At 38.3% G+C, this 288358-nt stretch overlaps 2 protein-coding genes and 1 pseudogene across 9 annotated transcripts; all 3 read left to right on the top strand.

The window, feature by feature from the left end:
• The first annotated feature begins 22202 nt into the window (after positions 1-22202).
• Positions 22203-22698, top strand: LOC118618923 (annotated as a pseudogene).
• Positions 22699-62910: 40212 nt separating this feature from the next.
• NDUFV2 (NADH:ubiquinone oxidoreductase core subunit V2) lies at positions 62911-88918 on the top strand. Of its 2 annotated transcripts, XM_036245501.1 has the most exons (8): positions 62917-63043; positions 73655-73720; positions 75384-75446; positions 75538-75654; positions 76023-76191; positions 77812-77921; positions 80897-80973; positions 88768-88918. In XM_036245501.1, the coding sequence occupies exons 1-8, from the start codon at positions 62990-62992 to the stop codon at positions 88859-88861; spliced, it is 750 nt and encodes a 249-aa protein (XP_036101394.1). In that variant the 5' UTR covers positions 62917-62989; the 3' UTR covers positions 88862-88918. The 2 variants fall into 2 exon arrangements, with proteins under 2 accessions (XP_036101395.1, XP_036101394.1); XM_036245502.1 differs by lacking the exon at positions 75384-75446 and having other exon boundaries at positions 62911-63043; positions 88768-88917.
• Positions 88919-93538: 4620 nt separating this feature from the next.
• Positions 93539-252205, top strand: ANKRD12 (ankyrin repeat domain 12). 7 transcript variants are annotated; one of them, XM_036245570.1, is made up of 13 exons: positions 93539-93838; positions 139153-139290; positions 162940-163087; positions 170395-170463; positions 174846-174995; positions 180731-180931; positions 183198-183340; positions 201763-201910; positions 233504-238203; positions 242857-242955; positions 247603-247746; positions 250478-250573; positions 251571-252202. In XM_036245570.1, exons 2-13 carry the CDS (start codon positions 139204-139206, stop codon positions 251754-251756), a joined length of 6171 nt encoding a protein of 2056 aa, XP_036101463.1. In that variant the 5' UTR covers positions 93539-93838; positions 139153-139203; the 3' UTR covers positions 251757-252202. The 7 variants fall into 7 exon arrangements, with proteins under 7 accessions (XP_036101463.1, XP_036101464.1, XP_036101462.1 ...); XM_036245571.1 differs by lacking the exon at positions 93539-93838 and adding an exon at positions 108096-108154; XM_036245569.1 differs by lacking the exon at positions 93539-93838 and adding an exon at positions 136890-137001.
• The last annotated feature ends 36153 nt before the right edge of the window (positions 252206-288358 follow it).

Raw genomic sequence — 288358 nt, 5'->3', positions numbered from 1 at the left:
CTTTTTGGTGTTCTGATTGGGTGTTTTTTGCTTCCTCATATTCCAAATCAATGGTTTGCTTCTTGGATTTACGTACTCTACTATTGAATCTGTGTAAATTATTCTTTATTTCAGTCAATACCTCCTTCATTTCTGACTGTGCATCCATCGTTTCTGACTGGTCTTTTTTTGTGCTCTTGAGGCCCTCACTACGTTCACTGAGGTTCTCGCTAAGTTCATTGAGCAGCCTTATAAGCAGTATTTTGAACTCAGCATCTGTTAGGTTGCTTATCTCCATTTCACTTAGTTCTTTTCTTGGGGTTTTGTTCTGTTCTTTTATTTGGGACCTGTTTCTTTGTCTCCTCATTTTGGCTGCCTCCCTGTGTTTGTTTCTGTGTATTACTTAACGAGAGGTATGGGGCTAGCTGAGACCATATGCTGCTTGTTTTAAAGAATTTAGGAAAACCTGAAGCAGGGTCCAAGACACGCCAATCCTATGGGTAACCAACTGGCAACAGCTTGGGTGGGCCTGAAAGTTGGGTGGGGCGGGGCCTCAGGGAATCACCAGGGCGGAGCAACCAGTGTGAGCCAGGTTGCTGGAGTCCCAGATATGGCAGCCGTCTGCCACCCCAGGGAAGGGCTCACCAAAAGAACAAAGGCTTCTGACAGCACATCTGTCCAGGAGAAAGCTGCCTATTCAGCCCTTACTCCAATGCCAAACAGCTCAGTTCTTCCCTGTATGTCTCTGTCGCCCCTCGAGCTGCCTCCCCTCCAAGCTTAGAGGGAGTGTGTCTGGTAAGTTTGTGTGCAGGCCCTTTAAGAGGAGCTGCCTGGGACTTCAGCTGCCTCAGCCTTCCTGAGCCTCAGTTCACACTGGTTTTTCAAGCCAGAAGTTATGGGGACTTCTCTTCCTGGCACTAGAACCCTGAGCTGGTTGCCTGATGTGGGATGGGGACCCATCAGTCCTCCGGGAGGACCTTCCCAGCCAAGGTATCCTCCTTATTTTTATCCACCACACATGGGTGTGGGGCCAACCCATTGCTCCTCCACCCCCCTACCTGTCTTGATGCAGCTTCTTTAATTTTGTAGTTGTAGGACTTCTATTCAGCTTGATTTCAGGCAGTTCTAAAGGATGGTCATTCTGTAGTTTAGTTGTAACTCTGATGTGCTTGTGGGAGTATGCAATACCGTGTTTACCTACGCCACCATCTTGACCAGAAGTCCTAGGAATAAACTTAACCAAAGAAGTAAAGGACCTATTCACAGAAAACTACAGGACATTGAAAAAAGAAATAGAGGAAGGCATAAAAAGTAGAAGCATATACCTTATTCATGGATTGAAAGAATCAACATCATTAAAATGTTCATACTACCCAAAACAATCTATAGACTCAATGCAATCAACATCAAAACACCAATGATATATTTCACAGAACTAGAACAAACACTACAAAAGTTTATATGGAATCAAAAAAGACCCCGAATAGCCACAGCAATCTTGAAAAAGAATAACAAAGTAGGAGGGATCACAATGCTCCATATCAGGTTATACTACAAAGCCACTGTAATCAAAACAGCCTGGTACTGGCACAAGAACAGGTATATAGATCAATGGAACAGAATTGAGAACCCAGAAATTGACCCCAGACATTATGTTCAATTAATATTTGACAAAGGTGGCAAGAGCATACAGTGGAGCCAAGGCAGCCTCTTCAATAAATGGTGTTGGGAAAATTGGACAGCTACATGCAAAAAAAAATGAAGCTAGACCACCAACTTACACCATACACAAGAATAAACTCAAAATGGATAAAAAATTTAAATGTGACTCATGAATTCATAAAAATCCTAAAAGAAAATGTAGGTAGCAAAACCTCAGACATCACACACAGCAAAATTTTCACTGATACAATGCCCAGGGCAAGAGAAACAAAGGAAAAAATTAATAAATGAGATTATATCAAACTAAAAAGCTTCTGCACAGCAAAATAAATAAGAATCAGCCCTTGCTGGTTTGCTAAGTGGTTAGAACATTGGCCTGCAGACCAATGGGTCACGGGTTTGATTTCAGTCAAGGGCACCTCGGTTGCAGTTCGTACCGGGCCTGGGTCTGGGCCTGGTCAGGTCATACAGGAGGCAACAAGTCGATGTGTCTCTCTCACGTTGTTATTTCTCTCTCTCTCTCTCTCTCTCTCTCTCTCTCTCTCTCTCTCTCTCTCTCCCTCTCCCCCCCCCCCTCACCCTCACCTTCACCCTCTTCCTTCCTCCCTCTAAGAATGTCCTAAAAATAAAAAGAAGAAGAAGAAGAAGAACCCTGGCCGGTTTGGCTCAGGGGTTAGAGCGTCGGCCTGTGGACCAGAGAGGCCCAGGTTCGGTTCCTGCTAAGGGCATATACTTTGGGTGCAGTTTTCCCCGGGCCCCAGTTGGGGTTGTGTGGGTGGCAGCCAGTTGATGTGTTTTTCTCACATCGATGTTTCTCTCTCTTTCTTCCTCCCTTTCTCCCTCCCACTCTGTCTGAAGATGAATGCAAAAATGTCCTCGGGTGATAATAAAAAATAAAAAATAAAGAATTAATATAATCCCTGACCAGGTACTCAATCGGTTGGAGCACCATCCTGATACGCCAAGGTTGTGGGTTTGATTCCCAGTCAGAGCACATGCAAGACAACCAATGAATGCATAAATAAGTGGAACAACAAACTGATGTTTCTCTCTCTCTCCCTCCCTCCCTTCCTCTTTCTAAAATCAGTTTAAAAAACAAATTAAATAAAATTATCTATGAAAGTGCTTAGCAAATTATCTGAAACAGAATAAATCCTCAATAAATGATAATTATAACTATTCATATCCCTTACAAGAAAACTCTTAAAAGCATCTTTACTTATGAATCTGCCTATCCAAACAAGAACCAGATATAAAATTGTATTGATTTATAACAATTTCAATTTCTTCCACTTTCTGATTTTAAATGAGTTACTTAAGCAAAACATTTAATAAAAAGTTAATTATTTAGACAGCTAAGTAGCTGTTTAATATTTGACCCAGTCATGTTCACCTCATTGTTTAGCCACAGCTACATAAAACCCTCTTTTTAAAATTCTACACAAATCACAAGTATTAATGTATTGGTTTTATACATGTAGGAAGGATAACAGAGGGAAAGGGCATCGCTTACTGCATACCAAATGAAGGTTACCAGCTCGAATATTTGAGTTCAAACGCGTATTTCAAAATACTGCAGTGGAGGTGGGGGGGGGGTAAAATTTAGAGGAGTGTTTTTTATTTGGAGTCTTCAGTAGAGGACTACTATTGCTGCCATAGCATACGGATCACTAAATGGCTTTGCAAAGGAAGCATCTCTCCAGATTGCTGCCTAGCCTGAAGGATAGCAGCTGCTTTGTTACTCTGCTCTCATTTGCTTCTCAGTAAAGTTGCTCCCAAAATGTTTCTAGAATATTGATCTCAATTTCATGAAATTGCAATTATGACATCCTCCCTGTTCCTCTCTATCTCACAACCAACTTCCTTACTCAACAATATTCAAAATTTAGCTGAGTTCTCCCCCTCCCTACCCAGCCTATGTGGTGATTTATCATGTGATAAACCAAAGACTGCCAATGAACTTAGAGCCTTTTATGTCCTAAAATATAATCCTGGGCAGAGATCCATTCAAGTTTTTAGTTTTGAGGTACTGCTCCCAATTATTGAAACTAAGACCAGTACTTGAAAAATGGAAGTAGTAAAAATAGTGATTAGGGGTTTAAACATAACAGCTATATACGCCTGATTTCAAAGGTCATGTTCCCCCTGCTCTAGCTCTCCCTAAACCCCTGCCTCCCTGAAAAAAACAAACAAACCTTGAAGCAGAGATTTTATGCAGGAAGAGTGTTGGAAACCACCACCTGTAAGAGGAAAGGATAAGTAAGATTGGGCAAAGGGAGAAGTTTGATTGCAATTTATTCACAACAGAGGCCTCAGCTGATTCTACAAGGGAGAAATGGAGCTGTTATGGCCCTTTAGAGTCAGCCTCCCTTTGCCTCACTTTGCCAGGTATTTGAATTGGCAAAATCAATCTGTCAGAGAGATTTTCTTCTCAAAGAGGTCATTAGGATTGTAGGACCTTGGTGGTCCCACAGGTTTCATAGCACCTATAAAACAAACCTCTACCTGGCTGATAGATAGATGCAGACAGAACTGGCTTTTGTGAGTGTGTGATGACACTGAAAATGATCATTCTCAAATGAGGTCCATATGTTCAGTATCTTCAACAAGGACACCTGCCCTCTTTGCTCCAGAAATAACCCCAGACTTTGTCCAGCATTTCAGAGCCTGATGCTAAAGTCTTAAAGAATAATTTAGGAGTTTCCAGTCAAGATGGTGGTGTAGGTAAACACAGTATTCACCTCCTCTCACAGCCACATCAAAATTATAACTAAACTTCCCTGGCCAGTTTGGCTAAGCGGTTAGAGCGTCATCCTGAGGTCCAGAGAGACCCGGGTTCAGTTCCCACTGGGGGCATGTGCCTCGATTGCGGTTTGTACCCGGCCCTGGTTGGGTTGTGTGGGGGGCTTTCACGTTGATGTTTCCCTCTCTCTCTCTCTCTCCCTCCGTCTCACTCTATCTGAACAAAAATAGGAGGAGAGTCCTCGGGTGAGGATAAAAAAAAAATTATAACTAAACTACAGAACAACAATCATTCAGAACCACCTGAAGTCGAGCTGAATGGAAGTCCCTCAACTAGGTAATTTAAGCTACATCAAGACTGGTAGGAAGTGCCCTGGCTAGTTGCTCAGTGGTTGGAGCATCAGCCCGCAGAACAGAGAGTCGTGGGTTTGGTTCCCACTAAGGGCACGTGCCTTGGTTGTGGTTTGTCCCTGGTCCCGGTTGGGGTCATGCAGGTGGCAACCAGTGGATGTGTCTCTCTCACATGGATGTTTATCTCTCTCTCTTCCTCCCTCTCTCCCTCCTGCTCTATCTGAAAATAGATGCAAAAATGTTCTCGGGTGAGGAATAAAAAAATTAAAAGACTGGTAGGAGGGGCAGAGATTCAGAACAGGCTGGTTCCACATGCACGTGAGGTAGATAAAAATTGAGAGGGTTAGCTCAGCTGTGGAGGTCTTCCCTGAGGAGCAAGGGTTTCCAGCCCCATACTTTGCCCCACAGCCCAGGGTTCCAGTGCCAAGAAGGGAAGTCCCCATAATTCTGGCTATAAAAGCCAGCAAGGATTGAGGCTGAGGGAAACGGAGGACTTCTAGAGTCCCAGGCATTCCTCTTAAAGGTCCCATGCACAGACTTACTCAGACTCACCCCCTCTGGGGAGCAGCTTGAAAGGCACCAAGGATAAATAGGGAAGAACAGAATTGTCCTGCATCAGGACCAGAGCTGGGAGTGGAGGGGAGGCAGCTTTCTCCCAGACAGAAATGCTGGCTGAAGCCACTGTTCCTTTGATGAGCCCTTCCCTCACAGAGTCGGGAGACTGGCACCATATCTGAGACTCCATTAACCTGGTTCACACTGTTTCTTCCATTTGCTGAATCCATGAGACCCCATACCACCCAACTTTCAAGCCCACCCAAGCTGTTTCCAGTGACTTTTCCATATAAATGAACTGCCTTGGCTCATGCTTCAGATTTTCCTAAAACCTCTCTAAACGAACAGCTTTAGAGAGCCCAGTACCTCTCACTAAGTTGTTCCAGGCCTGGCACTACTAGCAGCCAGTCTTGGTTCACAGCTTGGCCTCTCCTGGGCACTTCCAAGCCCAGCACAAGTAGCAGCCATCTTCAGATTGCTTTGTAGCTCATGCCAGGGTGGCCCCAGGCAGAACACAGGTGGTAGCTGCCTTGCCCTGCACCTCTTGGAAAGCCCCAGAACCAGTGCACAGCTTCAGACCACATCAAAGCACCACTACCCAACCACCTCCACAAGCAACACACTCAAGAGGTGGACTCAGTGGGCATCAGAGCCCCACTGAAGTAAATGCTGCTTTGTAAAGTAGGCCTCCGCAAAGCTGATTCTCCTAAGTGGTCAGTGGTTGCAGCCAGTCCTTGCAGCTGATTGGCCTGGAGATAAATCCTTCCCTTTGATGTGCCAAAGTAACCAAGGCTCAACTACAACAGGAGGGTGTACACAGCAGACATGGGGTCACACCTCAAGTGCCCAGACTGAGTGACTGGGGAGGCTGTGCCACTGGACCCTACAGAACACCTACTACATAAGGCCACTCTACCAATCCTGGGAGAGGTGGCAGTTCTACCTAATACATAGAAACAAGCACAGGGAGGCTGCTAATAGAGGAGAGGCATGTTCCAAATGAAAGAACAGAACAAAACTCCAGGTAAATAACTAAATAAAATGTAGACAAGCATTCTACTCAATGCAGTGTTCAAAACACTAATTATAAGAATGCTCAATGAACTTAGTGAGAACTTCAACAGCATAAAAAGAACCAGTCAGAAATGAAGAATACACTAACTGAAATGAAGAGTAATTTACAGGGAATCAACAGTAGAGCAGATGAAGTCAAGAAACAAATCAAATCATATTTCCTTGAAATACAAGGAAGCAAAAAACACCCAATCATAACAGCAAAAAAGAAAAAAGAATTTTAAAAAATGAGGTAAAGTAAGGAGCCACCTCTGGGACAACTTCAAGCATACCAATATTTGCATCATGGGAGTGCTGGAAGAAGAGAGAGAGAGCAAGAAATAAAACCTATTTGAAAATTGAAGAAATTAACAAGCAAGTCCAGGAAGCATACAGAGTCCCAAACAAGATGAACCCAAAGAGGCCCACACCAAGACACATCATAATTAAAATACCAAAGTTTAAAGACAAAGAGAGAATCTTAAAAGCAGCAAGAGGCCCTGGCCGGTTTTGCTCAGAAATTAAAAGTTGCAAGAGAAAAGCCGTTAGTTACCTACCAGGGAGCTCCCATAAGACTGCCAGCTGATTTTTCAACAGAAACTTTGCAGGCCAGAAGGGAGTGGCAAGAAATAGTCAAAGTAATGCAAAGCAAAGACCTACAACCAAGATTAGTCTAACCAGCAAAGCTATCATTTAGAACTGAAGGACAGTTAAAGAGCTTCCCAGACAAGAAAATGCTAAAGGAGTTCATCATCACCAAACCAGTATTATATTAAATGTTAAAGGGTCTTCCTCAAGAAGAAAAAAGATATGAATAATAAAATGGCAAAAAAATACATATCTGTCAACAATTGAATCTAAAAAAGCAAACAAACAAATAAACAAGCATAACAAAAACAGACTCACAGGTACAGAGAACATTTTGACAGTTGCCAGATGGAAGAAGGGTTGAGGGGATGGGTGAAAAAAGGTGAAAAGATTAGAAAATATAGATTGGTTGTTACAGAATAGTCATGAGTATTTAAAATACAACATAAGGATATAGTTGATAATATTCTAATACTATGTATGGTGTCAGATGGTGCAAAATGTATTGGATGATCACTTAGTAAGTTATGTAATGTCTAATCACTGGGGTGCACACCTGAAACTAACGTAATAATGTATGTCAACTCTAATTTTAAAATATATTTAAAAAATGATATAGCCCTGCCCTGGCTGGTTTGGCTCAGCGGTTAGAACATCAGCCTGCGGTCCAGAGAGACTGGTGTTCGGTTCCTGCTCAGGGCACATACCTTGGTTGCAGTTTGTCCCCGGCCCTGGTTGGTCGTGCGGGTGGCAGCCACTCGATGTGTTCCTTTCACATTGATGTTTCTCTCTCTCTCTTCCTCTCTCTCCCTCCCACTCTATCTGAACAAAAAAATGGAAAAATGTCCTCAGGTGAGGATAAAAAAAAAAAAAAAAGATATAGCCCTGGCTGGTTTGGCTCAGTGGTTAATGCGTGGGCCCACAAACCAAAGAGTCCAGGGTTCAGTTCCCGTTAAGGGCACATACCTCAGTTGAAATTTGTTCCTGGCCCCAGTTGGGGTCGTGTGGGTGTCTCTCTCACAGCGGTTGCTCTCTCTCTCTCTTCCTCCCTCACTCGCTCTCATTCTATCTGAAGATAAATGCAAAAATGTCCTTGGGTGAGGATTAAAAAAAAGAAAAAAGGTTAAAGCCCCAGCCAGTTTGGCTCAGAGGTTAGAGCATCAGCCCATGGACCAATGAGTCATGAATTCCATTCCAGGTAAGGGCACGTACTAAGGTTTGTTCCCAGCCCTGGTCGGGGTCGTTCAGGAGGCAACCAGTGGATATATCCCTCTCACGCTGATGTTTCTCTCTCTCTCCCTTTCTCCCCCTCTCCCTCCCTCCCACTCTATCTGAAGATAAACAGAAGAAATATCCTCAGGTGAGGATTGAAAAAAAATTAGAAAAAAAATTAAGATGTTCTTCCAGATAGTAAACCCCTAAAGCCTGGATTTCCCTGTGCCTACTTCATGATCATGAATTCACTTAATTTACACAGATATGATTTTTGTATGCCATTCACATTGGTTTTTATTATTATTATCCTTATTGTTGAGAATATTACAAATGTCCCCCTTCTTTTTTCCCCCATTGCCCCCCTCCACCCTGCTCTTACCCCACCCCAGTCCTTCACCACCCTGTTGTCTGTGTCTGTGGGCAATATATATATATATTATTTGGTTAATCTCTTCCCACAACTCCCCACCACCACCACCACCACCTCTGAGATTGATCAGTCTGTTTCATGTTTCCACGCTGCTGGTTCTACTTTATTCACGAGTTTATTTTGTTAATTAGATTCCACATATAAGTGAGGTTTCTTCTAGGATTTTTACAGTTTTGCAACTTAAACATTTAAGTCTTTTATCCATTTTGAGTTTATTCTTGTGTGTGGTGTAAGTTGGTGGTCTAGTTTCATTTCTTTGCAGGTATCTGTCCAATTTTCCCAACACCATTTATTGAAGAGACTATCTTTACTCCATTGTATGCTCTTGCCTCCTTTGTTAAATATTAATTGAGCATAATGGCTTGGGTCTATCACTGCATTCTCTGTTCTGTTCCATTGATCGATATGCTTGTTCTTGTGCTGGTACTGGGCTGTTTTTAGTACAGTGGTTTTGTAATGTAACTTGACACCCAGTATTGTGCTCCCTCCAACATTGTTCTTCTTTCTCAAGATTGCTGTGGCTATTTGGGATCTTTTTTTGGTCTATATAAATTTTTGGAATATTTATTCTAGTTCTGTGAAATACGCCAATGGTTTTTTAATGGAGCTTGCATTGAGTCTATAAATTGCTTTGGGTAGTATGGACATTTTCATAAAGTTAGTTCTTTGAATCCATGAACACAGTATATTCCTCCACTTGTTTGTATCTTCCTCTGTCTCTTTTCCAACGTCCTGTAGATTTCCGAGTAGAGGTCTTTTACCTCTTTAAGTTTATTCCTAGGTATCTTATTTTTTGTTGCAATGGTAAAGGGGATTGGGGTGTGTGTGTGTGTGTGTGTGTGTGTGTGTGTGTATGTGTGTTTAGTTTCTCTTTCTAAGAGTTCATTATTGGTGTATAAAAATTCCATCAATTTCTGGATGTTCCATCAATTTTGTATCCTGCTTCTTTGCCAAATTCATTAATCTACTCTAGTCATATTTTCGTGGATTCTGTAGGGTTTTCTATGTATAATATCAGTTCATCTGCAAATAATGACAGTTTAACTTCCTCCTTTCCAATTTGGGTACCTTTTATTTTTTCTTATTGTCTGATCACTGTGGCTAGGACTTTAGTACTATGTTGAATGAGGGTAGTAAAAGCAGATATTATTCCTGTTCTTAAGGGAAATACTTTTAGTTTTTGCCCATTGGTATGATGTTGGCTTTAGGTTTGTCAATATATGGCCTTTATTATTTTGAGGTATGATCCCTCTATTCTCACTTTGCTGATAGTTCTTATCAAAAATGGGTGCTGGATTTTGTCTAATGCTTTTTATGCACCTATTGATATGCTCATATGATTTTATTCTTCATTTTGTTAATGTGATATATCACATTTATTGATTTGTGAATATTGTACCAGCATTGCATCCCCAGAATAAATCCCACTCGGTCATGGTGTATGATCTTCTTAATGTGTTGCTGCATCATTCTGCTAATATTTTGTTGAGGATTTTAGCATCTATGTTCATCAAGGAAATTGTCCTATAATTTTCTTTCTTTGTAGTGTCTTTATCTGGTTTTGGAATTAGGATAATGCTGGCTTCATTAAAAAAAGCTTGGAAATCTTCCTTCCTCAAATTTTTTGGAATAGTTTGAGAAACATTCACATTGGTCTTTTTAACAGTGCTTTGAGTTTACTGCAGTATATGTATTGAGATTTTTTTTTCTCAGAAATGGATGTAATTTTCCCTAAGTACAGATATGTGACAATAAGGCAAATTGCTCACCTATTGACTCAAATTATTCTATTTAAAACTGCTGTTAAAAGATATAGCAAAGTTGTCCTAATACCTTAGTTGTTCTTTTTTTATTTGAAACTTTAAGCCACGTTTTTTATGAAGACCATTGCAGTGAAAACCAGGCACATTTTTAGAAAACAACTGCATATGAAATGTTTTGTTGTTGTTGTTGTTTGTTTGTTTGTTTTGTTACTCCTCACCCAAGGTTATTTTTTCCATTGATTTTTAGAAAGAGTGAAAGGGAGGGGGGAGGAGAGAGAACAAAAGGAGAGAGAGACACATTAGTTGCTTGCCTCCTACACTCACCCCTGACCGGGGCTGGGGGTTGAACCGGCAACCCAGGTACATGCCCTTGACTGAGACTCAAACCCACAACCATCCAGTGCACAGGCGACACTCTAACCATTGAGCCTTGCCAGCCAAGGCCACATCTGAAATGTTTAAGAAATTTGCCCTGACCAGTTTGGCTCAGCGGTTAGAGCATTGGCATGCGGTCCAGAGAGACCCGGGTTCGGTTCCCACTAAGGGCACGTACCTTGGTTGCACTTTGTCCCCGGCCCTGGTTGGTCGTGCAGGTGGCAGCCACTCGATGTGTACCTTCCACGTCGATGTTTCTCTCTCTCTCTCTTCCTCTCTCTCCCTCCCACTCTATCTGAACAAAAAATGGGCAAGTGTCCTCAGGTGAGGATAAGAAAAATTTTTTTAAAACAAATAAAATGTTTAAGAAATTTAATTTTCTTTCACATATGCAGACACAAAATCTGGGGGAATTCAACAATCAAAACTAATTTTTGTAGATACGCATTACATTTCTTTACATTGTTTCTACATAAGTCTTCTCCAAAAAAAAAGGTTTCATAAATTAATTAATTTAAAAGTAGATGCTAGTATTTTACATTTTTATTTTAAAACTTAATTTTATAAAATGAAATCTCTTTTTTATTTCTTTTGTTTTGTTTTGTTGTTAATCCTTACTGATGATAGTTTTTTATTGATTTTTTAGAAACACTGGGAGGGCCCTGGCCGGTTTGGCTCAGCGGTTAGAGCGTTGGCCAGCGGTCCAGAAAGACTCAGGTTCGGTTCCCGATAAGGGCGCATACCTCGGTTGCAGTTTGTCCCCGGCCCTGGTTGGTCATGGGGGTGGCAGCCACTCAATATGTCCCTTTCACGTCTATGTTTCTCTCTCTCTCTCTCTTTCTCTTCCTCTCTCTCCCTCCCACTCTGTCTGAACAAAAAATGGAAAAATGTCCTCACCGAGGATTAAATAAAAGAAAAAAGAAAGAAAGACTGAGAGGGAGGGAGGTGGAGAGAGCGAGAGAGATATCGATGTGAGAGAGACACATCAATTGGTTGCCTCCCACACAACTCAGAGGTACCCTTGACCCTTCAGTCCTCTGGCTGACTGATACTCTAACCACTTAGCAAAGCCTGCCAGAGCTGAACTCTCTTTTTCACAGTTGCTGGATAGCTTCTTATGCAGCAAGTGGGCTTGGGCCCCATGAAGAATGCTAATTTGTGGGTTAGTTTTCCTTTGCTAGAGAACAAATTACCACACGGTGGCTTAAAATAACACCCATTTATTAGTTCACTGTTCTGTAGATCAGACATGGCTGCAATAAAGGTGACAGCCAGCCTAGCTCTTATCTGGAGTTTGTCTAGTGGTAGGACTGGGGTCCCCATTTTCTTGCTCGCTATTGGCTGAGGGTCACTCTCAGTTTTAGCAGGTAATCTCCAATTCTTGTACATTGCCCTCTCCATCTTCAAGGCCAGTAAACGGTGTAAGTTCTGCTTCTACTGTTTCTGACCTCTGCTTCTGCTACCAGCTGATGAAAACTTGATGCTTTAGGGCTCACGTTAGGTTATGTCCACCCAGATAATCACCCTATGTTAAGTTCAATAGATTATTAACCTTAATTACATCTGAAAAATCTCTTTTGTCATGTAACATGATCATGAGAATAAAACCAGGGGTGGAAGATCATGTGGTCATCTTAGAACCCTGCCTGCTGGAACCCATGCAGAGGACCAAGCAGGATGCCAAAGTGAGATATACTCTCTCCAACATACTGGCATTTTTGGTGTTGTAGGGGTCAAATAGACAGGAATTTTTTTCTTGGTTATTACAAAGATTGATCATTGTGAATCTATTGTCCCAAAAAATTTTCTTGGTGAGCATACCATTAATTTTGTTAAGTTTATCAGACACTGCTGCAGACAGAAGGGTGATAACATGGCAATCAGGGCCACTGAGGCTGGGTCTTCTAACTTGTCAACCAATAGGACTTTTATCTATTTAGTGAACAATTTGGACATCAGAAAGTAAAAGCACTTGTATTAAACCTTGACCCATTTATTGGTGCCAAATGGTGGGTAAATTTGCCTCACCACCACTTCTTCCCCAATGGTTCATTCAGATCAGGAGGATCCCTCATGGCATTTATGGGACGGGGAAGTACAAGCATATAACATATAGATTCCTTCTATACATTCAAGTGTAGATGCAACAACAGGATAGTGACTTGGCCTAAAGGTCCTACCCACAAGTTTATGCTAGCTTCCTTTTCCTGGTGAGATCCCTGTTTAAACCCCATCAGTTGAATCAAGAGCCCTTCTCCCTGAAGGACCAAGTATGATGATCACTTGGGTGCATGTATTCAACAGAGCCACAAAGGTTTGAGGCACTCCCCGCCCTGCCACCAAAGTTCCCCAGCATACACAGACGGCTGTAAATGACCTCTGTTCTCCTTAGGGACAGGGAGACCTAGGCCCCACCTCTAATAACTTTTCCCCCCTTAAGGCAGCAGAGGACCAGGGAGAGGAAGATGCGGAGATCAAAGAGGCACAGAAGGAGAAAGCTGCTCAGTGCCAGTAAGCAAGGCGCATGTATTTTCAGTTTTGACTGGCTGCCTGCTCAAGCTTAACCAGGCAACTTTTGATTTTGGCCCACCAAAACTCTATGTCCTTATCTCTGACACCACTTATTTTAACATTGGGAATCCTTTAACTCAGCAGCCAAGCCGCATTACATTTTGGCTGAAATTACTGAGGGTAATAACATCTCTTTTTCCTCCTGTCCGGAGAAGATTACGCAATAACCAAAGCACCATTTGGAAGGCCTGTTTCAGTTCTTGCTGCTCAGCCTCTAAACAGTTATTAAGAGCTAAGAGAGTAAGAGATCCTTACTCCCCACACAGCGCCATTTGGGCAAAAGCATTCACTACCAAATCCCAGGAAGTTTTCTCATGTTGTAACCCAGCCAATGGGACCTTTTCCATTCCAATTCCAGAAAACCATGACTATCAGAATTCTATCTTCATCACCAAAATGTAACCACAGAACCAGATCAAAATGGCCCTATCTTTTTAACAAGATACTGAGTTGCTTTTCAGAGAAAACAGACCAAAACTGCAAGTTATTCAGCCAAACCATGGGCAAAGGAGAGAACTTGACCTCCCACTGCACCCAAAAACAAAGTCTCTTCTCCCCGGCCTTCCCAACGTTCTCTCTCTCTCTCTCTCTCTCTCTCTCTCTCTCTCTCTCTCTCTCTTTCAGAGAGCAAAGGACTGGGACATAACCAGAACTTGAACACTGAAACCCTTTCAGAATGTCCAAGAAGACTTGGTGCTGACCACCTTACCATAAATGGTCAAGCTCCAAGGTCCTCCAGTGAAAACTTTTCCTGCCAGCACTTTCACATACTTTTTCCCCCTAACCCTTTAACAATCTTTCTGAACACTGCATTGGGAGTTGGGGCTTTTGAGCTATAGTTTTCCCATTCTCCCGCCTTAGTGCTCTCCAAACAAAGTGACTCAAATTTCTCCACTGCAGTTCCCAGTGTTTAGTGTTTGGCTCTGTTAGCGCTGTGTGAACAAACTCTTTCTGTCCAGTAACAAAAACTGTCAAGAACTAGGAAGAGTCTGAAATTTTACCCTGATTACAAGCCAAGACATTAGCCTGTTATTGTGTCATAGATGTTGGTAGAAAAGGCAAGACTCCTGAGTCACAGACAAAGGACTCTATTACTCATGGCATGACAGGCAGTTAGAGGCAATATGAGTGGATCCAAGTAGATGCTACAGACAAAGTGGGTTTGCATCACAGATGAGGAACCCTGTGCTACAAACAAACTTACCTGACCTTTGCCCCAGAGGGAGACATTATCTTCATTATACTGAATTGCAGACAACTTGCCCTCTGCTCTGCCTTCCAAGAGTGGTCAGTGCTTATGTCACAAGACATTCAGAAATGTGACAGACCCATGGAGATTTGTATCCCCATAAGGACATACACTCTACCTCTTGGTGGGAAAATGGCAAGTTTCTAGAACAGCACCTGTGATGAGAAATATTGTTGCAGCCATTTCTGAAAAATATATTTGCTACCTTAATGTTGGACAATTAATTTTTCAGTGCCTTCATTTCCCTGTCCTTAAAAATGGGGATTTAATAGTATGTACCACTTAGGGTTATTGTGAAGATTCTTTAACACATGAAAGAATTTAAATGGTGTGTTCCATATAGTAAGGGTTAAGTAAATACTGCTGGTCTTATGATTAATTACACACAGGTAATATGTGCATCTTAGTATTTCTAAAGGAGAGATTCTGTGAAGTGAGAGTACTTGGTCATATGTTTGTTCAATTTCCGATTAGATAGTGCTAAATTGCCCTCCTGAAGTGTAGTTGTAGTCTACATTCCCACCAACAGCACACAAAAATGCAGGTCTCCTTTTTATGTTTTTTAAAAATCTTGAATAAAGTTGATCTAGTTTTGTAAATTTATACAGCATAGTACGTGAAAACAAAATACATGGATTTGTGTTTCAAATCCACAGATTATGAGTGACTTTGTCCTATGTGCTTTATTTCCCAAAACTTCAATTTATTTATCAATAAAGTGAAGATAAGACTGTCCATATCTACCCTATGAGATTATAATGAGACTCAAGTGAGTTCATGTATGTGAAAGCATTTATAAACAGTAAAGATATTATGTATATAATAGGTATATATAATATCTTCATATAGACTACTTTACCATATGAACATTTAGATCTATTATGTAAACATTAGTAGGTATTTAGGTGCTTTCATGGCCACTTCAAGCAGCAGTTGTGAATTTCACAATTCTAGTCTCCATGGCTCTTAAACCATTCAGGCCACCCTATTCTAGAACAATGGTAAGGAGATTGTCAGAGTGTTCTATCAACTTCCTAAGCATAAAAATAATAGAGAAAAACTGAGAAAGTAACTCATTACATTGGACTAAACATCTTTCAATTTTTTTGAATATTAAAAATCAAATGACAGGGTGGAAGTTCACAATGAAATTAGGGTTCTAGCAAGCATTGTGGAAAGTGTCGGGAAGGAGCTCTACAATAGGAGAAACTCGGGGAGAAAGCACAGCAGTAAGTGGATGAGGTGACAACAGGAATGAAAGACTAGAAAAATTGGCATTTTGGACAACCGTGACAGAATATGATGAAACATAATATGCTTCATTCCACCAAGGTTGGTAATAAAACTGGTGGAACAATGACCTGTGGCCATGAAAACTAGAACCACAATTAATATCTTAGGTCTGAACAAACTTGGAGGCCTACAGCCTTTACTAGTTTTAAATCAGGGATGGAAATAAAATGTTGAGCAAGGTTATCATCTCATGCCTGAAAAGTTGGCTTCCTGGCTGAAAAGGAAGAGGATATTTATTTGCTATGAACATACTCACCTTTTGGTGGAAATAATAACTGTTCACAGAAAAATGGGAAGTTGAGGCTTTTGAAGAAATCCAAATGTTTTATAATATCTCAATGAACAAAGAAATGCATTCAAAGTCACTCACGGCTTCGGAATGGATGATCTTCCAGTACTGGGATTCTCAACATTCCTGACATAATTTTTGCTGCCCTCGCCAGTTTTAGATATACTCTTGTTTGCTCACTCCCCTTTTTTCTCTATTGAGTTAGCATCTCAACAATCAAGGTCATCCCACAGCTCTTCCTAAACATATCCTCCTTTAGAAATAACTCTAGCCCTGGCCGGTTTGGCTCAGCGGTTGGAGTGTCGGCCTGCGGTACAGAGAGACCGGGGTTCAGTTCCCGCTAAGGGCATGTACCTCGGTTGCAGTTTGTCCTGGCCCTGGTTGGTCGTGCGGGTGGCAGCTACTTCATGGTCTCTTTCACGTCGATGTTTCTGTCTCTCTCTCTCTTCCTCTCTCTCCCTCCCACTCTATCTGAACAAAAAATGGAAAAATGTCCTCAGGTGAGGATAAAAAAAAGAAAGAAAGAAAGAAATAACTCTAGTCTTTCTGAACCTGGAGGTTTCTATGAAATAAACTAGCACTATTGCTGAATTTTATTTATTTATTTATTTATTTATTTATTTATTTATTTATGCTCACCTGGGGATATTTTTCCTTTTGTTGTTGTTGTTCAAATAGAGTGGGAGGGACAGAGAGGAAGAGAGAGAGAGAGAAACATCGACTTGAGAGGGACACATCGAGTGGTTGCCACCTGCACGACCCCAACCACGGCCGAGGACAAATTCCAACTGACCTACGTGCCCTTGACCAGAATCGAACCCGCAACTCATTGGTCCGCGGACCAACACTCTAACCGCTAAGCCAAACCGGCCAGGGCTGAATTTTATTTTTATTCAATATTTTCTTATCATGGATAGACATGAACTACTACTCAGTGAAGCCTACCTATTCTGTCATTTGGGATATTTTGGAGGCACTGTTTTAAATGTTCAGAAGTAGAAGCTACCATCCAGTCTTAGAAAAGTACATCAAGAAAAGAAAAGAAAATGTCTTTTATTCTTTGCTATAGAAGTATCTGTATCAAATTACTATGTTGTACTAAAGAGGCTTGGGACATATTTTATTTATTTGCTTATGTAACTTTTACTCACTGTTTTCATTTTGTTGTGAGTAAATGAAAAATGGAGTAAGAACAAGATGACCTTTCCATTTTGTCTTAAAAGAGAAAACATGAAGAGTGAGTTCTGCCATCTTTCGTTACACAATATAATTTTAAATTGTTACACTTAATAGCCGAATGCGGTTAGTCATCAAGCAAACAGTAACATTTGTCTGGCATGAGTCAATTCTTTAAACTATTTCTTCATATCTTTCTTCTCTAAAGTAATCACAGAAATTTTGAAATTTAATTTTTCTTTTAATAGTAAACAGAGAAAAAATGCTGGTGGGTTGTTTAAAGTCTCTTAAAGACAAACAGTTCTAATTATATTTAATAATTCGAAAAGATTGAGTGGAAAAAAGAGAAGTGGAGGATTTTTTGTTTGTTTAATCATGAAGACCAATTTCACAATAGCAGGGGCCAACAACTTGAGTGAAAGGCTGAACTTCCTAAAACAAGGAAATCATATGGCCGAAGCTCAGATACCCTCTACAGGGTTTCATCTACACCAAGCAAGAGAAACAGTATAGAAAGTGTGGGCAAGGAATAGGCACATTCCAGGAATGTTCTATTTTTGAAGGAAACATTGTACTACTGTAGAAGGAAGCTTGGAGTTCACCAGAGGGCACTGTCTGGGGCCAGCCTCTTAGCTGTGTTAGCTGCAGGGGAGCCGTAGAGTACACTGCTGCTACATGACACATATTTTACTAATGGAGCCTGAAGAAAAAACTTGGAGTGGATAGGTAGAGAGTATTTATTTTTAAGAGGAAACTTGTAAGCTTTTTAAAAGGCTCATGGGAGGGGATGGGGGGAGGCTCATCGGGGTGGCATAAAATAGAATATAAAATCCAAACAAGGATTTTTGGAATATTTGAGACAACAGGGGAAATACGGAAATGTCACAGCAGTTGAGTGAAAGGAAATGAACTGAACTTGACATTTATTTGGAGATCCTCAGTCTATCCTGATATTCTCCTTTTGCTATAGAGACACATGTCATTTTTCCACATATGCTGACATGTTTTGGAGATAAAAGAGTGGAATTTACTTCTTCTCATTATATAAAACACACACACACACACACACACACACACACACACATTTCTATAGGGGACCAGAGAGTAGACTGGGTAGACTAGACCTGGTTTATTGTCATATGTCTCCACCAACTAGTCTGGTGCCCTGAAGTCAAGTAGTACCCCTGAGCTTTGCATTCCTAATCTACAAAATAAGTTTGTTGGATTCTCAAACTTATTTTTAGAAGCTGAAGACATCTTAGCAATAGGGGTCTGAAGACATCTCTGCATCTGTGGATTATTTTCAAAGATCCCTAAATTTACTAATTTGAGAATTATCAGACTAGATGATTTCTAACTGCTTTGCTAGCTCTCAAATTCTAAGACAAGATATTTTTTTCTTCACTAAATCCCTCTAGACCTAGAGAAGGAAGAAAAGTCAACACGCTTATATTTCCTCTGTATTTCTTCTCCTTTTCTGACCTGCAGTCATTCCATTACTCTGGATTTCTAGAGCAGTGTTTTCCAATAGAAATACATTTAATTTAAAATTTTCTAGTAGCACATTTTTAAAAGTAAAAAAATAAAATAAAAAGCAGATGAAGTTAATTTTAATAATATATTTTATTTAACCTAATATATCCAAAATAGTATTTCAACATGTTAACATTGTAAAAAGTAATGAGATAGTTTATAGTCTTTTTTAGCATAAAAATCCTTGAACATCCAGTGTGTATTTTACACTTACAACACATCTCAATTCAAACTAAGCACATTATGAGTGCTCAGTAGATACATGTGGCTGGTGTCTAAAGATCCTATGTCCAGGAGTGGACAATGCGCAAATAGAGCCCTATTGCTGAGAGATGACTCTCTGCAGTCCAAATTCCCTGAAAAATAGCCCAGTCGAGTTACCTAATCCCAGAACCTGCATAGAAAAAGTTCAGAACCTGAAGTAACATCTCTCGACTCAAAATTCCCCAGTGTAAATGTTTCCTTCCTCAAGCCAACAGTCTATCCCTTCCCAGAACACCAAAAGTGTTATTTCTTTTCTTTCTTACCCTAATGCTGCTCCTCCACAACATACCCAATAGTGTTTTTCTCAACAAACCATTCCTGGGGGAAGAAAGTAATTATCTCTCTATCTTTGGATTCAGGCAGATAGTGATTACCCACAAAATCCCTGCTGTAGAAACAATAAGCATTTGTATTAATGTTCTTCATTTTGTAAACAATGAGGAATCTTCCATTTATTCAGCAATTCTATTGTAGGAGAACTTATTCAAAGACTGCAATTAATGTATTTTTTTGCTGTTGTTGTATGTCATGATAGCAAAAGAGCATGGGAGTATTTAAAATCTAATTTGGACATCAGCAATCTAGATTTTAGTTTGAGACATTATGCCTTTTTTTTTTTATACATTATTTAAACACCTGGAATAGTGAGTAATGGTAGTAAATAAGAAAGTTTGCAAATTGAAATTAAGGTTGACTATTTCATATGGTAGGAGATAAAAAAAATTTTTTCCACTCATCCAACACACTATGTAAAACAAAAGTACTGCCTTTCCATTTTCTTATATATTTGGGCTGACAGCATAGTTCCGGGGCATAAAGAGAAGCACTGGATTTAAGTATAGTCAAACCTCAGTTCTTGAACATCTCTCATCTAGAATAGTTTGGTTTTTGACCAAGTTGTTCACGGAAAAAGGTCTCAGTTGTAGAACAAAACTTCAGTTCTTGACCCAACAACCCTTTCATGCTGATGCCTATATGATCAGTCACAAGTCTCTCAGGAGACAAAAAAAGGAGATAATGCACAAGTATGAGTCAGTTTACTGCTAAACCTTGAATTGTTAACATCTCAGGAAATTGTGCTGTGAATATTTTCATGTTGTGTTTTTTTGCTTGTGTTGCTGCTTATTATTATTAAATATGTACAGTAAGTCACCAAGGGTCCTATAAAGGTTAGTAATAGCAGCAAAGTGAAAAGGAAAGTTGTAAGAACAACAATAAAGCTTTAAAAACAGAATAACTGCAAAGTATGTTAGAGGTGTTCTCATGTCTGATCTGGCTACTGAATACGGCATGGCAAAATCAACAATTAGCACAATTTTAAGACATAAAGGGGCCACCAAGAGTGCTGATATTGCTAAGGGTATAAAAGTGCTCACACATACAGTGGAGTGAAGACAGCCTCTTTAATAAATGGTGCTGGGAAAATTGGACAGCTACATGCAAAAACATGAAACTAGACCATCAACTTACACCATACACAAGAATAAACTCAAAGTGGATAAAAGACTTAAATGTGACTCATGAATCCATAAAAATCCTAGAAGAAAATGTAGAAAACAAAATTTCAGACATTCATATGCAGCAGAATTTTCACTGATGCATCACCTAAGGCAACAGAAACAAAGGAGAAAATGAACACCTGGGACTACATCAAACTAAAAAGCTCTGCACAGCGAAAGATTCAATCATCAAAATGGAAAGGCAACCCACTGTATGGGAGAACATCATTGCCAATGATATATCAGATAAGGGGTTAATTTCCAATATATATAGAGTGCTCATACAACTCAACAAAGGGAGGACAAATAATCCAATTTAAAAATGGGCAGAGGAACTAAATAGACACCTCTCCAAACAGGACATACAAATGGCCAAGAGACATATGAAGAAATACTCAGAATCACTAATCATCAGAGAGATGCAAATTAAAATAACAATGAGGTATCACCTCACACCTGTCAGAATGGCCAGCATCAACAGATCATCAAACAACAAGTGTTGGCGAGGGTGTGGAGAAAAGGGGACTCTAGTACACTGCTGGTGGGAATGCAGACTGGTGCAGCCACTGTGGAAAACAATATGGTGTTACCTCAAAAAATTAAAAATTGAATTGCCATTTGACCCAGTGATCCCACTTCTAGGAATATACCCTAAGAAGCCTGAAACACCAATCAGAAAGAATATATGTACCCCTATGTTCGTAGCAGCACTATTTACAATAACTAAGATCTGGAAACAGCCCAGGTGTCCATCAGTAGACGAATGGATAAGAAAAGCAGTGGTACATATACACAATGGAGTACTATGCAGCCGTAAGAAAGAAAGATCTCTTATCCTTTGAGACGACATAGAGAAACCTGGAAAGTATTATCCTAAGTCAAACAAGCCAAACAGAGAAAGACAAGTATCATATGATCTCACTTATTTGTGGAATATAATGAACATAACAGTCTGAGGAATGGGGTAGTCCCAGAGACATGGAAGTGGAGTACAGACTGACAATCCCCAGAAGAAGGTGTGAGAGACAGACCACAGAACTTATATGCATGTGTGCATGAACAAAGGTTATGGACAACAAAGCTAGGGATAGGGAGGGGAGGGAGAGGGAGGGGGAACCAGTGGGGGGGAAAGGAGAAATATCTGTAACAAAAATAAATAGATTAATTAAAAAATAAAAATAATAATAAAATAAAAGTGCTCACACAACAACAATCACAGATTATTGAGAAAGGTTAAAGCAGGAAACCATTAAGGGGTCTGGAATGGACTAATTCAATTTACATTATTTCTAATGGGAAAAAAAATGATTCGGTTTTTGAACAAATGGCTTCTCAAACAGCCTTCCAGAACAAATTAAGTTTGAGAACCGAGGTTCCACTGCATTTCCTACTTTCTTAGGGGAAAAATCCATGAGCACAGGCAGTGCTCTCAGCAGTCCCCAGATCTGTCTCTTGCTTTGGGCAGAACAGACCCAATAACACCCTTCTTCCAGCCTCCAATCACCCTCTTTTCCAGTCACCGCTTTTGGAACCACCTCAGCCATCCTCAACCTCTGAGACCAGCCAACATCATTCCTTTTTTTTTTTTTACCTTAACTCCTATTGCCAAACAACCATGAGCTCCCAAATCTGTCAGAATTATTCCACTGAGGTGGACGCTGCCACCAACTGCCTGGTCATCCTGCATCTGCGGGCCTCCCACACCTACCTCTCTTTGGGCTTCTATTTCGACTTCAATGATGTGGCTATGGAGCGGTGGGCCACATCTTCAGCGAGTTGGCAGAGAAGAAGCACCAGGGCACTGAGCATCCCTTAAAGCTGCAAAACCAACATGGTGGCCACACGTCCTCCCAGGATATGCTGAAGCCTTCCCAACATGAGTAGGAGAAAACTCACAATGCCATGGAAGCTGCCATGGCCTTGGAGAAGAACCTGAACCAGGCCCTGTTGGATTTGCATGCTTTGGGTTCTACTCATGCAAACCCTCATCTCTGTGACTTTCTGGATGAGAAGGTGAAACTCATAAAAAAAAAATGGATGACCACCTGACTAACCTCCACAGGCTGGCTGGCAAGTATCTCTTCAAAAGGTTCACCCTCAAGCACGACTAGGAGCCTTTGGAGCCCAAGGGACTTTGAAGGGCCCCTCTGCATCCCCCTGGTATCTGGCTTTTGCCTGAGCCTCTCCCCAAAACCACTAGCCATTCTAATCACCCTGGAGCCCTCTCCCATGCATTGGACCAAACGGAAACAATAAGCTTTTTGCAACAAAAAATAAAAAAATAAAAAACCATGAGCACAAATTATCTAGATCAACATCAGCTTATTTAGGTATACTTTGTCACAGTTTGCCTCTCCAATTCTCTCCTTCATCCCTCTGAGAACAGATTTGGGACAGCCAAAAGGGCTAGAGAAGCTGAGGGTAGGGGGTAGGGGCAGAACATCAGCATCAGATACACCACTGAGAAAATCACTGGTTGGAAAATGGAACCTCACTATACCACACTCAAACTCATTGCTGCAATACCAATTAATCTGTGTGCTCTTGGTGTTGACAGTTCCACAGAAGCACCATCAAGCTTTCCCTCCCTTTGTCTTCATTGATATCAATTCAAACTAGGAGCTCCAACAGAAGAGAGATTACAGTGCACACAGTGTAAAGATTAGATTTACAACTGTGCATGAATTCAGTGCATTAAATTACTACTGTACATTTTTGAAAGGTTGACACTTGCTGAGATGATACCCCATTTCCAGAGTTCTCTCAGATAATTAGTAATTCTTCTAGGTCTTTGTACTCTTCCTAACAATTGCCATGGGTGTCTGAGCATCAGTTCCACAGAGGAGAGAGGTGGACTCTACAATAATGAATGTGAATGGAGAAGGTTAAGCAGTCCAGTGGCCTAGTCACTCTTAAATTTCTTAAAAATAAATGTAAATGGATTTTCTTTATAAAAATTAAAGTTCTGCATTTTTTGTGGCCTGGCTACCTGTCTATCCCTAGGCAAAAATGGACTAGGATTTTCTTTATTATCAGCAGTCATTGACTTCTACCTTTACCTTGAAAATGACCATTCCTCCTATCCCCATCCTTTACTCTATCCTAAGAGATTATAGAAAGGACTCATATTTACCACTATATGGTGAGTGAAGGAGAATAAAAAAATTAAAAATTAGTTAAGCCCTTCAGATTCATGTAATTGATTTTTTACATTTTATCTCATCAAGTACTTCATTCAGAAGCAAAGACCCCTGGAGGAAATAGAGTCCTTCCTCGTTGGTCATGGGCATGTGACTTGATCCCCTTTATATTCCACACAACTACCTCTCCATCCCAGAAGACAAAGGCCTTTATTACTAACAGCACAGCCAACAACATCAACACATTTGCATCAGTTTCCCTGGCCCCCTACATAACACAGGGTCGATGTGTTGGTCTCAGGTAACACCTGCACTTGCAGTGGGTTATGTTATAGGAAAGGAACCCAGGGTCAAGGGCCCAGCACTTGAGCAAGCAGCAAACACACCTCTTCCCCTCCACTGTGACCTACTTAATCACCTATGTGACTAACCAGAGAAACTGCTCCGTATCAGAAGACAGATCAGCCTAACATGCTCATGCACTCAGCAAAAGCATGCTGGGACAGTCAGGGCCCATGGTGCACTGCCTCTCCCAACATGGCTCACACACATTTCATGATTCCAAGCTTCCATTAAAAATTACCTCAATCCCAAAACCCACAACACCTAGGGCCAATAGCCCTGGGCTGGCTGTTGAAGACTGCATCAAGTTCATATTCATTGCTGAAGGAAAATGAGATTGTAGGACGTAAATCTGTCTTCCTATATTTGAACAAAAACACTCAAACATACACTCCCAACCCTTCCATAGTTTCAGTTCCTGCCAGACTGTTATAAAAACTCTCAGTTCCTGTTAGATCATGATACTGAAAAAGAACCACCACCTACTCTCCAATTTGGATAGAAGAGTCAACATAAAAAATAATATATGCCCAATAAACAACGCAAACTTCACATATTCAAAACCAAGCTCCTAGTCTTCCCCATACCTCACACCTACTCCTTCTATGGTCCCTGCACAATAGAAGGCAACTCCATCCTCCTGGTGGCTCAGACCAACAGTTTAGAGTCATCCTTGCCATATCTATCTCTTATTTCACAGCCTGCTCAGTGAATCCAGACCCTGACCTGTGTGCTCACTCCTTGTTGAAGCCCACATAATTTCTTGCCTAGATTATGACAATAGCCTGCTAACTATTTTGCTATTTCAGTCTTTGCTTTCTCATGTTAATTCTCAATTCAGCAGCCAAAGTGACCCTTTCAACGGGAAAAGCCAGATTGTATCACTCCTCTGCTCAAAGCTTGCCATTAACTCACAACTCATTCAGAATTTTTTAAAGTCCTTACACTGACATTCCAGGAAATTATAATACAGTGGGCTTAAGGACAAATTTAGAAAAGTGTGAAGTATTCCCAGGTCTTAAAGAAGAACTAGACTGGGAAGAGCCAGATGGGAATTATTTTTAAAATAAGGACTCTCAGACTTCCGGTCAAGATGGCGGCGCAGGTAAACACGGTATCGCGTCCTCCACAACCACATCAAAGTTGCAACTAAACTACAGAACAACCATCATTCAAAACCACCTGAAATCAAGCTGAATGGAAGTCCTACAACTACAGAATTAAAGCAGCTGCATCGAGACTGGTAGGAGGGGCGGAGGCAGATGGGCTGGTCCCACACCCACGTGTGGCGGATAAAAATCAGGCGGCTACCTCGGCTGGGAAGGTCCTTCCTGAGGACTGAGGTCCCACACCAGATGCCCCGCTCAGGGTTCCAGTGCCAGGAAGAGAAGTTCCCATAACTTCTGGCTGGAAAAACCAGCGGGAACTGAGCCTCAGGGAAGCTGACGCGGCTGGAGCCCCAGGCAGCTCCCTAAAGGGCCCACGCACGGACTTATCAGACTCTCTCCCTCTGAGCTTGGAGGGGAGGCAGCTTGAGGGGCGCCAGAGACATACAGGGAAGAACTGAGCTGTTTGGCACTGGAGCGAGGGCTGGAGAGGGGGCTTTCTCCAGGACAAACATGCTGTCAGAGGCCTTTGTTCCTTTGGTGAGCCCTTCCCTAGGGCCGCAGACAGCCGCCATATCTGGGACTCCAGCAACCTGGCTCACACTGGTAGCCCAGCCCTGGTGATTCCCTGAGGCCCTGCCTCACCCAACTTTCAGGCCCACCCAAGCTGTTGCCAGTTGGTTACCCATAGGATTGGCTTCTCTTGGATCCTGCTTCAGGTTTTTCTAAAATCTTTCAAACACGTAGCATCTGGTCTCAGATAGCCCCATACCTCTCGTTAAGTAATACACAGAAACAAACACAGGGAGGCAGCCAAAATGAGGAGACAAAGAAACAGGTCCCAAATGAAAGAGCAGAACAGAACCCCAAGAAAAGAACTAAACGAAATGAAGATAAGCAACCTAACAGATGCTGAGTTCAAAATACTGCTTATAAGGCTGCTCAATGAACTTAGTGAGAATCTCAGTGATCTTAGTGAGGGCCTCAAGAGCATAAAAAAGGAGGAGTCAGAACGATGGATGCACAGTCAGAAATGAAGGAGGCATTGACTAAAATAAAAAATAATTTACACAGATTCAATAGTAGAGTACATAAAGACAAGAAGTGAACCATTGATTTGGAATATAAGGAAGCAAAAAACACCCAATCAGAATACCAAAAAGAAAACAGAATCCAAAAAAGTGAGGATGGTGTAAGGAGCCTCTGGGACAACTTCAAGTGTGTCAACATTCGCATCTTGGGGGTGCCAGAAGGAGAAGAGAGAGAACAAGAAATTGAAACCCTGTTTGAAACAATAATGGCAGAAAACTTTCCTAACTTGATGAAGGAAACAGACATACAAGTCCAGGAAGCACAGAGTCCCAAACAAGATGAACCCCAAGAGGCCCACACCAAGACACATCATCATCAAAATGCAAAGGTTCAAGACAAAGAGAGAATCTTACAAGCAGCAAGAGAAAAGCAGTTAGTTACCTACAAGGAGTTCCCACAAGGCTGTCAGCTGATTTCTCAAAAGAAACTTTGCAGGCCAGAAGGGCGTGGCAAGAAATATTCAGAGTGATGAAAAACAAGAACCTACAACCAAGATTACTCTATTCTTCAAAGCTGTCATTTAGAATCGATGGCCATATAAAGACTTTCCCAGACAAGGAAAAGTTAAAGGAGTTCATCACCGCCAAACCATTATTATATGAAATGTTGAAGGGTCTTTTTTTTTTTTTTTTAAATCCTCACCCGAGGACATTTTTCAATTTTTTATTCAGATAGAGTGGGAAGGAGAGAGAGGAACAGAGAGAGAGAGAGAAACATCGACGTGAAAGGAACACATCAAGTGGCTGCCACCCGCACGATCAACCAGGACCGGGGACAAACTGCAACCGAGGTACGCGCCTCTAGCGGGAACCGAACCCGGGTCTCTCAGGACCGCAGGCCAACGCTCTAACCGCTGAGCCAAACTGGCCAGGGCTGAAGGGTCTTTTTGAAGAAAAAGATAATATATATGAACAAACAAAATGGCAATGAATACATATCTGTCGACAATGGAATCTACAAACAAAATGAACAAGCAGAACAGAAACATTCTCATAGATACAGAGAACATTTTGTTGGTTGCCAGATGGGAGGGGGGTTGGGGGAATGGGTGAAAAAGGTGAAGGGATTAAGAAGTACAAATTCATTGCTAGACTGACAAACCTCAAAGAGAAAGGGGTTAGGGGGGTGGGAAGAAATAAACCAAGGAACTTATATGCATAATTCATGGACACAGACAATAGTGTGGGAAAAGGTGGGAGGGGGGTGGGAATGGGGAGGAGGGGGTCAATGGGGGAAAATGAGGAACATCTGTAATACATTCAACAATAAAGATTCTTTTTAAAATAATAGTAAGGACTCTCAGAGAAGTCCCTCTGACATCCTGCATGTCCAGATTTGGCATACCCAAGATCCTAGAAGACCCAAGGAATTCTAGTGGTTTTGTTTTAATTGTGATTATGAATGTGTCAGTCATTGCCTTCATAGGTAATAGCAAAATGAGGGAACATTTACTTATCAAAAGTGATAGCCTGAGTCCTGGATGGGTGGCTCAGTTGGTTAGAGAATTGTCCTATACACCAAAAGATTGCAGGTTTGATTCCCAGTCAAGCACATACCTAAGTTGTGGGTGTGATTCCACAGTTGGGGCACATGCAGGAGGCAACCAATCGATGTTTCTCTTTTACATCAATGTTTATCTCTCTCTCCCTTCCTCTGTCTTAAAAAACCTATCCTCCAGTGAGGATTAAAAAAAAAAAGCAATAGCTGGAATCAACTAAAACAATGCCAAATCAACAAAAACAATTTTTAAATACTTTAAGATTACTTGGTAGTACTTTATACAGTTTTTACATTGAATTTAAGTATCTTTAAAACTTTACTGAACAATATATTCTAATTATGCCAAATTCTTTTTTCATTATTAAAGAGAGTATATTATAATTGTATTACGTACCTTTATATTTTTTTAAAATCTATATCTTTTCATGGAATATCACTTCATTTGCACATACCTCTCCATTCCATGGTCTGTGTCACTTTCTTATACCTTTTCAGTTGCCCTATTTTTCGGCCTTTTTTTTTTTTTTTTTTTTGGTGATTTTCTTTTTCTTTTTTTTCTGTTTATTTATTATTTAAAGTCCCAATCATACTTATTTTAAAGTCTTGCAATTCTTTCTTTTTTTTTTATCCTCAACCAAGGACATTTTTCCATTTTTTTGTTTAGATAGAGTGGGAGGGAGAGAGAGGAAGAGAGAGAGAGAGAAACATCGACGTGAAAGGGACACATCAAGTGGCTGCCACCTGCACCACCAACCAGGGCCAGGGACAAACAGCAACTGAAGTACACGACCCTAGTGGGAACTGAACCCCATTCTCTCTGGACCGTAGGCCGATGCTCTAACCGCTGAGCTAAAGTGGCCAGGGCGGTGATTTCTTTTTCTTTAATCAACATTGGTTCAAATAAGGCATCAAATGGAAGCTTTCTCCAAAGGACCAGGCTTACAAAATCAAATTTTTTAAATCATTTTCCTTTTGTCTTACCTTCCTAGAGGTGTGTATGCTTTGTCGTTGTTGTTACTTATGTTTTTTTAGTTTTTCTAGGTGGGAGGGTGTTGTTTATTTACAGGATAGGTTTTTTATTGTTTATTTACAGACAAACCTATCGTTTCTCCTCCCGCAGACACTGCGGCTTTGCCTGTGTGCCTCTTCCACTGTCACCACCCACTCCTTGGCCTGCCTGTCACTTCTCCCAAGCCCATGGGAAGCAGGAATCCCGCTCTCCCACCCAAAAGCAAGTCCCCTTGGGTTTATAAAATCAACAGCTAACAGTTACTATGTGATAAGTACTGTCAATGTGCCAAGCATTCTGCACATACTCTGTCATCGATCCTCATAACACGTCAGGCTCAGCGAGGGCAAACACTTTGTCCTAGCTGACCTGGGTATTGTGCAATGACACAATTTTTTTTTCCTTTACAGGTAAAAATTTTCTTTTTGAGGAACTTCATGCTGCACATTTTTTAAAAAGAGTCACATAAGAAAGAAAAACTGTTATTTTCCCCTCATCCTAGAAATATATAAGAAGAGCATAAAATTTCTTTTTCAATCACAATACTTAGATGTTTAGTACCAGCATCCAAAATGAACAAAACTGGAGGGGGGGGAATCATTTACTATATATTTTATATTTCTTTGGTTGGGGTTCTCCTCATGTGGTAAGAATATTTCTTCTTTCAATTCATATTACCAAAAGAGTAGAAACCAGGAAAAAATATAAACGTAGTCGTTGCTGAAACTGGAGAGGTTGCTCTCTTGTCTGTGCAGGCATTCCCAGGATCTAGTTGCTGGCAAAAGTTGCTGACATTTTCTCTTTGTCATTGTTTGGTTTTGTTGTTTTTTTTAAATCCTCACTCGAGGATATTTTTCCGTTTATCTTCAGACAGAGTGGGAGGGAGGGCGAGAGGGAGGAAGAGAGAGAGAGAGAGACATCAACTAGTTGCCTCTTGCACGACCCCGACAAGGGCTGGGGACGAATCGCAACCAAGGTACATGCCCTTGGCCAGAATCAAACCTGGGACTCCTTGGTCCACGGGCCAATGCTCTAACCACTGAGCGAAACCGGCCAGGGCTATAATTGTTTGTTTTGTAAAGAATAACAGTAAACATTCTAATGTCCACCTCTTGATTAGTCTTCTAATTTATTGCTTGGATGTTTCTTTGGTTTTGGTAAGTCCATGGTCTGCTTTTTGCTTTGTTTTGTTGTTATTTTGAATGATCATTAATTCTTTAGGTCACCTGCTGATGATAAAGGTGACTGGAAATGCTGGTGTTACTAAACCATGCAACACCGGTCCAGAAAGCCGACAAGGAGTAGCAAAAGCAGTGAGCAAAATTGCAGCTGTCACAGAAATCATTAGGAATTGTTGATTTGTAGAACACTGCCAATATTTGGGCCTTGTCTTTGAGAAAAGGTAATAGGGTTAGTTTCAAAAAGGCTCTATTCCTAGTTCTCCTGGTTTTTCTCTGGAGTGAGGACCACCTAATTTGGTTTAAGTGGAATGGGATAAAGTCCCTCAGATTTAGGTCCTAGCATCATCATTCAAGTGGTATCGCTGATGAACACAATAGTAAGATTGTCAACATCTTGTAGGTCCTGCCTCCTCATGCCTGCTTCTTCTCACCCATCATCCCTCTGACCCAGGACCAAGTTTTATTTTGTCTCCTGAGGACAGCAGATCCTACAGGATTCTGCCCTGGTCTTTGAGTTTTCTGCATAAGAAAAGACCCTCTCTATCTGGCCCAGAAGGTTCTGCTCCTTAAATTCAAGCTAACTGTGGTCTGAATTGACAGACATGTGTTCTCCTTCCCCTATAACAAGCCCAGCCTGGAAGTTGCTTTGGCTTTGGTTCCTTGAAAACCAGAAGCCGCTCTTGTCTTTTTTTCTATCCTTTCAGTTTGTCCAAAATAGGCATCACCAAAGCTTTCTGGCTGGTTTGCCCTTAAGTGAGTCTTGGCTTCTCCTTATTATACTGTTCAGTTGGCATCTGGGGCCATGGAGCCTGGTGACCACAATGGCAGGTGCTACTATTGGGGAACCCATCTGCCTTGCACAGGACCTTTCAACAACAGCTGCTACATCCTGTTTGAAAGCTCAAACCCCAAGTAGACCCACCACTAAATCAGTTCCCAGCCTGGGGGACTTTTCTGGTCCTTAGCTCATTTGCACAACAGAGATGACACTAAATCCAGGAGCTCCCATGTCCCTCCTAGCCCAGGTGACCAGCTCTTGCCAACCCACTCTCTTACCTTGGTTGTCTCTGATTATTCATCTGTGGGTTACACATATTTCCCATTGGGAGGACTGGCCTCCAGTCTCTACCAGGACATTCTTGGTATTGAACAGTATTTTTCACACTAAAGTCTTTCAAATACCGTAGACACAGTTTTTGTCATGGTTGAGTACCATCTATACCATTCATTGTTTTCCTTTTAATTCGTTCAACTTTTAACTTTAAATTTAATTTACTTCTGTGTTGTACTAAAATATATTCTTTTCAAGATTAGTAGTTTGAAGAGTTAGTTATATATTTTTAAATACACATTAACTAAATACATAATTATGAGAATTGAGCCCATCCGTGTCAACACGATACAACTGTTTGTTCCAGGAAATTCTTGGTTGAGAAGGTAAGCCTATACACCAATAAATAACTTTAGTGTTTGGTTCAGGAAATTTCTGAAAATGACTTCACTCAGGTAAACAGTTTGCTTACCTGAGCCAAGGGTTATTAGATCGCACTTTACTCCTCCAGGCCCTCACCTGGTCGTGTCCTCCCATCCTGAACCATCATGTCATAAACTGTGCCCAACTCTAATCCGTTCTCTGCCTTGAAAGACCCACCTTCAAGCATTTGAGCCCAGACCCCAAAACTCTATAAATATTCTTTCTTGAACTTTCTTTCTGAGGCACAACTAATTAAAACTGTCAAAGCAGTGATCTCTTTTTGCAGTAAGTCTAACAAACAGGTTGGCTTGATCAACAGGTTTTTCTGACGATCTTTGGGAGCTGACAGTCAGCAACTATGAAATTTTTAAGGAACTAACTAAGGAAGAAAGGTGATTACTGACTGTTGAGCATATAATGTTATCATTATAGTTAGAAAGAGCCACTCATCTGTAGCCAAATTTCAAGTGAATGTGAAAACTTACCCCTCTAATACAGAATAGTATCAAGCCCAGGTAGTTGCTTGTAAGATATGATTTGAGAGTGTCAAAAGGCTTCTCTGCCCCAAATTTCCTTCTTTTCTCCCATTTCTTTCACAATGTGCAGGTTTTATAGGATATGAAGTTGTAACTTTAACTTAAGAAAAACATTAACTTTAACTTAAGAACTCCCTTTCTGGTGCTTTGAAGACATAAAATCTTTGAAGACACAATTGACCATTGTTATTAATTGATCATTGTTTTAGTTTGGGCTGATATAACTGACTGAGTGGTTTAATCAACAAATATTGATTCTTCCAGTTCTGGAGACTAGAAGTCCAAGATCAAGGTGCTGGCGGATCTGTGTTTGATGAGGTCACTCTTTCTGGTTTGTAGATGGCCATCTTCTCTCCGTGTCCTTACATGGTAGAGAGAGAGAGCAATCTCATGTCTCTTCTCATAAGGGCACTAATCCCCATTCACGAGGGCTCCACTCTCCTGACTTAATCACCTCTTACAGGCTCTACCTCCAAAGACAATTACACTGGACTTTGATAAATGTATCTGGGGAGACATAAACATTCAGGTCATAGCAATCATTTACTATTGCTAGAGTTTGTTTAAAGGTGTCTATGTGCATTGTGTGTTTAGATGTTTAAAGAATTCTGCGAACAAGAGGTACTATTTTGCCTAAGTTAGAGGTGTGGAAACCGAGGCTTCAAAATGTTTAATAACTTGCCCAAATTCACACAGCTGGTAAGAGGCAGATTCAACCAGTCTCATCACATTGCTGCTTCTCTAACATTGTGGGGAGCGGATTAATAATATATCAACAACATCTGATGGTTCTGGCTGGTGTGGCTCAGCATCATTCTGTACACTGGAAGGTGCTGGGTTTGATTCCCAGTCAGAGTACATGCCTAGGTTTCAGGTTCCATCCCCCATCGGGGCCAGTATGGGAGGAAACCGATTTATGTGTCTCTCTCACATCGATGTCTCTCTCTCTCCTTTCCTCCCTCTCTAAAATCAATTACAAAATAAAATTAAAGAAACACAACATCTGACATTGGTATAATTCACATTGTTCTGATAGCTTATATATTCATTTTCTTTCTTTTTTTGAATCCTCATCCTTCAAGGATATGTTTTTCATTGATTCTAAAAGAGAGAGGATGAGCAGGGGGAGAGACAGAGAAGCATCATCAATCAGTTGCCTCCAGTATGCCCCTGCCTGGGAATCGAACCTGAAAACTTTTAGTGTACCGGACAACACTCTAACCAACTGAGCCACCCATTTTCTTATTTCCTCATCAGGACTGCCCCTTGAGGAGGCAAAACAGGTGCTATTTTTAGCAATAGTTTGTCTGTTCAGTTTCTTCTGGGATAAGGCTGCAGCAGGTTGGGGAAGAAAGAAGGAAGAAGCAGAAAGGGGCTGAGGAGAGACCAAACTGAAGAGTTGCGGGTTCGATTCCAGTCAGTTGTGGTTTGGTCCCAGCCCTGGTCAGGGTCATGTGGGAGGCAACCAATCGATGTGTCTCTCTCACATCGATGTCTCTCTCTCTCTCTCTCTCTCTCTCTCTCTCTCTCTCCCGCCCTCCCTCTCTCCCTCCAACTCAATCTGTAAAACAATGGAAAAATATCCTCAGGTGAAACAAAAAAAAAAGAACAAGAAGAAAAAAATCCATATTGGGGTTCAAGTTAGTTCATAGATTTTAAATTGTTTTAAGGATACTTGCAATTCCAAGAATGAGAAATCTAGGACAATGCAGGAATACGAAAACTATTTGAAATTGTGTCAGTGAATTGGTGACTCTTGCATTTTCTAATAGCTACTTAGATTGTACACCTACCGTGTGATGGGCACATCACCTACTTACCCATTTGTTTTTCACAATAACTCCATGCAGTAAGAATTATTAGCTTCATTTTCAGATTAGGATGCTAAGACTCAGAAAGGTTAACATATAGCTAGAAGTTTCTATATCAAGATTCGAAACCAGGTTGTCCCTGCTCCAAAGGCTATCTTATCCTAACAAAGCTACTGGAGGATCCTTACATTAAAGAGAAAAGAATAGACTAGGCTGGCATACATAGAGTTCCCATTTATGTACCTCTAATGCCATCCCATTTACTGCCTCAGGGCATCTTAAAGTGCCTTTTTTTATAAATGAAGAAGCATGTTTACATACAAGAAAGCCTAATTCATTTGAAATACAACAGATTTTTAGCTTTAGTTAGATTTTTTTAGAACAATAGAGCAGAGATTTTTTAACTCTTTTGAACCTGATCACAGAGTGAAAAGCCCTTTATATCACATCCTGGTACACACAAATGCACACAAGTGTAACAGAAGTTTCACAGAGCAGTATTCACTACACACTTGGGAAGCACCTGGACATTTTAAATTGTAGTCTAGTATTTTTCGTTGTTCATAGTCTTCCTTAACAATCCTTTATTTTTATTGCTGTGATAAGAATACATAACATGAGACATACCTTCTTAACAAATTGTTAAGTGTACAATACAATGTTGTTAACTATAGACACAATGTGGTTCAGCGGATCTCTAGGACTTATTCACCTTATATAACTGAAACTTTACACCCATTGAATATCATACTTCCCTCTCCCCTCAGCCGCTGGCAACCAGCAGGAGCTTCTGTGTCTGAATATTTTAGATATATCCTATAAGTGGAATTCTGCAGTGGCAAACAGTATAAAGACTCCGCAAAAATGTAAAATAAATCCTTTCTCTTTTTAATACAGTCACGGCCCACTGTACTGATGTCAGGATCCACATACTTGAGTGAAGTACATTCAGACAAGGGACCTTGAATTGTTTTTTGCTTTAAATTACACAGTCTGGTAAATTACACAGTCTGGTGATATTTAAGATGTGTGAAGTAGGTAGGAAGAAACAGAGGGTGGACAAAAAGAGAGACATATTTTTTAATTAATTATTGATGGCAACTCAGTGGAATCATTAACACCCTTAGGCACTTTCAATCCTTGAAAAGAAAAAGAGATGCCGTTTTTATAAATGCTGCTTATTTTTTCATACAGGCTGATATGATGAAATACCAGGTTTGCTTCACTAAATAGACATTTTAAAGTCCAAAGGAAAGTAAAACTCAAAGGTTAGTTCATCCTCGGTGTCTCAAATAATATTCATCAGCTCACTTGCTAACTAGGGCAAGTCTCTCTCAAGCACACACCAAAGAGCATGGATGCCATTTTCCACTAGATGGCGATATAGAACAGGAGTAGTTTTTTATCCATTGTTACTGACAGGTAGGTTGATCTATGCTGCAGAATTTAGAAACCCAGGATTACCCAATAATTCACATGAATTTAGCCTGAAAGTTTACTCAATGCTCCTGGCATGTTTCTGCCTTTTCTTGGACCATCCCGAGATTTCAGCTTTATTCTTGCTGACAAGCTGGCATTTAAAATTAGTAATATTCTTGGTTATTTCCTTGGGGCAGTACAGGTCAACTGCTGCTGTGTAACGTCGAAATCATCATAATGCCTGTATATGTTAATAATCTGAAAATGTAGCATATGCATTTAAGCTTTTATTTCTTGCCTTTTCCACATAACATTTAAGGAATACCATGGGTCCTGTGTCATTTCTCATTGCTAACAATTTATATCTCTCTTAATTGTTCTACTTATCATAAAGTCACTGGGAATATTTAATGTACATTTTAGTTCTTATTGCTTAACTGGAAAGCCATTTGCCCTGAAAGAACTAATAGCTGATAAGTTGGAAATGTATCATAAATAAAAATGTATACTTTTTGCAATATGAAACAGTCTTTTGAGAGATTTTTATAAAATTCTCATCAAATCATGCCTGTTTATAGGACTTATTTACACTTACTTGTAAGTCTTACTTACTTTTTATGTAGGTAAGGGAAGATATTTATGAATGCTTGTCTCTTGCTACTTATATTTGTATCTTATTTAAATTATATGAGTAACTATTACTTTTATAAACAGGAAAATAAAGATGTTTTGTTATAAAATAATATGTAGCTATGAGGAAAAATATAGATTTCCGTAAGGCATAACCTAGAAAGTTATTACTAACAGGTCAGTTGAATGCTCACACAATTTAAGTGCTATGTAGGTTAATTTTGACTGTGAATTGCTAATTTAGGAAATAATATTTCTCAATTTAGGCCATTTTCACTGTGTTCTTATCTATAATTAACTATTGTTCTTAAAATGGAGAGAATATCAAGCTACTCATTATTCTTATTGTAAAACAGTAAGACAAATGGTAGTAGCATCTTTAGTTGTTTAAAAAAAAAGCAAAAACAGTATATCTAATATTTGACTATTTTTCAAGGTGCACAGTAACCCACATCCATGTGGTGGTCTGTAGATTTAGAGCCTAAGAAGCACTTTCACTTGCATTAGCTCATTTTATACTTTCAGCAGGTATATGACATAGGTGGGGCATATCCAGGTTCTAAGAGAAAATTTTCTACATAAGATAATACATCTCATGAGTTACAAAGCCAAGGAAGGACAAACCATGCGATTCTGAGTTCAGGCTATTTGTTTTCCATTTTTGTGGTGCTTCAAGACTGCCCATAGATGTTCCCTACAGGTAGATGAGGAAGAGGAAGTCTTTTTAGCAAACATTTAAAGTATTGGGTCTCCTTCTTGCTTTTTCTTCACCTACATGTGGGAAGTGAGCCAGGGGAGGAATAGGAATGATTCAGAACAGGCTGTGTGTGCCCATCATGCTCACACCTAGTGTCAAATGGGTCCTTCCTGACACCTGTGGGGTAGCCTCTACAGGTCCTAATGATGCTGAATCTTGATGTCATATTGAATTGTGACATTGCCCATCACTTTTCAAACTGCAACTCTCTAAGACATAGCTATATGTTCATTCAACTGATAAGTATGTATTGACGACCACCTCTTAAGTGTCAGGAACTTGTGTCAGGTGCTGCATACGTGGAGGTGAGCATAGCAGACAAGCTCTCGGCCCACATGGAGCAGGAAGTCTAGCAGGGTAGACAGGTGTTGACAAAATAAGCACACAGACAAATAAACATATAATCACCAAATTCCATTGTAAAGGCTATCTGAGAGTCGATAACAGAGCCAGACATAATTTAGAGGGAGGGGTGTATTAGGAAGTTTCTCTCAAGAAGCAGTATTTAAGCTGTGTGAGTAGGGATTTACCAGGAAATATTGTAGAAAATGTTCCAAGAAGGACTGTGCTATAAAAAGACCATGAGGTAGGAAAATGTTTCACTTGTTGGAGGAACTGAAGCTCCTGTAGGCCCAGGAGACTGAGCACAGTGGCAGGAAATGGGGCAGTGAGGCAGGCAGGGGCCCAGCACTAGGACTCTGTTGTTCATTTTAAGGATTTGGGGCCCTGCCCTGGCCAGTTTGGCTTAGCAATTAGAGCATTGGCCCGAGGACCAAAGGGTCTCGGGTTTGATGCCCAGTCAACGGCACATATCGGGGTTGCAGGTTTGATCCCCAGCCCTGGTCAGGGTCATGCAGAAAGCAACCAATCGATGTGTCTCTCTCACATCAATGTTTCTCTCCCTCTCCCTCTCTCTCCTTCTCTCCCTTCCACTCTATCTTAAAAAAATCAATGGAAAAATATCTTCGGGTGAGCATTAACAACAACAAAAAGAATTCTGTATTTTATCCTAACAGCAGTGGTAAGCCATTGATGAGTTTTAAGTAGAGAATCTGTAGAATCTATGGATTCTTTATGTTTTTTAAAGATGACATCATCCGTTTCAATTAGGTTAGAATGGAGAAGAGTCACAGTGGGACACCAGCTCAGAGGCACCTACTGTAACCCAGGGACAGGTGGCTGCCGCAGTGGAGTGGTAGCAGGGAGGTGAGTGTAAAAGAAAAGCCCACCTTTAAGTTGAATAGCATATCAGGAGTGAGTGGGCTATCACCCACTGAGATTTGAAAGAGGAGATGAGCCAGTCTGGTGACTGGAGGGGGTGTGCTCAAGAATTCAGATGTGGGCTTACTAGGGATGAGGAGAGTGGGAGACATTCAAATGGAGATGCAAAGAAGGCATTTGGATTTCAAAGCTCATTGTTGAAGAGAGGATGAGGCTGGAGCCATGGCTTTTGTTTTTGTTTTTTTAGTCTGTGAGGAACTAGAATTTTTACTTTTATTTTTAATGTTTAAAGAGTTTATTTATTCTTTTAATTAATTTATTTATTTTTGTTACAAACGTTTCTCCTTTTCCCCCCACTAATTCCCCACTTCTCCTCATTCCCCGCCCCGTCCCCAGCTTTGTTGTCCATGTCCATTGTTCATGCATACATGCATATAAGTTCTGTGGTTTATCTCTCCCCTACACACACACCTTCTTCTGGGGATTGTCAGTCTGTATCCCACTTCCACGTCTCTGGGACTACCCCATTCCTCAGACTGTTATGTTCATTATATTCCACAAATGAGTGAGATCATGTGATATTTGTCTTTCTCTCTTTGGCTTGTTTCACTTCAGATAATACTTTCCGGGTTGCTCCATGTCGTCTCAAAGGATAAGAGATCTTTCTTTCTTGCAGCTGCATAGTACTCCATTGTGTATATATACCACTGCTTTTTTACCCATTCGTCAAGTGATGGACATTTGGGCTGTTTCCAGATCTTAGCTATTGGAAATAATGCTGCTACGAACATGGGGGTACATATATTCATTCTGATTGGTGTTTCAGGCTTCTTAGGGTATATTCCTAGAAGTGGAATCACTGGATCAAATGGCAACTCAATTTTTAATTTTTTGAGGTAACACCATATTGTTTTCCATAGTGGCTGCACCAGTCTGCATTCCCACCAGCAGTGTACTAGAGTCCCCTTTTCTCCACACCCTCGCCAACACTTGTTGTTTGATAATTTGTTGATGTCAGCCATTCTGACAGGTGTGAGGTGATACCTCATTGTTGTCTTAATTTGCATCTCTCTGATGATTGGTGTTGTTGAGCACTTCTTCCTATGTCTCTTAGCCATTTGTATGTCCTGTTTGGAGAGGTGACTATTTAGTTCCTCTGCCCATTTTTTAATTGGATTCTTTGTCTTCCTTTTGTTGAGTTGTATGAGCACTCTCTATATATTGGAAATTAACCCCTTATCTGATATATCATTGGCAACGATGCTCTCCCATACAGTGGGTTGCCTTTCCATTTTGATGATTGTATCTTTCGCTGTGCAGAAGCTTTTGAATTTGATGTAGTCCCATGTGTTCATTTTCTCCTTTGTTTCTGTTGCCTTAGGTGATATATCAGTGAAAATTCTGCTGCATATGAATGTCTGAAATTTTGTTTTCTACATTTTCTTCTAGGATTTTTATGGATTCACGAGTCACATTTAATTCTTTTATCCATTTTGAGTTTATTCTTGTGTATGGTGTAAGTTGATGGTCTAGTTTCATGTTTTTGCATGTAGCTGTCCAATTTTCCCAACACCATTTATTAAAGAGGCTGTCTTTACTCCACTGTATGCTCTTGCTACCTTTGCAAAATATTAATTGAGCATATTGCCTTGGGTCCATTTCTGGGTTCTCTGTTATGTTCCACTGGTCTATATGTCTGTTCTTGTGCCAGTACCAGGCTGTTTTGATTACAATGGCTTTGTAGTATAACCTGAAATCTGGGAATGTGATCCCTCCAACTTTGTTCTTTTTCAAGATTGCTGTGGCTATTCAAGGTCTCTTTTGGTTCCATATGAACTTTTGAAGTATTTGTTCTAGTTCTGTGAAGTATGTCGTTGGTATTTTGATGGGGATTGCATTGAATCTATAGATTTCTTTGGGTAGTATGGACATTTTAATGATGCTGATTCTTCCAATCCATAAACAAGGTATGTGCTTTCACTTTTTTATATCTTCCTCTATTTCTTTTTTCAATGACCTATACTTTTCTGAGAATAGGTCCTTTATTTCTTTGGTTAAGTTTATTCCTAGGTATCTTCCTTTTTTTGCCACGATGGTAAATGGGATTTTTTTTTAGTTTTTCTTTCTGTGAATTCATCATTGGTGTATAAGAATGCCATCGATTTCTTGACGTTAATTTTGTATCCTGCTACTTTGCCAAATTCATTTATTAAGTCTAGTAAATTTTTTATGGAGTCTTTGGGGTTTTCTACGTACAGTATCATGTCATCTGCAAATAATGACAGTTTCACTTCCTCCTTTCCCATTTGGATTCCTTTTATTTTTTCCTCCTGTCTGATTGCTGTGGCTAAGACTTCCAATACTATGTTAAATAGGAGTGGCAAAAGTGGGCATCCTTGCTTTGTTCCTGTTCTTAAGGGAAAAGCTTTTAATTTTTGCCCCTTGAGTATGATGTTGGCTGTAGGTGTTTCATATATGGCCTTTATTATGTTGAGATATGATCCCTCTATTCCCAGATTGCTGAGTGTTTTTATCAGAAATGGGTGTGGCGCCATGGCTTTTGGAAAGGTCATCTGGAAATGGTACTAAGATACAATGAAACTGATGAGACCACCTCAGGAGAAAGGAACAGAAAGGAAGGCCTGGAACACAGCCCAAATAAAATTCAATATTTAAAATTAGGTAAGGAGACAGAAATAGTAAAAGGGCTTGAGAAGGAACCATCAGAGGGGTAGGAGGAAAACCAGGAGAGAGAGATGTCTAACGAGACAGAAAAGAAGCTTCCTGAGAAAGAGTGGCCAAAGATGAAAATGCTGCTGAGAAGCCAATAGACAAGGACCATAACCTGTGTCTTAGAAAAGCACACTTGGCAGTAGTTCAAAGAAGAGAGCAGTACACATTAGAAATGCAACTTCAACTAGAAGTAGCTGGCATCCTTCTTTACTTTCAAGGAGGAACTTTAACCCACATAACTATAAAACTGGCCTGACTGGAATATTTGATGTCAGAGCACTCAAATTTCTGGGTTTTCTGTAGCAGCCAGATTGGCAGAAGCTAACTGTATCACTTTTTTTCCCTTATTATTTAATTATTTAAATGTTCAAACCTACCAAGAAGTTGAAAAAATTATATCATGAATATTCGTGTATTCATAGATTCTACAATGAACATCATGCTGTATCTGCTTTATCACATATCAATCCATTCATCCCTCCCTCCATTCATCCACCGATCCGTCTTGTTTTTAGGATGCATTTCAAAGTAAGTTTAGACATAAGAACATTTTACAACTAAACACTCTAGCATATATATTATTAACTAGAGTTCAATATCAGTTTATAGTTCTTTTTGTTTTAAGGTAAAAGTTAAAAAGAATAAAATGCCCAAATCTTCAGTGTACCAATTGATGCCTTTTGACAAATGCATATCCTAGTGTACCCATCCTATTAAGTTACAGAACATTATATCACCCCAGAAATTTTGACACTTCTGTATTATCTTTAAGCAAGTGCAGATAATGTAGGTAAGAAATCCTGGTGCTGGACTCATGGTAAGAACACAACAAGTGTTCATTTCTTTCTCCCTTCTGCAAGCAGACTCTACCACTGCTCATATAGATTCACCCACATTTTCACCAAGATAGAAATAGACATTGAACTCTTCCTAAAAGTGCTATTGTAAATATCTTACAATAGACTCTTTGTAGAGGACAATGGTGTCCAGTGAACCAACCCCAACTTGGGAAATCATAGTTCCTCAAGCAGAATCCTGCTCTGCTGGTGCTGAGCAAGCTTATGTCACAGTCCTATTTTAATACTGGAACAATAACCGTCTGTACCGTACAAGTACAAAATTAATTGGTATTTTAATATATTAACTAATATATCCCTGGGGGAAAAGATAAAAAGACCTTAATACCAGGTTGTGAACATTTGCCTAACTTGATGTATTTTCAGTCTGCCCCATTGGTGCTCTGTCTCCCACATTGCCGAGGAGAGTCCTGGAGGGCACAGACCTGAGTCAGGGACGTTCTGTGTGGAATGTAGCACCTACTCAGATTTGGCGCCAGAATCAGGACTAAAGTTTTAACTTGGTCTCCCCAGTTTAAATGTCTGTTGTTAACCCCTGAAAAGGGCTATGGGTCAGTTATTTGTTTATTTTCTTGCTTTTATTTTGTCTTATAACTCTGGGATTTAAGAAGATCATACATGAGAGTGATTTGTTGAATTGAAGAGAGGGTTTTTCAATCACTCACCCTAAGCCTGGTTTTAAGGAACCCTGAGATATAGGTTGACGTAGCAGCACCTTTTAAGATTCAATCAAAATTTTCTTGAGCCTTTTTCCCAGTCTCTGTGAGAAGTCTAATGATTCCCCCCTAACGCGCTTATTAATTGTTGAGATTTTATAGACCTGTGCTTCTAGTTTCAAAATTCTGGTCATGCTGAACTCACATTTCTCTCAGAGTCCACTTCCACTGTTGTTGCCTTTTTTCTGTTCTGGGCCAACCCAGCCTCTTTCTGACTGTTATTGACTGTTATACCCCCATTCACAAATTCCTGTTGATGTTTAGATTCAGATTGATTTAGCGATGACTTTACTTCCTTGTATTTTCCATCCCTTCCCAGGGCCTTACTGTCTACCTACAAGTGGATAATTAAGGTATTTTTCTAAACTAAGATAGTTCTCTTTTTTTTTATCCTCACCCGAGGACATTTTTGCATTTATCTTCAGACAGAGCAGGAAGGAAAGAGGGGGAAGACAGAGAGAGAAACATTGACGTGAGAGAGACACATCAAGGGTTGCCACCCACACGACCCCAACTGGGGCCAGGTAATAACAGCATCCGAGGTAGGTGCCCTTAGCGGGAACCGAACGCAGGAGACTCTGGTTTGCGGGCCTACGCTCTAACCACTGAACCAAACTGGTCAAGGCGAAGATAATTCTCTCAAGAGTTACTTTGGTGCATCCTGGCTGGAGTGGCTTGGTTGGTTGAGCATCATCCTATGCATCGAAAGGTTCTGAATCGATTCTCATTCAGGGCACATGCCTGGGTTGCGTGTTCTATCTCGTCAGGGTGCATGCATGGGGAGGTTTATGGAGGACCTGATCAATGTTTCTCTCTCTCTCTCTCTCTCCCTCCTTCCACTAAGCATGTCCTCAGGTGAGGATTAAAGAAAAAAAGAGTAACTTTGGTGCAAAAATTTTTTTTTCAGTCCTCACTCGAGGACATTTTTTGATACTTTGTTCAGATAGAGTGGGAGAGAGAGAGAGAGAGAGAAACATCGACGTGAAAAGGACACATCGAGTGGTTGCCACCCACACGACCCAACCAGGGCTGGGGACAAACTGCAACCAAGGTACATGCCCTTAGCAGGAACTGAACCCGGGTCTCTCTGGACCGCAGGCCGACGCTCCAACCGCTAAGCCAAACTGGCCAGGGCGGTGCAAAATTTTTTCAAAAGATATATGTACACACACATATAAACACATACATATACATAATACATCGCATACATATTATAATACATAGAAATATATAAATAATTGCATAAATATGTGTGTAATTAAATATATCATACATATTGTATATACATACACACACATGTATATACCCTACTACATACTTTCATCTACATAATCTAAGTAACTATGGGACTATGAATTCAAGCTCCTGTCTCATTCTCTTGGGTTCTAACTCTCACCTTTTTACTTGTACATTGCTACAGACCCTCCTCTCTGAGTGAAATGGGTCCCATCCAGTTTGCACTGTTTAATTTGGAAAATGAGACTGTAAATATTTTTCCGTCATTCATTTATTCAACCATACATTCACTCAACATACAGCAATCGAGCACCCACAATAGAATGCCATATTGAATCCTATGGAAGAGAAAAGATGGGTAAAGAAAGAATGGGTTCATAACTTTAGAAACTTCAAATTCAGCTGGATGTACAACACTTAACACATGAAACAAAACAACCTTAAATGCACAATTCTCATCAGAAGAACAGCAGATTAGAGCAGAAAGCTAACGCCTTGCAGTGTATACCAAAGCTGCTGTTTCAGCAGAATGAGCAGGAGGAAAAAAACCACTGTGGTCAAAAGAAACTGCTAGCTTATGGATTTTTTTTTTTTAATTACAATTTGCATGCTCTTCTAACAGTTAGTTCTGCTTAGATGGCAGAATGGCTTTCATGAAAATATGAACTCAGCCTTGTCTTACGCTTGTCTTTAAAAAGAGGTCAGATAAAATGACCGTAGTAACTGCACCAAGCTAGTTGAAAACCACAGTGTCTTTCAGATGAGACAAAAAAACCACATACTGGAAATTTTTTGCCCACTAAAAAACTTTTGAAGTTGTCTCAGAAACACACACAATTTCCTCTTTTCTCTTTAGGAGTGTCCTCAAGGGAAACAGCTTTCCAAATCTGTGGTGCTACACCAGTAGAACTGTTTAGCAGCCTGTGTTAATTTTGAACTGAGCAGTAAATGCTCCCTGAGTATTAAAGTAGCCCGTGATCACTGGGCTTGTCAGTGTCTGGCTAAATTACACAGGCCTTGAAAAGAAGTCACTCTAATTCACCACAATATACACAAACTCATAAGTCACGAGCACTAAGAACATGGTCCCACTAACACCTGGCTATGCTTTGGGTTGTTGTTTTCTGCCAATTTGATTCTAGATTGTGGCAAAAAGGGAAGAAGAGAACTGGACAAGGCAAAATAATAAGAGGAGTATCTTGTTTTTTAAACTCCCTAATGTGGTTATATTTGGGACCAAGCACTTAATCCTTACATAGCTCTTCCAAATCTCTTCATATTGTGCTGCAATTTATAATTAAACTTTACGCTGAATATTCTAATAATTTAAAACATTTTAAATGACTTTGGAACAGAAATGAGTAAGGACTGAATACATTTGTAAAAACCCATGCCATATAAATAGTAAGAATGTCTACATAAAAGCTGAATAACTTTATTAGTGTTCATTTGACATCAAGTAAGGGCAGAAAACAGGAGTCTTTTTATACTATATGTTGATAAACATGGTGTATATGTGGTATCAATGATATTTTAATTCACAAATCAAATGTATACTTAATGTACCCATGGAGGAATTTATATATGCATTGTATGAAGAATAGCAAGTATTAAGATAGTCAAGGGATAATATTAGTGCATGCAGAGGAGAGATATGATCAACCTGTTTCTTGGTGGTAGCAAAATATGATAAATGACTTGTTTTCCATAGAACATCAAAAATAAATTGATGCAGGTACAGGAGTTCCTCTTTATCTACAGAGAATATGTTCCACCCCCCCCCCCCGCCCCCAGTGGATGCCTGAAACCATGGAGAGTACAGAATGAACCCCATGTATAGTGTTTTTTCCTACATATACATATCTATGATAAAGTATGATTTATAAATTAAGCACAGTAAGAGATTAACAACAATAACTAATAAAATAGAACAATCATAACAATACTGTAATAAAAGTTATATGAATGTTGTCTGTCTCTCAAAATATTTAATTGTGCTATACTCACCTTTTCACTTAAAGGAAGCACTTTTTGGTTTCTTGTTGGCATCTCCAAATTGCCTGCATCACTACTCTTGCACTTTGGGCCATTAATAAGTAAAACGAGGGCTACTTGAACACAAGCTCTGCAATATAGTGACTGTCACTCTGATAACCCAGGCGGCTACTAAGTGAATAACAGCGAGGAGTGTACACAGCACAGAGATGAAGGACATCGGGATGAGTCATGTCCTGGCCTGCCTGAGTGGGACTCGCGAGATTTTATCACAACTCAGAATGGCACATAATTTAAAACTTATGAATTGTTTATTTATGGAATTTTCCATTTATTTTCAAACAGCAGTTAACTGTGGGCAACAAACCACGAAAAGCGAAACTGCGGATGAGGGGGACTACTGTCTTCATATTCTATCACTAGTGCTTTTCTAGGAGTTATTCTGTTTTTCTTTGCATACTTTTGTGACATAGTTAAAGATAAATTGTTAGAGGAAATACTATTTGTCTTCATTTGAAAACATTTAACAAGGTGAACCAGGCATGCTGGATATGAACCTAAGAGAACTGTACCTCAGTTTTATAAGTTTGCAGTTCTTAGTACTCATACTTCCCAAGCCATAGAAGAACTGGCCATTCCTGGGAGGTCCTCACTTCTCACATAGTGCTCCATTTTATTCTTTTTACTTATTTACACTGCTTAACAAACTCAAGCAATCACATGATGTACTCTAATTTGAAAATCCTTTAAGTTGATACTTCAAATTCTATCAATTATATCCCGATTTAGTATTAATGCTCTAAGTTTGTCAGAATACTAGAAAAGTCCTCTCCTTGTATTCAAGAAGTGACATTATAAACAAGTGGAGGAGGAAAGACTATCAACAAATGATGTTAAAAATATCAGTGGTAACTACCTCAGGGCAGTAAAATTTCAGGTGACTTTTAATGTATTCATATTTTGAATAATTGCTTGGATTTTAACAATGATCATGAGTTGTTTATATAATCAAAAAGTTATTTACATTGCAAAAATTACTGTACTAAAGAAATTGGTTTCAGTCTGGCCGGTGTGGCTCAGTGGTTGAGCGTCGACCCATGCAACAAGAGGTCGCCGGTTGGATTCCTGGTCAGGACACATGCCCAGGTTGTGTGCCCAATACCCAGTGGGGGCATGCAGGAGGCAGCCAATCGATGTTCTCTCTCATCAATGTTTCTATCTCTCTCTCCCTCTCCCTGTGAAATCAATAAAGGGAAAAAAAATTGGTTTCCTATATGTAAGTAAATAAAATGAGATCCTTACCTAACACTCTATTCACAGGTAAGTTACAGAAAGAATAAAGACCAAAATATATGAAGCAAAACTTTATTATTAGAAAGAAATTACAGATTATCTTCATGACCTTGAGTTAAGCAGAATTTCTTTTTTTTATCCTCACCCGAGGACATTCTTGCATGTATCTTCAGACAGAGCAGGAGAGAGGGAGGAAGAGAGAAAGAGTGAGAAAGTTCCATGTGAGAGAGACACATCGAGTAGCTGCCACCCACATGACCCCAACAGGGGCCAGGGACAAACAGCAACTGAGACACGCACCCCCAGCGGAACCGAACCCGGTACTCTCCTGTCTGCAGGCCGGTGCTCCAACCGCTGAGCCAAACCAGCCAGGGCCAGAATTTCTTAAAATAAGGCAGAAAGAGCAAGAATCATAAATGGTAAGATTTATAAGTTTGCTTATAATTTTTAAATGACACCAAAATTAAACCTTAACCTGAAAACTTGTTTTAAAAACAAGCTACAGATGAGGGCAAGATATTTGTAAAATGTATTAAATATCTAAACTACACAAGAATTAAGGTAATCATCAATAAAACAAAACCCCCAATTTTTAAAAAATGGGCAAAAATATGAACAGAAACAGGGGGAAAAAAATCTCCAAAATTTACAAAAATATCCTCCTCATTATACTTGGAGAAATACAAATTAAATTAGATACCATTTTATTATTATTATTATTATTATTATTATAGATACCTCCTTCTCATTATCTATAAAATGTTTAACCTGACAATATACAATATTGCAATAGATGGAGAAGATAGAACTTGTACAGAGTGAAAATAAATGCAACTATTTTGATTTCAAATTAACAATACAATAAAACTAATAATGTATGTTCTGCATGAACTTGAAAGTCCTCTTCTAGAGAAGCTTGCAAATATGTGCACAGGAGACAGCTACAAAAAGTTGGGAACAATCTACAATCCATCAGAGGGGGAATGAAAAATAAAGGACATTATATTCCCAAGGTCATTAAAATAGCAGTTTTAAAAACTGAACTAGTTCTCTCTATATAGTAACATTATCAACATAGATCAGAAAAACATATCATTGAGAGGGAAAAGAACAGACTGCAGTAATACTTAAACAGTATGATACAAATTATTTTAAATTAAAAAAACACTATGTATTGAAGATGTACACATAATAAATAGAATCATGTACTGGAAGATACTACCAAGAGTTGTCTCCCAGGAGAAAAGTAGAGGAAGGCAATTGAGGAGAGGAACAAAATGGACCTCAATTTTATCTGAATATTATATTACTGTTATTTAAAAACTTACAAAGCATATTGTAAAATACAAAAGTAATGTACTTAGACTCTTGTTCCCACTGGTCACAGACCCAACCAGCAAACCAGAGTCGCAGAGTGCCTGGTCTGCAGGAGGAGGGCCAATTTAGCAGCCCCAGGACGGAGAAGAGCTCGGTCTCCATTTCTACTTATGATCACGATGTGGATAAAACACTACTGGATGCCGGAATGAATCTAGGTGATGTCACCCTAAGAGTGCCCACTGTGACTCACCTCACTCATAGACACCACAAAAAGTTGGGAACTTTTTGTTCCCAACTAGATACTAGTAAGACACTCTGAAATAGAAAACCCATAGCATTGGAGGAAAAAACAGTTCTCAGCCTGAAGAAGATTATACTGAGAAAATAAACTGAAAGCATTTTGAAGAAAAACTCAGATTAACTATGAGATTGGTTAAATCAGTCTGAGAATATCTCCCCCCATCCCAAAACAAAAACAAAAAATCCCACCTGCCTTTAAACATCTGTACACAGCCAAAGCATACAGGCTCTCTCCACATTATGAAGAAAGAGGGCATTTCTTGAGATATCTGCTCAGTCTGTTTCAGACTCTTCATCAGTGTACATTACTCTATTTAACCCTTCGCTTTGTGCTAACTTTTGGAGGCTCTTAGAATCAGCTGTAGTCTAAGCAAATCTGTGGCTACATTAAAAAACTGGAAATAGAAAAAAAATCTTTGCCAAATCCTTTGGAGATTACAATATTTGCATATGATTTAAAACTAAACTTGGCTCTCTCTATCGATTAAAAAAGACAATGGAAAGCATCAAATATTAATTTGAAAAAATAAATAAAGTAAAAATAAACCTTATCAAAGCTTTTTTATTAAACCAAAATAACAGTAATTTATTTAAAAATAAATATTTGTACTTCCCCAGTGTTACTTGGGGACCTTTTTGGCTGGTTTGGGTGATTATAGCTGGGCCCACTTGCAGCAATAGGAGCAACCGTATTTTGGACTTTTACCATGCAAGGTCTGGGAGCACTGAGAAGGCCAAGAGACCAAAGCAAGAGCACAATCACTTCTCTGGAACCTCTCTGGACGTTGCTTGGGCAGAGGCGGGCGGGGCGGGTGGGATGATAAGGCAAGCAGTTTTCTTTTCTTCTTTTTAAGTTGTAATTATTCCTTGCTGCATCTCAGTCTGCCTTTTTTATTTTATTTTATTTTATTTTATTTTATTTTATTTTATTTTATTTTATTTTATTATTGATTTGAGAGAGAGAGAGAAACATCAATCAGTTGCCTCCTGCATACACCCCAAATGGGGACTAACCCTGCAACCTGGACATGTGCCCTGACAGGGAAGCAAAACTGCCACCTTCTGGTGCACAAGATGACACTCCAATGGAGCCACATTGGCTAGGGCAGACAAGCAGTTTTCTTTTGAAAAAAGTACAGCTGGATATTTTTTTACCTCTAGATTTTTACATTAGTATAAGGATAAACCGTTTGATATTTGATACAAGCATCACAAACAAGTGTTGTGATTTAAATAGCTACAGATCTCAGAAGACTCCTATGTTTTCTGTAACCTCTTTTCCGTTTTAAACAGGCACAATTAGTACAAATTTAGCCTGATAAGTGTCTTGGAAATTGAACATTCTGCAAGTTCTATGTATTAGTTACTACTTGGGGCACTCATAGATATGCGCTCACAGTGCTATTTGACAGACCCTGGAGACAAGATGGTAATCAGCAGGCACTGATGCCCATCTGGCATACTGGCCAGTGTCCATTTTATTTTATTTATTATTATTATTTTTTATTCCTCACCTGAGGATATTTTTCTACTTATTATCAGATAAGGTGGGAGGGAGGAAGAGAGAGAGAGACAGAGAAAAACATCGATGTGATAGAGCCACATCGACTGGTTGCCTCCCACACAAACCGACCAGAGCGAGGGATGAACCACAACCGAGGTACATGTCCTTGACTGGAATCGAACCCATGACTCACTGGTGCGCGGGCCAACACTCTAACCACTGAGCCAAACTGGCCAGGGCCAGTGTCCAGTTTAATTGGCTAGTTCCTAAGCCATACCGGGAGATCAAAACTGTGTCTATCACCCTGCCCCAGAAGATCATTATGGCCACAGATGCATGGGTCTTGGCAGATTTAGTATCTCAAAACTGAAATCTGGTAGAGCCCTTCCTGGTCCATTGCTCTTCCAGCCTTCCTGTCCCCAATGCTGGAGCACCATCTGGTCCTCATTGCCACTCTTAACCTCAACCAGCCTCTTGGACCAGTTAAAACTTAAGCAGGAAGCATCTGAACTTCTCTAACTCATCACTCTGGATTTAGTGCTGAATCTCTAGTAGGGAATACACTGTCTGACACCCTGAAGACCTCGACAGCTTTTCTTCTTCCCTGCTCACACACTCACACACACACACACACACACACACACACACACACACACACACGGTTGTTCTCAGGATGTGCCAGCCTGTTTAACAACCCCAGTCATGACCTCAGTCACACTGCTTCCTCTTTCCTCTGCCTGGAATGCATTATTTTCAGCAGAAGTGTTTGGCTGCTATGATAGGGTTCCTTGATCACTCATGTTTCTTAGAACGCTAATACCTTCTTTCTGTGTACAAAGTAAGTTCCAGTTCCAGCAGAGAGTATGGCCTCTCAGGGCTGCCCCTGCTTCCTCAGTCATAGAAGTAATACACTTACTTTGTACTCCTACATTACATGTTATCATTAAAATCTTTCTACAGCCCTGGCCAGTTTGGCTCAGCGGTTGAGCGCTGGTCTGCAGATGAGAGAGTTCCGGGTTTGGTTCCTGCTAGGGGCATGTACCACAAAATAAATAAATAAATAAATAAATTAATTAATTAATTAAAATAAAATTTTTCTACAGCTTTTGTGAGGAAAGAACCATTATCCCCATTCTACTGATGAGAAAACTGAGCTCAGAAAGGCTAAAAAACTTGCCCAAAGTCATCGTCATCTTTCTGGAAAGTTAGAAAGTTGATTCAAACCAAAGATGCTTAGATTCCAAAGCCCATGCTTTTCATTACTCTCTCCATAGCCCAGTCTTAGACCCCCCCCCCCTTTTTTTTTCAATCTTAACCTGAGGATATTTTTCCATTGAGTTTTAGATAGAGTGGAAGAGAGGGAGGGAGGGAGAGAGAAACATTTATGTGAGAGAGACACATCCATTTGTTGTCTCCCACACAACCCTGACCAGGTCCGGGGATCAACCTACAACCCAAGTACATGCCCTTGACTGGGAATTGAGCCTTTGACCTTTTGATCCTCGGGCTGACACTCTAGCAGCTGAGCCAAACCGGCCAGAGTAACCCCCCACCCTTTTTTTCCCTGTTGCCTGAGTTCATGTGCTTATCCATGGTCAGTACCAAAGTCTCTAGCACTGGGGCCCTGATTAGTTCCACAGCTCATCCACCAGGAATGGAAGGCTCCCTCTGACCTTGACTGAGTACCCTTGTCTAGTTCTACATTGACACTGTTCCCTCTCACTACCTGGCTGCCTGGCTATCCAAACGCAACCCAAACCCACCATCACCATGCTCCCCTCTCCGATAGGGTGCTAGACTCCTGCAGGCCAGATCTCGGAAGCCAACTGCTGACAGAAACTACAATCTCTTCTTCCACATCCTTTGCCTACTGCTCTGGAACCTAATTTTCTCTTAGCACCAGCAGCTGGATCTGAGTCCCGACTGTTCACCCCACCCCAGTGAGCAAGTCTACCTACAAGTCCTGCCCCCCTACCCCCACCCCCACCACCAGCCTTCTCTAGTGGATCTCACTACAACAAGCCATATCTAGTTCTTTCTGAGGCACCGAGCAGGACAGCTCCAGTGGAACTAATTCAACAAGCTTCTTATCTTTATTTGTTCATTGGCGTCATAAGTTGAGTTTCTCCAGAAGCCAGTTTTGAGACAAAGATTTGAGTCTAAGAAGTTTATTTTGAGGGTAACCCAAGGACATGTTGAGTGGGCTTCTCCTGTGAGTACCTGGGGTTTGGTGTCACTGAGGAACTATGGATGACAGCATAGAGCATACCTCTGAGTCATTCCACTGAAGGAAAGCAAGGAAGCTTGGGGATTTTTCCTCCCATTCTCATGGTCATTGGCTAAGGGCTACACCCTGCACTTTGGGCTGAAACCCTCAAGTGGAAAGTTGTGGGTGTTCAGTTGGTTGCTCTGGCATATACTGTTATAGTGAATACCTAGGAATTATAGACAGAGCACAAACAACATCTGATATAGTCAGTAAAATAACACTTGAAGCTGCTGTTTTAGTGATTCTGGAAAGCTTCTGGAGGAAGTATGCAGTGTCACCAAGACTATTGCCTATGGAAGTCTTCCAAGGTTTCTTATATTGGCTCATAAATTATACATCAGCACCCATCGGGGACTGTAGTGGAGCCCCCTCCCTACCTCATCTCCAGTACCTGCACCAGAATTGTCAGGTCTTTTAGGAATCTCAGGGGTCTTTCCTGTGGTTTTGTTCTTTTCTAAATGTGAGAATATAGTTCATCATTTATATTTAGTGACTCCTCTCCTCATATGAAAGGGCATGAACAAGGGGCTCTAAAGAGCACTAATGAATTACTCTTCCTACTCTCGAGGAACATGTATGTAGTCTAGTTGGGCAATTACAATATATATTGTTATTCTTCTTTGGAGGAAGAATATGGGGTAAGAACTAGAGGGATGAGTTGCTGGAGAACCATTCCAGCTGGAAAATCTACAGGAACAGAAATCAAGTTAGCTTGAGACTAGAATTACAATGCCAGAACCACAGACCTGAGTCCCTTATTTAAACTTCTTCCAAGTTACTGAAGACAGCACTACTTTTTTTTTTTCTTTTTTTTTTTAGTTTTTTTTTTTTTTTCCAATCCTCAGGCGAAGGTGATTTTACTGCTTTTAGAGAGAGAGGAAGGGAGAGAGAGAGAAACATTAATGTGCAAAAGAAACATCGATCAGCCCCGGCCAGTTTGGCTCAGTGGTTACAGCATCAGCCTGTGGACCAGGGAGTCCCAGGTGCAATTCTGGCCAAGGGCATGTACCTCAGTTGTGGTTCCTCCCCAGCTCCAGTTGGGATCATGCTGGTGGCAACCAGTCAATGTGTCTCTCTCATGTCGATTTCTCTTTGTTTCTCTCTCTCCTCCTCCCACTCTGTCTGAAGATGAATGTAAAAATATCCTCGGGTGAGGATTAAAAAAAAACAAACAAAAACCAAACATCAATCAATTGCTTCCCAAATGTTCCCTAACTGGGGATTGAACCCAAAACCTAGGTATGTGCCCTGATTGGGAATTGAATCTGCAACATTTGGGACAACACTCAAGCAACTGAGCCACCCGGCTGGGTGAGATAGCACTACTTTTAACACTGTGCTTTAGTTAGTATTCTGTCTGACTCCAGCTATACTGTCAACTTCTTAAGAACAAGGATAATTTCCACATTAGTTATCTGTTGCTGCATAATAAATTAGCTCTAAACCGAACAGCTTAAAACAAAATACTTTATTATCTCACAGTTTCTGTGAGTCAGGAATCTGGGCACAGCTTAACTAGGTCCTGTCTCTCAAAGTCTTTTACACAATGGAAATCAAGATCTTGGACAATAGTTCAGTGAAGGCCTGGGGGGAAGGGAGCAGGGTGGAGGGGGGTCAATGGAGGAAAAAGGGGTGATAGCTGTAATACTTTCAACAATAAATATACATTTTCTTTTTTTAAGTAAAAGGGAGCCCAGCAAGTGTGACTCAGAGGTTGAGCATTGACCCATGTACCAAGAGGTCACTGGTTCTATTCCAGGTCAGGGCACAAGCCCGGGTTGTGGGCCAAATCCCAAGTGGGGGGCATGAAGGGGGTGGCCAATCGATGTCCTCTCTCTTTGATGTTTCCATCTCTCTCCCTTTCCCTCTCTCTAAAACCAATTAAGAAAAAAAAATTTTTTTAATTCTTTCAAAAGTAAAGGGGGAAAAAAATGATCTTGGCCAAGGCTTGAGTCTCTTCCAAAGGTCCCACTGGGAAAGGATCTGCTTCCAAGCTTACATAGTTGTTGGCAAGATTAAGTTCCTCATGGACAGGTAAGCCGAGGGCCTCAGTTCTTGGATTGCTGTTGGCTAGAGGCCACTCTCTTGCCAGGTGGGTCTCTCTAATGTGGCAATTTGCTTTACCAAAGTGTGTAAGCCAAGAATGCAATAGAGACAGAAGTCACAGACTCTTCCAACCTAATCACAGAAGTGACATCTCATCACCTTTGCTATATTCTATCATTAGGGGCAAGTTACTAGGTACAGCCCACACTTAAAAGGAGAATATATAAGGCCATAAATACAAGGAAGCGGGAATCATTAAGGGTCATTTTATTAGTGTGCCTGCTACAATGTTCTTACAACCTGATTACAGTAGGTGTCAATAATGTTTGTTATTTTGAAGGTTAAGTATTCTTAAGACAACAGAACAAGTTGCAAAATTGCATTACAACAAACAGAACATTATAATTTAGAGGGGGCAGATCATATAATAGGAGAGTTTAAGGTTGCACATTTCATTCTCATTAGTGGACAAATCTACCTAAGAACCGTCATGTATTAACAGCTAGCCTGTGAGCTCCTTGAGGACAGGATTGTATCCTTTATCTTGACATTTCAAAACTTGGTGCCCCATCCCTGATACATGAAAGGAACTTGACAAATATTGAATGGATTAAGGAATGGTATAATGAATGAAAAAGTCAGTCCCTCATAGGAGTATTTTCCTCTTGGGTTACACATTTAACAAAATATTATGCCAATTTAGAAAGTGGTCATGAAAAGGGAAATGTTTTGCTTCTGCAGGAATATAAAAAAAAAGTCAATAAGGCATTCCCCATAATGGCTCTGGTATCTTCATTTTTTAATACCTTTCAGAATGCTAACCTGTAAGCAAATAGAAACCGTATCCAATAAAATCTACACTTGCCATTACTGTCAGAATGAGTCTTATAGTACAGGCATTGGCAAGTAGAATTTAGAATGTAGGGTTATCTAGAGAGTTTGGCTAGAGAGGATACAGGTGTTGCATATACTCTGGTCAGTGGCATCTCACAGAGATTTTGAGTCAGAGTTCAGCAAAGAAGTAAATCTATGTGAAAATGACTGTAAATCCTTCTCTTCATAAGGTCGGCTTTAAATTTTTGTAAGCCCTTACAAGTCTAGGATTGAAGTAGGTTTTAAGAATCTGTGGGGGTGGGAGGGTGGAGGTGGTAAAGAGTACCAAACATTTGGTGAAGGAAGATTATTTGACTTGGGTGGTGGACACACAATGCAATATATAGATCATGTATCATAGAAATGTATACTTAAAACCTATATGATTCTATTAACCAACGTCGACCCAATACATTTAATTAAAGAATGTGTCATTATTCTCTCAGATGAAATGCTGGTTAGGACAGAAAGTTTTTTTATTCAGATAAATTAATCTTTGGTCTCAGAACTGATATATGTCCTCTCATTTATCTCTCTTGCTCTCCCTCCCTCTCTTTCTCTCTCCATTTCCTTTCCCATCTCTATCTCTACCATTTCCTCTAGTTCAAAGAAGAGTGATTTCTATTAACCAGAAATAATTATTTCTGGTTAATAGAAATAATAATAATTTCTATAATAAATAGAAATAATAATTTCTATTATTCCTTACATGTATGATATTTGTGAAAGTCACAAATATTACTTACTGGCCAATTCAATTGTCTTTTCTGTTTTGAGTGATTTAAACCATGCATATTAATACTAGCATTTCTTAGTTGTTGACAGATGAGTAAGACTCAGATTGTGTACTTCATAAGAACTACAGGGGGGTTCCCAAGAGCTACAAATTCTGCAAAAACAGATCCCTTAAGTAAATAATGGAAAATGATAGTTTATTTTAAGTCCTTTGAGAAGTTGAAAAATGATGCAAATGAAAAGACTCATCTGTTCTTAGTCAGCTTTTGACCTTTGACTATATAAACACAAGAAACACATGAGCTAGATAGAGCTAGGAAACAGTGTTAGTTCTCTACTATTCAGAACAAAATGAATCTTTCCATTAAGTTTTACAGAGATATACTAGAGCATCATTACAGAGAACCTTTGATTTAATAATGTATTATTAAAGAAGTAGGCAGTTGTTAAGATCTTGGCAATCTTAGTAACTTTTTAAAAAATCTGATACGTGAGTAAATTGGACCAGATCTTCTTTTCTAGTTTTTTTCCCCCCTAAAATGTTAATATCAGGACTCATCAGAACAGACTATCTCAGATTCCATACAATGATTCCTGTTCTTCTCCCTCCCTGATACTTCGCTGGCTTAAAAATTCTATCACATGCCATCTCGATATTAACACACAATAGTTAACAAACAGTAGTGTGCGAGTTCCTACTAAAAGCATCTTGCTTTTATAAAAGACATGGAAGGCCCTAGCACCAATATAAAGTGCCCTTGTTACTATGCACTGAAATTACCTGGTAGAAAATGGGCCCCAGATGAATGGGGGAAATGTCTCCTCTAACCTTTTTTATCAGCAGAATCAGTTTAGGAAGTTATTTGCTACCTTGACTTTTTAGTTGCTCTCTAACAATATTTATCTTTCACTTATTTCAGGTGAAAAATATATCTCCTAGAAACCCTATTTACTACAAATTTCTATGCAGCTTTCAAGTGGCAGCCCAACACTAACACCCTCAGTAAGACTTTGGCTCCTTCCTCTAAATTCCAATTTCACCTGTATTATAATTGTTTTTCTGCAGTGTGTAAGGTCTTCCTAAGAAGTTGTTACCAAACTCAAGGGGTTCGTTTCTTGGGTACTTTATTCAAGAACAAGACATGGTTGTTGCAGTTTTATGTACTTTATTCAAGAACAAGACATGGTTATTGCAGTAGTTTTATTTATTTGCCGCTAGTAAAGGAGACAGGTGATTCATATCCAAAGCTCTGTCTCTCTGATGGGAGTCAGTTATTGCTTATATATACTCTTTGGTCAATTATATGTTGATTTCTTCTTTGCAGTTGGCTACATTTATCCTATTGAGTTCCTGTTAAGTTCATCATGTTTACAGCTAGTCTGCAAAATATTAAGCCACACTTTAACATTTAGCTAGAATAACATTTAATAATATTTAAAACTGCTCAGATCTTGAGACCCTTGTCCTAAGGGACTATGATCTTCCGCCTTCATATCTCCAGTGCCCCATTGCCTAGTACATAATAGCAGCTGAAAATATATTTGTACAGTACCTGAACAAATGAAATTCTTTTCTGACTATTTTCACGCTGCTCTAATCACGCTTCCATTATACAGCTTAGGCTATTTATACCACACCACACAAGTACATGAAGCAAATGAACTACTGAGATGCAATGTTACAGATGTTTCTCCTTTTTTATGAGCAAGGACAATTGGCTATTTAAGGAAATTTTATGTGAATCTTTTTGTAACTGGTCAGGGAAGACATGAATTAAGATATGCCCAGAGAGCCCTGGCCAGTTTGGCTCAGTGGTTAGAGTGTCGGCCCGCGGACCAGAGAGTCCTGGGTTCGGTTGCCACTAAGGGCATGTACCTGGGTTGCAGTTTGTCCCCGCCCAGTTGGGGTTGTGAGTGGCAACCACTCGATGTGTCTCCCTTTCGCTGATGTTTCTCTCTCTTTCCCCCTCTCTTCCTCCTGTTCTATCTGAAGATAAATGCAAAAATGTCCTCAGGTGAGGATAAAAAAATTAAGATATGCACAGAGATTTTAAATAGCAGCCTTGTGGGAGGGAGTCCTGAGCTGTTTCTTCTGCCTAGCATTAAAACTCCCTGGATGCCTAAAAACTGGCCCACTTCCCACCTTCCAGCCCATACTCATTGATGCCCTAAATTAAAACCCAAAATGATAATTAATAGCAGTAAAAGTAAGTACACTCTGAAGAGGTTTTTATCCACTAAAAATGAATAGAGATGAGAATTATGTATTAATTTTTCACTTTAATTTTTCTTTATGAGACTCTTCCTCAAAATGAACACAACTTTATTTTTCTTGTAATAAAAATAACATGTTAATTGAAGTAAATTCAGACAATACAAAAGGTGTAAAGAAAAAAATTAAAATTACCTTTAATCCCATTACCCAGAAAGAACTCTTAACATTTTGATGTCATTTTTTCTATGCACATGCATCATGTGGTCATATTATATATGATGTCTTGTACATTTTTTAAATTAAATTAAACATATCATGGATATTTTTCCTTTATGATAAATACCAATCTTCATTATTATTTTTAAATCTGCAGTGCAACATGCCATTATATGGCTGTACTGTAATTCATTTAATCATTTCTCCACTGATGACGATCATTTATAGGGCTTCTAGGATTACAGAATGATAACACTGTGATGAACATACACACAACTTTGTATTTTTTCCAGTTATTTCCTTAGGATAAATTTACAGAAGTACAATTACTGGATAAAATGGTATGCATATTAACAACATGAATATTGCCAAATTAATCTCTAGAGGCTAATCTTATGTACATTACAGTCATCCCTTGCCACTTCATGCTTCGACTTTAGCGGCTTCATTCTATCGTGGTTTTTTTCAAATATATACATTAAAAAGTTGATCGAGACAGTGAAAATGATACAGCACGCGCTCGGTTGTCTAAGTCAATTATACACCCCTATATTACAATTACAATTACAATTACAATTACTACATGTATAAACTGTAGGCCTATGTATTGGAGCACCCCAGGAATCCTTCAACGCCAGGTGCAACCACTGGAGTCTGGAACTGATTAACCCCGATAAACGAGGGACGGCTGTACTGCAATCACTGGATGAGAAATTGTTGCTCCACACTTTACCTATATTAGCAACAAAATTCTTAAAATGCTGCCAATCTGTGAGGCAAAAATTATATTTAGTGTTGTTCAATTACTTTGGTTAATTGATAGGAAGACATTGATCAAATTCTGAGAGATGCCCTGGCCAGGTGGCTCAGTTGGTTGGGTGTTGCCCCATGCACCTAGAGGTTGCCAGTTAGATTCCCAGTCAGGGTACATGCCTGGGTTTGGGCTTGATCCCCAGTAGAGGGCATGCAGGAGGCAGCCAATCCATGTTTCCCTCTCATATTGATGTTTCTGTCTCTCCCTCTCCCTTCCTTGCTATCTAAAAATCAATAAAAATGTATTTTTAAAAATCAATAAACATATCCTCGGGTGAGGATTAAAAAATTTTTTTGAGAGAAACTTTCACTTGAGCCATGGAAGCCACTAGTATTCAGTCCCACGGTAGTTAAGTCACAAGTGACCTAAATCTGATAACGGCTTAAGTAATAGTCTTATTATTTTAGTTTGTTCTTGAATTTAGGTTACTGGCCATTTGATTTTCATTACAAACTTCACGGTTTTCTTTTTTTTTTTTTTTTTTTATCCTCACCCGAGGATATTTTTTCATTTTTTCTTTTTTATACAGGTAGAGTGGGAGGGAGAGAGAGGAAGGGAGAGAGAGTGAGAAACATCGACGTGAAGGGACACATCGAGTGGCTGCCACCCGCACGACCAACCAGGGCCGGGGACAAACTGCAACCGAAGTACGTGCCCTTAGCGGGAACCGAACCCGGGTCTCTCCGGACCGCAGGCCGACGCTCTAACCGCTGAGCCAAACTGGCCAGGGCAACTTCACGGTTTTCAATAGCACCTATTTGTGATGGCTTAAATGAAAAAGAAATGAGGGACAGCAGAGCCAAAATTCCCATATTAGGTCATTATTCTAGCTCCCCTAGCTCTCAGAACCCAACCCCCACCCCAACACACACATTCTTTAATTAAAGGATTGCCCATTATAATTAGGGCCAACTTCTCTGGGCTTATGGTAGCAGCACTCATTTAGAATAGTGAAATATACTTATCAGGGAGCCATAATATTCATTACATATATATATAATCAAGCCAATTTCAATCAAGCTTATAGGCTGAATGAAATCACTGATATCCATGTGATCTGTGCCCAGAAACAATGGCTTTGAGAATGGGAGGAAGAACAGGAATTTTCCAGTCTTCACAATTCTATCCTAAGGACTCTGGGAAGAATAGTTGATTGTACATTAGCTTATGTATGAATGGAGTGGTTCTAGAAATGAACTCACATTACTGTGTGTGAGAGATATTAATTCTGATGTTTTCACTTGAAAGAATTATTGGGTCAAAGATAAGCCAAAGTCATGCTAGACATGAACAAATCTTTTGGACCTATAAACAGAGTGGTGTCATACTTACTGGCAGTTGAATGACTGCTGAACTAAAAGCACTTTACTTTCTGTATCATATTTGAGAAAGTGTTAATAGGCTAGTTAAACATTACTCTTTGCTTCTGCTCTTGGATAACAGAAATTGGGGACACCTGCTAAATTCTTGCTTCCCTTTGGATACTAATGAGACATATTCCTTGTCTATGGATTGTGAATGTCAAAGATGCTAGTCTATTGTGGAAGATCCCAAGCTAATATTTACTGAGCACTGATTTTGCTAGGTACTGTTAAAAGAACTTCACAGGTGTTAGCTCATTTCACTCCCATAATAAAGCTATGAAGAGGGTATGTACTGTTACTAAAGTGGAGCCCAGAAGACTAACTTGCCTAAGTCACATACTGTAGCTAGAAAGCAGGAGAGAGAGGATCTGAACCAGCAGTCTGATTCTAGAGCCTATTCTCTCTCTCTCTCTCTCTCTCTCTCTCTCTGCTTAATTCTCACCTGAGGATATTTTTCCATTGATTTTTTTAGAGACGGTGGGAGGGAGAGAGGGAGAGAGAGACACACATGGATTGGTTGCCTCCCACACAACCCTGACTGGATTGAACCTGAAACCCAGGTACGTGGCCTCATCAGAATTGAACCCAAGACCCTTTGTTCCCTGGCCTGATGCTCCAACTGCTGAGTCAAATGGGCCAGGGCTAGAGCCTATTCTCTTAACTATCATGATAGGCATGCCAATAACACAAAGAAGTTAGCTGAAGGCACATCTGGGACACTTAAGAATTTTTTTTCTTTTGGAAAGTTGTCATTTGCATATGATACTTGGGACTGATGCAGCTATCTTGTGAGTCACCTTGGAGTGGAGTACGGTGGAGTAGAAAGATGGAAGGCACTCAAGTTTTTGAGGACATCCTTGAGCAACTGAATTATCTAATCTTGGAACTGCTCTACCTCTGAAATGCTTTTCACGTGAGATAATGAATCCAATACTGTTTAATCTTCTTTAGTTAGGTCTCCTGTTACATGCAGCAAAAAGCACTCTCATTGATACACATACATAAAAGCATAAATCCAAGGTGAGACATACAACCTTTCTAGAGAGGCCAAATATTTGCACCATGTACAAGTTTTTTATTCAGTCAACAAATATTGAATGCCTTCCATATGCCAGGTACATAGCAAATTGTTGAACTGAACAGGTGGAGAAGGGCAGGTTTCTGCATTTATGGAGGTTATAATCGTGTGGTAAATGTGTTAATGAAAGTGGAGGTAGGCATATTTAGGGAAGCTATCATGAGGACTAATCTAGACTTGGAAGTTAGAGAAGGCCCTAATAGAATCTAACAAAAGAATGCAACCCAGATTCAAAGAATCCATGCCAGATCAGTTAATATCATCCACTTGTAAGTTTGTAGGTATTTAATTGGTGATATGCTTTGGTTTTAGTTGTATAAAAACTGTACCTACAGTGTTATATGTATAATAGTGTTGGGTTTATATTTAGGTAACTTCAAAATAAAATCATTTAAATGAACATTGAGAACCAGAATGTTTTTTCCCTTTAAAAGAGAAATACTGCAGCCAATTCTGGAGAAGCAAACTAAAATAAAATATAAAGCAAAGGAAAGGGAACCAGGGTATTTGGTGTCTATTTCTAGCTCACTGCTGGCAGCCCTCTGTGGTTTGAATTCCATAACTTGTAAAATATGATTCATAAGGAGTTGTAATGGAATATTTCAGAGTATGTAAATTAACAAGGGATACATTCTAAAAATCCCTGTAAAGCTGTGAAAGCTCTAGAAATTTTTCACAAGTTTATTATAGCAAAGAAAATGGGCAAAATAAAGGGGGTGGGTACAAGACATGACACATGAAAAGAAGGCAGGGAAGGGAAAAATCAGGAGGCAGTAAATGTCTGGCAAACTCCACAGCAGGAAACAGCGCTGTGCATATTATAGCTGTTACTGAATAAGTACTTGTTGGAATTTCCAGAGATGACCAAATATCAAAAAGGAAGTGATTTCTTTTTTTTAAGTTTTATTATGGAAAATTTCTGACTTGTACAAAAGTACCGGGAATAGTAATGAGAACTACCACGCAGCCTCAAGTCTCATGGCCAATCCTGTTTCATTTATATCTTCCATTCTCCATTATTCTGAAGCAAACTCCAGATATCATATTTTCACCCCTAAATAAGTCGGCAAACGTCTCTAAAGCAAAAAGAATGGAAACCAAGGCATTTTAACTATGCCTAGCTCACCCCGTGGTAGCCCTCTGTGTCTTAAATTCCATAATTTGTAAAATATGATTTATAGGAGATTGAAACGGAACTTTTTTAAAGCAACCACGGTAAAAACAAACAAACAAACAAACAACCGAGGTGATTAAATCCTAATGAGGCTCTCCAGAAGGGAATCTCACCCCATAAACGCAGGTACGTGTTTCACTCCCTAAAGGCCCAGGGCGCCACTCAGGGATGCTTCTTTTCAAGGCTGAGACCCTGGCGCAGCTGGCAAGACCGGCCTTTCAGGGCCCGAGCTGGTCCTCGCCCCGCCCCTCTCCCAAGCACATTTCCGCCCACTGGGCCCCAGCAGCCCTCGCGCGCTCTCGCGAGCCACAGCTGCCTCGGCGTAGGCTCCGGCTCGCTACCCCGGACGTGCTAGGCCTGGCTCGGGAGCGTGCACGCCGTGCGTCCCGGGCTCGCTCGGGATCCTCGCCTGGCAGTACCGGGAAAGACTAACTGTTCGACCTGCCATGTTGTTCTCCGTGGCGCTCCGGACCCGGGCGGCTGGCCTCACCGCCCAGTGGGTAAGGCGGCTCGGAATGAGCCCGGGCTGTGGCGCCGCCCTTCTTCCGCTCTCCTTGCCTTCTTTTGTTGTGAGCGCGGGAGAGCCCTGGGCTCTGGACAGGCCTGTAGACCGCGGCAAGGACACTGCGGCCTTCGCCGTCTCCTCGGAGAGATTGCTGTAGCTCCACTGCACAGGAGGAGCTCCGAGGGAGGGTCGGCGAATTTAACTGCGGTGGGTGCGTGGTCTCCCCTACAGGACTGGGAATTTTATGCCTAATTTTGACAAGGAGAGGATGAAGGAGGGGCCGCTCCGTGGTCTGTTTTTATTCCGTTTCACTCTAGCACCTGACTCGGCCTGATCTGTTTCCAATATCTCTGCTCGGAAAGAGGCAATTTGCATATCAAGCCTAGTGACCTTGTTGCGGTCAGGCTGCAGCGTTGTGGAGAGAACTCTGGAATTGTAGGTCTGACTTGCAGGGTTTATTAGCATTCCTTAGGCATAGAGAAGGGTGACCAGTGTTTCATTTGTGCTTTGCATATCGGAAAAGGTCGATAAATAATCGTATCGAACTATGTAAAAGAACAGCATGGCAAATACTGCACAGCAGGATTTTAGAGCTTGAATGTCTATTTTTGAGCTCCAAGTACATCTCATTTTAGGCAAGGAAACTGAATCTCAGAGATTGAAACACTCAAGTTAACTTTAAAATGTACATTCCAAAAGTGACGATTATAACAACAGGGACTTTACTGGAAAGAAAGAAGTCTATTTATCCTTGCAGTAAAATAGAAGAGTTGAGACAGTTCAGATCAGAAGAGGGATATAGATAGTGCACAGTAGTATAGAATGGGTTCCAAGCTTTAGTTACACCCGAGTTTGGATGGTGACTTCACCGCCTTTTCCAGGTTTGTGGCTTTGGCTGTTATTTTTCTCAGTTGTAAGACATTGCAATTTGCAGAGTTTAGTCTTTTAATGAACGTCTGATGTCCTATTGTGGGTCGTGCACTGATGGACCCCAGGTAACAGTGTGGATAATAATGATAGATAACTTTTGGTGACTACTTTCTATGTGCCAAGCACTGTGTTAAATATTTACATTCTAAATCTCTTTTAGGAGGTTGGGACTATTATTTCCCCATATTACATAATCAGATTTAGACAGTCCCTGTTCGTGTAGAGTGAAGTCTCATATAAGAGGAACTTTGAATTAAAGGTCAGTATCAAGCAATGTAAAAGTACAGTGTTAGAGATATGAATAAGGTCATCCAATTTGGTTTGAAGGTGGTGTAAGATTTTTCATGGAGGCAGTACTAACAGATTAAGAAATGAGGTCGGATGGATTGGGGAGAGGGTATTCTAGGTGGAAAAGACAACATAAGAAAAAACATTGGTAGTTGGCAAGAAAAAGCTAGATGGTATTAGAAGCCATAAACTGTGTTGCTGGACTCCATTGTTGGAGGTAAGGTGAGTTCCAGTCGTGGTGCTCCTTGTGCACTATACTAAAGAATTTGACTTTATCTTAAAGGCAGTGGAGAGTCAGTGAAAGGCTTTAGAGGAGCAAAGGGTCATGGTCAGGTTTCTGTATTGGATGGATCACAGGATGGGACTGAACAAGGAATACTTTTGATGGGAGCCAGAGGCAGGGAAACTACGCAGATTAGAGGCTCTTAACCCAGGTGACTACTGATGATACCTAGTAGAAAGGTTGGAAAGAGTGAATAGATTTTAGTTTTTTCTGTTTTTGAGGAAAGAGGTGAGAGGGTGTAAATTGAAAAGCAGTGTTAACAGTGAAAAAGAACAATAACTTTAGGTAGTGGAAGAAAATTTTATTAAGTTTTATGTTAGCTTGTGCAACTTTTTCTTATTTATTTATTTATTTGTTATTATCCTCACTCGAGGATATTTTTTGCATTTATCTTCAGATAGAGAAGGAGGGAGAGAGGGGGGAAGAGAGAGAGAGAGACAAGTCCAGTGGTTGCCACCCACACGACCCCAACTGTGGATGAACTGCAACCCAGGTGGGTGCCCTTAGCGAGAACCAAACCTGGGACTCTGGTCTGCAGGCGATGCTGTAGCTACTGAGCCTAACCGACCAGAGCTCTTTTTTTTTTTTTTTTTTTAATTAAACAGTCATTACTTGGTATGTAGTATATGGCAAGTAAATATTTGTTGAGTTGATGAATAAGTTTAATTTTTTGTTCATTTCCCCCCAGTTTTATTGAGAAATAGTTGATGTACATTACTATATAAGTTTAAGGTGTACAGCATGATGGTGTGATGTACAAGTTTAACTTTTTTATTATACAAGAACTACATTGTAGGAAAAATGTAATATTAAGAATGGCAAATAGAATAATCTTAAAAAATGAAAATCACCCATAGTTTCATCAACTTGGAAAATACCAAAATGTTTAACATTTTGATGTCTGCAACTGACAGACCTTATAGAAATTTTAAAAAATCAGATATTGTTCACACTGTTTTGTAGTTTTTTTCCCATAATACATTTTGATCACTTTTCCTTATCAGTAAACACTTTATACTGTCATTTTTAATGGTGCATAGCATTTCATTGTATGTTCTATAACTTATATAACCAGGCCTGTCTTCTAATCTTTTACAAATAGTGGGATATCAGATGACCTAGGAAGAATCAGGAAAGGTGTGAATAAAGAGGTTCCTAATAAAATTGCTTTAAAGAAACCATTAACATTGTCAAAGAAATTGCTTATTATGTTATAATTTCTGCTTTATTAGCTAGCTGCTATTTTCTTCAGCCACAGACCTTCCAGCTCATCATTGCTTAAAAAATATCGAGAACTTAGTACTGTCTACGGTGTTTAGAAGACACTAGTTGTATGACCTTGAGCCATATTTCTTAATCTCTTTGATCCTCATTTTTCCTTTCTGTAAACTGCAGTAATACTTTATTGAGTGATTGTCAAGAATTACCTAAAAATTAAAATTGTGGATCAATAGATACTCAGAATAGATGTATTTTCTTCTTTCCTTCAGTAACTGCCTATAGCTTTCTGTAATGTTGACACCACTGTATATAGCTCATCACTGCCTCCTTTCTCCCAAGCCACTACTTAGTTTTGTAGGGGTGGGTGAAAGGGTTATGGTGGCATTTTCAAGGATTGTGTTTTCAGTTTTAGAATTTTCATGTTTCATTTTTATAGTTTCTGTTTCTGTCTTTTCAGTCATTGATGGTATTTTTCTTTATGACCTTAAGCATGTTTGCAGCAGCTTTGAAATTGGAAATCTCCATTGATTGCCTTTTTTCTTGAAAATGGGTTGTTTCCCTGTGCGTGCGTGCGTGCGTGTTGAGTAATTTTGGATTGTATCCTGGACGTTGTGGATGGTATTTTATAGACGCTTTAGATTTTGTTAATTCCCCCAGAGTTGTTGTTGTGGGCAATAAATATAATTGAATTTAAACTGCAATCCAGCTCCCTTGTGGACATCAACTCAAATATTGGTTCAGTTCTTTTAGCAGAGCTTCTTGGAGTCTGCCTCATGTGCATGAATGGTTTGGGATCATCCACAGAATTTGGGGTTTTATTTGTCTCTTCCTTTTTGGGACTTCCCACCTTCCCATGCCTGGGATTGTCCCATACTCACCTGTGGTTATTCAAACCATTAAGGTTGCAGGTTTTCTTTAGGGTTTTAGCTGCCCTGCACAGACTGGGGCTAGGCCGCCTTTAAGCCAGAAGATGTAACAAAAAAATAAAAATAATAACCCACTTAATTGGCTTCTTCTAAGTATAAGCTTCCCTCCTGTGTCTGCATGGATTTTGTTTTTCTCCAGTGCCTTCCGAAAGTTTTTTTATCTTTAATTTTGTTCAGAGTTATAATTGTTACTCAGTGGTTTGAACTGGTAATAATCTATTCAGCTACACTAGAAGCAGAACCTTCTGTGGTGGCATTTTTCTTTCTAAATTCTAAGTTTTGTGTGTGTGTGTTTTTAATCTTCATCAGAGGATATTTTCCCATTTATCTTCACATAGAGAGGGAGGAAAGAAGGGGGTAGGGGGACACACACACACACATACACAGACACACAGACATCAGGGCCTGGGACTGAACTGCATCCGAGGTATGTGCCCTGGACTGGAGTCAAACCCGGGACTGCTTGGTCAGCAGGCCGACACTCTAACTGCTGAGCCAAACCGGCCAGGGCTAAATCTAAATTCTAAGTTTTATAGAATGAAATGCTTTCTCATTCCATTACAGATTCTTTACACACACACACACACAGCTTTATTTGCTTTTTTTTTCAATACTCACCAGAGGATATTTTGTTCCATCGATTTTTAGAGAGTGGAAGGGAGGAAAGGAGGGGAAAGAGAGGGAAACAGAGAAACATTGATGTGAGAGAGACACATTGATAGGCTACCTCTCGCACTGGCCTGACCAGGGTCTAGGATTGAACCTGCAACCCAGATACATGCCCTTGACCAGGAATCGAACCCCAGTCCCTTCAGTGTGAGGGCCAATGCTCTATCCACTGAACCACACCAGCCAGGACTTACTTGCTTTTTAAAAAAATTAATTTTTATTGTTGAGAGTATTATAGATATCCCCCATTTCCCCTCCTTTGCCGCCCTCTTTTCCCCCCTTTGCCGCCCTCCACTTGCCTCCTGCCCCACTCTAGGCCTTCATTGCACTATCATCTGTGTTCATGGGCTCTGCATATATGCATATAAATTCTTTGGCCAATCTATCCCCCACCACTTCCCTCTGAGATCTGTTGGTCTGTCCCATGCTTACATGTCTTTGGACCTATTTTGTTGATTGTTAAACCTGATTTTGCAATGTCCTAGGATGTCTCCATTTTGCCTTAAAGATTCTAAAGGAGTTCTTAAAATTAAAAAAAAAAAAGGCATTTGTATTCATTTTCTATTGCTGCTGTACCAAATTATTATAATCCTAGCGACATAACACAACACAAATTTACTATCTTAAGATTCTGTAGGTTAAAAGCCTGACATGGGTCTAACTGGTCTAAAATCAAGGTGTTGGCAAAGCTACATTTCTTTCTGGAGACTGTAGGGAAGAATCTGTTTCCTTGGCTTTTCCAGATTCTAGAAGCTGCCCTTATTTGTTGGATCATGGCCTCCTCCTTCCATCTTCAAAGCCAGCCAGGGCAGAACAGGCCCTCCTGTTATATCATGTCATGTTACATCACATCACATCACATCACTCTGACCTTGCTTCTGCCTTTTGTCACATATCCTTCTCTGTCTTTGTTCTCTTTTCCAAATTTTAAGGGCCCCTGTGATTACCATGGGCTCTGATGATCCAGAATAATCTCCCAATTTTAAGGTGAACTGATTAGCAACCTTAATTCCATCTGCAACCATAGTTCTCTTTTGCTCTGTATATTAACCTATTCACAGCTTCCCAAAATTAGGATATGGATATCTTTGGGGCATCATCATTCTTCCTGTCACAGCCTTAAACAGTTTAGGGGAAAGAGAAAGTGGCAAAATTTTAAGTCTATTCAGTGAGGTTTAGTAGGCCATTATTGGCACACTACAAATTCAGATCTTTATTGGAGATGTGAACTCAGTCTCCATATCAAATATATAAATAGTTGAACTTCCCTTCTCTTTAGACACTGTTTGGTACCAGTCTAGTGCAATGGGTTATAAACTGTATGTTCATTGACCATGTCAGTCTGGTTTTCCATTGGGAAACCTCGACTTACCAATTTTGGAATCAGGTCAGAAAGCATGTTATAAATCAGTTGTAGGAAATTTCTTTCATTTGGTAAACATTAAGGACCATGTTTAAGCACTTTTTGCTTCTGCCTTGTTGTGAGAGAGGAAAAGTGGTTTTATGTGTGGGATACTTTATTGGGTATTACCATTTAGTAGCTAGAATCTGAAGGTGCCCAGGCAAATGTACCCAAAATGACATAGAATAAGCCTAAACTGGGTTTCTTTGAAAGTCCTGTTTGTGTGTGTGTGTGTACATGTGTGTTTTTTTTAAAATTGTTTTAACTTGCCTTTCTGAAATTGCTCAAGTTTACTAAGGGAAATTGGTGTGTGTGGTGAAGATTTGATTTTTTTTTTTTATCTGCATCCGAGGACATTTTTCCATTTTTTTTTTGTTCAGATAGAGTGGGAGGGAGAGAGAGAAACATTGACGTGAAAGGGACACATCGAGTGGCTGCCACCTGCATGACCAACCAGGGCCGGGGACAAACTGCAACTGAGGTACATGCCCTTATCGGGAACCGAACCTGGGTCTCTCTGGATCACAGGCCGACACTCTAACCGCTGAGTCAAACCGGCCAGGGCAAAGATTTAAATTTAATGGGTGCTATAAAGTGATTTCACTTTGCTTAGGGAAAAGAGAGCAATTCAGGGGCTTTAGAGAGGTACGAGGAGGAGGTTAACCTTGGTCATGATGGATGAGGGCGGTATAGAGTGACATAATGTTATAGGTATAGGTAGCTTCATGTACAAGGACAGTGAACCTGAGAGAGCATGGCAGTATGGACAAGGAATACCTGTTGTAGAAGATGAGACTGGAAAAGGTCAGAAAGGGTTTGGTATGTCATACCTCAGAGTTTAGATTTTATTCTGTAGGCAATGCATGATTTAAAGTAGGTAAGGAATATAATAAGATTGATCCCTCTTACTGCCACCTCCCCATCCCCCATCATAATTTTATGACAGTCTCTGGAGAAGTGGGGAAGGGTGAGATTGGAAGGCAGGAGACCAGTTAGAAGGCTATTGCAGTAATCTAGGAGAAAAATGAAAAAGAGTTTGAACTGGTGATAGTCGCAAGAAAAATGAAATAGAAAAAACAGAATTTAAAAGTTGTTTAGGTAGCCCTGGCCAGTTTTGCTCAGTGGTTAGAGCATCGACCCACAGACCAGAGAGTCCCAGGTTCGGTTCCCACTAGGACAGGTACCTCGGTTGCAGTTTGTTTCTGGCCCCGGTGGGGTCATGTGGGTGGCAACCACTCGGTGTGTCTCTCACATCAATGTTTCTCTCTCTTCCTCCCTCTCTCCCTCCTGCTGTATCTGAAGCTAAATGCAAAAATGTCCTTGTGAGAGGATAAAAAGGAAAAAAAGAAGTTTATGTAGAATGAGTAGGACTTGGTGACTGACTAAATTGACAGCAAATGAGAGAGATGGGGACCCTGGGATGTTTTTCATGATCATGGTTTAGGCCACTGTCTGTAATGACTGTTTAATGTTGAATTACCATGAGGTTGAAAGAAATATTTTTTTACCTCCTTTTTTAAGCAGGGTGAAGCATTATTTTTTATTGTTCTTAATCCTCACCCGAGGATATTTTTTAATTGATTTTTAGAGAGAGTGGGAGGTAGGGAGGGAGAAAGTAAGTGAGAGAGAAAGAAAGAGAAACATGAGAGAGAGACATTGACCAGTTGCCTCCCTCACAACCCCAACCAGGACTGGGTATTGAACTTGCAACCCAGGCACGTGCCCTTGACAGGGAATCAAACCTGAGACCCCTTGGTCCACAGGCTGACACTCTAACCACTGACCCAAACCATCTAGGGCTGAAGCATAATTTTTTTCTTTTTTAATCCTCACCTGAGGATTTTTTAAAAAATTTATCTTCGGATAGAGTGGGAGGGAGAGGGAGAGAGAGAGAGAGAAACATTGATGTGAGAGAGACACGTTGACTGGTTGCCTCCCGCATGACCCAACCAGGGCCAGGGACCTAACTGCAACCGAGGTATGTGCCCTTGACTGGAATCGAACCTGCAGCTCTTTGGTCCGCAGGCTGATGCTCTAACCGCTGAGCCAAAATGGCCAGGGCTGAAGCATAATTTTTAAAAAGAGTTGTCTTGACCTGGCCAGTTTGGCTCAGCAGTTAAAGCATAGGCCCATGGACCAAAGGGGGTTGCATGTTCAATTCCTGGGTTGCAGGTTCAATCCCTGAATTACCTCTCTGCACCCAGGGTATTTATGGAATCTTAGATATGTGATATATACCAATTTCTGAGAGATCAGAATGTAAAAATGTGTTTTTTTTTTAAGAAATGAAATGTATACTTATTTTTGGTATTGGTCCTTTTTAGCATCACAAGCACCATCAACAGGACAGTATTTTAAAGATTAGTTTGGTGACATTAGACAGGAATACTTGGATTGGGTAAGTGTCAGCTAGAAAACTGTTAGAGTAATGTTCAGACCTGAAATAATGCCTGAAGTAGAGTAGTGATTGTAAGAGATGAAATATGACCAAAAACTTTGTTTTTATTTTCTTTATTTTTTAAAATCCTCACCTGAGGATACTTTTCCCATTTATATTCAGATGGGGAGGTGGGGCAGGAAAAGAGAGAGAGAGAGAGAGAAACATTGATGTGAGAGAGACACGTCTTCTGGTTGCCTCCTGCACGACCCCAACCGGGCCAGGGACTGAACTGAAACTGAGCTACATGTCCTTGACCGGAATTGAACCCACGACTCTTTAGTCCGCAGGCCAACACTGTAACCACTGAACCAAACTGGCCAGGGCAGGACTTAGTTTTTAAAAATTGAAATGTGATACACATACATTACAAAAAATTCAAACAGTATGCAAGGGTATATAGTATATTAAATATAAAACATATGTGATATATTAGGAATAAAGAATAAGTATAAAGGTAAATATATAAATATATGTTGCATATATTATAGTAAAGAGTAAATTTCCTTCACACTCCAGATCCTTGGTCCCCATTTCTAGAGATAAATTGGTTTCTTTCATAATATCTCTATATTCATATTTATTTTTTATTCTTTATATACTATTCTCTATATTATAATTTTTATATATTGAAAATTAGTATGACATGGAGTCTGGGATATATGTAGATTTTGACGTTCTTGTGAAGGTGAAGGCTCTGAGATTTCTATTTACAAGATAACAAGTTAACATGCCACAGTTTCATGGATGCTGGCTGAGACTCTTGGGTCAGAGACAGAGGACTTTGTTTCTCAGGGCACAGCAGGCAGTGTGAGCTTCATGTTTATGTTGGTTCCCCTTGACCTTCAAATCTCATCTCATGGGAGTGTGATGAAGCAGCCCAGGTGAATGTTACAGATGTGGTTGGGTTCCTCAGTTATGATGCAACCGTGGGTGTATGGGATGATGCTCCAACCAGCTGAGCCACGTGGCCAGGGCTATGTTGTATATTTTTTAAATTGTCATATATTTCAGACACAAAAAGCAAAAAGAATATACTAAACATTGTGTATCCACTTGCTGCCTAAGAAAGAAAGAAACCCAGTCAAAGCCCCTTTGCGTATCACTAGGGGATAGAAGTATCCCCTCCTTCATTATCCTAAAACTGGTATTTATTACTCCTGTATTTTATACCTATATTATACATTCTGTATTTGGGTCTTGTCTTGTTAATTAAAGTAAATGCTTTATGTAAATGTATTTCTTTAACTGAAATGTTATGTGGACCTAGGGAACAGTTAATATATGATTGTGCTATATCACTGCCTTTACATCCTTCTCTATTATGTTTGCCTTTGAATTGGCTAACTCTTCGCCGGTTCCATGCTTGGTAATCTTTACCATCTGTGGTTAGTAGAACTCAGAAATGGGAGGATTTCTGAACAATAGGTGAATTGCTTTTCACCGGAGTGGATGGTGGGTGGAGGAGAGGTGTAGAAGGTAGAAATGATGGGAGGAGCAACAGAACAAAGAAATGAAATGCAAGGGAGAGTGGAATCAAATAGATTTCTCTAAAACAATTGAGTATGGTGGTCAGTCTGTATAGAATCCATCATAAGCAGCTTTCTGAAACTACTTTTATTGCTGAAGTTTCTAAATTACTTTAGTAAAGAATTGAAAAGGAAGATACAGTTGACTCGTTTGTACAGAGTATATGACTCATTTGTACAGAATAAAAACATGTTTATGAATGTCCACACTCAATGAAAGCTGGCATCCAACCTGATTCAGATAAAAGTGAAAGACAATAAATTAACTCTTCAAATGTATGCCAACAGAATGTTGTAGAAAGTTTACTTGACTCAGAAGATCTGGGTTTGATCCTGGTTCTTCCACTAACTCTTATGTGTGACCTTAGGCAAGTTAATAACCTTACCTTTGGATCTCTGCTTTTTGTTGTTGTTTTATTAATATTCACCCAAGGATATTTTTTCCACTGATTTTTATCAGAGAGAGTGGAAGTGGGGACACAGATTGGGGGGGGGAGTGTGTGTGTGTGTGTGTGTGTGTGTGTGTGTGTGTGAGAGAGAGAGAGAGAGAGAGAGAGAGAGAGAGAGAGAGAGAGAGAAACATCCATTGAGAGAGACACATTGATTGGTTGCCTCTCACATGTCCCCTAATTGGAGCTGGGGTTGGAACCTGCAACCCAGGTACATGCCCTTGACTAGGAATCAAACCCTTACCCTTCAGTGCATGGGCCAACACTCTAACCACTGAACCACACTGGCCAGGCCTCTGCTTTTTCATACTTCTAAAATAGAATGGGCAGTGTGTATGGTAGTAGAACATATCTCTTAAGATCTTTTACTTCTATAAGTTGATTTTATTATTTTTAATTATGGATCTTAAAGTATTTCTATATGAAAAATTTCTTAAGGCTTGAGATTTACTAAATTTTCTTAAAATTTTAGGGAAGACATATAAGGAATTTGCATAAGACAGCTGTGCAAAATGGAGCTGGAGGAGCCTTATTTGTGGTAAGTAATAGTTACTAAGATTTCTTCAGAATGAAAATTTGGTTAAATTTGTTGTAATAATCCAAAATAACTTAAATAGCCATGTCTTTGGTGTATGCTGGCCATTGTGGGAATTTTTCAAAAGATGTGTGGTTCTAGGTGAACCTCTTAAGTTTAAATTGGTACTAGAGCAAATCAGGGAATAAGAATTTAGACTATTATTTGGTGAAATTACTGTGAGTGAGCCCTAACCTGATTGCACACTTTGGATTCTTAAAATTCAATCACATTGGCTCACTGAAAATTCTGAGGCTGCAACCTGGGGAATCCCAAAATGGCACTAGTTTGGAATTTTAGTAATAGAGTGAATACATTGGCAGTTGGCCTCTGTATTTTTGGTTTCCAGAGTTTAACTACAGGTAAAGGTCAATGAACTCCCCAGCTTAGTTGCACAATACAAAGAGCATATGATAATTTATACCTTCTCTCTGACAAAGTGTTCAGGGATTAATCTGGTATTGTTTAAAGACAATTTACTGGACTAGTACGATTTAGAGTTAGCAGTATAGTTTTGTAAACTGAGTTATTTCTAGGCTGAATCTTTATGTTATTTGGCATATTATCGATATGTAGATCCCTGCTCTATATTTTATCAGCTTGGTCTAAAAACATATCAAATATGCCATGTATTTGAGATCATTGTCCAAAGTTTTTATTTTCTTTCCTCTTTTATGTCCTTGAAAAAGAACTGAGAGTTAACATAGTAAGAGATTCAGTTCTGTGTTGACCTTACGTACAAAACATTAATCAGTATAAGTGTTAATCTCAGTGTGACTCATTTGATTTCCTGTTGACATGCCATTTCTTGTCAGTTTTTAAAGAGGCCTTGCTCTTTTATGAAGAAAAAAATAAAGCTTCTTGTGTTGGCTAGTTTCTGTTCTGTGGGGAAGAGATGGTGCTTTTGTACCTTCCCTAAAGTAGTGAGTCCTTTTTACAATTTGATATAACTCTCTTTTGGAAAAATGCACATATGTTCACACTCAAAATTCTGTCTTCATAAGGCTTCCAATAATAAGTAATCTTTTGGTAATTACATTATACAACCCTAACCTCTAATCAAGTGGGGTAACCTTTTGATTTTTGGTCCTAAAGTACTTCTTTTAACCATTAAATGGTAATTTCTAAAATTGTCTGAAACTTTGAATTCTATTAACATTACTTTGGTAATCATACTCATCACATATGTATTTAATAATTTAGCCTTTTTTTTTTTTTTTTATCCTCACCAGAGGACATTTTTTCATTTTTTGTTCAGGTAGAGGGAGGGAAAGAGAGGAACAGGGAAAGAGAGGAACAGAGAGAGAGAGAAACATCGACGTGAAAGGGACACATCGAGTGGTTGCCACCCACACAACCAACCAGGGCCGGGGACAAACTGCAACCGAGGTACATGCCCTTAGCGGGAACCGAACCCAGGTCTCTCGGGACTGCAGGCCGACGCTCTAACCGCTGAGCCAAACCGGCCAGGGCTAGCCATTCTTTTTGATGCACGGATAGATTGATTTGTATTGTGTTTAAAATAAAGTGAAGAGATTAAATGATCAGTAATAGTAATGTGCAAAAGTATCCACACTTTTGAGGAATTTTTATCATTTTGGAAAACATTTTTTTTCCTTTTGTATAGCACAGAGATACTCCTGAGAATAACCCAGATACTCCATTTGATTTCACACCAGAAAACTATAAGGTATGATGAAATTAACAATATATAACTAAATGGTACAAAATATTTAGTGTCTTACAAATGTATAAAAATTGGTGCTTTTTCTTTGATTCAGAGGATAGAGGCAATTGTAAAATCCTATCCAGAGGGACACAAGGCAGCAGCTGTGCTTCCAGTTCTGGATTTAGCCCAAAGACAGAATGGATGGCTGCCCATCTCTGCTATGAACAAGGTACTGAATTCATTTTTGCCTTATTTCAAAAAGAGGCGAGATTGTGTATGGTAACTTCCTTGTTACACAACTTCCTTGTGTAGAAATTCCTCTCAGAGTCATTAATGTCAAAATAAGAGAGTTTGAAGCCCTTGAATCATTTATATTTTTCCTCAAAGTACATTTGTGTTTTTGTTGATTTCCTTAGGAATGCAGAGAACTGAAAAGATAGAGTTTTTAATCCTTGCGAGAAATAGTAAAGGCATTATAGAGAGCTTTTCTTTTTTACCAAATTGAAGCAATATCAAAATATGCTTTTTACAACATACCTAAAGTTCAAGTATTAACTTTATAACGACTTGTTTTTTAAAATGTCCTAATATTTTTAGGTTGCAGAAGTTTTACAAGTACCTCCAATGAGAGTATATGAAGTAGCAACTTTTTATACGATGTATAATCGAAAGCCAGTTGGAAAGTATCACATTCAGATCTGCACTACTACACCTTGCATGCTTAGAAATTCTGACAGCATACTGGAGGCCATTCAGAAAAAGCTTGGTATGGAACACATTATATTTATTATTTTTATGAAAATTAGAATTGTCTTTCTAGAGTTGACTTAGTTCTACCTATCTTTTCCAACTTTTGTCATCTTATTGGATCTCTACTTTGTGAGTAAATTTTTGTGTCTGCCTTTATTTCTTCCTTATTTTGTTCTTAGTTCTCAGCCTCAAAGCTGAATTTTCACCTTTTCTTTTCTAATCATTGAGTATGTTGGAAAAGCTAGGAATTTTAAAGATTTCATTGTTTAGACAATTAAGTTTCATTGTATGATAGCATGTGGTATGTGAAAAAGCAACTATATTGTCCTTGTGTTCTTTCAAACTAGCCTTTGGAAAAATAAAATATGAGAATAGTAAGAATGCTTCAGGAAGGGGAATTTGAAATGTGGTTTTATTATAGCAGCATTTACAAAATTGAAAGGGCATTTTTCCACACAAAAGAGTCATTGCTGCATAAATAACTATACATATAAAATAAAGTGAAAGGAGATTTGTTTTGTTTTGTTGTTACTGAATATAAAGTACATGTGTATTGTAAATATATTTGGGCAGTACTGAAGTATATAAAACAAATCTGAAGTCTGTTCATAATCCCACCCCCCACCCTCAAGATACAAATTCTGATAATAGTTCAATATATTAGTTTTAGGTTGTTTTCATTATTAAATACATAAATGTAATATGTCTGTTTGCTTTTTGCACCTTTTTTTTTTACTATAGCATAGTATGTATGTCTGCCTCATTTTTCTATTGTAACTTATTAGGCAGTTACTTTTATGTATACTCATCTTTGAATCCTTATCCTATTGTACACTAAGATAGTTTACAGGAAGTAGAATTACTGTGTCAGATTTTACTATATTTTATCAAAATGCCCCCTCTCAAGATATGAGAATTGTTTTCCTCACATTCTCAGTGATGTTTGATATTAGCAGTTTTCTGAGTCTTTGTCAATCTGATAGTATGACCGATTTTAGTAGGTTAATTATCAGAGTCAAAATGAAAATTGTATAGTCTGATGTACTCCTATTTGACAACAAACACTGGAGATAAGTCCCTTGAAATTTGATTGTTTTTAAAGGAACAAGTTCACTTAAATCTTTGAATGGCCCTGGCGCAGTGGTTAGAGCACTGGCCTGCAAACTGAAGGGTCTTGGGTTCGATTCCCAGTCAAGGGTACATACCTGTGTTGCAGGTTTGATTGCTGACCCTGGTTGGTATGTGAGGGAGGCAGCCAGCCAGTCCATGTGTTCCTCTCATGTCAATGTTTCTCTGTTTCTCTGTCTCTCTCTGTCTCTCTCTGACTCTCTCTGTCTCTCTCTCTCTCTCTCTCTCTCTCTCTGTCTCTCTTTCTCTACCTCCCTCTCTCCCATCTACTCTCTCTAAAAATCAGTGGGAAAAATATCCTCTGGTGAGGATTAACAAAGAAAGAAAGAAAAAGAAATGCTTTAATGATCTAGTATAATTATGCAGACTTGTTTTAGGAAATTTAGTGCTCTTAAGTACTTTTTGCATACTTCGTTACATACGTTGTTGGTATTCTTTTTTTTTCTCCTTAAATCATATTGCTATTAAAATATAATCTGGTCCTTACAGTGATCATTTATATTTTTAGGAATAAAGGTTGGCGAGACTACACCTGACAAACTTTTCACTCTCATAGAGGTGGAATGTTTAGGGGCCTGTGTAAATGCACCAATGGTTCAAATAAATGACAACTATTATGTGAGTATTATACTTAATATGAATTAAAATTATATGATGTCATATTCAAAGTACTTGTTTTCCTATCCTGTAAATGTTGGTTTCTGAATTACTCATTTAGGATAAACTGTTGGCATAAATATCTAGGTTTTATATAAAAACCAAAGTTTATTAAAAAAATCAAAGAGTAGAAAACCTTCCATAAAAATATGTCAATTTTAACTTCCTCATTATTGTCCACCAGGTGATTTTAAAAACTATTACATTTACATATTTTTGCATTTAACTCTAGGAGGTAATGATATAGTTTTAAAACTTTTAAATTATGGAAAATTTAATAATTTACATACAAATACAGAAAATAACCACTAAGACTTAACAGATAATAACATTACCCAGCCCTGGCCGGTTTGGCTCAGCAGTTAGAGCATCGGCCTGCGGACCAGAGAGTCCCGGGTTTGGTTCCCACTAAGGGCGCATGCCTCGGCTGCGGTTAGTCCCCGACCCTGATTGGGGTTGTGAGGGTGGCAACCAGTCTATGTGTCTCTCTCTCATTGATGTTTCTCTCTCTCTCTTTCTCCTCCTCCTCCCTTTTTCCCTCCCGCTCTATCTGAAGATAAATGCAGAAATGTCCTCGGGTGAGGATTAAAATAAATAAATAAATAACATTTCCCACATTTTAGTAAATTATTTTTATCCTTATTATTATTTGTAGCAATAAGCTACAGATGCAAGTAAATCATTCTTATTGCCACCCCAAATCCTATTCCTTTCCATTCAGTCCCAGAGGTAACAACTATCATAAATTTAATATGTATTCTTTCTGTAAATGTTTTTAAACTTTTTAAATATGTGTACCGAGTCATACTAATATGTGATATTATATTGCTTTTTCTAACAATTTTGTAGAGATGGTATCATAACTCTCTTAGTACTGTTTTAGCGAGGTCTCAAGTTTTGATAAGTAATATTTTTATTATTTAGTTGTAAATATTTTTAAATTTGCATTTTTATCATAGACATGTTCTTTTTTTGGCATTAATACTCACCCGAGGATATTTTCCTTTTTTTTTTTTTTTTTTATTAAAGATAGAGTGGAAGGGAGGGAGGGAAGGAGAAAAACATACATGTGAGAGAGAGAGACATTGATTCGTTGCCTCCCACATGACATTTTGAGGCTGGTTAGATAGATTTGAATATGGACTTGATATTTAATTTTATTAACGAATTATTGTTAGTTAATCAGGTGTGGTAAAGGCATTATGTTATTTAAGAAAATTTTCTTTTTCTAGGAGATGACCTGCTAAAGTATTAGTGATGAAGTATTATGTCTGCAATTTGCTTTCAAATGGTACAGCCCCCCAAAAAAGGCATATGTGTACATAAAGCAAATATGGCAAATTAAAAATTATTCAATCTAGGTGATAGGAATATGGGTATTCATGTATAGTTTTCAGATTCTCATAATAAAGAGTTTGGGGGAGGAATAAAATAATTAGATGAATTTATCCCTGGCCAATTTGGCTCAGCGGTTAGAGCATTGGCCCACGGACCAGAGAGGTTTAAGTTCGGGTCCTGCTAGGGGCGCGCGCGTACCTCGGTTGCAGTTTGTCCCTGGCCCCCGTTGGGGCTGTGTGGGTGGCGACCACTCGATGTGTCTCTCACATCGATGTTTCTCCCTCTCTCTCTTCCTCCCTGTCTCCCTCCCGCTCTATCTCAAGATAAATGCCAAAATAATAACGATAATAATAATAATAAGATGAATTTAAAGATTTATTCTAGCTGCGAAGTTAGGAACATCTGTTAAATCCTAAACAGTTTCAAAGCAGCTTTTTATTTTCATAAATGTTTAATTATTCAACAAATATTAAAGACATGTGTGTGTGTGTATGACTAGGCACTGAAAATACACTTTTGAATCATGATTTCTCTAGCATAGTTCTAGGGTACTACAAAACATTTAGTTAAATACTAAACAGTTTTGGAGGGAGAGAAGGGATATAAAAGTTTAGGCAGTTTTCTCTTAGTTTATTTTTTTTTGGAGAGAGAGAGAGGAAAAAGAGAAATACCGATGTGAGAGAGAGACATCGACTGGCTGCCTCCCTCACCACCCAACTAAGATCAGGAGTGAACCTCAACTCAGGTACGTGCCCTTGACCGTAATCCACCCGTGTGACTCATTGGTTGAGGGCAACGCTCTAACTGCTGAGCCAAACTGGCCAGAGCAGTTTTCTCTTAGTGTAATCTTGCCATTCTGTTTTGACTGTCTTGATTAAACCTAGGTTGCAGCAGCTAGGCATACAAGTTCATGTGTTTATGTGTTTTAATTATATTTTTTATTTTAAATAACATAATTCTTTCTCGAGTTAAAAATTTGACAAAGGTGTAATGTATAAAATATAGAGCTGTCTAGTTGAAATGGAGTTTGGAGGATCAGGATAATTAAAATAAACATCTCAAAATTAAGGTTTTTTTACCTTTCCCTTTGAAAATTAAATGAATTTTGAAACAGTGAATTTCACCTGGGTAAAAGAGAAGATATCACCAAGATATTAGATCTTTAGGTTAGGGATAGATCTTAGTCATCTACTTTTAAGTTACTATGTCTGCTGGTACTAATTACTATTTTCCACCTCAGGGTTTCTTTAAGAACATAGCATTTGTTAAGCATGTACCATGGCACTGTTCTATTTTATATATTTTCTCATATAATTTTCAAGTAGGTTTACAAATGAAGCAACAGACTTGTCCAAGATTACTAGCTGGTAAGTGGTAGAGGACTCAGATGCAGAACTTTTTCACTTCAAAGCACTATTCTGTATTGCCTCTCTGGCTGCAGCTCTTACCACATATTGCATTTAGCACTATATACTATATATAGAAGTTATTCAGTTGCTGCTGCCTTGTAAGTTGAGAGAGACAAATAATAAACTAATTGATATTAGGGATTTACACTGATTTCAGTAATAGAAAGTAATTTTAATGTATTTTTGTAGGAGGATCTGACACCTAAGGATATTGAAGAAATTATTGATGAACTCAAGGCTGGCAAAATTCCAAAACCTGGGCCAAGGTATGCTTTTATTTTTATATAATAAATTTTAAATTTAATGGTTTAACCTAAATTAGTCTTTCATGTAAACTTGTTTTAAAACTTTATACCCTAAGTTCACAGAAGTTGTCAGAAGCCTTGAAAATAGTATCTTAACCAACCTATCATCTAAAGCAAGAATTTTTTCCCCCTCTAAAACCCTATCAGATAATCATCTGGTATCTCCTTGAATGTTTATAGAGAAGGGAAATTTATTACAAAGAAATCTATTCTATTGTTTTAAAGTTCACACTGCTAGATTGATCCGAAGTCTGTCTCCCTCTAATTTCCGACTAAAGGTCTTATTCTGCCCGTTGAACCAACACAAGTTAATTTTTATACTTCATTCAAATGACAGCTCTTCTGTTACTTGAAATAGCTATCTTGTCTTCTCCATATCTTTATCTCAAATTTAAGAGCCACAGTTGTTTCATTGTTTTCCTTATATGACAGAGTTTGGTCTCCCTCCTCTCTACATTTTCTAGTTGGTTAGTGACTTACATTTTTTTTGTGGTACGTGCTCCCAGCGGGAACCGAACCTAGGACTCTCTGGTCCGCAGGCCGATGCTCAACCACTGAGCCAAACTGGCTAGGGCGATTAGTGACTTTCTTAATGTGATACTTAAACTAATCACAGTATTTGAGATATGTGCTGATTACTGTGCAGAGCATTGTGGGACTGTCTGCTTTTTTCCAGACATGCTTGAATAATGTAGCCTAATTACATCAACTCTCACTTCAGATACATTATACCATCAAGTGCATGTATAGTCCTTTAGAATGCATAAATCTTTTACAACTTAGACACTGTTTATCCAGTTTGCTACCATCCTGCAGTTGTGTTATACTAATTACTTTTCTTTCAGTTATGAACCTGAACTTTTTCTGCTAAAGAAACCCCTATTCCATATCTAAATGTTCACATCACTCACTCTCTTTTTTCTTTCTTTATTGATTTGAGAGAGAGAGAAAGGGAGAGGGGAAGAGAGAGAGAAACATCGATGAGAGAGAACATCGATTGGCTGCCTCCTGCATGCTCCCCACTGGGAATCAGGCCCACAACCTAAGCATGTGCCCTGACTGGGAATTGAACCAGCGACCTCTTGGTGCAAGGGTCGACGCTCAACCACTGAGCCACACTGGCCGGGCCGCATCACTTTCTTAATACTAGCAAATGTTTGCATGGTTTTATACAGTTGTAATCTCTTCGTAAATATTTCGGTTTATATCATATAAAATTTCTTTCTCTCAACATATTTGTAGGTTTTAATGGCCATATAGAGTTCTAATGTATTAAAAGAACTGTGATAAGCTCCTTATTACTCTGTTTTAAAATGTATTTTTCTACTTTTTATTATAAATAACAGTAACCCTGGAGTTGGATGACTAAATCAGAGGGTATGAGTGGTTCTATAGTCTGTACTCTAGAACTACTCACTCATTACTCACTAATAACCCTACCTAATAAGAAAAAGTGGTCAGTTCAGGATAACTTAAGTTTAGAAAAGGCAAGCTGGCCCCTACTGACTATTACCTTCTGTTCTAAGAAACATGTTTCTTTTAACACTTAAGTTGAATTTCTTAAATTGGTTTGGAATTTTCTTCCTGGTTCCTTATTTTCTTGAGCTACACTTATATTTTGGGCGGGTGGGGGGTGTGTGTGTGTAAAACATTTCCGTTGTGAAGATGCACAAAGCTACCGAAGTGAAGCCTTCTGTCATTTAACATTACAATATCTTCTTAGCCACTGGTCCTACCCCTTACTTATTCTTGCTTCAGATGTAGCCATCTTCCCTTTCATTCCTTTAATATTTTCCACAAGCCTCAACTTGTGTTTAGGAGTCATATGTTTTTAAATAAGTTTATGCTACTTATATTTATACTCAAACCCATAACTTCTTTCAAATTTTGGGTACTTTGTTTTAATATATTAAATGTAAATTTCCTCGTAAAATCCACTTGGTTTCTTTAGATATCCCCTTCTTATTAGGTGTTTATAATTCTGTAGTCATACTTTTGCTATTCAGAAGCTCCTTCTTCCCTTCTGTCAATCACATTCATCCAACATTAATATCCTGCCACACAATTAGAATGATAGTTGCTTTATCTACTTTATTGTATTCCCTCGCCAAACATTTCTGGGTGTGTGCCAGACACTAATTTAAGGTGTGTACACAATTATGAACAAGGTAACATGGTCAGATATCTTAAGTTCTAGTGATAGAGACAGACAACTAATAAAATATCTGAGTGATTAATGCTAGAAAGGCAAAGCAGAGTTAGAGGATCGAGAATGATTAGGGGTAAATTTAGTCAGGAGGGGCCTTTCTGAGGTGGTAACATTTGAGCCATGAGCTGAATTATAAGTCCAAAGAAACCATGTAAAGAACTAGAGGAACAATGTTCCACGGAGGGGAAAGAAGATGTATTAAGGTTCTGGAGAAAAAATAAGATGACAATATGGTTGCAGTGAAGTGATAAGGAAAGTGGTGGAAGGGGTAAGAGGGGTAGATAGGTACCCAGATAAGTGATTTGGATTGAATTCTCATAATAAAAAGCTGTTGTTGAGATATTTTCAGTAAGGAATGATATGAGTGATCTTGTTAAAATTACTCTCCTAGTTGCTATGTGGAGAGTATTTTAAACTGTAGTGGATGTTGTGGGGCAGAGGAATTATGAGTGATTTCTAGCTTTTTGGTCTGAGCACCTCAGCGATTCCTTTAACCAAAATGGAGAATTTGAGGTAGAGCAAGTTTGGGGAAGAAATGTCCTTTTGTTTTGGACATGTTAAGTTTGAGATGCCTACTAGATAGCCCTAGTAGAATGCTAAAAGGTAGATATGAGCCTGGAATTTAAGGAATAGATTAGGGCTGGTTATATGAATTAGGGATTCATCAGTTGTTAAAGATGGTATTTAACGTCATAAGTCTGAATGAGATACAAGGGGTGAAATTAGTTTGTTGTGTTTAATATTGGAGATATAATATCATTGTATTTTAACATTAATAAATAGGAACCAAGTACTACAGTTAAGCATTTTCAACATCTAATTATAGTAGAAATGTCCCTTATCAGTAATTGTAAACAGTTCTTCAGAGATTTTTTTTTTTTTACAGTGTTCTAAGACTTCAGAATTATTGGTTTCTGAACCTATTTTTATTGAAACTTATAAACTCTTATTTAAAAGGCAGAGATAAATCTTATTTTTCAATAATTGCAGAAGGTCTACCAATGGTTTATGTAAAGATTGTATTTGGACATGATAATTCTAGAATGTCTTCCCAGCATATGAAAACAAGAACTTTTCCTCTCCTTCCCCAAGTTAATTTATGGGATAGATAGGATAATGAAAGACACTGTGATGATGATAATACCCAAATACATTTATAAGTATCTTTTATACCAAAGCTCTCTGCTTTCCTGTTTGAAAGAGGTCCTTATGAGTCCTTGCGTAATGGGTCAGTAGTAACTGATACCTGAGTACTGACTGAAATTAGTAAAAGAAGGATGCCTCTGTGTGGTCCAAAACTGCTTTTTAATTTTTGTCAAATGATGTCTAGAAAGAAAATGGCAAACTGATGGTAAGACAGTACTCTCTCTTTATTTTGACATTATAAACATTTGGGCACTGAGATTGTTCTTTTGGTTTTTTTTTTATCCTCACCCGAGGACATTTTTTTCCATTTTTTTGCTCAGATAGAGTGAGAGGGAGAGAGAGAAAGAGAGAGAGAGAGAAACATCGACGTGAAAGGGACACATCGAGTGGCTGCCACCCACACGACCAACCAGGGCCAGGGACAAACTGCAACCAAGGTATGTGCCCTTAGCTGGAACCAAACCTGGGTCTCTCTGGACCACAGGCCGACGCTCTAACCGCTGAGCCAAACCAGCCAGGGCAGATTGTTCTTATTTGCAGTTAAAGCACTGAAAATAACTTCTAAACTTGTTTACAAATTATTAATATAAATTAAGTTGTTTTTCAGTATGAATTAACTAAAAATATTTTAATCCAATTTGAATTCTTCATGTTCACTTTTATAAAGACTTCTTAAATTTTGCAGAATTCAGTGGGGTGCAGAATATTTGAGAATCAAAAGTATATAGGTAGACTATAAAGTACACATGAAAAATATATAGGTGGTGGCCAATGGATAACTCTAGACAATAAAGTCACTTTTAAATATATACTAAAAGTAGGGACAGTGGTGGAAGCACTAAGCTTTTCATTAAGTGGTTTTCTTTAAAAAGTACTTTTTTAAGCCATAAAAACTGTATAGAGCTGCTCTCTATGGAGCCTGCCTGCTCCTTTCCCCAACCTCTTCCCCCAGGTGTGTTTTGCTTGCCTCTTTCTCCTAAGCTCCATGTGCCCTTCTTTTGCCCCTGTAACTTGTTTCCTGAGCCCATTTTTTCTATGGCTCACTTCTCTCTCTTTGACTTTCTAAATAAACGTTCTCTTATTAAAAAATAAAGGCAAAAAAAAAAAAAAAAACATAGAAAACCAAGTTTTCTAGAATGCAAATAGATTAAAATGATGAATGTACAAAGAGTGTTGGACTGGCTAAAAAACCAGGTTTACCTTTTGAATTGTGATGAAGAGAACAGGGTAATTAATAGATGGCATTTTAATCATAAATTATCAGGGAAATAATTTTTTGTTTTTTATTAAGTGAAAACCCTAGTGTAAATTGTAGCTGTCAGGTGAATGGATAGGGCTAGATCACTGCCTCTCTATTTGTGTTCTGAGGCTTGTTTACAGATAAAATGAAGGGAAAAGTTATATGACTAGTAGACTAAACCAAGTTTGTAGGCTTTACTAGAATAGTTTACAGCCTTTATAATATTTTAGTATGTATTTTTTGAATGGTAGGGGAAGGAGAAAGTTTTCAGGCAGACATAATGAACCCCTGGGACTCCATTTTTTCCCTCAAGTGTGTCATGCTACTGTCATTTATGACATGGAACAAACTTTAGGAATCTGGACTACGTTATTCTTAAAGTAACTTTCTTCTATAGAATTCTATAATCCTTTTAAGAGCTTGGGCGGTATATATATATAGGTAATTCTCCCATTTGTTGTTCCAGAAACTTTGATTTTTATAATCTTCTTAAATTGGTCCTTTGTGTTAGTTAAAGAGGGTAGCTGAGCTTAAACCACAAGAGGGAACCTAGTAAAAGAGGAGAAGAAAGGTTCTCCAAAATAAATTAATTTCATTCTTGTTTTTTTTTTTTCCTAATCCTCACCTGAGGATATTTTTTCTATTGATTTTTAGAGAGAATGAGAGGGAGGGAGAAAGAAAGAAACATTGATGTGAAAGAGACACATCAATTGGCTGCCTCCCACATGACCCCGACTGGGGCAGGGATCAAACCTGCAACCCAGGTATGTGCCGTTGACCAGATCAAACCTACAACCCATTGGTCCGACCCTCTAACTTTTGAGCCAAACCAGCTAGGGCTAATTTCATTATTTCATTGGCAGTCAAAGAGCAGCAGGTATACCTGTGTTACTAGTTAACATTAAAGAATTACAAAGCCCAATATTGTTTTTTTATTCGAGTTAAATGTCACCTTGTAACAGTTTCAGGCTCTGACAGATAGTAGTGTCTGCTTTTTTATCTGGTTTTCTTTTTTATTATTATTGATTTTAGAGAGAGAGGAAGGGAGAGGGAGAGGGAGGTAGAAACATCGATGAGAGAGAACATAGATTGGCCACCTCCTGCATACACCTCACTGGGGATTTGGCCCACACCTGGGCATGTGCCCTGACCAGGAATCGAACTAGCGACCTCTTGGTGCTTCGGTCGATGCTCAACCACTGAACCACACAGGCTAGGCTAATCTGCTTTTCTTTTCTTTTTTTTTTATCCTCACCTGAGGACATTCTTCCATTTTTGTTGAGATAGAGCAGGAGGGACAGAGAGGAAGAGAGAGAGAGAGAGAGAAAGAGAGAGAGAGAGAAACATCGACGTGAAAGGGACACATCGAGTGGCTGCCACCCGCACGACCAACCAGGGCCGGGGACAAACTGCAACCGAGGTACCCTAGCGGGAACTGAACCTGGGTCTCTCTGGACCGCAGGCCAATGCTCTAACCACTGAGCCAAACCAGCCAGGGCTGATCTGGTTTTCATAGTGACCTATAATGCAAATATATTAACTAATTTCTAACTTTGTTGCCATGTTGCCATTCTTCATTACAATACTTACTTACTCAAATTATGTAATGTAATAGCTAGAAAGATCTTATAAATGATTATGTAGTATTACTTTTCGGTCCCCCTCAAAAAATTATTTCCTAGGGCTCTAAAAATAAGATAGATGACAGAATATGAAGGGTAAAGGCAGGGGGAGTAAAAAAAATGTGAATTGAACAGATTCTTCCACTAAAATCTGTGGGAGGAACAAAGTAAATTAGCAAAGCTAGGGAATAGGCGGGGTGAAGTAGGAGTAGTTGCTGAGCTGGGCTCTAGCAACAGAGGTTAGGGCAGAGGTTGAGCGTTTACCTGGGAAAGTATGTGTGGGGGTGAAAAAAAAAACAAACAGGTTCTTCTACCTCTGTGTTGCTTCTCTTCATAGATTCCTACGTAAGGACCTATTCTTGTTTTCTTTGTGGCTGTGTTAGCAACCCAGGTCTAGATCCAGTTTTTTGAAAAATTAATACTAATATGGCCTTTAAAAACATAAATACAAATAGATTTTGTCTTTACTGCTTCTAAGGGACATCTTCCCAAATCTTGAAATTCCTCAAAGAATCCAATCTCTTTTTATTTTAAAATATAGTGTATAACTGTGTTCCCTACTGTGACAGATCTCAATCTAAATAAAATTCAAATAGAAAAAGAATAAATGTGGTGTTTGGTTTATTAAAACATGATTTTAAAAAATGTCCTTTGGGCCTAGCCAGTGTGGCTCAGTGGTTGAGTGTCCACCTGTGCACCAAGAGGTTGCCGGTTTGGTTCCTGGTTGGGGCATATGCCAGGGTTTTGGGCCAGGCCCCCAGTGCGGGGCATGCAGGAGACAGCTGACCGATGTTCTCTCTCATCCATGTTTCTATCTCTCTATCCCTCTCCCTCTCTCAAAAAAAAAAAACAAAAGCCAAAACAATAAAGAAAAAAATAGTCCTTTTGGTTGGGTTATTTTCCTGTAGTTAAGCTCTCCTGGGGCAGTTGCTGAATCCCCCAAGACTTGGTTTCTGTATCTGTAAAATAAGGCCAGTAATCACTTGTCTCATGGCATTGTTGAGAGTAAAGGAGCCAATAATGTGTATACACTGCTCAAAAAATGAGAACTAGTATTTGATTATATTTATATTTTTCATATTTATATAGTTTTGATATGTCAGTTTTCATGTTTACCTTAAAATTTTTTTTTTCTTTTATTGGTTTTAGAGAGAGAGGTAGGGAAAGGGAGAGAGAGCTAGAAGTATCAAAGAGAGAACATCGATTGGCCGTCTCCTGCATGCCCCCACTGGGGATTGGGCTCACAATCTGGGCGTGTGTCCTGACCAAGAATGGAACCGGTGACCTCTTGGTGCATGGGTCAACGCTCAACCACTGAGCCACACTGGCTGGACTCGTGTTTAACTTTAAGAAGAGAAAAATCTTGGCAGCAGTTGAAATGTTTGGATTAAATAATCTATGCTAGTTCTTGGGGGGCAAATAGTTACTTAACGTGGATGTTGTGAGGTAATAATTATTACTTTTTAAAGTAAAAATTTATAAATGATAACCTGGCAATCATTAATAGTCAATTTAATGTTACTTGCTTTGCTTTTCAGGAGTGGACGCTTCTCTTGTGAGCCAGCTGGGGGTCTTACTTCTTTGACCGAACCACCCAAAGGACCTGGCTTTGGTGTGCAAGCAGGCCTTTAATTTATATTCAACTGTAAATATGTCACTGGAGAAATAAAATATGAATTTCCTATCTACATATACTTTTAATATTATTTGTTTACTTCAACTTGTATACACCTTGGTGGTAACCTAGCAACTTGCAGCTCTATAATTAACCATGTCAAAACTTTCAGAGCTCCATTTTTTAAAAATCCTAAATCCTTACCCAAGGATACACTTCCATTGATTTGAGGGAGAAAGAAACGTTGAAGGAAACATTGATCAGTTGCCTCCTGTACAAGCCTGGACTAGGGATCAAAGCTGAAACCTGGGCATGTCCCCTGACCGGTAATCGAACCTGCCACCCTTTGGTGTATTGGACAATGCTCCAACTGACTGAGCCACACCAGCCAAGGCTTCAAAATTCCATTGTAAAGTCTTCTGCTATATATCTATGACTGACTATGAAGATATTATCCCATTTTCAAATGCTAGGTCATTTTTATCAATATTAATAGGTTATTGTAAAATAAAAATTCAAATTTTAATTTGCTTTTCTATATTTAGCTATAGCCAATTCTTAAATTAACATATTTGTATAAACCTTATTTATGCCAGTGCACCCTTGAAACATTTTTATATTTACAGCACACAATTGTTACTGTATTTCCAACTGGTAGTAAGTGACAGTTCAAACATACTATAGGTGTCAAGAGCATAAGGTAGTTGTCTCTCTAGATCATTTGAGTCTTGCTTAATTTTTTTGCTAATTTTTCTTGAAAATTCTGTATTTACCACAAAAGCACAGGTTTTTGTTGTTAATCCTCACCCGAGGATATTTTTTTCCATTGAATTTTAGAGAGTGGAAGGGGGTGGGGAGGGAGAGAGAGAAACATCAGTTTGAAAGAGACACTTTGATTGCCTGCCTCACACACGCTGGGACCAGGGATGGAACCTGCAACCCAGGTACGTGCCTTTGACTGGAATTGAACTTACAACCCTTTGGGGGTGGGGGAGGTACGCTCTAACCACTATACTATACCATCCAGGGCGAAAAAGCACTGCTTTTAATGGTTTCCTGAATAGCTTTTTTAAAACACCTGGCAAGTGGAATTTTATTAAAATAATCCAAGATGGTCCTGGCCGGTTTGGCTCAGCAGTTAGAACGTTGGCCTACCGTCTGGAGAGACCTGGGTTCTGTTCCCACTAAGGGCACGTACCTCAGTTGGAGTTTGTCCCCGGCCCTGGTTGGGTCGTGTGGTGGCAACCACTTGCTGTGTCCCTTTCATGTCCATGTTTCTCTCTCTCTCTCCCTCCCACTCTATCTGAACAAAATATCAAAAAAAAAAATAAAAATGTCCTCGGGTGTGTGTGAGGATAAAAAAAATAAAATAATCCAGGATGGTTCCAAAATGTATATGAACACAGTGGTTAAAATTTCCTTGCCAATTTCCAAGAGCTGGAGAAAACAGCTATATCCTAGCCTATATGTTTACCACCACTCACTCCCTCATTTCTTCTCAGTTCTTAACTGCTGGTTTTTTTTTTTTAAGTGTATTTAGAGAGGCATTTTACTTACTGATGTTTAATGGCAAAAATAAACCAACAAACCAACTTTTCATCCTTCCTATTGGCAAATAATTTAATATTTGTTTTGTTTTTGAGCCACTACTGAAAGTTACTAAGGAAAACCTGATTGCTCAGAATTACTTGCTGTAACTGGAAGGGGCCACTGCTCCAGAAAATTCCACGTACATGATAATAGTTTATGAGAGTTTTCATTGCAGCCCTGGCCAGTGTGGCTCCATTGGTTAGAATGTCCCATGTACCAAAAGATGGCAGATTTGATTCCCAGTTAGGGTACGTACCCACATTTCGAGTTTGGTCCCCCTGTTGGGGCACATGGGGGAGGCAACCCGACCCATGTTTTTCTCTCCCATGAATCTTTCTCTAAAATCAATTTTTAAAAAAATAAGTATTCATTGCAAAGACCTTACATCTGTACAGACTGTCATATAAGCTATCATCTGAGATTATATTCTTCATTTATTTATATTCATCTTTCTGAAATATGGCAGTTTCTTAAGATTTTTTTCTGTTTGTTTTTACTGATTTTTAGATAGAGAGGGAGAGGGACAGAGAAACATCTATTGGCTGCCTCTTGCATGCCCTATACTGTAAATCGAGGTTGAAACCTTGAATCAGCAATCTTTCAGTGCACGGAGGACACCCAACCAACTAAGCCATAAGGGCCAGGACTGGTAGTGTTCTTTTTTGAATGATCTAACTGGTCTTATTGTAGTTAAACATAAGTGTTGTTGATACTAAAGCTATGAAGATCTAAATGTTGGAAAGTAAATTTTGCAGAATGGGTTCTAGTTCAGATGATTAAATATACACATTTTAGATGTCTGCTAATAATAACTGGTCCTAAATAAATGTGATAAAATTTAACTTTGGCTAAGAGTGATGCTTAATGCTTGAGGTCCTTGACCTCCTAGTACTACTGTAAGGAAACCAGATATTTTACCCAATTGCTGAGGATGGATTCTAGGACTTGAGCCAATGAAAGACCAAGCTATACAATTAAAAGCCTTATTAGCAGCTTGTCAACTTGCTTTTGCATATAAACTAGTTTTCTTCAGGCTTCTTTTGAGACCTATCCATAATAGCTATAATAAGAATTCATTTCTCGATTTATATTTCTAGTTTCACATTGAAAAGGAAAACAAGGTCCTCTTGCCTTCATGAGTTTCATTTGGACCTTTCAAATAAATTGCTACTGATTTATAAATTGTCACGTATAATCTTTTTTAAAAAATATGTTTTTATTGACTTTTTAGAGAGAGGAAAGGAAAGATAGAAACATTGATGTGAGAGAAACATGAATCGGCTGCCTCCTGCATGTCCCCTACTGGGGATCAAGCCCGCAACCTGGACCCTGACCTGGAATCCAACCACAACGGCTGGTAGCTTTTACAGGTAGTGTTCTGCTGAGCATCGTCAAAACAGTATGTTGGATCACAACTGCCCTGAGTCTTTCATGTATTCATTGATTTTCATAAGGTTGTACATATGTCTGTTGCCATAAATTATGGTTAGTGTATTTCAGCAAATTTAAGATTAGCTAACCCTTCAATTTTGAAGTGAGGTATTTTGGGTTACAAAAATAACTTGCCATTGCCATCAATATTAGTTGATCTCTATGACTGACTTAAAAGAGAACCAGCTCTATTACTGAAGCGATGTCATCGTTACATTTTTAGTGGATTTCTTTTTTCTTTTCTTTGTATTTCGTGCCATAAATATCCAAATGAAATTTAATAGTGTTCTACCTCTAGCCACAAGGTGCTCTCAATAGTTTACTGAAAAGTATTTTAGAGTAGGGAAATCAGGAACCTAGGAAAGGAAAAGTACTCATCTTTAATGCAGGTTTATGCTTCCTGTGGTAACTTGTTGGGGTTTAGCTTTCTGTCAAGTCTGAAATGTCACATCTGTGATTGATGACAAATTTATAACTGTAGTCATTAAGTCACAAGTGAGGACTGTAGCTTAAAGGCCACTATTAATGATAAGGGAGGTGTTTTCCCTCCAATTATAATCCCTTTAGTGGTTAAATAAGGTATGCACACATTTTCGAGGCTTAACATTGATGTAAATAAAGCTCGCAGAAGGAAGTCAGAAGAAAATGGTTTCCCTCCGATTATGTAACCCCTTTGGTGGTTAAATAAAACCATGTACAAATCGTCGCAGATTAAACTCAATGTAAATAAAAAGCGCCCATAAGGAAGTCAACACCCTCTGCTTGGGACAGTAAATTTCCCTCACACTCTTCTCCAGTACCTGGGAAATTCCCTCCACCAACTCGATGTAGAAGAATGCACTTAAATTTGTTTTTTAAAGGTCACTGGAAGGTGTGAATGGAAGAGCGTATTATAGTCTGTGCTGTCCCCCGAACAGGTGCACATTCGTGTTCTTTCCGGACGGTATTGCGGACCCACCTGGCGCTGGTGAAATTGTGCACGCAGCCACTCCACCGAGCTCCTGGCACGCGTCGGGGTCCCGCAGGCTCCAGCACGGGTGCCGCCAAGCATGCACACTGCGGCGCGGGCAAGGGCGCTCCGCTGCGCTCTACTTCTCACGACGCACTGGAGCCAGCTTTCTCCAGCCAAGAGTATAGTGGCAGATACCACTCCTTTGCTTCAAACCGAGATCGTAGCATCATTTACCCTGCTCGAGCTCACAAATTCGTCCATCCGCCCTAAAAATTGACATGAATACCCTTTGTAGAGTCTATTTTTCATTGCCGCCGCCGCCATTTCCTGAGTTTGCAGTCCTATTTCCCTGGTTGTCACAAAAAGCTACTGCAGATCCCGCTGTCCCAGCAGCGTCAGCGTCAGCGGCGCGGGCGCTCCCTTCTTGCTCACCCTTTGATTCCTCCTCCCTTCTAGGGCCGGTGACTGCGTAGGGGAAGCAGTGACAACCGGGTGGGGCGGGGAGAGGGACGAGCTCGCAGAGAAGAGTTCCGGACTGCACCTCTCCCACCTCCGCTTCCCACTTGGTACGTTCCGACTCCCCCCGCCCCGCGGCTAGCTCAGAGCAGAAAGAGAGGCGGGGCAGCGGGGAGGGGTCGGCGGAAAAGGCGGGGCGGTCACGCCGCTTGTCCTGTGCCCCCGGAGTCACGTGCCCGCGCCACAGCCAATCGCCGGGCGGCGCTGCCCTGAGAGCGAGGAGGCTGTGGTGAGAGACTGAGATCGGAGATGTTTTTAAGCCCGGCCTCGGCAGCGTTAGTGGCGGTTGCAGCGGCGACGAAGACAACTACGGCTACGGCAACACCTGGGCACTCGTTCAGGGACTAAAGCCTCCTACGTCGACCGTGACTTGGGTCCGTGAGTGTGAGGGGGGCGTGGCGACAAGCGAGGAGGAAGGAGGGGCGCGGTTTCGAGTCCTGTCCCCGGCGCCCTGGAGGAGACCCTTCAGTTCTGCGCTGTTCCGATCTCCCGTCCCCACAGCAAGGTAGGGGACATGTCCTATCCACCTCGTACCTCTCCGCGCCGCCCGGCCTGGCCCATAGAGTCGCCGGGCTGACGGTGACAGGCCGTTAGTGGCCGGGCGCGGGTCTGCCCCGCCCGCCGCCGCCCCTCCAGCAATGCCGAGGAGCCGCGGCGCAGCTGGCAGTGGGACTAGGGGCACCTCGCAGGGCGCGGGCTTCAGCGGGGCGATCCCCACCACCACCCCCAGTTCTCGGGGCTGGGCTGCCGCCACTCGGAACATGGCGGGGCCAGGAGGAGCGTGTGCGTGCGAGTGCGCGCGACCCGAAAGGGCGCCGCCGGCTTGCAGCGGCCGGACCCGGCAGGGCGGGGCGGGGCGGAGGTGGGGGCGCGCCCGGCCCGCCGCGCGCGCCCTCGGGTCTGCCCGCCAAAGATCGCCGCGGCTCCTCCCGGAGGGATCATCGGAGGTACTCGGGGTCGGGGGAGAGGTAGTTGTAAGAGAGAAGGAAAATTGCCACTTGAATAGTCTCAGGGGAAGGGAGAGCGGCCGCGCTGCGGTCCTGTCTCAGATGCTGGTCTAATACTTGTCCCTCTGGCAGGCGATTCTCTTCATCGTTTTGTGATTATACATTCGAATGATGTTCTTAGACCCTTAGAGCGCGTCAGGTTCTTAGATCTTATTTTGAGGTGTAATATGGTGTGACGTATCCTGGAGGATCTCAAAGCGTTGAGTAAATGGTTGTACAAAGAGGTTACCGAAGCCCAGCTGACAGCTGTTTTAATAATAACAGTAAGAAACTGTAAGAAACAGATTAGTATGGGAAGTTAACAGTATTGTACCATTTGAAACTGTAGGAAACATTTTAAGCAGTGTAGTCATCGAGGTTGTCATTTCACTGGACACCCGCGGCCAAAATGCAAACGCGAGTGAAATGGGTTGCAGATCCAGTGATCTGTAACGCTTGGGAATTACTGTTTCTAGTCCTGACGCTGAAATGAACTGGTGTTTTCAATCATGTATTTATTTTTTATTTTAAAAACAGTTTATGTAAGTTATAAAGAAAGACTAATAAAGTAGCTATTTTAAAATAAATTTACTATTAAAAACATACGCTAAAGTAGGCTGTTAAAAATCTTGGGCACAGATCTGTTTCAGTTTCTTCAATCATCATACAAAGGCTTTCCTGGAGATTAGCTCAGAACTGGCAGAACATATGTTCTATTGGTGCCAAGTGGCTTAAAAACAAAATGAGATAGTGTCGACTGTATAAGATCTAGTCGCTAAGTTAACTAATCATGTTGTTGGAAAAAGTCTTTAATTTGGGCTAAACGAAAAAACATTTAAAGATGTGAAATGTTTCCCCTGGAGATTATAGGCAGGAGGAGAAAGGTTTTACTGCTTTCTTTATATACACTTGATACTAAAGCAACATCTATCAGATAGGCATGAAGAATTTGTCCAGTAATTGTAGTAGGTTGCTTAAGAGCTACTGACACTACTTTCTGACTTAGAACTTATTGCTAAAACTAACATCACCATGTATTTGTAAAATGCCTTACTGTGTAAAGAGTACAATCTTGGAGATTTATTCTTAGAACTAGAAGAGACTTCAAATTTTCTAATCTATTTCCCTCATTTTACAGATGAGAAAATAAAGGCCTACTAAAGTGAAATAACTTAACAAAGTCAGCACAACTAGTTAAAACAGTCTGTGGTTTGGGGCTAGAGGTTTCTTTCTGTGAAGATGCTAATTTGCCTTTCTTTAAGAGGTAGCTTTATGGTATAGTGGAAAGAACATTGAAATATACGTGAGCAGGCCTGGGTTTAAATTCTTCATTTGTCACTTCCTAACTGTGGTTTTTGACAAATCACATTAACTTTCAGAACCTTTCCTTCTTAATCTACAAAAAATAATTTTCCTGCATAATTTACAGCGTTATTGGAAGGAACAAAGGTGGTTACATATGGACAACTCATTGTATATTGTAAACTTTTTATACATACAAGAAGTGGTGATATTATTTTTTAAATATAGTTCTTACTGTGTTACTAGGTGTCAAGATCCTTTGGTTTTTGCTTAGCCTTAGCTTTGTTTTTCAGTACCTACTCTTTTACAGATTATAATACCCTGTAGATACATTTTCTGATCCCTGCTTAGTTCTAATCTTAGTAAATAAAGCCTCTTATGGAACATTTTAAAAACTGCAGTTGTTAGAGCCTGAGTTCCTCTTGAGTGGACATGAAGTTTCTTCATATAGCTTTTGAAAACATTCTCTTAAATACTCATGCATGCATAATCTGTTTAACAGTGGTTTTTAAAAAAGTAATAGTGAAAGTATCTTAGTTGCAATGTTGTCAGTTACTAGTTCCACATACGACAATAACAGGAGATAATTCCTTTATAAACTCAGTTTTGAGTAGTTTATGTTAAAGGTTATTTAGTAGACCTAAAATACATAGAGATAATAAGACAGAGCTTTTGTTTATGGGCTTATACTGTTAAGTTTAAAGACCTTTTCTTCTCATGCTTTAAATGGATAATACTGGAAACCAATATTTCATATTTTAGTATAACACAGATTATTTGTAAACTTGAAGCAAAAATTTATGATAAACATTTGTTGAGCATTTAGAATGTCTGTGTAACATATCTGTGTTCAAAGTTTTTTTTTTTCCTGTTTATTGATTATAGAGAGAGAGGAAGTGAGAGGGAGAGAGAGATAGAAACATCGATGAGAGAGAACATCGATTGGCTGCCTCCTGCATGCCCCCTGCTGGGGATTGGACCCACAATTTAGGCATGTGTCCTGACCGGAATCGAATTAGCGATCTCTTGGTGCATGGGTCGACGCTCAACCACTGAGCCACACTGGCCGGACTCTGTGTTCAGTTTTAAGTGAAATATTTCAGACACATTTTATAACAACCTTGTAAAACAGATACTATTATTCTAACATATGGCTGAGGAAAATGAGGCTTTGAACACCTATATGACATGTAGATAGCTATCCACATACCTAAAAATGTGACAGATTCTGTTGTCCCCATTCTTAATCATTTCTGTGTTCCGCCTCTAATTAAGAGTCTTAGCTAATTTTGAGAGTTTAAGGCAAGTGTTTCTTAAACTTTGGACTTAATGAAAAATGTTTAGGGATCAGCTATTCTACCTTCTACGTTGTTGGTCAAAAATCTAAATGAAAAGAAAAATAAATACCTTATTAGAATTGTGGAAGATAGGCCAACAAGCTTAAGGGATCCTTAAATAGTTGTTTTTTTCATGTGCATTGTCAGAAGCAAATTATTCTCAACAGCTACAGAAGGACTGTAGTTAAGTCAAGAGGCTATTCTGACAGATTTCACTCTGATATTGATGCCATTGTTCTGAAGAAACATACTTTAATCAGAGTGAAATCTGTCAGAATAGCCTCTTGACTTAACTACAGTCCTTCTGTAGCTGTTGACTTTAATCAGAGTGACTAAAGAAAAAGATAACTCACCAAACTTAATTAGGACTTTTATAAAGGAAAAGATCCAGCAATAATAAATTTGTGTTTGTTCAGGTTAGAAGATAACATCTAAGGCTACATTTTCTGATTAGTGAGAGACCTTCCAAAATATTAAGAAATTCAAATTCAAAGTTAGGTTTTTAGAAAATTAAGTTTAAACACAGAAATGCTTCCAATTGAGGTAAGTAGAAGAGGTATGTTATGAAGTCACAAGTTATAGAAATTATTTCTTTTTCTTTGGTGTTTAAAAATCAGGTCATCTTTGGCCAACCTCTTTAACATTTGTTTATTACACTAAAATTATTTTAAAATATGTAGTTACTTTTCTGGTTATCATTTTGTATTTGGGCCATAATTGGGGAAAATATCGCAAATATTAGTAATAAATAAACACCTTGTTTTTAAACTACTTTATTGCTTGAAAGAGTTGTGAGAGCTCTGTAGCTTCTCAGAGTTCAGATTGTTCTGTCTCCTACATAGGAGTTTTGTTGACATTCTGACTTCTAATAGAAAACAAAAACCATGCATGTATGGCTCTCTTCCTAGAAATAGCTGAATTGACTTGGGATAATATAATAGTGTTAAAATTATGGTGCTTTGTAGTTCATGAAGTACTTTTATCAATAAATCATTGGCTAATCTGATGATAATTGAACCATGAATGGGATACCAGTTCGAATTCGCTGAAGTAATACCAGACTCCTTTGAAATTCACTCATGAAAGCAATAGTAAACCTAAAGAAAGTGGAAAGAAATACATGTACTTTTATTCTCTCTCCCACTTAAGTCATATTGTACCCAACTTTCTGTTTTATTTTTAATTTACTTTTATTGATCTTAGAGAGAGAGAGAGAAACATCCATGTGAGAAACATCGATCATACCTCATTGCCTCTCGAACATACCCCAGCCTGGGATCAAACCCACAACCATGGTATGTGCCCTGACTGGGTTCAAACCAGCCGCCTCGCCCTGTCCGGTTTGGCTCAGCAGTTAGAGCGTCGGCCTGCGGTCCAGAGGGACCCGGTTTCGGTTTCCACTAAAGGGAGCATATCTCGGTTGCAGTTTGTCCCCGGCCCTGGTTGGTCGTGCAGGTGGCAGCCATTCGATGTGTCCCTTTCAAGTCGATATTTCTCTCTCTGTCTTTTCCTCTCTCTCCCTCCCACTCTGTCTGAACAAAAAATGGAAAAATGTCCTCAGGTGAGGATAAAAAAAAAAAAACAACCAGCTGCCTCCTGGTGAATGGGATGATGCTTTAACCATCTGAGCCACACTGGCCAGGGCCCAGCTTTCTTTTATTTCTTTTCTTTAATCCTCACCCAAGGATATTTTTCTATTTATCTTTTAGAGTGGGAGGAAGGGAGAGAGGCGGGGGGCGGAGGGGGGGGGTGCGGTAGAGAAACATTGATGTGTCTCTACACATCGATTGGTTGCCTCTCTCCCGACCCCAACCAGGGCTGGGCACAGAGGTACGTGCCCTTGACCAGAATCGAACCCACGAATCATTGGTCTGCTGGCCGTCTCTCTAACTGCCGAGCCAAACCAGCCAGGGCTGGGGTCCAGCTTTTCATTTTATTCTGCTGCTTCTGAAACTTAAGAAAGGTAGAAGTAAACACTAAAAACATTCTTTATACCACATTACTAATTAGTGATGATGGTTAATTATGTTAAAGACAGTTAGATGAGGAAATTAAAATGTTACAGAATGTTTCTTACCATAATCTGCCCAAAAATATTACAACTAAGAAATGAACCTTAGCTTGTATTTTGGAGTTCCATACTAAAATCTTGTAACCTCTGAGTTAAAGTCCTCATTACCAGAATTTAATTTTGACTATTTTAAAGTTATTTGGTAATTAAGGAAAAGAACTTTTATTGAGCTTCTGTACTCTGGGTACTATTAGATACTTTTATATATGTTACTTTGATACGAGAGTAGATATCTTACATATCTACTTATGAAAATACTTCAAAAAGTTGTCACTGATATATCTCCAACTATAGATATGATTATACAAGAACTAACTTGAAATTCTCGTGTTATATAAATATGTCTGTTACTTTGAGAGAAATTTTTTCTTAAGATCAACCCAGTTTGTTCATAGATTTATAGTTGAGGTGATCACCCAACTATAGTTGAGGTGTTTGGTAAGCCTTCAGAAATTATCCCTGTCTTCTAGGAGTCATAAAAACTTCCCAAGAATGTCTAGCTATAGTGTGGTTCAGTGGTTGAGTGTCAACCCACGCACCAAGAAGTCGCTGGTTCGATTCCCAGTCAGGGCAAATGCCCAGGTTGTGGGCCCGATCCCCAGTGCAGGGCATGCAGGAGGCAGCCAGTCGATGTTCTCTCTATCAATGTTTCTCTCTCTCTCTTCCTCTCTCTTTAAAATCAATTTTTAAAAAGTCCCAAGAATGAAGATGACTGTTCTCTTTAAGCCACAGTTGAACAGGACAAAGAATACTTCTTTATCAAGTTTCTATTTATCCTCATGTTGTTGAAAGTAAACAGGAATATTTGACAGCAAACCGGCTTACTCGTTTTTCCTTTCCTTTCCTCTGTTCTGTTTTTAATCCTCACTGGAGGGTATATTTTCATTGATTTTTTTTTTTTTTTTTTTAAGATAGTGGAAGGGAGGGAGGGGGAGAGAGAGAGAAACATCAATGCGAGAGAGACAAATTGATTTGTTGCCTCCAGCACAACCATGACAGGGGCCAGGGATCAAACCTGCAACCTAAATATGGTGCCCTTGACTGGGACTCGAACCTGAGACCCTTTGGTCAGTGTGCTGATGCTCTAACTGCTGAGCCAAACCTGCCAGGGCTCCTTTGTTCTTTTTTTTTTTTTTAATTTTTTTTTTTTTTTTTTTATCCTCACCCGAGGACATTTTTCCATCTTTTGCACAGACAGAGTGGGAGGGAGAGAGAGGAAGAGAGAGAGAGGGAAACATCGACGTGAAGGGACACATCGAGTGGCTGCCACCCGCACGACCAACCAGGGCCGGGGACAAACTGCAACCGAGGTACATGCCCCTAGCAGGAACCGAACCCGGGTCTCTCCGGACCGCAGGCGGACGCTCTAACCGCTGAGCCAAACCGGCCAGGGCTCCTTTGTTCTTTTAAACCCTTTGTGGCTGCTCATTTTTAAGTGCTAGTCCTCTCTGGCTTTACAAACATCCAATGAAAATAAATTTATACCTATCTGTTGTTGATTAACAATTTAAATTTATATTATTAAATTTTAATTATATTACTTTTATTTTACATTTTAAGGTTTTTGTCTTTAATTTTGGTGTGAATATGGGTATCATTATCATAAGCTAATAATCATTTGCACTTTCTCTTCTGCAAATCGACACTTTATATCCTTTGGTCATTTTTCTGTCTTTGTTCTTTACTCAAAATTTCTAGAAGTGGCAACCAAGAATTTAAACAATTTAAAAAACATTTTTTTTTTTATCCTACCCGAGGACATTTTTCCATTTTTTGTTCAGATAGAGTGGGAGGGGGAGAGAGAGGGAGAGAGAGAAACGACGACGTGAAAGGGACACATCGAGTGGCTGCCACCCGCACGACCCAACCAGGGCCGGGGACAAACTGCAACCAAAGTACATGCCCCTCGCGGTACCTGAACCCAGGTCTCTCTGGACCGAAGGCTGATGCTCTAACCACAGAGCCAAACTGGCCAGGGCTAAAATACATTTTTATTAGGAGAAAGACAAGTACCACGTGATCTTATTTATGGAATATTGTGAACAAAATAAGCCATCCATCAAAATAGATACAGAGACATGGAAGTAAGGAACATAAGGAGAAACCTCAGAGGGAAGAGGGGTGGGGGTTGGGAAGAGATAAACCAAAGAGTTTATATGCATATATGCGGAACCAATAGACACAAACAACAGTTTGGGGAAAGCAGGAGGGGGGTGGGAGTGGGAAATAGGGGGATCAGTGGGAAAAGGGGGCACAGCTGTAATATTTTCAACAATAAAGATAAAAAATTTTTATTATGGTTTTTAAATTATAAAATAAATATATGTTTACTGTTAAAATTAAAATTATATAATAAAAGGGTTAACAATTCTCCAGCCTCCCCATGTGGGTATTCTTTATGTGGGACAGAAAAGGGGTTCTTATGGAAAGTAACCAGAGGGTGATGTTGTGAAGTTTAGTTTGTTTCCATTTTACAGATGAGATTCAACTTAAATCAATGACTGTATTGCTTACTTACAGAACTACACTTTCAAAGAAGTTGATGATATCATTAAGAGAAAAAGGCAGGGTAAAATGATAGATTAATTTTGAGCCTTTGGGGGGAAAACAATTTTTTTGTATGATGGATTGTTGCAAGGTGTGAAAGCTCTTGAATGATCCTGGCAATGTTATGGATTATCTCTGGATATTGAATTTGAAAGTAATGGAATTTTTTTATCTTTTTACTTCTGATTTTCAAGTTATACCATAGTAAACAAGTATTATGGGTATAATAAAGAAGGTCTTAAACATTGCACGATTAATTAACAAATTTTAAAGAGATGTTTCTATGAGCAACAGTTCATTTAGCATTTTTGAGGCAGACATTTGGGATTATATAAGCAAAGACAATATTATAGTCTCTGTCTGTGTAGGGGTTTCCACTCAGCAAACAGACATGTGAAATAGGATGGCAATATTACTCTTTAATTATTCAAATTTCTAGTTGGTTTAGAAAGGAACATGGTAAGCCCTGCAAGGACATGGATCATGTCTGTCTTTTTTACTGTTGCACCCCCAATTCCATCACACTGTAAAAAGTCGGTGTATATGTATTGAATGACTGAGAATGTCAGTGACAGGAGAATGGTCTGACTGGCATAAGAGGATGAACTCTGCGAGTAAGGGAGAAAAGATGGGTAGCAGATGAAAAAGGCCATGATTACCAGGATAAGGCGCTTAATAAAAATGAATATCCAAAATGGGTAATGATGTAATATCATTTTTTTAAAAACTAATTCTAGAAGTTGTATGAAATTTAATTAGGAGGCAAAGAGATCATTGAAAAGGTTCTTAGGCACTGGCCGGATTGGCTCAGTGGTTAGAGCATCGGCCTGTGGTCCAGAGAGACCCTGGTTTGGTTCCCGCTAAGGGCGCGTACCTTGGTTGCAGTTTGTCCCCGGCCCTGGTTGGTCGTGTGGGTGGCAACCACTCGATGTGTCCCTTTCACATTGATGTTTCTCTCTCTCTTCCTCTCTCTCCCTCCCACTCTATCTGAACAAAAAATGGAAAAATGTCCTTGGGTGAGGATTAAAAAAAAAGGTTCTTAAAAGGTTATTAGGTTTTAAGTTATTAGGTCCCAGTGCTAACTAAGCACATGTCTGAAGAAGACATTCTCTGCTTGTATGGAACTTAAAATTTAGCAGAAAGAGATAATTACTTAAAACAAGGATCCATAATTAGGGAGAGGTTCTGTAAACTTTGTGAAGTTATATTGCAGATTCTTTACTAAATGTGTTTAGGAGGAAGGACCTGTAGCTTTCACGCTCTGAAACAGATCTGTCCAAAAAAGACTAAGAATCACTAACTTGAAAATGTAGATTCAATTTTTGATGTAGAACTATCCCATTCTTAAATAGTCCTAAATTTATGTTTTAGGCATTATTTTTTATAGTGTATTTTCTTTAATATAAAGCTGTTGAATATTGGTACCATCAGTGGGGATTTGCCGCCGCCCCCCTCCCCCCAGTTTATAATATTCATGTGATTATATATTAAGATATGTTTTAATTTAAAAGTAAAACCAAATACCACATGAATTCTTTCCCATGGGGTTTGGAGTTTTCACAGTATCACCCTCTTCTTACAGCTATTAGAATACAGTGAATTTACTCTCTTATGGTCCCTCATTACTATATTTCTCTTTATTCTTCTTAATATACTTTGGCAGGGAAACAGTTCTAAATTTCTTTGGTCAAAAGAGCTACCACTAATATGTACTGCTACCCTCAGCCAGTTTAGAGCATGTTTTCTTTTAAATGCCCTGAGATATGCAGTTATCCTGAATTCTTGTGTGTACTATAGTAAGTAGGTTTATGTTGGAAAGTGAGCAGGATACAGAAAAAGTGAAGCGGCAGATCAGGACTTAAATAAGCCCAAACAATTCAACCCTGGTATGAAGTCATATGGAAGCTAAAATTTTAGCTATAATTGAAGCAGTATTATAACCTATTGTTGGATTTGGGTGGGAATGGTGTGGTATACAGATTAGAATAATTTAATGCTTACATTAGCATTGCTCTGTCATAGGTTAATGATTTCATTACCTATAACTGCATAAAGAGTTTGGGCATAGATAAAGATGATTTTCAGGATTGAGGACTTACATTTCAAAAGCAGTGATTATGATAAACTATTTTGTTTTTTTTTATGTTGTGACCTTTATCCCAAATTGCTTATATTTTCATGTGCCATTATTAAAACTATAACCAATTATTAAGCAATGAAAAGTCCTTTCCTTTCATTTAAGGCTAAAGTATATGTGGATCTTTTTTTTTTTTTTTATCCTCACCCGAGGATATTTTTCCATTTTTTGTACAGATAGAGTGGGAGGGAGAGAGAGGAAGGAGAGAGAGAGAGAAACATCGACGTGAAGGGACACATCTAGTGGCTGCCACCCGCACGACCAACCAGGGCCGGGGACAAACTGCAACCGAAGTACGTGCCCTTAGCGGGAACCGAACCCGGGTCTCTCCAGACCGCAGGCTGACGCTCTAACCGCTGAACCAAACTGGCCAGGGCATGTGGATCATTTTTTAATGAAAGCAGTAAAAGTGAGTTAGGGCATTATTTGGGATTAAATTGAGTAATACTTGAATGGCACTTGAGGTATATGTTGCAAAGATCAGTTGCTTGCCTTTTGAGGGCAGAAGAGGGGCAAAGTTAAGATATCAAAAACTTTTTATTTTGAAACATTTCAGATAATTTAAAAGGTACAGAAAATAGCAAAATGAGCCGGGCTGGTGTGGCTCAATGGTTGAGCATCCTCCCACGCACCAAGAAAGTAGCAAAATGAGCACCTGGCTGCCTATCACCAAATTCAATTGAAGCTCTCTATATACCTTTCCTTGATCCATTTCCTAACTCCTCCCCCAGGGTAATTCATATCTCCCTCTCTTTGCATAAACTTTTTTCCAACAGTGACTTAGACCTGTGTAAATTTGTTTCTTTCCTCCAAGTTCGCCTCAGTTACCTTTTCATTTTAACTCGACCATATATTGTATAACTGTAAGAGTGGTCTGATTAGGGAAGTTGAAAATAAGATTGTATACATGAGGTAGAAATCTACCTTTAAATCTAGGCAAAGGGAAGTTAGACTTCAACGCTGCATAGTGCAAGAACAGAATTGATAAAGTAGATGTGAAAATAACCTAATGAAATAATTATTTTAGGAAGATGAGTCTGGTAGCAGCAGTGTGTGGAGCAGTGCATCTGAGAGGAAGGAGAGAATTGCTAACTCATCTTGACTAACCGTTTCTCTTCTTAATTACCCAATGCTAGTGAGATTTTATTTGGCCTCCAAACACTTTTCCGTTTTGAAAGAAGAAAAAGGAGCTGATGGCAAAAGGTTTAACTGTGGGTGCTTAATTTCTAATTCTCAGGATTTGGGAGATTACTCCTGTCCCCGTTTAGAATATGTTGACAGTGAAGTACTTTTAGATTTCTGCTTTCAACATTGGTAATTTTTCAGCTCCCAATGCAGAAATACAAGTAAAGCTACCTAACAATTTTCTCCTAGCTGTTGTAGCCCCCTACTGGTTTGTGAAAGTTGCACAGTGTAGAACCCAATAGAGCTAGAAGAAGGTCAGTAAACTAGTTTGCAACTCATTTTCAGAACCTTAGAAGACATTTATGCGAACTATCCCAATTGCAGATGAGTATTTTATGTATTCACCTTAACAGTTCTGGAAATAAATATATATCTGGATGTATATTAAATACCCAGGGCAAATAGATCACTATAAACACAATTGGCTGTATTATTTGCTTTTAAAACTCTAAATGTATCAAATGCATTGTTAGAATATGGTCCAGTGTTTGACAATGTAAAAAAAACTTTTTACTACTAATCTCTTTTGTTAACATTATCTAATGAAGTAATGAGAGTTTTGTTTTTTTTTTAATTTATTTTCCTCTCCTGAGGATACTTTTATTGTTTTGTTGTTGTTTTAAGAGAGAAAGAGGAAGAGGGACAAACACTGATGTGAGAGAAACATCAGTCAGTTTCTTCCCATATGCGCTCCGACTAGGGCTCCAACCTGCAACCTAGGTATGTGCCCTGACCGGAAATCGAACCTGCAACCAAATCGAACCTGCAACCTTTTCTATGCACATATGATGATCCAACCAAGCGAGCCACCCAGCCAGGGTGAGAATTTTATTTTTAAAAAAATTGAAGGCCCTGGCTGGTTTGGCTCAGTGGTTAGATCATTGACCAACGGAACCAAGGATCTTGAGTTCTATTTCCAGTCAAGGGCATATACCTGGGATGCAGGTTCAATCCCCTGCCCCAGTCAGGGTCGTGCAGGAGGCAGCCAGTCGATGCCTCTCTCTCTCCCTCCCTCTCCCTCTCTCTCTCTCTCCCTCTCCCTCTCCCCCTCCCCTCCCCCTCCCCCTCCCTCCCTCCTCCCCTTCCTCACTACTTCCCTTCCACTCTAAAAATCCATGGAAAAATATCCTCTAGTGAAGATTAACAACAACAAAATTGAGGTATTGTTTAAGTTATTACTATTAGAAGATAAATAAAACAAATACATGCTAATTTCTTCTTTTAAATTATTTTCGAAGCATTTTTACTTCTTGTTGCTGGAGCCAGAAACTTGGGTATTATTCTAGCTTTCTTGCTCATTTATTATTTCTCCCTACTTCACAATCTGGTCATTATACTTTAAGCGGTTTCCTTATCTCTCATCTAATTCCTCTTTAGTCTGCCTTTCAAAGTTTCAGCAAGGGCATCTTTTTTTTTCTTTAATCCTCACCTGAGGACATTTTTCCATTTTTTGTTCAGATAGAGTGGGAGGGAGAGAGAGAGAGAAACACCTACGTGAAAGGGACATATCGGGTGGCTGCCACCCACACAACCCAACCTGGGCCGGGGACAAACTGCAACTGAGGTATGCACCCTTAGCGAGAACTGAACCTGGGTCTCTCTGGATCGCAGGCCGATAACCGATAAGACAAACTGGCCAGGGCAGCAAGGGCATCTTTCTACCCAAATTGTTACTACTTTTTTAAAAGCCTTAAATTGCTTTTTGTCATAAAAATGAAACAACACAGTGACAAGGTGCTTCATGATGTGACCCTTCGTTAATTTTTTAGCCTCATTTTCTGATGCACTGTTTTTCAAATTTTGCTATCTTTTGAATGTGGCCTGTTTTCTTGTGGTTTCTGTGTGTTCATGAACACGTGTGCTCCTGCCTTTTCCTCTGCAGCCCCATCTATGTCTGCTCTGTCTATGCTTACCCTGCCTCATAGTCATGGTTAAGACTCTGTTTCAGTATTAACCTCTTCTTGAAATTCTCCACCTATACCCCTATATACAGCACCCAAGTTGGGTGATCCCTTTGTGCTAGTACTATCATATTCCTGTAGCGTTTATTATTCTGTGTGGTAGTTAACTTCTCTTTTGCTCCTTAGAAACTGTAAATTTCCTTTAGGCTAGAATTTTCTTGTTCATCTCTGTTTAATGATTGAATAATTGCATGAGCAAAATTGAGTATGATAGCTAAAGGAAATACCCATAACTAAATAATTTAACACTTAATTCATTTGTTTTTTAAGTTAGGAGAATTAGTTCTTTTAGACCAATGCTTATTTCATTATATATATATATATATATATATATATATATATATATATATATATATGAAAGAGAGGAGGAGATAAAGAATTATAGAATTTTAGGACTGGAATGGACCTCATTTTAAAACATGGAAATTGAAACTAGAGTTTACTAGAAAGAGTTACAAGAACCCAGGTGTTCTAGTACATTTTTTACTTTGCTGAATTCCTCCTAATATATTTTGCCTCCAACTGTTGAGCCAAACCGGTCAGGGTGTGCATATTACTCTTTTATTTTATTTATTTATTTATTTTTTTTATCCTCACCAGAGGACATTTTTTGTTGTTGTTGTTCAGATAGAGTGGTGGGGGGGGGGGGAGAAACAGCGACGTGAAAGGGACACATCAAGTGGTTGTCACCCACACAACCCAGCCGGGGCTGGGGACAAACTGCAACCGAGGTACTTGCCCTTAGCGGGAACCGAACCCGGGTCTCTCCGGACCGCAGGCCGACGCTCTAACTGCTGAGCCAAATCGGCCAGGGCCATATTACTCTTTTATTTTTTTTATTTTTATTTTTTATCATCCTCACCCGAGGACATTTTTCCATTTTTTGTTCAGGTAGAGTGGGAGGGAGAGAGAGGAAGAGAGAGAGAGAGAGAAACATTGATGTGAAAGGGACACATCAAGTGGTCGCCACCCGCACGACCAACCAGGGCCGGGGACAAACTGCAACCGAAGTACGTGCCCTTAGCGGGAACCGAACCCGGGTCTCTCAGGACCGCAGGCCGACGCTCTAACCGCTGAGCCAAACTGGCCAGGGCTAAGGACATTGTTGAGGACAGTTTATTTTAAAGGATGTGGATGTTTGTCTTCATCTTTAGCATGCTGTTGGTTTAATTTGTGGTTTTATTATACTAATTTCTTGGTCTGGAATTACAGCCATCACATTCTTATGGGAAAATGTTATGGAATAGCTGCCAGAAAACATTGTGGTGAAAATCAAATATTGCTTACTTGGGAAGGTATGATAAAGAAAGAACAATCCCTTTTTATGATCTGAATTCTCCCTTGCATGGTTTAAGTAGTTCTGGGGGTATGGTGAGGGGGTAGAGGAATCCAGTTAATATTCCAGAAGCACTGCCATTTATTTTGAACCTTTTCCATTATATTTTTAAAACGACTTTTATTTATTTACTTATTTTTATCCTTACCTAAGGACTTTTTTTTGCATTTATCTTCAGATAGAGTGGGAAGGAGGAAGGGAGGAATGTAGAGAGAAAAACATTGATGTGAGAGAGACACATCAAATGGCTGCCACCCATACGACCCCAACTGGGGCTGGGGACAAACTGCAGTCAAGGTACATGCTGCCCCTGTGGGAACCAAACTTAGGACTCTCTGGTCCACAGGCCGACACTCTTAACCACTGAGCCAAACTGGCCAGTGCTTAAAACCACTTTTAAAGTATGATGAGGGGCCCTGGCCGGTTTGGCTCAGTGGTTACAGCATTGGCCCGTAGACCAAATTGTCACGGGTTTGATTCTGGTCAAGGGCATGTACCTTGGTTGCAGTTTGGTCCCCAGCCCTGGTTGGGGTTGTGTGGGAAGCAGCCAATTGATGTGTCTCTCACATTGCTGTTTCTCTCTCTCTCTCCCCCTCTCCACTGCGCCCCCCCCCCCAAAAAAAAAAGGTATGATGAGGAAATTAAGGTCTTTTGTCTTTTGTAACTAGAAAATACTTAGTATTTATTTTTGTTTATTCTTTGTTCTAATGGTTTATTCTCTTTTGCATGGGGGAAATAGTAATAAGGATGTCAAACTTGTTTAATAATTTAAACTATAATTTTTGCATTCATAGAAAAATAGAATTTGGAGTGAAATTTTTCGAAACCTCTTATTCTGGAATCATAATTTTTGAAGGATAGGAAATCTTCAATGTCATCTAGCCTAACTTTACTTTTTTTTGTTTTGTTTCTCCTCACCTGAGGATATTTTTCCATTGATTTTTTTTTTTAGGTAGACTGGAAGGGGGAGGGATGGAGATGGAGAGAGGGAGATAGAGAGAAAGAGAGTGAGAGAGAGAGAGAGAGAGAGAGAGAGAGAGACACTAACATCGATGTAAGAGAGACACATCAATTGGTTGCCTCCTGCACAACCCTGACCAGGGCCGGGGATCAAACCTGCCACTCAGATACGTGCCCTTGACCAGAAATTGAACTGGAGACCATTTGGTCCACGGGCTGAGACTCTTAACTGCTGAGCCAAACCGGCCTAACTTTACTTTTAAGAAGAAACAGAAATATTGAGAAGTGATGAAAGTCAACCAAAAAGTCAGTGATAGATTCTCAGAATAGAATAGTGGACTTTAGGTCTCCTGCTCAAATCCTAGAGAAAGGTAATGGTCACTTTCCTAACTGAATGACTCTTCAGGATCATTGGATTCTGTTGCTGTGATTTGATCTTTTACTAGTTGCCTTTATTTTCAACAATTTTGGAGGAAGTATTTTTTTACCCCCACATCAACTACAGACCATTGAAAGCTGGAATAGGAAAAATGTTAGGAATTCCCATTCCATCCTTATGGTTCTGCCTTTACTTTCCTTAAGTGGAATGTAAAATTGATAAATTTATAGGGCAGCGTTTGAGTATTTTTTTATATGTACCAAGGACTGTGCTAAGACATCATTTTAGTTCTCATAGCCTTAACAGTTGAGCTTTATCATTTTATAACAGATGAAGAAATTAAGTAACTTGGACTTTGTTTTCAATTGTAATTAATCTAAAGTGCATGTTCTGCGGACTTCTGGAAAAAAAGGCAGACTGTGTGAGCTCCTTTTTTGAAATATATGGAAATGCTAGATAAAAATAAAACATTTAAAAAATACATAGCTGAGTTTCAAAGCGAGAAAGATGAATCTGCAGGTGCCTGAAATGGAAACAGGAACTCAAAGTCATAATAGAAAACAGAAATTGAAGCCCTGTCCTAAAAGGAAAATACTCCTTAGTGTATGAGCTTTAATGCAGTACTGGAATCCAGAGGCCCAGGAAAGGTGGGGAGCTGAGCCCAGATCAGGAAGAATGTGAATTATTCATTAATGGGGCCTTAAAACAGAAGTTCATTTACTAACCCGGGTTTATATTTCCTGATACAACTTCTTACGATCCTTCTATTTCTAACCTTTTAGTATCCTTTTGTGGTCTCTGTTACAAAGTATATTGCTGATTTCTTTTTTTTATTCAGTCTTAGAGATTTATATTTTGATTAATAACCTTAATCCATTTTAATTAATTGTAATAACATACATTGCAATTTATATTTTATTTACTATACTATTTATTTTTCACAGTCAGTATTAATCTTAAATATATGTGTGTCTATATACATATATATGTATATAATTGTGTGTGTGTATATACATACATATATATTTCAAAGAAGACAAGTACTTTAATCACTTTCTCACTTATCTCTAGTCTCCTCCACCCTACCTGCTATCCCTCAGTTTCCCAGAAGTCATGTTGATGTTCTGTAGAATTTTATTTCTGGATTGTTAGGGATGTTTCTCAAGCATCTATCTATTCTTCTTCTTAGTTTTTATATGAAATATACTTCATTAGGTTATTCATTCATTCTTACTCCCATATTGTCTTCTTTTTTTTTTTTTACTTTTAATTTATTTTGTTACAGATGTTTCTTCCTTTTCCCCCACTGATTCCCTTTCCCCCGCCCTCCCCACCCTGTCCTCAGCTTTGTTGTCCATGTCCATTGTTCATGCACACATGCATATAAGTTCTGTGGTTTATCTCTTTCCCACTACCCCCACTTCTGGGGATACCAGTCTGTACCCCACTTCCACATCTCTGGGACTACCCCATTCCTCAGACTGTTATGTTCATTATATTTCACAAATAAGTGAGATCATGTGATATTTGTCTTTCTTTGTTTGGCTTGTTTCGCTTAGACTGATACTTTCCAGGTCCCTCCATGTCATCTTAAAGGATAAGAGATCTTTCTTTCTTACAGCTGCATAGTACTCCATTGTGTATATGTACCACTGCTTTTTTATCCATTCGTCTACTGATGGACATTTGGGCTGTTTCCAGATCTTAGCTATTGTAAATAGTGCTGCAACAAACATGGGGGTATATATATTCTTTCTGATTGGTGTTTCAGGCTTCTTAGGGTATATTCCTAGAAGTGGGATCACTGGGTAAAATGGAAGTTCAATTTTTAATTTTTTGTGGTAACACCATATTGTTTTCCATAGTGGATGCACCTGTCTGCATTCCCACCAACAATGTACTAGAGTCCCCTTTTCTCCACACTCTCTCCAACACTTGTTTGATGATTTGTTGATGGCGGCCATTCTGACAGGTGTGAGGTGATACCTCATTGTTGTTTTAATTTGCATCTCTCTGATGATTAGTGATGTTGAGCATTTCTTTATATGTCTCTTGGCCATTTGTATGTCCTATTTAGAGAGGTGTCTATTCAGCCCCTTTGCCCATTTTTTAATTGGGTTCTTTGTCTTCCTATTGTTAAGTTGTATGAATACTCTATATATTTTGGAAATTAACCCTTATCTGATGTATCATTGGCAATGATGTTCTCCCATAGAGTGGTTTGCCTTTCCATTTTGATGGTTGTTTCTTTTGCTGTGCAAAAGCTTTTTAGTTTGATGTAGTCCCATGTATTCATTTTCTCCTTTGTTTCTGTTGCCTTAGGTGATGTATCAGTGAAAATTCTGATGTGTATGATGTCCTAATTTTGTTGCCTACATTATCTCCTAGAATTTTTATGGATTCACGGGTCACATTTAAGTCTTCTATCCATTTTGAGTTTATTTTTGTGTATGGTGTACGTTGATGGTCTAGTTTCATGTTTTTGCATGTAGCTGTCCAGTTTTTCCAACACCATTTATTAAAGAGGATGTCTTTACTCCATTGTATGTCTTGCCTCCTTTGTCAAATATGAATTGAGCATAGTATCTTGGGTCTATTTCTGGGTTCTCTATTTTGTTCCACTGGTCTATATGCCTGTTCTTGTGCCAGTACCAGGCTGTTTTGATTACAGTAGCTTTGTAGTATAATCTGGTATTGTGATCCCACCTACTTTGTCCTTCCTTTTCAAGATTGCTGTTGCTATTTGGGGTCTTTTTTGGTTCCATATGAACTTTTGAAGTATTTGTTCTAGTTCTGTGAAGTATGTCGTTGGTATTTTGATGGGGATTGCATTGAATCTATAGATTGCTTTGGGTAGTATGGACATTTTAATGATGTTAATTCTTCCAATCCATGAACAAGGTATGTGCTTCCTCTATTATATCTTCCTCTATTTCTTTTTTCAATGAGCTGTAGTTTTTTTGCAAATAGGTCCTTTATTTCTTTGGGATTGTTTTTTCAGTTTTTCTTTCTCTGAGTTCATCATTGGTGTATAAGAACGCCGTAGATTTCTTGACGTTAATTTTGTATCCTGCTACTTTGCCAAATTCATTTATTAAGTCTAGTAGATTTTTGATGGATTCTTTGGGGTCTTCTATGTATAATATCATGTCATCTGCAAATAATGACAATTTTAATTCCTCCTTTTCAATTTGGATCCCTTTTATTTTTTCTTCCTGTCTGATTGCTGTGGCTAAGACTTCCAGTACTATGTTAAATAAGAGTGGCGAAAGTAGGCATCCTTGTCTTGTTCCTGTTCTTAAGGGAAATCCTTTTATTTTTTGCCCACTGAGTATGATGTTGGCTGTTGGTGTTTCATATATGGCCTTTATTATGTCGAGATATGATCCCTCTATTCCCACATTGCTGAGCGTTTTTATCAGAAATGGATGCTGGATTTTGTCGAATGCTTTTTCGGCATCTATTGATACGATCATGTGTTTTTTATTCTTCATTATGTTTACGTGATGTATCACATGTATTGATTTGCAAATATTGTACCAGCCTTGCATCCCTGGGTTGAATCCCACTTGGTCATGGTGAATAATTTTTTTGATGTGTTGCTGGATCCGATTTGCTTGTATTTTGTTTGGAATTTTGGCATCTATGTTCACCAGGGATATTGGCCTTTAGTTTTCTTTGTAGTGTCTTTTTCTGGTTTTGGAATTAGAATTATGCTGGCCTCATAAAACGAGTTTGGAAGTATTCCTTCTTCTTGAATTTTTTGAAATAGTTTGAGGAGAATGGGTATTAGTTCTTCTTTGAATGTTCGGTGAAACTCCCCCGTGAAGCCATCCGGGCCTGGGGTTTTGTTTGCTGGGAGAGTCTTGATTACATCTTCAATTTCCTTAATTGGTCTGTTTAAGTATTCTATCTCTTCCCGGTTCAGTTTTGGGAGACTGTGTTTCTAGAAATTTGTCCATTTTGCTTAGATTGTCAAATTTGTTGCCATATAATTGTTCATAGTAGTTGATAAGATCTTTTGTATTTCTGTAGTATCAGTTGTTACTTCTCTTTCTTTTCTGATTTTGTCTCTTTGGGTTCTCTCTTTTTGTTTCTTGGTGAGTCTAGCTAAGGGTCCATCAATCTTGTTTATCTTTTCAAAGAACCAGCTCTTTGTTTCATTGATCCTTTGAATTGTTTTTTTGGTCTCCATGACATTTATTTCTGCTCTGATCTTTACTGTTTCCTCCCTTCTACTTGCTCTGGGATTTTCATTTTGTTTTCTTTCTAATTCTGTAAGTAGTGAGGTTAGAAATTTTTCTTGTTTCTTGAGGTAGGCCTGTAATGCTATGAACTTCACTCTTAGAATTGCTTTTGCTGCATTCCGTACTTTTTGTGTTGCTGTGTTTTCATTTTCATTGGTTTCCAGGAAGTTTTAAATTTCTTCCCTTCATCTCCTCGGTAACCCATTCATTGTTTAATAACATGCTAATTAGCCTCCATGTGTTCAAATGTGTTTGCATGTTTTTGTTGCAGTTGATTTCTAGTTTCATGCCATTGTGATCTCAGAAGATGCTTGATATGATTTCAGTCTTTTTGAACTTGTAGAGATTTAGTTTGTGGTCTGTCATGTGGTCTATCTTTGAGAATGTCCCATGTGCATTTGAGAAGAATGTGAATTTTGAAGTTTTGGGGTGTAATTCTCTGTAGATATCAATTAAATCCATTTGGTCTAGTGATGCATTTAGAGTCTGTGTTTCCTTGCTAATTTTTTGTCTAGAGGATCTATCTAGTGGTGTCAGCGGGATGTTGAAGTCCCCTGCTATGATTTTATTGCTGTTGATTTCTCCTTTGGAGTCCTCCAGGAGATTTTTAATATATGTTAGTGCTCCTGTATTGGGTGCATATATGTTTATCAAGGTTATATCTTCCTGTTGGATAGATCCTTTCAATATTATGTAGGGGCCTTCTTTGTCTCTAGTTATGGCCTTCATTTTGAAATCTGTTTTTATCAGATATGAGTTTTGCTACCCCAGCTTTTTTTTCCTTACATTTGCTTGGAAGATTTTTTCCCACCCCTTCACTTTCAACCTATGTGAGTCTTTTGTTGTGAGGTGAGTCTCTTGTAAACAACATACAGATGAGTCATGCTTTCTTATCCAGTCAGCTACTCTGTCTTTTTATCGGAGCATTCAGTGCATTTACATTTAAGGTGATTATTGATATGTACTTATTTATTGCCATTTTTGTTTAGTCTGGTTCTATTTTCTTCCTATTTCTTCTACTAATTACAGCAGTTCTTTTAATGTTTCTTGCAGTGCTGGTTTGGTGCTAATGTATTCCCTTAGCCTTTTTTTTTTCTTTTTTTTGCCTGGGAAGCTCTTTATTTGACCTTCTATTTTGAATGACAGCCTTGCTGGGGAAAGTAGTCTTGGGTTCAGATCTTTGTTTTTCATGGCCTTGATTACATCATGCCATTCCCTTCAGGCCTGTGGTGTTTCTGTTGAGAAGTCAGCTGAGAGCCTTATGGGGGTTCCTTTGTAGGTAACCTGTTGCTTATCTTTTGCTGCTTTTAGGATTTCTCTTTTTGTGTTTAATTTTTGGCATTTTAATTACTATGTGTCTTGGTGTGGGCCTGTTTGGGTTCTTCTTACTTGGGGTTCTCTGTGCTTCTTAAACTTGAATGCCTTCTTCCTTCACCAAATTAGGGAAGTTTTCTGTCACTATTTTTTTGAATATATTCTCTATCCCTTGCTCATTTTCTTCTTCTTCGGGGACTCCTGTGTTGCTAATATTATTACATTTCCAGTTGTCCCAGGGTTCTCTAAAGCTGTCTTCCTGTTTTTTAATTGTTTTTTCATTTTGGTTTTCTGATTCATTGATTTCTTCTACCCTGTCTTCTAATTCACTGATCCGGTCCTCAGCTTCCTCGGCTCTGCTATTTAGACCCTCCAATGTGTTCTTTATTTCTCATATCTCATTCTTCATTTCTTCTTGGTGGTTATTAATTTCCAATTGGTTGATTTTCACCCTTTCTATGTCCTTAGTCATGCTGTTGAGCTTTCTGAAGATCATGGCTCTGAATTCCAGCTCTGTTAACTTGCTTAACTGCTCCACATTTATATCTCATCTTTGTTAGAGGTCTCCTCTTCTCTCATTTGGCTTTTTTGTTTGTTTGTTTCACCATTTTGGCTATCACAGTTGGCTTTGGAGCCTGCGAAATTTTCCCTGTGGGTGTTGGTGTTCTGCTATTTGTAGCTCCTTCTCCTGGGTTTGGATGAGTGAGAGAGGACCCACGTTAAACACCACTGTCAAGTCTTACTTTCCTGATTAGAGTTGCTAGCCCAGGAATGGTATGGTTTTCCTCTAGCTTTTTTTGCCTGGAGGCTGTCAGTAGCGGTTACTTGAAGAGCCTTGGGTGCTCAGCTGAATGAAAAACTCCCTCAGGTGCTCAGCGGAAGAGTATTTCATGAGGTTGAGGCAGTTGCTGGTTGTTAGTGAGCTTCAATTTGCATTTCAATGGCCCACCTGGGTGGGGTTGAATTTCCCAGGACTCCTGGGAAGGAGTAAGATGGCCACCGTCCTGCATGACTGCAGTTCAGCAAAAGCTCTGAGCCTCCTCCAAATCCCCATTGTCCCCACACAGTTCCAGTCCAGTCTGCCCTCCCTGTGCCAGAGCCCAAGGTGAGTGGCTGTGGCTATTTTAGTGTTTTTCTTGGCTCTGCGCTGTGAAGTCGCTTGGGAGTTGAACCTGAGGGCACTGCTCACTTCTAAGGCCGCATCTGTCTTTGGGCTCCCAGTCTCCCTCTTGCGCCTCTGCAGTGCTACCAGGATCGAGTCAGTGTCCCTGGTTATATGATCCTCCAAGCTGCTTTTCTATTGCTTTTTCTCGTCGATTTGTCTTTATTTTAGTTGTAATTCCAGTTTGGTTTTCGAAGACGGTGAGTGTAGCTTCCACTCACTCTGCCGCCATTTTTTAATCTGTGTCTGATGTAAGTATTGCTACCCCAACCTTTTTTTTTAAATTCTCACCTTAGGATATTTTTTTTTTCATTTATTTTCAGACAGTATGGGAGGGAGAAAGAGAGAAACATTGATGTGAGAGCCACACTAGTTGGTCACCTTCTGCATGGTCCCAATCAGGGCCAGGTACTGAACCACACCCAAAGTATATGCTCTTGACCAGAATCAAACCTGTGATTCTCTGGTCTGCAGACTGGAACTCTAACCAGTTAGCCAAATTGGCCAACGTGTTTCTTTTTATGCTATATTTTCATTTTTATGAATTTTTTTTACATCCTTTTACTCTCACTCTGTGTGTCTTTTGATTTGAAGTCTCTCATAGACAGCATATGTAAGGGTCTTGTTTGTTATCTATTCAGTCACTGTATGTCTTTTGATTGGAGCATTTAATCTATTTACTTTTAAATTAATTGTGGATAGATATGTAGTTATTGCCATTTTATTTATATTTTTACCTTTTTTTTTCTTTATGATGAAGTCCCTTTAACGTTTTTTGTAATACTGGTTTGGTGGTGATAGAATCCTTCAGCTTTTTCTTTACTGGGAAGCTCTTTATATGTCTGTTGATTCTAAATGATAGTTTTGCTGGAGAGAGTAATCCTTGCTTTGTATCACTGAATATTTTTTGCCAATCCCTCTGGCCTGCAAAGTTCCTGTCAAGAAATCAGCTGACAATCTTATGGGAGCTTCCTTGTAGGTAACTGACTGCTTTTCTCTTGCTACTTTTATGATTCTGACTTTGTTTTTAACCTTGGCTTTAAAGGTTATGATGTGTCTTGGTGTGGGCCTCTTTGGATTTATCTTGTTTGGGAATCTCCTGGACTTGTATGTCTATTTCTTTTACTAGGTTAAGGAAGCTTTTCATGATTTTTCCAAACTCTTACTGATTGGGTGTTTTCTGTTTTCTTATCTTCCGAATTGCTGATTTGATTCTCTGCTTCATCTACTCTACTCTTGATTCCCTGTAATGTATTCTTCATTTCAGTTAGTGTATCCTTCATGTCTCACTGCTTCTTTGTCATAGTTTTCATGTTCTTTTGTATGCTGTTGGAGTTCTTACTAAGATCCTTGAGTGTTTTTACCACCATTGTTTTGAATTCTGTATCTGGTAGATTGCTTGCCTCTATATCCTATAGTTCTTTTTCTGGAGATTTCTCTTGTTCTTCCATTTGGCTGCTGCTCTGTGTTTGTTTCTATGTATTAAGTAGAGCTGCTACATCTTTCAGACTTGGTAATTGTTGCTAGATATGTAATTATTGCCATTTTATTCATATTCTATCTTTTTCTTTCTGAAGAAATCCTTTTAACATTTCTTGTAGTGCTGATTTGGTGGTGATGAAATCCTTTAGCATTTTATTGTTTGGGAAGCCTTGTGGAGTAGGTGCCCTGTAGGACCCAGTGACATAGCCTCCCTGGTTATCGAGCTGGGGTCATCAGGTGCACCCCTGTGTGGGCAGTGTGCATTGTCATGTTGTAGTTAATTGATGTTGGCACATCACTGGGAGGAATTTATCACCAGGTAGATAGGCTGCAATACAGCAGGGGAGCTGCTGTGCAGGGATCTATCCCATGGAGCAGGAATCAATTCAGTGGGGCTAAGGTACCCGCCAAGTCTGCCCCTTGAGTGTGTTGCTGGTGTTGGGGGTTGAGTTATAATCCAATGTGTTCAGATGCTGTCCACCTAGTGCACCAGCTCTGGGGCCTCCAGGAGGTTCAAGGTCAGCCACTGCCTGTGCCTGGCCCTGGGGCTATTTGGAATGACCTACAGAGCAATCTGCAGATAACTCTACTTGTGCTTGGGCTTGGAGGTGCCCAGCAGAGACAAAGCTGCAAACCAAGGCTGGCTGCCACTAGTGCCAGTCCACCAGCAGTGTACTAGGGCCACTTAGCAAGAGATATGGCGTATGTAGAGGCCAGATGCCACTTGTTTGATTTTAGGAAAGTCAGAACATAAGCCAAGATGGGCTTTTTATGTGAAAGCCACTGTTTGGAACAGCTTGGATGGGCTCACATTTGGTTGGGCACAGCCTCAGGGAATCATAAGGGCCAGGTGAATAGTGTTAGTTAGCTGTATTGATGGAGACTCATATATGGCACTTTTCTTCAGGCTCTGTGGATGGAGGACTCAGCAAAGGAACATTGACCTCTGTCAGCACTTTTGTCTGGGAGAAAGCTTCTCCTGTAGTCCTCATCCTGAAGCCAGACCAATCTTTTCCTCCCCATATGCTCCCTGTGCCTTGTGAGCTGCTGCCACAGTGCTCAAGCTCAGAGTGAGTGAGTTTGATTAAGTCATTCTGCAGGCCCTTTAAGGGGAATGCCTGGGACTCCAAGAGCCCCTTTTTAAAATCTTTTTTTTTTGTCCATTTATTTACTTAATTTATTTTTGTTACAGATGTTTCTCCTGTTTTCCCCATTGACAACCTCCTCCTGTTCCCACCCCACCCCCCAGCATTGCTGTCTATGTCCATTGGTTATGCTTACATGCATAAGTTCTTTTGTTTCTTCTCCCCCCCCATTCCCTCCTCTGAAGTTTGTCAGTCTGAACCCTACTTCTATGTCTGTGGGTCTGTTTTGTTCATCACCTTTTTTTGTTCATTATATTCCACAAATAAGTGAGATCATGTGATACTTGTCTTTCTCTGATTGGCTTATTTCGCTTAGCATAATACTGTCCAGGCCCTTCCATGTCATCTTAAAGGATAAGAGACTTTTTCTTTCTTACAGCTGCATAGTATTCCATTGTGTATATGTACCACAGCTTCCTTATCCACTCATCTGTTGATGGACACATGGGCTGTTTCCAGATCTTAGCTATTGTAAATAATGCTGTTATGAAATAGGGGTACATATATTCTTTCTAATTGGTGTTTCAGGCTTCTTAGGATATATTCCTAGAAGTGGAATCACTAGGTCAAACGGCAGTTCTATTTTTAATTTTTTGAGGAAACACCATATTGTTTTTCATAGTCACTGTATCAGTCTGCATTCCACCAGCAGTGTACTAGAGTCCCCTTTTCTCCACACCCTCGCTAGCTCTTGTTGTTTGAGGATTTGTTCATGGCAGCCATTCTGGCAGGTGTGAGGTGATACTTATAGTCATTTTAATCTGTATCTCTCTGATGATTTGTGACATTCAGCATTTTTTTATATGTCTCTTGGCCATTTGTTTCTTCTGTTTGGAAAGATGTCTATTTAGGTCCTCTGCCCATTTTAATTGGATTATTTGTCTTCCTTTTGTTGAGTTGTATGAGTACTCTATATATTTTGGGAATTAACCCCTTATCTGATGTATCATTGGCAGTTTGCTCTTCCATATAGTGGATTCCCTTTCCATTTTGATGCTGATTTCTTTTGCTGTGCAGAAGGTTTTGAGTTTGATGTAGTCCTATGTATTAATTTTTGCTTTGTTTCTCTTGTCTTATGAGTTGTATCAGTGAAAATTCTTCAGTGTGGATGTCTAAAATTGTGTTGCCTACATTGTCTTGTAGGATTTTTATGGTTTCACGAGTCACATTTAAATCTTTCATCCATTTTGAGTTTGTTCTTATGTATAGTGTAAGTTGGTGGTCTAGTTTCATTTTTTTTTGCATGTAGCTGTCCAATTTTCCCAGCACCATTTATTACAGAGGCTGTCCTTACTCCACTGTATGCTCTTGCCTCCTTTGTCAAATATTAATTGAGCATAATGTCTTGGGTCTATTTCTGGGTTCTCTGTTCTATTCCCCTGTTCTATATACGCCTGTTATTGTGTGCCAGTACTAGGCTGTTTTGATTACAGTGGCTTTGTAGTATAATCCGATATTGTGATTCCTCCTACTTTTTTCTTCTTTTTCAAGATTGCTGTGGCTATTCAGGGTCTTTTTTTGGTTCCATATAAACTTTTGGTGTGTGTGTTCTAGTTCTGTGAAGTATGTTGTTGGTATTTTAATGGGGATTGCATTGAATCTACAGATGGCTTTTGGTAGTATGGACATTTTAATGATGTTAATTCTTCCAATCTATGAACAAGGTATACGCTTCCATTTTTTTTTATATCTTCCTCTATTTCTTTTTTCAATGTCCTGTAGTTTTCTGCAAGGAAGTCCCTTACTTCTTTGGTTAAGTTTATTTCTAGGTATCTTCATTTTTTTGTTGCAGTGGTAAATGGGATTTTTTTAGTTTCTCTTTCTGAGTGTTTATTATTGGTGCATAAAAATGCCAGTGATTTCTGGATGCTGATTTTTGTATCATGCTACTTTGCCAAATTCATTTATTAAATCTAGTGGTTTTTGGTTTTTTTTATCTTCACTCAAGGGCTTTTTTTTGCATTTATCTTCAGATAGAGCAGGAGGGAGAGAGTGGGGAAGAAAGAAAGAGAAACATTGATGTGAGAGAGACACATCGACTGATTGCCATCCACACGACCCCAACTGGGGCCGGGGACAAACTGCAACTGAGGTACATGCCCTTAGCGGGGACCAAACCCGGGACTCTCTGGTCTGTGGGCCGATACTCTAACCACTGCGCAAACTGGCCAGGGAAGATCTAGTAGTTTTTTGATGGAGTCTTTGGGGTTTTCTATGTACAATCTCATGTCATCTGTTAATAACGACAATTTCACTTCTTTTTTTCCAATTTGGATCCCTTTATTTTTTATTCTTGCCTGATTGCTGTGGCTAAGGCTTCCAGTACTATGTTAAATAAGAGTTGTGAAAGTGGACATCCCTGTCTTGTTCCTATTCTTAAAGTTCTTTTAGTTTTTGCCCATTGAGTATGATGCTGGCTGTAGGTTTGTCATAAATGGCCATTATTATGTTGAAATATGATCCTTCTATTCCCACTTTGCTGAGAGTTTTTTATTTATTTTTTTAATCATAAGTGTGAGTTTATTATTTAATTTTGTTACCGATGTTTCTCCTTTTCCCCCCTCCCTCTCCCTTCCTGCCCTGTCCCCAGTTTGTTGTACATGTCCACTGTTCATGCATACATGCATATACGTTCTGTGGTTTATCTCTCCCCCTCCCCTCTTCTGGGGATTGTCAGTCTGTAGCCCACTTCCACGTCTCTGGGACTACCCCATTCCTCAGACTGTTATGTTCATTATATTCCACAATTAAGTGAGATCATATGATACTTGTCTTTCTCTGTTTGGCTTGTTTCACTTAGGATGATACTTTCCAGGTCCCTCCATGTAGTCTCAAAGGATAAGAGATCTTTCTTTGTTACAGCTGCGTAGTACTCCATTGTGTATATGTACCACTGCTTTTTTATCCATTCGTCTACTGATGGACACTTGGGCTGTTTCCAGATCTTAGCTATTGTAAATAGTGCTGCTACAAACATGGGGGTACATATATTATTTCTGATGGTTGTTTCAGGCTTCTTAGGGTATATTCCTAGAAGTGGGATCACTGGGTCAAATGGAAGTTCAATTTTTAATTTTTTGAGGTAACACCATATTGTTTTCCATAGTGGCTGCACCAGTCTGCATTCCCACCAGCAGTGTACTAGAGTCCCCTTTTCTCCACACCCTCACCAACACTTGTTGTTTGATGATTTGTTGATGGCGGCCATTCTGACAGGTGTGAGGTGATACCTCATTGTTGTTTACATTTGCATCTCTCTGATGATTAGTGATGATGAGCATTTCTTCATATGTCTCTTAGTCTTTTGTATGTCCTGTTTGGAGAGGTGTCTATTTACTTCCTCTGCCCATTTTTTAATTGGGTTCTTTGTCTTCCTTTTGTGGAGTTGTATGCACACTCCATATATATTGGAAATTAACCCCTTATCTGATATATCATTGGCAATTATGCTCTCCCATACAGTGGGTAGTCTCTCCGTTTTGATGATTGTATCTTTCGCTGTGCAGAAGCTTTTGAGTTTGATGTAGTCCCATGTGTTCATTTTCTCCTTTGTTTCTATTGCCTTAGGTGATGTATCAGTGAAAATTCTGCTGCGTATAATGTCTGAAATTTTGTTGCCTACAGTTTCTTCTAGGATTGTTATGGATTCATGAGTCACATTCATGAGTCATCTATTTTGAGTTTATTTTTGTGTAGGGTGTAAGTTGATGGTCTAGTTTCACTTTTCTGCATGTAGCTGTCCAATTTTCCCAGCACCATTTATTACAGAGGCTGTCCTTACTCTGCTGTATGCTCTTGCCTCCTTTGTCAAATATTAATTGAGCATATTGCCTTGGGTCCATTTCTGGGTTCTCTCTTCTGTTCCACTGGTCTAAATGCCTGTTCTTGTGCCAGTACCAGGCTGTTTTGATTACGGTGGCTTTGTAGTATAACCTAAAATCTGGTAATGTGCTGAGAGTTTTTATCAAAAATGTATGCTTCATTTTGTCAAATGCTTTGTTAGCGTATAATGATATGATCACAATTTTTACCTTTCATTTTGTTTATGTAGTATATCACATTTATTGATTTACGAATATTGCACCAGCCTTGCATCCCTGGGATAAATCCCACCTGGTTGTGGTGTACAATGTTTTCAATATATTGCTGGATTCAATTTGCTAAGATTTTTTGAGGATTTTGGCATCTGTGTTCATCTGGGATATTGGCCTGTAATTTACTTTTTTGTAGTGTTTTTTTTATCCTCACCCGAGGACATTTTCCATGTTTTGTTCAGGTAGAGTGGGAGGGAGAGAGAGAAAGAGAGAAACATCGATGTGAAAGGGACACATCAAGTGGCTGCTGCCCATATGACCAACTAGGACTGGGGACAAACTCCAACCAAGGTAACATGTCCTTAGCGGGAACTGAACCTGGGTCTCTCTGGACTGCAGGCTGACGCTCTAACTGCTGAGCTAAACCGGCCAGGGCTCTTGTAGTGTCTTTATCTGGTTTTGGGATTAGGATTATTCTGGCCTCATAAACCGAACTGGGAATCTTCCTTCTTTTTGATTTTTTTTTAGAGTAGTTTGAGGAGAATAGGTGATGTTTCTTCTTGAATGTTCAATAAAACTTCCCTATGTAGCTGTCCGAACCAGGGCTTTTGTTTGCTGGTTTTTACTGATTACTTCTTCTATTTCCTTAATTGTTATTGGTCTACTTAGGTTTTCTGACTCTTCCCAGTTGAGTTTTGTAATAGTATATGATTCTGAGAATTTGTCCATTTCACCTGGATTGTCGAGTTTGCTAGCATATAGTTAATTGTTCATAATATTTTCTTACAATCCTTTGTATTTCTGTGTTATCCGTTGTTACTTCACCTCTTTCATTTCTGATTTTATTTAATTGGGTCCTCTCTCTTTGTTTCTTGGTCAGTCTGGCTAAAATTTGATCATCAGTGTTGTTTGTCTTTTCAAAAGTACCAGCTCTTGGTTTCATTGATCTTTTGTATTATTTTTTTTAGTCTGTATGTTATTTACTTCTGCTCTGATTTTTATCATGTCCTTCCTTCTACTAACTCTCGGTTTTTTTGTTGTTGTTGTTCTCTTCCTAAGTCTTTAAGTTGTTGGGTTAGATAGTTTATCAGAATTTTTTGTTTTCTCTTGAGGTACGCCTGAGCCCTTTATCTCAGTCAGTGACAATCTCTGATGGTTTTTATATTCAGAAGTTATGGGGACTTCTCATCCCAGCACTGGAACACTGGGCTGGGTTTCTGATGTGGGGGGCTCGGACCCCTCACTTTTTAGGCAGTACCTCTGCAGCTGAGGTATGGGATCAGCCTGTTCTGCATTTCTGCCCTTCCCACTAGTCTTGACTTGGCTTATTCTTTATAATCCTTACTTATAAGACTTCTGTTTAGGTAGATTTCAGGCATTCTGAATGAAGGTTCTGTAATTTTGTTATGATTTTGATGGAGTTATGGGAGGTTTTTCAAGTACCATATTTAACTTTGCTGTCATCTTGACTGGCTCTATTTCAATTCTTGAGTGCCTACTTAAAAGCAATTTTCAAACAGGGTGTTTATATTTAAATATTTTAATGCTTTTCTTGTTATGCCTGAAAATATCATTAGTTAATCCTAACTTTTATTTATTTTTATTTTTAATTTTTATTTTTTTCTTTATTGCTTTTAGAGAAAGGAAGGAAGAGGGGGAGAGAAATAGAAATATCTATTGGCCATCTCCTGCATGTCACCCACTGGGGATTTGGTCCACAACCTGGGCATGTGCCCTGACTGGGACTCGAACCAGCGACCTCTTGGTTCATGGGTCGACGCTCAACCGCTGAGCCACACTGCCTGGGCAACACTCACTTTTAAATGCTAGCTTATTTTTATTAAAGATTTATGTTTGAAATTCTTTCTCATTAGCAGTTTGAAAATATACTGCTTTGTTTTCTTGCCTGTGATGTCTCTTTTCAGAAGTTCTGATGTCAGTTTTTATTGTTGTTTTCTGTGTGTGACCTTACAGCTCCTCTCTAGAAGATTTTGAAATTTATTCTTTGACTTTTTCAGTTCATAATGTGTCTGGGTATAGGTCCTTTTTTGTTTTTTGGCACTTTTATTCATATTTATTCATTCAACAAATATTTATTGATTGGAAGTTTTTGGTGTGCCAGGGTGAATTCTAGACACTTGAATCTGGTATCTTTTATCTTGCCTTAGTTCTGGAAAATTACTGGTTATTTACTTAAAATTTTTCTTTTCTTCATTTTTTTTTCTCTCTCTGGGAATTCTATTATATATATGGATTCTGTCATGTCTAACTTCTCTTCTCCATAACTCTTAACTTTAATATTTTCCTTTTGTAATCCTTTTTGATGCCTTCTCCAACTATCCTCTACCTGAACTTCTAGTGACTTTTTCTTTTCATTATGTATCTAATTTGTAGAATTCTTTATTTCAACCATTTTACTTTCATATTCTGTATTTTTCTTGGTTCTGTTTAGTACTACTGCATATTATCAACCTTATAGCAGAGATTTTAAATGCTCTAAGAAGCTCTTCATATTGTATGTTCTGTTAAGTCTGCTTCATATAATTTTGAGTTTAGGCTTTATTCTAAGTTCATTGAGAATCCAAAAAAATTTTAAGCAGAATAGCAATATCAACTGATTTTTTTGTTTTAAGGATATCATCTGATTTTTAATTTTAAAAGATCATTCTGACTGCTATCTGTAGAAGGTATGTATGGGGGGAGGGTATAAGAGTAGGAAGAAGAGAGAGTGAGGTAAGATATTTTGTATGTGTGTAGTAGCCTATTCAGGTGATAGTGGTGGTTTGGGATGGGTAGCAATTGATATGGAAAGATGTGAATTTAATTTGTGATCTATTTCAGAGATAGAGTCAACATTTATGAATTTTTGCCTTAAGTGATGGATGGGTGGTGAATGTCATTATTGAAATAGAGAAGATGAATGGGTGTGTGTGGAGGAGAAGGTTTGACAGGAAGAATCAAGAATTATCTTTGATCTTTTTTTGGTTTAATATGCCTATTAGACATCCAATGTGAAGATGTCAAATAAGTGAATATACAAATATAGTGTTTTAGATAAGGGCTAGAGATACAAATATGGAAGTCAACGGCACTTCAATGGTATTTAACATCATAGTACTAATTTAGTCATTAACAGAGTGTGTTAGAGAATAGAAAGGGACCCAGGATCAAGTTCTGAAGCTTTTCCAACATTTATTGGTTCTGCAGAAGAGGAGAGATTAAGAAAAAGGAGCATCTTTTAAGGGCTTATTCTTTCATTTGTGTAATTTTCAGCATAAATATTTACTATACTTTTTAGCCAGATTTTTATAAATGGATATTTAGATTTTTTTCCCCTGGTGTTTTGGGCATACACGTTAACATGTTAGTGGATGTCTTTGTGTATTATCTTTGCATATTTGCATAGTACATCTGTAGGATGTAATGTAAGAAATGTCCAAACCTGTAAGAATTTTTATGAGTTTATTTGAGCCAAACTGATGGCAGTGGCCAGGAAGCAAAATCTCAACAGATTGAGAAAATGCTCCAGAGAATGGTGGTTTTGTACCTTATTTTATACTTTATAATCAAAGGAGTAGGCATAAGGAGGGTTACATGAAATTCATTGGTGATAGATTAAGGAGAAGGCAAAATGGGGAAATTCTGGGATTAGATAAATAATAAAATGAAGAGACCAGTACTTCTTTTACACTGGTGGGTACAGTATAGTTAACAGTGAACATTTATAGCACTTAGAGATGGTATACTGAGGAACAATGAGGGGTTCCATGATCTCTGCTTTGGTGGGAGATTGTGCCCAGAGGGGTCTGGAAAAAGGGATTGCTCACATATTCCAAAGGTATGTTATGTTGGATACAAAAAGGCAGTAAGCCCCCAGTTAAGGTAAAGATTGACCTTTGTCAAGGAAGACTCTGCCCTAGAACATGACTACCTGCCACGACTCACTTTTAGTTAAGTTTTCATTTCAGAACATCCTATTTGGTTACATTTGGTCTCTGAGTTTGTAAGGCTGCCATGCCAGCCATTCCTAAACTTACCAGGTTTGGTATGTGGCCCTGTTTTCATCCACGAGGATAAATTACTAAAGGTGGAATTAGTAGGACAAAAGGTGTTCATTTATAGTTGAATGTCATTGCTAAATTTCTTTCCAAAGAGGTTATCCCAATTTCATTGCCATCAGCAGTATAGTATATGAGTACTCTGGTTTCCCTGAATCCTTGTCAACACAGTCTTAATTTTTATCAGTCTTTTAAGTGAAAAGTCATCCCATTATTTTATAGTTTTGAAATTAAGACTGAGTTTGAATATGTTTACTCAATGTTTGTATCACTCATTTCTTGAACTGCTTCTTCATGTCTTCTGATTGTTTTGGTGTGGTAAGTTTTCTGTTTTTTATCAATTTGTTATAACTCTTTGATTATTTTATATGTGTTATGAATGTTTCCACTTGTCCTCTGATTTCTGTTTATGATATTTGGACTTCTTTAAATTTTATTTAGGACTTATAAAAATGACTTTTAGCTTTAATACCATGTTATAGAGTGGAAGGGGGCAGAAGAGAAAGAGAAACAAACATCAGTGTGAGAGAGACACATCAGTTGTGGTTGCCTCCCACACGACCTTGACTGGAGCCAGGGATCAAACCTGCAACCCAGGTATATGCCCTTGACTGAGAATTGAATAGGTGACCCTTTGGTCCATGGGATAATGCTCTAACAGCTGAGCCAAACCTGCCAGGGCTTTAATACCATGTTTAGAAAGACTTGCCCTATCTTAAAGATGATTTCTAATATTTCAGTGGTTAATTTTTGTGTTTATTTCTTTGACACAGATGCCAACATTTTTAACTTGTCAAAATTATTCTAAAATTTATTTAGTGAGAATTGGCAAGATAGTTTTCAACATGAAAAACGGCAAGGAACCCAGCTAGTGTGGCTCAGTGGTTGAGCGTCGACCCGTGCACCAAGAGGTCGCTGGTTCGAGTCCCAGTCAGGGCACATGCCCAGGTTGTGGGCCCAATTTCCAGTGAGAGGCATGCAGGAGGCGGCCAATTGATGTTCTCTCTCATCGATGTTTCCATCTCTCTCTCCTTCTCCCTTCCTCTCTCTTTAAAATCAATAAAGGAAAAAAAAAATCTTAAAAACAAAAAATGACAAGGAACTAAAGTTTTATTATAAAGCTATACAAAAAGTATAAAGGTAGAATATTCAAATGCAAAAAAAACCTCCCACAAAACCCATAAAAATAAGTATAGTATTGATACAAGAATGGAAAGACAGAGTAATGAAACAAATTGAAAAGCCCAGAAACAGATTTAGGTATATAATGGAATGAGATTGTTATAAAACTGGCATTACAGATAAATAGGAATGGTTTAAAAGTAAAAGAAATGAGCCCTGGCCGGTTTGGCTCAGCGGTTAGAGCGTCGGCCTGCGGTACAGAGAGACCCGGGTTCGGTTCCCGTTAAGGGCATGTACCTCGGTTGCAGTTTGTCCCCGGCCCTGGTTGGGTCGTGTGGGTGGCAGCCACTCGATGTGTCGCTTTCACGTCGATGTTTCTCTCTCTCTCTCTTCCTCTCTCTCCCTCCCACTCTGTCTGAACAAAAAATGCAAAATGTCCTCGGGTGAGGATAAGAAAAAAAAAAAAGTAAAAGAAATGAAAGAAAATAAGTGAATATATTTTCTGACCTTGGAATAGAGGCATAAAAGTGTATTTTTGTATTGTACAGTTAAGTGTGTACCAGTGTTCATAGCATTATTAACAGTAGTCAAGAACTGAAAATAAATAAAAGTGAATATATTTTCTGACTTTGGAGTAGAGGTGGTTTAAGCTTAAAAGAAAAGGAAGTGTTATAAAGAAACAGAGACAGAAAAATGTATTTTTCATTGTATGATCCACTGTGCACCCATGTTTGTAACATTATTAATAAAAGTCAAAAGGTGAAAACTACTCAAATGTCCATCAGTAGATAAATGGGTAAACAAAATATTATATATTTATACAATGAATGGAATATTATTTAGCCTTTATTTGTTTTTTGTTTTGTTTTTTTCCCATTGATTTCAGATAGAGTGGAAGGGAGAAAGGGAGGGAGGAAGAGAAAGAGAAAGAGAAAAGTCGAAGTGAGAGAGACACTGACTGGTTGCCTCCCACCCAACCCTGACCAGGGCAGGGGATCGAACCCATGACCCTTCAGTCCGTAGGCTGATGCTCTAATTGCTGATCTAAACTGACCAGGGCTATTTAGCCTTTAAAAGGAAGGAAATTTTGGCACATGCTACAACATGCGAGAACTTTGAAGATATGCTAAGTGAAATAAGCCAGTCATACAAGGACAGATATTATATAATTACACTTACATGGAATACATAAGATAGTCAAGTTCATGGAGACAGAAAGTAAAGTGGTGGTTACCAGGGGCTGGAAGTTGTGAGCAATGGTGAAATATTGTTTAATAGGAACAGAATTTCTATTGGGATTGATGAAAAAGTTCTGAAGATGGTTGTAGTGATTGTAGCATAATAGTGTAAATGAATTTAATGCCACAAAACTGTTTATAAGAAATAACAAATATTGGTAAAGGTGTGAAGAAAAGGGAGCCCTTGTATACTGTTGGTTGGAATATAAATTGGTGCAGCCAATATGGAAAACAAATATGGAGGTTTCTCAACAAATTAAAAATAGAACTGCCATACAATCTAGAAGATCCACTTCTGGGTATTTATCTGAAGAAAACAAAAACACTAACTCAAAAAGATATATGCATCCCCCATGTCCATTGCAGCATTATTTATGGTAGCCAAGATAAGGAAACATCGTAAGTGTCCATTGAATGTTAAACTCTGGTACACGTGTACAATGGAATATTATTCAACTATAGGAAAATGAAATCTGGGAAATAAAGAGTTCAGGTCAACATGATGGAATAAGTGAGTGTGGGAATCGTGTAACTTCATGCCTGCACTCATCGAAGCCCATTCAAATATGAACAGAAGTTTGCTGCCAAGAAAGTAAGGGTTTATTAGTTGAGGAAATGGTGCCATGCCTGGAGTCACAGGTAAGCTAGTGCTCAAAAACCTGGCTACCCAGTGGCTTCCAGAGGGGTGGGTTATTTAGAGGAAAATCATCAATCCTTTAGGCTAAAGGAGTTGTAGTTTTAGGCTCTACTAATTGGGGCCAGGATAGGGAGTAGTTAGTTGATCATTATATAAGGTTCTGATGTCAGCCATGGCATTGTTCTGTCAGATTAAAAACTGATGTCAAGATGTTATCTTTTTCTTGACTAAAACTTTCTGTAGTAAACAGACCTGAGCCTTTGTTCTTAAGACAGTTTGATGCTGACCAGAATCTCATGGCCTAAGGGCTTAATGATTTAGGAAGGGAGTGGATGGACAGAAAAGAGAAAGTGTTACGATAAATGGATTTTCTGCGTGGTTACATTAGCCTCCTCCCAAGACCACTTCAAAATTACAACTAAACTACAGAACAACTGTCATTGAGAACCACCTCCAGTCCAGCTGAACAGAATTGCTGTAACTAAGGATATACAGAAGAAGCTACATTGAGACTGGTAGGAGGAATCAGAGACCTGGATGGAATGGGCAGGACCTATGTCCAAGTGTGGTGGTTAATAAATGGAAGGGATATCTCAGCTATGGAGGTCCCCTAAGTAGTGAGGGGTCCTAGACTCCCCATTTCAGGGTTCCAGTACTGGGAAGAGAAGCACCTATAACTTTTGACTGTGAAAACTATCCAGGATTGTGGCTGAGTGAGATGAAAGATTGTTGGAGTCCCAAGCATTCCTTTAAAAGGGCCCATGTGGACTTACTTGCTCTGAGCTCTAGCACTGGGGCAGCAGGTTGAAAAGCGCCAGGGACATATGAACAGAAACTAAAGGGACTGGTATCAGGACAAGGGCTGGAGGGGCAGCTTTCTGCCAAACAGAAGTATTGGCAGAAGCCATTGTTTCTTAACTGGGCTGTTCTGCAAGTGCTGGTTGGCACTATATCAGAGTTTTCTTCAACCTGGCTAACACTATTTGCCCTGCCCTGGTGATTGCCTGAGACCCAGCCCCACCCACCTTGCCAGCCCACTCAAGCTGCTTCCAGTGGCTTTTCCGTGTAAACATCCTGTCTTGGCTTATGCTGCAGACATTCCTAAAGTCTCTCAAAGGTTCACAAACCCCAAACAAGCAGCATCTGGCCTTGGCATGCCCTCCCTCTACTTTCTGCTAAGCAGCCTCAACTTTAGCACTAGTGGCAGCTGGCCTCAATTTGCAGCTTAGCCTCTCCAAACCCGGGGCAAGTGGCAAACATCTTCAGATCACTTTGTAGCTCATACCAAGTGGCCCTGGGCAGGATACAGGAAGTAGCTGACCTTGGCTTCCACCTCCCAGGGGGCCCCAGAGTAAACATTTGGTGGCCAGCTTCAGTCCATACCAGAGCACCACCCAACTACCTCCACAAACAACAACACACTCAAAAGGCAGGCTTGGCAGGCATCACAGCCCTGCTAAAGCTAATCATGCTGAATAGGATCAGCTCTCGAACAACAGATCCTCCACTGTAGTCACAGACAGCCCTTACAACAAATCAGCCCGAGGGTCAATACCTCCAAACAGCAATCAAGGCTCAAGTACAACAGGAGGGCACACACGACCCACCCAAGGGACCCACCCAAGGGACACACCTGGAGCACCTGGCTCAGGTGATCAGGGAGATTGTACCACTGGGCTCCACAGGACACATACTACATAAGGTAGCAGTTCTCAGCTTGTGGGTCACGACCCTTTGGGGGTCCAACGACCCTTTCACGGGTCACCTAAGACCATCGGAAAACACATATTTCCGATGGTCTTAGGAACCAAGACACCGCTATCTCTAGGCGGGTCTGCCCACGTGCAGATACACCCACATACAACATGAGGAACTGTATTAAAGGATCACAGCATTAGGAAGGTTGAGAACCACTGACATGAGGCCACTCTCCCAAGACTTCGAGATGTAACAGTTCTACCTAATACATAGAAACAAAACCAGGGAGGCAGCAAAAATGGGGAGACAAAGAAACATCCCCAAATGAAAGAATAGAATAAGTCTCCAGAAAAAGAACTAAATAAAACAGAGGAAAGAAACCCGGACACAGAGTTCAAAACAATGGTTATAAGAATGCTCAAGGAACTTAGTGAGAACCTCAACAACAAAAGAAAGTGCATAGAAACCTTAAGAACAAACCAACGAGACATGAAGGATATATGCTAACTGAAATGGATAAATTACAGGGAATCAGCAGTAGAGTAGATGAAGCAGAAGATTGAGTCAGTGATTTGGAAGATGAGGTAACAGAAAACATCCAATCAGCAAAAAGAAAAAAAGAATTTTAAAAAATGAGGATAGCTTAAGGAGCTTCTGGAACAACATCAAGCTTACAAAATTCACATCATAAGAGTACCAGGAGAAGAGAAAGAGCAAGAAATTTAAAATCTATTTGAAGCAATAATACAGAAAACTTCACTAACCTGGTAAAGGAAATAGACATACAAGCCTAGGAAGCACAGAGTGTCCCAAACAAGATGAACCCGAAAAGGCCCATACCAAGACACATCAAAATTAAGATACCAAAGGTTAAAGACAGAGTATCTTAAAAGTAGCAAGAGAAAAGCCTATAGTTAACTACAGGGAAGCTTCCATAAGACTGTCAGCTGATTTCTTAACAGAAACTGCACAGGCCAGAAGGGGCTGGCAAGAAATATTGAAAGTGATGCAAAGCAAGGACCTACAACCAAGGTTACTCTACCCAACAAATCTGTCGTTTAGAATCAAAGGACATATAAGGAAATGCAAAAGGAGTTCATCATCACCAAACCAGTGTTACAAGAAATGTTAAGGGTCTTTTTAAAAAAGAAAAAGACAGCCTGGCCAGTGTGACTCAGAGGTTGAGTATTGACCCATGCGCCAAGAAGTCACTGTTTGAATTCCTGGTCAGGACACATGCCCAGGTTGTGGGTCAGATTCCCCAGTGGGGTGAATGTAGGAGGCAGCCATTCAGTGTTCTAGTGTTCTCTTTCATCTGTGTTTCTCTCTCTCTCTCCCTCTCCCTCTCCCTTCCTCTCTCTCTAAAGTCAATAAAGAAGAAAAATTTAAAGAAAAAGAAAGAGATTTCATGAAAATGGAAACAAAAGTCAGACAAAATAGACTTTACTTTTGTTTTTTTTAATCCTCACCTGAGAATGTTTTTCTATTTATCTTCAGATAGAGTGGGATGGGGAGGGGGGGTAGAGAGAGAGAGATCCATCCATGTGAGAGGGACACATCGACTGGTTGTACTTTTTATTTTTAAATTGATATTTTGAGAGAGAGAGAGGAAGGGAGAGATAGAAACATCGACGTGAGAGAGAAACATTGATCAGCTGCCTCCCCGCTGGGGATCGAGCCCACAATCCAGGCATGTGCCTTAATTGCAGATTGAACCTCTCAGTCCATGGGATGATGCTCAGTCCACTCAGCCACACTGGCTGGGCCAGACAAAATAGACTTTAAAACAAAGACTATATATAACCACAGCAAGAGACCAAAAAGGGATCCAGCAATCTCACTTGTGTATCTGTTGAAGAAATACAAAACTCTAAATTGAAAAGGTATGTGTTCATTTAATAGTCAAGATATGGAAGCAACCTAAATGTCCATCAAGATGAATAGATGAAGAAGAAGTGGTGCATTTGTACAATGGAATATGCCTCAGCCATAAAAGAAAAATGAAATCTTGCTACCTGCGACAACATGGATGGACCTAGAAAGTATTGTGCTTAGTGAAATAAATCGACAAATGCCATATGATTTTATTTACATGTGTTTGTTTATCGAAGAAAATAAACGAACAAAACAGAAACAGACTCAGATGCAAAGAACATTTTGAAAGTTGTCAGATTAGGTAGTGGGGTTGGGATGGGTTTGGCTCAGCGGTTAGAGCATTGGCCTGCGGACCAGAGAGTCCCGGGTTTGGTTCCGCTAAGGGCACATACCTTGGTTGCAGTTTGTCCCCAGCCCCGGTTGGGGTTGTGTGGGTGGCAGCCAGTCGATGTGTCTTTCTCTCACATCGATGTTTCTCTCTTTCTCTTCCTCCCGCTCTATCTGAAAAAAAAAATTAAAGAATTACAAATTAGGCAGGTTGTTGTGGCTCAGTGGATTGAGTGTCATCCTATGGACTAAGAGGTCTCAGTTTGATTCCCGGTCTGGGCATGTTCCTAGGTTGCAGGCTCTGTCCCCAGTGGAGGGCATGCAGGAGACAGCCTATCAGTGTTTCTCTCTCACATCGGTGTTTCTATCTCTTCCTTCCTCTCTCTCTGAAAAAATCAATTAAAGTAAGAATTATAAATTAGTTGTTATAAAATAGTCACTGGCATATAAAGTTGTACCACAGGGCATATCGTCAGTATAATAACTGTGGTGTCCAGTGGGTGCTAGATTTATCATGGCAATCACTTTGTCAGTTATATAAATACCTAATCACTGTGTTTTTATAAAACTAGACAAGAAGAATGAAATCTTACCATTTGCAACAATATAGGTGATCCTTGAGACATTATGCTAAGTGAAATAAGTTAGGCAGAGAAAGACATCTACTGCATAATCTCACTTGTGTGTGAAATAAAAAACAAAACAAAACATCAAGCCCATAGATACAGAGAACAGATTGGTTTTTGCCAGTGGTGGTGGTGGGCAGAAGGGGTGAACAGGGTCAAAATGTACAAAGTTCTAGTTATAAAATAACTCAGTTAAAATAAAAAGACAGGTTCACTCGTGAATTCTAACAAACATTGCAAGAACATTAATACTAGTCCTTCTCAAACTCTTCCTCAAAAAAGAGAACCAGAGGGAACAAAATCATTTTAATTGACCAGCATTACCCTGATACCAAAATGAGACAAGGACATCACCGGAAAAGAAAATTACAGGTGAAGATCCCTGGTAAACATAAGTGCAAAAATTCTCAACAAAATATTAGCAAACTGAATTTAAAATTATATTAAAAGGACCACATATCATGATTAAGTGGGATTTCTTCCAAGGATGCAAGGATGGTCCAACATTTTCAATTCAGTGATTGTGATATTACTATAAAACTTTCAGCAAAAGGTGGAGAGGGAATGTACCTCAACATAATAAAGGCTGTATACGACAAGCCCACAGATAACATTATACTCAACAGTGAAAAGCTAAAGCCTTGTCTCTAAGATTAGGAACAAGACCGGGATGCACATTCTTGCCATTTTCATTCATCATAGCACTGCAAGTCCTAGCCAGGCAATTATGCGAGAAAAAGAAATAAACAGCATCCAAAATTGGAAAAGAAGGAATGAGTAAACTGTCACTATTTGCAGATGACAGCATATTATATGTAGAAAACCCTAAAGACTCCATCAAAAAACTGTTAGAACTAATAAACAAATTAAATAAAGTTACAGGATACAAAATCAGTACACAAAAATCTGTTGCAGTTCTGTATACTAACAAAGAGCTCAGAGAAATGAAGAGAACATCCCATTTAAAATTGCATCAAAAAGAATAAACTACTTGGGAATAAATTTAATAGAGGAGATGAAAGACCTGAATATTGAAAACTATAAGACATTAATGAAAGCAATTGAAGAAGACACAAAGAAAAGGAAGGATATTTTACATTCATGGACTGGAATGATCAATATTGTTAAAATGTCTATACTACCCCAAGAAATCTACAGATACAGTGCAATCTTTATCAAAATTCCAGTGGCATTTTTTACAGAAATAGAGGAAATAATCATTTTTTTAATAAAGTATATATATATATATATATATATATATATATATATTCCATTATTGATTTTACAGAGAGAGAGAGAGAAACATTGATGAGAGAGAACATCGATTGTTCGCCTCCAGCATTCCCCCCACCAGGGATCAGGCCCATAACCAGGACATGTGTCCTGACTGGGAATCGAACCAGCGACCTCTTGGTGCATGGGTCATGCTCAACCACTGCCACAGAGGCTGGGCTGGAGTTTGTTTTTGTTTTGTTTTGTTTTGTTTTGTTTTTAATATAAATGAATATCTTTAATAAGTATTGAGATATTGAGATTGTTTTTATCAGTAAACTTTGTTAGTGTGTGCCTTTCAAGGGGTTTTATTTAATTTGTTGAATTTATTTGTGTAAAGTTGTTCATAATATTTCCTTGTTATTCATGTGTTTATAAGATTTGTAATTATGTTTCCTCTTTCATTGCTGATTTTGGTTATGTAGGTCTTCTCTCTTATTTCTAATTGGTCTGGCTAGCAATATGTAAATTTGATTGATCTTTTAAGAACCAGTTTTTGGTTTTATTGATTTTTTTTCATTATTTTTTAATTTGGATATATCCCTGTTATCTTTCTATAATTGATTCTGGTTTAACATTTTATTGTGTGAGAACAAAGTTTGTATGATATAAATTTTAATTGTTTAAAATTTATTACATTTGCTTATGACCCATGATGGCCTATCTTTTATATTCTGTGTGCCCTTGAAAAGAATGAATATTCAACTGTTTTGGGGCAGATTTTTCTATAAATGTCCATTTTGAATCAGTGGTATTTTTTCAGTTCTTTTATATTCTTGTTGATTTCCTGTCTTACTGAGAGAGTAGTTGAAGCCTCCAGCTGTAATTATGAATTTGTCTGTTTCGTTATTTTTTGCTTTCCGTATTTTGAAGCTCTGTTGCTAGTTGCATACACAGTTAGTGAACTGACCCTTTTATCAGTATGTAATATGTAATATTCTCTTTGCTCTGAGATTTATTTTATCTTATATTTCCTTTTATTAGCTTAATCGTGGCATATCTTTTTATATTCTTTTACTTTTAACTACCTGTATCCTTATATTTAAAGTAAATTTCTTGTTAGTTCCATAGTATCTTTTTTTTTTGTAATCTTCACTGAGGAAATTTTTCCTTTTTTTAGAGAGAGAGTGGGACGGAGGGCAAGAGAGAAAGAGATACATTGTTGTGAGAGAGAATACATCAAGTTCATTACCTCCTGCACGAGCCCCCATGGGCCGGGATTCAACCCAGGTACATGCCCTTGACCAGAAACTGAACCCACAGTCCTTCAGAGTTCAAGCTGACACACTAACCACTAAAGCACATGACCAGGGCTGTTCTTTTTTTATTCCTCAATTTTTTTTTTCCTGCCTTCTATTGGGTTATTTGTGCCCTTAAAAGTATTTTATTTTAATTTACCTAACGTGATTTTTATTATCTCTTTGTATAGTTTATATAGCAGTTGCTCTAGTGATAATGGTAGATATCATGGGTCCGGAACCTAACTATGTATTAAATGCTTAATATTTGTGGATTGAAGCTAATTTTGATATTTATTGTTAGTGATGAAACTTTCTAAATAAAGTTATTGAAAAATAATAAAAGTTTTTTCTAGCATACAGTATTAACATAATATTTTTGCCATGTATAATTTTCTCAATTTTCAAGCTGCTCCTTTCTTCACCAATAGCTTTGCTTAATTGACAAAGGATATAGGTATTGCTTTATCATCATAGTCTTGCCTAGGCTATTGCCTATTGATGTTATGCAGCTCAGTTTTGCTTTTGAGTCCTAATTTTTCTGTTTATATGATTTGTAACTCTGTAAGCTCTACACTGAGCTACTAGCTTTGAGAATAGTGGCACATTTAAATGATTCTGCTTATATGGTAATCGTTCAGTTAAATGATCCTAAGGTAAATACTATCTGTTGTGTGTAGTGTCAAAAAGTTTATTTCTTCAAGTTTGTTTTCTGCTCTATAAATATGAAAGACTTGAACTATTTGAATTTCGATAGCTTTTTTGTGTTGGAATATACTCTAATTTGGCTATATCCAGATTATTTTAATACAAATTAACTCAGTTCATTTAAGAGATATTTGCTTTTATTTCTGTTAAATCAAACAAATATTAAAGCACCAATAGAACAATTTGAAGAACATGAAAAATGTAACTAATCCTCTGTTTAAGGTATCTGGGTATTAATCATTCACATAGATACTAGAATGTAGGTTACTTAGACTTATGTGTCCACTTATAGGATATTTATAGCATGCCAGTCATTCTGCTTATTGTTGTGGCCCAGTTCATGGTCCCATTGGCCAGTAGCCTCAATGTAGCTCAATGTTAAGCAATAGAACTTTATATGTTTGTACTCTGTAGTCCATAGCTATTGAATTGAATTTTAATTACTTGAACTTTCAGCAGCCACATGTGGCTTTTCCTTTGTATATGTAAAACCTTCGTCTTGGACTTTTTTTCTGAATCTCTCAAGCTTGTACATAAGCATAAGCTTCTAAGAGAGTCCTGGCCTTATTAAGTCAGCTTGCAGAACAGGAGAGAGAAAGCTGAAAAAATTGGAAAGAAAATGATACATGAAGTGATCATTACAGTACAGTATGATAAGAATTATATCAATGAATGGGTTGATAAAGTGACTAAATGCCTGGTGATGTCTGGGACTGTGATGAAGGAAAATAAACCGTGCTAGGATTTTAAGTAAGTAAAGGATTGGCCCTAGCCAGTGTGGCTCGGTTGGGCGTCATCCCATGCACTCAGGTCACCGGTTCAGTTCCCAGGCAGGGCACGTAGCCAGGTTGTGATTTCAATGGCAGGGCAACCAATCCATGTATTTCTCACATTGATGTTTCTCTGTCCCTCTCCCTCTAAAATAAATAACAATTTTTTAGAAGAAAGGCTTAATTAATGTAATTTAATTTAAAATACAATTAATTATTGTAAAATTACCAATCAAACCTATAAGGTTCTTTGTTGGACCTTCAGAAATAACTGCCAGACCAATGCCAAACTACCAGAGAACATATTAAGAGTTCCTCTACCTCTGGAGCTATGCTCAAATGATAAAACCTTTGCCACTGCTTCCACTCAGCTGCTCTGTTACCCAGAAACCTGGAGATTGAATACTAGTCTAGAGAAGGTGGGAAGAATTATAAAAGTAGTTCTCTTTTTTTTCCCTCTTCATTGACAAACCAAGTAGACTTGAACAAGAAAACTTTAATTAAAAACTCAAATTGTTCACTGAAAACTCATTTTAGGTCAAGATAGCCTCTTTGAGAAAATAAGTTATCATATGGGGACGTAGAGAAAACCAAATTGCACTATTGCAAATTGCATAAAACTTAAGGAGGTATACAAATAACCCTTATATATCCATTCTTTACAGATCCAGGATGAGAAGACTGATAAAAGAAGAAGCTAGCTGAAGAGCTATAAGATGCCCAAATCTGGGTTCACAAAGCCAGTTCAGAGTGAAAATTCTGACAGTGACAGCAATATGGTAGAAAAACCATATGGAAGAAAGGTAAATGATTATACTAAAGATTTGTTGACACTTGAAACTGGGAAAAAGAGCTGTGTAACCATCACCATAATCCAGTTAATACCATTTCCATCATTGCTAAACGATCCTCACGCTCATTTACAATGAGTCCATTTCCACCCTAACCCTCAGACAACCCTAAATCTCTTTTCAAAATCAGGAATTTTAAGTTTTCAACTTTCTTTTCAAAATTTGTTTTGGCTATTCCGTATCCTTTGCATTTTTATATAAATTTCAGGATTAGTTTGTCAGTTTCTGCAAAAGAGAAAAGGCCTACTGGGATTTTACTTAGAGATATTATTGAATCAGTACATTGTAGTTGTAGATCATTTGAATGGTAATACCATATTAACAACATGTCTTCCTATCCATCCCTACAGAATATCTCTCCATTTATTTAATCTTCAGCTTCTCAGAACAATGCTTTGTAGTTTTCAGTGCACAAACCTTGCGCTCTGGTTGTTAAATTGTTCATATTTTATTTTTTTGAACACTACTGTAGATCATTTCATTTTGGATTTTTCATGGCTAGTATATAGAAATATAATTGATTTTTATATAGAGATCTTGACTTTACTGAACTCATTTATTGATTCAAAAACTTTGTGGATTCCTTATGATTTTATACAAATGAGATTGTCATCTGCATATACAGATAATTTTAGTTTTTCAGTATGGATACTTTTATTTCTTTTTCTTGCTGATTGCACTGGGTATCTCTACCTTTGGATTATACTGTTTAATTTACTCACATTTAATGTAATTATTGACAAGGTTGGATTTATTTATTTATTTATTTTTTTAATCCTCACCCGAGGACATTTTTTCCATTTTTTGTTCAGATAGAGCGGAAGGGAGAGAGAGGAAGAGAGAGAGAGAGAAACATTGATGTGAAGGGACACATCGAGTGGCTGCCACCCGCACGACCAACCAGGACCGGGGACAAACTGCAACCGAGGTACGTGCCCTTAGCGGGAACCGAACCCGGATCTCTCTGTACCGCAGGCCGACGCTCCAACCGTTGAGCCAAACCGGCCAGGGCGATAAGGTTGGATTTATATCTGCTGTTTTGTTCTTTGTTCTTATGTGTTTCATGTCTTTTTTCTCCTCATCTATACTGCCTTTTTAAATACTTTTGTTTAAGTATTTTTCAGTGTACTAGTTAAATTTCTGTGGTTTTTTGAAAGAACATTTCTTAATTTATTTTTTTATTTATTTTATTTATTTATTTTTTTATCCTCACCCGAGGATATTTTTCCATTTTTTGTACAGATAGAGTGGGAGGAAGAGAGAGAGAGAAACATCGACGTGAAGGGACACATCGAGTGGCTGCCACCCGCACGACCAACCAGGGCCGGGGACAGACTGCAACCGAAGTACGTGCCCTTAGCGGGAACCGAACCCGGGTCTCTCCGGACCGCAGGCTGACGCTCTAACCACTGAGCCAAACTGGCTAGGGCTTGAATTATAGTCTTTAAATGTTGATCTAGGAATTATGATGTGCATCCTAATTTCTACAGGTTAATATTGATCTAATTCCAGTAATAAATTGGCAACTTTGCTTCAATATAGCTTCATTTCCTCTCTTCCTTCGTGTTATCTATATAATATAGATTACATCTACATTTGTTAATTATCTCATATACTCTTCTCTTTTCAAGAAATAAGAAGAAAAAAAAAACTTTTATTTTTTGGATAGAGTGGGAAGGGGAAAGAGAGAGAGAGAAACATCGATATGAAAGGGACACATTGAGTGGCTGCTTCCTGCGTGACCCAACCAGACCCAGCCCGGGGCAAAATGCAACTGAGGTACATGCCCTTAGCGGGAACTGAACCTGAGTCTCACTGGACCATGGGCTGACGCTCTAACCGCTAAGCCAAACTGGCCAGAGCAAGAAAAAAAAAAAGTTTTATACAGTTCTTGGTTTTATGTAAAAATTTACCAAATTTGGCATTCTTACTTTCTTCCTATGAATTTAAGTTATGGTCTAGTGTCATTGCCTTACAGTCTCTGAGAATTTCCCTTAGTGTTTACTGTAAGATCTTCATCCATGATTTATCTCTGTCTTTATTAATCTAGGAATATTTTTATTTTGCCATTAAAAGAAAATAGCTTTGGCCCTGGCTGGTTTTGCTCAGTGGTTAGAGCATCGGCCTGCGGTCCCGAGAGACCCAGGTTCAGTTCCTGCTAAGGGCACGTACCTCGGTTGCAGTTTGTCCCCTGCCCTGGTTGGGTTGTGTGGGTGGCAACCACTTGATGTGTCCCTTTCACGTCTATGTTTCTCTCTCTCTCTCTCCCTCCCACTCTATCGGAACAAAATATTGAAAAATGTCCTTGGGTGAGGATAAAAAAAAATAGCTTTGTTGAATTATAATTCACATACTATGCAATTTACTCCTTCAAAGTATATAATGCAGGAGTTTTTGGTGTATTTACAAGAGTTGTGCAGTCATCACTACTATCAGTTTTAGAATATTTTCACTTGGAAAACACTCTGTACCTATTAGCAGTCACTCACCGTTCTATCCCCAACTTTCACAGCCCTAGGCAGCCACCAATTTACTTTCTCTTTATAGATAGACTTGCCTATTCTGGATATTTCATATAAAGGAAGATATGAAGTAGTTGGTCTTTCATGACTTTTTGCCTTTATTTTCAAAGGATAGTTTTGTTGGATACTAGAATTTTTAGTTGACTTTTTTTTTTTCATTGACTATGTCATCCCACTTCTTACTTGCTTTAACTGTTTCTGATGAGAAGTCAGCTGTTAGTTATATTGTGCCCTTGTCCTAATGAATTATATTTTCTGTTACTGCTCTCTTATATTTAAAGAGTTTGAGTGTAATGTGTTTAAGATCTCTTATTTTATGTGGGGTTTGTTGAGTTTTCTGGATGTATAGATTAATGGCTTTTCATTAAATTTGAAGTGTTTAATTTACCTTTTTCTTTCCTTGTTTTGCCATCTCACATCTGCTATTAAACATATCTAATACATTTTCAGTTACTCTTTTTAAATCCATTATTTCCATTTGGCTCTTTTTGTAATTTTTAAAAATTGATATTGTCTATTGATGTAATTGCTGTCATATTTTAACTTATTAAAAATTATTTTATTTCTTTTTGGTCTTGCCACATATGATATCTGAGCTCACTCAGAGAAGTTTCTATTGAATATATATTTCTTCCTTTTTTGTATGTCTTAATTTTTACTGAAAACTGTACAATATTGTAGCATCTCTGGATTCTCATTATTTCCCACCTGAAAGTTGTAATTGTTGATAGGATTATTGTTTTGAGTTGTTTTTAGTAAAAAGTCAGGAGCTTACCTCTGATGCTTGTCATGGCCACTGGTGTCCATTTTCCTCTTTCTCTTTTTTAGTCTTCACTTCCTAGGGGTTTCCCCTGTGTCTGCATAGATAAGTCAGCAGCCACTGATTGATCAGAGGTTGTACTCAAACATCATGAGCCAGTAAGACTTTCTTTGACCTTCCCTTTTTTTTAAATTTAAATCATTTTTTATTTTAAAATTATAGTTGACATATTAGTTTCAGGTGTATACTCCAGTGATTAGACATTGTATAACTAAGTGATCATCCCAATAAATCTCATTCCCATCTGACTCCATACATAGTTATTAAAATACTATTACTATATTCCCTGTGATGTCTTTTACATCCCCATGATTATTCTGTAACAACCAATTTGTACTTCTTTGTTGCTGTTGTTAATCATCACCTAAGGATATTTTAATCTCCACCTAAGGGGGAGAGGGACAGACAGAGAGAGAGGGAGAGAGAGAGAGAAACATTGATGCGAGAGAGATACATCAATCAGTTGCCTCCTGCATGTGCCGCAACCAGGGCCAGGGATTGAACCCTTGACCCTTTGACAGGCTGACACTAACCACTGAACAACACTGGGCAGGACCAATTTGTATTTTTTAATCCCTTCACCTTTTTTGCCCATCTCCCCAACAACCCTCCCCTCTGGCAGCCATCAAATGTTCTTCGTATGTATGATTCTATTTCTGTTCTTCTTGTTTGTTTATTCTATTTTATAGATTAAATTGATGGATATGTATTTATTGCCATTTTATTGTTCTTCCTTTTTTTAAAATTTTTTGTTGTTGTTAATTCTCACCCGAGGACATTTTTCTATTGATTTTTTTTTTTTTTTTAAGATAGAGTGGAAGGGAGGAAGGGAGGGGAGAGAAAAACATGGATGTGAGAGAGACACAGTGATTGGCTGCCTCCTGCACAACTCCAACCAGTGCCCAGAATCAAACCTGCAACCCAGGTATGTGCCCTTGACCTGAAATATGACGTGCTAACCATTGAGTCAAAGTGGCCAGGGCTATTGTTCATATTTTTTATCTTATTTTCTTCTTAAAGAAGAAGACCCTTTAACATTTCAAGTACTACTGGTTTGGTGGTGATGAACTCCTTTAACATTTTCTTTTCTGGGAAGCTCTTTATATGTCCTTTGATTCTATGATTGATTGATTTTAATCCTCACCCGAGGATATTTTTCTTTTTATCTTCAGATAGAGTGGGAGGAAGGGAGAGAGGGAGAAAGAAAGAGAGACAGAGAGAAACATCGATATGAAAGAGACACATTAACTAGTTGCCTCCTGCACTACCTGACCAGGGCTGAGGATGATCTATAACTGAGGTATGTGCCCTTGAGCAGAATCAAACCCGTGACTCATTGGTCTGAGGGCCAATACTCTAAACACTGAGCAAAACCAGCTAGGGCTCTCTTGCTGCTTTTAAGATTCTCTCTGTCTTTAACCTTTGCATTTTGATGATGTGTCTTGGTGTGGGCCTCTTTGGATTCATCTTGTTTGGGACTCTGTGCTGCCAGGACTTATATATCTGTTTCCTTCACATGTTAGGAAAGTTTTCTGTCATTTTTTCAAATAGGTTTTAATTTCTTGTTCTCTCTCTTCTTCCTGGCACCCCCATGATGTGAGTGTTGTTGGTATGCTTGAAGTTGTCCCAGAGGCTCTTTACGCAGTCATTATTTTGGATTATTTTCTCTTTTTGCTGTTCTGATTGGGTGTTTTTGCTTCCTCATATTCAAAATTGCTGATTTGATTCTTGGTTTCAAATACTTAGCTGTTGATTCCCTGTAAATTTTTCTTCATTTCAATTAGTATATTCTTCATTTATGACTGGTTCTTTTGTTGTTGTTAATCCTCACCCAACAATATTTTTTCCATTGATTTTCGGAGAGGATGGAAGGGAGGGAGGGAAGAGAAGGGAGAGAGACAAATATCGATTTGAGAAGGATACATCAGTTGGTTGCCTCCTGCACATGCCCCAACTGGGGCGGGGATCAAACCTGCAACCCTTTGGTGTGCAGGCCGATGCTCTAAGCACTAAGCTACACTGGCCAGGGCTGGACTGGTTTCTTTTACAGTTTCCATGTCTTTTTTTGTTATGCTGTTGAAGTTCTCTCATTCATTGAGCATCCTTGTAACCATTGTTTTGAACTCTGTTGGATTGCTGTGTTCATTGTATTTAGTTCTTTTCCTGGATTTTTGTTTTATTTTTTCATTTAGAACATGATTCTTTGTTTCCTCATTTTGGCAGCTGCCCTGTATTTGTTTCTATGTATTAGGTAGAGCTGCTACATCTCCCAGACTTGGTAGAGTGGCCTAATGTAGTTGGTGTCCTATAGGGTCCAGTGGTACAGCCTCCCCATTCACCCGAACTGGGCACCCCAGGTGCCCCCACTCTAGTGTGGCCTGTGTACACCCTCTTGTTGTGGTTGAACCTTGATTGCTGTTGGCATATGAATGGGAGAGGTTTACCAAGGCCTGTCAGCTGCAAGGACTGGCTGTGACCACTGTATAGGATGAGCTGTACAGGGGCCCACCTTACAGAGCAGGAATCACCTTAGCTGGGCTCTGATGCCACCTGAGTTTGCCCCTTGAGTGGGTCCCTTGTGGAGGTGCTTGGGTGGTACTTTGATGTGGTCTGAGGCGGTCCACTGGGTGCACTGGCTCTGGGGCCTCCCCAGAAGTGTAGGCCAAGGTCAGCTGCCACCTTTGTTCTTCCTGAGGTCACTTGGCATGAGCTACAAAGCATTATGCAGATGGCTGCCACTTGTATTGGACTTAGCAGTGCCCAGGCCAGGCAAGGCAAAGCTGCAAACTAAGGCCAGCTACCACTAGTGCTAGCCTGGGGCCATTTACCGAAGGGGTATGGACCACATGAAGGCCAGATGGTACTTGTTTGAGAGATTTTAGGAAAGTCTGAATCATGAACCAATACAGACCACTTGTTTGAAAAAGCCACTGGAAACAGTTTGGGTAGGCACACTAGTTGGATGTGGTGGGGCGGGGGGTGTCTCACGGTATCACCAGGTCAGGGCAAAACATTGTGAGACGCGTTGATAGAGACTCAGATATGGTGTCCACCTGCTGGCTCTGTGTGGAGTGTTTCAGAAAAGGAACAATGACCTCTGCCAGCACTTCTGTCTGGGAGAAAGCTGCCCCTCCAGTTCTTATCCTGATGCCCTACAATTCAGTTTCTCTCCTTGTGTCTCTGGTGCCTTCTGAGCTGCTGTCCCAGGACTGGGACTCAGGGAGTGAGTCTGAGTAAGTCCTTGCATGGGCACCTTAAAAGGAATTTCCTGGGACTCTAGAAGCTCCCCATCTTACTCAGCTACAACCCCCACTGGTTTTTGCAGCCACAAGTTATGGGGACTTCTCTTCCTGGCTCTGAAACTCTGGGCTGGGAGTCTGTAGTGGGGTTGGGAACCCTCGCTCCTCACTGGGACCTCCGCAACTGAGATATCCCTCCTGATTTTTATTCACCAACTGGGACTGGCTCGTTTTGTGTCTCTACCCCTCCTGCCAGTCTTGATGGGGCTTCTGCTTTAAATCCTTAGTTGTAGGGCTTCCATTCAGCTAGATTGCAGGCAGTTCTGTGTATATGGTGGTGGTTCTGTGATTTAGTTGTAATTTTGATGTGGTTGTGGGAAGATCTGAGTACCACATTTACCTATACCACCGTCTTGACCAGATGACTTTCTTTCACCTTCTGCCAACAGACTTGTATGTATGTTGGGGAATACAGATATTCAGTGTTCAGGGATATATCAGATCTGCTCTGGTTTTTTCCTGCTGGCTCACCCAAGTCTTACCTTTGCTTATGTACAGCCTCCTAATCAACCAAGAATGGATAGATCTCCCCTGCACATACATATATTCTCCCATTCATTGAGTGATGTATAGAGAGCCTAGCGCTTCTTAGATCTCCTTGGCATGTATGGCAATCTTATTAGCACCCCTACATCTCTCATTTCTGCTATCTCCCTGTTAAATTTCTAGCTTATCCACCAGGTGTGCTGTTCCCCCGCAGTGGGACCACAACATTAGGGTACTAGAAGTGTGTTTTTACCCCCTCCATTTGTTTTCTATCCTTTTTTCTATTTTTTCAACAGTATGGTTGGGTGTGGGTTTTTGGCTCTACACCAGTTCAAATTGGCACTCTGGAAGCAAGATGCTGGTTTTTGTCACCAGCCCTACCCTAGTAGGGCTTCATCTAAACTGATTGGCTAGGGAATGAGAGCCAACCCAGGTAAGAATGCCAGAGATACTCAGTGTTCTTATCCATAATTCAATAGTTTTTCTTGGAGAAAATGCTTCTTAATTTGTTGTTTACTTTTGTTACATTTCTAGAGCCTTTAAGTGGTTACTTTTCACAGTTTTGTCCAGATTTATAGTTGTTTCTTGGGGAAATAAGTTGCCAATATTTTCATTTCACCATTAAAGTTACCTCAGATATATATACATATATATATTTTTTTATCTTCACCTGGGGACATTTTTCCATTTTTTGCTCAGACAGAGTGGGAGGGAGAGAGAGGAAGAGACAGAGAGAGAGAAACATTGACGTGAAAAGGACACATCGAGTGGCTGCCACCCGCACTACCAACCAGGGCCAGGGACAAACTGCAACCGAGGTATGCGCCCTTAGCAGGAACTGAACCCAGGTTTCTCTGGACCACAGGCCGACACTCTAACTGCTGAACCAAACCGGCCAGGGCTCCTCAGATATATTTTAATGTGACAGATCTTTAAGGAGAGTGATTTTATTAATGCATTATTTTATTCAACAAACCTTATTTGAGATTTCTGTTGTGTTATGTGCCTCTCCTTTGACCCTTAGAATACAACAATGAGTGATTAGGAAATGGTCTAAATTTTATGAAACTATTAACTAATTATTCTACCTGTGTGTTTGAAATGTTTTGTTCTCAGAGCCCTTTGATTCTCTGTAGCATAATTGAGGATCCCAAAGAGCTTTTTTATATGTGGGTATATCTGTTGATATTTACAATATTAGAAATTAAAACTGAGAAAATATTTAGAAGGTAATTAATTGGCTTTAAAAATAGTAAAATTATTAACATGTTAACGCAAGAAATATAGTTTCCTGAAAAACAACTATACAGGCATACCTCGGAGCTACTTACATGCAGATTCAGTTCTAGATCGTTGCAGTAAAGCGAATTTCACAATAGAGCAAGTCACACAAATATTTTTTGGTTTCCCAGTGTATATAAAATAATGTTTACACTATAGTTAGTCTATTAAATGTGCAATAGCATTACATAAGAAAACTAATGTACATACCTTAATTAAAAACTACTTTAGCCCTGGCCAGTTTGACTCAGAGATTAGAGCATTGACCTGCGGACCAAGGATTTGTGGATTCGATTCTGGCCAAGGGCACATACCTTGGTTGCAGTTCATTCCTGGCCCTGGTCAGGGTCGTGTGGGAGGCAGCCATTGATGTGTCTCTCTCACATCAATGTTTTTCTCTCTCCCTCTGTCTCTTTCTCTCCCCTTCCCTCCCACTCTATCTGATGATATTTGAAAAAATATTCTCGAGTGAGGATTAAAAAAAAACTTTAGTCCGGCTGGTGTGGCTCAGTGAATTGAGCATCGACCAATGGACTGAGAGGTCGCAGATTGACTCCCAATCAGGGCATATGCTCAGGTTGCGGGCCAAATCCCCAGTCAGGGGCATGCAGGAGGTGACCAATCGATGTTTTCTCATCGATGTTTCTATCTCTCTCTCTCTCTCCCTTCCTCTCTATCTAAAATCAATAAAGAAAAAAATTTACAAGACAACTAGTTTATTGCTAAAAAAAATGCTGTCCATCATCTGAACCTTTAGTGAGTCATACTCTTTTTGCTAGTGAAAGGTCTTGCTCTAGGTTGATGCCAACGCAGTATCTGCAAAGTATGGTAAAGCAAAGTGTAATAAAATAAGTTATGCCGTTATCCAAGGCAAAATATATTAGTGAGAAGAGGGTCATTGGTTTTTCAAATAATCTTCAATGTGTGGCTTCACATCAGATAGTCAGATTCTCCCTCTGGTTGTATATTCAGTATGTTCGGATATCACTTGTCATGTAGTCTCTAGAAACCTCAAGTATACATTCTTGAGAGAATGGGAGAGAAAAATATAACATCTTAGGGTTATCATGAGCATGTTTCTGACCTTGCAGATCCTCTCAAATGGTCTCAGGGACCATACTTTGAGAATTTCTGTATCATTGTAGGAAGCTCACTAATGAAAGTATTAAATGTACAGTGATGGCACTAAAAGGAGAGAACCAATCCATTCTAGGAGATTCAGGGATGGTCTTACAGTAGAAAAGATACTTAGCCTAGATTCTGAAGGATGAGTAAGTATGTGATCAGCAAATTTGTGATTTGGCAAGTTTGGCTCAGCAGTTAGAGCATCGGCCTGCTGACTAGAGTCGTAGGTTCGATTCTGGTCAGGGGCACATACCTCAGTTTCAGTTCGGTCCCTGGCCCTGGTCAGAGTCATACAGGAGGGACCAATTGCTGTGTGTCTCTCTTCCACTTAATGTTTCTCCCTCCCTCCCTCCCTCTCCCCCTCCCTCCCTCCCTCTCCCCCTCCCTCCCTCCCAATCTAGCTGAAGATAAATGGAAAATTATCCTCTGGTGAGGATTAAAATATATATATGCAAATGTGGGCAATGGCTGTGGGGATGGAGAGAAGTTGGCAGATCTAATAGACTTTGAATGAATTAAACTTACTTGTGTATGTAGAAAAGTTGCCTGGTTCCACTCTGAAGTTGATTGGACTATTATTCTCTGAGAGTGAATTCAGGAAAAAGAACCAGTTATTTTGAGAAAAATATTTGGTTTGTGCTTTGGATTGAGTTGGCCATCAGAACATCCAAGTAGAAGTATTAGCGGGCAGTTACATATGAATCTAGCACTCAAAAGCTAGATTGAAATAAATATATGAGGATTTGTGGAAGAGTAACTTACAGGTATGGAGATGTCACCCAAAGAGAGTGAGGCAAAAATGAAGGAGAATATAACCTGAAGAATTCAAATATTTTAGGAGGAGTTGAGAGATGGGGAGTTGAGGAGGACAGAGAGAGAACCAGGGGAGTTTGCACAGAGAAAAGTGGCCAAGGGAGTCTGTATGCCAGGTGCCACAGAGGTTAATAGGAAAGATGAGGCCATTCAATTTCATCAGTTGAGACCTCTTAAAATGACCTTGGTAAGTGTAATTTCAGTAGAGTTGTGGGGATAGAATACAGTATTAGATTTGAGGAAAGAATTAAAACTTTTATTTAGAAATGTTTAATTATAATGAAGTTTGCATCTGTGAAATTATACCTGGGCTGCTTGATGTTACTTTTTTGGATTTGAATTTTTAAGGCTAAACTTTCTGAAGCTTTTATTCTTGTTAGGTACTTTGTATGTATCTTTTGAAAGCTGCTACTGAATATACAGTAGAGCCCTGAGCATTACTGTCATAAAGGTGTGATTTCTTAAAAATGTAGAGATTAGAACAAAAAGCAAATACTTTTCACGAACATATTTATATTAAAAACAAAGTTTACATAAGAAGACCTAAAAACCACTAGATTTATAAAATCAATAGGAAGAATATATACATACTCTTAGAGTCTTCATTTGTTAACTTTTGCCTTACCTAAAGGGATTAGTGTTCTTGGCCTCTATTTTAATGATTCAATTAAAAAAATTTTTTTTTCTTCATTGATTTTAGAGGGAAAGGTAGGGAGAGAGAGAAATATCGATGAGAGAATATCAACTGGCCACCTTCTGCATGTCCCCCACTGGGGATTTGGCCTACAACCTGGGCATGTGCCCTTACTGGAAATTGTACTGTTGACCTCTTAGTACATGGGTCGACGCTCAACAACTGAGCTACACCAGCTGGGCTAATTCATTGTTTTTTAAAGATCACATTTGTTTGGGTAAGGGTCACAATATGAGGCAATATGCATGGTGATATTTTTCTTTTTTATCCTCACCCAAGGACATTTTTCCATTGTTTGTTCAGATAGAGTGGGAGGGAGGGAGGGAGGGAGGGAGAAAGGGAGAGAGAGAGAGAGAGAGAGAGAGAGAGAGAGAAACATCGACATGAAACGTACACATCAGCCCTGGCCAATTTGGCTCAGCGGTTGGAGCGTCCACCTGCGAGACCTGGGTTCAGTTCCCACTAAGGGCACGTACCTCGGTTGCAGTTTGTCCCCGGCCCTGGTTGGTCGTGCGGGTGGCAGCCACTCGATGTGTCCCTTTCACATCGATGTTTCCCTCTCTCTCTCTTCCTCTCTCTCCCTCCCACTCTATCTGTACAAAAAGTGGAAAAACGTCCTCGGGTGAGGATTAAAAAAAAAAAAGGTACACATCAAATGGCTGCCACCCGCACAACCCAACCAGAGCTGGGGACAAACTGCAACCGAGGTACACGCCCTTAGCGGGAACCGAACCCGGGTCTCCCCGGACTTCAGGCCAATGCTCTAACTGCTAAGCCAAAGCAGCCAGGGCTTTTCTGATATTTTTCAAGCTGCTTGACATCAAAAGATGTTAGAAATAATTTTTTTCAATTTATATAGATATTTGACTGCGTATTTGCACCTTAAAAGAGGAAGGGCCATAATTTCTGTTCCAAATTTCTTGCATATAGACTATGTTATTTCTGCTTCTTAGAAAATTAAGTTAAAAGGGAATTTATATTCACCTATATATTTATAAAGCATATTCTCATGATTGCCTTTTTGTTTTACAAAAAAATCTAGCTTTATTCAGCAAGGAAAATAAGACAATATGCTAGATTGCCAAAATCATGAATGGAAGCGGGGACACTACTACAACTATTACAGAAATTTAAGAAAAAAGATTATACAGAATAATATGAATAATCAAGGGACAAAAAGTTAGATATAACATAGTAAAATGGACAAAATCTTTTAAAGCCACAAACTAATAAAACTAACTCAAGAAGACATGAAAAATGTGAATAGAGTTTATATAGCAAAAGCCTGAATTACTAATTTAAATAGTTCCAAAAAAAAAACAACAACCTAGCCCTGGCCAGTTTGGCTCAGCGGTTAGAGCGTCGGCCTGCGGTCCTGAGAGACCCGGGTTCGGTTCCCGCTAAGGGCGCGTACCTCGGTTGCAGTTTGTCCCTGGCCCTGGTTGGTCGTGTGGGTGGCAGCCACTCGATGTGTCCCTTTCACATCGATGTTTCTCTCTCTCTCTCTCTGTTCCTCTCTCTCCCTCCCACTCTACCTGAACAAAGAATGGAAAAATGTCCTCGGGTGAGGATAAAAAAAAAAAAACAACAACAACAACCTAAACAGATAACTTTACTGGTAAATCTTATCAAATATTTAAGAATAATTAATGCCAAGTCTTCACAACATACAGTCTTCCAAAAATTAGAAAAAGAAATAATAGTTCTTAATTGTGTGTATGAGAACAGTACTTGACAAAATGAAACATTCTTCATGATATAAACACTGATTAAAATAAAAGGGAATTTTCTCAAATCTATAGAAGGAAGCTATTGAAAACATATAACTAACATCATATGTAATGGTAAATAACTAAATGTTTCTTTCTAATACAAGAGACAAAAAGAAGGATGTTCATTCTTACCACATCTCAGCATTGCATTGGAATATTTAACCAGGTAAATTGCTGAAGAAAAAGAAACAAAAGCATCCAAATGGGAAATAAATAACTAAAATAATCTTTATTATATTTCTATAAATAGCAAGGGACAATTCAGAGATAACGTTAACACCAATTTCATTTACAATAGCAGCAAAAGAATAAAGTACTTAGGAATAAGTATAAAAATTAAGTGTAAACCCTGTATGCTAAAAATTACAGTATATTGTTAAAAGAATTTAGAGAAGACACTGAATGAAAAACCTCACACGTTCGTGGATCAGAACACTTAATGTCAGGATGACAGTAATTTCTATATTAATCTATAGATTCAGTGCATTCCCTATCAAAAGTCCAACTGGATTCTTTGAAGAAATGGCAAAGCTGATACTAAAATTCACATGGTAATAGTAAGGACCCAGAGCAGCTAAATAAATAATCTAAAGAAAAAAAAACAAAAACAACACAAATTGGGAAAACTTATATCCCCATGTCAAATTTTACCACAAAGTTACCGTAATCAAGACTGTGATGGTGCTATAAGGATAGAAATATTGTTAAATGGAATGACAGGGATTCCAGAAATAAACCCAAATGTTAATGGGTAATTGATTTTGGCAAGCATGCCAAGATAATGCAATTGGGAAAAGATAGTCTTTTCCACAAACAGTGCTGTGACAAGTGGATATCCATATGCATAACGCTGAGATTTGGCTCCCACCTCACAACATTCACAAAACTACCACAGACAGAATAAATCATGGTATAAATATAAAGCTAAACATAAGTATATTTCCCCCACCAGAGCCTAAAATATTTATTATCAAGTTCTTTTTTTGTTGTTGTTATAGATGTTTCTCATTTTCCCCACACTGACACCTTCCTCCCAATCCCACCCCCACCCCCCAGCATTGTTGTCTGTGTCCATGGTTACCCATACATGCATATAAGTTCTGTGGTTTCTTTCCCCTCCCCCCATCCACTTCTTCTGAGGTCAGTCTCTGCCCTACTTCAGTGTCTGTGTCTGTTTTGTTCATCAGTTTGTGTTGTTCATTATATTCCACAAATAAGTGAGATTATGTGATATTTATCTTCTCTGATTTGCTTATTTTGCTTAGCATAGTATTCTCCAGGTCCCTCCATGTCATCTCAAAGGATAAGAGATATTTCTTACAGCTGTATAATATTCCATTATGTATATGTACCACAGCTTTTTTATCCACTCATCTATTGATGGACACTTGAGTTATTTCTAGGTCTTAGTGATTGTAAATAGTGCTGCTATAAACAGGGGTAAATATATTCTTTTTGATTGGAGTTTCAGGCTTCTTAGGGTATATTTCTAGAAGTGGGGTCACTGGGTCAAATGGTAGTTCAATTTTTAATTTTTTTTGAGGAAGCACCATATTGTTTTCCATAGTGGCTGCACCAGTGTGCATTCCCACCAGCAGTGTACTTGAGTCCCCTTTTCTCCACACCCTCCCCAGCACTTGTCATTTGATGATTTGTTGATGGCAGCCATTCTGGCAGGTGTGAGATGGTACCTCATAGTTGTTTTAATTTGCATCTCTCTGATGATTAGTGACGTTGAGCTTTTTTTCATATGTCTCTTGGCCATTTGTATGTCCTGTTTAGAGAGGTGTTTATTTAGGTTCTCTGCCCATTTTTTAATTGATTCTTTGTCTTCCTTTTGTTGAGTTGTGTGAGTACTCTATATATTTTGGAAATAACCCTTATCTGAAGTATCATTGGCAGTTATGCTCTCCCATATAATGGGTTCCTTTTCCATTTTGATGCTTGTATTTTTGTTTTTGTTTTTTGCTGTGCAGAAGCTTTTCAGTTTGATGTAGTCCTATGTGTTTATTTTTTCCTTTGTTTCCTTTGCCTTAGTCATTGTATCAGTGAAAATTCTGCTGTGTGTGATATCTGAAATTTTGTTGCCTACATTGTCTTCTAGGATTTTTATGGATTCATGAGTCACTTTTATGTCTTTTGTCCATTTTGAGTTTATTCTTATGTATGGTGTAAGTTGATGGTCTAGTTTCATTTTTTTTGCACGTAGCTGTTCAATTTTCCCAACACCATTTATTGAAGAGACTATCTTTACTCCACTGTATGCCCTTGCCACCTTTGTCAAATATTAATTGGGCATAGTGACTTGGGTCAATCTGGATTCTCTGTTCTGTTCCATTGATCGATATGCCTGTTCTTGTGCAAGTACCAGGCTGCTTTGATTATAGTGGCTTTGTAGTATAATCTGATATCCAATATTGTGATTTCTCCTACTTTGTTCTTCTTTTTCAAGATTGCTGTGGCTATTCGAGGTCTTTTTTGATTCCATATAAACGTTTGACGTATTTGTTCTACTTCCGTGAATTATGTCTTTGATATTTTGATGGGGATTGCATTGAATCTATAGATTGCTGTGGGTAGTATGGATATTTTAATGTTGTTAATTCTTCTAATCCATGAATAAGGTATATGCTTCTACTTTCTTTATATCTTCTTCTATTTCTTTTTTCAATGACCTGTAGTTTTCTGTGAATAGGTCCTTGATTTCCTAGGTCACTGAATTTTTTTGCCATTATGGTAAATGGGATTGTTTTTTTAGTTTCTCTAGCTGTGAGTTCATTGTTGGTGTATAAGAATGCCATCGATTTCCTAACATTAATTTTGTATCCTGCTACTTTGCCAAATTGATTTATTAAATAGATTTTTGCTGGAGTCTTTGGGGTTTTATTTGTACAAAATCATGTCAGCTTCAAATAATGACAGTTTCACTTCCTCCTTTCCAATTTGGATCCCTTTTATATTTTCTTCATGTCTATTTGCTGTGGCTAAGAATTCTAGTACTATGCTAAATAAGAGGGGCGAAAATGGTCATCCCTTTCTTGTCCCTGTTCTTAAGGGAAATGCTTTTAGTTTTTGCCCAATGAGCATGATGTTGGCTGTAGGTTTTACATATATGGCCTTTATTGTGTCAAGTTATCATCTTTTTATTCCCACATTGCTGAGCGTTTTTATCAGAAATGAGTACTGGATTTTGTCAAATGCTTTTTCAGCATCTATTGAAATGATCATATGGTTTTATCTTTCATTTTGTTTCTGTGGTGTATCACATTCACTGATTTGCAGATATTGTATTATCCTTGCATCCCTGGGATGAATCTCACTTGGTCATTGTGAATAATTTTTTGATGTATCGCTGGATTCGATTTGTTAATATTTTGTTAAAGACTTTGGCATTGGTGTTCATCAGCGCTCTCAGCTCCCAGTTCTCTGCTGCTTTTGGGGGCTGAAGATGCCTGCGTCCCAGGACTTTGCTGCCGCTGGGGGAGGGACTCCACTCCAAATATGCTGTTGCAGTTGTCAGGGGGCAGGTCTCGTTTTCCCAAGCTTTGCTGATGCTTGGGCTGGGGCAGTGCTCCTGATCAGCCCCTGCTGATGCTGCTGGGGATGGGTCTCAGGTGCCAATGTGCTGCTGCTGCCTGGGGATGGATGTCTGCTCCCGTGCCTCTGCTGCTGGGGGTGTGTCTGGTTTCCTGAGCCTCAGCTGTTGTTGGGAGGGTGGATCTCCACTCCTGCCCAGTTACTGCTGCTGTGAGAGAAGGTGCTGGGCTCCCAAACTGGCACTACTGCTGCTGTGGGTAGTGCTCGGCTTTCATTAGGCTGTTGCTGAGGGGAATGGTGCTAAGCTTCGATTAAGCTACTGCTGTGGGGGATGGTGCTTGGCTCCTTGCCAGTTGTGGCTTGGGCAGCAGGTACTTTGACAGTTCCACTACTGTGTGCTGGTCTGTGTTGACACAGCGGGGTCCACTGGTCCCATGGTGCAAGGCACATGGATGGACTCAGGTCGCTTGGCCCTAGCCGCTCCCCGCTGTCTCCTCTCAGAGAAGACCAGGGATCTTCCAAACTGGCAGGGCCTTCTAGCCACACAGGGAGAAGTACCCTCACAAGACACTTACACAATAGCTGCATACTCTCCATCCACAGCACAGGATCCCTCTGCTCCACGTTTCTGCACTGTTCGAGGTCGCTTGTCCATACTCATGTCCACTCACACACTCTCACAGTCTCACACACACACACACTTGTTCTGGTCCTGCCTGCTGCCATCTTAGAAAATTCTGAATTACGATTGTCTTTTCTTAGTAAGTGATTGGCCTCGAAGCCAGCCTCTAGCTTCTGCTGTTTTTTCTTCCATAAACTTTTTAGAAATGAATATGCAATTGTTCTGTTATGTTCAAGAGACCTTATTTACAGTTTAATATGGTGCAGACTTGCTTTTCCGAGATCCTAAATTAATAAAATAACCTGAACCAATTTTTTTTGTTTTTAATCCTCACCTGAGGGTAATCTTTTATTTATCTGCAGATAGAGTGGGTAGAAGATAGAGGGAGAGACAGAGAGAGAGAAACATCACTATCAGAGGGACACACATCGACTGGTTGCCTCCCGTACAACCCCGACAAGGGCCGGGGACGAACTGCAACCGAGGTACGTGCCCTTGGCTGGAGTCGAACCCATGATTCATTGATCCATGGGGCCAACGCTCTAATAACCTCTGAACCAAACCTGCCAGGGCAAAATAGAGCATAATTTTAAATAATACTCACACTCTGATACACCACATAAACAAAAAGAAAGATAAAATTTATGATCATATCAATAGATGCTGAAAAAGCATTCGACAAAATCCAGCACCCATTTCTGATAAAAATGCTCAGCAGAGTGGTAATAGACGGATCATATCTCAACATTATAAAGTCAGTATATGAAAAACTTACAGCCAACATTATACTCATTGGGCAAAAACTAAAAACATTTCCCTTAAGAACAGGAACAAGACAGGGATGCCCACTTTTGCCATTCTTAGTCAACATAGTACTGGAAGTCTTAGCCATAGCTATCAGACAAGAAGAAAAAAATAAAAGGCATCCAAATTGGAAAGGAGGAAGTGAGTCTGTCATTATTCACAGATGACATGCTTTGTACATAGAAAATTCTAAAGACTTTATAAAAAAAAACCCTAGAATTAATAAATGAATTTGGCAGAGTAGCAGGATACAAAATTAACTTCCAGAAATCGATGGGATTCTTATAAACCAATAATGAACAAAATATGGAAAAATGTCCTCGGGTGAGGATAAAAAAAAAATAAAATACTGAAAAAAAAAATTCAATGAACGTTCAAAAATTTTTTTCTTACAATTCTTTCTTTATTTCTTTATTTTTTATCCTCACCCGAGGATATTTTTTTCCATTTTTTGTTCGGATAGAGTGGGAGGGAGAGAGAGGAAGAGAAAAAGAGAAACATCAACGTGAAAGGGAAACATTGAGTGGCTGCCACGCGCACGACCAACCAGGGCCGGGGACAAACTGCAACCAAAGTACATGCTCTTAGCGGAAACCGAACCCGCGTCTCTCTGGACCGCAGGCCGACACTAACTGCTGAGCCAAACCAACCAGGGCCTCACAATTCTTCATATATCTTATCCTTTCACTTTTAATTTGTGGGATTTATTTTTTCCCATTGACTTTAGTTGAGAAAGTTTTCCACTGCAATTTTTAGCAATAAATTAGTATTTACAATTTCCCAAAGTCTTTCATCCAACCCCCCTCCTATGATAATTTAAAACCTGGCCTAAACTCATCAAGTATGAGAGAGTCGATGTTAATCATTTAACTTTCTAAATAGCTCTGTCCTGTCCTTTTTATCATCAGTGTAGTTCATACCTTTGTTATCTCCTATCCAAGTGATAATCGAGACTTTTTTTATTATTAATGTGTAATAATACATGTTCATTCTGGAAAATTAGAGAATACATATAAGAATAATGGAAATGGAAATTCCTTTGTCAAAAATCATGAAAGAGTTTAGATTGTACTCTGTGCTACTTACACAATAGTCAGTTTTTCATGGATTTTGGCAGAACACGAGAAACTCCTGGGACGAATGCAAAGGACAGTTTATTTCTCATAACGATAGCAATAGCCATATAGCAACTTTTGTGCCTGTTTTCTGAGCTCTGTTACTCACAAGGAAATTTAAAGAGGGCCAGTTGACAACTATATACACAGTGGGTTATGCTGTAGGAAAGGAACCCTGAATTTTACATAATGGGCAACAAAACTATTTAATCTTTGCCCTAAAGGGGAAAATTATTTATTTTACTGAATAGTAAATAGATCTACCCTTTGCTCCAGAGGGAGACACTGTCTCGTCCAAGGCTATTCTCTATACAGATATCCTTGAAAAATAGTCCAGAACAAAAGGAGTTAATACCTCTGCTTGCAAGATGTTCAGAAATGCAAGAGAGCCCCATGGAGAATTGTCTCCCAACCTACATGAAATGCCATTACCCCCAGTTAACCATTAACATTTTGGTTTATGTTGCCTTTTTTTTTGTTTTTATTCTTATTTGAGAATATCTTTCTATTTATCTTCAGATAGAGTAGGAGGGAAGGAGAGAGAGAGACCTTGATATGAGAGAGACATGTTGACTGGCTGCCTCCTGCACCACCCAGCAGGGGATGAACCAAGGTATGTGCCCTTGGACAGAATCAAACCAGCAACTCATTGGTCCGTGGGCTGACGCTCTACCGCTAAGCCAAACCGGCCAGGGCTATGTATACATGTCTTTTCTCTTCTTTTCTAGGTAAATTTTTTTTTTGCCTCTTCTACCTTACTGAGTGGTTAAAGGCCACCAGTACCTTGTTTATAATAGCAGCAGTGATAGAAGGTCATTCTTGTGTTGCCATTTATCACTGTGTATAAATGCTGTTGTAGGTTATTGAAAGAATAACATAAAATTAGAAAGACAAAATATGGAAGAAGAATATGGAAGGATTCTCTCCTGAATTGGTAGAGTATTTATACCATTTGCTAATATAAAAATTTCAAGACAATCAGAAGTAACTATTTTTTTGAAAGTTTCTTTCCTTTCCCAGATCTGAAAACAATGTTTGAAGTATTAAAAATCTCACAAAACCCTTAGTTTAAATAACACTTCCAAAGACAATTTTGTTTTACAGAGAACAGAACAGGTTGGTGGCAGTTATGAACAGGGAGAGCATGATCAATATATTCTTGTGAACATTTTCCATTTAACATGTTACCAAATAGGTTTCTTTTCACTTTTTTTATGGCACAGAACAATATCTTTACTTACACAGGTGCAAGGGAGAAGGGACATCTGCATGTTTTTCTTAGGTTCTTTTATTAATAACAATAATAAAATATTCATATTTATCTTGTTGGTGTGTTAGAATTTTGTTGGTGTGTTAATCATGTCTTTTTATTTCTGATGTTTTGACAACTAGGGCCTTGCTGACTCTGGAGAGACTGCCCTTCCCAGGGCTAGTCAATTTGTAGAGTTGGTAAACAACTCCCTTGTAACCACACCTTTCATATGCAAACCAACCAATCCCCAATCACCAACTTTATTTGTCTCTCACTCTGTGGGCCACTATCCCCCTGCCCTAATCATCCCAGAGGCAGGGACCAGATAACTAGAGAAACAGTACCTATACCCTCATAGCCTGCTGAAACCACAATAAAAGCTTTTGCCCACATTTTTACTCTCTCCTTTGGCTTTCTGACCCACTTTGGTGTTTCCCCATGTGGCTCTGCATGATATGGCATGGCCCTTCTTGGGAACCGGGAGGAATAAACTGTCTTCCTGTGGCAGTGGTCTCCTGATCTGTTGGCCTCATCATACCTGAATAATAATTAAACCTACACTTTAAAGAACCAAAAGCATATCTCTGAAGCTACATTTTATTGGCAGAAGTGGGGGGGGAATGAGTTAAGAAGATTTTACTTCATAACTGGGAAATAAATAATATGAGGCTTTTATTTGGCAATCTTTACCAGTTAACATATAAGGGAATCACATTCTCTTTCTGATTTACTAATAGAGTCATCAAGAATTAATGTAGTCTATTCAGATGATATTGTCACCTGTCAGGTTTTTTTAAATATATATTTTTAATTTTACTGATTTTTAGAGAGAGAGAGAAACAGTGATGGGCTACCTCCTGCACTCCCCCTACGTGGAATAGAGCCCAAAACCTGGGCATGTGCCCTGACCAAAAATCAACCTGGCAACCTTTCAGTGCATGGAATGACACCCAGCCAAGCCATACCGGCTAGGGCTTTCTTTAATATTTTGATACAGTGAATTGTCATAAAATTTTCCAATAATGAACTATTATTCTTTTATTCTTTGGTTGAATCCTGCTTGACTATGATATAACAGTAAGCCATCCATTTTGCAAATCTAGATTTAATGGACTTTTGGATTTAAAGAACAAAATTTTCAGTCTCCATGTTATATGTGAAAATTAACACCCTATTAATTTTAAAATGCTTTTAACCAAGATTTGCTTATAATTAAATTAACAGGTTATTTTTCTTGTTATTAATTCAATGTTATTTTAAATAAATTTTAGCGTACAGGCCATATGTTAGAAAAAACACTGGTATTTTCGACGACATAAATAAGTATTATATATCTATAACTATAGTCTGCATATTTAAATCCAAAAGTCACTGCTCATAAACAATGTTCAGTGAATGATTAGCACTTGATCACATTGCATCATGTGTGGTAATTGGTTTTGTTGTTGTGTGTGGGACTTTGTGCAGCAGTTTTAACGCCAATATTTTCAAGTGCGCTAAGCCACACCCCAGCCATGTGCATTTTTTTACTCAGTGACTGGTGAGTAAATGCACACATTTACTAGACCTATTCATTTTAAATTTTAAATTACTGTAATACATGTGGAAAACTTTTCATACATTTTAATTATGCAAATGTGTCTACATAATAAGAACAGGTAAATGAGGATGTCGTTTTTTAACATATGAATTCAGGAACCCTACTTTACTATATAACAGATTGAGGCTTTAACATATACCCCCTTGCCCAAATTAGTCCATTATATTGAGGTTTTACTGTATTATCTTTCTAAGACATAAAATTTGACTTCACAGTTAATTGAGGACAGTTTATGTTTGTATTTATCTCATAAACAATTTAGTCTATAATTTCTGTTTTGGACTCTTCTTAGGTATCAGTTTTATTTTAGGTTTAAAAAATGAATTAGGTAGCTTCTCATCTTTTATGCTATAGCATTGTTTATATGAAATGGAAATAATCTTTTTCTTGAATTTTTCTTTCATAAACTAATTTTTCTAAGAAAATAATCCATTTTTTCAGGCCTTAAATTGTTAGTCTTATAAAACTGAATGCAGCATTGTGCTGTATCTTTTTAACATCTCTGGAATTGTATTTATTAGGTCTCAATCTCAAGTTTTATTTTTTCTCTTCTCATTTTTATGATTAGACTCACAAAGTTTTATTCTATTGCTCTTTTAGAATCACCTTTTGGTTTTATTCATAAATTCTACTTTTTAAAAACAATTCAGTATTTTTATTTTATTTTTTATCCTCACTTGAGGACATTTTTTTCATTTTTTTGTTCAGATAAAGTGGGAGGGAGAGAGAGAGAAAAAAAAAAAACATCGACGTGAAAGGTACACATCGAGTGGCTGCCATCCGTACAACCCAACCAGGGCCAGGGACAAACTGTAACCAAGATACATGCCCGGGTCTCTCTGGACCGCAGGCCAACGCTCTAACCGCTGAGCCAAACCGACCAGGGCAGTATTTTTATTTTTTATGCCCTTTATTTCCCCTTCTCTTTTCTTTAGTTCATTTTCTGTCTTGGGTTGAAAGTTAGTGTCTTCTGCAGTCTGAGTCGTCTTCTGATTTGCTTCTAAGAATCTCTCATAGTTGTGATGGCTGTTTATTATTGTTTGAAGACTAGTCTTCTTTATTATTTAAAACTGGTATTTTTAATCCTTGCCTGAGAATATTTTTCCATTTATCTTCAGAAAGAGTGGGAGGTGGGGAGAGGGAGAGAGAGAGAAACATTGATGTGAGAGAGACACATCGACTGATTGCCTACCGCACGACCCGGACCTGGGCCAGGGACTGAACCGCAACCCAGGTATTATGTGCCCTTGACCAGAATCGAACCCAAGATTCTTTGGTCCTCGGGCCAACGCTCTAACTGCTGAGCCAAACCAGCAGAGGCAAGACCAGTCTTGTAAACTGTTCTGCTAAGGTGATGTTGCTCAGTTATTAGTATCTAGCATATTTTTCACGAAAGATTCATTATCATAGCCAGTTTAGTTGTGCTGTACCAGTTTGGATGTTGGATTATAAGAGTGACCTTTATAATAACTGAAGAGCATGAGGGTAGGATACTTCACCTAAATAAGTGGGCACATAATATTGATAAGACGATCCAGAATCACTTTTTCATTTAATTTATTCATTGGTAATAATGTCTCTCTCTATTACAGTTAGACATAGAGTTCTGTCATAGTCAAGATATTTTGTTTTATCGTTATTTTAAAATTCTGTTATTAAGTAAAAATTGGGGAGTATGAAACAAATTAGAAAAAATTATAATTGTTGAAACTACTCTTGAGTGCATTGAAAACAATGACGGTTTATAATACCCGCTCTACTTTTTAGTATGTTTGAAAAGTTTCTTCATAAAATGTTTTTGAATACTGTATTGCTTAGCTGATATTGTTATAATTTATTGATATTTGATTTTTTAATAGAGCAAAGACAAGATTGCATCCTATAGCAGAACTCCAAAAATTGATCGAAGTGATGTGGGCAAGGAGATGAAAGAGAAGTCATCCATGAAACGTAAACTACCTTTTACCATTAGCCCATCAAGAAATGAAGAACGAGATTCAGACACAGGTAGAATAATTTATTGTTTTCTATAAAATGTTAATTGTCTTTTACTATGGTTTTCCTCATATCATTCCTTTTTCACTCCAGTAGAGAAATTTTTGTAGTTCAGTGTTTCAGATTTACCATTTTGGCACAGAAATTCATATAGTTCTCATCAAACATGATTTCTAATCTAAGATAAAAAAAAAAAACAATTTGCCTTTTTCCTCCTTCTCTCGATGTTTATTACAACTCTCTTGTCACTTTCAGACTTAATTTTTTGAGGAGCATTTGATTGTGAAATTTACTCAAAGACAGGGAGCTTAAGATATGGTAGATTTGAGAAAAGTTGTTAAGTTTTTGTGGACACATTATTGAACCCACCAAAGAAAAAAGTTTAGGCATTTTAGATTCAGAAATGAAACGAAATATGTACCTCCCACCCAATAAAAGGGGTAGGAGGATTACTGAGGCTGTTTAATTCATAGTACTTTTTTCTCAAAACTCATGTATCAGAAATGATACTTGACATCAAGCAATCTTAGCTATTCATAATAGACTAGAACCTTATTACCTCTAATAAATTACTTGACTGTGTTTTAGCCTTGAACTAATCATTTCTTGAAACTAATATAAACTTGAATGTTTATACATTTATCATAATTGTTTTGTCCCTTACATTACATATTAATAATGAACTATTCTTAAGACTGTTTTAGCTTCACTCACAGAAAGTTAGTGTTCTGTTCTCAGTTTATGTACAGAAATTATAGTCTACTTATAGCATTATAGCCATCTTAATCATCAATATGGAAATGATCTTGATTTTGAAATATGCCAAAATACCCTAAAGATTTTTGGAATGCCCTATGCTAACAAACATAGTTTTAGAAAATAATTAATTTTTAGTATACACTTTTAGAAGTAGGTACGTAGTAGATAGGTCTCTTAGCCTGAACTAAATATTGTTCTTAAACACTAAGGATATTTTTAAATCTTGAAACTTACTTTTTTTTTGCAGTAATTAAGAACCTTGTGTGCTTTGTTCATTTTAAGTTATAAAAGCTTTTTCTAGAGATTCAGAACCTTTTTTTTAGAAACGTGATTCTCCTTATTCTTAAGTAGTGTTCTCAAGCTATTACTAGGTCACTAAACTCAGAAGAAGGTTCTTATGTACTTCTAGATTTATAAGATTTAACTTACATCATATTTTCTCCTTCAAGGTCCTTTCGCTAGTATTTATATTAACCAGGTTTTATTTACTAGTGACAGTAATATATATATATATTTTTTTATCCCCACCCGAGGACATTTTCGCATTTATCTTCGAATAGAGTGGGAGGGAAAGAAGGAGGAAGAGAGAGAGAGAGAAACATCAATGTGAGAGAGACACATCGAGGGGTTGCCACCCACAGGACCCCAGCCGGGGCCGGGGACAAACCGCAACTGAGGTACGTGCCCTTAGCAGGAACCGAACCCAGGACTCTCTGGTTCACAGGCTGACGCTCTAACTGCTGAGCCAAACCAGCCAGGGCAACAGTAATATTTCTACTGGCAGTTCGAAGAGGGGACTTAGATAAATATCAGCATATCTTTTGAAATAAGTATGGTTTCAAAATAATAAACTTTCCTTAAGAAACTTTGTTATTAGATCAGGTGGATTGTCTTTTATTTAGAATAAAATAAAGGAGAAAATGTTACTTAGGAAGACAGTAACTTTAGACATTGAATAAACATAATTTAATTTATATTGTACTAATTGTGTTATATACTTGACCCCCTGCTACAATTTTTTCACTTACTAAATTTTAGTGGGATGCTGCAGCTCTCTTTCTTTAAGACCATGTGATAACGAATTTTTAGTTTTCTTTAGAAAGGTTACATGCTAATGCTAAGTAAGATTTTGATGGATTTAAACACACGCATATAAATATATACATATAGATAGATATAGATATATACTTTTTAAAATTTTTTTTTAATAAGCTGAATTTATAAATTTTAGAAAAAATAGTCCTGGCTGGTTTGGATTAGTGGTTAGAGCATCATCCCACGGACCAAAGAATCACAGGTTCAGTTCTGGTCAAGGGCATGTAACCTCAATTGTGGTTTGGTCCCTGGCCCTGGCCAGGGTCATGCGGTAGGCAACCAATTGATATGTCTCTTTCGCATTGATGTTTCTCTCCCTCCCTCTCCGTCTTTCTCTCCCTCTCCCTCTTTAATTTTTCCCATCCACATGAGCACATGTGTGCACACACACACAGAGCATTAAGAAGAATTTTTCCCAGCTCAAAGCATAATGTCTTGTTTGCAATCAGCTGTCTTATTTTTGTTATTTAAAAAAGTAAAATTACCCTGGCTGGTGTGGTTCAGTGATTAGAGCGTCAGGCCCCAGCACTGAAGGGTCTCAGGTTTGATTCCTGGTCAAGGGAGCATGTACCTGGGTGGCAGGTTCCATCCCCACCACAGTTGGACATGTGGGAGGCAACCAACTGATACGTCTCTCTCACATTGATGGGGTTTTTTCCTTTCTCTCTCTCTCTCCTTCCTTTCTGTCTCTCTCTCTTTCTCCCCCTCTTCACCTCTCTCTTCCCCTCCCTCCCTTCCACCCTCTCCCTAAATATCATGGAAGAATATCTTGGGTAAGAATTAACCAAAAAATAATAATATCTCTGCCTGGTATGGCTCAGTTTGATGATGCCCAACCCACTGAGCCACACTGGCCAGGGCAAGATTTTTTAAAAATATATAACATTCCTTATCTCAATATATTTACTATTTTATTTTATTTTTTTTCTTTTGGTCTATGCCCCTAGCGGGAACCGAACCCGGAACTCTCTGGTCCACAGGCCAACGCTCCAACCGCTGAGCCAAACCGGCCAGGGCTATTTACTATTTTAAAATCTCTTAAATGTTAAGAGAAAAACACAAAAAGGAAAATGGACAAAAAGTACAAGCAAGTAGTTCAGAATAAAAAATTACAGTTGGCAAAGAAATATATGGAAACAATCAGTAGGAATCAAGGAGATACAATTTATAATAATTGAAGAAATTATCATTGGCATTAATCATACCAAATCGTCCCTGGTTGGAACTAGGAAATTGTTTTATTTAGTAGGTTTAAATTATAGGAGTACATTGTTGGAGGTAAATATGACAATACATATCAAAAACTAATAATTTGTTAGCATTTGACTTATTTTTTGGCTTTTAGTCTATAAATAATTATTGATGAGAGTAAAAATTATCTTTAAGTATGTGTATCTCAGCATTGTATCCAGGAAAATACTGTCAAGTAATATAGGATTTGTTCAATTATAGTAAATCCAATAACAAAATATGATTTTATCCCTAAAAATAATGTTAAAGAATATACAATTTGGAAATGTGCTCATAGTTTATAAACTGAAACATAGCTTATAGAATAATATGTACTGTTTGGTTGCCTTAAAGAGCACATTCTGTATATTTATATTTATATGCATATAGGACAGATCTAACACACATATGGGAAGATTGTTTGAAAGACTGTTTTATTGTAGAACTAAGCCTAAACTTAGTAGGTGTATTGTGGGCCTTGTACCAAAGGATTCACTGATACTGTCTAAAACTGAAATACATAGTTTTTTGTTTTTTTTTTAATGATTGCTTAAAATGTTTAATCTTTCCTTTTCAAAAAATTTTATGTGTTGTTTATATATATGTGTGTGTTTGTTTATATTTTAGTAAATGACATAGAGAAGGAATTCCTTTAATTTTTTTTCTTTTCATGTTGGATTAAAATAAAATTAATCTTCCAACTTTTTATTTAAAAATGGTGCATGTATATGCTATTTTCCAATTCTTACATAAATTTCTTTGTCCCTCCTTCTCCTTCCTTTGACTTTATATATATTTAAATGGATACTTGGAATAATGCTCACCAGATGTTAACATTTTATTTGCAGGATTTGGGGTGATTTATTACTTTCCTTGTATATTTTTGTATGGCTTGACTTTTTAAAATAATGAACATATTTTTATAAAACACACTCATTACTGTTTTTTTTTTAAAAAGGTACTCATATTGTCCACGACAGGCTCAGTGGCCTGTCAGCAATGATGCCATCAGCGGGATAAGTCATTCTTAGTCTTCATTTTGAGATACCCTAGTGTGAACTGCTATGCCTCTGTAGTTCATTAATGCCATCAGGGAATAGGCTCTTTAGTTCTGTTCTGTGACACACACACACACACACACACACACACACACACACACACACACACACACACACACACACACACACACACCCCATCCCCGCTCAGGCATGGGCTTTGTACTTAGCATTTTGCCTTTTAGTAATAAGAAATCTCCTGCTTCTTCCTGGGCAGAAAATCAGAGAGGAAGGATCAAGGGCAAAGGTGTTTTTCTCCCAGTGAGACTTTGCCTTTTTTACTAATGAAACAACTTTCCTGAGAACTTCTGCGCATCTCATTGGTTGGGCTACCCTAGTTGCTGCGGAGTCTGAAAAGTCAAATATTTTAGCTGGGCAGATCTTCACCCTAATCAAAATTAGAGTATTTCTGGTAAGGAGGAGAGAATGAATATTGGGTAGGTGCCTTACAATACCCCCACTATATAGTATAAAGTTTTTAGCACAGTAATTAATAACTGATGTTTCTCCCTAAGCAAACTTTATTCCTGTGTCATAAAATCATACTTATTTTATTTCCTAATCTAATGACAGCCAAGGGAAAGCCACAATCCCTTGACATAAAAGTACTGACCAGCTATCTTGAGGCTACACATGCATCTCTTCTTGGTCTTCGAACTAACTTTGCAATTATTTTATTAAGAATAATGCCATAAAAAGCATTTTTGCACATTGAATTTTTTTATTATACCCTGAGTTCGTTCTTTCTTTTTCTTTTTTTAATCCTCACCTGATGATATGCTTTTTTTATTGATTTTAAAGAGAAAGGAAAAGAGAGAGAAACATCAATGTTAGACAGAAACGTCAATCAGCTGTTTTCTGTATGCACCCCCATGTGCCCTGACCAGGAATCAAACCCCCAACTTTTTTCTTGCATGAGACAACATTCCAACCAACTGAGCCACCTAGATAGCTCTGTTGGTTAGAGTGTCATCCTGATATGCCAAGGTTGCAGGTTTAGTCCCCAGTCACAGCACAGAATGCATAAATAAGTGGAACAACAAATTAATGTCTCTCTCTCTCCTCCTCCCTCCCTCCCTCCCCTCATTCTCTCTCTCTAAAAAAAATTAATAAAAAAAATTTTTTAAATAAGAAAAAATAATTTTTCTGGTAATTGTATTAAAGTAGCAAATAAAATCAGTGCTTCTCTTAATCACCTTTTGGTGATTTTCATGGAGGTTATTTACCCCTTCCCTTTATTATAAAAATTTCAAACATGCAGTGCAAATCTTTTAAATCATTCTTATATTTTTTTCTTATTGTCCTGCAACCCAAAACAGCTTTAAAGACAGCTATTAAAATATAAGTATTGCTTGTCTTGCCTTGCTATAAAGAACTTATCAGGGAGATATAGTTTCTCTGCTTAGCACTTAGAGTTTTACAAAACCCTCAGTAGGTAGCAGTAGTCTCATTATGGTCTAGATAATAGTATAGCATAGAAAGAAGAAGTGACTTGAGTAAAGGAACAGGATATAGGAGCTTATAATTTTCCAGTCAATTAAATTTTTATAGAATACATATTCAAATGCCCCAAATATGAATATATACTTATTTGAATAAAATCCAAGGAGTGTGTGGAGTGAGGATGGGTTGATTACTTCCAAAAGAAGATTTGGATAAACTGTTATATTATACTCTTATATTAATGAGTGTAATTGAAAGTTCAGTTTATCCACGGTGCTTTAATCTGTCACAGTAATATAACCTGCTTTTAATTCTATTTTTTGGCACAATTTACTGGTTGTCATCTTTTCTTTGCTATATAATCTATGGAGGTTATTTTGAATTTTTGCTTGTCCTTAAATGCAATTTTAAATATTCTTCATGGAATTCTTCTAGTGGCTAGTTTAATGTGTTCAGTTTTGAAATATAAATGTCCATTGAAAGGCTTGTCATTCAGTCCATTTACCCATTTGCTTTAGAATTGGTCTAAATGTTATTTTATTAATGATTTCACTTTCAGTTGAGTGAGCCTCCTCATCACTAAACTTTTAGGCTTATCTTTAAAATATTCAAATGCTATGTTTCAGGGATACTTTATATCTGAATGTGTGGGTTTTTTAAAACACTTTTGTTTTCTTATACCTAACTGAACTCACATATAATGTCCATATAATGATACTGGAAAGAAAAATATGTCTCAGTAAGTTGAGAATATGAATATCAGAATAATATTACTGTGAGTTAAAATGGCATATTGTTTGTAAGTGGAAATATCTGCTCTAGCCTTATTACCAAAAGTCAATTCTTCATTTTGTATTTGTTATGAATTGTTAGGCAGAATTCCATATTTTTAACTGATAAACTTATTTTGATTCAGGCTGTACTTTCTAAGAAGTCTTTAGTAGCAGGCAGTGTATATTCCATACCATTTGAAATGTGTATAATGTATAGAAAGTGCTGTGGTCTAGAACGATACTGTAGTCCAAAGTGTTCTATTATCTTCTGAGTAGTTTTGGCCCTCTTAAAATAAAAAGAGTGATTAAAGTCCATTATTCAAGTTTTCTAAAGACACATTCTATTTATTTATTTATCCTCACCCGAGGACATTTTCTCATTTTTTGTTCAGATAGTGGGAGAGAGAGAGAGGAAGAGAGAGAGAGAGAAACATCGATGTGAAAGGGACACATCGAGTGGCTGCCTCCCACAAGACCCAGCCATGGCAAGGGACAAACTGCAGCTGAGGTACACGCCCTTAGCGGGAACCAAACCTGGGTCTCTCTGGACCGCAGGTCGACACTCTAACCACTGAGCCAAACTGGCCAGGGCTAAAAACAAGTTCTAAACAGAAGAACAGTGATAGAGTGCTACATTTTTTATCATTATTTACAAATTGAAAAGATATATAACCTCAAAGGCCATGATATGTTTTATTAAAAAGCATCAGTAATTATCTATTGAAAACTGCATGGTTGACTTTCTTAACTTTAATATTTTAGTTGAAGAAACTGAAATCTTAGGTATGGGCCAAACCTGTATTTTACTTATGTGTACTTTGGCTTTTCCCTGAAAACAACCTTTTGGAAAAACAATGCTTTGTCATTGACTAACTAGTGGTCTTTTGAAAAATGTTGGCTTGTTGAATTCTGCATTTCCCTTCGTGTGCTTTTTTCTTTTCTCCTGTCTCTTCTCATTCTGTAGATTCAGATCCAGGACATACAAGTGAAAATTGGGGGGAGAGACTTATATCTTCTTACAGGACATACTCAGGTAATTAGATTATCAGGGACTCCTGTTTAGCCAGCGGTTTCTGTCACATTTACAATTAATTATTGTACTATAGGTAACTTATTTTCAAACCAGTCTATAGATATCTTTAGTTGAATAAGTGAACTACATCATGGCACCACGTTTTCCGGCTTTTGTTTGAGATATCAGTGTGTTACATCCAACACATGCTATGTATGAACATTATAAGCAGGACTACTGTGTAACTGCCACTCAGTTGTTGTACAGTACAACATGGGGCACCATTCGTGTAGAAAATAATGTGAAAGTCAACCCCTTGTAGTATCCCTTGTGCGAGGATACCCAAGGTGCTTAGTCTCTTTTGCTGTATACCCTTCACAAGGTATATCAAGTGTATTTTTTATAGAGTGTCATGTGACCTTTCAATTGTGCAATATTTTTTAAAACATGGGCATTTTAGAAAACTTTCAAGTTGAACTCTTTAGTCTGTTGACTTTACTGCTTATGTTGAAATTAAAAGTGGGTTAAAACACCAGATTTCCTGGAGAAATGCCATTATCATTAACTGTATTGGAACCTCTCTATTTGGCTATGGCACCAGGTATTATGCTTCATAATTGCTCTAGGTAGAAGAATACAAGAGAATACTATTATTTTTAAATAACAAGTAAATGGGTTTTCTAGACTATGACAACTAATTTTGTTTTTTAAATGGACTTACATGATTTGAATGTTTTTTAATATAAAATATTACTTAGTACCTAAGTATCTTTACAGCATATGACAGTTAGCTATAAAATCCAAAATAGCCCTGGCCGGTTTGGCTCAGCGGTTAGAGCATCAGCCTGCGGTCCCGAGAGACCCGGGTTCGATTCCCGCTAAGGGCATGTACCTTGGTTGCAGTTTGTCCCCGGCCCTGGTTGGTCGTGCGGGTGGCAGCCACTCGATGTGTCCCTTTCACATCGATGTTTCTCTCTCTCTCTCCCTCCTACTCTATCTGAACAAAAAGTGTCCTCGGGTGAGGATTAAAAAAAAAAAAAATCCAAAATAAACCTTCTGTTTCTGATATATTTTGTTTAATAAATTGGTAGGGGTGGTGTAGAACCAACTAATTATTCTTAAAATTACCCTGAAAATTGTTGATTGAGCTGATAAGTAAGCAGTACTTGGTTATCAAAATTTGGGGGTGGGGTCATGTTTATAATCAGCATTAAATTTAAAAACCCTACACTTACTGTGGAGTTAGGTGTACTCTTCTAAAATGGGACGCCTAAGTAACAGGGTGCACCTGAAAGAGCTAAATAGGATGAAGCCAATTCATGATCTGAGTACCTTTGTTGGAAATCAGAAGATAAAAGCACCCAGCTGTTAGAGATTTGTGTAGAAGCAAGGAGTAATGGCAACACTTTTTCCCTCAGAATTGAAGTATATACATTTCAAACATGACTCATTTAATTATATTCATCTGTATTTGAGCTGTTGCCTTCTACAGTGACTGCTTTGTGGAAAAATGTCATATTCTTTAGTTTTTCAGACACTGGTAAATTTATCAACCGGTATCCCACGAAAAAAATTTTTTTTTTTAATTTTCACCCAAGGAATTGTTTATTGATTTGAGAGAGAGAAAAAAAATTGATGTGATCGTTACCTGTACACGCGCCAGCTGGGGATCAAAACCTGTAACCTTTTTGGTGTATGGGATGATGCTCCAACTAACTGAGCCACCTGGCCAGGGCCCAAGAAAACTATTTTGTCTTTTCTCCTTAATATACTCTATACTTAATTGGGATGTGACAGTGTTAAGCTTTCTGTTTATTCTGACAAGACCTCCAAAAAAAGCATAATTTTTGAGATTATAATACTGAGACATCTCTGTATTTCTAAAGATCCTCTGAACCTTGAAATAAAGAATGTTGGGTTGTTGAAAAGTCCATTTCTCTTTATTTCTTAAAATCACTGAATTTTTAAAAATAAATCTATGGGGTGGCTGAGTGTAATTTCAAGCCTATAGTATACTGTGCTTTAAATGAGTACATGTGTCAGTATTCCTGCGTTTAAATTTTAAAATGCTGACCAGTTATTCAGACATGTAAATAACATATTTTACTTACTGCAACTTGAGGAGATAGGCCAGAAGAAACAAGTTAATCAAAAGATAGATCCGAAATAGCCAAAGCTTCATTCAGTGCTTTAAAGTTGGAAAGCACACTTTGGGACATGTTAATCTAACACTTAAAATTTTGAAGAATGGTATATGTTTATCGCTAACCTAACTATCTTATATCCGTTACTATTTACTTAACTTCTTTTCCTAGATCATGTGAAACATGAACTTAGACAAATGACTAAAGTCACTCAAAGAAAAAATGGAATTTGGATTGGATGCTAGTATCTAATTTGAATTTTTGCTTAAGTATTTGGAGTATGTCCAATCTGTTCATTCTTTTTCAAAATGTAATGATTATATATTTATTTGATCATTTGGCAGCATGGAATTCTAATAATGAATTTATAAGTGTCTCACATTTTCTGTAAACTTAGTATCTATCACTTCAGAGCATATTCTTTTTTAAACAGTATATTAAAATGCAGTAAAAAACAAAAGAAATTGTTTTGCAAATGAGAAATTAACAGACAAATTTTTCTCCAAAATTTTAGAAATTGTTTTTAAGGATAGATACTATGTACTTTTTCTTTATTTTGTTTTCTCCAATTACTATACTTTACTTATTTTTTTAATGTACATCTTTTCTACTTTATATAAAATTTTCATACTGTAAAATATTTTATTTTTAGGTGAAAAGTACATTTATTATATTTAAAGATTTGTTATTTGATGGAAAACCATTAAAACAACAGTGAACAGAACATTATTAGGAGAAAGTATATGTTTCAGAAAAATATAGACTTCTCTGAAAGACCTGTTTAGGTTTTTTTTAATAAGAAATGTAATAAATTAAGTGAAATCTTGCTGAAACTGGATTTATACTAAATTATATCATTAATGATGAAATGAGGAAAATGAAAATAATAATATATTAGAACTCTTAATAAAGACTGACTTAAATCTTGAAAAATTTTGTTTTTGTATGTAAAATCAAATATCAACAAAGGCAGTTTTGGAGCTGTTGAATTTTGATTTGTGAGCAGAGGAGTTTAAATATTAGGAACTCTAATTTTTCTATGCCATTAGGATGTCAGCATATTCTAATTAAGTGGTATACTGCAAGAATTATTACATTAAGTTCTATGCTGTAAATAATATTCAATAATGTTTAAATATCAAACTTTTATTGGTTTCTTGAAACTTGCTAAATTAATAAATGCTTAAGTCTCCTAGAGTAGTGTAGCTGCTAGCCACATCTACCTAAAAACACCACAATATTGATGACTAAGCCTTTTCTTTTTCCAATTATTTTTGCTGTTTTACATTTGTTTTTAAATTTTACTTATTTTTGTAGCCCCTCTTTGAGGATCCTCAAATCTGGATCAGTAAATCCCAGATATTTGTATAGGGTTTCCCAAAAAATAAATGCTTAGTTAATAGACTGACCATCTGCATTAGTTCTTATAGGGCCACCTGAATTAATTCCCGGAGAAGTCTTAAAAAAAAGAACAGATATCTGTCTTTCTTGGACCTGTGGAATCCAATTCTATGTTAATCTAGCACTTAGTGAGGAATGCTTGGCTGCACTGCCAAAGGATTTCCCAAGTAGCTAGGTCTGAGAGCTGACTTATAACAGACAAAACCTTTATGAAAAATCTAGAGACATTTTTTAATTTTTGCAAAATCTCTGTTCACCACCAACACACACACACAGAATCTTTAATTTGTTCATTTTTAGCTTTGATTGATATTTCTTGTTCAACTTTCCCGTGACTGAAATACAGTGACTTGGTGCTTTTAATCAATAATTGCTCTGTGTGATGAGACTTGTCTTATATATTTATCTTCTTAGAAGATTGCATAAATCATTAGCGGAATTAGGGAAGTAATTTGAAGGGACATTGCTGTATAGGCTTAGCAATAATAAAATAATAAAATTATAATGAATGCAAGAAGTGTCAAAGATGTAACACTAAGGAATGTTTGAAATGTCATTGAAGAAGTTAAATTTTAATAGAACAAATCATTAAAATACAAAGTTTACTGGGAGTAAATTTTCAAATGTTATTAGTTCTTTGAAAACAATAGAATTAATTATATATTTTTTAAAGCATTCAGGGAGAAAATTTATTGTATAATATAATAAAAGTCTAGTGCTCTTTTGTCTGCCTATTGTTGATTCATACACACGTTTCTCATATACATGTATAACATCTGTTTTTAAAATGTTATCTTATGTTTTGCTTTTGCGTACTTAATTTGTTTCAAATTTTTACATACTTATTAATAATTCCAGAGAAAGAAGGTCCAGAAAAGAAGAAAACAAAAAAGGAAGCTGGAAATAAGAAGTCCACACCAGTTAGCATTCTTTTTGGTTACCCACTCTCAGAGCGAAAGCAGATGGCACTTCTTATGCAGATGACTGCAAGAGACAACAGTCCAGGTAATAGTTATCATCACTAAGTTCACGTTTACTCTTAGTTTTCCTTAGACTCCAGCCTTAACAGTTCTTTTTAACTACTTCAATTTTTTATTCTTTCTTAGATTTGGTCAGAATTTTCTGTAACATAAATTTGTAGCTTTACAATTATTTGTCTGTATCCTCCACTAGATGAGAAACTACACAAGAGCAGGGATCTTTGCATTTAGTGGATATTCAGTTAATACTTGTCAATTAAAATGAACAGTTTAGAAATCGGTCATTTGGCTTGAGAAATCTGTTGCCAAACTGTGTGGTTTTATCTGATTGAAGAATTTTTTTACACCAGTTTCTGTGAAGCTGCTTCTAGGATTATAGTTTACTTTTTAGTTCACTAGAACCCTGCTGATAAAACCGATAACCTTATCCTGTTACTACTTTTAGAGGCAAGAGTTTAATCCATGTTTTATTGATATTTTATTGTGTATTGTTTAAGGTCTAGACTATTATAAGAGGAAAAATATCTACAGTGTGTTATGTAAATTTATCTCATACTGTAATTCACAATTCCTCCAAAAAAATGGAAGATGACTTACCAGCAGGACCAAAACAAAAAGGGAACAAACAAACAAACCTGCTAATTTATTAAAAGGAGCTAAAAAGGTAGATAAAACCCAGACAGCTGGGCTGACATGGTTCTCACTATTGAGCATTGAATTATGCTGTGCATTTTGGCAGCTAATAACACAAAAGAAAAATTTTAAGTTATATAATTCTCATTGAGTGATACAAGAAAGCAAATCTCTTTTGTCTATAGAAAAAAAATTATTTCAGCTTTAAGTTCAAGGCATCTTTGTGTAAGACTTTGGGTAACATAACACAGATCCTGTTGAAGTACATTGAAAAGGACGCAATTTTTCCGGTGAACTTTTCCTGTGTTGACTCTTTTTTAAAAACTGGAACAGCATAGTAAAATTTCTAGAGTTTCTATGTATCATAGTTCTCATCAAAGCATGAATGTATCTAATATCTTTCACTAATAGAAATGTTAAGATTTTCTGCTTTTTTAAGTAGAACATGTTGTTTTAATTATTCTCCCACCTTTCAGCCCCAAGCTTGGGAAAGAATGTGGCCAAGTAAAAGATATTTAACAGTGTTAAAACTTTAAATGTTTCTGTAAAATATTGGTTGTGGGTCAGATTTAGTAGTTAGATGGGAAGACTTTTACTTTTTAAAACTGATTATTTTATACCATAAACCTCTATCCTTAGAATACATTAAAAAGTTAATTCATTAAAGAAAAAGTTAAAGTCCTCCCTCATCCTACTCAACTTAATAACTTTCCCTTTGAGAAGCATCAACTATTAACAGTTTCTTCTCGAAATTTCCTAGCCATAAATATGTAAATATAGGACATCTTTTGTTATAGGTTGTATTTTATTTGTTTGTTTTGTTAATCCTTACCCAAGGATATTTTTATATTGATTTTTAAGGCGAGTAGAAGGGAGGGAGAAAAGGAGGGAGAGAGAGAAACATCAATGTGAGAGAGACATATAGATTGGTTGCCTCCCACACCACCCCAAATGGGACCAGGGATCAAACCCAAAACCCAGTTACATGCCCTTGACCAAAACTGAACCCACAACCCTTCAGTCTGAGGGCCGATGTTCTAACCACTGAGCCAAACTGGCCAGGGATATAGTTTGTTTCTAAATATAAATAAAGTTATGCTATAATACTCTTCTGCAGTTGGTTCTTTTTATTCAATGGTACTTGATTGCCATTATGGACAGTACTACTTGTGAGTGTGAATACTGTTTTGGTGTGACTAACAGTATTTGTATGAATTCCTTGCAAGTTTGAATTAAAAAGTATATTCTTTTGCTTTTAAGAAGTTCAAAAGCTAATTTTTTTAAATAAGTAATTTGACTATTAAAATTATTATGAAATTCATTTATTCATTCAACAAATGTTGTATGAGTACCACTATGTACCAAGGTGTCTTCTAAGATGTCAAGATATGGTGAGGAATAAGATAGACAAGGTCCTTGCTCTTATGGAGTGTACATTGTAGACATAGATAGGAAAATTTAAACTTTATTATTTTTTATTTTTAATCCTCACCAGAGGATATTTTCCTATTTATCTTCAGATAGAATGGGAGGGAGGGAAAGAGGAGGGGAGGGAGGGAGAGAGAGAGAGATATCAACGTGAGAGGGACAGATCCACAGGTTGTCTCCCTCATGACCCCAGACAGGGTTGGGGTGAACCACAACCAAGGTATGTGTCCTTGATCAGAATCAAACCCATGATTCATTGGTCAGCAGGCCGAGGCTCTAACCTCTGAGCCAAACTGGCCAGGACTAAACTATTTTCTTATTGAGGAAAGGATGATATTACTTTAGTGCCCTAATTATGCTGGAAAATTATTTTCCATAGACTTTTCTCTTAGAGCAGTTGTTTCTTTTAAATAGTTAAAAATTTCAGAATTAATTATTAGCACTGTACACATGTCTTGAATCCTTAACTAGTTAAGAAACCAGTTTTTTGTTTTATTTTTTCCCCAGTAGTTATGAAATGGGGAGGGGAGAGGACACTGGACATCATCTAGTTTGCCATTCTTGTTTTTTGTATAGAAACTAAAACAAAAATCAAAAGATGGGAATCATAGCAAACAAAACTCATTTTTTCTCTTATCACCCACATTTTAAAGGCTTTTTTCCAGACCCTCCTTATTTCTTATAGTTCTTAAATTTCATTTTCATACTAAAGTCATTCATGACCTTAATTTTCACTTAATATCAGAGTACAACTCCAATACTTTGTTTGAGTGAGAGGGTGTGACTTAGTCTTCAATGTCATTTCATCTAGTTCTTAGAATAGAAGCAGTTTTTCAAATTATTCATTGAGAAAACCCTTGTAGGGTATATGCCTGATACTTTAGTATTCATTTTAAGCCAATTTTATGAATAGACAGACTAAAACATTTTTTCTAAATTGCTTGTGCATTATTTGATAAATCTAAATGAAAATCTGTTTCGTGTATTTGTTTCAAATTAACGTGTTATCCAAATCAAGGTTTGGATTACTAGGGTGAGAAGATATTCCTCTTGTTCCAGGAAATTAGCACATTACCTATAAAAGCCTTTAAATGAATATACAAAAAGTTTTATTTTTATCTTTATTGTTGAACGTATTACAGATGTTCCTCATTTTTCCTCCACTGACCCCCTCCTCCCCACTCCTGTCTTTTCCCACATTGTTGTCTGTGTCCATTGGTTACATATAAGTTTTTTGGTTTATTTCTTCCCACTCCCCAACCCCCTTCTCTTTGAGGTTTGACAGTCTAGCAACCCATTTGTACTTAATCCCTTCACCTTTATCACCCATTTCCCTAACCCCCCTCCCTTCTGGCAACCAACAAAATGTTCTCTGTATCTATGAGAATGTTTCTGTTCTACCTGTTTATTTTGTTTGTAGATTCAATTGTCGATAGATACATATTCATTGCCATTTTGTTTGTTCATATATTTTATCTTTTTCTTCAAAAAGACCCTTCATCATTTCATATAATAACGGTTTAGTGGTGATGAACGCCTTTAACTTTTTCTTGTCTGGGAAAGTCTTTATATGCCATCAGTTCTAAATGACAGCTTTGCAGGATAGAGTAATCTTGGTTGTAGGTTCTTGCTTTTCATCACTCTGAATATTTCTTGCCACGCCCTTCTGGCCTGCAAAGTTTCTTTTGAGAAATCAGCTGACAGCCTTATGGGAACTCCTTTGTAGGTTACTAACTGCTTTTCTCTTGCTGCTTTTAAGATTCTCTCTTTGTCTTGAACCTTTTGCATTTTGATGATGATGTGTCTTGGTGTGGGCCTCTTGGGGTTCATCTTGTTTGGGACTCTCTGTGCTTCCTGGACTTCTATATCTGTTTCCTTCACCAAGTTAGGGAAGTTTTCTGCCATTATTGTTTCAAATAGGTTTTCGATTTCTTGTTCTCTCCTCCTTCTGGCACCCCCAAGATGCGAATGTTGACATGCTTGAAGTTGGCCCAGAGGCTCCTTACACTATCCTCATTTTTTTGGATTCTTTTTTCTTTCTCCTGTTCTAATTGGGTGTTTTTTGCTTCCTTGTATTCCAAATCAATGGTTTGCTTCTTGGCTTTACCTACTCTACTATTGAATCTGTGTAAATTATTCTTTATATCAGTTAGTGCCTCCTTCATTTCTGACGGTGAATCCTTCATTTCTGATTGGTCCTTTTTTAATGCTCTTGAGGCCCTCACTAAGATCACTGAGGTTTGCACTAAATTCATTGAGCATCCTTATAAGCAGTATTTTGAACTCAGCATCTGTTAGGTTGCTTATCTCCATTTCACTTAGTTCTTTTCCTGGAGTTTTGTTCTGTTCTTTCATTTGGGACCTGTTTCTTTGTCTCCACATTTTGGCTGCCTCTCTGTGTTTGTGTCTGTGTATTACTTAACAATAGGTATGGGGCTATCTGAGACCAGATGCTGCTTGTTTGAAAGGATTTAGGAAAACCTTGAAGCAGGATCCAAGACAGGCCAATCCTATGGTAAAGCAACTGGCAACAACTTGGGTGGGCCTGAAAGCTGGGTGGGGCGGGGCCTCAGGGAATCACCAGGGTGGGGTAACCAGTATGAGCCAGGTTGCTGGAGTCTCAGATATGGCGACTGTCTGCTGCCCCAGGGAAGGGCTCACCACAGGAACAAAGGCCTCCGACAGCTCCCTTGTCCCGGAGAAAGCCCTCGCTGCAATGCCAAACATCTCAAGTCTTCCCTGTATGTCTCTGGTGCCCCTCCTCCCCTCCACTAAGAGGAGTGAGTCCGATAAGTCTGTGCGCGGACCCTTTAAGAGGAGCTGCCTGGGGCTCCAGCCACCTCAACCTCCCTGAGCCTCAGTTCCCGCTGGTTTTTCCAGCCAGAAGTTATATGGGGACTTCTCTTCTTGGCACTGGAACCCTGAGCGGGCGCCTGGTGTGCAAGGGGGATCCCTCGGTCCTCAGGGAGGACCTTCCCAGCCGAGGAATCCTCCTGATTTTTGTTGTTGTTGTTTTGTTCAGATAGAGTGGGAGGGAGAGAGAGAGGAACATCGACATGAAAGGGACACATCGAGTGGCCGCCACCCACACGACCCAACCGGGACAAACTGCAACCGAGGCACGCCCCCTTAGCGGGAACTGAACCCAGGTCTCTGGACCACAGGCCGACGCTCTAACCACTGAGCCAAACTGGCCAGGGCAGGAATCCTGATTTTTATCCACCACAGGTGGGTGTGGGACCAGCCCATGGCCTCTGCCCCTCCTACCCGTCTCCATGTGGCTGCTTCCTCTTTTTTTTTGCATTTACAGATAGAGCGGGAGGGAGAAAGGATGAGAGAGAGAAACATTGACATGAGAGAGAGATATCGAGAGGCTGCCACCCACACAACCCCAACCAGGGCTGGGGACAAACTGCACCCTAGGTACGTGCCCTTATCGGGAACCGAATCTGGGCTTCTTTGGTCTGTGGGAATGATGCTCTAACTGCTGAACCACACCAGCCAGGGCATGTGGCTGCTTCTTTAATTCTGTAGTTTTAGGACTTCCATTCAGTGCGATTTCAGGCAGTTTTGAATGATTGTTGTTCAATAGTTGTAACTTTTACGTGTTTCTGGGAGGACTCGATACTGCGTTTACCCACGCTGCTATCTTGACCAGAAGTCCTAACCTAAAAGTTTTGTTAACTTTCTTTTTTCTCATAGATTCCACACCAAATCATCCATCCCAAACAACACCAGCCCAAAAGAAAACTCCCAGTTCCTCATCTAGACAAAAAGATAAAGTTAATAAACGAAATGAACGCGGTGAAACTCCTTTACACATGGCTGCTATTCGAGGAGATGTGAAACAAGTCAAAGAATTAATAAGTTTAGGGGCAAATGTGAATGTGAAAGATTTTGCAGGTAAGACTAGTAATTAAATACTAATAACTAGAAACTAAAATTTTAAATTTATGTAAACAGATTTTGGTTACAATAATTCTTACTGAAACAAAAGAGTTCTAAAACTACTTTATTAGAAAACTATTTTAGATTGTGTGCATAAAACCTTGATCTCTGCTACAATTTCATGTTAATAATTACTCAGGTTTTTAAATATTATATTTATATTTTAGTTGGCAGATTATAATATAATTTTTGTCCAATTTAGATTTTATTCTAGGAGAATTAGAGTTGTATAATGTTTTCAGAGTAGTTCACTCATTTGTAACTCTTTCAAAAACATTTACTTGAACATGAAGAACTACAAAAGGTATGTAGGCCATGTTTTATTTTATTTATTTTTTCATTTTTAATCCTCACTTAAGGATATGTTTTTATTGATTTTGGACAAAGAGGAAGGGAGTGGGAGAGAAACATCAGTGTGAGAGAGAACCATCTATCAATTGCCTCCTGTATGTTCCCTGACCAGAAATCAAACTTGCAACCTGGGTATGTGCCCTCACTGGAAATTGAACCCGTGACCTTTCTGTGTACGGGACAATGCTCTAAGCAGCTGAGCCACACCAGCCAGGGCGGTGGTGTTTTATTGAAAGAGAGAAATCGATATGAGAGAGAGACCTCAACTGGTTGCCTAACTGACGACCTCAACCATGGCCGGGGGTTGAATCGCAACCGAGGTACATGCGCTTGACCAGAATCAAACCCTTGTCTCTTTGGTTGTGGGCCAACGCTCTAACTGCTGAGCCGAACAGGCCAGTGCTGCCCATTTTTCATGGTTTGTGGTATTATAAGTAAGAGCCCTTCATTTTAGTATAGATTTTAATTATCAAATATGTAAAGGTTTTTACTTTCTGTGGTCATGTTTGAATTTTCATTACAGTGTTACTGTGCTAAAGTTTTTAATGTAATCATGTCAGTTATTGTTTTCATTACGGATTCTTTGGTATTTTGTTTAAGGTGAACTTTTTGCCCTTATATCATAAAACTATCACCCTGATACTTTCTTTTTTCAAAATTTTGTTTTTGTTTTGCTTTTACACATAGCCCTACTAGAATACACCTGGAATTTATTTCTCTATTCGGTATGAATTAAGGAAAGGGTGATATGCAAGATAAACTTTAAAAAATGATTTTAAACTTGATATTATCTATCAGAAACTAAAAATTTTTACTTTTTCTTTGGTCTGATTTATCTTAAATGTTTAATTACGAATGTTCATAAAGGTTTAGTTTAATGGATATTTGTTGCAGCACTGTTTCTAATATTTAAAAATTAGAAATATTTTAAATGTCCAGCAGTAGAAGCTTGCTTAAATAAATTATGGTATATTCAGTCAGTATAGTACTATGTTATAGAAAATTGTAATGACATGGGGTATTATTTTCATTGTAGTAGAAGTGGGTTAAACAATCTTCCCAGTTTTGTTTTAAAATTATAGATATGAGAGGGAGGGAATCTAGTGGGATTTATGAAAAATTATTCAAATTGTATCTGGGTGTTGGAATTATGGGTAATGCTTATTTTGTCCTTTGTGCTTTTTGTTTTCTAATTTTTCTTTCATGAACATACAACTTTTTATATTACAAAAGTAACTAAAATGATAAATCTATTCCAGGTAAAATAATTAAGTTCAGAAAAGATTGTATTGACTTAACAGATGGAGCCCTTAAAATAAAGGGACTTTGTTTACTGAATGAAAGACCCTTACAAGTTTATTAATATTTTGCCTCCTTTTTATATTTTGTCCATAGTTCAGATGATTATAAATTGCAGCAATTTTGTATTTATTGGATAAACTTAATGTTTAATACTTTTGTCAAATAATTTAGCTTCAGTGAAAATAACATTATCATGAACGAACCTTCTGTCAGATTAGTGGTATTCCTAGGTACTTATTTCTTGTTTGTCACTCCTTTTTTTTTCTGTACTATGTGCGTTTAAAATCAATATGTTACACATGCTTATGCATATAAAAATCATATATAGATATATATAATTATTTTTATTACAAAAATAACTAAAATGTAAGTATTTTTTATTTCCAGGCCATTCTGTCAGATAACTAGATATAGTGATTAAAGTGAATTTTACTTAAAATAAAAATTATACAGTGCCATGCTGCCTATATTTTTTTAGACTTGTTACTATTTAATGATTCCTCTCTACATGACATTTATTTCTTCCATTTTAGTAAACCATATGGTTAAATTAGTATTCTAACTTTAGGTTGGACACCACTGCATGAAGCTTGCAATGTTGGATATTATGATGTTGCTAAAATACTTATAGCAGCTGGAGCAGATGTTAACACACAAGGATTAGATGATGACACCCCACTCCATGATTCTGCTAGTAGTGGGCATAGAGATGTAAGTATGATAGAAAAATCAATAATATGCATTTTCAAAATCTAAATTCAACCCACTGAAATTAGTTTGCTTCTTAGTCATATGATCTCCTGTCATATTTATTTCATTCATTGCCTGATCAACTCATCTGTATTTTATTTTTCCTTTTATCTGCGTTTGAACTGCTAATTCCTATCATAGTCAAATTTAGTATTATATGTACATAAAATTTATTTAATTTTTTTTTTCTAATCCTCATCCGAGGACATTTTTCTATTTTTTGTACAGACAGAGTGGGAGGGAGAGAGAGGGAAACATCGACGTGAAAGGGACACATCGAGTGGCTGCCACCCACACGACCAACCAGGGCCGGGGACAAACTGCAACCGAGGTACGCGCCCTTAGCGGGAACCGAACCCGGGCCTCTCCGGACCGCAGGCCGACGCTCTAACCGCTGAGCCAAACCGGCCAGGGCAAAATTTATTTAATTTGATAGTTAAATAGGTTGGCAGAATTTTTATTTTCAGGTCCTTCTGTCAGATAATTAAATACAGTGGTTAAAGTGGATTTGACTTACAATAAAAATTGTACGGTGTCATGCTGCCTATCTTTTTTTTAGATTTATTAATATTTAAAGATTCCTCTATAGTATATAATATTTATTCCTGCATTTTGGCTGACATTTATTTAATATATTCAGATGGTTTATGTGTATAATAAAAACATGATACTATAATCAAACATGATTATATATGCCTACCAATTAAAAGGTATCTCTAAATATCATGTTTATTACTTTTTCTGTAATATTATAAATCATGCTGGGTTTTAAATTTTATTTTCAATCTCTGGCATGTTGATATCAAAGCTAAACCATTCTTAGTTGTAATGAAGCTAATGTTTTAAGGGTGTTTAATACTTAAATTCATTGCTTTAACCTTCTTATAGCCAGAGCAGTCAGTCTGGAACACTATTAGCAATGGTTCTAAATCAAGATTTTGTTTTTCAATAAGTAGGTTTTCTGTTTTACCTAAGTATTACTTTTAGTAAAGAATACTTGCACATAGTTCAGAAAGTTGAAAAGTACTACTCAGCTTATAAAGGTAACTGCAAGGCTCCTTTTTATGCTTTACCATTTCCAAGTACCTTTAGCCAAAAGCAACTACTGTGTAGGTGTTTCTTCTAGTAGTTACCTCTGATTTTCTACAAACATGCAGACTATTTGCTTTTTTAATTTTTAGTCATTATTTATTGACTTCCTGCAAAGGATTTTATTAAATATTACTGCCTAGAGCCCTGGCCGGTTTGGCTCGGCCCGTGGACCAGAGAGTCCCAGGTTCGGTTCCCGCTAAGGGCACGTACCTCGGTTGCAGTTTATCCCCGGCCCCAGTTGGTCTCATGTGAGTGGCAGCCACTCGATGTCTCTCTCTCACATCGATGTCTCTCTCTCTTTTCCTCCCTCTCTCCTTCCCGCTCTATCTTAAGACAAATGCAAAAGTGTCCTTGGGTGAGGATAAAATAAATAAATAAATATTGCTGCCTGGAGACTTATAGAGTATACCATAAGTGTATTTTTTTTTTTTAATCTTTATTACCTGGGTTAATATATTGCCTTGTTCTATTTTTTATTTAGTTTTCTATGCATTTATTTTTGTTCTTCCTTACTTTCTCTGCTGTAACTCTAAAATGCCTCTCAATAATGTTAAACACATTGATCAGATTACTATTTTTGAGAAATGCCTTTAGGATTTCTCATATCCTTGTACACAAGAATCTTGTATCCTGCTCTAATCAAGACTAGTTGCTCTCTAGATCTGTAGGATAGATGCTGTTATGGTTTATCTCTTTACCATTAATCCCATGTGAAATTCTTACTCACACCATGAGATTTCCAGTTTCCTGGTACCTATCTTAACTCTCCAAGAATATTAATTAAGTGATTTGTTCTACTTACTGCATGGTCATGGATTTCTCCAAAATTCTTCATATTACTGTTCTATTTTGGTTTATTTTTCAAATTAGAGATAGTCTGCTAAGTTCTATATATTCATATTTGAATAAAGCTGTAAAAAGCCTGATTGTCATGATTCATGCTTTATTGAGTATTTTGACTGGTGGGCTTCTCTGTAGTGTGTCTGGACAAGATAATTGAAAAATCCCCTTTTTTCCCTCCTCTCCTTAGCAGCACACATTCTCTGCCTTATGGGGCAAAAAAATGGAATCTGGAGTGAAGATAGATAGGAATTCAATTCTGGCCTGGCCAGTTTATTAACTGTGTGATCTTGAACAAAGTACCTTTCTCCTCTGAACCTTTGTTTACTCTTTAATTTATGTATTAAATGAAACTTATCTAAAGGGGATATTTTGAAGGGAAAAAAGAGATTGTGCATGTAAACACCTTGAAAGCTACAATTTTAATAGAAATGTCAGAGGTAAAAGATTAAAAGGCTACCTTTAGTCCTGGCCAGTGTTGCACAGTGGTGGGTAGAGCGCTGGCCTGCACACTGAAGGGTCACAGGTTCAATTCCCAGTCAAGGGTAGGTACCTGGGTTTCAGATTCTATCCCTGGCCCCGATTAGAGCATGTGCGGGAGGCAGTCAATTGATGTGTCTCTGTCACATCAATGTCTCTCTCTCTCTCATTCTCTCTCCCTCTCCCTCTCCCTCTCCCTCTCCCTCCCACTATCTCTAAAAATCAGTGGGAAAAATATTGTTGGGATAGATTAATGAAAAAGAAAAAATGGCTACCTTTATATTGCTGTTTTTTCAATATATTTAAATATTTTAGAAACTAAAATATGGAAACTAAAAATGTTATTTTTTTAAGTTATTTTTCACGATTCTTAAAGTTGTAATTTTGAATAAAAATGTAGCCTATTAATATTTTTCTTAAACTTACCACTGGACCAGCCTTTTCTGCTCCCTTGCAGTCGGTACATATCTATATGATAGCACTTACTACATTATTTTTTACTGATGTACTTGTCTCTTTTCACACATACAGACATTTTGTATTGTTCTGTGTTAGTGACCCCTGGATTCACTTGTCACATAAGTACTTATTAAATTCTACATGAATGTATGTGTTGGTACATGGATGGATGAATAGATAACAGACTGAGAATAGACAGAATGTCAAAGACTTAATCCACAAGGCCTGACAATATGTAAGCCACATTTCCCTTTCCACTGAATTCATCAGAAACTAATATATTTTCTGTCTGTGATATTTTTAATATGATACAGTCTCCCCCCCCCCCCATTTTCTTTCTTTTTTTTTACATCATTATTGATAGTTTATCAAAGATGAATAGTTTTCTTTTACATGTGATATATAAAAATTTTCTGGTTTCGCCCTGGCTGGTTTGACTCAGTGGTTAGAGCATCGGCCCATGGACTGGAGAGACCAGGGTTCAGTTCCTGCTGAGGGCATGTTACCTCAGTTGCAGTTTGTCCCCGGCCCTGGTTGGGGTTGTGTCGGTGGCAGCCAGTTGATGTGTCTCTCTCACATCGTTGTTTCTCTCTCCCTTCCTCTCTATCTGAAGATAAGTACAAAAATGTCCTCGGATGAGGATTTAAAAAAAAATTATTTCCTGGTTTCTAAATGTGATGTTAAAGAATTCTTCCTTGTAAGATATGTTTCTATGAATACAAGTTTTAAAATATGCACATAGCTGCAAAATATTTCCAGAAACTGACCTTTTAGCTCATACTTACAGTGATTCAAACACTATTTCCAGTCTCCTTCCAGGAGACTGGCATGCTGTTTCAAGAGACCTTTGCTTTTCCTCCTACCAACATTCTTAGGAGAGTAGGAATCCAATTCAGAGCTATTTCTTTTTCTTTTACTTGTGCGTAAGGAGGAAGAGAGAAATGAGACCCACCAAAACTCTCATTTGTATTTATCTATACTATACCATAAATTATGAGTCTCTACCAAGACTTGAATTTCTTTCACTCAGATTACTCATAACAACTTCAGCCATCCATAAAACATTTCTAAGGTGGGAGAAACAGAAAGATAGCAATTCTGTATTCTTTTCTAAATTATTTAGAGTAAGAAAGGATTAACATGGATTACTAAGAACCTAATCTTTGGCCCACCTTTTGCAAATACAGGGTACTTCAGGATAAACATTTTTATAATAGCTTTATTCCTAGTTCTATTTTAGATACCTATCTTTATTTTCTTCTTGTCTGATCATTTCAATCTACTTCTAAATTTGTTGCTTGCTATGTTTTGAGCAACTGTGAGTTATTTTAAATTCTTTTTAGAATAAATAATTATTTGCATAGAATGATCTGTAAAGTATCGATTATTAAGGTTAAGGTTTTTATAACCTATTTGAATGAACTAACTGTCCCTAACTGATCATAGGCATGTAATAAATATTTCCTGATAGGTATAGAAAGCTTTTAGCAATATTAAGATCATTATACTTATTTTCTCATTCTAGAGCTCTAGCCTAAGAAAATAAGCCTAACAATGGAAAATTTTCAACATATGAAGATGTACACTACAGTATTTTGTGTGCGTATGTGTGTGAGTGTGTATTTTACTTCAGTTGCCTTCCCAAACCTCTAAAATAACAGGAGATTTTAAAGGACATAGATCCACAAAGACAAGGAACAGAAGAAACAAGAAAACCAGTATTTTGGGAGATGGAAATTAGAGGAATGAGTGGTACTGACCTAGAACTGGGTTTAGCAAACCGTTTCTGTAAAGGGCCAGATAGTAAATAATTTAGGCTTTGTGGGCCACATGCCACCTCCATTGCCTCCACCTCCCGCTTTTCTCTTTCCTCTTCTTCTTCTCTTTTCTTCGGTACTTCTCCTTTATCAATCCTTTTTAAGTATTTTATTGTTTTGTGAGTTTGTGTTTTTTGTTGTTGTTAACCCTCACTGAAGGATATTCTTTTCATTGATTTTTAGAGAGAGTGGAAGGTGGGGGGGAGAAAGAGAAAGAAAATATCGATGTGAAAAACACACATTGATTGGTTGCCTCCCACATGTGCCCTGACCAGGGCTGGGGAATCAACCTGCATCCCAGGCATGTACCCTCGAACCCACGACTCTTCATTGTGCAGGCCAATACTCTAACCACTGAGCTACACCAGCCAGGGCCTTTTAAAAGTATTTTAAAAGAATATAAAAGCTATTTTTAGTTGTCAAGCTGGATTTGTCCTATAAACCAGATTTGCCCCTCTTGATTTAGAAAACCCAAGAAAATTGAAACCAAAGCCATTCCAACACAAAACCACAGAAAGCTAAAGCTCTGGAATTGATGGCACTGTGTACTTCTGGAAGTGCCTGTTAATATAGGACTAAAAACAAAAGGATCAAAGTTTTTTTTACCCTCATATCCCTTTCCTAACCCTACACAGCCAGATGATTGCACCTCTCCCAGTCTGGCAGATGATTGGAGGTTTATTTCCTGGCAAATATAAACCATATATTCTGGACTGACATGCTACAACAGTTGAGAGTAAGAATTAACTGTAAGTTAATGACGTAAAACCTAGCCTTTCAGCAACCATAATGCTGACAGTAAAGCTTATTGTTTTAGGCATGGGTTGAAAGATTTCTCCACAGGAAATTGAACTAAACAACAGAGGGTGGGCAGGAATCTGATAAAATGGCCCAGTCACATCACATGGCATGAAATCCATCTCTCAAGTTCTACCCACACCTGCAAACCTTTCAGTAAGTATTTTAGTGCCTTTTAAATGTAAACAGCCAACAATCACCTGACATTTGAGAAAGGTCTCTACTATGGAAGGAAAAGACCAAAACAAGCAGATAGAATAGTTGGAACTTGGAGGATATAATGCCAGGTGGAGCTCCCAAAAAAACCCATTAACTTCCCCAAAGAGGGAAAAGTTTATGTAGCCATAAAACAAGACCTGAATGCATTAAATGAGAACAATCAATTAAGTTTTTGGAAAACTCTTAGAAAGTAATAATATGGTAGCAGAAATTAAAATGGAGTATTGAGGATTAAATGTAAAGTTGAGGAATTTTCCCAGAAATTAGGAAACAAAAGGACAAAAGGTGGAGGACAAATGAGAAATATAAAAAAGATTAATTCAGGAGATCTTTTTTCTTAGAAGGCAGAACAGTGAAAACATAGAGCATTATCAGTTAAGTAAAACCAGAAACTTTTTATTACTGAAGGGAAGTGGATTTTCAGATTAAAAAGGCAATTGAATGCTCAGCACAATGGATGTAAAAAGACCAAGACCAAGATAAATTTCAGAACAATGGGGTGGAGGGCAAATACTCTTCTCAAGCTTATAGAAAGTTAAAAGCAAATTGTACATAAAGATAAAAAATTAAAACAGAGCCCTGGCTGATGGTGCTCAGTGGTTAGTGTTGGCCCTAGTACCAAAAGGTTGCAGGTTTGATTCCTGGTCAAGGGCATGTATGTACCTGGGTTGCAGGGTCAACCCCCCAGCCCCAGTCGGTACGTGCGGGAGGCAAACATTTGATGTATCTCTCTTACATTGATGTTATTTTTTTTCTCTCTCCCTCCCTCCCTGTCACTCTCTCTAAAAAAAATCAATGGAAAAAATGTCCTCAGTTGAGAATTAACAACAAAAAAATCAGAAGGGATCAGACTTTTCAGTAACACTAGAACTAGAAGATGAGTGATGCCTTCAAAATTGGAGGTATACAGTTCTATATTCATACTAAGTAGTGATCAAGTGAGGATAGGAGAAAGGTATTTTGTGACATGAAAATTTCAAAATATGTACTCTCTCAGGAATCTCCTTAAGTTGATGATTCAACAAAATGGGGGAATAAACCAGGAAAGAAGACAGGATCTAAAGAATCCAACACTTAATTGAGGGAAGGGTATTTCTGGGATGACAGGATAAAGGAAGATGCCAAGGTGACAACTGGGGAACAAATCTAGAGAGTTAGCCAGTCCATTATAGAACAAGTTAGAAGGCTTAGAGAAAGGAGTCTCTAAGACAAAATGATAGTATATTGAATTGATCTATACTTGTAGCCATATATGGGATAAATTAAAGGTGACTGTAGAAAACTGAGTAAATGAAAAATCAAGATGGGGGAAAATAAAGTTGTGTAAGAATGGAAATTTAGTCATAGTGTTGGTTCAACATTTATATTAATCATAAACTCAAAAAAATACATAACAATATTGGAAAGAGGAGGAAGGAAAGTGTGTGGGGGCGGGGAATGGGAGTTGGTGAAAGAGAGCTGAATTCACATTGTCCATTGTAAGACAATATAGACATGTCTAAAAACTGAAAAATACGAAAGCAGCAAGCTAACTATTAGCATAAGAAATGTTCAAACCACCCTGACCAATTTGGCTCAGTAGTTAGAGCGTCAGCCTGCGGACCATAGAGTCTTGGGTTCAGTTCCCAGTCGGTCAAGGGGCACATACCTTGGTTGCAGGTTTGATCCCTAGCTCCGGTTAGAATCGTGCAGGAGGCAACCAATCGATGTGTCTCTCTCACAGTGGTTTCTCACTCTCTTCCTTCCTCCCACTCTATCTGAAAAAAAAATCAATGGCAAAATATTCTTGGTGAGGAATTTAAAAAGAAAAAAGGAAAGAAATGTCCAAACCTATAGAGAATGTTTAAAGGGTTTATTTGAGTCAAATGGAATATGCCTGGAAGCATGATCTAAACAGGCTGAGAAAAATACTTCTGAGAGTAACAGTTTGCAGTTTCTTTAATGCAATGGAGTAAGATTACATAAAGTAAGAGCAAGCAAAATTGGATTACAAAACTGTTAAGATTATGTGTTGTCTTTAGAAGGAGGGATGTGAAAGGGTCAAATATTAGAAGGAGGGGTCTGAGAAGGGTGTACAGTTAAACCTTGGTTTTTTAGCATCTCCCATTTTGAGCACTTTGCCTCTCAACCCCAACCTTTTCATGCTGATTGATGTCTGTATGATCAGTCATGCGTCTCTCAGGCAACAAACAAAGGAGACAGTGTACAAGTATGAGTCAGTTGACTACTGTTAACACCCCACGAAATTGTGCTGTGAATATTTTCGTGGGTTTTTTTTTTCTTTTGTGGCTTATTAGTATTAAATTTATATTTATTACTGTACATTTTATTTCCTTTTTGTTAAATTTTCATTTACATTTGGTGTCCTTTTTGTTTTTAAAGTGTTTATTTTCTAAATTAAACAGTATATTAGACATGTAACTGTATATAAGAAAGGTGAAAACAGGGAATCAGGTGCGGGTCTGGAACATATTAATTCAGTTTACATTATTTGTAGTGGGAAAAAGTGCTTCAGTGTTTGAATAGCTTTCCAGAACAAATTAAGTTTAAGAACCAAGGTTCCACTGTATTTCAGAGGTGAAGTTATATGCCTAGGACATGACTACTCACCATGAGCTGCCCAGTTAGGAATTTATGATCAGATCACTCTGAAGTTACTTTCCATAGAACCCTCATTATTTTTTGTCCACAGTATGTTACTTAAGGATATGGAGATAAGTATATGGGGACAACTGTTCTTCACCCAGTAGTATTGAAAAGTTAGTTGATCTTTTAAAATCATAAGCATGTGTAATTTGATAAAATTAGTGAACAAAAAGGATACTAAAATATTAACAGTTGTGATTATGAGTAGTTTGTTTTCTTCAAACGTTAGAAATTCCTAATATACAGCATCTTATTTCTTTCTTTCTTTTTTTTTTTTTTTTTTTTAATTTTCACCCGAGGACATTTTTCCATTTTTTGTTCAGATAGAGCGGGAGGGAGAGAGAGGAAGAGAGAGAGAGAGAAACATCGATGTGAAGGGACACATCGAGTGGCTGCCACCCGCACGACCAACCAGGGCCGGGGACAAACTGCAACCGAGGTACATGCCCTTAGCGGGAACCGAACCCGGGTCTCTCTGTACCACAGGCCGATGCTCCAACCGCTGAGCCAAACCGGCCAGGGCACATCTTATTTCTTTCAAAATACATGATACACAGGCATACCTTGGAGATATTTTGGGTTCAATTTCAGACCACTGAAATAAAATGAAAATTGCAATGAAACAAGTCACACGATTTTTTTGGTTTTCTGGTGCATATAAAATTACATTTACACTATCATCTATTAAATGGTGCAACAGCATTATGTCTTTTAAAATGTACATACCTTAATTAAAAATACTTCATTGTTTAAAAATATTACCATTGTCTGACTGTTCAGTGTCATTATCTTTTTTTTTAATCCTCACCCGAAGACACTTTTCGATATTTGTTCAGATAGAGTGGGAGAGAGAGGGAGAGAGAGAAGCATCGATGTGAAAGGGACACATCGAGTGATAACCACCCACATGACCCAACCAGGGCTGGGGACAGACACAACCGAGGTACATGCCCTTAGCGGGAACCAAACCTGGGTCTCCCTGGACCGCAGGCCAACGCTCTAACCGCTGAGCCAAACTGGCCTGGGCAGTGTAATAATCTTTTTGCTGGTGGAAGTTCTTGCCTCGATATTGATGGCTACTGAGTGATTAGGGTAGTGGTTGCTGAAGGTTGGGGTGACTGTGGCAATTTCTTCAAGTAAGACAACAATGAAGTTTGCCCTATCAATTTACTCTTCCTTTCATGAATGATTATTCTTTAGCGTGCATTTTACCCACAGTAGAACTTCTTTCAAAATTGGAGTTAATCCTATCAAACATTGCTGCTGCTTTATCGAATAAGTTTATGTAATGTAATAAATCCTTTGTTGTCATTTTAACAATCTTCACAGCATCTTCACTGGTAGATTCCATCTTAAGAAACTACTTTCTTTGCTCATAAGAAACAACTCCTTATTCATTAAAGTTTTATGAGATTGCAGTAATTCAATCACATCTGCAGTTATTTCCTCCACCTAAAGGCTTAAACCCCTCAGAGTCATTCATGAGGGTTGGAATCAACTTATTCAAAACTCCTGTTAATGTTTATATTTTGATCTCTTCTAATGACTCATAAATGTTCTTAATGGCATCTAGAATGGTGAATGCTTTCCAGAAGTTTTATTTTATTTTGCTCACCCAAGAATATTTTATGTTGATTTTTAGATAGACTGGAAAAGGGAGGGATAGAGAGAGAGAAATATTGATGTGAGAGAGACACATCAATCAGTTGCTTCCTTTATGACCCTGACCAGGACCAGGAATCAAACCTGCAACCCAACTTATGTGCCCTTTTCTGAGAATCGAACCCAAGACCCTCCAGTCTATGGGCTGACACACTAACCGCTCAGCCAAACCAGCCAGGGCTCCAGAAGGTTTTTAACTTAACTTTGCTCAGATTCATCAGAGGAATAACTATTGATGGCAGCTGTAGCTTTCTGAAATGTATTCCTTATTTAATAAGACTTATAAGTCAGAATTACTCCTTGATCCTTGGGCTACAGAATGCATGTTGTGTTAGCAGGCCTGAAAACATTAATCTCATTGTACATCTCCTTCAGAGCAGCTGGGTGAGCAGTTGCATTATCAGTAGCAGTAACATTTTGAAAGGAATCTTTTCCTGAAAAGCTCAGCAGTGGCCTTAAAATATTCAGTAAACCATGTTGTAAACAAATGTACAGGCTTTATGGTTCTATCTAGAGAGCACAGGTAGAGGTTTAGCATAATTCTTAAGGGCTCTAAGATTTTGGGCAGGTTAAATGAGCATTGGCTTCAAGTTAAAAGTCACCAGCTGCATTAGCCCCTACCAGACAGTCAGCCTGTCCTTTAAGTTTTGAAGCCAGTCATTGACTTCTCTGAAAGTCTATTCTATGAAATTCCTTTATGGCATCTTCTTCCAATATAAGGCTATTATGTCTACATTGAAAATCTGTTGTTTAGTATAGCCACTTTTATTATCTTAGCTGGATCTTCTGGGTAACTTGCTACAGCAGTACTTATTGCTTCACTGCACTTTTATGTTATGAAGACAGCTTCTTTACCTAAACCTCAGGAACCGACCTCTTCTAGCTTCAAACATTTCTTCTGCATCTTCCTCACCTCTCAGCCTTCATAGAATTGAATAAAATAGTGTCTGATTTGATTGACTATTCAGACCACTAAAACTTTCTCCATATCATTAATAATGCTGTTACACTTTCTTATCATTTGTGTGCTCAACGGAGTGGCACTTTTAATTTCCTTCAAGATCTTTTTCTTTGCACTCACAACTTGGCTAACTCTTTGGCCCAAGAGACCTACCTTTCAGTTGTACTGGGCTTTCAACATGCCTTTCTCACTAAGCTTAATCATATCTGACTTTTGATTTAAAGTGAAAGGTGTCTCAGAGGCACCTTACACTATCCTCATTTTTTTGGGTTTTTTTTTTCTCGTTTGCTGTTCTTATGGGTGTTTTTTGCTTCCTATATTCCAAATCACTGATTTGATTCTCAGTTTCAACTACTCAACTCTTGATTCCCTCTAAGTTATTCTTTATTTCAGGTAGTGTATTCTTCATTTCTGACTGGTTCTTTTGTGTGGTTTCCATGTCCTTTTTTTTTTTCTTTTTCTTTTTCTTTGTTGATTTTAGAGAAGGAGGAGGGAAGGGGGTGGGAGAGAGAGATAGAAACATCAATGAGAGAGAACATCAATTGGCTGCTTCCCACACACCTCCTACCAGAGACTGGGCCCACAGCCCTGGCATGTGCCCCGATCAGTAATCAAACCGGCAACCTCTTGGTGCATGGGTCAGCGCTCAATCAGTGAGCCACACCGGCCAGGCTCCATGTTTTTTTATGCTGTTGAAGTTCTCACTAACTTCATCTACTCTTCCTTAAATTTATTGAATATCCTTATAATTAGTCTTTTGAACTCTGCATCTAGTAGATTGCTGTCTTCATTGTGTTTAGTTCTTTTTCTGGAGTTTTGTTCTGTTCTTTCATTTGGGACGTGTTTCTTTGTCTCCTCATTTGGCGGCCTCCCTGTGTTTATTTCTATGTATTGGGTAGAACTGTTATGTCTCCTGGGCTTGGTAGAGTGGCCTGATTTAGTAGGTGTCCTGTAGGGTCCAGTAGCATAGCTTCCCCATTCACGGGAACTGGGCACTCTGGGTGTGCCCCACCCCATGTTGGCTGTGTACACCCTCCTGTTGTAGTTGAGCCTTGATTGCTTCTGGCAGTCAGTGGATGGGATTTACCCCAAAGCCTATTGGCTACAGGGACTGGCTGGGACCACTGAGGAGGATAGGCTATGCAAGGGCCCACCCCATAGAGCAGGACTTATTCAGTGGGACTCTGGCACCACCTTAGTCTGCCCCTTAAATGTGTCTCTTGTGGAGGTGGTTGGGTGGTGCTTGATGTGGTCTGAAGCTGACCATGGGGTGCACTGGCTCTGGGACCTCCTTGGAGGTGCCAGTCAAGATCATTTGCTGCCTGTGTTCTTCCCAAGGCCACTTGGCATGAGCTACAAAACAATCTGCATGTCGCTGCTACTTGTGCTGAGCTTGGAGGTGCCCAGGAGGGGCCAAGCTACAAACCAAGGCCAGTGATGGGCCTGGGGTCAGTTAGCAAGAGATATAGGGCCAGGTGCTCCTTGTTTGAGAGGTTTTAGGAAAGTCTGAATCATGAGCCAAGACAGGCCATTGGTGTGGAAAAACCACTGGAAATAGCTTGAATGTGCCCGCAAATTGGGTGTGGCAGAGTCTCAGACAACCACCAGGGAGATGTGAACAGTGACAGCCCTGTTGATGGACTCTCAGATATAGCTGGTTCTGTGGGAGGAGTCTCAGTACTTCTGTCAGGGAGAAAACTGTCCCTTCAGCTCTCACCCTGATCCCAGACATTCCATTTCTCCCCGTATGTCCCTGATGCCTTTGGGGCTGCTGCCCCAGCACTGGAGCTCAAGGAATGAGTCCAAGTAAGTTTGTGCATGGGCCCTTTAGGAGGAATTTTCTGGGACTCTAGGAGCCCTCCATCTTACTCAGCCAAAACCCCCACTGGTTTATACAGCCAGAAGTTATTGGATCTTCTCTTCCTGGCACTGGAACCCTGGGCTGGGGAGCTTGGTGTGGGACTTCTCTTCTCAGGGGGGACCTCTGCAGCCTATATGTCCCTCCTGATCTTTATCCACCACAGGTAGGTATGGGTTTCTTCTGATCCTCTGCCCCTTTTACCAGTCTCGATGTGGCTTCTTTAAATCCTTACTTGTAGGAGGACTTCCATTCAGCTAGATTTTAGGCAGTTCTGAATGATGATTGTTCTATAGTTCAGCAGTAACTTATTTTTCATTGTACAAGAATTAACATTTATTATCATGATAATCATTTAAGTTATTCTACCTGAAAATGATCTAGAAAGATTTTTTTGTTTGTTTTTTAATCCTCATCCTAGGATATTTTTCCTTTGATATTCAAATGGAGTGGGAGGGAGGGAGGGAGAGAGAGAGAGAGAGAAAGAAAGAAAGAAATATCGATGTGAGAGATAGACACTGATTGGTTGCCTTCCACAAGACCCCAACCAGGGCTGGGGATTGAACCGCAACCAAGGTACTGCCCTTGACCAGAATCAAACCCGAGATTCTTTGGTCTGCAGGGACAGCTCTAACTGCTGAGCCAAACTGGCCAGGGCTAAAAAGGTTTTATTAAACTAACACGTATATTGCTTAGTTTGAGTGATACAATTAAAATTGGACATTTTTATTCAAATAAGTCTATCTCCAAGCCATTCTGATTGCTGTTTTTTTTTTTCTTTTTTTCTTTATTTTATTTTACTTTTTTAATCACCATTTATCCCCCCATACCACCTTCCACCTCCACCCACTTCCCCTCCTGTCTGAAGTCACCACACTATTTAGTGTGTGTCCATAAGTTTTGTTGTTGTTTTTTTTTTCTTTTTTGGTCAGTTCCTTCATTCCTCAAACACCCTCTTCCCAGAGCTATAAATCTGCCCTCAATGAGCTTGTCCCTGTTTTGGTTGTTAGTTCAATTTTTTCATTAGATTCCACATATTAGTGAATTCATATCATACTTGTTTTTCTCTGACTGCCTTATTTCACTTAGCATAATGTTCTCCAGGTCCATCCATTCTATTGCAGAGGGTAAAATTTTTCTTTATGGCCAAGTAGTATTCCATTGTATAAATGTACCACAGCTTTATCCATTCATTTACTGATGGACACTTGAGCTGCTTCCAAATCTTGGCTATTGTAAATAATACTTCAATGAACATGGGGGTTAATTCCAACATAGGGGTTGGAATTAGTGTTTCCAGTTTCTTCGGATGAATTCCCAGAAGTGGAATTGCTGGATCATAAGGCAGTTCCATTTTTAATTTTTTGAGTAAACTCCATACTATTTTTCATGGTGACTGCACCAGTCTGCATTCCTACCAACAGTGCATGAGGATTCCGCTTTCTCCACATCTTTGCCAAAACTTGTTCTTTGTTGATTTATTGATTATATCCATTATGAAGGTGAGAGGTGATATTGTGGGTTTTAGTTGGCTTTTTTCTGATGATTAGTGACATTGAGCATCTTTTCCTGGGTGTTTTTTTTTTTTTTTTTAATTAAAGCTTCATTTTTTTTCTTTCTTGATTTTATTTTATTTTTTTAATTTTATTTTTGTTACAGATGTTTCTCATTTTTTACCCCATTGACATCCTCCTCCCCACACCCCTACCCCGTCCCCGACTTTGTTGTCCATGTCCATTGGTTATGCATACATGCATATAAGTTCTGTGGTATATCTCTTTCTTCCCCCCACCGCCCTCTCTTCTGAGGGTTGTCAGTCTGTATCCCACTTCCACGTCTCTGGGTCTACCCTATTCCTCAGACTGTTATGTTCATTATATTCCACAAATCAGTAAGATCATGTGGTATTTGCCTTTTACTGCTTCACTTCTTTTGCTTAGGATAGTACTTTCCAGATCCCGCTATGTCCTCTCAAAGGATAAGAGATCTTTCTTTCTTACCGCTGCATAGTACTCCATTGTGTATATGTACCACTTCTTTTTTATTCATTCGTCTGCTAATGGACATTTGGGCTGTTTCCAGATCTTAGCTATTGTAAATAGTGCTGCTACAAACATGGGGGTACATATATTCTTTCTGATTGGTGTTTCAGGCTTCTTAGGGTATATTCCTAGAAGCGGGATCACTGGGTCAAATGGCACTTCAAATTTTAATTTTTTGAGGTAACACCATATTGTTTTCCATAGTGGAAGCACCTGTCTGCATTCCCACCAGCAGTATAATAGAGTCCTGTTTTCTCCACATCCTCGCCAACACTTGTTTGATGATTTGTTGATGGCAGCCATTCTGACAGGTGTGAGGTGATACCTCATTGTTGTTTTAACTTGCATCTCTCTGACAATTAATGAATGATGTTGAGCATTTCTTCATATGTCTCTTGGCCTGCTGAATGCCCTATTTGGAGAGTTGTCTGTTCAGCTCCTCTGCCCATTTTGTAATTGGGTTCTTTGTCTTCCTTTTGTTGAGTTGTATGAGCACTCTAAATATTTTCGAAATTAAACCCTTATCTGATGTATCATTGGCAATGATGTTCTTCCATACAGTGGGTTGCCTTTCCATTTTGATGATTGTATCTTTTGCTGTGCAGGAGCTTTTTAGTTTGATGTAGTCCCGTGTGTTCATTTTTTCCTTTGTTTCTGTTGCCTTAGGTGATGTATCAAGTGAAAATTCTGCTGCGTATGATGTCGGAAATTTTATTGCCTACATTTTCTTCTAGAATTTATATGGATTCACAAGTCACGTTTAAGTCTTTATCCATTTTGAGTTTATTTTTGTGTATGGTGTAACTTGATGGTCTAGTTTCATTTTTTTGCATGTAGCTGTCCAATTTTACCAACACATTTGTTTTTGTTTGTTTGTTTGTTTGTTTTGTTTCTTTTAAATCTTTATTGTTGGATGTAAAATGTATTACAGATGTTCCACATTTTTCCCCCATTGACCTCCTCCTTTCCACTGCCGCCCCCCTCCCACCTTTTCCCACACTATTGTCTGTGTCCATTGGTTATGCATATAAGTTCTTTGGTTTATTTCTTCCCACCCCCACCCCCCAACACCTTTCTCTTTGAGGTTTGTCAGTCTAGCAACGAATTTGTACTTCTTAATCTCTTCACCCATTCCCCCAACGCCCCTCCCATCTGGCAACCAAAAAAATGTTCTCTGTATCTATGAGAATGTTTCTGTTCTACCTGTTCATTTGGTTTGTTTTGTTTTGTTTTTTTTTATCCTCACCCGAGGATATTTTTCCATTTTTTGTACAGGGAGAAAGAGAGGAAGGGAGAGAGAGAGAGAAACATCGACGTGAAGGAACACATCGAGTGGCTGCCACCCGCACGACCAACCAGGGCCGGGGACAAACTGCAACCGAAGTACGTGCCCTTAGCGGGAACCGAACCCGGGTCTCTCCGGACCGCAGGCCGACGCTCTAACCGCTGAGCCAAACCAGCCAGGGCTGTTCATTTGGTTTGTAGATTCCATTGTTGATAGATATGTATTCATTGCCATTTTGTTTGTTCATACATTTTATCTTTTTCTTCAAAAAGACCCTTCGTCATTTCATATAACGGTTTGGTGGTGATGAACTCCTTTAACATTTTTTTGTCTGGGAAAGTTTTTATATGGCCATCAATTCTAAATGACAGCTTTGCAGGATAGAGTAATCTTGGTTGTAGGTTCTTGCTTTTCATCACTCTGAGTATTTCTTGCCACTCCCTTCTGGCCTGCAAAGTTTCTTTTAAGAAATCAGCTGACAGCCTAATGGGAACTCCCTTGTAGGTAACTATCTGCCTATCTCTTGCTGCTTTTAAGATTCTCTCTTTGTCTTGAATCTTTTGCATTTTGATGGTGATGTGTCTTGGTGTGTGCCTCTTGGGGTTCATCTTGTTTGGGACCCTCTGTGCTTCCTGGACTTGTATGTCTGTTTCCTTCACCAAGTTAGGGAAGTTTTCTGCCATTATTGTTTCAAACAGGTTTTCGATTTCTTGTTGTCTCTCTTCTCCTTCTGGCACCCACAAGATGCGAATGTTGGCACGCTTGAAGTTGTCCCAGAGGCTCCTTACACTATCCTCATTTTTTTGGATTCTTTTTTCTTTTTGCTGTTCTGATTGGAGATTTTTTGCTTCCTTGTATTCCAAATCAATGGTTTGCTCCTTGAATTTACATACTCTTTTATTGAAGCTGTGTAAATTATTCTTTATTTCAGTTAATGCCTCCTTCAATTCTAACTGTGGATCCATGATTTCTAACTGGTCCTTTTTTATGCTCTTGAGGCCCTCCCTAAGTTCACTGAGGTTCTCACTAAGTTCATCGAGCATCCTTATAAGCAGTATTTTGAACTCAGTGTCTGTTAGGTTGCTTATCTCCATTTCGCTTAGTTCTTTTATTGGGGTTTTGTTCTGTTCTTTCATTTGGGACCTGTTTCTTTGTCTCCTCATTTTGGCTGCCTCCCTGTTTTTGTTTCAGTGTATTACTTAATGAGAGGTATGGGGCTCGCTGAGACCAGATGCTGCTTGTTTGAAAGAATTTAGGAAAAACCTTGAAGCAGGATCCAAGACAGGCCAATCCTATGGTTAAGCAAGTGCCAACAGCTTGGTTGGACTTGAAAGCTGGGTGGGTCGGGGTGGGGCCTCAGGGGTCACCAGGGCTGGGCTACCAGTGTGAGCCAGGTTGCTGGAGTCCCAGATATGGCGGCTGTCTCCTGCCCCATGGAAGGGCTCACCAAAGGAACAAAGGCCTCTTACAGCACGTTTGTCCCAGAGAAAGCCCCCTCTCCAGCCCTCGCTCCAGTGCCAAACAGCTCAGTTCTTCCCTGTTTGTCTCTGGTGCCCCTCAAGCTGCTTCCCCTCCAAGCTTAGAGGGAGAGAGTCCGATAAGTTCTCGCACAGGCCCTGTAAGGAGCTGCCTGGGGCTCCTGCTGCGTCAGCTTCCCTGAGCCTCAGTTCCTGCTGGTTTTTCCAGCCAGAAGTTATGGGGACTTCCTGGCACTGGAACCCTGACAGTCCTCAGGAAGGACCTTCCGAGCCGCAGGAGCCTCCTGATTTTTATCTGCCACACTTTGGTGTTGGACCAGCCCGTCGACGCGCCGCCGCCCCTCCTACCAGTCTGGATGTAGCTGCTGATTTAATTCCGTAGTTGTAGGACTTCCATTCAGCTTGATTTCAGGCGGTTTTGAATGATGGTTGTTCTGTAGTTTAGTTGTAACTTTGATGTGGTTGTGGAAGGACGCGATACCACGTTTACCTACGCCGCCATCTTGACCGGAAGTCCCCAGCTTAAGTTTTAAAGGAGACATTTATTTGTACTAGGTAAGATCATCAGATCGGGGTAGGCAATGAAAACGGAACTTGAAGAAAGTAATCATGATTTAGAAGAGATACTGTAAGGAAAGGAGGCAGAGTAGATGAGGCAGAATGATTTTATGAGTGTTAATCAAGAGAATAGTTGAAATGATACAGTCTGTGAAGAGACTAAGTCTTCCTACTGTTTAATGTTGCAGATAGTGAAACTGTTACTTCGTCATGGTGGAAATCCATTTCAAGCTAATAAACACGGAGAACGTCCAGTGGATGTCGCAGAAACAGAGGAATTGGAATTGCTGCTAAAAAGAGAGGTGCCTTTATCTGATGATGATGAAAGTTACACAGGTTTGTTTCAGATAATCTGTATTCAACTGCTTGACATGATGTGTAGTAGAATATTCTACTGCTACTTTATAATACATTAAATGTTTGAGTACCTTAGAATAATACTAGTTAGCTAGTAAGAATGGTGATTTTAGTAACCTAGTTATGTGCTACACTACTTCTGTGTAAGTGGAGTCCTGATGCCATTGCCTTCTTTTCATATTTCTCCCATAAATTGCTGGTTTGTTCAAGTCCATTGTAGAACCTTTCCCCATTAGTAATTCCCACCACTGCTATTCTTTTTTCTTTTGTTTTTGTTACAGATGTCTCTCCTTTTCCCCCCATTGACACCCTCCTCCCTGCTCCCAACCCCCCCCCTCCACCTTCACAGTATTGTTGTCTATGTCCATTGGTTATAGATATATGCATATAAGTTCTTTTATCTCTTCCCACCTCCACCCCCTCCTCCTCTGAGGTTCTGATGTCTTCATTCTTTTATAGACTAGAGAGCTACTAACCAAACCTTTTCTCTCTTTTCCTGGCATTAATGAATCATTTTTGCATTTTTACTTTTGTCATTTAGGTGGTTGAACTCTGGTCATTGTTTTAAGGTAGGGGCACAATTTTACAAAAACAATTTTTAAAAGGAAAGAGCCAAAAGAATATTTCAGAAAATTTTGGTATACTCTTGAGTTGTTTTTTAAAACATAAAAAATTTAAAATATAACAGAAAAAAAATTCCTTATATTGAAGAAAATCTTTGGGTTCACCGTATTTCAGGTAAAAAAAAAAAAAAAGTCCATGAAGAAGAATGTAATAAGCCCTGGCCAGTTTGACTCAACGGTTAGAGCATTGGCCCACAGACCCATGGGTCACAGGTTTGATTCTGGTCAAAGGCATGTACCTGGGTTGCAGGTTCGAAACCAAGCCCCAGTCATGGTCATGCAGGAGGCAACCAATTGATATGTTTCTCTCACATCAGTGTTTCTCTCTCTCTCTCTCTCTCTCTCTCTTTCCCTGCCCCCTCCTTCCACTTTATTTAAAAATCCATGGAAAAATATCCTTGGGTGAGGATTAACAACAACAAAAAAGAATGTAATCAGTTTCATAACTGATCATATGTCCAAAAAATCTTAAAGAATTCCTAGAAACAATTAAGTAATATTACTATTATTGTTTTATTTAAGGGAATAAAAATCAATCCATACTCGTTTAATCTCAGTCACTGCCCGAAGGCAATAGAACAACATCTGTAGTTTTGAGGCAAAACAGTTCTATAGTATAGAACATCTAAACTTTTTTTTTTCTCTATTGAAGTACAACTGAACATTATATTAGTTTCAGGTATACAACATGATGATTCTATATTTGTATACATTGTGAAATAGTCACCACAATAAGTCTAGTTAACATCCATCATTATACATAGTTAAAATTGTTTTCCCTTGTGATGAAGACTTTTAAGATCTGTTCTCTTAGCAGTCTTCAAATATGTAATACAGTATTAACTGTAGTCTTCATGCTATAGATTACTTCCCCATAAATTATTTATTTTATATTTAAGTTTGTGCCCTGGCCAGTTTGGCTCAGCAGTTAGAGAGTTGGCCATGGACCAGAGAGTTCCAGGTTCAGTTTCCCCTAAGGGCATACACTTCAGTTGCGGTTCATCCCCAACCCCAGTTGAAGTTATGTGGGTGGCAACCAGTCAGTTGATGTGTCTCTCTCACATCAGTGTTTTTCTTTGTCTCTTCCTCCCTCCCTCTCTCCCGTTCTGTCTGAAGAGAAATGCAAAAAGGTCCTCGGATGAGGATAAAATATATATATATATATAAAGTTGATACCTTTGATGACCTTCACCTGTTTTGCTCACTCCACCACCCTTGACTTAGCATCCACCAGAATCTGTTCTCTGTAACTGTGAGCTTGGTTTTTATTTTTTAGGTTTCACGTATAAGTTAGATTGATTCATCTCATTTAGCATAATACCCTCTAGGTCCATTCATGCTGTTGCGAATGGCAAACTTTCATGGCTGAATACTATTCCACTGTGTATATATACACCACATATTGGTTTTTGTTTTTTTTTGGTACATGCCCCTAGCGGGAACCAAACCCAGGACTCTCCGGTCCGCAGGCTGATGCTCCAACCGTTGAGCCAAACCAACCAGGGCATACCATATATTCTTATCCATTCATTCATATATGGACACTTAGGTTGTTTCCATGTCTTGGCTATTGTAAATAATGCTGTACTGAACTTGGGGGGTGCATATATCTTTTTAAATTAGTTTTTGTTTTCTTCAAATAAATACCCAAAAGTGAAATTGCTGTTTTTTATAATGGCTGTAACAGCTTAAATTTCGACCAACAGTGTACAAGGTTTCTTTTTTTCCACATTCTTTCCAACACTTGTTATTTTTTGTCTTTTTTATAATAGCCATTCTAGCAGGTATGATGAGATGATATCTAATTGTAGTTTTGATTTGCGTTTCCCTGATGATTAATGATGTAGAGCATCTTTTCATGTACCGTGGACTATCTGTATGTCTTCTTTGGAAAAATGTCTATTGAGATTGTCTGTCCATTTCTAAGTTGTTGAAATACTTTCCCCATTATCCAGTTGAATTGTTTGTTTGCTGATGAGTTGAATGAGTTTTTTATGTATTTTAGATTTTTTTTTTTTTTTTCTACAGATAGAGTGGGAGGGAGGGAGAGGAAGAGACAGAGAGGGAAACATCGATGTGAAAGGGACACATCGAGTGGCTGCCACCCGCACGACCAACCAGGGTCGGGGACAAACTGCAACCAAGGTACATGCCCCTAGCGGGAACCGAACCCGGGTCTCTCCGGACCGCAGGCAGACGTTCCAACCGCTGAGCCAAACCGGCCAGGGCTGTATTTTAGATATTAATCCCCTTATCATATATATGGTTTGTATATCTTTTCTCCTTTTTAATAGATTGCCTTTTCATCCTGTTGATGATGTCCTTTGTTATGCAGAAGTTAAAATCCCAATTGCTTTATTATGAAAATGATAAAACATACTACAAAGTTCAAAGAATTGTACAGTGAACACCCTGTACCCACCAACTACATTTTATAGTTGTTAACTTTTTACTGTATTTCCTTTACATTATCACATATATAGTTATCTACCCATCAATCCATCTTATTTTTTGATGCATTTCAAAATGAGTTGCAGACCTCTCTAAATAATTTAGCATGCAATTCATTCATTAACTAGATTCATTTCTGTGTATGAATTATTAGGTAATATTTATAGTTGTGAAATTAATAATTATTTATTTAAATCATTCTTGGAGATTTTAGAAATTCATAGACCTATATAATTCGACCTTATCAGGATACAGACTATCTATATCACTCTAGTAAGTTTCTTATGCTGCTTCATTTTAGTCAATCACTGCCCCTACCTGATCATTTATACCTTTGATGATAAATAATGATTATTGGGTAGGAATCACTAATAGCTGATAAGTCTAGCTGGCATTTTTTTATGAAGAACATGATATTTACATGGCCTTTTCCAGTTAAGAGAGAAAAAAGAAAGGATAAAACCCAATGGCTGTATAGTAGAGAAATTCAGAAGCACCTTAACTGTGATCATAACATCATCAAAGGAGAAACAAATGCAAGTCTTGTACCTCCAGATATATCATGAAAAGGATACAGCATCACTTTTGTAGCATTGTGGCTGAGAATGCATAATCATGAGGAATGTTCTGGTGGTTTTTGTTTTGTTTTATATTTTCTTTTTAAAGACCTTGAAAAGATTAGGAAATGGCACTGTTGCCCTGGCTGGTCTGGTTCAATGGTTGGAGTGTTGGCCCACGCACCAAAGGGTTGCGGGTTCAGTTCTGGTCAAGAGCACCAATTACCCATCAAGGGCATGTACCTGGGTTGCATGTTCAATCCCTGGCCCCAGTTGGGGCGCATATGGGAGGCAACCAATCGATGTGTCTCTCTCACATCAGTGTTTCTCTCTCTTCTTCCCCTTTCTGCCTCCTCCTCCCTTCTACTCTCTCTAAAAATCAGTGGAAAAAAATATTCTCGGGTGAGGATGAACAAAAAAATAAATAAATAAAAAGGAAATGGCAGTGTCATGAAAAACCGATAAAGGCAATAGAAATGTTCCAGACTGTCTAAAGCGGTAACTGCTCCCAGACTGGATCCAGTGCTGGAGGGGGAAATATTATTATAAATAACATTATTTGATCATTTAATAAGGAATATAGACAATAGATTAGTGTTGTATTATTGTAAATTTTGAAGTTGACAAATCCAGTGTGGTGACAAGAGAATATTCTTGTCTTAGGAAATATTTCTTAGGAGTTATTCACTGAAGTATATAGGGATAAAGAGCCATGATGTATGTAATTTACTCTCATATAGTTCAGGAAAAAAATATATATACATATGTATAGATGTAGTGAAAGCAGTTTATAAAGCAAGAGAATAAAACATTAACAATAGCCAAATCTGGATAAAGGATATATACTTTTAGTAGTTTTTTATTTTTCTAATTTTTGTGAGTTTGAAATTATTTCCAAATAAAATTTCCAATATATACAAATACATAAAATTGCCTTGCTTTGTCTATTGAAAATATCTAAAAGCAGGGACTAAGACAGTAGCAATAATTATTTCTAGTGCCCAGATTATAATCTTGAAATGTTTTCTACTAAAAGAAAACCAAGGTTTCTTTAAAAAAAAAAAAAAAATTGGTGTTTCTAAGTCTGGGACAGGAAATATAAGATGAGCTTGGAACATTTTGTCATGCTGATTTCAAGGAAGCTATTAAAGACTACTACAAGGTCTTGCCAAAAGACTTTACAAGACAGCTTAGCTCAGTTTTCCACTGGCCAAAGATGGGATAGTTTGAGCTTCAGTGAGAGCATTAATAACAAAGATTTGAAACCCATTAAATATATTAAAATCCATAGTTCATGGTCATAATTATTATAATTATCATCAGAGAACTAATTTATCTTAAAAATTAAACCCTGAAAAAATCATTTATCTTGCTTTTCTTGTATGAACTCCAACACTGGGTGAGAACTGTTTTTTTTAATAAGATTAATGCAGGTAGCCCTGGCTGGTTTGGCTCAGTGGTTGGAGTGTCAGTCCTTGGACCAAAAAGTCACAGGTTTGATTCCAGTCAAGGGCACGTACCTGGTTGCAGTTCGGTCCCCGGGCCTGGTTGGGGTCGTGCAGGAGGCAACCAGTCATTGTGTCTCTCTCATGTCGAAGTTTCGCCCCCCCCCCCCAATCTGAAGATAATATCCTCAGGTGAGGATTAAAAAAAAAGATTAATGCAGGTGAAAAAAAAATGACCATTTTGCAACCCTCAGTTAGTTAATATATATAAACTTTGAACATCAACAATTGGTAACATTCAATTTTTTTTAAAGTGGACTGGGTGGGGGGTACATTACCTGCTCCCTGATGAAAGAATACACAACACTACCAACTCTTCAGTCCTCAGTATCCAGCTGCCATTTTCTGGAAATACCCGAGTCAGAGGAACATGCTGAACTGCCCCAAGCAAAATGTAGGCTTGTGGGGAACCCAAATGGCTTTGGTATTTCAAGAGATAAATTGTATGGAAGTGAAAAAGAAGAAGCTGTAGAAAAAAAATTTAAATGCCTTAAAAGGTATATCAAAGTTGAAAAAATAGGCACAACTGAAAAAGTTAAGTATGTATTGAATAGGTGATTTATACTTCTCTGGGGGAATTTTGTACAAAACTTAGTTAAGATAAATGGCATATACACAATCCAGAATTTTTTAAATACTAAGAAATTCCTATGTTAAGGGAAAAACCTGACATAATATAGTTATTTTCTTTTTTTTTTTAATCCCCACTCGAGGATATGTTTATTGATTTTATCCTCACCCGAGGACATTTTTCCATTTTTTGTTCAGATAGAGTGGGAGGGGGAGGGGGAGAGAGAGAGAGAGAGAAACATCGACGTGAAAGGGACACATCGAGTGGTTGACACCCACACGACCCAACCGGGGCCGGGGACAAACTGCAACCAAGGTACATGCCCTTAGCGGGTACCGAACCCAGGTCTCTCTGGACCGCAGGCCGACGCTCTAACCGCTGAGCCAAACCAGCCAGGGCTGTTTATTGATTTTAGAGACGGAGGGAGGAAGAGAGAAATATTGATCAGTTGCCTCACATGTGCACCCCAACCGGGGAATGAACCAGCAGCCTTTCTGGTGTATGGGACGACGCTCCAGCCAACTGAGCCACCCAGCTGGGATCTGATAGGTTTTTTAATGGTTTTGAAAAGGGTCCAGTCATGGTGATAGTTCTTTTATTTCACTGAGGAAATGATCAAACTATCACCTATCCAAAAGTGGGACTAATTATTAAAAGAGGAGACTGAGATTGCAAGGGTGAATAGAGAGGAAAATATAACAATGTTTAAAGCTATATTTGTTAGTGGTAATGTTAACAAATGGAGCAACTTTCTTTTTAGTGTCTGTTTTTACCTTATAGTAAACATAAGCTCCTTAAGTGTTTGGTACATAGCTCTTGTTCAATTGATATTTATTTGTTAAATTGGTAGAGAGTGGTTACTGGCCCTTAGGGATTCTTCTAGTACTCTTCAGCCCCCCACAAATCCAAGGAAAGCTGAACCTGTAAGCCAGGTTCATCCATTACTGAGACTGGAAGAGTTTGATAAGACCTAGAATCAAACAACCAGCAGTCATCGGAAAGAAACAGATGGAGGATAGTCCACAATTATACAAATAGAAGAAATTTTTTTCCGAGCTGAAGAAAGCCTAAGTCTATCAACTATAAAGTTCAGTGAACTCAGGTAGATAGATGAAAACACACAAACATCCCTACATATATATTGGTCAAATTCCTTAGTTATGAATGTAACAAGTAAACCTACAAGGAAATAATCACTTTGGCGTTGGACATCTAACTTGCAACAGCGGCAGATAAGAGTTCTGTATCTGACCACAGTTATTATTCATCTATCCGGGTAAAAGAAAAATCATTACAGACATTGAGGATTTATAGATATATCAATATGTATATTTTCTTATATATCTTAAATAATGGAGGGAGAGGAGATTAAGACGTCTAGGTGAAAAGATAAAGGGATTAAGAAGAACAAGTCGGTAGTTATAAAATAGTCAGAGGGATATAAAATACAGCATAGGGAATATAGTCAGTAATACTATAATATAACTATATGTGGTGCCAGGTAGATTCTGAAAATAGTGGGGGGACCACTTTGTAAAGTATATGACTGTCTAACCACCATGCTGTACACCTGAAACTAGTACAAAATAATATTGAATGTAAACTGTAATTGAAAAATAAAATTAAAAATAAATAATAGAAGAATAAAACCAGCAACTTATAAACATGATTACCTAATAGGAGAAAGGGGTAAAGGGGGGAGGTGTGTGAATTGTTACAGTCTTTTTGGAAAACAGTCTGACGATAGCTGGCAAAGTACAAGAGCTTTTACCTTTTAGAGATACATACTGGAATATTTCTAGATAAAATAGTATGAATGGGATGTAGTTCAAAATTATACAGCAGTAGGGTGAATAGAAGGTATGGATTGGCCAAAGATTGATGACTTATTGGAGCTGGGTAATGGGTACATTGGGGGTTCAGTATAACATTCTTGTCTACTATGTAAGTTCAAAGTATTTTAGAAATGGTTTTAAAGATACTTATGCACCTTGATCTAGCAGTCACTTTTGGTAATATCCAGTGTTTATTTTGTAGCACTGCTATGAGTGGTAAAACATAACTATATAGTCACACAAGGGGTTGGTTGTATAAATTCATGTATATAACCAGACTGTGGGCTATTGTACAACTGTGAAAAAATATATCTTAATGCTGTACCAGTTACTTGGAAGGATTCATAAGATATTGTTGAGTTAGAAAATCAAGATGAATAATCATAACATCTCACTTTTGTAAAATGAACAGTGTTTTAAAACTCAATATGTATGTTCATATATGTACATGTATTTCTGCAAAATTTTATAAGCATGGAAAAAATCCAGAAGCATGTTTACCAGGCTGCTAATAAGGCATATGGGGGAGGGAGGGTAAGTGGCAGAGGGAAGGGAGCAGGACACAATCATGATAATATTTTTGTACACGTAAATATACAAGATTCAGCAGAATCTTCTCTTACTCTGCATCCCTGTTTATTTAATCCCTTGTGCCCTTCTCTTCTTAACTAACTTTCTTAACATGCTGTAACTGCCAACCCCCTTAACTGTCTCTCAGTCTCTCTATAGCATTTGACAGTATTGACCACAGTCTCCCTAACATTCTTCTGTCTTGGTTTCTGGGACATAATTCTCTGGCTTTCATTTAGCTTCTCAGACTGTTTCTTTTAAATTTCCTTCTAGAATCTCATCTTTATTTTTTTCTTCATTCCCTTCCCATACTCCCCTGTGTTGATTTTTCCAAAGATTTTACTTTATGGACCCTTTTCTCATACCATACATTCTCCAAAATAAAGTCTACCCACATTTACAGTTCTAACTAACATCTGTATTGTAAAGCCTTCCAAATATCTTATTCCATACCTTTCTCTTAAGGCTTCAAACCTATACATGTAGTTGCCCTCTGCCTGTTACCACTTAGAATTCCCACAGAAATCAGTGTGCCTGGATGGAACTTTCTTCTCCATTTATACTACTACTCTTGTTTTGTTTTTTTCTCTCAGTTAATGGTAACATCAATCAGAATACATATATCATATACTTGTAGTCATTCTAAACTCCTCTTTCTCCTTTTTCTTCAGCTCAATTACTTAGTGACTATTTTTGAACTCTAATTATGTGCTAGGCATTGTTTTTGCAATGGGGATACAGCCTATTAAGAAAACATAGATACTAACATAATCATCTACTAATCCCTATCATTTCTATTTTCAAAGTACTTCTAAATCCACCTACAAGATGAAAGTCATTTGAACATCTTTGTGCTGTGTGAAATCAGGATTATAAGAGCTGAAATTATATTGGCTTTCATAAGAAAGCAAGAAAATACAATTTGAAAAATAGAAAATTTATATATATTAATTTTCACATTTACTATGGCTACAAACTCTGTAATTCTGGTCTCTTTAGAAAACAGTAGCTATGGAAAGCAACTTTGTTAAAAACTTTCTTTTAAAATGAAATGTTGCCACAGATTTTCCCCATGGAAGAAGAAAGGTATCTTATTTGAACATACATGTTTAATTAGAGTGGAACACATCTTCTAGAACCCTTTTTGATTTTCATTGATTTTGATTGTTTCATGTGTTCATTAGCTATGTATTGGTTTTTCAGAATATTTATTTTCCACATGGTGAAAGTGCCCGAATTATTGATCAAAGTCCTTCAAGGAATGATGCAAAAATCATCAGTAAGTATCATACAAAGATTTTGGAGTTACTGAAAAAGACTGATGAAAATACCCAAATTTAGTGCTTAATTTACATGAGGTCCTTGTTAGACTTAACTTTATCAAACGTCATCCAGTCTAAATTCAGAACATGTAGATATTTAATAAAGAATTAATTTAACTGCCCACAGGTTTTAGTGTGTATAAAGCCTGATAGCAGTTACCCATCTGGTATATCGTGTCATCCATGTGACAGATACACTTTAAGTGTTGCAAAGTAATATAATCAAGACTATGACTTTCAGAACTTAATAAATTTGGGGTAAATAATAGGGTGTTAAATATGAAGAATTTAGATGTGGTTTATTCCATTAGGCATTGTGCTGTGCTTTTTGACAGTGCTACTCAGTGTAGCTGTTCCACATACTATTGCTGGTTCTCAAGATAAAGAGCTTGTGCCAGAATGTAAATGTACTGCTTCTTTCATCAAAAAGGTAAAAATGCTGTGAAAAAAATTCTCAGCTGAAAGCAATGTACTAGTGACATAATTGATTCCCATTTCTGGTACAAGCTCCTCCTCATTTCATCACAGATTAGTAATAAACAGTTTGAAGACTGGCCTCAGTTCATGAACCACATTGCATAGCAGTTTTATGTTGTGCATATTAGACATTTACAATATTGTTGGAGGAATACATGTCCTGGTTAATACAACTTATTTGTATACAAATGTGTGACACTTTTAACTTTACATAATTTTTTAGCCTTTCCCCCCTAACTTCTACCCTTTTCTCATAGTTTTAGTTCACATTGCCTTCGTATACAGAATTTCGCCTAATAATAGTGTTTGCTACAAATTGCTCTTGCTATTCTGCTGAGAACTCAGTCATTCAGAGATCATGCTCATAAAGCATAATTATGATAATAGAGATGAAGGTAACTCTGTGTCACATAGTGCCCCCCCCCTCCAGTACATTCAGACACTCATTAATTTTCAGAGTAGAAATTCTGTTACAAGTTTTCAGACACTGATTTTACTACTGAAACAGAGTTCCTAGTAGACAAAATTGAAAATGCCAGTCATTGTCAAATTATTAACATTTTTCCGATCTTATTTTGAACACTACTAATATGGTCTTGTTTATTAAGCAGCTGCTATAAACTTTCCTTATTTGTATACTTAAACTTAACCTAGGAAATGCTCAAGTGCTCCATCATAATAAATAGACGAGCTACTTTTAGAGTCTACTGTAAAATAGAGTAAGAAACTTTTTAAAACACAGTGATATATTGTTACCAACCGGTGTTTACTGAGTACATTTCTGTGTCAAAATACACAAAATGACCAGTATTTTGAAGCCTTATTTTCTTAATGTTCAAACAGTAAATTGTAACTATTCTAAATATACTGTCATAATTTATGAAATTTATTTCCTCAGTTTTATATTTCAGGAGTTGTGAAATACAACTGTTGATGCATGCATATATGGAATTATAACAGTTAACAATTCAAGAGATCCAAAAAATAATTATTTAAACCAAAATATATCAGAAATTTTAATTAAATGAATTATGTGATGTTAATAATTTAACCATAAGGAAGAAGCATCATCATCACCTTAAAAGGTTTTAGAACAAACCGTTTAACTTCAGAAGTGTAAAAAACTACAGGAAGAAGTTACATAGGATGTTTTTAGAGTGTTAAAATCTATATCATATTTGATCATTAGAAATTCAGACTTGATTGAGCATTTTTAGGAAAAAGAGTTTGTATATTAGCTTATACCTAAAATTAAAGGTTACTCTATTTAACATGTAAATAATATTTTATCTTCTTGCTTTCCAAATGGCATTTTAAAATCAATTCCAGTATATATGTTAGGTAACAGATTAGGCCTAGTATGAAAAACTGTTATCCATTTATAACCCAAGAACCTCATTTAACTAGGGCTGTTAGGAGCCTATTTGATTAAACCTATTTCTGAACTTGTGAGTAGCAGCAAACACCATGTTTGGTGTTTAGCACTTCTATTTTTCACATATCCCTGTGGTCGCAGTACTCAGAAGAAATGAAAAGGCACTTAGGTATCCATTATAGAGAGAGCTGAGCATACAGCATTAATAGACAATGAGATATTCTTTTGTTTAATGATCAATTAAAAGAAATTCCATTGTATTTTGCATGCTCTGCTTTTTCTCCTCTGCTTTGTGACATGTGGTGGTGCACTTTCACACAGAGTTCTGAATTTTAAGTTTTCAAACTTTTTTCTAAATATCACCAGCTACTTTTATCTGAATTTTAAACAAAACCTCTGCAGTTTACTTACTTGAAAGTCAATACATTTAAATTCTATTTTATCATGTGTTTTACGTGGATTAATTGTATCAACCTAGTTCCAGAGCTTAAGAAATTTTCGTTCTAGGTGGAGTGTTTTTTAAAGAAAAATGTCTATGTCAAATTTTGCTAAGTGGAGAAGAAGAGAAAGAAGTTATGAATACCTAAATTACCATGTATTGTAAACATTCCCCCTTTAGCAGTATCTGTAAAAATTACATAGTTCTATATCTTTTACTTGCTTATATATCAAAAATAAACAGGAAAGTGTTGTTGCAGCTGAGATGTTCTTTGGATGTCTGCAAATTAATATGTCTTTACATTTTATGTTACACAAAATAATAGTCTGCTAAATATCTCTTTGAAATTCATGTAAATAATAGTTAAGAAATTTCAAGTGTATTTGCCCAAAATATATAAAATTGTTTATTGAAAATACCAAACCTAATAAGTTTTTTGTTTAAATATGTTAGCTTGATGGTTTTCCTTAAAAACTGAATATATAGTGGTGCCTAGCAACTTAAAGTGAGTCTGTCACATAATTAAAGTAGTTGAGATGTTGCTGAATATTTAAGACTAAAATTCTATAAAGGGTACATTTGGGCAGAACCCTTAAATAAAGACCTTTGAACTTAAAATATTAATTATATATGCACATATTCAAATGAGTTTGGCCTTAGCTATATCATCCTGCCTGCAGAAAAATATTTTATCTAGTCATTGTTAAAAGGACCTCCATGTAATATATATATATATATATATATATATATATATATATATATATATGAATGATGGAATAGCTAAGACTGGGTGATTTTGTCAGTTTCCTTTAGTGACATCAAAATTTTTGTAGTGATACCAGTATTTTTATAAGGGGGAAATATCTTGATTAATTTATACTTTATAGATTCAGTTTGTATATTACTGACATTTTAGTAGAAAGGCAGTGTAATAACTAATTGAGAAAGAATATGGAGTGCTGTGGTACTTGATTTTAATTCTTATGTAGATTTTGTTTTTAGACTTAGTATTTTCAAATTATATATTCTCTTCCCTCCCCAGCTTACCCCTAAATTAACTCTAATTCTCTTACCTATATCTAGTACTATAGAAATACAGTGAAAATATGTTCTCATATAGTATTTACTTATTTCCAAAAAGATGTATAACTACTCTTCTCTTATAAAATAGAATTAAAATACCTAACCTTTACTTAGAAAAATTGAGGTATAGAAATGGAGATTTAGATGAGACTATATAAAATTACCTAATACTGTATTTTCCTATCTGTAAGCTACATTTCTCAATCAATTTAGGAATATGAAAGCTGTAAAGATTTGTTTCCTAAAATGCAAGTGTCTTTTTCTAATGTTACTTCTTTGGCTAGGTAACATAGATAATTTATAGTTATATAATTGTTAAATATATTACTTATGATTAGTGAATCATTGCAGAGCAAAGGAACAACCCAAAATAGACATAAGAGAGGCCTGCAATAGTTGTGAAATATTCATCCCAATGAAACCCCAGAAGACTCTCTGAAAGCAATAGTCAGTTTGTTCAGGGAACCGTCTCAGCAAAAGGCTGAGATTAGAGAGAAGCACAGATCACTGTGAACAGGCCTCTAGCTCAAGGGTGAAGCCTATTGTAAATATTCTCTATAAAATGCTGAAGAAACAGTTTTTCCCTTTATCAATATGAAAAAGGAATTCAGAGATTTGAGGAAATCCAACTGAATGAAAGACAAGAAGGGCCAAGATGAACAAACAGAACCATTGATCCTGGAGAATGTAAATAAAATAGGAAACAGAAGGGTAAGTTATTCTCAGAATTCTTGGAGATTCTTGGTGGGCAATTGATCCACTAACCATAACAACAAAAGGCTACTGTGAAAAATTAGACCAGGAAAGTCCTTGAAATTAATAATATTTATCACTACGGAAAGTAAATATTTTATACAGGACTAAAGAATAGACTGAGCTTTGCTGAAGATCTGAGAGGTCTAAGAGAAGGGCAAAATATAAAACATTTTTTAAAAAGACCTTGGACATAATGAGAAAAATGATTTTTAAAAACATAAAACCATGCCTAGGACATATAGTGTTCTTCTGACAATTTACTAATTTTTAGTAAATGTTGGGAAGAAAGTATTTTTTAAGTGTCCTTAACTGAAGAAAGATTTGTGTTTGTAGATCAAAGGGGAATTTTTTTTTTTTATTTAAGGAAAGGGAAAAACAAACACTTCAAGGATAAACTTTTTTTAAATCTTACAAACTCCCAGAATCAGAAGGAAACATGTTAACCTACAAAGAAAAGAGATTGACATCAGATTTCTCATTCTTAAATATGTTGGTAGAAGACAGGTAAAGGAGCTATAGTTGCAACATTGTATGAAAAGTTATTTTGAACCTTGAATTTCATTTCCAACCATTACTCAAGTGTAAGGCTAGACAAAAACATCCATGGACATCTTGGATATACTTTCTATTCTCTTTTTGAAAACATTGTTCAGCTAGTATATTTTGCGTGGCACAAAATGTCTACAAGGAAGATACGAAGATTAACTCAGGATTTTGATGAAAATTTTTAGAGTAACAGCAATGGCATTTGGGATATTTTAGAACAAAAAGTGACAGAGCTTTGTGAAAAATGGTATCAAGAAACGAGTAGATGACAATATGCATATGAGTTAGATTCTGAGAGTTCAGTGTGTCATGGTGTTGATTGTATGAAGGCATGTTGTGTAATCTGATGAATAAGAAGAAAGGCAAAAACTCCAAGGAAAATAAACTATAGGAACAAGCCATAGCCTAAATATACAGCGTGGAGCAAAAGTAGGATTACAGTTTTTTGTATGGAAAATAATATAGTAATCGATAAATAACAATAAAGGAATAAACTCGTTTCACATACTCAAAACTGTAAACCTACTTTTGCACTTCCCACATAAACCAAGCTGACATGATTTGGGGCTACTCATGGAGTGTAAGCATATTTTCTGAAATGACCATATAGGACTCCCTTGAAAGAGCAAAGAAAACAGACCTGAGGTTCAGAAATTCTGTTCACTTTGTTATTTCTCAGTTAAATTTAAATAAATTTTTTTAAATTCCTCACCCAAGGATACTTTTCTATTTATCATCAGATACAGTGGGAGGGAGGGAGGGAGGGAGAGAGAGAGAGAGAGAATGAATATTGATGTGATAGAGCCACATCAACTGGTTGCCTCCTGCACGACCCAACCAGGACCAGGGACGAACCGTAACCAAGGTATGTGCCCTTGGCCGGAATCGAACCCGTGACTCATTGGTCCACGGGCGGGCATTCTAACTACTGACCCAAACCGGCCAGGGCTCAAATGTAATACTTTTAATAAGTATGAATAATGATTTTCTTGGATGGTGGGATTATTTTATGGGATTTTTCTTCTTTACTCTTTCTGTATTTTCTTGTTTTTCTAACATGAATTGTCTTATAATAAAAAGCAAATAAACATTTTGAAATTAAATGAAATAAAACCAATATCAATGAATAAAGATCATTTAAAGGAGTATAGCTTCGAACTTTTTTATGCACTAGCCCATCTCTGAATAAGAATGACATGACATGTAAACATCATTTCAAATGTCAAGTTTTTTAGAAGTAGAATTCCTAGTGTTAAAAGGATATTTAAAACTGATTGAGTACATTACAAACACACACACACACACGACTTTCGATATTGTAGATATTTAACAACGGAAATCAAATTTTAAATCTTTTCCACTCTTGTCTTTGGAAGGGCTATCTTAATCATAAGAGCTCAGATTTTAGTACTCCTATACTATCTAGGTTTGATCCCTAGATCTCTAATCATGGGTAAGTTAACCTGTATATGCATCTTTCAAACAGGGATTATAGTACATAACCTCATGGAGGTGTAGTAAATAAAAGATAAATGAGTTAACATATGAATCAGCATAGAATATTGGCCGGCATAGAATAAGCGCTTAGTAAATACTAGCTTTGAAAATAGTGGAAATCTGCCCTGGCCGGTGTGGTGCGGTTAAGTGTCATCCTGTCATCCTGTATGCATAAAGGTTGCCAGTTAGATTCCCGGTCAGTGCACATACCCACCTAGCCAATTGATGTTCTCTCTCTCCCTCTCTCTCTCCCTCTCTCTACCCCTATCTGTCTGTCTCTATCTCTCTCCCCATCTCTCTTCCTCTCTAAAATGAATAGAAAAATACATTTAAAAAAAATACTAAAAATCTAAAATAAGGTTTTCACATTAGACATGTGCAATTATTTAAGATGAAATGTTCAGAACCATACTTTATATGACATTGCAGCCCTATAATATTTAAATTAAAAAATGCTGTTTGTATTTGCCATTATAAAAGTTGGAAAATCTAATCAAGTTAATTGGTTTATAGTCATTTAAAGTAGTCATAGCATGGCTTTTACTTATTTATGTTTTTGCTTTTTAACTAAGTTAAGGCATAATTGACATACAACATGTGTGACTTTAAAGTGTACAATGTAATGATTTAATATATGTATACATTGCAAAATGATTACCACAGTAAGGTTAGTTGACCAATTATGAACTCACATGGTTAAAATTTTGTGTATGTGAGATGAGAACTTCTAAAATTTACTGTTAGTGCCCTGGCCAGGTGGCTCAGTTGGTTGGAGCATTGTCCTCTACACCAAAAAGGTTGCAGGTTCAGTTCCTGGTCAGGGCACATACCTTGGTTCACCGGTTCCATCCCCCATTGGGGAATGTATGGGAGGAAACTGATCAGTGTTTCTTTTTCACATCAGTGTTTCTCTTTCTCTCTTCCTCTCTATCTAAAAATCAATAAACATGTCCTTGGGTGAGGATTGAAGAAAAAAAATAGTTAAAATCTACTGTTAGAAACTTTCAAATATACAGTGCAGTATTGTTAATTATAGTCACCATGTTCTACATTACATTCTCAGAATTTTTTCATCTTATCACTCACTGGTAACTTGTACCCTTTGACCACCCTTGCCTACTTTTCCCCTTTCTGGACTTTTTTTTGCTTTTTATAAATTGCATTGCTTAATAGTTTTAAATGAGGTGTTTTTAATCTATTTTATTTCATGTACTAATGGAATATGTAAATCAAGGTATTATATATCTAAGATGTGAATATTTCTAGATCAAGCAAAGAATAAACAAATAGCAAGTTTATATTTGATATTCAACTTTAACCTCAGGTAGGTATATTTAAAGCATTATGTTACTGCGTTTTCTTTTTTATTCAAAGCATTTTATATGTAAATTAATAGTATGCCTCATTTAATATCATACTGTATTTTAGATCTTAGATTTTATAGTAGAGTTCTGTTCTTAATATTCTCAATCATGAAATAAACATAGAAGTAGAAGGTATGTATTGAATGCTTATGGAATGATCACAAATTATGGCTTCATTTTATTGGGTGTTTGTGTAGTTCATCTTGACCATATTCAGTACCTTTTATGTGATCAGAAGTAATATAGCATGATGGTTGTGAGTACCAACTTTGGAGTCACAGAAACTTGTGTTTGAAGACTTCACTCTGCCACTCAATAACTGGTCATGGACACATTTTTAATTAACATTATTATATGGTTGTATTCTGGGCATATAAGGTAGATACAAAAATGAGTAAGACAACTTGTAAACTTGGATAAATATGGTATTCACTTTAAGCCAAGGATAATTTTCTTCCACATAAGTTATAGAACTTTTTAAAAATTATTACATAATGACATTAAATTGCAGTTACCAACTGAAATAGAGTTCATGTAATTGTGTTCCCCCTTCATTATCTCCACTCATTTTCCCTCTCCCTTCTTTAAGGAATACTAAAAAGTATTTTATGCAAGTGGTTGTCAATTATGACTAGTGCTTTTATCTATAAAAATATAAATTCCACCAGACACTAATATAAGAACATTGTTTCTTGGTTCATTCTATTTCTTTTCTCCCCTTCCTGCTCTTGCCCCCTCCATATCTTCATGAAAACTCCATATCTGCATATGATCTTTGCTTACTTGAAAGACTGGTGGTTTTTATTGCCCTCATTCTAAATGACCACCTCTCTTCATTGCAACTCTGTAACAAGTGAAGTGCCTGGAGTTAGCTTGAATCTTTTTGTCTTTTAATCTTCTGGTACACATATATTCCAAAATGGCAATAGGAAGGACTGGAGAGAGGGTGAGAGTGTGAGTGGGTGAGCATGTATGGAGAGCATGTGTGAATGTGGGTGGGCATCTGTCTGTCAGTACAGACCCTTGGGCCCAGAGGGTTCAGGCACTCCTAGTGGGGAGGCACTGGCCACTGATGCACGCTGCTCGACCAGGCACTTCTTACTGCTTGGGACTGGAGAGTTGCGCCATCTTGGAAGATCTTCAGGGTCCTACTTGGGAGGAGACTGTGGGGAACAGCCATGACCTGGCACGTCCAGCCCTGGTGCCCCCAAACACCTGGCCCTGCCAACGCTCCAGATGCCTGGATTTACCACTGCAACCTGGCATGCCCAGACCCACTGGCGCCTCAACCACTTAGACAGTGACACATTGGCCTGCACCAGAGAATGTTCTGGAGGCCCAGAACCAGTACTCTATGGGGCCAGAATCAACAACTTTAGAGCAAATTCCACCAAGCTTCACAGATAGCATATCCAAACACCTGTAAACACTTAGCACAATGTTGTCCAGGTTGAGCCTTCTAGTCAGCAAGCCTGAGAGGAGACCTCACCCTCAAGTGGGACATCAGCAATCAAGACCCAAGTACAATGGAAGAGCCCAAATAACACACGCAAGGGACATCCAAGCATCCTGCTCAGGAGGTAAAGAAGCTCTACCAGATCCCACAAGATATTTTCTACATAAGGCCACCCCACAAACACTAAGCGGCATGGCCGTTCTGATACATAGGAAAAATACAAAGAGATTGCTAAAATGGGGAGACAACCAGCTGCCAAATTAAAGAATAGGAATTGCCAGAAAAGGATCTAAATGAAATGGATGCAAGCAATTTATCAGATACAGAGTTCAAAGTACAGTGATACCTCGGTTCTCGAACATAATTCGTTCCAGGAGGACGGTCGAGAACCAAATTGTTCGAGAACTGAAGCAATGAAACCAATAGGAAATAATGGAAACTGGATTAATTCGTTCCAAGCCCCAGAAAATGCCTATTTACTGGCCTAATTTGTATATAATATGTAGAAAAACATAAGTCTCAACAAGAAATAAAAGTGTACAGTATGTCTAAGGGTTAAATTCAGTGTAAAGCGTGACTCTCTCCACAAAGCGTGACTCTCTCTCTGCACTCACACTGATGATGCAAGCAAGGCGCGCTGGGCCGAATGAACGCCATTCGGCTCAACTCGGCTCATCTCGGAAGTTCGAGTTCCAAATATTTGTTCGGATTCCAAGACAAAAGTTTCTCGAATCTCCTGGTCGAATACCGATTTGGTCGAAATCCGAGGCGTTCGAGAACCGAGGTATCACTGTAATGGTTATAAAGATGGTCAAATAACTTGGAACTACAAGCAACTTAATGAGAACTACACACAACTTAGTGGGAACTATATCAGAATGAGAAAATGTGTAGAAAACATGAATATGAAATAAAAAATGTCCTGGATGAAATAATATCCTGCAAGGATCAACAGTAGATTAGAATAAGCTGAGGACCAAATCAGCAAATTGGAAGAGGAGGTGAAACAACAAAAAGCACCTAATCAGAACAGCAGTTAGGGGGAAAAAATTTTTTTTCTTTTATTATCTTTATTGTTGAATGTATTACAGATGTTCCTCATTTTTCCCCCATTGACCCCCTCCTCCCCACTCCCACTTCCCTCCCACCTTTTCCCACACTGTTGTCTTGTCCATTGGTTATGCATATAAGTTCTTTGGTTTATTTCTTCCCACCCCCCAACCCCCTGCTCTCTGAGGTTTGTCAGTCTAGCAATTCATTTGTTCTTCTTAATCCCTTCACCTTTTTCACCCATTCCCAAATCTCCCCTCCCAACTGGCAACCAACAAAATGTTCTCTGTATCTATGAGAATCTTTCTGTTCTGCCAGTTCGTTTTGTTTGTAGATTCCATTGTTGATAGATATGTATTCATTGCCATTTTGTTTGTTCATATATTTTATCTTTTTCTTCCAAAAGACCCTTCAACATTTCATATAATAACGATTTAGTGGTGATGAACTCCTTTAACTTTTTCTTGTCTGGGAAAGTTTTTATATGCCATCGATTCTAAATGACAGCTTTGCAGGATGGAGTAATCTTGGTGTAGGTTCTTGATTTTCATCACTCTGAATATTTCTTGCCACTCCCTTCTGGCCTGCAAAGTTTCTTTTGAGAAATCAGCTGACAGCCTTATGGGAACTCCCTTGTAGGTAACTAGCCTTTCTCTTGCTGCTTTTAAGATTCTTTCTTTGTCTTGAACCTTTTGCATTTTGATGATGATGTGTCTTGGTGTGGGCCTCTTGGGGTTCATCTTGTTTGGGACTCTCTGTGCTTCCTGGACTTGTATGTCTGTTTCCTTCACCAAGTTAGGAAGTTTTCTGCCATTATTGTTTCAAACAGGTGTTCAATTTCTTGTTGTCTCTCTTCTCCTTCTGGCACCCCCAAGATGCGAATGTTGGCACACTTGAAGTTGTCCCAGAGGTTCCTTACACTATCCTCATATTTTTGGATTTCTTTTTCTTTTTGCTGTTCTAATTGGGTGTTTTTTGCTTCCTTGTATTCCAAATCAATGGTTTGCTTCTTGGCCTTACCTACTATACTATTGAATCTGTGTAAATTATTCTTTATTTCAGTTAGTGCCTCCTTCATTTCTGACTTTGCCTCCTTCATTTCTGATTGGTCTTTTTTAATGCCCTTGAGCCCCTCACTAAGTTTATTGAGCATCCTTATAAGCAGTGTTTTGAACTCAGCATCTGTTAGGTTGCTTATCTCCATTTTGCGTAGTTCTTTTCCTGGGGTTTTGTTCTGTTCTTTCATTTGGGACCTGTTTCTTTGTGTCCTCATTTTGGCTGCCTCTCTGTGTTTGTTTCTGTGTATTACTTAACAAGAGGTATGGAACTTTCTGAGACCAGATGCTGCTTGTTTGCAAGAATTTAGGAAAACCTTGAAGCAGGATCCAAGACAGGCCAATCCTATGGTAAAGCAAATGGCAACAACTTGGGTGGGCCTTAAAGTTGGGTGGGTGGGGCCTCACTGGATCACCAGGGCGGGGCAACCAGTGTGAGCTAGGTTGCTGGAGTCCCAGATATGGCGGCTGTCTGCCACCCCAGGGAAGGGCTCACCAAAGGAACAAAGGCATCTGTCAGCACGCCTGTCCTGGAGAAGGCCGCCTCTCCAGCCCTTGAGCTGCCTCCCCTCCAAGCCTAGAGGGAGCAAGTCCAAGTAAGTCTGTGCACGGGCCCTTTAAGAGTAGCTGCCTGGGGCTCCAGCCGCCTCAGCCTTCCTGAGCCTCAGTTCCCACTGGTGTTTTCAGCCGGAAGTTACATGGGGACTTCTCTTCCTGGCACTGGAACCCTGAGCGGGATGCCTGGTGTGGGACGGGGACCCCTCAGTTCTCAGGGAGGACCATTCCAGCCGAGGTGTCCTCCTGATTTTTATCTGCCACACATGGGTGTGGAACCAGCTCGCCCACCTCCGCCCACCTCCACCCACCTCCACCCACCTCCACCCCTCCTATCAGTCTCGATGCAGCTGTTTCTTTAATTCCGTAGTTTTAGGACCTCCATTCAGCTTGATTTCAGGTGGTTTTGAATGATGGTTGTTCTGTAGTTTAGTTGTAACTTTGATGTGGTTGTGGGATGATGTGATACTGCTTTTACCTACTCCGCCATCTTGACTGGAAGTCCCAGAAAAATAATTAAAAGCTGAAGGAGCCCTGGCCAGTTTGGCTCGGCAGTTGGAGTATCAGCCTGCGGACAAGTGAATTCCAGGTTCAGTTCCTGCTAGGGACACATACCAAAAAAAAAATCTGGAGGATAGTATCATACCTAGATACCATACCTAGATAGTATCAGGGAGCTTTGGGACAACATGAGACAAAGTCTAGCAAGCTTCACAAACAGCAGATTCAAACACCTGTGTAACAGTTGGCACAGTGTTGTCCAGGTTGAGCCTTCCATTCAGCAAGCCTTAGAAGAGTCCCCACCCTCAAATGTGGCATTGGCAATCAAGATCCAAATACAATTGAAGAGCCCAAAAAACATACACAAGGGACATTTCTAGAGTATCCTGCTCAGGAGATACCAGAAAGATAAGAATCTGAGCAAGTAATAGAAAACCTGTTTAAAGAAATAATGACAGAAACCTTCCCTTATCTAGTGAAAGAAGAAGTCACACAATTCTAGGAAACAGAGTCCCAATCAAGATGAACCTCAAAAGACCCATACCTAGATACATCATAATTAAAATGGCAAATGTTAACGACAAATAATTTTTTCTTTTTTTATCCTCACCCAAGGACATTTTTGCATTTATCTTCAGATAGAGTGGGAGGGAGAGAGGAAGGAGGGGGACAGAGAGAAACATTGATGTGAGAGAGAGACAATGAGTGGTTGCCACCCCCACGACCCCAACCAGGGCTGGGTACAAACTGCAACCAAGGTATGTGCCCTCAGCGCAGTGGTTCTCAACCTTCCTAATGCCACGACCCTTTAATACAGTTCCTCATGTTGTGGTGACCCCCAACCATAAAATTATTTTCATTGCTACTTCATAACTGTAATTTTGCTACTGTTATGTCTTAGGCGACCCCTGTGAAAGGGTCGTTCGACCCCCAAAGGGGTCGCAATCCACAGGTTGAAAACCGCTGCCTTAGTGGGAATCTATCCAAGGCCTCTCCACAGGCCGACGCTCTAACCACTGAGCCAAATCAGCCAGGGCCAAAGAAAGAATCTTAAAGGCAGCAAGAGAGCCCAAGCAATGTGGCTCAGTGGTTGAATGGTGGTGACCTGTGCACCAAGAGGTTCACCAGTTCCATTCCCAGTCATGGCACATGCCCAGGTTGTGGACCAAATCCCCAGTGCAGGGCATGCAAGAAGCAGCCAGTCAATGTTCTCTCTCATCGATGTTTCTCTCTTCCGCTCTCTCGCTCTCTCTTCCTCTCTCTCTCTCTTTCTATCTCTCTCTAAAATCAATAAAGAATAATTTATTATTTTTATTAAAGGCAGCAAGAGAAAGAAAGTTACGTACAAGGGAGTTCCCATTAGACCGTCAGCTGATTTCTCAATAGAAACACTTCAGGCCAGCAAAGGACTGAAACCAGGACTACTTTATCCAGCAAGGCTATCATTTAAAACTGAAGGGCAGCCCTGGCTGGTTTGGCTCAGCGGTTGGAGCATCGGCCTGCAGTATGGAGAGACCTGGGTTTGGTTCCCACTAAGGGCATGTACCTCGGTTGCAGTTTGTCCCTGGCCCTGGTTGGTCATGCGGGTGGCAACCACTCAATGTGTCTCTTTCCCGTCGATGTTTCTCTCTCTCTTCCTCTCTCTCCCTCCCACTCTATCTGTACAAAAAATGGAAAAATATCCTCGGGTGAGAATTAAAAAAACAAACAAAAAAACTGAAGGCAAAATAAACAGCTTCCAAGACCAAAAAAATAAGTCTAAAAGGGAGTATATTACCACCAAACCAGCATTGTAAAAAAAAAAAAAAAAAGGCAGAAGGGACTGCTATAAGAAGAAAATAAGAGAGAAAGGAACAAAGATATAAAGGAAAAAAATGGCAAAAAAATAAAGTGCCTATCAATAATAACCTTAAATGTAAATGGACTAAATATTTCAAAAGACAGGGTAGCTGAATAGATAAGAAAACATTACCTGTATATATGCTGTTTATAGGAGATTCACCTTAGAACAAAAGATTCTCACAGACTGAAAGTGTGGGGTTGGAAAAACTATTCCATGCAAATGGAACCAAAACAACCTGGAGTAGCAACACTTACATCTGACAAAATAGACTTCAAAACAAAGGCCATAACAGTAGACAAAAAAAGATCACTTCATAATACTAAAGGGATCAATTCAAGAGTATCACTATTTAACATGTATGCAACCAATACCGAAGCACCTAAATATATATGTATTTTTAAAACTCGAACTTCAAGGGAGAGATTGACAGCAGTACAGTCATAGTTGGGGACTTGAACACCCCACTGCCATCACTGGATAGATCTTCCAGACAAAAAAAAAAAAAAAAAAAAAGGAATCACTGGCCTTAAATGATATATACAGAACATTTCATCTAAAAGCAGCAAGTGCCATGGATTATTCTCAAAGATAGACCATATGTTATGGCATATAATAAGCCTTACCAAATTCAAGAAGATTGAAATCTATCAAGTATATTCTCAAATCACAATGGCATGAAACCAGAAGACAACTACAAAAAAAAAAAAAAAACCTCAAAGACATTCAAACACCAGAGGCTAAATAGCATTTTATTAAACAGTGATGGATTACCAATGAGATCAAGGAAGAAATCAAAAACTTCTTTGAAATTAATGAAAATGAACACGCAACAACATAAAATTTATGGGACACCACGAAAGCAGTTGTGAGAGGAAAGTTCATAGCACTGCAGACCTACCTCAAGAAACAAACAAACAAAAAGCTCAAACAATCTAACCCTACAACTAAAAGAATTAGAGAACAACAAGAAAAGCCCAGAGTGAGTAGAAGGAAGGAAATAAGAAAGATGAGAGTGGAAATAAATGACAGACTAAGAAGCAAAACATCATGGTGAAACCATGAACTTGTTCTTTGAAAAGATAAACAAGATTGATGAGCCTTTAGCCAGTCTCACAGAAACAATGAGAGAAGACCCAAACAAACAAAATCAGAAATGAAAGAGAAGTAACAACTGACACCATAGATATCCAGAGGATTGTAATAAAAAATTTTTAAAAACTATGAACAACTATATGCCAACAAGCTGAATGAAATGGACAAATTCCTAGAAAAATACAGTTTTCCAAACTGAATCAGGAAGAATTAGAAAACCTGAATAGGCGGATAACAACTGATTAAACTAAGACAGTAATAAAAAAAAGTCTTCCAGCAAACAAAAGTCCTGGACTGAGTGGCTTCACAGGAGAGTTTTACCAAACATTCAAAGAAGAATTAACACCTGTCCTCCTCAAACTATTCAAAAAAAATCCAAGAGGAAGGAATTCTTCCAACCTCTTTTTACAAGATCAGCATTATCTTACTTTGAAAACCAGATAAAAACACTACAAAGAAAGAAAATTACAGACCAATATGCCTAACGAACATAGATGACAAATCCTCAACAAAAATATTAGCAATTTGGATCCAGCAATATACTTTTTTAAATTATTCACTACGACCAACTGGGATTTATCCCAGGGATGCAAGGCTAGTACAATATTCACAAGTCAATAAATGTGATACACCACATAAACAAAATGAAGGATAAAAATCACATCATCATATCATCTGACACAGAAGAAGCATTCAACAAAATCCAGCACCTATTTTTTATAATGACTCTCAGCTAAGTGGGAATAGAGGGATCGTACTTCAACATAACAAAGGCCATATATGACAGACCTACAGCCACCCTCATAACTTAAATGAACAACAGCTAAAAGCCCCTTAAGAACAGGAACAAGACAGGGATGCCCACTTTCACCACTCTTATTCAGTATAGTAAGTACTGGAAGTCCTAGACACAGCATTCAGACAAGAAGGAAAAAGAAAAGTAATCAGAATTGGAAAGGAGGAAGTAAAATTGTCATTATTCACAGTGACATGATATTGTACATAGAAAAACCTAAAGACTCTTTTAAAAAAAACTAGAATTAATTAATGAATTCAGCAAAATAGCAGGCTACAAAATTAATGTCCAGAAGTTGAAGGCATTTTTATATGCTAATAGTGAACTCTCAGAGAAACTAAAAAAAAATTTCCATTTACCATTCAGCAACAAAAATAATAATAAGATACGTAGGAATAAACTTAACCAAGGAGGTAAAAAGACCTGTGCTCAGAAAACTACAAGACATTGAAAAAAGAAATAGGGGGAGATACAAACAAATAATAGCATATACTGTGTTCATGGATTGGAATGATTATTAAAATATCCATACTACCTAAAGCAGTGTATAGATTAAATACAGTTTCTACTAAAATACCAATTGCATATTTCAGATCTAAAACAAATAATCCAAAAATCTTTATGGAACCAAAAGAGATCCCAAATAGCTGCAGCAGTCTTGAGAAAGAAGAAAGTTGGAGGGATCACAATACCAGATATCAAACTACTACAAAGCTATTGTAATCAAACAGCCTGGTACTGGCACATGAATAGGCATATAGTTCAGTGAAACAGAACAGAAACACCCAAAATCAACCCACATCATTATGGTTAATTAATATTTGGCAAAGGAAGTAAGAGCATACACTGGCGTAAAGACATTCTTTTCAATAAATCGTGGTGGGAAAATTGGACAGGTACATGCCAAAAAAAAAAAAATGAAACTAGATCACCAACACAATAATAAATTCAAAATAGATAAAAGACTTAAGTGTAAGTAGTGAAACCATAAAATTTCTAGAAGAAAACCTAGGCAGCAAAATCTCAGACATCCCATGTAGCAGAATTTTCACCGATGCATCTCCTAGGACAAGAGAAACAAAGGGAAAAATAAATAAATGGACTACATTGCCCTGGCCGGTTTGGGTCACCGGTTAGAGTGTCGGCCCGCGGTCCGGACAGACCTGGGTTCGGTTCCCACTAAGGGCGTACCTTGGTTGCATTTTGTCCCCGGCCCTGGTTGGGTCATGTGGGTGGCAACCACTCAATGTGTTCCTTTCACATCGATGTTTCTCTTCCTCCCCCTCCCACTCTATCTGAACAAAATACTGAAGAATGTCCTCCGGTGAGGATAAAAAATAATAATAATAAATGGACTACATCAAACTGAAAAGCTCTGCACAGCAAAGAAACCATCAAAATGAAAAGGGAACCCATTGTATGGGAGAAAATTTGCCACTGACATACCTGATAGGGGTTAATTTCCAAAATACGTAAATAAAGAACTCATACAACTCAACAAAAGGAAGATAACCCAATTAAAAAGTAGTCACAGGGCCTGAATCAGCACTTCTCCAAAGAGGCCATACATATGGCCAAGAGACATGAAAAAATGCTCACTGTCACTAATCATAAGAGAGATGCACGTTAAAACTACAGTATCACCTCACACCTGCCAGAATGGCTATCATCAATAGATCAACAAACAACAAATGCTGGCCGGGATGTGGACAAAAGGGAACGCTAGTACACCACTGGTGGAAATGCAGATTGGTGCAAATTTCCAAAATTTATGGAAAACGGTATGGAATTTACTCAAAATAGTAAAAATGGAACTATCGTTTGACCCAGCAATTCCACATCTGGGAATATATCCTAAGAAGCCCAAAACACCAATCAGAAAGACTATATGCACCCTCTGTTCATAGCAGTATTATTTACAAGAGCTGAGATTTGGAAACAGCCCAAGTGCCCATCAGTAGATAAGTGGATAAAGCTGTGGTATGTTTACACAATGGAATACTATGCAACTGTAAAAGAGAGAGATTTCTTACCCTTTGTGACAGCATGGATGGACCTGGATAGTATGCTGAGTGAAATAAAGCAGTCAGAGAAGTACAAATATCACATTATCTCACTTATAAGTGAAACCTAATGAACAAAATAAACTGATGAACAAAATCGATCCTGAAGCATGGAACAGACTGACATATCTCAGAGGGAAGAGATGGGAACTTATTAACCAAAGAACCTTTGTATGTATATGAATAACCAATGGACGCAGAATAATAGTGTGGTGAAGGCCTGGGTTTGGGCAGGGGCTGGGTTGGGGGTAATAAAGCGGGGGGTGATATCTGTGATAGTATCTATAATAAAATAAAATAGATTAAATTAAAATCTTTTGGTACAAAGTTAAGCAAATATGAAAAATTCTGGAATTGAGCTTTTTAAATTGACATGTGCTTTATTGATTATGGCAGTATTTAATGTGAAACATTTTATTTAGATAATTTAATAACATTTTTCCTTTTTTCTAGGCAGTGAGTTAATATTTATCACATTTATCACATGGTATGTGACAGGTTATGCTAGGCACATTACATTAATTAGTTCATTTCATTCTCCCAACAGGCTTATGCATTAATCCCTCATAACAGATTACCAACCTATTGGTGGCAGAGCAAAAGGGTTAATGGCAAAACCTGTATACTCTTCCATTACGCCATATTGTTACTGAGTATGAAAAGTCCGGAGTCAGATGATCCTAATATCAGCATAGAACTACAACATGAATTTAGTGTTGTTTATTTGACTTGATACTTGTTATGATGTGTGCTACAACTATCGTCTTCATTATATTTTCGTGTAACATTCATTATATTTTCGTGTAACATTCGTTGGGCAGAAAGGTTCTGTAAATGAAAGAAAGTAGCTGATGTATTTTGTTTGTTTTTTTGCTATAGATCCTACCATTAATAATTTAAAATATTTGATGAAAGGATACATGTTCATATATAATGTATTCCTGAAACTGTTTACATTTACTGATTTTGTTCAGAAGATTAGGAAATTTTTGTTGTTGTTATTCCTCACCCAGGGATATTTTTCCATTGTTTTAGAGAGAATAGAAGGGAGGGGTAGGGGAGGGAAAGAGAGAACCATCAATGTGAAAGAGACACGACCTTGACCAGGGCTGAGGATTGAACCTGCAACCCAGGTATGTTCTCTTGACCAGGAGTCAAACCTGAAACCCTTTAGTCCAAGGGCTGATGTTCTAACCACTGAGTAAAACTGGCCAGAGCAGGAAAATTTTTTTTCAACTAAATATAGTGTTTATGTTTAAAGGTTTAGGTTTGTTTTATTCTATGCATTGCAGAATATATTCATTATTTAAAACATTTTTAAATAGATTTAAAATTAATTGTAAGTAAATTAATGTTTTTACTTTTATTATAGAAACTTTCTAATATATGCATAAGTAGAAATAATAGTATTATAAGCCCTTATATATTTGTCACTCAGTTTTAATAATTATCACCTTATGTTCAATCTTGATTTGCCCCTCAGGAGTTTACATAAATGTTTTCTATATTATTAAATATCTGTGGTTTTAAATTGGAAACCAACTGAATGTCTCCTCAGTAGAAGAATCCGTTTAAATGATTATGTATTAACTCAACATAATACACAACCCTTGAAAATAGTAATGAAGAAAATGTAACTCAAAGGAAAAATATCAATGATCTAGTAAATGAAAAGAAAAATATAAGAAATGGTATACATGCTGTGATGTGAATGCTGCTTGTTTATATAAGTTTCATACCCTTAAATTCTACCCCAAATTTTTGTGTGTCCTTTATGTCTTAGTTTCAGTGCTACTTCTTTTATTCCTCACCCGAGGATATTTTTCCATTTTTTGTACAGATAGAGCGGGAGGGAGAGAGAGGAACAGAGAGAGAGAGAAACATCGATGTGAAGGGACACATCGAGTGGCTGCCACCCGCACGACCAACCAGGGCCGGGGACAAACTGCAACTGAAGTACGTGCCCTTAGCGGGAACCGAACCCGGGTCTCTCCGGACCGCAGGCCAACGCTCTAACCGCTGAGCCAAACCGGCCAGGGCTCAGTGCTACTTCTTTTAGAAGCCTGCTTTCCTTCCCCAATTCTCCCAGGCAGACTTTCCCACGTACACCCTTTAGACCTAGTATCTACTGCCATTTAAGCAATTGGCAAGTTATATAGCTGTTAAAAGGCAGAACTACTATTTTCATCTTGTCACCTCTATCTCCTAGTCCTTATATGCCTGATGGAGCATAATATTCAAGACTGATGCTCAATGTAGAACTGATATTTAATGGGATATGCAAAGGTAACAATTATTTGGTGATAAAACAATATAAATAGAATAGTTATATATAAATGTAAAGAATTAAATCCTTGGCTGCAAGTGGCAAAGTCCTTACAAACAAATTATAAATAAGACGTTAACAGAGGAAATAACACCTACTATATAGATACGTATTTTTGTATTATTTAATTAGGATCCAAAATACTCCCAAAATAGTTTTCTGTTTTGCAATATAATGTTTTGTAGTTTGGTATTATATATTGCAATATTGGTAATTGGGAATGAAGAATTATATTTTTTACATGTGTACAAGCAGTTATAAATTCAAAAATTTTCCTTTTTAATACCATTTGTCAAAATAACTATATCACTCATTGGAATTTAGTAATAATGTTGTCTTAGAATATTACCACGTCTTCTCCAAAAACAAGATTGTGATCTCTCTAGAGGTCTTCTGCAGTGCCCAGTACCTTATAGACAACTCCAAAATACTTGAATTTTCTAGAAGAAAATTGTGGAATATTTGAGAGTTAGATCACTTTGGAGAAAACGTATTAAAATAAATTTGTAATTTTAATATTAAATACTTAGTAGATGAAGTATTATCATATTTGTAATGGTTTTTTATCCCCCCCTTGATCAGAGGCCTGTTTTTTGTTTTGTTTTGTTTTTATTCTTTTAGTTAGGGGCCCATGTATGCAAAATACATTTCAGCTAAGAAAAGGTTCCCACCTAGGAAGAAAGAAAAATCTTTTTCTTAAAAATGATACCATAATAGAATCTAGCAGTACTTTGTCTATGTTTACACAAAAGTTTGGATGCAACTAAATTTTCATGTACTTGCCCTGGCCAATGTGGCTCAGTAGTTAAAGCGTTGGCCCACGCACCATAGGGACACAGGTTTGATACCTAGTCAAGGGCGCATACCTGAGTTGCAGGTTTGATCCACAGCCCCAGTCTGGGTGCATGCAGGAGGGAACAGATCAATGTGTCTCTCACATCGATGTTTCTCTCTCTCTCTCCCCCTCTTCCCTTCTCTCCCTCTTTCTCTTTCTCTCTCTTCCTACCTCACCTCCCCACCTTCCAGTCTCTCTAAAAATCAATGGAAAAATCCTCAGGTGAGGATTAACAACAACAAAAAAATTTCCATGTACTTAAAAATATATAGGAGTTGGACCTATTATTTCTTTTATTATACTAAAACATATATTAGTATCAAGTCTACATTGCTACAGATATGAAAACTAAGGAATAGAGTAGCTTTTCTCAAAGTGCATATTTCTATAAGTGTTATAACCTTAATTATGTAATTAGAGAATATAGTTCTTTGATTTTTCTGATTATTTTTGTAAGCTAAGTCATTTTTTGTATAGTCAAAACCATTCACTTTTATTTATTACGATCTGGGAATCACCTGATCCCTTATGGTTTTATTAATAAAAATTTTGAAACATAAAACAATATGTGGTGTTTATGTAATTAAACCCTTTAAATTTGTGGTTCTGAATCTTTTTTTTGCATAAAAGTATCTTACTTAGTAAGTTAAATCTCCTCTCCAGAGAAAAGTACATATTTGTAAAATTTTATATAACATTGGTAGCCAGTATTTTCCCTAAAACCCAGTCCCATAGGTTATGTATACTTCTGCTTTATATTACACATTTCTGATACATGTGTTGTAAATTCAGTACATCGTGTGCTTTTAGAGATACAAGAAATTTCCATTCTGAAGCAGATTCTCTGTAAAGCATTTCCATGACACTGTAGCAGATTTCTTACATATTTTTATAGTATTACATATAATTCTGAAATCTTTTGCTGAATTGTTTGAAATATTTACTGTATATTCTGTGTTTTTGTCTGTCTTATTATTTTTCTGACAGTTGTCTTTCAACCAACAATAGATTTGTTTTTTCTTATTCTAGATTCTGAGGAGGCTCAATCTGTAAATCCTTCCAGTGTTGATGAAAATATTGACTCCGACACAGAGAAAGACTCTATCATCTGTGAAAGTAAACAGATAATTCCCAAAGCACCTCTGCCATCTGCCCTTGATGAGTATGAGTTCAAAGATGATGATGATGAAGAAATAAATAAAATGATTGATGATAGGCATATTCTTAGGAAAGAGCTACGAAAAGAGAGTGAATCTGAAATAGAAAAGAATAGTTTATTTGTAAAACAGGATAAAGCTTGCTATCCTAAATCATATAAAAGTAAAAAACAAAAGCCTTCTAGGGTTTTGTATTCAAGTTCTGAAAGTTCAGATGAAGAAATTCTTCAGAACAAAAAAGTTTCTACTCCATGCTCTATACCTGAAACATCAAATTCTGATATACAAACAAAAAAGGAATATGGAATTTCAAATGAACACAAACAGAAAGGCAAAGTTAAAAGAAAATTAAAGAACCAGAACAAAAATAAAGAGAACCAAGAGCTGAAGCAAGAAAAAGAGGGAAAAGAAAATACCAGAGTAACAAACTTGACAGTTAATACTGCAGTAGATTGTACAGAAAAGACCAGAGAAGAGGGGAATTTTAGGAAATCTTTTAGCCCTAAGGATGATTCTTCATTACATTTATTTCATATTTCTAGTGGTAAATCTCCCAAACATTCTTGTGGACTAAGTGAAAAGCAGTCAACACCACTAAAACAAGAACACACCAAAGTATGTTTATCACCAGGAAGTTCTGAAATATCATTACAGCCTGATCTTGTTCGATATGATAATACAGAATCGGAATTCTTGCCAGAAAGTTCAAGTGTAAAATCTTGTAAGCATAAGGAAAAAAAACATCAGAAAGATTTCCACTTAGAATTTGGTGAAAAGTCAAATGCTAAAATAAAGGATGAAGATCATAGTTCAACATTTGAGAATTCAGAGTGCACACTGAAAAAAATGGATAAAGAAGGTAAAACATTAAAAAAGCACAAATTGAAACATAAAGAGAGGGAAAAAGAAAAGCATAAAAAGGAAATTGAAGGTGAAAAGGAAAAATACAAAAATAGGGATGGTGCTAAAGAGCTTCAGCGGAGTGTGGAATTTGATAGAGAATTTTGGAAAGAGAATTTTTTTAAAAGTGATGAAACTGAAGATATATTCTTTAATATGGAACATGACTCCATAACATTAGAAAAAAAATCAAAGTTGGAAAAAAACATAAAAGATGATAAATCAACCAAGGAAAAGCATGTCTCAAAAGAGAAGAACTTTAAAGAAGAACGAGAAAAAACTAAAAAGGAAAGTGAGAAATCCTTTAGAGAGGAAAAAATAAAAGATTTAAAAGAAGAAAAAGAGTGTGTACCTATAGATAAAGAAACAGAATTTAGTTCTTTAAGTGCCAGTGAGGAATCTATAGGGTTACATTCAATGGAAAAGGAAATAGAAGTTGATAAACAAGAAAAGCACATAAAAGAAAGTAAGGAAAAATCCGACAAACGATTTCAAGGTAAAGAAAAGGATTTTGAGAAAGCTGAAAGAAAAAATTCTGAAAAAGAGAAGAAAAAACATGAGCATAAGTCAGAGAAAGACAAATTAGATCTTAGTGAATGTGTTGACAGAATAAAAGAAAGAGACAAGCTATATTTACATCATACAGAGAAGTGTCATAAGGAAGGGGAGAAGATAAAAAATATTACTGTTAAAAAAAATGATGACAGAGAGAAAAGTAAAGAAAAAATGGACAGAAAACATGACAAAGACAAACCTGAAAAAGAGAGGCATCTAGTAGAAAGCAAAGAAAAGCACTTGATGGAAAAAAAAACAAGCAAACAGTCAGATAATAGTGACTACATTAAATCAGAAAAAAGCAAAAATAAAGACAAGGATGTAGATAAAAAGGAAAAATCTAGAGATAAAGAAAGTATAAATATAATTAACTCCAAACACTTCCAGGAAGAGAAGAAGTCAAGTATAGCAGACAGTAGTAAAGTACAACATGAAAAAACTCTGTCCCTTAAAGAAAAAAAAGATGAGCCTTTGAAAACTCCTGATGGAAAAGAAAAAGATAAAAAAGATAAAGACATAGACAGATACAAAGAACGGGACAAACATAAAGATAAAATTCAACTAAATAGTTTATTCAGAGTAAAATCTGAAGCAGATAAGCCCAAACCTAAGTTATCACCAGCATCAAAAGATACTCGACCTAAAGAAAAGAGGTTAGTGAATGATGATTTAATGCAGACAAGTTTTGAAAGAATGCTAAGCCTTAAAGATCTAGAAATAGAGCAGTGGCACAAAAAGCATAAGGAAAAAATAAAGCAAAAAGAAAAGGAACGGTTGAGAAATCGCAATTGTTTAGAACTTAAAGTAAAAGATAAAGAAAAAACAAAGCATACACTAGCTGAGTCCAAAAATAAAGCACTTATCAGGTCAAAGAGTTCAGAATTGACTGATGCTTATACCAAGGAGAAACAACCTAAAGATGCTGTAAGTAACAGATCACAATCTGTTGACACCAAAAACATAATAAATTTAGGGAAGTCATCTTTTGTCTCAGATAATTGTTTAAACAGATCTCCTAGATCAGAAAGTGAAAAGCCAGGTCTCAGCTCCAGATCTGTATCTATGATTTCTGTTGCTAGCTCGGAAGATTCCTGTCATACTACAGTAACTACCCCAAGACCTCCAGTTGAGTATGATTCTGATTTTTTGTTAGAGGGTTCAGATTCCCAAATGTCCTTTTCCCAGTCACCTTTTTTGCCAATTGCCAAATCTCCTGCACTTCATGAAAAGGACTTCGATAACCTGGCTGAACTGCCAGAGCGTATTAAACCACCTTATACAAGCAGACTTCCAACATCCCATCTCCGATCAGCTTCCGTAGAAGATGCTAAACTAGTCATAAATGATGGGAGACCAACTGTAGAAGTTCGACGATGTAGCATGCCATCTGTCATTTGTGAACATACAAAACAATTCCAGACAACATTAGAAGAAAGTAATCAAGGTGGCTTAGCTGTGCCAAAAGATATTTGTCCTTCTCCCAAACCTGAGGTATCCTCAAATGTGCCTGAAAGAGAACTTTCAAATGTGTCTAACATACATTCCAGTTTTGCAGCCTCTCCAACTAGATCTGTAAACAGCAAATATATTTCAGCTGATATAAATGTTATCAAGAGTTCTGCTCCAGTGTGCACTTTAATGGACAGTCCTGTTCATTTAGAGCCATCTAATCAGGTTGGTGTAATCCAAAATAAATCATGGGAGATACCTGTTGATAGATTAGAATCAATAAGAAGCAATGACTTTATCAGCCCAAATTCTACTACACCTGATCAAGATTCTTCTGTTCAGGTTTTTTGTAATTCTGAAAACAAAATATTAAAAGAACAAAATACTGATATTTTGTTTCTGCACCAGACTGAACTGACAGTCAACTCTTGTGCTGAGGATGCAGCATCCTTTCTGTCTTCACAGCAACCTAGATTTTTCCACAGCCAATCACTTTCAGATACTGAATCTATTTCTAAACATATGTCTTTGTCATATGTTGCCAGTCAAGAACCAGGTATTTTACAACAGAAAAATGCAGTTCAAATTATCAGTTCTGTTTTAGATACTGATAATGAATCTACAAAAGATATGGAGAATACTTTTGCCCTAACAGATGTTCAAAAGACAGATGCCTTTGTTCCAGTGTACTCTGAAAGCGTTGTTGAAGAAGCATCACCAAATTTTGAGAAGGCTAATACTTTGCCTGTATTACCATTAGAAAAGGACTTTAATGGAAGTGATTCCTCTTCCCAGCTAAATATACATTATGCATTTAGCAAACTAATGTATAAGTCTTCTGATAGCCATGAGGTTGAAAATAGCACTTCTGATATTCAGGTTGTTTCACATGAAAAAGAAAGCAAACTGGAGAGTTTAGTTTTAACTCATATGAATGATAAGTGTGATTCTGATTTATGTGAAATGAATGCAGGAATTCCAAAAGGAAACCTAAATGAACAAGATAATCCAAAACTTTGTTCTGAAAGTGAAAAGTGTTTGCTTTCTATCGAAGATGAAGAATCACAACAAAGCACTTTATCAAGTCTGGAAAGCCATTTACAACAACCAGCTCAACCAGAAATGCATAAATATAGTCAATTAGTTAAAGTAGAATTAGAAGAAAACGCTGAAGATGATAAAACTGAAAACCAAATCCCACAGAGGATGACTAGAAACAAAGCAAATACAGTGGCAAATCAGAGCAAACCAATTCTTGCCAGTTGTACACTATTACCAGAAAAAGATAGTGAATCTTCATCTCCTAGAGGAAGAATAAGATTAACTGAAGAAGATGAACCTCAAATTCACCACCCACGGAAAAGGAAAGTGTCACGTGTACCTCAGCCTGTGCAAGTGAGTCCCTCTTTACTACAAGCAAAAGAGAAAACTCAGCAGTCTCTAGCAGCCATTGTAGACTCTCTGAAACTAGATGAGATTCAGCCATACAGTTCAGAGAGAGCAAATCCATATTTTGAATACTTGCACATAAGAAAAAAAATTGAAGAAAAGCGCAAACTGTTATGTAGTGTTATTCCTCAAGCACCTCAGTATTATGATGAGTACGTGACATTTAATGGATCTTATCTCTTGGATGGAAACCCCTTAAGCAAGATTTGCATTCCCACAGTAAGTACCTTCACTTGATATACATCTGCAATGCTGTTCAATAGAAATATAATGCAAGTCACATATGGTGTTTTAAGTTTTCTAGTAGCCTCATTTTAAAAAATAAAAAGAAATAGGTAAATTAATTTTAATATTGGATTTTACTGATAATATTTCAAAATACAATCAATATAGAAAAATTATTGAGACAATCTACAGTAGAACCTTGGTTCTCAAACTGAATTTGTTCCAGAAGACTGTTCAAAATGGTTTGTTTGAAAACCAAATCATTTTTTCCCATTAGAAATCATGTAAATTGAATTAATCCATTTCAGACTCCTAAATGATTCCATTTTAACCTTATATGCAGTACATGCCTAATGTACTGTTTAACCTGTAAACAAACATTTCTTTTTTTAAATTTATAAAACCACCCCCTACTGTCCTTGAACGAGTCACTTTCAGTACTCATTCCAGGGGTGTCTTTCAGGAAGTCAGTATGTATGTAGCATCTTCACTTTTTCACATATCACCGTCTCCAAAGTACTGTCTTGCGCTAACTGCTTTTCTTTTTGTTTATACAAACAGCAAACAGTTTTTCTACCTCTCCAGTGTCTATGATCATTGTTTCCTTCACACCCTTAGCAACATTATTAGCACTCTTGATGGCCTCTTTGTTTTAAAATCGTGCCAATCCTCCATTTCACCAGCAGCAAAAGCCAAAAACACAAAAACAAAACAACACAAATATTCACAGTATCCCACCCTGGTCTTTCAGGATGGCCCTCTTCTAATTCCCTTGTCTCACTAACTAATCCTCTCTCAGTGACTCCTCCACCCTTTAAACATCAGTGTTCTCTAGAAATCAAATTTTTTGTCAGCTTTTTGTCAGTGTGATCTTATCTATTGCTGTGGTTTCAGCAGTTTTTCTTGTGCCAGTTAGTCCCCAAAAATTCTCCAGAATCAAATATAGGAGTCTCCTGGGCATTCTCACTTAAATGACTTTCAGATACATGTCATAGGCTTGGTTCCCAGGAAGCTAACCCTGGAATTGTGTACAAGAGATTTATTAGTAAGTGCTATCAGGAACAATACCTGTGTGTGAGGGAAGGAGAACTGGGCAGAGCAAGGAGGTGAACTGAAATGCAGTTGCAACAGTGACCTCAGCTGAACCCACGGGAGCTCTGGAGTGGGATGGCCTTTCTCATAAGTGGCCTGCACTAAAGGAGGAAACGTGACAGTGACCACACCAACTTGCTTCCCTGAAAGGTCATTCTTAGAGAGGAACTCTAGTGAGAGCTGACAGTCAACACTCCTAGGAGCTGGGGTGTGTGTGCCTCATTGCTGAAACGGGTAGGGGAAAGATTTAACCATGCACCATGGCATTCACTCTGACTTCAGATTACAAGGATTGATTCTCTCTCCCTCAAAAACAAATTTTTATTGATTAGTGATGATACCGAAGTAGAAACCTACCAGTCAGCAAACTCAAACCATTCTGCCTTAAACTTTCTCCAGAATTCATACCTTCTACCACTGCCTTGGTTTAGGGCCCTCATCATTCTCTCTCATTTAGAATATTACAGCAACATTTTTGCTTTTTTTTTTTTTTTTTTTTTTAAGAGAGAGAAACATTGATGTGTGAAAGAGAAATATTGATTGATTGCATCCTGCGTGCCCTGACTGGGAATCTTACCTGCAACCTTCTGGTATATGGGATGATGCTCCAACCAGCTGAGCCACACCAGCCAGAACTTTTTCACTTTTTCTCCTAGTCTTTTTCAGCTGGAACATTCTCTTTTGTTCAATTTATATCCCTTTAAAAACAATAGAAAGGCCCTGGCCGGTTTGGCTTAGTGGTTGGAGCATCAGCCTGTGGACCAGAGAGTCCTGGCTTCGGTTACCGCTAGGGGCACGTACAAAAAAAGAAAAGAAAAACAATAGAAAGCTGTTTCCTATTTAAAGATCTCAGCTGTGATTAGCTGGCTTCCCATTGTCTACAGTTTAAAATCCATATCTAAACATAGCATAACCATTCATTTCATATTTTGACCCCAGTTTATTCCCTCTGGCTTTATTTTCTCACTACTCCTTCCAAATTTACCCTGTATATCAGCCAAACTGAATTCTTCTATGTAAATCTCGTTCATTACTTTTGGTACTTTGTCAGTACTATTCTCCCTATCTAAAATGTTGCTCTCTCCAGGCCCCCTTCTTTATCCTTTTTCATGCCTATGTTCCAAGCTGTGATGTCACCTGTGTGCAAAACCTTGTCGAAGCAGAATTGCTGTGTCTTCCTTATACCTCCCTTATAAATATTGTAGTTGACTGTTTACATGTCTGCCTCTGTCTCTCAGCTATAATCTAATTAAGGACTAGGACACTCTTATGGAATGAATTCCGAGTTTATCTTTAGCCGTGAATACACTACTGATTTCCATAACCATGTTTCTAGCTGCTTCTGGACATCTGAATGTCCCACGGTATCTGTAGAATCATTATGTCTAATACCAAATTCATTTATCTTATCTCAAAAGTGCTTTTTTTGCCCTCTCTGCTTTAGGTACTGTCACTGTCTGTTATATAATTTCTCAGACTTGGAACCCAAAATTTAATACTCACCTCATCCCCTCTGCCCTGTCATCACATCAGTCACTAAGTCATGTTGATTCACCTCACTTCCACTCCCCTTATCTTACCACTGCCATGCTAGGACCTCATTAACTCTTTTAAACTGTTCACTCACATATGCAAATATTGCATAATCAAATATTTAAAATATTGCATGTGCAAATAATTCTTAACTAATCATTATGCCAACTGGGTATCAAAAATGAGCAAAATAGCCCTGGCTGGTTTGGCTCAGCAGTTAGAGCATCAGCCTGCAGTCCAGAGAGACCCAGGTTCGGTTCCTGCTAGGGGCGCATACCTCGGTTGCGGTTTTTCCCCTGCCCTGGTTGGGTCGTGCGGGTGGCAACTACTCGATGTGTCCCTTTCATGTCTATGTTTCTCTCTCTCTCTCTCTCCCCCCCCCACACACACACTCTATCTGAACAAAAATGGGAAAATGTCCTCGGGTGAGGATAAAAAAAAAATTTAATTAAAAAGGGGTATTTACCCAAGATGAGAAACAGCAATAGATGTTTAAAAAAAAAATGTGGTGAAATATCTCCAAAGTCAGTCTGTTCTTATATCAATTTTTAAAAATAATTTAACCAGAATGCTGCCATTTTTCCAGAGGAAATAAAGGGAGGGAGGATTAACTGTAGGTCGGGTTTCCAAATATCAGATGTACAGTAGGATACCAAAAAAAAAAAAAGACTTGCCACTACCGGTAATCTACTGTGATGGCTGGTGATAACACATAGGAACCCTACAGAAGGATTCCAAGAGTGGGTAGTTTTCCATTGCATACAAAATTTATCCTAATGTATTATGCATGGTATCTGTTCCACCACATATTAATAACTTTGGGGGCAGGAGGGTCTAGGCTTTCATGGTCAAATAAGTTTAGGAAACACCATTAATCTAAAAATAAACTTCAATGTAGGACTTCTCAAAAGTATTAAGATTTAATTTGTTAATTAGTAGCCACCTAAATGAGTACTAAATATATACTGTGTTTCCCAAACTTGTTCTTGGAACTGTGTCCTGTAAATTATCATTACGGACCCAGTGTTTAGTGGAACATTAAGAAAAGCTGGTTTACAGAATAGATTACAACCTTTATTACTTTGTCCGTGCTGATCTCTCTATCCTTATATCCCATCATTCTTTCCCTCAAATTTGATGTTCCAGGGACTTTGCCTTCAGGCACCATACTATTTGTTTCATGCATTTGATTATACCATCCTCTCTTCTGGGAATTATCTCCCTCCTTTCTTTCTCTTTCCTTTTTCCCCACAACTAATTTCTCTTAACTATTCCTTTACATTAAGGATAGTTCATTATCCTCTGGAAGAAGCTTTCTCTGACATCCCAGCCTCAAAGGAATAGATAGTCTACCTCTGTACTGCTTGACGAGGCCTGTATGACTGCAAAACAACAACAATAGCACCAAACTCTAATCTTACTCTTGTAAAATTTTAAGAAGTTTACTGAACATAGAAATTAAACAAATTTATCATTGCAATTAGAGGCCAGCTCATTGAAAAATAATCGATAAGTTATTTGTCTTGTACTTTCCACATTGATTTGACTAATTGAATCCTTATGTTATTTAACTTTTCAGACTTCCATAATTCCTGTAAACTGTTTACTGATTTTAAATATAAAGTTTGATTAGATCCAGGTTTGATTCTTTGGCAAAAGCTTTTCATAAGTGGTTGTTGTATAATTCCTGTTTCACAACATTATGAAGCACACTATTATCTGTTTCTCCCAGCTTCAGAAGAGTCAACTAAGTTACTGTACTGTGCCAAACATACTAAGCTATCTTACTTTGTCCTAATAATGCTGACAACAATTATAAGCTAGGATGAGAGAGGGGAAATAATAGATACTCCAAGAGCTAGAGGGAGAATGTTCAGCATTATATAATTGTTACTATATTATTCAGAGAACAACTGAATTTATATCTTCAAGTTATGCAGTAAAAGGGTTTAATTTTATAAACATAGCCCATTGTTGTAAATAAAACCTAATACTTTTAAATGTATATATATTTTAAATTAGATTACACCACCACCTTCACTGTCAGATCCACTCAAAGAGCTATTTCGGCAACAGGAAGTTGTAAGGATGAAACTACGTTTGCAACACAGCATTGAAAGGGTAAGAAATGTTTACATTTATGCTAAAAATAACTTTTTTTTTTTTTCAATTTTTATTTTTGTTACAGATGCTTCTTCTTCCTCCCCCGCAGACCCCCTCCTCTCCATCCTGCCCCCCGCCCCCAGCATTGTTATCTATGTCCACTGGTTATGCATACATGCATATAAATTCTTTGGTTCATCTCATCAATACCCTCCCACCCCCCTACTTTGAGGTTTGTCAGTCTGAACCATATTCCTTTCTATGTCTCTTGGTCTATTTTGTTCATCAGCCCACCTTGTTCATTATATTCCACAAATAAGTGAGATCGGGTGGTATTTTTCTTTCTCTGACGAGCTTATTTCGCTTAGCATAATACTCTTGAGGTCCCTCCATGTTGTCTCAAAGGATAAGAGATCTATCTTTCTTACAGCTGCATAGTATTCCATTGTATATATGTACCACAGCTTTTCAATCCACTCATCTATTGATGGACACTTGGGCTCTTTCCAAATATTGGCAGTTGTAAATAGTGCTGCTATGAACATGGGGTACCTATATTCTTTCTGATTGGTGTTTTAGGCTTCTTAGGATATATTCCTAGAAGTGGGACCACTGGGTCAAAATGGCAGATCAATTTTTAATTCTTTGAGGAAACACCATACTGTTTTCCATAGTGGCTGCACCAATCTGCATTCCCAACAGCAGTGTACTGGAGTCCCCTTTTCTCCACACCCTTGCCAGCACTTATTGTTTGATGATTTGTTGATGGCAGCCATTCTGGCTGGTATGAGATGACATCTCATTGTTGTTTTAATTTGCATCTCTCTGATGATTAGTGATGTTGAGCATTTCTTCATATATCTCTTGGCTATTTGTATGTCCTGTTTGGAAAGGTGTCTAGGTCCTCTGCCCATTTTGTAATTGGGTTCTTTGTCTTCCTTTTGTTGAGGTGTATGAGCACTCTGTATATTTTGGAAATTAAACCCTTATCTGATCTATCATTGGCAGTTATGCTCTCCCATACAGTGGGTTCCCTTTCCATTTTGGTGGTTGTTTCTTTTGCTATGCAGAAGCTTTTTAGTTTTATGTAGCCCTATGTATTCATTTTTTTCCTTTGTTTCTGTTGCCTTAGGTGATGTATCGGTGAAAATTCTGTGTATGATGTCTGAAATTTTGTTTGCCTACATTTTCGTCTAAAAAATAACTTTTAACAATAGATTACAATGGCCTAGAGTTTTTTATTAGTGAATTTTTCTTATTTAGAACCATTTTTGGACATGTTTTTTACCTTGTGATTAGGTGGAGAATTTTTAAACCTATTTTAGGATAGCTGCTCCCATGTTACAATTTATGTTTAGTATATTTTTGATTTATAAAAATCTCTAACAATTTCTTATCATTTGTTGTATTTGCAGAATTATACCAGTGAATTTCTAGATAGACATTTGGATTTCCACATTTTAGAATTGTTGCTTGGTACTAGTTACTTTAGTGTAAGAAAATTACAAAGGCTGTGCTTACTGGTTCTTACCTTTGTATTTCAGTTTCTAGTGGTATGTCTTGGCATGAAATGACAGGAAAAAAAACCTATCTAATTATTTATAAAAATCATAAAAGGCCATAGCCAGTGCGGTTCAGTTGTTTGGAACATGATCCTATGTACTAGAAGGTCAAGGGTTCAATTCCCAGTCAGGGTGCATACTGGGAGATGGGGGTGCAGCTGATCAATGTGTCTCTCTCACATCGATGTTTCTCTCACTCTCTCCCATTCTCCTTCTCTAAAATCAATTTTTTTAAAAGCCTAAAAGAGCCCTGGCCGGTTTCTCAGTGGTTAGAACGTCGGCCCACAGACCGGAAAGTCCGGTTCGGTTCCCGCTAAGGGCACGTACCTCAGTTGTAGTTTGTCCCCAGCCCCGGTTGGGGTCGTGTGGGTGGCAACCACTCGATGTGTCTCTCTCACATCGATGTTTCTCTCCCCCCACCCCCTGCTCTATCTGAAAAATAAAATAAAATAAAATAAAAAACCTAAAAGAAAATAAAAAGTTATTTGACTTGGATTGACAAAACTATAACATCTTCTTAATGTTTGGAGAGGGTCAGGGACTTCTGAAAATGTGATGTAACATACTCATATGCAAACAAAACCTTATCTAAAATTTATTTGATCCAGACGTGATTGATTCCCTAAGGCAGAGCTTCTTCATCTATTTTGTGCCATAGACCCCTATAACTGGTAAATATAAAACCTTTTCTCGTGGTATTAAGGGATTTTTGGTTATTGCTTCTAATCTCTACAGGACTGCAACAAACTTTTTAGGAAGACTTTTAGCTACTTTTTCTTAGTATCTGATCAAGTCTTGAGATATTTATCACTTAAAGTCCTACCTTAAACTTGTGCTTAAATTTAAAAATCTAAGTGTTTAATTAGACTTACTTCTCTTTTGAGTATCACTTGTCACATAAGAATTTACAAGAGTAGCCCTGGCCGGTTTGGCTCAGCGGTTAGAGCATCAGCCTGCGGTCCAGAGAGACCCAGGTTCAGTTCCCGCTAAGGGCACGTACCTCGGTTGCAGTTTGTCCCCGGCCCTGGTTGGTCGTTCGGGTGGCAGCCACTTGATGTGTCCCTTTCACGTCCATGTTTCTCTCTCTCTCTCTCTCTTCCTCTCCCTCCCTCCCACTCTATCTGAACAAAAAATGGAAAAATGTCCTCGGGTGAGGATAAAAAAAAAAATAAGAATTTACAAGAGTAATAAACAAGACCGTGTTTCTTTGTCTTTTCACTAAATTATAAATACAGTAAAACTTGACAACAATATATATTTGGAAATAATGTGGCCACATTCTCCATTGGGGCATGGACAAAGTTCTTGTCAGTTAAGGGGAAAATAGGGAACATGGTGGGAAGAAGACTAACTACATCCTTAGTATTCTCCCAGCCCCGCCTTCTAGACAGGGCCAACAAAACAATGAATGTCATCCCTGGCCTGTATGGCTCAGCATTTGGAGCGTCCACCTGAGGACTGAAGGGTCACAGGTTCAATTCCCAGGCAAGGGCACATACCTGGGGTTTGGGTTTGATCCTTGCCCTGGTCAGGGTCAATGTAGGAAGCAACCAATCAGTGCGTCTAAAAAAAATTAATGTCATGTAACAGGGATTCCTAGAATCACTAACTCTGTTCTTAAATTTCTAACCAGCCACAGGTCCCAGAGTTGTCCTCATTGATGTTTAAGCCAAAAAAAGATAGTTATCACCAGATAGCATAAGTCTGTAACCAGGATCAGTATGCATTAGGATCTGCAGCTGGACCCTAGTATTTCCAGTTTGCTAAATGCAAAAGATTGCCTAGATAGATCATTTCATTAACCTTATGATAAGGTAGCTCTGCATATTACATAATTAGAAGTTTTGGATCCCACTTAACACGTTAAGGAAGGATTGTGCTATAATTGTCAAAGATTTACAAGTAGTTGGCATCAGAGTACGGTGTATTTATCTCTATGAAAATATTCATTATGAAAAAAGCTGGTACTACATTGACATACTACTTCACACCCATTAGAATGGTCATAATTTAAAAAGACAGATAATAATTGTTGGCAAGGATGTAAAAAAAATGGAACCCTCATACATTGCTGATGGGAATATAAAATGATACAACTGCTATTTAAGACAGTTTGGTGGTTCCTCAACAAGTTAAACAGAATTACCATATGACCTAGCAGTTCTCCTAGTTATCTACCCAAGAGAAACAGAAACATACATTGAAAAAAAAATCTTGAGCATGAAAATTCATAGCAGCATTATTCATGATAGCCCAAAGTTGGAAACCACCCAAAAGACAAACAGCTGATAAATGGAAAAATAAAATGTGGTATACCCACACAATGGAATATTATTCATCCATAAAAAGGAATGATATATGTGCTACAGATGAACACATGTGACATGAAAGAAATCAGTCACAAAAGACCACATATTATGTGATTTCATTTATATGAAATGTTCAGAATAGTAAAATTCATAGAAACAAATAGAGTATAGTTGCCAGGGAGAGAAAGGGTAAATGAGGAGTGGCTCTGCTGATAGGTATGGGGTTTCTTTTTGGAGTGATAAAAATAGTCTGGAATTAGTGATGATGATTGAACACTTTGGTGAATATACTAAAACTCACCATTGTAGTCCTAGCCAGTTTGGCTCAGTGGTTGGAGTGTTGGCCCATGGACCAAAGAGTCACAGGTTCGATTCTGGTCAAGCACACGTACCTCAGTTGTGGTTCAGTCCCCAGCCCTGGTCGGGGTTGTACAGGAGGCAACTAGTCGATGTGTCTCTCTCACATCTATGTTTCTCTCTCTCTCTCTCTCCCTTCCTCCCTCCCACTCTATTTGAAGATAAATGGGAAAATATCCTCAGGTGAGGGTTTAAATAAAATAAAAGTCACCATTGTACACTGTAAAAGATAACTTTTAAAAAGAGGCTGCCAGTTTTGGAAAGAAAATTTATTTACACTTTAAGAACACTAGGATTTCTTCAATTTCTCAAGCTGAGTATGAAGAAAACACTGCACTAAGATTCAGGTTCTTTAGCATATTTTAAGCACGTTTTATTTTATTTGAAAACAAGTAGTTTTGAATAATTAAATTTTTTTAAATTCTCTGTTCAACTAGGAAAAACTCATTGTATCCAATGAACAGGAAGTTCTACGCGTTCATTACAGAGCTGCAAGAACATTGGCAAATCAAACACTGCCATTTAGTGCATGCACTGTTTTACTGGATGCAGAAGTCTACAGTGTGCCACTGGATGCTCAGGTACAGTGCTCGCTGGTACAATTAGAATGTTCTTAATTACAGCTTGAGTTTTTTTGTAATCTGTTTTCTTTGAAGAAACTTGAATTCAACAATCAGTAAAGCTCAAAGGAGAAAAACAACTCTTCAGACCAAAGTACTCAAGTCGCCTGATCCTCCATCTTATAAAGTCCTCTAATATAATGCCATGTCTTATCATAATGTCCATAATATAAAGGTTTATATTATATGTAATATATATATGGTTGGCATGAGTAGGTTTACAGTTGTTCACATGGAAAAAATATATATTACAAGAATAAACTCTTGTGTACTCACAACTGAAAACCTATTTTTGTCCACCCCATATATAAATATATATGTGTGTCTTTATATCATAAAAGCAGATAATTACAAAACAAATATGTGTTTAAGATAGTGCCCCTATAGATAATTTGTAACTTGTTTCTAAAGTGGATATTTTATACATTCAGTTCTCGCCTTCAAACAGCTGGACAGCTACTGAAGCTGGAAAACAGTACAGGCAAATTTGAACCTCTATGCTGTGACAGTGCTACAGTAGGACCAGGTTTTTGTTTTGATCTTGGATGTTGTTGGAATAAATTAATACACAATAAGTTCTCACTTAACATAGTCGATTGATTCTGCAACTTGAAACAAAACAACATATAATGAAACTAGTATTACCATAGGCTTGTTGATATAAACAAGAGTTCAGTTCCTGTGGCATTTCATCAGTGTTATAATGAAACAAACTACAGAACAAAAAGTTATTCAAGGACCTACTGAAATTGAAAAACTGTAGTTGTATCTTGAACAAAGTTTACTACCGCATATAAATTACATTAATTCAGAATGAGACGTATCTGTTGTCAGAATTTTTTTGTGCTTCATAAACCATAATGAAATTCATTGGTCATAAGAGAATATAATGATTGTAATAAAAAATGTAAATTTGGACAATGAAGGAGTATTAAAAAAAAAAAAGACTAGGAAATGCTGTTTTAAATCAGACAGACTAGAAACACATGGGATATAAAGTATATTACAGAGTAAGTTACTGAGTTCTCTAGGCATTTTATTTTTCTCATGTATTAAAAAGAAGATTAAACTAAGATCGGTAGATTTCAAACTTTCTTAAGCCACCAACTGTTTTATTCAAATGAGAGCATTCAGAGATAATGAAAATGGCTTTTAAAATGAATAATTGGGTCTTAGGAAAGAACTATTTGACTCTTAGGAAATGTCCCTGAAAAGAACTAATTTCCAACTTTAAAGATTTTAAAGGGACGAATGAATGGTTTTTAATAACTGAAATGAGCAGTTTAGCCTTAATCTCGCTAATGGATGGACTAGACTATGTGGTCTTTTTAAGTTTCATGCAATTATAGAGTAATGAATCAATTTTAGAACAATATAATCAAGTTATAAGGAAAATCTCTTGAGTATTTCTAGTTCAGAATGGTTGAGTAAACACAGCTGTTTATGTTTTTCTTCCTCCCAAAACTCATTGATATAACAAAAGACATGTAAAAATAAAAACAAATTCATAGGCATGCTAGAAGTAGAAATGGGAAGTCACTGGACCAGAACATTAAGATGTTTCTGCTGAAAGACAGATGAAAACATATTAATAATGAACAAAATATAGCAGAATTGAGAAATCTATAGCCCCAGATAGGTTATAAAGAGAATTTCAAAAATAAGTGAATTTTCCCAGTAAGCCCTCAGAATGATTCTAAAATCATTGGAAAGGAAAATCAGTCCTAATAATTAAATTAAATCTGCCTAATAAGTAAAAGGCAGAATAAATTCATATTCTCTAGGAAAACTGTGGAATTGTTACTCATCATTTTACAGCTGGCTTTAAAGTAGTAGGTCTCTCTACCGAGTAGCAGGCTTGTTCATATGAGAATAGTTTTGAGGAACTAAAGAAAAAAACTCAGTCTACCTTTCCCGAGTAAGGGCATCTTACTTGAGGACCAAGGAGGAAGTGAGAATGTAAAAAAAATGTGAGTGTGAGGCTACCGGATACCTGGGTGTCATTTTGATAGCACTGGTAGTAATAGTAGTAGTAATAATTATTGCAAATGTTTATTAGATTTGAGTGCTTCCTGTATGCCCAAGCATTAAGAGACTCTTAAATTCTCAAAACAAGATTAAAAGAATTTTAATCTTTTTACAGAATTGAAAATTGAGAGAGCACATAATTAGTTCAAGATTACACAGTAAAATACAAATCTGACAATTGGAATATATAGCCTATCTTAATTCTCATATGTAAAATTTATCAGCACTCTAAAATATTGGTCCTGGAAAAAATGTCTGCCTCACAAGACTGTCTCCCACTATAACACCTTTTTTCTCTACATTAATGGTAAGCTTTAACATTAAATTAAACATGAAATAAATTATACTTTAAAAAGAATGTCACAGGCATAATGCTTGATATGTCATATTTTTTGAGAAACATCTTTGATTCACAGAGTAGTAGTATTCTATTTAATTAGTAACTAAACCCAACAACCTAAGAATTCTAATAACTAATCTATTTATATGTAAATAAATGCTTTATCAACATTTTTTAATATTCAGATTATATTCTTTTTCAAAATATATTTCCATCATTCGTTTAAAAATGGAATATACCAAAAAGAGCTATGATGGCATATAGATTTTAAAGTAGATTATTGTATTTTATTAATAGTCAGCTATTTTTAATGTTCTCTTTCAGTCTGATGACAGTAAAACTTCTGTGAGGGATCGCTTTAATGCAAGACAGTTCATGTCTTGGTTACAAGATGTGGATGATAAATTTGACAAATTAAAGGTATGTATGTTCAGTTTAAATGGATGCTTCCCCCTTCATTTTTTTATTTTATTTTTTTTATTTATTGATCAGAGAGAGAGAAACATGTATTTGTTGTTCCACTTATTTATGCATTCATTGGATTCTTGTATTTGCCCTGACTGGGAACAACCTTGATGTATTGGGCTGACACTCTAACTGATCTGCCTAGTCAGGGTTGCTTCCGCCTTCATTGATACTGTAACTATCGTAGAGGAATGATTAGGAAAGGAAAACTGGTTAGTCACGAATCCTCACACTAGACCACAATTGAAAGATAAAGGAAAATAAAAACCCAAGTCTTATTTTTCAGGAATGGTGTTGAAGAAGAAATTTCTAAAGAGGATCTTCATGTTTGTTGTCCAGTACAAGTCTGATTATAGTTCTGACATATGAAAGGATGAGAAAAGAATAAGAGAAGAATTTATTTTGCAAATCTATAAAAAAATCATTTGGTTTTAGATTTTCAATACAAGTCACTTCTAGATTTTCTTGATTCTTTTGTTCATTTGAAATCTCATTATTTGAGACAGTAGTTTTAAATATTAAGATTAACACGAGTTGCAGACCCAGAAATAGTTAGCATGTGGATACAGACAGGATAAAACAAATGCATGTGTAACTTGAAAACTTTTTTTTTTTTCCCTAAATCCTCACCCGAGGATATTTTTCCATTTATCTTCAGATAGAATGGAAGGAGGTGGGGAGAGAGAGAAACAGAAACATAAATGTGAGAGAGACACATTCATTGGTTGCCTCCCATGCAACCCCAACCAGGGCCTGGGACCGAACCACAACCGAGATATGTGACCTTGAACGGAATCAAACCTGGGCCTATGCTCTAACCACTGAACCAAACTGGCCAGCCCTCAGAAACTTTTTATACCTCTAATTTATCCCTAAAGAAATTATGGATTAAATTAATTTTTAAACAAAGCAACTTTAATAGAATAATTAACTTTTCTCTTCTTCTAAATAGACCTGTCTTTTAATGAGGCAACAACATGAAGCTGCAGCTTTAAATGCCGTTCAGAGATTAGAATGGCAGCTTAAACTCCAGGAACTTGATCCTGCCACCTACAAATCTATCAGCATTTATGAAATCCAGGAGTTTTATGTTCCTCTTGTTGATGTTAATGATGACTTTGAGTTGACTCCTATATAGCAGCCAGTATTTCTGGTGTGTCATCTTAAACTAATGGAGGCTCAGGAGTGTTATACTGTGGAATATTGCCTTTTGACAAAAATACTGATATTATGCCTTTACAATTGTTGGTAGAGTTCAACTAAAGTTGGTTATGTAGTAAACACTGTCATTTTATTAAAAAATGAAAATTACTTTGGATCGTAGGTCCAAACCATTTCTAATCGGAAACTATTATTTATATTGGTGAAAGGTAACAATGACATTTGGCAGGCTGTGGTAGATATTTAAAAAGTTGAGAATCTGCTAATGGCGCTGGAAGTTGTTAGCATTCTAAGTAACAAGATAACCACTAGTATACAAATCTGTTTCAAGTTTTAAAATATATCAGAAAACTAAAATGTTCAGTTCCTACCAAATAGTTTCTAATGTGGAAGAAAAACTTGGCACAAAATTTCTTTAGTTTATTATATCTGTAAATTAATTGTATAGTTTTCTTTTCAGAAGTTTAATATTGTCTTTCTTTTTAATAACTTATTTTATACATATTGTGCAGATGTAAATCTTGTAATTAATGGTCAAAATGTATACAAAGGGATTGGTAGTCATAACATGTACAAAGAAATAATTGTAAAACTGTTTTGTCTCATGTTTTATTGGACCAAAGTTGTAGTTTGTATGGAGTGTTGCAATAGTGTAGTCAGATAGCAAAACTTTTTAAAAAAGGCATGCATGTGTTTGAGTTAGCTTGTTTTCATCACCACGACTGTAAAGGTTGTGACCTGGTTGTATTGCATGCTTCTTCCTATAATTTAACTCTCTCCATAAGTGATGCCTAAAGTAGTGTAAGGTTTCCTGGTATAGTTCCTGTGACTTACTATGTTGGACATATTATTTAGAATTAGTCATACAAAGAAAAAGCTTTTATTTCATCTCATAGTAGAGCCTATTCTCTCCTCCCACCCCTAAATGCCTTTGAATGAAAATCCTGAAATTGTAAATGTCTATTTTAATACTCAAGTATGAATTTGTGAATATATGTAAAATATGTTTAATAAATTTTATTGGTCATGTTAAATCATTGTAAAACTTTTTTACATTGCTAAAGCATAATGTTTTAAGCTTAATAACCTTTGCACTTTTCAAATAAAAACGGACTACAATGAAAAAAGATATTCAGTAGTCAAAATAAGAAAAACGGGCATATTCCAATTGATCTCTACAGTGTTTATGAAAAGTTCACTAATATGCTGTATTTTTTTCCTTGTATCAAGATACAAAACATAATTTTCAGAATTTTATAATTAAGATTTGGTATGCTGTTTTTAAAAAAATAATTAGCAATGTACTTAGAAAAAGTCCAGTTTCTCCTATAACATGATACAGATTAAATATTCAGGAATATTTCTGATCTGAAACCTGCTGCTAAACTTAAACATTTTTGAAAGGAAAGTTAGGTTATATGTAAAATTGATTGTAAATGTATGAGATGAAATTTACGGAACTTTCCACAATACCTTCTTGAATTATAAAATAATACTGGATGTTTTTTATTCTGAAAGAGAAAAGTAAAAAGAATATATAAGAAATAGAGAGTTTAAAATTCAGCTTGCAAGTTGGAAATTTCAGCTGATGGGAGAGAATGGAAAAATTGAAGTTATTGAGTGCAAAGGTACATATTAAGCTTAGGGATTTCTGAATTTTTACATCAATTTATATTTAAATTCATATTGTACTTGGCATGCGCAATAAAGAAGCAAGTGTAAAAATACACAGTGCAAGGACTTTAATATAAAGCTTGGATGTAGTAGTGTTTAGAAGTTTAGATGAGAGATTTTGGCCTTTATTATTGGATAAATGGGGCCAAGAAAGGCAGGGTAGATTTTGAAGCACTGGTTTTGTTGAAGTTAAGTTTATTAAGGCTGGAAACATTAAAAGCTAATTTATAAAAGCAATACTTTTTAATATGAAAATTTTAATGCAAATTTTGTTTATACTTTTGCCTAAACATAAACAAACAAAACAGATTTTTGAGCATTAAAGTCATAGAAAATATGAGAGGGGTAAGTTTCTACAGCATTTTGTGCTGCTGGTCCAACCTGAGAAAGTGGAGTGGGGGAAGATCAGTTTGGCCAAACAGAACAAGCTGCCGAAGAGAAAAAGCAAGCAAGCAGGAATCTGGCATATCTTAGTCACCCCGGCTTTTTAATATTAACCACAGTTCTCACCCTCTTCAGTGATACCTCCAGTTGCTGGAGCCTCTCTGCCATGATTCTGCTTCTGCAGATTTCCTTTATAAAATGACTCAAAGCTCATTAGGATAGCTCAAAAGAAAAGTGAATACCTTTTCAGTGGGAATTTATATTAAGTAAGTAGTTAAGGGCTTTTGATATTAAAGATACTCTGAAGCTCTGAAATGCTAGAAAAAACTTGGAATGGATTCTATGCCTAAAAAGAATTTAGGGTTCTGAAAGAGAAATAAAGGGTGGTTAGTTTAATCGGTGATTTTTTTCTTAACTATTCAAATATCATGAACAAGATGCTAAATTGTACGTAAGGATTTGTATTTCTTTAAATCTTGTTCTAAATTATATCTGTTTAATAAATGACTAGTTGATATTTGTGCATGTTATTTAATAAAGAGTTATATTTTTATAGAAAAAAAAGAGTGAAATGTGTGCTACATTTTTTTCTTTAAATTTTTCACTCCCATAAATTCTACGCCAAACACTAATATTTACTTGGACAGCTAGCAAAATTGCAGAAATGCTCACTTTGGAAACAAACAGTATCTGAAGAATTAGTCTTTCAAGTTCAAGTATATTTAGTAATGAGATCTCAAATATGAATTTTAAGTGTTAAAACATGCTGCAGGCGTCATAACTTCAAAAATCTCATGCAGTGGTTCATAAGGCTCATTTTTATGGACTTAAGAATTATAAAGTTATTCTAGAAATTGGGTGCAGTGCTAAATATCTATTTTTTCTTATCCAACATGAGAGCAATATTTTTATTTTCACTGAGATCCCGACATAAAATCCCAAAATTATATACAAAGATAATTGCCTGTTTGAAACTTACAAGATAGTTTTATTTTCTTGTAATTTTTTTTTTTTTTTTTAGTCCTCACCTGAAGACATTTTTTGCATTTATCTTCAGATAGAGCGGAAGGGAGAGAGGGGAGCAGAGAGAGAGAGAGAGAGAAACATCAATGTGAGAGAGATACATCGACTGGTTGCCTCCTGCATGACCCAACCAGGGCCAGGGACAAACTGCAACCGAGGTACATGCCCTTAGCGGGAACCGAACCCGGGTCTCTCTGGTCCATGGGCTGACGCTCTAACCACTGACCAAAACCGGCCTATTTTCTTGTATTTTAAAGGAAGTATATATATAGTTTTTTTAGTCCTTTTCAAACATTCAAAGCAAAAAGATTGTTACAAGATATATTAATCTTTGGAAAAGTTTGTGTGAAGTTTAATTGGTTAGAATATCTTGTAATTCGTTTTTTAGTGGCTTCTTGGAACCCATAGTCTTTGTACTTAAAATGGACATACAAAATCTTCACGGAAGTAGTTATCAGGAAAACACATTACAAGAAAACTATAGACTAACATTCTTCTTGATCATATTCATGTTTTAGTGAAATTCAATTAAGCAACAATACATTAATTAGGATAGAAAAAGTACAAACTAAAAAAACTTGATAAATAGGACTTTATTAAAAATTAAAACTTTTGTTTTTCAAATGACACTGTTAAAATGAACATGTAAGCCATATAATGAGAGAAAAGGTTAATTAAAAATAGCTGATAAACTACTTGATTCCAGAATATAGAAAATAAAATTTTCAACTCAATAAGGAAAAACAAATTTTTAGCAGGTGTTTTACTAGAGAAGATACATGAATGGCAAAAAAAAAAAAGCTCAAAAAGATGCTCAATGTCATTAGTCATTAGGGAAATGCATATTAAAACCACAATGTTATACCAGTATATACCAACTAAAATGACTAAAATTAAGATTTAAAATATTAAGTATTAGAGAAAGTATTGAGCAACTAGAATTCAACTGCTGGTAAAGATGCAAAATGTTACCATCATTTTGAATATTCATTTGGTAGTTTCTTATCATGTAAAAAAATACACAGACTATAAAAATACGTACTTACCATCAATTCCACTCCTATATACTTACCCATAAGAAAGGAAAACTTAATGTTAACATAAAAATTTTTTGTTGACTATTACCAAGCACTTTTTTAAAAAACTTTATATTGTTGATACTATTACGGATTCCCCACACATCCCTCCCTTTGCCCACCACGACCCAGCCTAAGCTCCACCTTCCCTCTAGCCATCACTATACTGTTCTCCGGGTCTGTGTGTCATGCATATATGTTCTTTGACTAATCTCTTCAATTTATTTAATCCAATGCCCCGACCCCTTTCCCGCTGACACTTGTCAGTCTGTTCCATGTATTCATGCATCTGTTTCTATTTGCCAATTTATTTTAATAATTAAATTCTGCATATAAGTGAGATCATATGGTATTTGTCTTTCTCTGACTGGCTTATCTCACTTAGCATAATAATTTCCATGTCCATCCATGCTGTTGCAAAAGGTAAGATTTCTTTTTTTTTATGAGCCCATAGTTTTCCATTGTGTAAATGTACCACGACTTTTTTAATCCACTCATCTAGGGGCACTTTGGCTGTTTCCAGGTCTTGGCTATTGTAAGTAATGCTGCGATGAACACTGGGGTGCATATATTCTTTTCAAATTAGTGTTTTGGGATTCTTAGGAGATATTCCCAGAAGTGGGGTCACTGGGTCAAAAGGCAGTTCCATTTTTAATTTTTTGAGGAAACTCCATACTGCTTTCCACAGTGGCTGCACCAGTCTGCATTCCCACCACATCTTCAGCACTTGTTTGTTTTTAATCCTCACTATCTTCAGATAGAGTAGGAGGGAGGAAGGGAGAGAGAGAAACATCGATGTGAGAGGGACACATCGACTGGTTCCCTCTTACATGACCTTGAACAGGGCTGGGGACGAACCACAACTGAGATATGTGCCCTTGACTGAAATCCAACCAGAGATTCATTGGTCCATGGGCTGACACTCTTAACTGCTGAGCTAAACCGGCAGGTCATGTTTGTTTATTGATGGGAGCCATTCTGACTGTTGTGAGGTAATAATTTGCATCTCTCTGATGATTAGTGACATTTGGCACTTTTTCATATGTCTATTGGCCATCTGTATGTCCTTTTTGGTGAAGTTCTATTTACGCTCTTGGCCTATTTTTTAACTGTCTTCCTGGTGTTGAGTTGTATAAGTTCTTTACATATTTTGGAAATTAACTCATCAGATGTATCATTGGTGAATATGTTCTCTCATACAGTGGGTTCCTTTTTTATTTTGTTGATAGTTTCATTTGCTGGGTAAAAGATAATTAGTTTAATGTAGCCCCATTTTTTATTTTTTCCTTTGTTTCCCTTGCCCTAAAAGATGTATCTGCCAAAATACTGCTACACAAGATATCTGAGATTTCACTGCCTATAATTTCTTCTAGGATTTTTAGTTTTGCAATTTACATTTAAGTCTTTTATCCATTTTGAGTTTATTCTTGTGTACAATGTAAGTTGGTGGTCTAATATTATTTCTTTTGCTTATACCTGTCCAATTTTCCCAACACCGTTTATTGAAGATACCTACTGTCTTTACTCCATTGTATGCTCTTGCCTCCTTTGTCAAGCATTTTTTTTTTTTATCCTCACCTGAGGACATTTTTCTATTTTTTGTTCAGGTAGAGTGGGAGGGGGAGAGAGGAAGAGAGAGAGAAACATCGATGTGAAAGGGACACATCGAGTGGCTGCCACCCACACGACCAACCAGGCTGGGGACAAACTGCAACCGAGGTACATGCCCTTAGCGGGAACCGAACCCGGGTCTCTCGGGACCGCAGGCCAACGCTCTAACCACTGAGCCAAACTGGCCAGGGCTCCTTTGTCAAGTATTAATTGACCATGTAGGCATGGGTTGATTTCTGGCCTCTCTGTTCTATTCTATTGATCTATATGCCTGTTTTTATGCCAATACCAGGCTGTTTTTATTCCAGTGGCCTTGTAGTATACAGTGATACCTCGGTTCTCGAACGCCTCGGATTTCGACCAAATCGGTATTCGACCAGGAGATTCGAGAAACTTTTGTCTTGGAATCCGAACAAATATTTGGAACTCGAACTTCCGAGATGAGCCGAGTTGAGCCGAATGGCGTTCATTCGGCCCAGCGCGCCTTGCTCGCGTCATCAGTGTGAGTGCAGAGAGAGAGTCACGCTTTGTGGAGAGAGTCACGCTTTACACTGAATTTAACCCTTAGACATACTGTACACTTTTATTTCTTGTTGAGACTTATGTTTTTCTACATATTATATACAAATTAGGCCAGTAAATAGGCATTTTCTGGGGCTTGGAACGAATTAATCCAGTTTCCTATTGGGTTTCATTGCTTCGGTTTCATCTGCAAATAATGGCAGTTTTACTTCCTCTTTTCCAACTTGGATGTCCTTTATTTCTTCTTGTCTGATTGCTGTGGCTAGGATTTCCAGTAATATATTTAATAAGAGCAGTAAAAGTGGACATCCCTGTCTTGTTCCTGATCTTAAGGAAAATGCTTTTAGTTTTCCAATACATGAAACAATATATGCTTCCAGTTATGTGTATCTTCCTCAGTTACTTTCTTCAGTGTCCTATAGTTTTCCAAGTATAAGTCTTTTACTTCTTTGGTTAAATTTATTTCTAGGTACCTTATTTTTTTGTTGTTGCAATAGTAAAAGGGATTTTCTTACTTTCTCTTTCTGATAATTCCTTATTGGTATATTAAAATGCCACCAATTTCTGAATATGTTGTATTCTGCTACATTGCTGAATTCATTTATTACATCTAGTAGTTTTTGGTGGATTCTGTAGGATTTTCTATGTACAATATCATGCTCTAACTACTGAGCCAAACTGACCAGGGCCAAGATTTTCTTTGTATATTGAAGTGCTCCTATGATGGGTGTATGTATGTTTACAAGTATCATATCTCTTGTTGGATACGTCTTGTTAGTATTATGTAGTGAGCTTAATTGTCTCTTGTTAAAGCCTTTGTTTTGAAATCTGTTTTGTTAGATATAAGTATTGCTACCCCAGCTATATTTTGTTGTTTCCATTTGCATGGAATTTTCCTCCACTTCTTCCATTTCGGTCTATAAGTATCTTTTGTTCTGAGGTGAGTCTCTTGTGAAAGCATATACATGGGTCATGTTTTCAGATCCATTCAGCTATCCTGTGTCTTTTTTTTTTTTTTTTTTTTCCTCACCCGAGGACATTTTTCCATTTTTTGTTCAGGTAGAGTGGGAGGGAGAGAGAGGAACAGAGAGAGAGAGAAACATCGATGTGAAAGGAACACATCAAGTGGCTGCCACCCGCACAACCCAACCAGGGCCGGGGACAAACTGCAACCGAGGTACGTGTCCTTAGTGGGAACCGAACCCGGGTCTCTCAGGACCGCAGGCCGACGCTCTAACCGCTGAGCCAAACCGGCCAGGGCTATCCTGTGTCTTTTTAATGATGAATTTAATCCATTTACTGTTAATAGGTACTTATTTATTACCTTTTTTATTTCTTTATAGCTGTTTCTCTATTTCTATTTCTTCTTCTTCAAACAATCCCTTTAACATTTCTTGCCATACTTGTTTGGTGGTAATGAACTCTTTTAGCCTTTTTTTATTTGCCTGGGCAGCTCTTTATTTCTCCTTCGATTTTAAATAATAGTCTTGCTGTATAGAGTAGTCTTGATTGTAGGTCCTTGCTTTTCATCACTGAATATTTCATGCCAATCCCTTCTTGCCTTAAATGTTTCTGTTGGCTGTCTTAAGCTGACAGCCTTAAGGGGACTCCCTTGTAGGTAACTGTCTCTCTTGCTGCCTTTAAATTTCTTTGTCTTTGACATTTGCTATTTTATGATTTGTCTTGGTGTGGGTCTCTTTGGGTTCATCTTGATTGGGAGTCTGTACTTCCTAAACTTGTGTGACTATTCTTCACCAGGTTAGAGAAGTTTTTTTGTTGGTTGGTTGGTTTTTGTTAATCCTCAACCAAGGATATTTCCATTGATTTTTGTTTTTTAGAGAGAGCAGAAGGGAGGAAGAGGGTGCGAGAGAAACATTGATGTGAGAGGGACACATTAATTGGTTACCTCCCATACACACCCCAACAGGGGCCAGGGATTGAGCCTGCAACCCAGATACATGCTCTTGCCTGGGAATCCAACCCACAACCCTTCAGTCTGCAGGCCAACACTCTAACTGCTAAGCCACTCCAGCCAGGGCAGGTTATAGAAGTTTTCAGCCGTTATTTTTTTCAAACAGATTCTCTATCCCTTGCTCACTCTTCTCATTCTGGTACCCCTATGATATGGGTATTATTATGCTTGATGTTGTCCCAGAGGTCCCTTAGACTTTCCTTATTCTTTTTCATTCTTTTTTTGATGCGCTACTTTGGTGCTTACTGTAATCTTGTCTTCTAATTTGCTGATTCTATTCTCTACTTCATCTAACTTGCTGTTTGTTGATTCTTTAGAATATATTTCTCATTTCAGACATTGGATTCTTCATTTCTGACTGGTTCTTTTTTAAGGTTTCTATGTCCTTTATAATGCTTAGTATTTCTTTGTATCTCTGAGATCATCTACTCTTCCTATAAGGTCCTTGATCATCCTTATAACCATTATTTTAAACTCTCCATCTTGTAATTTGGTTGCTTCCATTTCATTTAATTCTCTTTTTGGGACTTTCTCTTGTTCTTTTCATTGGGCATATTTCTCTGTCTCCAATCTTGCCTCTCTGTGTTAGGTAGATCTGCTATGACTCCCAAACTTATTATGGCTTTATGGCGCAAGTGTCTTGTTGGGCTCAATGGCATAATCTTCCAGATCACCTGAGCTCCATGCTCCAGGGATGTTTCTTGTGGGTTATGTGCACCCTCCTGTTGTAATTGAGTCTTGAATGCTTTTAGCCCCTTTGTGGGTGGAATTAATCCATCAGGCTAGCTGACTATAAAGATACACCTCAATCACCGTGTATTAGATGCTATTCAGACGCTGACCCCTAAGGTGGAGTTGTTTCCAGCAGGGTCCTGTGCCTTCCAGAACCCCCCCTATGGGTGTGCTGCTTGTGTGGTTATTTGGGTCTACCTCTGGTGTAGTCTGAAGCCCACCTTGAGTTGTGTTGGTTCTGGGTGCACTTGGGTGAGGTTCAGGTACTGGTTGGTGTCAGACATTGTGTGTAACCAGCCTTGGGCCACCTGTCTGGAGCTACCAAGCTGTTCATTGTGTCTGCATCTTCAGGACCTGAGTGTACATGCAAGGGGTGAATCTGTGTATAAAGGTCAGCTTCCTCCAGCTTAGAGCTGAAGGCAAATCTACAAAAGGACCGAGGCTCCCTGAGATTCCCCTCCACCTGTCAGCTACTCCACCTCTCCCTAAGGTTTCCTGGTCTTCCTCCAGAGCCTTCTTAAGAGAGGCATGAGCCCAGGCTAGCTAAGATCCACAGCCTCTTCCACAGGTTGTGAACTTTGTAGGGCAAGGCAACTGGGGTTGAGAGGACAGGGCTAGTAAGTCCCCTACTTGAAGATCATGCAGTCAGGCACTTAATGAGAGGCAAATGGCCCCTGCTCCAAAGCCTAGTCACTCAGTTTCTTCCAGAGTCTAACTGTAGTTCCTCTTGGAAGGGCATGCTACAGGTTCAAGGTAGGTGTAGCCCTCCATCCCCTCTGCAAGAGTGAGCTCGGGGGTATCAATTAAAAGAATCTCCCATTGTTGGTGATGCTGGCCCATCCTGCAGGAAGGGGCTAAGCACCTCCTCCTGGTCCTAGACAATAGCCTCTGAGGGTCTCACACTTCGAATGTCCCATCTCTGAACCACTCACCCCTCCCCTCACACAGAAACAAGGCAAGGTATCTGGGACTTGGCATGGCTGATCCAAACAGTCACCTGTTGAGGGTGGTGCTCAAAAGCCTGAAGGAGGGGTGGCAGGTACTTCTCCTTCCCAGGGTAGTGCAGGCTGAACTTTCAGGGGAGATTGAATTTGCACCCCCTCCACAATGTAGCCACATGCCCCAGCACTTACCCGTCTTATTCCTGGACAAAGGCTTCCCTGGGAGCCCTGGCTGGTGTGGCTTGGTTGGTTAGAGCGTCATCCCATACACTGAAAGGTGGCAGGTTTGATTCCCAGTCAGCGTACATACTCAGGTTGTGGGTTTGATCCCCAGTTGAGGTGTATACAGAAGGCAACTGATCGATGTTTCTCTCTCACATTGATGTTCATGTGTGTGTGTGTGTCCTTTCCTCTAAAATAAATTTAAAAACAAAACAACTTCCCTGGGAGACATGGTCTAAAAGTCCCAGCTCTGCACAGCACTTTGGTCCCCTTTGCTGCAGAACACAGCAGGATGGGCCTGGCCAAGTGATTCAACAGCTGGGGCAGCCAGGGGATGGGGAGGGCGAGCATCAGCTGTGCATCTGAGTCTCCACCAAAAACTCCCCAGAAAAAGAGGGCCCCTTAACCTCACTTCTGGGTGCAGCCAGGAGACCCCTCTGTAGAACCTGAGTATTGCAGCGTGGCCTTGCCAGCAGTTTGAGACCAGACAGTACACTACCCAGGCTGGTGCTGTAACAACAGGAGTGCTCTCCTGAGAAGGTGGGGTGTGGTCTCCTTGGTGGACAGAATACCCACTGATTTTCACCCACCAGATATTATGTGGGTCCCTCTTCCCATCTCTGTTGCTCTGGTTTGGGGATCCCTGCATGGGGTTGAGACCCCATGCTCCAAGGCGAAGGGAGTTTTTCAGGCATGATATCCCTGTGGCTTCTCAGTTGTACCACACCTGAGTATGGGGGCTGGCCCTTTCCATGTCTTTGCCTTTCTTAGCAGTCTCTAGTGGTTTCTTCTGTATATCCTTAGTTATATTTCAGTTCAGCTAGTATTCAGTTGGTTATTCAGGTTGATTGCTCTATAATTTAGCTGTAAATCTTGTTTGGGGCCTGGAGCAGGTGGGTGTAGCTTCCACCTACTCTGCAGCCATCTTGAAATCCTCAACAAAAAATTTACAGTCATAGTTAATAGCAATTTTATTCATAATAGCTCAAAACTAGAATGAACCCAAAAGTCCATTGACTGATGAATGAACAAACTATGGTATATTCATACAATGAAGTACCACTCAGTAAAAATGAATTGCCAATACATAGAACATGGATGAATCTCAAATTTAGTATAAATTGTGAAAAAAAATCATACCCAAAGAAAGCATAATGTATAACTTTATATAATTTTCTAAAAGAGGCAACACTATAGTGATAAAAAGCAGATAATTAAGTAGTTGACAGAGACCAGGGATTAGGAAAAGGAACATAAGGAAATTCTAGGATGATGGAAATATGAGTGTGGTTGTGGTTACACCACTGTATACATTTGTCAAACCCATAAAATTTTACACTCATAAAATTGAATTTATCATGTGTAAATTATACCTCAATAAAATACAAAAAACAGCAATGCTTTTATTTTTGATAATCACCATTTCTTTTCCAATGTTAGTTCCGTTATTTATCAATTGTTTTTAATTAATGTATTTATAATTAATCTGGATAGATAAAAATAATTTGCAAAGACAACATTTTATACATCTTTATTAGTCATGGCTTCATAGCTCTGTCACTGTTAGAGAAACTCAGTCCTTTGGGATGGCCGAGATGAGGGTTAAACAGACTGCTATTACAGCTCTGGAATCATCACTGTGAAGTACTGATGTGTGACAGTTTTCTCCTAAGGGTAGCGGGTCATATTGGTCATTCTGTAGGTCAGGATGACTTAGTGACATAGTTGTAATATCTACTTTTTCCAGTAAAGCATCTGCGTGAGAGGTAACATGATCCTTGTTAGTTGTGAATTATCCATGAATTCCACTATTCCACGTAGTGTTGAGTGGTATGTCAGTCAGTATTAATTTATGCTTATTTCTCTCTAGATACCAAACTATGCAGCAGGGGAACAGGAGACAACTAAATAAATCAAAGACATTCCATTGATAGCCCTCCTGGACCTCAAGTCCCACAGGCCTCACAAAGAGGCATTACAGACAGCTTGGAGGTCCTAAGAATAGCCTTACAAAAAGAATCAAGCTGTATCTGCTTGCTAATTCCTGGAATTCTATACTTAGCCAACTATTTCGTTGGCTTAAGTTTTTCTACATGAGGTGAAAGCAAAGGTCCCTGAAGGTGAAATACATTGGACACTGCATACCTTGGTATAAGTGAACTTAGGACATTCTTTCCAGAAAGTTAATTTAGATAGGGAAGCTGGCAAATGCCTATATGTCCTGGGTTACATGACGAAGAAGGAAATCATGGTGACAGTGAAGGAAGTAGAATGAAGAACAATAATTCTAAAATGAACAGGAAGAATGGTTATGTTCACTGTACCAGGTATGATATCAGTCATTTGTTTCATTAGCTCAACTAACCCTGACAACAATGCTATGAGGAAGCAGTATTTTTATCCCCTTTCAGATGTGAGGAATCAGGCTTGGAAAAGATCATTAAATTAACCAGAGTTACACAGCTAGTAGGAGACCAAGATCTTGGAACCAGTCTGCCTGACACCAGCTGGCTTGTGTGTCATGTCTTCATTTAAGGTCTCCCAGAGCCTCTAAATATCACTTTAACTAAAGCTAGCCCTCTACATTATCATCTACCCTGACTTTCCCACCAATCCTTGTTCCAAGCATTCTGAACCTTGGCCACACCAGTGAGTGGGATCAGGCTCAGAAACTGATGTTGGCAGTTGGGAGCAGCATCTAGAGTGGTGACTGAGGACCAGGGCCAAGGTAGAGAACAGACACACAATAGAGAAGATAAAACCGTGCAGCTAAAATATGCCCTACTTCCAGCTGGCATCTCATTGTATTTACAGTTTCAACAGCCACCTCCATCTATTTTATTGCAAACTTTTACCTGTACAGTGATACCTCGGTTCTCGAACGCCTCGGTTTTCGACCAAATGGAGATTCGAGAAACTTTTGTCTCGGAATCCGAACAAATATTTGGAACTCGAACTTCCGAGATGAGCCGAGTTGAGCCGAATGGCGTTCATTCGGCCCAGCGCGCCTTGCTTGCGTCATCAGTGTGAGTGCAGAGAGAGAGTCACGCTTTGTGGAGTCACGCTTTCCTATTGGTTTCATTGCTTCGGTTCTCGAACAATTCAGTTCTCGACCGTCCTCCTGCAACGAATTATGTTCGAGAACCGAGGTATCACTGTATTTTCTTTGTCTTGTACATATCAGGATCATAGTAGGTACTCAATAAATGTTTATCTAATTAATGAAAGAACTGTACCCTGAATGAACCTAAGTAAAGGATTGATCAGAGAAGAATGAGCTTAATTAGTAAGGTCTTAATTTCTGGAAATATGAAATGGAGGCAGAATCAGTAATAAAATCAACATTTATTAAACACTCACCAAGTATCCTCATGTCCTATATGTTCTCAAAACCTGAGCATTTATAGCAAATACTTATACAGCTTAATTTTGCACCAGTAACATATGGGGAAGAATTGAGTTGTGTGGCATTGGGGCAACAGGTGGAGAGGCAGTTTTCTCCCAGATAGAAGTGCTGGCAGGGGCCATTGTTTCTTTTCTGAGCCCTCCCCTCACAGTGCCGGCAGGCGGGCACCATATCTGAGTCTCCATCAACCTGGCTAATGCTGTTCACCCTGCCCTGGTGATTTCCTGAGACCCCCACCCCACCAACTTGTGGGCCTATTCAAACTGTTTTCAATGGATGTTCCATATAAATGGCCCACCTTGACTCATGCTTCAGGCTTTCCTAAAATCTCCCAAACAAGGAGCATCTGACCTTGGCATGCTCTGTACCCTTGCTAAGTGGCCCCAGGCCTGGCACTAGTGACAGTCAGCCTTGGTTTACATCTTGGTCTCTCCTAGGTACCTCCAAGCTCAACACAAGTAGCTCATGCTGAGTGGTCCAGATGATGGTTGATCTTGACCTATATCATCTGGTAGGTCCCTGATCCAGTGCACCCAGTGGACAGCTTCAGATCACACCAAAGCACCATCTAACCTCCTCCACAAATGACACACTCAATGGGCAGACTTAGTGGGTGCCAAAATACCACTGAAGTAAGTCCTGCTCCATATAGGGGGCCCCTGCACAGCTGATCCTCTATGATGGTGGCAGCCAGTCCTTGCAGGCAATCAGCCTGAAGGTAAATCCCACCCATTGCCATACCAACAGCAATCAAGGCACAACTAAAACAGGAGGGTGCACACAGCCAACACGAGGGGTGCACCTGGAATGCCCAGCTTGGGTGAATAGGGAGGCTGTGCTACTGGGCTCTATAGAACACTTACCACATTAAGTCATTCTACCAAGCCCAGGAGATGTAGCAACTCTACCTAATACATAGTAACAGACACAGGGAGGCAGCCAAAAGGAGGAGACAAACATGTCTTAAATGCAAGAACAGAACAAAACTCTAGAAAAAGAGCTAAACAAATGAAGACAAGCAATCAACCAGATGCAGAGTTCCAAACACTGTTTATAAGGATGCTCTATGAACTCAAGGGAAGAGTAGATGAACTTAGTGAAAACTTCAACAAAAAGATAGAAAACATTAAAATGGAGATAGAAAACATTAAAAAGAACCATTCAGAAATAAAGAATACACTAACTGAAATAAAGAATACATTTCAGGGAATCAATAGTAGAGCGGATGAAGCATATAATCCAATCAATGGTTTGGGAGATAAGGGAGCAGAAAACATCCAATCAAAACAGCAAAAAGGAAAAAAATCCAGAAAAATGAGGATAGTGTAAGGAGCCTCTGGGACAACATCAAGCATACCAACATTCACATCATATAACAGAAGTGAGAGAGCAACAAATTGAAAACCTATTTGAAAAATTGACAAAAATTTTTCCTAATCTGATGAAGGAAATAGACATACAAGTCCAGGAAATATAGAGCGTGCCAAACAAGTTAAGCCCAAAGAGGCTCACGCCAAGACACATCATCATCAAAATGCAAAAGGTTCAAGACAAAGAGAGAATCTTAAAAGCATCAAGAGAAAAGCAGTTTGTTACATACAAAGGAGCTCCCATAAGACTGTCAGCTGGTTTCTCAAAAGGAACTTTGCAGGCCAGGCCAGAAGGGATCGACATGCAATATTCAAAGTAATGCAAAGTAAGGACCTACAACCAAGATTACCCAGAAAAGATTTAATTTAGAATCAAGTTTAGATAGAGAGCTTCCCAGACAAGTAAAAAAAAGGAGGGGGGGGGGGGGGGCTAAAAGAAACCCTGGCCAGTAGTTCAATTGATTAGAGCATCATCCCAATACACCAAGTTGCGGGTTTGATCCCGCCAGTTAGGGCACATACAAAAATCAACCAGGGAATGCATAAATAAGTGGGAAAAAAAATCTCTCTCTCTCTCTCTCTCTCTGAATGATAAAAAACATGAATAATAAAATGGTAATAACTACATACTTATCAACTTACTTGAAATGCAAATGGATTAAATGCTCCAATCTAAAGACATATGGATGCCCTGGCCAAGTAGCTCAGTTGGTTAGAATGTCATCCTGATATGTCAAGGTTGCAGGTTTGATCCCCACTCAGGGCACATACAAGAATCAACCAATGAATGAATTAATTAATTAATTAATGGAACAACGAATCAATGTCTCTCTTCCTTTCTCTCTGTCTCGAAAATAAAAATAAGACATATGAATAACAAAATAAGACCCTTACATATGCTGTCTACAAGAGACTCACTTCATATCGAGAGGCACACACACACAGACTGAAAGTAAAGGAATGGGAAAAAATATTTCATGAAAATGCAGACAAAACAAAAAAATAGCTGGAGTAGCAATACTGATACCAGACAGAATAGACTTTAAAACAAAGGCTATGACAAAAGACAAAGAATGACCCAGCAATTCTACTTTTGTGTATTTTTCCAAATATCCAAAACACTTAATTGAAAAGACATATACATCCAGATGTTTATTGCAGCTAAGCTATGGGAGCAACCTAAGTGTCCATCAATAGATGAATGGATAAAGAAGTGGTGTATATATACAATGGAAAGATTCAGCAATAAGAAGAAATGAAACCTTACCACCTGAAACAATATGGATGGACCTATAGGGTATTATGCTGAGTAAAATAAGTCAGACAGAGAAAGACAAATGCCAGAGAATTTCACTGATATGTGGAATCTAAAAAAACAAGATAAATAAACAAGCTGAATAGAAACAGTTGCCAGGTGGGAGCAGTGTGGTTGGGATGGATGAAAAAGGTGAAGGAATTTAGAAGTACAAATTGATAATTACAGAATAGTCACAAGGATGTAAAGTATAGCACAGGGAACATAGTCAATAATATTGTAGTATCTATGTATGGTATCAGATGGGCACTAGATTTATTGGAGTGATCACTTCATAAGTTATATAAATATCTAATCATGGGGTTAAATTTTTTAAATATCACAAAAATAAATAGGCATTATAATGAGATACCACTTCACATCCACTGGGATGCCTATAATTTAAAAAATGGAAAATAAAAAATGTTGGCAAATATGTGGAGACATTGGAGTTCTCATGCTTTGCTGGTGGAAATGTAAACTGGTGCAGCTGCTCTGGAAAACAGCTTGGCAGTTTCTTAATGAGGTAAACCTAGAATTAACAGTAATTGCACTCCTAGGTATATATCCAAGGGAATTAAAAAGAAGTGGTCAAACAAAAGTTTGTACATAAATGCTCATAGCAATATCATTCATAAGAACCAAAAAGTAGCAACAACTGAAATGTCTGACTTATGACTAGATAAACAAAGTGTGATATATCATACCATGAAACACTATTTAGCCACAAAAAGAATGAAGTTTTGATAGATGCTACAACATGGATGAACCTTGAAAACATCATGCTAAGTGAGAAATCCAGATACAAAATGTATCTATTTATACAAAACATCTAGAAGAAACATATCCATGGAAACAGAAAATAGACTAGTGATTGCCAAGTGGTGGGGATAGGGTGTATGTGTGTGTTTGTGACTGCTTAATGGGTACTAAGTGTCCTTTGGGGTGATAAAATATCCTGGAATTTGATAGCAGTGATAATTGCTTAATATTGTGACTGTACTAAATGTCACAGAATTATACACTTTAAAATGGTTAGAATAGGCCTGGCTGGTGTGGCTCAGTGGTTGAGCATCGACCAATGCACCAAGAGGTCACGGGTTCAATACCCAGTCAGGGCACATGCCCAGGTTGTGGGCCCAATCCCCAGTGAGGGCATGCAGGAGGCGGCCAATCAATGTTTTCTCTCATCAGTGTTTCTACCTCTCTCTCCCTCTCCCTTTCTCTCTCTAAAATCAATTTAAAAAAATTAATAAAATGGTTAGAATGGTATATTTTACATGAATTTTACACACACATGCATACACACAGCATTGAGTTCCTTGGGTACTTAGAGCACCTCTCTTGTCACAGTAGTGTGGCTCCAACCCTTAGTGATTATGGTTGTCCTGGGTGGTCAGCTTCTGGAACACAGTAGCCATTCTCCATCCTTACCCCTCTTTGCCTCCACCCCGGTTTTCCTCTCCTCTGCCCCATCAGGCTACCAGGTGACACCTCAACAGAAACACTACAGGCTGGAAGAGATGGCATGAAGTAATCAAGGTAATGAAAAACAAGGATCTTAATCCAAAACTACTCTAAACAACAGGCTATCATTCAAAATAGAAGATAAAATAAAAAGCTTTCCAGACAAAAAAAGGGCTAACAAAATATATTAGCACCAAACCCGCATTACAAGAAATGTTAAAAGGACTGCTGTAATAAGCAGAAGAAATAGAAAGAGAAACATAACCATAATAAAAATGGCAATAAATAAGTACATATCAATAACCTTAAATGTAAATGAATTAAACACTCAGATCAAAAGACAGAGTAGATGAATGAATAAGAAAGCATGACTAATACATATGTTGTTTACAAGAAACCTACCTCACAACAAAAGACTCACATAGGTTGAAAGTGGAAAAATGGGAAAAATTTTCCAAGCAAACAGAAAGGGAAAAAAAGCTGGGGTAGCAAAATTAATATCCAATAAAATAGATTTCAAAATGAAAGCCATAACTAGAGACAAAGAAGGCCACTACATAATATTGAAAGGATCTATCCAAAAGGAGGATATAACCTTGGTAAACATATATGCACCCAATACAGGAGTACCAAAATGCATTAAAAAAACTTCTAGAGGATTTCAAAGGAGAAATCAGCAGCAATACAATTATGGCAGGGAACTTCAACACTCATGACATCACTGAATAGATCCTCTAGACAAAAAAATTAAAAAGGAAACAAGACTCTAAATGATGCACTAGATCAAATGGATTTAGTAGACATCTAGAGAATTACAACCCAAAACTGCAGAATTCACATTCTTCTCAAGTGCACATGGGACATTCTCAAGATAGATCACATGCTAGGATACAAATAAAGTCTCCACAAGTTCAAGAAGATTGAAATTATATCAAGCATCTTCTCAGATCACAATGGTATGAAACTAAAAATCAATTACATTAAAAACACTCAAAAACATTCAAACACATGGAGGCTAAATAGCATGTTATTAAGCAATGAATGGGTTACCAAGGAGATCAAGGAAGAAATTAAAAATTCTTGGAAACCTATGAAAATGAACACACAACACAAAATCTATGGGATGCAGCAAAAGCAGTCCTGAGAGGGAAATTCATAGCAATACAGGCCTACCTCAAGAAACAAGAAAAATTTCTAATTGAAAATCTAACCCTACAACTTAAAGAACTAGAAAGTAAACAAAAAGAAAATACTAGAGCAAGTAGAAGGAAGGAAATAGTTAAGATCACAGCAAAAATAAACAACACACAGATTAAAAAAACAATTCAAAAGATCAATGAAAGAAAGAGCTGGTTCTTTGAAAAGATAAACAAGATTGATGGACACTTACACAGACTCACTAACAAACAAAGAGGACCCAAATAAACAAAATCAGAAACAAAAGAGGTGAAGTAACAACTGACACCACAGAACTACAAAAAAGATCATTAAAAAATACTATGAACAATTACACTCCAACAAATTGGACAATCTAAGCAAAATGGACAAACTTCTGGAATCACACAGTCTCCCAAAACTAAACTGGGAAGAGAAAAAACTTGAACAGACCAATAATAACCAAGGAAATTGAAGACGTAGTCAAGACATTCCCAGCAAACCAAAGCCCAGATTCAGATAGCTTCACGAGGGAGTTTTACCGAACATTCAAAGAACTAATCCCCATTCTCCTCAAAATATTCCAAAAAATTCAAGAAGACTTCCAAACTCTTTTGTTGAGGCCAGCAAAATCCTAATTCCAAAACCAGATAAAGACACCACAAATAAATAAAACTACAGGCCAATAACACGAATAAACATAGATGCAAAAATCCTTAACAAAATATTAGCAAATTGGATCCAGCAATATATTAAAAAATTATTCACCATGACCAAGTAGGATTCATCCCAGGTATGCAAGACTGGTACAATATTCACAAATAAATAAATATGATACACCACATAAACAAAATGAAAAATAAAAACCACATGATATCAATAAATGCTGAAAAAGCATTCGACAAAATCCAGCACCCATTTCTGATAAATACACTCAACAATGTAGGAATAAAGGATCATATCTTGACATAATAAAGGCCATATATGAAAAATGTACAGCCACCCAGGCCAGTTTGGCTCAGCTGTTAGAGCATCGGCCTGTGGACTAGAGAGTCCTGGGTTTAGTTCCTGCTAAGGGCATGTACCTCAGTTGCAGTTTGTCCCCATCCCCTGGAGGGGTTGTGTGGGTGGCAGCCACTTCATGTGTCTCTCTCACATCGATGTTTCTCTCTCTCTCTTCCTCCCTCTCTCTCTCCTGCTCTATCTGATGATAAATGCAAAAAATATCCTCAAATAAGGATTAAAAAAGAAAAAGAAGAAAAAAACAAAAAAACAACCCTACAGCCAACATCATACTCAATGGGCAAAAACTAAAAGCATTTCCCTTAAGAACAGGAACAAGACAGGGATGCCCACTTTCGCCATTCTTATTTAACACAGAACTAGAAGTCTTAGCCACAGCAATTAGACAAGAAGAAAAAATAAAAGAGATCCAAATTGGAAAAGAGGAAGTGAAACTGTCATTATTTGCAGATGACATGATATTGTACATAGAAAACCATAGAGACTTCATCAAAAATCTACTGGATTTAATAAATTAATTTGGGAGATTGCAGGATACAAAATTAACATCAAGAAATCAATGGCATTATTATACACCAATAATGAACTCACAGAAAGAGAAACTAAAAATCAATTCTATTTACCATTGCAGCAAAAAATTTAAGATACCTAGGAATAAACTTAACCAAAGAAGTAAAGGACCTATTCACAAAAAACTACAGGACAATAAAAAAAAAAGAAATAGAGGAAGATATAGAAAAGTGGAAGCATATACTTTGTTCATGGATTGGAAGAATTAACATCATCCATACTTTCCAAAGCAACTCATAGATTCAATACAATCCTCATTAAAATACCAACGACATATTTCACAGAACTAGACAAACACTACAAAAGCTTATATAGAAACAAAAAAGACCTCGAATAACCACAGTAATCTTGAAAAAGGAGAACAAAGTAGGAGGAATCACAATACCAGATATCAGGTTATACGACAAAGCCATTGTAATCAAAACAGCCTGGTACTGGTATAAGAACAGGCATATAGACCAGTGAAACAGAACAGAGAACCCAGAAACTGATCCAAGTCATTATGCTGAATTAATATTTCACAAAGATGGCAAGAGCATACAATGGAGTAAAGACAGCCTCTTCAATAAATGGTGCTGGGAAAATTGGATAGTTACATGCAAAAAAAATGAAAGTAGACCACCAACTTACACTATACACAAGAATATACTCAAAATAAATAAAAGACTTAAATATGACTTGTGAATCCATAAAAATCCTAGAAGAAAATGGAAGCAACAAATTATCAGACATCACACACAGCAGAATTTTCACTGATACAAGGCCTAAGGCAAGAGAAACAAGGGAAGAAATTAATACATGGGACTACATCAAACTAAAAAGCTTCTGCACAGCAAAAGAAACAAGCATCAAAGTGGAAAGGGAACCCACTATACAGGAGAGCATAACTGCCAACAATATATCAGATAAGGGGTTAATCTTCAAACTATATACAGTCGGCCCTTGTTTATCATGGTTAATCAGTTCCAGACTCTACCACGATAAATGAATTTCTGTGAAGCAGGATTCTTTATTTATACAGTCATCTCTCGCCACTACACGCTTCGACTTTTTGTGGCTTCACTCTATCGGGATTTTTCAAATATAGTATAGGCGACAAAATGTAGTATAGTATTTGAAAAAAACGCGATAGAGTGAAGCCATGAAAATCGAGGCGCGAAGTGGTGAGGCATGACTGTAGAGTACTTATATAACTCAACAAAATACAAAGAATCCAATTAAAAAACAGGCAGAGAACCTAATAGTCACTTCTCCAAACAGGACATACAAATTGCCAAGAGACATATGAAAAAATGCTCAGTGTCAATAACCATCAGAGAGATGCAAATCAAAATGACTATGAGGTATCACCTCACACCTGCCAGAATGTCTGCCATCAAGAAATCATCAAACGACAAGTGCTGGTGAGGGTGTAGAGAAAAGGGGACTGTAGTACACTGCTGGTGGGAATGCAGACTGGTGCAGCCACTGTGGAAAACAATATAGTGTTTCCTCAAAAAATTAAAAATGGAACTGCCATTGAATCTAGTGATCCTACTACTAGGAATATATCCTAAGAAGCCTGAAACACCAATCAGAAAGAATATATGTACCCCTATGTCCATAGCAGCAATATTTACAATTGCTAAGATCTGGAAACAGCCCAATTGTCCATCAATAGATGAGTGGATAAAAAAGCTGTGGTACATGTACACAATGGAATACTATGCAGCTGTAAGAAAGAGAGATCTCTTATCCTTTGAGATGACATGGAGGGACCTAGAGAACATTATGCTAAGCAAAATAAACCAATTAGAGAAAGACAAATACCACATGATCTCACTTCTTTGTGGAATATAATGAACAAAATAAGCTGATGAAAATAACAGACCAGAGACATAGAAGTAAGATACAGACTGACAAACCTCAGAGAAGGGGAGCTGGGGAGAAGGGAAGAGATAAATAAACTTATATGTATAACCAATAGACACAACAATGCCATAGGGAGTGGCAGATTGGGAAGAGGGTGTCTATGGGGGGAAAAGGAGAACTATCTGTAACAAAAATAAACAAATTAATAATAATAATCATAATCATAAAACAGTTCCCCAGGAGGAGAAAGCAAGATGGCTGAAGACTAAAGAGTTTCCATCTGCTTGCTCCTCACCCAAGACTGGATTTGAAGCTAAGATGCAGAATATTCAACTTGAAAAACCACCTGAATATAGCTGATTGGAAATACTGGTTGTTGAGTGTGGAGAGGGGACAGGAGAAGACGTGGAGTGGGTGAACCAACTTGTTCAGCTGCACAGCATGACTGGGAAGACATAGGGAAGGTGCGGAGGCACAATTCCTGCCCCCGGAAGGCAACTCAGACCCACACAGAGATCCCCAGAGGAGAATGAAAGAGAAGGGAACCCACCCAGAATTGGGCAGTGGGAATCAGAGGTGATTCAGCCCACTAGGGCGCTCAGAGAGCACTATACAAGGGTAAAGTGAGTGCTTTGTTACAACACTAGCCTAGGAAGCTCACCTGATTGTGGTTGGCGGGAAGAGCCAAAAAGCAGGATTGTGGACCTGAAGAAGTTTTTGAGTGGATCACCAAGCAGTGAATCTGAGAGGCCGATTATTTGCTGAAAGAACTTTGATAGGGGCTAAAGGAGTGCTTGGGGAAAGAGGCACAATCCTTCCCACCTCTAGCAAAGAGGAGGCGTCTCTTCCCCAACCATGGAACATCTCTGGGCTGGAAATTCATGCCCCAGCAGCTGAGGCTGGTGGCACTAGGGATTTGGATTTCTAACTGATGGGAGCTGGAGCAGAAGCCCCACCCACAAGAGCCAGCTGTGCTGAAAGATTAGAGAGCCAGGCAGGACTGTTTTTTTCTCTTATGAATAATAATCTTAATGTAAAAAATATGAAACTAGACCACCAACTGACATCACGCACAAGAATAAACTCAAAATGGATAAAATACGTAAATGAGACTCATGAATCCATAAAAATCCTAGAAGAAAATGTAGGCAACAAAATTTCAGACAGAATGTTCACCGATACGAGGCCTAAAGCAAGAGAAACAAAGAAAGATATTAATACATGGGACTACATCAAACTAAAAAGCTTCTGCACAGCAAAAGAAACAATCATCAAAATGGAGAGGGAACCCACTATATGAGAGACCATAATTGCCAATGATACATCAGATAAGGAGTTAATCTCCAAAATATATAGAGTGCTCATACAACTCAGCAAAAGGAAAGCAAAGAACACAATTAAAAAATGGGCAAAGTACCTAAATAGACACCTCTCCAAACAGGACATAAAAATGGCCAAGAGACATATGAAAAAATGTTCAATGTCACTAATCATCAGAGAGATGCAAATTAAAACAACTATGAGGTATCACCTCACACCTGCCAGAATGTCTGCCATCAACAAATCATCAAACACCAAGTGCTGGTGAGGGTGTGGAGAAAAGGGGACTCTAGTGCACTGCTGGTGGGAATGCTGACTGGTGCGGCCACTATGGAAAACAATATGGTGTTTCCTCAGAAAATTAAAAATTGATCTGTCATTTGACCCAGTGATCCCACTTCTAGAAATATATCCTAAGAAGCCTGAAACACCAATCAGAAAGAATGCACGTACCCCTATGTTCATAGCAGCACTATTTACAATCGCCAAGATCTGGAAACAGCCCAAGTGTCCAGCAGTAGATAGTGGATAAAAAAAGCTATGGTATATGTACAACAATGGAGTACTATGCAGCTAAAGAAAGAGAGATCTCTTATCCTTTGAGACGACATGGAGGGACCTAGAGAGCATTATGCTAAGTGAAATAAGCCAATCTGAGAAAGACAAATACCACATGATCTCACTTATATGTGGAATATAATGAATAAGATTAGCTGATGAACAAAATAGACTCAGAAACATAGAAAGGAATTTGGGCGGGGGGGGGATGGATGAGGTAAACCAAAGAACTTACATGCATGTATGCAAAACCAATGGACATAGGCAAAAATGCTGCGGCGGGGGCAGGGAAGGGTGGGACCGAGAGGAGGGTGTCTAGGGGGGTGTCTAGAAACATCTGTAACAAAAATAAATTAATAAAAATTGCACACACACACAAAAATAATAATAACCTTAAATGTAAATGGCTTAAATGGTAAAGATTTAAAAAAAAAACAAAAACATAGGGTAGCCAAATGGATAAGAAAACATGACCCCTACATACGCTGTCAATAGGAGACCCACATCAGAAGAAAAGACTAACACAGGATGAAAGGAAAGGGATGGAAAAAAATTGTCCATGCAAATTGAAACCAAAAGAAAGCTGGGATAACAAAACCCAAATCTGATAAAATAGACTGCAAAAGGAATGCCATAATAAGAGACAAAGGAGGTCACTACATAATATTGAAGAGGTTGATTCAACAAGAGAATATAACCTTGGAAAACATATATATGCACGCAATATATGAACACCAAGATATATTAAAAACATTTGGAGGACGTCAAGGGAGAGATCAACAGCAACACAATCATAGTAGGGGACTGACATCACTGGATAGATCTTCTAGACAAAAAATTCACTAGGAAACAGAGACCATAAACAATGCACTAAATCAGATGGATTTGATATTTACAGAATATTTCACTCCAAAATTGCAGAATATACATTCTACTCAAGTACACAGGACATGCTCAAAGACAGACCACATGTTAGGCAACAAACTAAGTCTCTACAAGTTCAAAAAGATTGAAATAATATCAAGTACCTTCTCAGATCACGATGGTATGAAACTAGAAATCAATTACAATAAAAACACTCAAAAACATACAAACACATAGAGGCTAAATAGCATGTTATTATTATTATTTTTTTATCCTCACCCAAGGACATTTTTCCATTTTTTGTTCAGGTAGAGTGGGAGGGAGAGAGAGGAACACAGAGAGAGAGAAGGAAACATCAACGTGAAAGGGACACATCGGGTGGCTGCCACCCACACGACCAACCAGGGCTGGGGACAAACTGCAACCAAGGTGTGTGCCCTTAGCAGAAACCAAACCCGGGTCTCTCTGGACCACAGACTGACACTCTAACCGCTGAGCCAAACCGGCCAGGGCATAGCGTATTAGTAAACAATGAATGGGTTACCAAGGAGATCAAGGGAGAAATAAAATACTTCCTGGAAACTAATTAAAATTAATACACACAACACAAAATCTATGGGATACAGCAAAAGCAGTCCTGAGAGGACTAAATGCTAAAGTTCATAGCATTACAGTCCTACCTCAAGAATCAATACAATTTTCTAATATACTATCTAATCCTACAACTTAAAAAATTAGAAAGAGAACAAAAGTCTGGCCGGTGTGGCCCAGTGGTTGAAAATGGACCCATGCACAAAGAGGTTGCTGGTTTGATTTCTGGTCAGGGCACATGCCCAGGCTGTAGGCCAAATCCTCAGTGGGGAGCATGCAGGAGGGAGCCAATCAATGTCTGTCTCAGCTAACACCACAAAAATACAAAAGACGGTAAGAAAATACCATGAACAATTATATGCTAACAAAATGGACAAACTAGGTGAAATGGACAAATTCCTAGAATCATACAGCCTTCCAAAACTCAACAAGGAAGAGTCAGAAAATCTGAACAGACCAATAACAAGTAAGGAAATTGAAGCAGTAATCAATCAATAAACTCCCAGCAAACAAAAGCCCTGGTCTGGACAGCTTCACTGGGGAGTTTTACCAAACATTCAAAGAACTAACATCTATTCTCCTCAAATTATTTCAAATGATTCAAAAGAAAGAAGACTTCCAAGTTCTTTTTTGAGGCCAGCATAATCCTAATTTCAAAACCAGATAAAGACACTACAAACAAAGAACATTACAGTCCATTACAGATGTCAAAATTCTCAACAAAATACTAGCAAATCAGATCCAGCAATATAGTAAAAAAAAATTATTCAGAACCAAGTGGGATTTATCCCAGGGATGCTAGGCTGGTACAATATTTGCAAATCAATAAATGTGATTTACCACATAAACAAAATGAAAGATAAATATCTTATGATTATATAGATGCTGAAAATGCATTCGACAAAGTCCAGCACCCATTTTAATAAAAACTCAGCAAATTGGGAATAGAAGGATCATACCTCAACATTAGGCCATATATGACAAACCTACAGCCAACATTATTTACTCAATGGGCAAATACTAAAAGCATTTCCCTTAAGAAGAAGAGAAAGACAGGGATGTCTGCTTTTGCCAATCTTATTCAACATAGTACTGGAAGTCCTAGCCATAACAATCAGACAAGAAGAAAAAAGAAAAGGCATCCAAATTGGAAAGGAGGAAATGAAACTGTCATTATTCGCAGATGAAATGATATTGTGAATAGGAAACTGTAAAGACCACTAAAAAACTGCTAGGTTTGCCCTGGCCGGTTTGGCTCAGCGGTTAGAGCGTCCGCCTGCGGTCCGGAGAGGCCCGGGTTCGGTTCCCGCTAAGGGCATGTACCTCGGTTGCAGTTTGTCCCCGGCCCTGGTTGGTCATGCGGGTGGCAGCCACTCGATGTGTCCCTTTCACATCGATGTTTCCCTCTCTCTCTCTTCCTCTCTCTCCCTCCCACTCTGTCTGTACAAAAAAAATGGAAAAATGTCCTCGGATGAGGATTAAAAAAAAAATAAAAATAAAAAAAATAAAATAAAAAACTGCTAGGTTTAATAAATGAATTCGGCAAAGTGGCAGGATACAAAACTAACATCCAGAAATCAATGGCATTTTTATACACCAATAATGAACACTCAGAAAAAAAAACTAAAAAACAATCCCGTTTACCATTGCAACAAAAAAATTAAGATACCCAGGAATAAACTTAACCAAGGAGATAAAGACCTGGTCTCAGAAAACTAAGGGACATTGAAAAAAGAAACAGAGGGCCCTGGTCGGTTTGGCTCAGAGCTTAGAGCGTTGGCCTTCGGTCCAGAGAGACCCGGTTCCCGCTAAGGGCATGTACCTCGGTTGCAGTTTGTCCCCGGCCCTGGTCGAGTTGTATGGGTGGCAACCACTCGATGTGTCCCTTTCACGTTGATGTTTCTCTCTCTTTCTTCCTCTCTCTCCCTCCCATTCTATCTGAACAAAAAATAAAATAAAAATAAAAATAAAAATAAAAATGGGCATAGATGCTTGGCTTGTGTGGTTTAGTGGATTGAGCATCATCCCGGTTCAATTTCCATCCCAGGCATGTCAAGGCACATGCCCAGGTTACAGGCTCCAACCCCAGTAGGAGGCATGCAGGAGGTAGCCAATTGACATTTCTCTCTCACATCACTGGTTCTATCTCTCCCTTCCTCTCTAAAAAAAAAAAATCAATAAAAACATTTTTTAAAAATGGGCATAGGATCTGAATAGACACTTCTCCAAAGAGGACATGCAAATGGCTAAGAGACATATGAAAAAATGCTCAATGTCACTAATCATCAGAGAGATGCAAATTAAAATGACTATAAGGTATCACCTCACACCTGTCAGAATGGCTGCCATCAACAAATCATCAAACAAGTACTAGAGAGGGTATGGAGAAAAGGGAACTCTAGTACACTGCTAGTGGGAATGCAGCCTGGTGCAGCCACTATGGAAAACAATATGGTGTTTCCTCAAAAAATTAAAAATGGAACTGCCATTTGACCTAGTGATTGCTAGGAACCAGCCTGGAGAGCAGAGTCCCTGAGTTCGAGTGGTGGGAATGAAGACAAAGACACGAATATGGAATCAGAAGGACTGTCCTAGCAGGATCAGCCTCGATACGATATGCTTTATTACATGCCTTTTATACCTTACAGTAAAAGCTTAGTGATATAAGAAAATAGGATCTTCTTGATATAATGCCCAGGGCTACAACAATGCTGTATAGAATTAGTTTGCCTTGCAGATAATGGGAGCACCCAGGAACACCCAGGCCCACCCAGGCATACCCAGTCTGTTATCTCAAGTATTTCAAGGTACATTGGTCACACTTAGCCCCGAGCTGCACAAACACAATGCAAGCCTAATTCCTTGAGATTGTGGGAGAGGTCGAGTCTCTGACTCAAGACCTCCAGGCTCTGTGGACTCTGTCAGACACATAGCCAGCTTCCAACAAGTGATCCCACTTCTAGGATTATATCCTATAAAGCCTGAAACACCAATCAGACAGAATATATGCACCCCTATGTTCATAGCAGCTCTACTTACAATAGCTAAGATCTGGAAACAGCCCAAGTGTCCATCAGTAGATGAGTGGATAAGAATTCTGTGGTAGCAAAAGGTTCAAGACAAAGAGAGAATCTTAAAAGCAGCAAGAGAAAGGCAGCTAGTTACCTACAAGGGTGTTCCCATAAGGCTATCAGCTGATTTCTCAAAAGAAACTTTGCAAGCCAGAAGGGAGTGGCAAGAAATATTCAGAGTGATGAAAAGCAAGAACCTACAACCAAGATTACTCTATCCTGCAAAGCTGTCATTTAGACTCGATGGCCATATAAAGACTTTCCCAGAAAAGAAAAAGTTAAAGGAGTTCATCACCACCAAACCGTTATTATATGAAATGATGAAGGGTCTTTTTGAAGAAAAAGATAAAAGGTATGAACAAACAAAATGGCAATGAATACCTATCTATCGACAATGGAATCTACAAACAAAATGAACAGATAGAACAGAAATATTCTCATAGATACAGAGAACATTTTGTTGGTTGCCAGATGGGAGGGGGGTTGGGGGAATGGGTGAAAAAGGTGAAGAGATTAATAAGTACAAATTCATTGCTAGACTGACAAACCTCAAAGGGAAAGGGGTTGGGGGTGGTGGGAAGAAATAAACCAAAGAACTTATATGCATAACCAATGGACACAGACAATAGTATGGGAAAAGGCGGGGGGGGGGGGAGCGGGAGGGGGGAGGAGGGGGTTAATGGGGGAAAAAATGTGGAACATCTGTAATACGTTTTACATTCAACAATAAAGATTCAAAAAAAAAGAAAAAGAAGAATGCTGTGGTACATAAACACAATACAATACTATACAGCTGTAAAAAAGAGAGATCTCTTACCCTTTAAGCTGACATGGAGGGGCCTTGAGAGTATTATGCTAAGCGAAATAATCCAGTCAGAGAAAGACAAGTATCACATGACTTCACTTAGTTGTGGTATATAATGAACAAAATAAGCTGATGAACAAAATAGATCCAGAGACACTGAAGTAGGGAACAGATTGACAAAACTCAGAGGGGAAGTGGAGGGGGCAGGAAGAGATAAATCAAAGAACTGATATGCATACATGCATAACCCAGGGACACAGACAACAGCATAGTGAAGCGGGGAGGGCAGGAGTGGGGAACAGGGTGTCAATTGGGGGGAAAAGGAGGGACTTCTGTAAAACTTTTAATGACAAAAGAAATAGTATTCAGTCTGATCCAGTTTCAGAAGAAAAAGTACATAGATTTGTGTTGAGATAAAATGATTAGCAGAACATTGTAATACTTAGAATTGGGGGCTATAAAAAAAAACAGAGACCCACTGAAATTTCTCAAGAAAAAAGAGAGGTTCATTGAAAGGAAACACCTGCACAAGGACACAGGAAAACCCAGGACCCATCACGGTTGATGATTATTTGGAATTAAGGCAGTTCTAGAGGCCTCAGCAGGAGGAGCCTATGCTACTGAGGGTTCCCTCTGCCCTTGTGACTGGCCAGCTTCTTCAAACCTTCTGTATCTTCTCTGTTTCTCACCCCTGCTACTTGGGTTTTCTTTGCCTTCACAATTTCAGCTCTGCACTGGTCCTACTAGTGTGATTCTTTCAAATAAGTTCCCACTGCTAGCCACCATGCTTTCAGCGGCTTCTAGTTATAATATCCAGGAGAGAATATCCATGGTCCACCTTGTTTGTGCCCAGCCTCATTATTAGCCTAGCTGATGGCAGTTACGCAGCTTGGGCATACTTGTGCTCCCTGATCCAGTTAGCAACGTGACATGAGTTAGTTACTGAGACTTGGCCCCTCAGTGCTGTGGCCAGTGGGGCGATTTAAGGTGTAATCAACATGAGTAACATAGATAGTATACACAACATGTTAACCAACTAAAATGGGAAGGATAAAGGATGTGGTTCCACACTAGTGGCATGGCACCACTCTGCTCAATTGCAGCGACAGGCTCTAAATCTTGGATGTGCTCGCACCCACGTCTGGACCCTGCTTCCCACAGTTGTCATTCTCCACTTCGAGTTTGGGCTTGAAACACAGAGAAGAGCCCCAGCCCCGACCTGCCAGGCCTGTCTGCTCAGTGCTCCTGCTTCCTAGCAGAAAAATCTGAATTTGAAGTAATTCAATTATTCAAATAATTGGTGCTTTTTTGATGTTTTATGAATCCATTATTATCAGAAAAATCAAGCATTAAATGAAAAATAGTTTTCTCTTCCCCCATACTTTCACTGAATGTTTATTTTTATCTAGATAACAAAGACAGAAAAAGAATGGCAAAGGCTTTGACAACAAGTCTGGTGATTCGAGTGCACAAGTGCTGAGTGAGTGTCCTCACTTCACTGACATGGTGACAGGGGGTATCTGCTGTTTGAATTTCTCTCCAGAATTGCTGAATACCTGCACCTCTCGAATGTCATTCCAGATTCCTAATCAATAAGAGAATGTGTTCTTTCAAGAGGGCAGACCCATTTCTGGAGGGTGCGCATGCCTGGCCTCCTGCTACTGGCCCTGGAATCATTTGAGAGTCTGTGCTCTGGGCCCCTCTGGAAGGAGCCCTTGGTTCTAAGTTCTGTACTTGTGTGAAAGGTCCCTTGGAAGAAATCTGGTACGTCTGTTCAGAACAATTCACAAAAGGGGAGAGTTGTAAACACTCTGATAGACAAAGTTCACTTTAATAAATTAACAATTACCTTAAAATGATTGCACTCTCATGCTCCTTCTCCCCACCCTAGGAGCACTGGGTCCTGCTAAATGGACTGAGCTCTGTATAAAGCTGGCAATAGCAAGAAAATTCCATGTCAAGAATGTAAAGGAGGCCCCATTTTGGGGTGGGAGGATAGGGGAGGTAGAAAAGCTGTGGAAGGCAGCAGTTTCAAAGATTAAAAATGCAGCAGCAGCAATTGTTGGTTAGTGTGTTTTATGTGATCACAAATACATCTTTCTTAAAGATTCACATGGAATTTTAAAATCAAGGTTTGAAGTTTCTTGCTGATGTTTTTATTGGTTCTGATTAGTTTAAGGAAGTAGAATGCAGCTGTTTGAATTAATACTATGGATTGAATTTACACTTTTTAAAAAAATACTTTTTCTTTATTGATTTTAGAGAAAGAGGAAGGGAGAGGGAGAGAGAGATCGAAACATTGATGAGAGAGAACATGGACTGGCCGCCTCCTACATGCTCCCCACTGGGGATCTGGCCCACAAACTGGGCATGTGCCCTGACCGGGAATCAAACCAGCGAATACTTGGTGCATGAGTCAACACTCAACCACTGAGCCACACCAGCCAGGCTGAGTTTATACTCTTGAACTCCTTTATAATGACAAAGAAGTAAATCCTATGATAGTACAAGGTGCAAACCACAGGACTATCTGTCCTAAAATCTTATTGCTCAAGTCTTAGATCCTATTTAGAGACTATTTATTAGAACTGGTAACTGAATATATGTCATTGTTCATCAAAGACATGACTCAATTCACAGTGCAGAATCAGTTATGATCAAACTCCCAGTGAGTATTTTGTCCCCATCACATGTTAACATTTTTAGTAGAGACTGTGGGTACCTAATAAAATTGGGGGGGGGGATACCACAAAATTGATTTTTTTAGGAAAAATATTTCTGTTCATTTTTTTTTTTTTATCCTCACCCGAGGACATTTTTCCATTTTTTGTACAGATAGAGTGGGAGGGAGAGAGGAAGAGAGAGAGAGGGAAACATCGATGTGAAAGGGACACATCGAGTGGCTGCCACCCGCACGACCAACCAGGGCCAGGGACAAACTGCAACCGAGGTACACGCCCTTAGCAGGAACCAAACCCGGGTCCCTCCGGACCGCAGGCGGACGCTCTAACCGCTAAGCCAAACCGGCCAGGGCTCTGTTCATGTCTTTTTAAAATTTAAATATTAGTGCCCTGGCTGGTTTGGCTCAGCAGTTAGAGCATCGGCCCGCGGACCAATAAGTCAGGTTCGATTCTGGTCAAGGGCACATACCTCAGTTACAGTTCGTCCCCAGATCTGGTCTGAGTCATGCAGGAGGCAACCAGTTGATGTGGCTCTATCACAACGATGTTTCTCCCTGTCTCTCTCTCTCCCTCCCTCTATCTAATGATAAATAGAAATATATCCTCGGGTGAGGAATAAAAAAGAAAAAATTAAATATTAGTTATTTGTTTTTAGAAAGTAATATATTCTCATGGCTCACAATTAAAAGGAACAAAAGGGGCCCTGGCCAGTTTGGCTCAGCTGTTGGAGTGTCAGCCCAAAGACCAAAGAGTCACGAGTTTGATTCGGGTTAAGGGCACATGCCTCTATTGCGGTTCAATCCCTGATCTTGGTTGGGGTCATGCGTGAGGCAACCAGTCCATGTCTCTCTCTCACATCACAATCAAGGTACGCGTGCCCTTGACCATAATTGAACCCGAGACTCTCTGGGCTGTGGGCCAACACTAACCACTGAGCCAAACCAGCCAGGTAATAACATGTTTTAATGTGCCCAACCTGATTTTAAATGTATGTAGTAAGAAATTTAGTATTGGTGCAAGCAACAGAAATCGAGTCTTAAGCAAGATAAAGCATTTAACTGAAAGGCTGTTGGGGTAGCTCTCAGGATCAAAGGTATTAAATTGGGAAGGGCAGTAAGTATGTCAACTCCAGAGAATTCCATGAGTAGAACTTCTCTTCAGAGTGGTGACATTAATGTGAGTGGATTTGTGGGTCACTATCTTCAACTTTCAAATTCTTAAGCTAGAGATGGGCGGTCCTCACTTAGGTCAGGTGTCTTCACCAAAGAATCAATCAACTGTGACTGGAATGTAGGGTAATTACAACACAGAAGAGGCCACTGAGCGGTCATAGTGAGAAGAAAGTTACCCAGTTAATGTCTACTACAAATTTTAGTTCTTGACACTATCTTTCTCTGAATCCTCAACATTGCTAATAGATACATTTTTATACTGGAAAATAAGTGTTGAGACCTCTATTTAAGGCAATTCTCCACATCAAAAACAAAAAAAATCTATGAACCAAAAGATAGCCACACCAAGACATATCATCATGAAATGCCAAAGGCTAAAGACAAAGAGAGAATCTTAAAAGCAGCAAGAGAAAAGCAGTTTGTAACCTACAAAGGAGCTCCCATAAGACTGTCAGCTGATTTCTCAAAAGAAACTTTGCAGGCCAGAAAGGAGTGGCAAGAAACAGTCAAGGTAATGAAAAGCAATGACCTACAACTAAGATTATGCTATCCTGCAAAGCTATCATTTAGAATCGATGCACATATCCAGAGTTTCCCAGATAAGAAAAAGCTAAAGGAGTTCATCACCACCAAACCAGTATTATATGAAATGTTGAAGCGTCTTCTTGAAGGAGAATAACAAAAATATGAACAATAAAATGGCAATTAATACATGTCTATCAACAATTGAATCTACAAACAAAATGAGCAAGCAGAACAGAAACAGACTCATAGATACAGAGAACTTTTTGTTGCTTGCCAGATGGGCAAGGGCTGGGGGAATGGGTGGAAAAGATGAAGGGATTAAGAAGTACAAATTGGTTGTCAGACTGATGAACCTCAATGAGAAGGGGGGAGGGAGGGCGAGAAGAGATAAACCAAAGAACTTATATGCATATATGCATAACCAATGGACACAGACAACAGTGTGGGGAAGGCAGGAGGGGGGCGGGATTGGGACGGAAGGGTTCAAAGAGGAAAATAAGGGGGGACATCTGTAATACATTCAACAATAAACATGAGTTAAAAACAAACAAAAACAAAAACTCTGATGCTGAAACTAAAAGCCAGACTTCAGCCCCGGGGGTGTTAGCTGATCTCAGTAACCAAGAGACTTGAACCTTAATGGGACAAGAAAAAGAGAATGATGGATAGGTCCGTCATTATACAAAGGAGGTATTACAGCTTAGAGGTACACCGCCCTGCCCAGGAAGCTGGGTCCCTTTCAAGAATCCCCCAAAAATATGGACTGGAAAAAATTCTCCCTGACAATGAGAAAACAAAGGATGAGGCAAATGTCTCCCTGAGAGTTCATGATCACGAGCAAACCTTCATGCTCCTCTGGGGTTCAAATGTCTACTACCGATGTATACTTAACTCCTGTAAACCAAGAAATTCACATCAAGGTTTTCTGGGTTGGTAACCCCCTGGAGCAGCTGCAGATGCAAATAAAAATCTTCCCAGAAAGTACATATCCATAATCCAGGCTTCCTAGGAATGGCACAAAGTCTTGATGAACACAAGCTTACACTCCCAAAGTGTAAAACGTACGCAAAATAGGCTACTACGAGTGAACTAGAAGTTTAACCACCAAAATTAAACACATCAGAATGCTACTCCGGAAAAAAATCTTTAGCTACAGAAAGACTTCAAAGTTGTGCCACTAGTTAGTCAAAGTCACTTTGAGATCATCCAAATTCTGTATGATATTATAAAACAGTTGTATGAACTTTGGAACATGAAAAGATGCAAGATTCCATCAGGTTCAAAGTTCTTAAGGTTTTCCTAGAGACATTTCCATACTTGAGGATTTCATCGAAGGATACTTAGAGAAAAAACAACAAAAATGTATCTTAATAGCCAAAGACATGCAACGTCCAATTTTGTTATTAATCTTGGTGGGATGTGCAGACTTCTTTAAGTTGGGGAAAAGTAGGTAATGTGTATAATTTGGACCTAAAGGACCTTGTCACCTAACCCTGATGTTTCCTTTCTGGGTAAGAAATAATTTATTGTTCCTCTGGGCTTTTCTCTGCCCTATATTTATTACCACCACCTCCACTCCTCAATCCTGGGGGTTGGGGGAAAATAACTTAATTGGCAAATTTGGCAAGAAAACTGGGCATGCCTCTTGGTAGTCAGTTGTCCACAGAGCACACATATTTTGTCCTGCTCCTTTTTGGGCAGGACTTCCTTCAGACCATGTTTTTTGGGGGTGTGTCTGGCTAAATCTTGGCTCAAGTCTTGTCCTCTATCCATTTTATATTTTTTAATCCTCACCCGAGGATATTTTTCCATTTATCATCAGTGGGAGGGAGAGGGAGAGAGAAAAACATTGATGTGAGAGAGATACATCAACTGGTACCTCCCACACAACCCGACCAGGGCAGGGGACAAACCATAGTCGAGGTACATGCCCCTGACAGGAATCAAACCCGCACCTCATTGGTCTGTGGGCCGGCGCTCCAACTGCTGGGCCAAGCCAGCCAGGGTATGACCTTTATCCATTTTTAATTGGTCATGAGAAACCATAGTTAACTGTCTTGCTTAATAAGAACCTGTTTTTCAAACTTGAAATGATTCAGGGGCCCTAGAATAATGAAGGCTAACCTGAGACCTTTGTGAGTGAGCAGATGAGAGGTAAGGGTAGGGTACAGAGGGAAAAGTGTCCTAACCTGATGAACAGCATTTACAGGAGGGCTGATGCAGCTTAGTGGAACTGCAACTGGACTGTGAAATGAAGAGTTCTCAGGTAGGCCTGGAGGGATCAGCAGGACCAGATGGTAGGATCCTAAGAGGCTGGCTGACGAGCTACAGAGTATGATAGGGTGTGCTATTACTCATTTGTTCATAAAACAGTTTGTGCCTGCCATTTTAGGGTGCTGGGGAACTGTGTTTAAGGTAGTGATAAACAAGAGAAACAAGGTCCTTATCCTCATGCTAGTAGAGAAGAGATGATAACTGCTAAATACTTTTGGAGAGCTACCTGCTGTTGAAAAAATAAAACAGGGAAATAGTATAGGGGTGATGAAGTTAGGGGATGCTACTTTAGAAATGGCAATGGAAACATTTGAGCTGAGTCCTGAATAAGAACAAGAAACCAAAATATGCATAAAAAACAGATATGGCAGAGGTAACAGCTCATACAAAACCCAAGGGTGGAATGAATGGGTGTGCTGCAGAAG

The sequence above is a fragment of the Molossus molossus genome, unplaced genomic scaffold (genome assembly GCF_014108415.1).
Source record: "Molossus molossus isolate mMolMol1 unplaced genomic scaffold, mMolMol1.p scaffold_m16_p_6, whole genome shotgun sequence".
Lineage (NCBI taxonomy): Eukaryota > Metazoa > Chordata > Mammalia > Chiroptera > Molossidae > Molossus > Molossus molossus.
This window is presented reverse-complemented; position numbering and strand designations above follow the sequence as displayed.

What these genes read in the sequence shown, in the direction of transcription:
- NDUFV2 (XM_036245501.1), top strand. Translation starts at nt 62,990, where the DNA reads ATGTTGTTCTCCGTGGCGCTCCGGACCCGGGCGGCTGGCCTCACCGCC. An exon ending in GGCCATTCAGAAAAAGCTTG is followed by an intron (nt 76,192 to 77,811) that starts GTATGGAACACA and finishes TTATATTTTTAG; the next exon opens with GAATAAAGGTTGGCGAGACT. An exon ending in ATTCCAAAACCTGGGCCAAG is followed by an intron (nt 80,974 to 88,767) that starts GTATGCTTTTAT and finishes TTTGCTTTTCAG; the next exon opens with GAGTGGACGCTTCTCTTGTG.
- ANKRD12 (XM_036245570.1), top strand. Translation starts at nt 139,204, where the DNA reads ATGCCCAAATCTGGGTTCACAAAGCCAGTTCAGAGTGAAAATTCTGAC. An exon ending in TTCTTACAGGACATACTCAG is followed by an intron (nt 170,464 to 174,845) that starts GTAATTAGATTA and finishes TAATAATTCCAG; the next exon opens with AGAAAGAAGGTCCAGAAAAG. An exon ending in TGCAACACAGCATTGAAAGG is followed by an intron (nt 242,956 to 247,602) that starts GTAAGAAATGTT and finishes CTGTTCAACTAG; the next exon opens with GAAAAACTCATTGTATCCAA.